At 42.9% G+C, this 288,358-nt stretch overlaps 2 protein-coding genes and 1 pseudogene across 4 annotated transcripts; 1 reads left to right on the top strand and 2 right to left on the bottom strand.

Moving 5' to 3' along the window:
• The first annotated feature begins 73,055 nt into the window (after positions 1–73,055).
• On the top strand, positions 73,056–73,739 carry LOC147429613 (uncharacterized; annotated as a pseudogene).
• A 9,695-nt stretch (positions 73,740–83,434) lies between these two features.
• Positions 83,435–88,399, bottom strand: LOC147429612 (uncharacterized). The gene has a single exon (XM_086495880.1). The coding sequence runs from the start codon at positions 87,905–87,907 to the stop codon at positions 84,038–84,040; it is 3,870 nt and encodes a 1,289-aa protein (XP_086352006.1). The 5' UTR covers positions 87,908–88,399; the 3' UTR covers positions 83,435–84,037.
• A 68,488-nt stretch (positions 88,400–156,887) lies between these two features.
• Positions 156,888–278,754, bottom strand: TPR8 (Tetratricopeptide repeat (TPR)-like superfamily protein). Of its 3 annotated transcripts, XM_086495878.1 has the most exons (11): positions 278,540–278,752; positions 278,202–278,443; positions 278,084–278,117; positions 234,821–234,960; positions 206,507–206,567; positions 206,330–206,429; positions 206,063–206,226; positions 205,946–205,992; positions 205,761–205,856; positions 158,393–158,745; positions 156,888–157,252 (listed from the first exon to the last, which is right to left on the bottom strand). In XM_086495878.1, exons 1-10 carry the CDS (start codon positions 278,724–278,726, stop codon positions 158,416–158,418), a joined length of 1,401 nt encoding a protein of 466 aa, XP_086352004.1. In that variant the 5' UTR covers positions 278,727–278,752; the 3' UTR covers positions 156,888–157,252; positions 158,393–158,415. The 3 variants fall into 3 exon arrangements, with proteins under 3 accessions (XP_086352004.1, XP_086352005.1, XP_086352003.1); XM_086495879.1 differs by lacking the exon at positions 158,393–158,745 and having other exon boundaries at positions 278,540–278,754; XM_086495877.1 differs by lacking the exon at positions 156,888–157,252 and having other exon boundaries at positions 158,076–158,745; positions 278,540–278,750.
• Between the last annotated feature and the right edge of the window lie 9,604 nt (positions 278,755–288,358).

The following is a 288,358-nucleotide window of genomic DNA, read 5'->3' as shown; positions in this document are numbered from 1 at the left end:
AAACTAATAGAGTACAAATGTGATGTCCGGCTACGTGTCCGTCCAGTTGGGTGCCCGTTCGATCTATCCTCAAACATTCCCTCTTTCTAATTCGTGTCGTCCCTTGACACGACCTTGGGCAGTCTTGTCATAGGGTTGGCTTCAACTTTGTCTTCAAGGTTGGTCTTCAGCTTGGGAAGTGCTTTGTCATTGATGACACTCCCCCTTCCTTGACTGATTCATATCTACCATGTTGTTGATACGTGACTTGATCTATGATTATCGAGACAACTTTTCTTCGCATTGCACAATCTTCTCTTTGTTGCCACGTGGACTTTATGATGGTTATGCTTTCCATGTCCACTGTAATTTGAGTTGGCTGCAATAGGTCACCAATGTTGAAGCAGTGTGTGAGCTATGTATGGTTGTTGTGAATAGCTCGCTTGCTGAATTTGTCATTGCTTCTCGTTGTAGGCCATTTTTTGACTTGCCATTGTTTGATGGATGTTAGCAGCAAGCTAATGTGGACACCATTTTTTGGAGTTCTCCTTATAAAACAATTATTATTTGATAAATCGAGAATATTGTAAATCCTATTTTCTTGGTAAACCTTGTAATTAATGAGCCGGGGCTACAAGCTTCCAGATTGTATCAGACAGTCAATTTCCAGCTTTGGTAGAACTCCAGATTTTTACTTTTGACCACTCAAAAACCTAGGCTAAGGTATAAAAGTCAATTTTTGTAAGTTTTTTCATAAGTTTTGGATAAAAAATACACAGCGTGAGCTAACGGCACTCACTTCTCTCCTTCTCGTGCTTCCTACTCCCTCCCCGGTTGTCACATTGCGAATGCATTTGTTGCATTGCAACCGCAAGTAAGAGCTCTACGCATTGGCGTAAGCCATTCACAGTATTTCATGGCTTTTAGCGTCGCCGACCCGCGGTTAATTTCTTCATAACTAGGATTTTACACTTTTAAAATGAAAACTAAGCATAGGCGGGGTATTGGGGCATCATTGCTAAGCATTTAGATGCATTCTGGGTCGAAAACGACTAGGTCAAAAATCCAATGTTGTTAATAATCGTGATTTTGGAACTTGACCTAAAGTGGGATTTGAGGCCATAGGCATGTGTGCTTAGGTCTTATAAACTTGTCCTAGAAGTTTCGTTGCATTTGGATGTCATTTGATGTTGTAACGGATGTGAATTGTTTGCCGATGAGCGATTGGCTTTTGGTGATTTTAGTCATAGCTTGATTTAGATGCGCGTTGTTAGTTGTTTTCCGAGATATTGATAACCTCTTGTAGCCTCTATGCACTAGTTGAGTCAGCGTCGTCTCAGATTAATGGTGGTTCTCGCTAATACTGCAATAAGATAGGATGGTGAGGTTAGACATGCATCCCACATTTGGCACCGTTGTCGGGGATCGAAGAGACCTAAACTAGGGAAAAATACGAGCGTCTTGTGTAATTGTCCTTTAACTTCCTCTAGGTTCTCCTAGAGTTCAAAACTCTCTTTTAGAAACCGCATAGCTTAAGATTGTCTTCTTTTGTTGTGTAGAGGTAACTTGGAAGTAATCGTACTTGCTGAGTACCTTTAGGACTGTAGGATTGTAGATTTAGATTAGGATTTGGAGGATGAGTGATAGACGAGACAAGTCTTAAGATCAAGACACTAAAAACATAAAAAACACAAGAAAACGAGTGTTTGTGGACACTTTTCACAATCCCATTGCATGAGAAACTAGGAGTAGGGTAAGTAGGATCCGAGGTGGATTTCAGAACGTTGCTCTCTCTGAAAGAATCAAGTGTGAGTTGTTATGTAAAGTTGCAGAATTTCAGGTCTACGGCTAGAAATAGCTTGAAAAGACTCGAATTCATTCAATCCGACTGGAGAGTAAGCCTAAGAGTTGTCCAAACCAGTGGGTAAGCTCAAAGACACTTCGAGGTAAAAATTTCAAGAAGTTAACCAAAACTCAAATTATTTACTTTTTCTTGACATTTTAGGCCAAATTAAGCTTTGACTTGATTTTTAGGCTTGAAAAACATCATAAAAAGACTGTCTTTGTGAAAATTGCAAAAAAGTGCTCATTTCAAGCCTCAAGTTAATAATCGCGATTATTAACTTTTTTCTCTAAATTGACCAAGGTTCATACCATTGACTCATTGCATGTTTATAAACAACTTTTGTAAAGGCCCAAAAGATTTGGATCACTAAATTGGCAAAAAACTAGGTAAAAACTTAAGTTTGTACTCATTTTTTGAATCTTGAGTGTGAATTGAGGAAAACTTTGTTCAAACTTGTTGAAAATTGATTCATAGGCTTATATTGATGTGATAGACATGTGTATATGCTCAGTTGACCAAAAACTTGTAAGATTTTGTCAAATATAAATAATCACGATTATTTACATCTGCCCTGTTTTTGAACTTTTTTGACCAAGTTGGCATACCACTAGCTTTACCATGTTGTAATAAGCCCATAAACCAAATTTGGTAAGATTTGAATCATTGGATTGAAAATTGTGACTAAAATTGCAAAGTTAGTCTGCGGGGGATAGATAATTGATAACCATTTGACAAAAAATTATCCAAACTTGATGAAAATTGGCTGGTGATCTTAACATAAGGTGCTTAATAGATCTGTGTCAAATTTGGGACAAAAATTTGCAAAAATTTATCAGGAGTAAATAATCGCGATTATTTACATCTGCTTCAAAACTTGGTGATTTTACAAATTTGAGTATACCACAAGGTCGAGCACATCAAGTAGATCCCACAAATCAATTTTTGTGAAATTTGGATCACAAAAGTGAGACTTAAGCTAGATTCTCGAAATCAGAGTCTGCGGATATTGAACAGTGGATAAACTTGATCAAATTTTGTCCAAACATATAGAAACTTGCCCAAGGGCTTTAACAAGTTGTATACTTGCAAAACCAATCCAAAAAGTGCCAGAACCTAGCAAAAGTAAATAATCGCGATTATTTACTTCTACTATCCAGAGACTTCAATTTTGACTTTTGGTCTTATACAGTGTTACATGAGCATAAAATAAGGCCATAGGGAAATTTTTTGTTCAATTGGATCAAAATTGGTACAGATACACTCAGTTTATAGGTTGCATATTTAGACCTTTGATTTTGCTAAGCTGAATCTGAAAGTCAAAATTTTGACTTCCATATCACGATTTAAAGTGATATACAGAGACCAATCATGAGAGTTCTCAAGAGCTCTATTGTCCTTATATAAAAATAGCTAATTTTATTCATTTTGTACAAGAATCAGGTTGCAGACAAGGAATTAGTGGCTTGACAGAAAGTTGCAATTGAATCGAGTGGAAATTGACGACAAGTCAATCCAAGGTGAGTACTCTATCCAGGGCTTCATAAGTCTATATGAACCTTAGAACTGGTCCTGTAATAGGAAATCAAGGCCTATTTGGAGAAACCACCAGTAGTATCCACCGAGGAAAGTGTGAATCAAGGCAACTCCTTGCACACAATTCCTAAAGAAGTCTCGGACACTTTTTCAGATTCAACATCTGAAATGTCTTCTTACTCGACTCACTTGAAAACTGAAACGACAATGCGCTATAAGCATATACTCTCCTTTTACAAGACTAACCATCATGGAGCCCAGGTTTACTTGGATCCTAGCGAAGAGTATGCTATTCGCATTGATGACCATGGTATTGAGTTCGAAGAAGAGGTTAGGGCAAACAAACAAGGAAAAATATACATGGATCGAAACGGAACTCAATATGTACAAGTCGAAAATCCTGATGTGGTAGACAAATGGGGATTAGAAGTAAACACTATAATCCCAAATATGTCAGCAAAAGAAGGACCACCAACTTTGGAATTTGAGGGATACGATCAAGTAGACTTGAAGCCTTTGAAACGGCTTTGTACGGATAATCCTAGGATCGGAGTCTATTGTTGGGAAGATAGAAACATAAAAGATCTTTTGTGGACTTCTCATTCTAGACCAGGAAAGTTAACAGCCATGAAGATCATCTATATCTTCAAGATCAAAGATAAGGGATCTGTGGATCTACCAACTTACTTGTTTAGGGATTGTTATAACAACAATTTTGGTATAATGACTCCTAAGGAGGTAGAACAAACCAAATACTAGGGGTATTCCATACGGGATTAGATATTGGGTCAAGGACCGGAAACCACTCCAAGAGACGAACATTGTGAGAGATCATCTGAGAGTAATGTGAAGAAACCAGACACCACCTCATCACATAGAAAACCAGGTGACGCTAAGGCCAGTCCAAGGCTACATGAGTCACTATTTCCGACAGACTGGTTTGAAGGACTCGGAACAGGACCAACTCCTAGAAGACCTGGAGTTGAACCAAATAGACGTGTCAAACCGGCTGATTTTCAAAAATGGGTCAAAAAATACAGTGGATCAAGGGATCCATATGACCACTTAGCAAGCGTTAATCAAGTGCTAAGAGCAGAGCGTATATTCAATTTCCATACTCAATTTGAGGGGTTTGGAATGACATTACAAGGAAAAGCTTTGGCATGGTTCCAAATCATTCCACCAAGGTCAATCATGGACTTAAACACATTAGCTCAAGGATTTGTAGCTGCTTGTTCTAAAATGGGAATTAAACATAATACGGTAGTTCAAATCTACAGCTTTAAACATAAACATGGTGAGTTTGTTAGGGATTGTGCAACTCAAATGAAACAATACATTGCCCAATGCCCAGAGATGGAGATACCTGCAGAAGAACTACTTGTATCATTGTTTCTGGAGGGACTGCTAAACAAAGAACTTCATGCTATACTCTATAGTAAAAAGCATACACCCCTAGAGGCGTGTGTGTCTGATGTTATTGACCTAGGAGAAAATTGTGAGATCTTCAATGAAGAGGATGTCCCTAAGTATAACCAAAGCAAGAAGATCATCCACAAAACCAGCACAAGTGGGAACGGCTGCTGCGGCACCACTCTCAGCCATAGAAGATATACTAAAAAGGATGAATGACATGATGAACAATATGCAAAAAGCACCTATGAGAGGACCAGGACAAGGGATATCCCCACAGGGACAACCAATTAGGCCACAAAAATGGTGTGCAATCAATGGTAAATGGACCAACCATGAAACCCACGAGTGCTACTTTAGACCAAAGTATGATGGGAATGTTCAGTACGTGCCCATGAGGCCCCAGGGACAACCCATGTACAGATATCATCCTAATATGGCTCAAGTTCAAAGACCACCAATGGGTATGGAAAGACCTCAACCTGTGTTGGGACAACAACCTCCGTATCTAGGACATAATGCGGTGCCTGTAAAGTACATGCGCTCAGAAGGAGTCATAGATGAACAAGCATTAGTGCCTGTTACACCCTATGCAGAGCCTAGTCCATCCACAGTAATGATAGAAAGAGATTGGTATAGTCCACATCCACCACCAATGGAGGAAATCATGACAGATGCTACACCAGAGATTGCGCCAATGTATTATATAGCTAATCAAGGTGATAGACCTCCCATGGGAAGACCCATGATGAAGCTTAGAACAGGAAACTGTCATAACTGTGGTACTGATGACCATTGGAAGAACGAATGTCCAAAGCCTGACAAAAACCTCATACCAATTGAAGCCTATTGCATACAATGTTGCAAAAAGGGAGGACACTTTCGGAAGGTTGTCCTAAGAATCCTTTAAACAAGGGAAAAACTGTAGTAAATGTAGTCCACACGATGCCTAGTAGCTCATCAAAGAGCGAACCGATTGTTCCAATCAAGGTAATCACTAAAGCCGAGGCAAAGAAAAAGAAACACAATTTCTTTGATGATTCGGAGAACATGAAAGTTTCTTCTCAAAGAATCAAAAGGAGCAGAAGCAAAAGATATGAGAGGAGAAAACAAAAACAACGGGTTGAAAACAAAGAGAAAGAAAAAATGCTAGCCCAGGACAAGTTGAAAGAAACTGGCAATGAATTCAAGGAAACAACCGTGAAATCTGGAGGATCCATTCTGGTTGATAAAATTTTTTAGCCTATTGATGTTGCCTTGGAAGCTTACCAAGCAAGACTTAAAGCATGCCAAAACATGAAAAACAAATGGAAAAACTATCCATCTCCAGACATGGAAGCAGCGAAGCTGGAAGCTTATCAAAACTTGGTAAGAATCACGCAATAAATGCTGGATAAACAAAAATCCAAGCTTGAAAATATTGCAAAACAAGAAGAGCTTGCGATAGAAGAAACGAAAGCAAAATCCGATGTGGTGGCAGAACCCCACCTTGAAACAAATGAACCACACCTCATAGTGCCGGACAGCGAAGATGCTTTAGACGGAATTCCATTCGTAGAGGAAGACTGGCCAGGACACTTATGGGAAAAGGTAAGAGAGATCAATGATGGGAGCCTAGCTTTAAAGTCGGCTCCTATAGAGGAAGTCTGGTTGGATAACCTACCATCAGATATGAACATGGATTTACAATCCTTGTACGGGGATTGCGGATTGGAGGCTTCAGGAATATCTAAACATGTGACATTAAAAACATTACCTTCTTACTTGGGAGATAGCGAAGATGAATCTATCATTTGCAAGACCACTCAAGTAAAAAGAGCCAAACAAACCCTAGAAGTAGACAACATTCATTCAATCATGTCTACACCTATCCAATGCACTCTTACTTTGGGAGAACTGTTGAAAATCAGGCCATACTTATGGAACGATTTACAAAAAACCCTAGAGAAGGTGGGGATAACGGGGTTAATCTCTAAGAATTTGGGAAACTTGAAAAGTGAAATGGAAAACAAAGAGATTCGATCAGTTCCTATGAACAAGGTCGGAGAATATTATGAAGGGGAAGAAGGAAACACCACCCTTCCAGTGAAATATAATGACATTGAAACCATGGAAATATTGGATAGTGGAGCTGGCATAGCCATAGCCACTAAAGTAGTATGGGAATCCTGGGGACAGCCAGCCATTAGAAAAATGTGAATGAAGTTGCAGTTGGCTGACGGACACATTGAGAGACCACTAGGTCTACTAGAAAATGTGATAGTCAACTCCTCTGGAATTTAATATCAACACACTTTTTCCATAGTAGACTTTGGGAAAAAACTCAACTATGAAATCATATTGCGAAGACCTTTCATGCGATAGGTATAGCTTATCCAAGATTAAGGAAACAACTATCTATACTTGAAGCAGGTGGGATCTATAACAAGAGTCAATCTAAAAGATCACACCTATAGAGATGTCTTGAAAACACCTATCCAAGATTTTGATTCGGTCTCTTCATCTGAAATTAAACTCCCATATTGGTTAAACAAAGACACTCCTATTTGGATGTGCGGAGCTTCTGAAAATGGAAGCTTAAGACGAGAAGAATGTATCCTAGAAAGGGACTGTACAGATGAAGCCTACATACCTGAACCCTTTCCAGAACATTGATTCGAACCATTTGAGTGGACTCAAATTTTAGCGACAGTGGATGTATGTGTGAATACGTCTATGCCTACTCAATTTTGCAATGAGGATGGCTATGACATAATTCCCATCCAAATGCTGCCAGTCCTTAACATTGAAATAAAGATGAGGAAACAAAGAACTTGATGAAAGCTCAACAAGTCTTTTCTGACCTCTATTATGATGCAACTGATGAGTTAGATGAACACTCATCTACCTCAGAAGATTCGGGGTCAGAAAAAGAGCATATGAGGGCTCAGTTACTCTTAAAGGGAGGGGAGGAAAAGCTTTTTGACTTTCCAAACCAGAAATCAAGAAGACAAAAATGGTATAGAAGAAAGAGAGACACTAAAATCGTGAAAGCACGACCTATGCTATCAGTCTCCAGTAAAACACAATTCTTGATGCAGATAGATACTAATGATTGTGTCAAGGACAAAATAACTGGCAGATATTCTTCAAACAGAAACTCAGAAATGTCTCAAAAAAGCAAGGAAGGGTACTCACGAAGAACATCAGGATAAAAAACCACTCATGACCAGAGTCGAGCAAAAAAGGAAATATCAAGAGTTGAAAAAAGCTCTAAGGCAGATATACACTACCGAAATGGAAACCACGAAAGAGGATGGTAAGTATGTAATGCATGTTCCATCCCATTACAAAAAGTATACTCTCCAAGATCGGAAAATCATAATCAAACAACCTGCTAGGGAACTACGGAAACAAGGCGAGTCTTACAAAGGACCTGCAAACGCTAAAAGGGTAGACTTGACTGAACCAGGAGAGGAACCTAGACTGGCTTACATTGCAAATGACCTCACAGAAGAAGAAGAAAAGCTTCTGTTGAGCTTGTTAAAGGAATACCGGGATATCTTCACTTTGTCTTACAAAGATCTCAAGGGTGTTGATCCAAAAACCTGTCAACATACTATACCCATGAGAGATGATGCAAAACCAAGTATACAGAGACCATACACTTATAACGAAAAATTTGTCAGAAAGATCAAAGAAGAGATTGAAAAACTAAAGGAAGCCGAATTCATTTACGAAATTGAACACACCGATTGGGTGTCTCCAATTGTGGTAGTACCTAAGAAGAATGGAAAATTACGAGTGTGTGTTAATCTCAAAAAAGTGAATGCAACTACCATAAGAGACAATTTTCCTCTTCTGATAACTAGCATAATGGGGTATATTTGCCTATCGGGTTATGCCGTTTGGGTTAACTAATGCTCCAGCCACATTTCAGAGATTGATGAACCATGCTTTCAAAAAGTATCTTTGGAAATTCTTAGAAGTATACATGGATGATCTATGCGTACATTCATCAATCCGGCCTGATCATTTTGAACACCTCAAAAAAGTATTTTAGAAATGTAGAATTTATAGGATTTTCTTAAACCCTGAAAAGTGCACATTCATGGGAAGAAAAGAAAAAATTCTTGGTCATATAGTGTCTAAAAATGGCATAGCTACTGATATTGAGAAGATTCATGTCATTGCTGATTTGCCTAGACCAACAACAATCAAGGGGGTACAAGCCTTCATGGGACATTGTGGATATTACCGACGGTTCATCTACATGTACGCTATAATTGCAAAACCCATGTATAGCTTGATTATTCACTTTGAATGGACCGAGGCATGTGAAGAATCCTTCATGAAGCTTAAGGAAGCTCTCACCTCATCTGCAATATTGAAAGCACCTGATTGGGATAAGGTATTCCACGTACATGTAGATGCTTCAAACGTTGCTATTGGTTGTATACTATCCCAACCAGGAGATGGGAAAATCGACTTTCCTATTTCTTATGCTAGCCGACAATTGAACATGGCATAAAATAATTACACCAACACTGAAAGAGAAGGACTAGGAATGATCTATGCCGTTAAAAAGTATAGACATTACCTATTAGCCAACAAGTTTTTTTTCTTTGTGGATCACCAAGCCTTGTTATATTTGGTCAAAAAACCATGCAGCACAGGGAGAATAGTGACATGGTTCATCATTCTTCTCGAATTTTATTTCACTTTGGTTGTAAAAAAAGGTACTACACATCAACGAGCAGATCATTTTTCAAGGATCATTTCAGGGGAATCACCTAAAGGGGTAGACGATGATCTACCATATGCCTATTTTTTCTCCATGGAAATGATACCTAGATGGTCGGAAAAAATTGTGTCATTAATGACAATAGATCAAGTAGATTCACAAATACCACTTCCTATCACAATTGATTTAATCGAGCAATCGGCTATGTATCAATTACTAGCTGGAAGGCTATATAAAAGAAATCAAGATGGGATATTGCTTTTATGCATTAACCCTGAAGAAAAGGAGCAATACCTAAGTCAAGCACATGTTACCATAGAAGGACTTCACTTTGCGGATAATCAAACTATGCAACGAATCTTAAGACTTGGAGTATTTTGGCCGACTATGAGGAGATATGTTAGATCTTTTGTAAAATATTGCCCTCAGTGTCCAAAACACCCACCCATTCCTCATGTAACATTGTTTTAATTGTCACATGTTCCTAAGTGGAGTAATTATATGGTTACTTACTTATCGAGTTGAACATTTCCTGAGAATATAAGTAAACGCCGCCAAAGAGCAATTGAAACGGAAGTAAGAGACTATGATCTTATTGGGAACCAATTGTGTCGGAGAGGTAAAGATCAACATTTGCGTCTTTGTGCAAATGAAAACGAGTATATTCCGATTATAGAACAAGAACATGCTGGATTATCTGGAGGTCACTTTTCTAGTGAGACCACCACAAGAGCAATCTTGATGGAAGGCATATGGTGGCCAACACTTTTTGTAGATGCCAAACAATATGTTCGAAGGTGTGATGCTTGTCAACGAGCAAAAAATGCCAACACGAGTAGACAGCATGCTCTTAAGACCAATGATGGGGGCTAGAGCCTTCGCAAAATGGGGTATAGAATTTATCGGACAGATACAGCCACCTGCTTATAGAACCCAAGCTCAATATATCATTGTAGCTACGGACTATTTGACCAAGTGGGCCGAGGCTAAAGCGACCCAAAAGAATGATGCCAGAATCACTGCTGCATTCTATATGAGTATGTATTCACAAGGTATGGACTGCCAATAGAGATTGTCAGTATCGGGGAACTCATTTTCTCAACGAGGTAATAGAGTCTTTGCTTAATGAGTTTATGGTTATTCATAACAAATCAGCTCCCTATCACCCACAAGAAAACGGATAAGTTGAGCATACAAATAAACTTCTTAGCTCAGTACTGACCAAAGTGTTTAGTTCAAGAAGGACAGACTGGGAAATGAATCTCCATGTTGCTCTATGGGCTTATCGAGTTTCATTCAAAACAGCTCTAAATGCTACACCTTTTAACCTTGTTTATGGTCTTGATGCCATACTCCCAATAGAATTTCTATTGCCGACATTAAGGGTAGCACAGACTCTTGAGTGGACTGGACATGAATTGTCAGAAAGACTTGAAGATTTGGAAAAGCTGGCAAGAAAAACTGTTTTTTGATTCCCACTTAATCACAAAAATTTTCAAGAAAGGGGACTTAGTTCTAGTCTATTCCCTTAAGCAACACATTCCCAAGTTTAAGAAAAAGAGAAATGAACCATTTATCATTGAAGATGTATCTCCAAGTAGAGCAGTAAAATTGTCCACCCTAGATGGTGAACCAATGGCTAATTGGATAGTGGATGTTGTTTAAAGAAATACAATTTGCCACTAACCATAGAGAGAATGTATGCAACCAAACAAAGGAAGATCAAGCGATAGGCAGGTTATTGATGAAGCCCAAGAGGAAGCTAGACTTTGGGTACTCGAGCGTAAAGCTGCTCTTAAGAATCAACAGATACCGATTCCCATCAACACTTTGGAACTAGATGATCAACAATGGGAATTACCTAAAGAGCACCATATTAGTGAATTTTGGAATTTTCCAATTCCCACTTTCAAAACAAGCTTAATACTTGACCACATGGCAAAATCTTAGCCAAAGTTTTGAAAGCATGGTTGGGAAAATCTTTTCAAGTACTACATTGTGAAAGGATTTGGCCTTAAAAAACAAGTTGAGATTTGTCCATATGGCTAAATCTTCTAGACATTGGTGATTCTCAAATTGTCTCTAAAGTCTCGAACTCTCTAATATGGTATTAAAGGCGCAATTTCAATAGACAATGACTGGTTAGATTGAATGGATCTACGCATCAAAGTACACCTCTACAATCATAGCACCAATGCTTTGGTAGAGACAGGAGCTAGAGTGAATGCAGTTAGTTATTCCACATATAGGAAGGCAACAAGTCAGGCATTGACCGTAGGATAACAACAATCAAAGGATGCAATAAGAATCCAACTCCAACATTAGGAGTAGTCAACTTGAACGTGGTAGTACATGGATGTTCATGTCCGCATCAGTTTGTATACTTGCCAAATGAACACATGAATGAGACGATGATTCTTGGAATTCCTTGGATGCGTACATACAAAGCAGTACCAGATTGGGATACGAATCAGCTAAAGCTATCACCTAAAGGATGGCAGCTCATTGTTTCAATTGCACCAAGCAAGGAGGAATGGTAAAGATGCAATAAGAAGACCAATCCATGAAGCAAATCTTCTCCATCTCCTCGACAAAAAAATGCTACAAGTATCATGCAAAGAGTCAGGAAAATTTGAGTACCAAAAGCACAACTTAAGGATAAACCAAATCAGATTTGGGTGCCTAAAACTTCACCAAAGAAACAGAAGACGGTGTTGGGAAACAAGCAAACTGGAACACCTCTATAGCGATGTCACCCAAGAGTGTTGAAAGAGAACTACAAGACACCAAAAGCTTTGCAAAATCCCTTTGAAAAACCACAAGTCCAGCAAGAGTAGTCCCCTTGGAAATTTACTAGCCGTCGCCCACCCAAGAGACTATGTCACATAGGAGAAAAACCCTGTCAAAGCAAGGATTTACAGCACACGTCGACCAATGCATATGAAGAAAAGTCCCTCCCCTTTCATAATTGAACATCACAAACCCACAACTTCAACATCAATTCCACAATTCATACATACATGCCCTCCCAATCTACCTATACACAATTTGCCACTAGGCTGCCATAGCCATAACCCTGCAGAGAACTAGTCGTAACCTGAAGAGCACAACTTTAATTGGGGCACTTTAAAGCTTGGAAAAAAGATTGAAAAATGACTGGCAAGAAAGCTGAAGATGAGCAAAATTGACGCGAACAGAAAGTTGTCCCAGCACGACTACACGTAGAGAAGGCTAGTCCGGGCAAAAAACTACATCCAAAAGCACCAAGGAGACACAACGAGCTAAAACCTGCAAATTTATGATCTTTGGCTGAACTTTTTTAAGTTTTTTACATGAGTTTAAGTTATATACAAGGCTCACTTCAAAAAACTCACTCATGGGCACTTACAGTAGCTCGACAGCTGTCACTAGACTAGCGACTTGCAGTGCATGTACATGTTCTTGCTAAAGCAAGTTAAAAACCCCACAAAAATAAAGCCCACACAAAATTTTGACATCGGGCGTCATGTCCGTATGTACAAATTTACAAAAAACGGGATTCTCAAAATGCGCGCAACATAGTTTGCCAACCCCCAGTGTGCTAGAGCATTCATGCTCAGCAGAAGCATAAGCATATTGTCCACCTGGATCAAAAGGCCATACAACATAAGCACAAAATGCATGAAGAAACACCAGTCATATCAATTCTCTCACTCCCAATATCAAAGCATAAACCATATGTAGAATCCAAATCCTGTTTAGGCATAAAGTACTCTCAACACATACCACACACAGAAAGCCTTTCATCATTATAGCATGCAAGGAAGCCTTTAACATCTCATCCAAAAAGTCTTCAACTTTTAACTCAACCATTTTCATATCCTCCTGGATATTCATCTCATTATCCCCACACTTCATGAAGATTCTATCCAATTTAATCGTATCATGCTTGGTAGGTAAGACATCTTCTACACATAGCTTCCTATTCTCAGCATAAGGATCAAGCCAGGAAGCATCAACCATCTCATCATTGAGCATCCAAATTACATTTTTATGGCTTTCCACATGCTCAAAAACCTCCAAATTCTCCTTCTTGATCAAGGCATGGATACATACATCATCATAGATGCAAGCATAAGAGTCCTCATGGAAAATCTCCTCATTAGCAAGGTCCACAACATGCTCAATAGCATCATCATTTATTGGAAAATACTCAACAATAGCATGCATTTGAGAGATCTCTTCATTAACATAATTCACTTGCATAAAAGTATTGTCATTAACTTGCAAATCATCCTCAACCACTTCACATAAAGGAGAGGGACACTCAACATCCACTTTAACATCACTCAAATGCTCATCTTTCACATGGGACACATCAACAACGGTATCTGCAACTTTATTCTCATAATAATCATTCTTTAAGACTTCACTAATTACATCCTTTTCCTACTCATTAACTTTCACATTGGTAAAAACATCACCTTTGGCATGTAGAGCACCATTAAGTGGCATAAACAACAAGGACGGCATAATGAGAGCATTCTTCTTAGCCTCTTTCTCCTTAGTACATGCTTGATTATTTTTCTCAAGAGAACCATCATGATATAATACTTCACTAGAGGCACTCTTTTTACCTACATCAATGCATAGAGAAACCTTTGGCTCCACATCACCCTGCAATCCAAGCTCTTGCATTCTCTCTAATTTCCATTCCTTATGCCTTGCAATCCGTACTGCATCATCAAATGTAAGTGGCCTTTTAAGCTCAACCTTTAACTTCAAATCAGCTCTCAAACTTTGCATAAACATACACTTCTTAAGCATAAGAGGAGGAACATCACTGCCCAAAGCAACACACCATCTCTTCCACAAAGCATTGAATTCCTTGACAAAGGCATCTACACTTTGCCCATCACATTGCACAAGTCCTTCAATGGAGTGCCATACATACGTTGAGTCCTCTACCTTCTTGAACTTCTCAAGAAAAGCCTTCTTTAATGCATCATAAGTCATCACCAATGGAGGTTGAGATGATTTCCACCAAGACTCATACTCATCATGCCATATCCTTGCATCTTCTTTCAAGCAAAAGAACAAAATCTTGAGCATAATCATTGGATCTTCCTTATTTTCCATCAAACAAGAAAACTCCATCTTTTCAATGAATGCATCAGCATCCTCACCTACATGACCATAGAACCTTGGAAACTATGTCACCATAGCCATCAAAGCTGTCAATTGAAGGTCACTTGAAGAAGATCCTCCGTGGGGGCACCAAAACATTGTTGGGAAACAAGCACACTGAAACACCTCTATAGCGATGTCACCCAAGAGCGTTGAAAGAGAACTACAAGACACAAAAGGCTTTGCCAAATCCTTTTGAAACACCACAAGTCCAATAGGAGTAGACCCTTGGGAATTTACTGGCTGTCGCCCACCCAAGAGACTATGTCACATAGGAGCAAAACCCTGTCAAAGCACGGATTTACAGCACACGCCGACCAATGCATATGAAGACAAGAGCCTCTCCTTTCACAATCAAACATCACAAACCCACAACTTCAACATCAATTCCACAATTCATAGATACATGCCATCCCAATCTGTCCACATGCAATTTGCTACTGGGCTGCCATAGCCATAACCCTGCAGAGAACTAGTCGTAACCTGAAGAGCACAACTCCAATTGGGGCACTTTAAAGCTTGAAAAATGATTAGCGAGAAAGCTGAAGATGACCAAAATTGATTCCATATGCCGCCATGAGAAAAATTGACGTGAACAGAAAGCTGTCCCAGCACGGCTACACGTAGAGAAGGCTAGTCGGGGCAAAAAACTGCATCCAAAAGAATCAAGAAGCCACAACGACCCAAAACCTGCAAATTTTTTATGTTTGTCTAAACTTTTTTAAGTTTTTACATGAGTTTAAGTTATATACAAGGCTCACTTAAAAAAACTCACTCACGGGCACTTACAGTAGCCCGACAGCCTGCCATCACTAGACTAGCGACTTGCAGTGCATGTACATGTGCTTGCTAAAGCAAGATAAAAGACCCACAAAAAGATATCCCACACACACTTTTGATATCGGGCGTCATGCTCCTATGTACAAATTTACAAAAAACGGGGTGTCACAAATACTCCCAACAACGGTTCCAAGGATTCGAGCACAAAATCGAGCATCTATGAACAAGGAATCTAACATGAAAAAGGTTTGGAGAAAAAAAGAGCACTTATCTTCTCAACACACCGCAAAACCAATCAAACAGTGGAGAGTTAAGTCTCAACAGGATCTAAAACACCATGCACTAAGCCGACCGAGCTACCAATGGAGAGAAAAAGCTCGACAACCTTTTAACGTGCTACCAACAGCTTAAGCAATCAGCGTGCTAAAACACCCTGATGGACTATCAAATAGAGAGCACAAAAGCTACAAGATTTTCTCTTTGGAAGACATCAGCAGCAGCAAACCTCGACATCGGAAACCCTTGAGTTATTTACTCAAGACCTAGCTCTTGCATAGCATATTGAGTTGAATTGCATTGATCTTGATATTATCATGGTAGAGCCAATCATGGCTATGCATAGACACAATTTTTCAACCCATGCATGCAGTCATCCCAAAGAACGCCATCTAGGAGGGGTGGAAGGGCACTAAATACTAAGTAATTAAGGGCAATGTTTGAAGAGGGAGGAAAAAGTTCCATGTTAACGGGTGATTGTTTGGAAAATTACCTAGTAATGCCCTTATAATTCATCAACAAGGAAAAATTCACTGATAATATCTTCCCGATGAGTGTAAATAGTGTACATATTATCAGAAAATCATTAAAAATAGTCATTTTTTTGGATATTTTTTATCATTTTTGTTGATAAAGAGGCTTAAAAATGGATAAATCCAACAAAAAACAATAAAGCTATGTTTTTCAAGGGATTTTATTAATTATTGGATGTTCACTTTACTTTTTTATAGCATTTTGCTATTTTCTTTGATTTTTTCAAATAAAAAGATCAAAAATTAATAATAAATAGCAGGTAAGCTCAGGTGGAAAAATGAAAGACACAATGGTGATCAGAAAGACAAGGCGGACAAGCACAAAAACTTTCAACGAAATTAGAAGATGGAAGCAAGAAGCTTAAATTAGGCGGCCAGGCCTATTTCTGCAAAATCCTTGCAGAATGAGCTACAGGAATCCGATTTTGGAAATTTTTGAGCCTAACATAGATTTCACGGCCTAATAGGACTAACGGGGGAATCTGGGAAAAATTGGTTCGGGAAGTCCAGGTATAGATATCCAGGGTAGGCAAAAACCACCTCATTTCCACTTGGAGCCTTTGCAGAGAGAGCATTTCAGCCTCTTTCGCGCGACATTTCTGGAGCCCACAGCTGAGACCTTTTTCAGCGTTGTCTCACACAAGACATGAGGGGTAAGTTCTTTACTCATCAATGATCCATTTTGTACGGCCGATAGCTAGTCTAAAGCCCTAGAAAAAACCCTAGAAATCGAGCAGTGCACGAAGACCTACGACATAAAACTGACCATAGCAGCCTACCAGCTTGACCAAATCGGATGGGATTTGAACCATAGCATGCCCTAACATAATAGAACCTTTCCATACCATCAGATGACCATTTGGCTAGGGTCAAAGGGGTCCCCAATAGAGAAGTTAGGGTTTTTTGAAAAATGCCAGAATTCCAACCTGACTCCACAGATGACTTGCTAATGAGGTTCATATACAATGTATGTGATTGGTTTGGTGAAATCCATCAAGCAAAGCCCTCGAAAAGAAGAAAACGGCTCGAAGGTTACAAAGCGTCAAACTCAACATACAAATGGGCCATAATATACTTTTATTTTTTTTATTTTTTTATTTTTTTTGGCTCAACTAGCCCAATGACCAGCTAATTGAGGGTTTTTTAAGAAGATATGGGAAAAGTCCCCTAACTCACACACACCTATATACAGTGAAAGGGTGAGGGTAACCACAGTGTTTAGATGATTTTGGTAGGGGGAGTTAACTCACTATGGCAATTACGGAGAGCCGAAAAACGGCTATCAATATCTCTACCCTAGGAGATGAGATAGAAGAGAGGATGGAGATTGGGATATGGAGAGAGGACCTAAAGAGCCAAGAGATCCAAAAGGGTGCCCCACATAATCTCATACTCACATGTACCACTATTCATCCATTGGCCGAGAGTCATACTCACAATACTCATGAGAACGGTGTGTTTGAATTTGGTGTGCTTTCACTTATGTCTTATGATATGGATAATGATGATGATGTTATTGGAGAGTTTCTTCAATGTTGTGATGATATGGATGGAACTAATGTTGATGTGTATAAAGAAATAAATATTTTTTGCTTAGATGAGGAATATTTGGTTTAAGAAAATCAGGTTCTTTGCGATGAAGCTCATGAGGAGTTAGCTTACATTCTAATTTCTTATGGTGTTTTACTGGATGATATATTGTGTGATGGGATAAGTGTATCTATCCACACAATGAATTTTTTGAAGCATGATAGGGCCTGTTTTCTTATCCATGCTATGATGTTTGATGGTCAAGTAATGTTGATCCTGATTGACAATGTAAATGATTTTACTCTCATTGAAGCATGTTATCTCAAAGCTAATGATTTTATTGAGGTTGAAGCTCATAAAAGATGGAGATGTATGCAACATGGAGATAAAGACCATGTTTGTTAGTTATTCTTTTGCTAACAAGGTTGAAGAATGCTCCTGGAAGATGATGTCTACTCGTTTCTCATGGAGTAGCAATATGTTTGTTTCTTTGTGGTTCTACAAGTATATTTTGTATGATTTGAGATGGTTGTATCTCTTTATGATGCTCTCTCAACCTTGGCACAATGATCCATTTTGGCTCACATATATCTCATTAACCTTTGTACTCAAAAGCTTCATGAATTGGCACATTGATGTAATCCCTTGGGGAATGTTTGGGCCATGTTTAGTTTCTCTCTATGATGTATCTTGTGTACCTTGGTTTAAGTACCAGGCACTACACTTTCCTTCATATGAAGATCCTAGCATTAAGTTTGTCATAGTGATGTATGGTGTATTTGTATATCTTGTATTAGGTTCCAGGCACTATACTTTATGCTATATAGTAACTAGGGACTTTTGGGAAAATAGGATAAGGCATTTGACTTTGATCAAGGTTTCATAATAACCAATATCTAATTCTCCTAAATCATTTTCTCATGTTAAACTAATCATTTAATATGGGGAAGTGGCAGGGGAGAAAAAGCTAGAATATTGGTTAAGTTAGCAGACCGGCCATAGTAGGGATCCAAAGGAGGGAAAATAGAGATCCAAAGGGGGGGCCATCTGTAAAAGAGCTATGTGCAACAATGGGCTTAAAAGACCCTAAGGTTCAGCCCATTGGGACTTCCAAAATGCTAGGGTTCCAAAATTCAAAGGTTGTGTCCAAAGGTCAACTTTAGGTAAAACTTGGATGCTTTCTGTGTGTCCCAAAACTCTTTGTCAATCCGTACATAGGAGGGGGCGAGCCCAAGAAGTAGGGAATGAGAGAGAAACTCTCTCTCTCTCACACACACACACACACACACAAGCTCCCTTTGTACACAAGGGGAAAGAGGGACACATGTCAGCTCCCTAGCCCAGATGCCCACAAGGTGTACTCAAATCCTATTGGATGGCCTTGGAGGTGGACCAATGAGAATTAGGCTAGAGTAAATCTAGTTTAATTAATTTAAAAACACTTATTAAAAGAACCAATGGAAATTAAGCTCTCCATAAGACTATCTGACAGTCTCCCAAGGGGACCAATGAGCATTCAACAACCCAATGGCTTGCCTGATTCCTATTGGCCAGGAGGCAAAAGGGTCCAATGAGAGTTTACTTGAATTATTAAATTACCTAAATCTCTCACAAAAGGGGACAGGAGGACACATGTCAGAAGGCTATCACTTATGTTGCTTAATTGTCATTGGCTAAGCCTGGGGAGGTCCAATAGGATGCTAGCATGAGTAATTAGCAAGGGGGGTCGACCAAGAGAGAGGGGGGGCTGATTTTTGCAAGGCATTATTCACACACACACACTCACACAATCAATGTGTGGAGCAAGAATACTCTCTCTCTCCTTCTCAAGCTTTAATGGAAAGCTTATCTCCTACTCCATGCTTGTGAGAAGGGAGGCCTACACCAACAACTCTTGGCTTTGTGATGCAAATCCAACCAAGAGCCAAGATTCAATACATGCTCATCTCCTCTACCATGCTAATTACTTAGCTAAGCTATGCTAATATGAGTGATTATGTGAGGAGATGTACATCTTACTCATAAGAATACTCCTTCTTCCTCTCAATCTACTCTCATACCCCGCTAGCTCTCACCATCTTCGAAGGTGTGTGTCTTGGGTCTGAGACCGTGAGGGAATTAAGGTTGTGTTTTTGATAAGTGTTTTGCTTAGTGCATGAAGTTTCCATCTTCATTGCACTAGCTAGTCTTGAAGGAACACAAAGAATTGTATTGTACAATGTCTCTCTTGATGGGAGAAACCATAATACAAAGCCTTTAGGAGGGGGGACCGGCTCCATGTAAATCCGATCCTCAACTGTTGTCAATAGCTTAATTTCTCTCTCTTTTGAAGTATTGTTCATGCTATCTAACTAGGTGTTATGCTTTTTGTTGCTATGTCCACCCAAGCACTCTTGTTATTCTCATTAGGAATCTATTCTAATGAAATGCTCACTATGTTCATGCTATTTTCCGCTACACACAAGTTACTAGGCCATTAAATGTTACATAAGGGATGTGTGGATCCGAGTGGGAGCAAGAAGACTCTCTCTCTCCTTCTCAAGCTTTAATGGAAAGCTTATTTCCTACTCCAAGCTTGTGAGAAGGGAGGCCTACACCAACAACTCTTCGCTTTGTGATGCAAATCCAACCAAGAGCCAAGCTTCAATGCATGCTCATCTCCGCTACCTTGCTAATTATTAAGCTAAGCTATGCTAATATGAGTGATTATGTGAGGAGATGTACATCTTTCTCGTAAGAATACTCCTTCCTCTCAATCTACTCTCATGCCCGCTAGCTCTCACCATCTTTGAAGGTGTGTGAGGTCTTGGGTTTGAGACCGTGAGGGAATTGATGTTGTGTTTGATAAGTGTTTTTCTTAGTGCATGAAGTTTCCATCTTCATTGCACTAGCTACTCTTGAAGGAACACAAAGAATTGTATTGTACAATGTCCCTCTTGATGGGAGAAACCATAATACAAAGCCTTTTGGAGGGAGGACCGGCTACATGTAAATCCGGTCCTTAATTGTTGTCAATAACTTAATTTCTCTCTCTTTTGAAGTATTCTTCATGCTATCTAACTAGGTGTTATGCTTTTTGTTCCTCTCTCCACCCAAGCACTCTTGTTATTCTCATTAGGAAGCTATTCTAATGAAATGCTCACTATGTTCATGCTATTTTCCGCTACACACAAGTTACTAGGCCATTAAATGTTACATTGGTATTAGAGCACAAGTTTTCTCTTTTCTTGCTCAAGAAAGGAGGTCCTCAAGCTAGCTATAAATGGTTGGTATTATTAATTGCATGTGAGTAAGTAGAATAGGGATTTTTTAGCCTTGCAGTGCGCCTGCCTTCGTGCAGTTTACGGGGCATCACCGTCGAGAGCTATGGTCTTAATAGTGGAGTCCTACGGGGCTGGCCTACGGCTTAACCACTATTGAATTATTAGAAGCTTGATAGGAGTCGGTGTTGTTTTGGTGTTGAACGACCCTCTCTTCTACTCCTTGCAATTGATGGTATTCGAGACATGGGTACAGTAGCTTGAGTGCTTTCTAAAGGGGTAAAGAGGAGTAGCAACTAGGGCTTGAAGTGCCAAAGTACACGTAAAAATTTTACACCAAAAAGTTGTTAGAATGGCTGACAATAGGAAAGAGAGTGAAATTAATGTTGATAACTTTGATTTTTCTAATGAGCAGGCTACTAATGATGCCTCGATGCTTGTTAACTATCTTGTTTCTAGGCTTCAACAAGCCATGGGCAATCCATCTCTCCAAGTGAAGTGCAACCGCAGCTCCGTGCTCATGGGATTCTCCAAGCTCCCCACCATGACGAGAGAACACCTAGGAAGCCTCCTTGTGAGACTTCCAAAAGAGGTCTCTCTCCGATTCGGGAAGAAGAAGAGGATCGATACAAAGGGCTCAAGAATTTAATTCTTGATGATGCATCTCCTTCCCAAAGGAGAATTCAACAGCCTCCACCAAAAGAATGAGAAAGAAGTGAGTCTCTCACCACCTCGGCGGAGATGGCTTCACCAAGACGGCGGGCTAAACGCTCTCCGTCACCTCCAAAATGGAGAAGACCATCACACACTTCTCTGCACCATAATTCAAAGAGGGATGACAAAAAGCAAGAGAAGAAAAAGGCGAGAAAGAGGACACCCTCTTCTCCATCTTCTTCATCCTCTTCCTCTTATGAAAGTGATGGTGACGACAACGAAGATCAAGGCAAGAAAAAGGTGAGAAAGAGGTCACCCTCTTCTCCATCTTCCTCAAACTCTTCATCTTCTAAAGAAAGTGATGGTGCAACCTTTGAACCATCAAAAAGAAGAGGCCATAAGAAATCCTATTCCGCATGGAAATCCTATTCCGCATGGAAGACAAAGTCTTGGCCTTTATCGAACAATTTGATGTGGTGTTCGGAGATGAGGGCTTCACTGAGTCCTCTAAGCAACACATGTAGCTATGCACTTTCAAAAGTCTGCCAAACAATGGTGGTCTAGCCTACGAGCTAACGGTGAAGCTCCACGAACATGGAAAGCTTTAAGAGCTTCAATTATGAAGCAGTTTTTGGCCACCGATGCCAAAGACAAAGTACTCACCAAATGGTGAAGCTTAAAGCTCTCTCCCTATGAATCCATTCACAAATATGTAGACATGTTTTAGGACTTACAACTCAAAGCCGTTGCCTTCAAAAAGATGGATTTTGGAGATAAAAAGCAACAATTTTGTGTGGGCTTAACCAAAGAAATGGCAAAGTATGTCAACTCCCAGAGGCCATGCACCATATCAGCAGTAATACAGCATACTATGGTGGCCTCTCGAATCAATTTCCAAACAGGGGCTAAGAGGAATTCTAAGTCCCCCAAAAAACAAGGGTTCCAATGAGCCTAAGGCCAAGGAAAATGTCCAAAAGTCTCCTAAGACCAATTCTAACAAAGCTAAAGAGAAGGGAGTTTACAAAGGCAAAAATAAACTCTCTCCTGAAGAGCTTGAGCGTTATCGCAAAGATAACCGGTGTTTCAAGTGCGGCGAACAAGGGCATGCGTACCGCGCTTGTCCCCAAAACAACACCCACCATGATCCTCTTAGAGCTACCTTGGTTGAAATCCACGAGGAGGAAATTGACCACAAAGGATCTCCTCTATGTCATGCTTGGGGAAAGGTAAGAGAACATGATTCTTTTATTCTCTTTGACCCTTGTACTACTCACAATTTTATATCTATAGAGTTGGCCACCAAGCTAGGCATACAAGCCTATGAGATGGGAAATGTTCTACCCGTAGACAGTGCTTTCAAGGGGCAAGAAGCTTCAGTCACTCCCTTAATCGGGAAATTAAGGCTCCATGTCCAAAGCTATATGGACAAAGAGGACTTCTTTATCTCTCCTCTCAAGCATAAGGATGTAATCCTAGGGGCACCATGGTTTGATCGCCCAGCTGCCAATGTTAAATTTCCCAACAGGAGAATATATTTTAGGTTCAAGGGAAAATATATGTACATAGATGCTAAGCAAATGGGTAACACCATACCCATTGTACAAACACTAGCTTTCAACAAGTCAATAAAGACCTCTATTTCCATGTACATGATTTTTGTTAAAGATTCTCAAAATGAACCTAATGCTTTAGCAAAAGAAAATAAAAGCAACCACAAAGAATTAGAGTTATCCAATTTTCTCAAGGGGTTTCAAGATGTCTTTATTCACGACATCCCTTGTGAGCTACCTCCTAAAGGAGGTAATGATGACCATGCAATTGAACTTCTTCCAGGAAGTTCACCGCCTAACAAACCTCCTTATAGAGTTTCTCAAGCTCAACAAGAGGAGATTATGCGGCAAGTTCATGAGTTAGTTGAGAAGGGCATGGTTAGGCCTAGCTCATCTCCATTTTTCTCACCTGTGCTATTAGTGAAAAAGAAAGACAACACATATCACATGTGTGTCGACTACACAGCACTAAATAGGATCACTATCAAGAATACATTTCCAGTTCCACGGGTATAAGACCTATTTGATAAGCTACAAGGATCAACCTACTTCAATAGGATTGACCTAAAAAGTGGCTATCATCAAATAAGGATAGTTAATCAAGACATTGTAAAGACCGCATTTCGTACCACGTTTGGTCTTTACGAATACATTGTCATGCCTTTTGGCTTAACCAATGCACTAGCCACATTCAACCGCTTGATGGAGAAGCTATTCAGGCCTCACCAAACCTTCACTGGAGTGTTCTTCGATGATATTATCATGTACTCTAATTCATTAGATGACCACAAGCAACACCTCCTGGTAATATTTCAAGTTTTAAGAGAGAATAAACTTTATGTTAATCGAAAGAAAAGTGAATTTTTCTTACAAGAAATTCAGTATTTAGGTCACATTATCTCTCAAGATGGCATCCAAATGGATCCATTAAAGTTAGAGGTAATAAAAGAATGGCCTAAACCAAGGAATCTTCATGAACTAAGAAGCTTTATAGGTATGTGTGTATACTATAGACGCTTCATAGAAAAGTTCTCACAAATTACGGGACCATTACATGACCTAACAAAGAAAACCGTTAGGTATACATGGTCTGCTAAGGAGAACAATGCTTCCAAAAAGATTAAAGAAAAGATTATCTGTAACATTTAATGGACTAGTAACTTGTGTGTAGCGGAAAATAGCATGAACATAGTGAGCATTTCATTAGAATAGCTTCCTAATGAGAATAACAAGAGTGCGTGGATGGAGAGAGCAACAAAAAGAATAACACCTAGTTAGATAGCATGAACAATACTTTCAAAAGAGAGAGAAACTAAGCTATTGACAACATTTGAGGACCGGATTTGCATAGATCTAGTCCCCCCTCCAAAAGGCTTTGTATTATGGTTTCTCCCATCAAGAGAGACATTGTACAATACAATTCTTTGTGTTCCTTCAAGACTAGCTAGTGCAATGAAGATGGAAAATTCGTGCACTAAGCAAAACACTTATCAAAAACACAATATCAATTCCCTCACAATCTCAGACCCAAGACCTCACACACCTTCAAAGATGGTGAGAGCTAGCGGGGTATGAGGGTAGATTGAGAGGAAGAAGGAGTATTCTTACGAGAAATATGTCCATCTCCTCACATAATCACTCATATAAGCATAGCTTAGCTTAGTACTTAGCATGGTAGAGGATATGAGCATGCATTGAAGCTCGGCTCTTGGTTCGATTTGCATCACAAAGCCAAGAGTTGTTGGTTTAGGCCTCCCTTCTCACAAGCTTGGAGTAGGTGATAAGCTTTCCATTAAAGCTTGAGAAGGGAGAAAGAGTCTTCTTACTTCACACATGAGTTGTGTGTGTGTGAGAGTCAATAATGCCTTTGAAAAAACGGCCCCCTCTCTCTCTTGGTCGACCCGTCTTTCTATTTGCTCATGCTACAGCCTCATTAGACCTCCCCAAGCTTAGCCAATGATAATTAAGCAGTATAAGTGAGAGCCTTCTGACATGTTTTCCCCTTTTCCCTTTTGTGATAGCTTTAGGTAATTTAATAATTCAATTAAACTCTCATTGGACCCCTTTGCCTCGTGGCCAATAGGAATAAGGCAAGTCATTGGGTTGTTGAATGCTCATTGGTCCCCTTGGGAGACTATCCAATAGTCTTCTAGAGAACTTAATTCTCATGGATTCTTTTATTAAGTGTTTTTAAATTAATAAAACTAGATTTACTCTAGCTTAATTCTCATTGCTCCACCTCCAAGGGCATCCAATAGTATTTGAGTACGCCTTGTGGGCATTTGGGCTAGGGAGCTGACATGTGTCCCTCTTTCTCCTTGTGTACAAAGGGAGCTTGTGTGTGTGTGTGTGTGTGAGAGAGAGTTTCTCTCTCATCCCCTACTTGCAAGGCTCACCCCCTCCTATGTAGGGATTGAAAAAGACTTTTGGGACACACACAAACCATCCAATTTTCCCAAAGTTTGACCTTTGGACACAACCTTTGAATTTTGGAACCTTAGCATTTTGGAAGTCTTAATGGGCTGAACCTTAGGGTCTTTTAAGCCCATTGTTGTACATTGCTCTTCTACATATGGGCCCCCCTTTGGATCCCTATTTTCCCTCCTTTGGATCCCTATTGTGGCCAGTCTGCTAGCTTAACCATTATTCTAGATTTTTCTCCCTTGGCACTTCCCCATATTAAATGATTAGTTTAACATGAGAAAATCATTTAGGAGAATTAGATATTGATTATCATGACATTACCTCTCTCTTGAAATCATAGTCGTCCTTGACTATGGGGTAGAGAAGATAAAGCATATATATTCATGAGTCCTTTTTCCTAGCGGGTAGAGGATCCCTATGTTACCCTACGACATCGTTCCACAATGGATGACTAGTCCATTTGACGCTTGAGAGCCTGAGGCTGCCGCAAGCATGTCTGCACATTAGTCCTATCAATCTTCCATAGTAGAGTGACAAGCTCTACTTGGTGTTCGGGAGACGTCGTCTCTGGAAACTTGATCTAAGCATGCATACTACTTCATTTTTGTGCACAATAAAGAAAAAGAGAGTCTTATAAGACAAAAACTTTGTTCATTTTTAACATTTTGTAGATTTGCTTACTCTTGGGAAGCATCGTAAGCATTGACAAGTTTTAGGTTATCCTTTAATTGTATGCCTTGCATCCATCTAGCATCTTCAAAAGGATAATTCTTAAACTTTATAAGATATCATCGGATAGTCTTACCGCCTCTTAATACCTTGTCTTCATGTCGGAGAATGGACTCGAGCTGCAACACCTCTTCTTGGTCCTGGATCTCCGGTAGGTCTTCAGTAGTTGGTTCCCTAGGTGGCTCTCTTTTGTAAGGCTTTAATAGGCTCACATGGAAAGAATTGTGTATGAGCCAATAATTGGGCAACTTGACTTGATAGGCCATCTCATTCATTGGGCTAAGAATCTGGAAGGGACCATAGTACCTTTGTGCTAGTTTACCATAGTACTTTGGTGTCCCGTAGGATTCTTGCTCGTCGTGTGCCTTAGTTGAGCCTTGGGAAATTTTAATAAGACCCAATCATTTTCTTTAAAGTTTTGGGCTCTTTTGTGCTTGTCAGCAGTAGCCTTTTGCCTTTGCTGTGAGATAGAGATAGCATCCTTAATCTTTTAAAAAGATTCTTGTAGGTTTCGGCTATCCTCATCTCCAGCGAAGATCTTCCCATGTACCTTAAGTAGCAAGGGAATTTTTTATCTTCCCTCAATTACCTCGAAAGGTGCTTTTCCCGTGGAAGTATGTACAGTGTTATTGTAAGCATACTCCACTAAGGGTAAGTACTTCTCCCATTGGGATCTTTGATCTACTTCTGTTACATAGGCTTTTAGTATATCAAGAATTGTTAGGTTAGCTATTTCACTTTGGCCATCCGTTTGTGGATGATAGGCCGAGGAGAAGTTTAGCCTTCTACCTAAATTCTCAAAGGGACCCTTCCAGAAATGACACTATAGACATTGGCAAGCCATGGTACTTGAAAATTTTTAAAATGAAAAGGGTTTCCATTTGATGGGCTTTTATAGTTTTTTTGACAGGTATAAAATGAGCTTGTTTACTGAACCTGTCTACTATCGTCCATATTCCCGTATTCCCATGGATAGACTTAGGCAATCCAAAGATAAAATCCATGGATATGCTCTCCCATGGTGAATTAGGGATTGGCAAGGGTTGAAGCAATCTAGGTTGCTTCCCTCTATCAAATTCTATCTTTTGGCATACCACACATTTAGAAACATACTCTTGTATGTTCGCTTTCATGGTAGGCCAATAGAAATATGTTTCAATTCCCTTTAGGGTAGACTGAATCCCTATATGCCCTGCATAAAGAGGAGCATGAGATTCATACATTACTTTCTCACAGAGTGAGTTAGTAATGCATAGTGTATTGCCATGGAGAAGATAACCATGTTGTAAAGTAAATGGTTCCTCTTTCTTCCCTAATGCAAGGGCTAAAATCACATCTCTAAAATCAGGATCAATAGCATACTCATCTATCATTGAAGATAGATCATTGTGAGTTTCTATGGAAACCGCATTCACTCTTGGCCGTCTTGAGAGTGCATCGGCTACTTGATTATGCTTGCCAGCAATGTTAGCAATATGAAAATGAAATTGCAAAAGGAAATTTGCCCACCTCATTTGTTTGTCGGATAGCTTGGTCTGCGTCATGAAGTACTTAAGACTTTGGTGATCCATTCGTAGAATGAAAGGGGTCCCCATTAAATAGTGCTTCCATGAGTCTAAGACATGTAGAACTGCAAGGAGTTCCTTTTCATATATGCCTAGAGCTTTCTCAACACGGTCAAGCCTTCGACTTTCATAGCCTATGGTGTGCCCTTCTTGAAGCAAAACAACTCCAAAGCAATCACCACAAGCATCACATTGGACCTCAAATGGTTTTGAGAGATTCGGTAGTGTAAGCACAGGTTGAGAGATAAGCTTTTCGAAAGCATTGTTCTCCTTAGCAGACCATGTATACCTAACTCTTTTCTTTGTTAGGTCATGTAATGGTCCCGCAATTTGTGAGAACTTTTCTATGAAGCATCTATAGTATGCACACATACCTATAAAGCTTCTTAGTTCATGAAGATTCCTTGGTTTAGGCCATCCTTTTATTACCTCTAACATTGATGGATCCATTTGGATGCCATCTTGAGAGATAATGTGACTAAATACTGAATTTTTTGCAAGAAAAAATCACTTTCTTTCGATTAGCATAAAGTTTATTCTCTCTTAAAACTTGAAATATTACCTGGAGGTGTTGCTTGTGTTCATCTAATGAATTAGAAAAGATGATAATATCATCAAAGAACACTCCAGTGAAAGTTCGGTAAGGCCTGAATAGCTTCTCCATCAAGCGGTTGAATGTGGCTGGTGCATTGGTCAAGCCAAAAGGCATGACAATGTATTCGTAAAGACCAAACGTGGTGCGAAATGCGGTCTTTACAATGTCTTGATCAACTATCCTTATTTGATGATAGCCACTTTTTAGGTCAACCCTACTGAAGTAGGTCGATCCTTGTAGCTTATCAAATAGGTCTTCTACCCATGGAACAGGAAACCTATTTTTGATAGTGATTCTATTTAGTGCTCTATAGTCGACACACATATGATATGTGCCATGTTTCTTTTGCACTAGTAGCACAGGAGAACAAAAAAAGATGAGCTAGGCCTAACCATGCCCTTCTCAACTAACTCATGCACTTGCCGCATAATCTCCTCTTGTTGAGATTGAGAAACTCTTTAAGGAGGTTTGTTAGGCGGTGAACTTCCTGAAAGAAGTTCAATTGCATGGTCATCATTACCTCGTTTAGGAGGTAGCTCACAAGGGATGTTGTCAATAAAGACATCTTGAAAACCCTTGAGAAGATTGGATAGCTCTAATTCCTTTTGGTTGCTTTTATTTTCTTTTGCTAAAGCATTAGGTTCATTTGAGAATCTTTAACAAAAATCATGTACACAAAAATAGAGCTCTTTATTGACTTGTTGAAAGCTGGGGTATGTACAATGGGTATAGTGTTACCCATTTCCTTAGCATCTATATACATATCTTTTTCCTTGAGCTTAAAGGAGATTCTCCTTTCAGGGAATTTAACATTGGCACCCAGGCGATCAAACCATGGTGCCCCTAGGATTACATCCTCATGCTTGAGAGGAGAGATAAAGAAGTCCTCTTTGTCCACATAGCTTTGGACATGGAGCCTCAATTTCCCAATTAAGGGAGTCACTGAAGCTTCTTGCCCCTTGAAAGTATTGTCTCTGGGTAGAACATCTCCCATCTCGTAGGCTTGTATGCCTAGCTTGGTGACCAACTCTATAGATATACAATTATGAGTAGAACCAGGGTCAAAGAGAATAAAAGCATCATGTTCTCTTACCTTTCCCCAAGCATGGCATAGAGGAGATCCTTTGTGGTGAGTTTCCTCCTCTTGGATTTCGACCAAGGTAGCTCTAGGAGGCCGTGTGTTCTTTTGAGGACAAGTACGGTACGCATGCCCTTGTTCGCCTCACTTGAAACACCGGTTATCCTTGCCATAACGCTTAAGCTCTTCAAGAGAGATTTTTTTTGTACCTTTGTAAGCTCCCTTCTCTTTATCTTTGTTGGAGTTGCCCTTAAGAGACTTTTGGACATTGTCCGTCCCCTTAGGCTCGTTAGAACCCTTGTTTTCTATGGGCTTATTATTTCTTTTAGCTCCCGTTTGTAAATTTATTCGAGAGGCTTATGCTTTTTCTCTCCAAAATCCAACCTCTTGAAGACAGCGGCTTTGAGTTGTAGGTCCCAAAACTTGTCTACATATTTGTGGATGGATTCATAGGGAGAGAGCTTCAAGCTTTGCCATTCGGTGAGTACTTTGTCTTTGGTATCGGTGGTTAAAAACTGCTTCATAATGGAAGCTCTTAAAGCTTTCCATGTTCGTGGAGCTTCACGATTGTCTCGTAGGCTAGACTACCATTGCCTGGTAGACTTTTGAAAGTGCATAGCTACATGGCGTAGCTTAGAGGACTCCATGAATCCCTCATCTCCGAACGCCGCATCAAATTGTTGGATAAAGGCCAAGACTTTGTCCGTAGCACCAAAGGTTGCATCATAGGTAAGGAAAGAGATGCTCTTCCCTCCCTCTTTGAACTTCTTGAGCTTCGATGACCTCTTCCACGCGGAATAGGATTTCCTATGGCCTCTTCTTTTTTATGGTTCAAAGGTTGCCATCACTTTCTTCAGAAGGTGAAGAATTTGAGGAAGATGGAGAAGAGGGTGACCTCTTTCTTGCCTTTTTATTGACTTGATCTTCGTTGTATTCACCATCACTTTCATACGAGGAAGAGGATGAAGAATATGGAGAAGAGGGTGTCCTCTTTCTCGCATTTTTCTTCTCTTGCTTTTTGTCATCCCTCTTTGAATTATGGTGTGGAGAAGTGTGCGATGGTCTTCTCCATTTTGGAGGTGATGGAGAGCGTTTAGCCTGCCATCTTCATGGAGCCATCTCCCCCGAGGTGGCGGGAGACTCACTTCTTTCTCGTTCCTTCGGTGGAGGCTCTTGAGTTCTCCTTTGGGAGGGAGATGCATCATCAAGAAGTAAATTCTTGAGCCCTTTGTATCTATCCTCTTCTTCTTCCCGAATCGGAGAGAGGCCTCTTTTGGAAGTCTCACAAGAAGGCTTCCTAGGTGTTCTCTCGTCATGGTGGGGATCTTGGAGAATCCCATGAGCATGAAGCTACCGTTGCACTTCACTTTGGAGAGATGGATTGCCCATGGCTTGTTGAAGCCTAGAAACAAGATATTTAACAAGCATCGGGGCATCATTAGTAGCTTGCTCATTAGCAAAATCAAAGTTATCAACATTAATTTCACTCTCTTTACTATTGTAAGCCATTCTAACAACTTTTAGGTGTAGACTTTTTAGGTGTACTTTGGCACTTCAAGCCCTAGTTGCTACTCCTCTTTACCCCTTTAGAAAAAGCACTCAAGCTATTGTACCCGTGGCTCGAATACCATTAATTGCAACGAATAGAAGAGAGGGTCATTCAACACCAAAACAGCACCGGCTCTTGTCAAGCTTCTAATAGCTCAATAGTGGTTTAGCCATAGGCAAGCTTCGTAGGACTCCACTATTAAGACCGTAGCTCTCGACGGTGATGCCCCGTTAACTACACAAAGGCAGGCGCACTGCAAGGAGGAAAAACCCCTATTCTACTTACTCACATGCAATTAATAATACCAACCATTTATAGCTTGAGCAAGAAAAGAGAAACCTTGTGCTTTGATACCAATGTAACATTTAATGGCCTCGTAACTTGTGTGTAGCAAAAAGTAGCATGAACATAGTGAGCATTTCATTAGGATAGCTTCCTAATGAGAATAACAAGAGTGCTTGGGTGGAGAGAGCAACAAAAATCATAACACCTAGTTAGATAGCATGAACAATACTTTCAAAAGAGAGAGAAATTAAGATATTGACAACAGTTGAGGACCGGATTTGCATGGAGCCGGTCCCCCCTCCAAAAGGCTTTGTTTTATGGTTTCTCCCATCAAGAGAGACATTGTACAATACAATTCTTTGTGTTCCTTAAAGACTAGCTAGTGCAATGAAGATGGAAACTTCATGCACTAAGCAAAACACTTATCAAACACAACATCAATTCCCTCACGGTTTTAGACCCAAGACCTCACACACCTTCGAAGATGATGAGAGCTAGCGGGGTATGAGGGTAGATTGAGAGGAAGAAGGAGTATTCTTACGAGAAAGATGTACATCTCCTCACAAAATCACTTATATTAGCATAGCTTAGCCTAGTAATTAGCATGGTAGAGGAGATGAGCGTGCATTGAAGCTTGGCTCTTGGTTGGATTTGCATCACAATGCCAAGAGTTGTTGGTGTAGGCCTCCCTTCTCAAAAGATTGGAGTAGGTGATAAGCTTTCCATTAAAGCTTGAGAAGAGAGAGAGAGTCTTCTTACTTCACACATGAGTTGTGTGTGTGTGAGTCAATGCCTTTAAAAAATCATCTCCCTCTCTCTCTCTTGGCAACCCCTCTTGCTATTTGCTCATGCTACAGCCTCATTGGACCTCCCCAGAGCTAGCCAATGATAATTAAGCAGTATAAGTGATAGCCTTCTGACATGTGTCCCCCTTTCCCCTTTTGTGAGAGCTTTAGGTAATTAATAAATCCAACTAAACTCTCATTGGACCCCTTTGCCTCCTGGCCAATAGGCATCAGGCAAGCCATTGGGCTGTTGAATGCTCATTGGTCCCCTTGGGAGACTATCCAATAGTCTTCTACAGAGCTTAATTCTCATTGGTTCTTTTATTAAGTGTTTTTAAATTAATAAAAGCTTAATTCTCATCGGTCCAACTCCAAGGCCATCCAATGGGATTTGAGTACACCTTGTGGGCATCTCGGCTAGGGAGCTGACATGTGTCCCTCTTTCCCCTTCTGTACAAAGGGAGCTTGTGTGTGTGTGTGAGAGAGTTTCTCTCTCATCCCCTACTTGAAAGGCTTGCCCCCCTCCTATGTAGGGATTGACAAAGACTTTTGGGACACACACAAAGCATCCAATTTTCCCAAAGTTTGACCTTTGGACACAACCTTTGAATTTTGGAACCTTAGCATTTTGGAAGTCTTAATTAGCTAAACTTTAGGGTCTTTTATGCCCATTGTTGCACATTTCTCTTCGACAGATGGCCCCCCCTTTGGATCCCTATTTTCTCTCCTTTGGATCCCTACTATGGCCGGTCTGCTAGCTTAACCAATATTCTAGCTTTTTCTCCCCTGGCACTTCCCCATATTAAATGATCAGTTTAACATGAGAAGAATTAGATATTGATTAATATGACATTATCTCTCAACCTGTGCTTATACTACCGGATCTCTCCAAGCCATCTCCCCTGGCACTTCCCCATATTAAATGATCAGTTTAACATGAGAAGAATTAGATATTGATTAATATGACATTATCTCTCAACCTGTGCTTATACTACCGGATCTCTCCAAGACATTTGAGCTCCAATGTGATGTTTGTGGTGATTGCCTTGGAGCTGTTTTCCTTCAAGAAGGGCACTCCATAGGCTATGAAATTCGAGGGTCGACCCTGTTGAGCAAGCTCTAGGCATATAAGAAAAGGAACTCCTTGCAGTTCTACATGCCTTAGATTCATGGAAGCACTATTTATTGGGGACTCCTTTCATTCTGCGAACGGATCACCAAAGCCTTAAGTACTTCATGACGCAAACCAAGCTCTCCGACAAACAAATGAGGTGGGAAAATTTCCTTCTGAAATTTCATTTTCATATTGCTCACATTGTTGGCAAGCATAATCAAGTAGCCAATGCACTCTCAAGACGGCCCAGAGTGAATGTGGTTTCCATAGCAACTCACAATGATCTATCTTCAATTTCATTTTCATATTGCTCACATTGTTGGCAAGCATAATCAAGTAGCCGATGCACTCTCAAGACGGCCCAGAGCAAATGTGGTTTCCATAGAAACTCACAATGATCTATCTTCAATGATAGATGAGTATGCTATTGATCCCGATTTTTGAGATGTGATTTCAGCCCTTGCATTAGGGAATAAAGAGGAACCATTTAATTTACAAGGTGGTTATCTTCTCTATGGCAATAGACTATGCGTTACTAACTCACTCCGTGAGAAAGTAATGCATTATGAATATCATGCTCCTCATTATGCAAGGCATAGAGGGATTTAGTCTACCCTAAAGGGAATTGAAACATATTTCTATTGGCCTACCATGAAAGCAAACATACAAGAGTATGTTTCTAAATGTGTGGTATGCCAAAAGAAAAAATTTGATAGAGGGAAGCAACCTAGATTGCTTCAACCCTTGCCAATCCCCTAATTCACCATGGGAGAGCATATCCATGGATTTTATCTTTGGATTGCATAAGTCTATCCATGGGAATACCCGAATATGGACGATAGTAGACAGGTTTTGTAAACAACCTCATTTTATACCTGTCAAAAAGACTATAAAAGCCCATCAAATGGCAACCCTCTTCATTTCACAAATTTTCAAGTACCATGGCTTGCCAATGTCCATAGTGTTGGATAGAGATCCTAGAATGACCAATAATTTCTGGAAGGGTCTCTTTGAGAATTTAGGGAGAAGGCTAAACTTCTCTTCAGCCTATCATCCACAAACGGATGGCCAAAGTGAAATAGCTAACCTAACAATTCTTGATCTATTAAAAGCCTATGTAATGGGAGTAGATCAAAGATCCCAATGGGAGAATTACTTACCCTTAGCGGAGTATGCTTACAATAACATTATACATACTTCCACGGGAAAAGCACATTTTGAGGTAATTGAGGGAATATCAAAAAGTCCCTTGCTACTTAAGGTACATGGGAAGATCTTCGATGCACATGAGTACAGTCGAGACCTACAAGAATCTTTTTAAAAGATTAAGGATGCTATCTCTATCTCACAGCAAAGGCAAAAGGCTACTGCTGATAAGCACATAAGAGCACTGAAGTTTCCCAAGGCTCGATTAAGGCACACAACGGGCAAGAATCCTACGGGACACCAAAAATACTATGCCAAGCTAGCAAAAAGGTACTATGGTCCCTTCCAGATTCTTAGTCCAATCAATGAGATGGCCTATCAACTCAAGTTTCCCAATCACTGGCTCCTACACAATGCTTTCCATGTGAGCCTATTAAAGCCTTACAAAGGAGAGCCACCTCAAGAACCAACTATTGAAGATCCACCAGAGATCGAGGATCAAGAAAAGGTGTTGGAGCCCGAGTCCATTCTTTGACATGAAGACAAGGTATTAAGAGGTGGTAAGACTATTCGATGATATCTTATTAAGTTTTAGAATTATCCTTTTGAAGATGCTAGATGGATGCAAGGCATACAATTAAAGAATAACCTAAACCTTCTCAATGCTTACAATGCTTCCCAAGAGTAAGCAAATGTACAAATGTTAAAAATGAACAAAGTTCTTGTCTTATAAGACTTTGTTTTTCTTTATTCTGCACAAAATTGAAGTAGTATGCATGCTTAGATCAAGTTTGCGGAGACGACGTCTCCCGAACACCAAGTAGAGCTTGTCACTCTACTATGGAAGATTGATAGGACTAATGTGCAAACATGCTTGCGGCAGCCTCAAGCTCTCAAGCACCAAATGGACTAGTCATGCATTGTGGAACAATGTCGTAGGGTAACATAGGGATCCTCTACCCGCTAAGAAAAAGGACTCATGAATATGCTTTATCTTCTCTACACCATAGTCAAGGACGACTATGATTTCAAGAGATAGGTAATGTCATAATAATCAATGTCTAATTCTCCTAAATGATTTTCTCATGTTAAACTGGTCATTTAATATGGGGAAGTGCTAGGGGAGAAAAAGCTAGAATATTGGTTAAGTTAGCAGACCGGCCACAGTAGGGATCCAAAGGAGGGAAAATAAAGATCCAAAGAGGGGGCCATCTACAAAAGAGCTATGTGCAACAATGGGCTTAAAATACCCTAAGGTTCAGCCCATTAAGACTTCCAAAATTCTAGGGTTCCAAAATTCAAAGGTTGTGCCCAAAGGTCAACATTAGGGAAAATTGGATGCTTTGTGTGTGTCCCAAAACTCTTTTTCAATCCCTACATAGGAGGGTGCGAGCCCAAGAAGTAGGGAATGAGAGAGAAACTCTCTCTCTCTCTCTCTCTCTCTCTCTCTCTCTCTCTCTCTCTCTCTCTCACACACACACACACACACACACACACACACAAGCTCCCTTTGTACACAAGGGGAAAGAGGGACACATGTCAGCTCCCTAGCCCAGATGCCCACAAGGTGTAGTCAAATCCTATTGGATGGCCTTGGAGGTGGACCAATGAGAATTAGGCTAGAGTAAATCTAGTTTAATTAATTTAAAAACACTTATTAAAAGAACCAATGGAAATTAAGCTCTCCATAAGACTATCTGACAGTCTCCCAAGGGGACCACTGAGCATTCAACAACCCAATGGCTTGCCTGATTCCTATTGGCCAGGAGGCAAAAGGGTCCAATGAGAGTTTACTTGAATTATTAAATTACCTAAAGCTCTCACAAAAGGGGACAGGAGGACACATGTCAGAAGGCTATCACTTATGTTGCTTAATTGTCATTGGCTAAGCCTGGGGAGGTCCAATAGGATGCTAGCATGAGTAATTAGCAAGGGGGGTCGACCAAGAGAGAGGGGGGGCTGATTTTTGCAAGGCATTATTCACACACACACTCACACAATCAATGTGTGGAGCAAGAATACTCTCTCTCTCCTTCTCAAGCTTTAATGGAAAGCTTATCTCCTACTCCAAGCTTGTGAGAAGGGAGGCCTACACCAACAACTCTTGGCTTTGTGATGCAAATCCAACCAGGAGCCAAGATTCAATACATGCTCATCTCCTCTACCATGCTAATTACTAAGCTAAGCTATGCTAATATGAGTGATTATGTGAGGAGATGTACATCTTACTCATAAGAATACTCCTTCTTCCTCTCAATCTACTCTCATACCCAGCTAGCTCTCACCATCTTCGAAGGTGTGTGTCTTGGGTCTGAGACCGTGAGGGAATTAAGGTTGTGTTTTTGATAAGTGTTTTGCTTAGTGCATGAAGTTTCCATCTTCATTGCACTAGCTAGTCTTGAAGGAACACAAAGAATTGTATTGTACAATGTCTCTCTTGATGGGAGAAACCATAATACAAAGCCTTTAGGAGGGGGGACCGGCTCCATGTAAATCCGATCCTCAACTGTTGTCAATAGCTTAATTTCTCTCTCTTTTGAAGTATTGTTCATGCTATCTAACTAGGTGTTATGCTTTTTGTTGCTATGTCCACCCAAGCACTCTTGTTATTCTCATTAGGAATCTATTCTAATGAAATGCTCACTATGTTCATGCTATTTTCCGCTACACACAAGTTACTAGGCCATTAAATGTTACACAAGGGATGTGTGGATCCGAGTGGGATTTCTACGAAATCTGCCATCGGGACGTTCCATGTGTTGAAAGGCACACTAGTATGCCAGTTCTTTGGTCAATCGGATTTAGGTTGTTGGTCAGTCGGATATACTATGTTGGATTGTAATAGATCAGATTATGGTCAGTCGTATTGTGGTAAATTGGATATTTAACAGTTGGTTGTATTCCAAGACTGAGGTTATTATAACCACATTTAGGTGAAGCAGGCTTATAAGCTCACTCTGGGCTTGTATGGATCTGACTGTAATGGGTTGAGGTTGTAGTTCCTTTCTTGATGGTGAATAGAGTGGATCTGAGTTCTGTTCTAAGTCACATTCCTGGTCTATCATATCTCTTCTATGTTTGAGTTTGATGTATCTGAATATAGTCTTGAGTTATGTGAGGTTAAGGGTAGTACTTTGGTTTAGTTTTCTCTGTGTTGATGAACCATAACATCTCATCAAAGGGCTTATTTGATAGAAGAAATTAGAAGATTAGGAGATCGACTATTAGATTCCTAAACACACAAAACCAACTCTAATTGAGCCTTAATCAAGTAGGAAGCTAGTGGCTCAAGAGCTTGACTCAAGAACGTGCTCGCACTTGTTAATTAGGAGTGCAAGCCTACTCGATAGTATTAAGTTGGTTCTCTTATCAAATGGCTTATTTGATAGAAGAAATGAGAAGGTTAAGAGATCTAGACTATTAGATTCCTAAACACACAAAACCAACTCTAATTGATTCTTAATCAAGTTGGAAGCTAGTGGCTTAAGAGCTTGACTCAAGAACATGCTCACACTTTTTAATTAGGCCAGCACTAATTAGAAATTGAGAAGTGTTAATGAGGAGATAGGAGTAATTCGATTGAAGTGCACCCCAAACAAGGCTCTAGTACCAATTGTTAGGATCTATGGCAACTGTTTCATTCATGGTGTGTGTGTGTGTGTGTGTGTGTGTGTGTGTGTGTGTGTGTGTAAAATGAAAGAGAGCAAGAATCAATGTAAACTCAATTGATAACTACTAGATTATGCTTCATAATACTTGAGAAAATGGAAATACAAAGCCTCTAATATTGTTTCAAAAGAGAATGATATTGTTGGGTGCACAGCTATGGTGGGTTCCACCTACTGCAAGCCATGGCGAGGTGAGGAAACAGCAGAATGAGCGATAGAGATGAACAAGAGAGGAGAGAGAGATTTGACACTGCAAGAATTATAGTGTATATAATTCTTTTGTAAACACCTTACAATATATAGATTTTAACCATGCAAAGCTCACCTAGACTGGACTTTCCTCTGCATGCTATAAGGGGAGTTTCCCACGGGCTCACACCAACAACAAAATGAGGGCTTGAACCCAACAATCCCCCCTCAAGCCCGAACTAGACAGACCGCTCTCATGATATCGAGTTTTTGGTGTACTTGTCAACCGAGAGTTTTAGGTTCTCTCACAACCAAGGATTTTTTGTGTATCCATAACTTGGTGCTATGATAGTGAACCCCCCCTTGAACAGATAGGGTGTAGGTCAAAAAATTAGCTACCAATAAATGGAGTTTATGGTTCACTGCCAAACCTTGGGTTTAAGGTGTACCCAGTAACTTCATGAGAAGCAGGACAAAAATGGGCTAAGAACGTATATTTTTGGGAGGTCTTACCACTTATATGTGGCAGTGTCTAACCCGTACAATTTTTTATCATGGCATGATTAACAATAGATAAAGTAAAAGAGGCTTTGACTATTAAAAAAAAAATTATGTTGATAAAAGACAAACCATAAGTCTATGATACTTAATAGGGAAAAAACACTTTTGAAATCTGCGAGATGATTTGTGGTTGCACTCGAGAAGATCCAGATTGCAGATTCTTTGGAATGTCAAAAGCTTCTAGAGGCTTGATAGCTAAAACCTCTCTACCTGATGATGTAAATTGAAATTGCTCACCATTGTCAAACTTGTCAATATTTGATGCCATGCGTGAATCTTCAACTTCAAATCCTTCCTGGTAAAGTGTCTGCATACAGGTACTTGGAACATCATCATGTGAGCTATGATTTTTGGATACACCTTGTTGCTCTTCTTTGGCATCACCATCAAAGGCCAAATTGTCGAGTTGATCAAATTCAGCATCAATATTCTTTGTAGGTTTGACAATCTTGCAAAACTGCCAATTCTTTTCTTCGGCTGTGTTTGCAAATCCTTTAAGACACTAGAAGCATTTTGATATGCAACCTGTCGCCTCGTTACACAACATTTTGATAAGCTCCTACAAAGGGTGTTTCAATATGCAGCTTGCAAAGGTGTTGGCAACTGCCTACAGCGCGTTTTGATATGCTAATGGTGCTCTTTCCCACCTAGGATCCACTTGGCAGCATTTCAAAATGCCCAAGTTTCCCGCTTGCTAATGCCTTTGCATGCGACGATCTTCACCTTGTCAGGGCAGCGTTTCAAGATGTTGCTTGGAGCGCCTGTCTGTCTGCGTCTGGCCTTTGTCCGCCTAGGAGCAACTGCCACCTTTTGAGATGCCGTGAGGCTCTGATACCATAGCTATGGTGGGTGCCACGTGCTGCAAGCCATGGCAAGGTGAGAAAACAGCAAAACGAGCGAGAGAGAGAGAGAGAGAGATGAACAAGAGAGGAGAGAGAGATTTGACACTGCAGGAAAATTAAAAAAAAAGACTATATTGTGTATATTTCTTTTGTAAACACCTTACAATATATAGATTTTAACCATGCAAAGCTCCACTTAGACTATACTTTCCTCTATATGCTATAAGGGGACTTTCCCACGAGTTGACACCAACAACTAAATGAGGTCTTGAACCCAACAGATATCATGTCTTGTATCACATGATAGCACAACACCACCTGCATCACTTGTGGAAATGTGCACATGCTATCACATGGTTCTACACATTGGTTTTGCCACATAGGCAGTGACTAGATTAGGTGTAGTGGATGCCTTGAGCTAGTGCATAGGCCAAATACCATATGCCCAACACTTGTTATCCCATCTTTTGAAGAGGATACACATATTGAGAGACAATCCAAATAAACCTTGACAAATACTTCAATTTACATGCAAATGAGCCTAAACCTTGACTAGGGGTTTCATCAACAAAAGAGCCTTCACCTTCTCATGATCAGTCACCACTACACCATTTTCTTAGACTACATGCGCTAGTAAATAAACTCATGGTTGTGCCAACTAACATTTTTTTGGATTCAGTTGACCACATTCTTCATCTAATCTTCGGGAATAGAGCTTAAATTTAAGAAATGATCCAATCAAGAACTGTAACATCCAATATCATCCATTAAAAACTTAATAAACTTAGCCAAATATAGGGGACCAAACGCCCTATTCATCCACTACTAAAAAGTAGCATATGCATTGACCAAGCCAAAGGGCATCTTGTGATAGGCAAAACACCCCCATGAAGTGGCAAACATGGTCTCCAACAAGTCCTCAAGAGCTCTTCCGATTTAAAAGTACCTTGAGAAACCATCCATAATGGAATACCTCGCATCACCTACAACTTGGTTTAAATATTATCTTGAAATGGCAAAGGATATTGATTCCTTTGTGTAGCAGCATTAAGTGGCTTGTATTCAACACACCCCATCCAGCTTACCATTTGGCTTGTGCATAATAACAATAGGTGATGCCCGCTCTAACGCATGCAATAGATAAATGAAACCCACTTTCGACAACTTATTACCTCTTTCCAAGAATCTTCTTACTCAATCCCTCCCAGCCTTTGTAGCTTTTTCACCCTTGACCTACATCCTTTCTTGATTAGAATTATGTGCTTCACTCCATTTCCTCATTGCAAATCTATGTACTCCATTGCAAATAGGTTTGGGTAATATTCACGCAATCACTTCTAAAGAATTTATACCATGAACTTGAAATGCATATCTTTCCTTGCATCACATGTGTCTAGGGAAACCCAAAACAAATTTTCAACAGCCTTCAAGTAATCACCATCACTCTCTTTCTCCTTTGTACCTATGTAACTTTCATCATATGCAATCTCCATCTTGTACTCATAGCTCCTCATAGAATTCTCATTGTCATTGTTGGCGGGTCCTAGCATAGCTCAATCCATCAATATAATGTCAAACCGGTTGATCAAAACTCGGCTAGTGCATGGAGTCATGGAGTCAATGAATGTGCAAGAAGCGAATCCTAACGAGAGAGAGAGAGAGAGAGAGAGAGAGAGAGAGAGAGAGAGAGAGAGAGAGAGAGAGAGAGAGAGAGAGAGAGAGAGAGAGAGAGAGAGAGAGAGAGAGAGAGAAGAAGAAGAAGAAGAAGAAGAAGTAAATGCAATGCAAATAGTGTGCTACTCAATGCCTACTCTGTAATCTCACAAATCAAGAGGACAATGGTTCACACACTCATTATGTAACATTTAATGGCCTACTAACTTGTGTGTAGCGGAAAATAGCATGAAATTAGGATAGCTTCCTAATGAGAATAACAAGAGTGCTTGGGTGGAGATAGCAAAAAAAATCATAACACCTAGTTAGATAGCATGAAAAATACTTCAAAAGAGAGAGAAATTAAGATATTGACAACAATTGAGGATCAGATTTACATGGAGCTGGTCCCCCCACCAAAAGGCTTTGTATTATGGTTTCTCCCATCAAGAGAGACATTTTACAATACAATTCTTTGTGTTCCTTCAATACTAGCTAGTGCATTGAAAATGGAAACTTCATGCACTAAGCAAAACACTTATCAAACGCAACATCAATTCCCTCACGGTCTCAGACCCAAGACCTCACACACCTTCGAAGATGGTGAGAGCTAGCAGGGTATGAGAGTAGATTGAGAGGAAGAAGGAGTATCCTTACGAGAAAGATGTATATATCCTCACATAATCACTCATATTAGCATAGCTTAGGTTAGTAATTAGCATGGTCGAGGAGATGAGCATGCATTGAAGCTTGGCTCCTGGTTGGATTTTCATCACAAAGCCAAGAGTTGTTGGTGTAGGCCTCCCTTCTCACAAGCTTGGATTAGGTAGTAAGCTTTCCATTAAAGCTTGAGAAGGAGAGAGAGAGAGAGAGAGAGTCCTCTTGCTTCACACATTGATTGTGTGTGTGTGTAAGTCAATAATGCCTTAAGAAAATCAGCCCCCTCTCTCTCTTGGTCGACCCCCCTTGCTAATTGGTCATGCTACATCCCCATTGGACCTCCCAAGGCCTAGCCAATGAAAATTAAGCAGCATAAGCTATAGCCTTCTCACATGTGTCCCCCTTTCCCCTTTTGTGAGAGCTTTAGGTAATTAATAAATGCAATTAAACTCTCATTGGACCCCTTTGCCTCCTAGCCAATAGGAATCAAGCAAGCCATTCGGCTGTTGAATGCTCATTGGACCCCTTGGGAGACTGTCCAATAGTCTTCTAGAGAGCCTAATTCCCATTGGTTTTTTTATTAAGTGTTTTTAAATTAAATAAACTAGATTTACTCTAGCCTAATTCTCATTGGTCCACCTCCAAGGCCATCCAATAGGATTTGAGTACACCTTGTGGGCATCTGGGCTAGGGAGCTGACATGTGTCCCTCATTCCCTTTGTGTAAAGGGAGCTTCTGTGTGTGTGTGTGTGTGTGTGTGTTTCTCTCTCATCACCTACTTGCAAGGCTCGCCCCCTCCTATGTAGGGATTCATAAAGACTTTTGGGACACACACAAAGCATCCAATTTCCCTAATGTTTGACCTTTGGACACAACCTTTGAATTTTGGAACCTTAGCATTTTGGAAGTATTAAATGGGATGAAACTTAGGGTCTCTTAATCCCATTGTTGCACATTTTTCTTTTGCAAATGGGTCCCCCTTTGGATCCCTATTTTCCCTCCTTTGGATCCCTACTGTGGCCGGTCTGCTAACTTAACCAATATTCTAGCTATTTCTCCCCTGGCACTTCCCCATATTAAATGATCAGTTTAACATGAGAAAATCATTTAGGAGAATTAGATATTGATTATTATGAAATTAACTCTCTCTTGAAATCATAGTCGTCCTCGACTATGGTGTAGAGAAGATAAAGCATATTCATCAGTCCTTTTTCTTAGCGGGTAGAGGATCCCTATGTTATCCTACAACATCATTCCATAATGGATGACTCTAGTCCATTTGGTGCTTGAGAGCCTGAGGTTGCCGCATGCATGTCTGCACATTAGTGCTATCAATAGTAGAGTGACAAGCTCTACTTGGTGTTCGAGAGACTTCATCTCCGCAAACTTGATCTAAGCATGCATACTACTTCATTTTTGTGCACAATAAAGAAAAGAGAGTCTGATAAGACAAAAACTTTGTTCATGTTTAGCATTTGTACATTTGCTTACTCTTGGGAAGAATTGTAAGCATTGACAAGGTTTAGGTTATCCTTTAACTGTATGCCTTGCATCCATCTAGCATCTTCAAAATGATAATTCTTAAACTTAATAAGATATCACTGGATAGTCTTACCACCTCTTAGTACCTTGTCTTCATGTCGGAGAATGGACTCGGGCTGCCACACCTCTTCTTGGTCCTCGATCTCCTGTGGGTCTTCAATAGTTATCCTTTAACTGTATGTCTTGCATCCATCTAGCATCTTCAAAAGGATAATTCTTAAACTTAATAAGATATCATTGGATAGTGTTACCACCTCTTAGTACCTTGTCTTCATGTCGGAGAATGGACTCGGGCTGCCACACCTCTCAATCTCCGGTGGGTCTTCAATAGTTGGTTCTTGAGGTGGCTCTCCTTTGTAAGGCTTTAGTAGGGTCATATGGAAAGCATTGTGAATGAGCCAGTGATTGGGCAACTTGAGTTGATAGGCCATCTCATTGATTGGATTAAGAATCTGGAAGGGACCATAATACCTTTTTGCTAGTTTAGCATAGTACTTTTGGTGTCCCATAGGATTCTTGCCCGTCGTGTGCCTTAGTCGAGCCTTGGGAAATTTTAATAAGACCCAATCATTTTCTTTAAAGGCTTGGGCTCTTGTGTGCTTATCAGTAGTAGCCTTTTGCGTTTGCTGTGAGATAGAGATAGCATCCTTAATCTTTTGAAAACATTCTTGTAGGTCTCGGCTATACTCATTTGGAGCGAAGATCTTCCCATGTACCTTAAGTAGCACGGGACTTTTTGATCTTCCCTCAATTACCTCAAAAGGTGATTTTCCCCTGGAAGTATGTACAATGTTATTGTAAGCATACTCCACTAAGGGTAAGTACTTCTCCCATTCGGATCTTTGATCTACTTCCGTTACATAGGCTTTTAGTAGATCAAGAATTGTTAGGTTAGCTATTTTACTTTGGCCATCCGTTTGTGGATGATAGGCTGAAGAGAAGTTAAGCCTTGTCCCTAAATTCTCAAAGAGACCCTTCCAAAAATTACTGGTCATTCTAGGATCTCTATCCGACACTATGGACATTGGCAAGCCATGGTACTTGAAAATTTGTGAAATGAAGAGGGTTGTCATTTGATGGGGTTTGATAGTCTTTTTGACATGTATAAAATGAGCTTGTTTACTAAACTTGTCTACTATTGTCCATATTCCCGTATTCACATGGATAGACTTAGGCAATCCAAAGATAAAATCCATGGATATGCTCTCGTATGGTGAATTAGGGATTGGCACGGGTTGAAGCAATCCAGGTTGCTTCCCTTTATCAAATTTTGTCTTTTGGCATATCACACATTTAGAAACATACTCTTGTATGTTTTCTTTCATGGTAGGCCAATAGAAATATGTTTCATTTCCCTTTAGGGTTGATTGAATCCCTCTATGCCCCGCATAAGGAGGAGCATGAGATTCATACATTAATTTCTCACGGAGTGAGTTACTAACGCATAGTCTATTTCCATAGAGAAGATAACCATCTTGTAAAGTAAATGGTTCCTCTTTCTTCCCTTGTGCAAGGGCTAAAATCATATTTCTAAAATCGAGATCAATAGCATAACAAAGATTTATTTTAAAATATAATTGGGAGAAAAAATTACATAAAGCACCTTGTACACCTACTTGATGAACCTTAGGTAATTGATTCAACCAAAACACCATTATTTAAATACACTAATAAGCAAGTTAAAATTAAAAGTTAACATACTGGCTTTTCTTTAACATGGTGTTGATTCGCATACTAAAAACAATAGTTAAATGGTAGTAAGCATATGATATATTGTAAAATGGTCGTTAGAATATTGTATATGAGATTTGAAACATTGAAAATTTTAATTAGCTTACAAAGTGTTTTAGTTATCATAATAGTGATTATAATTAGTACACAAGCCATACATGAAGGTGTATTATAAGTACTAGTTATCATACTGTGTGTGCAACTAAGGCACTATATGTTGGTGTTTTATCTCACCACTAGCCAGAAATGCATTAAATTCATGAGACATACACTCCCCCCTCGATCTAAACGGAGGGTTCCAGAGTACATTTTAAGACATTTTCATCCATAGCCAAAAATTGTTTGAAGCACATAAATACTTTGGACTTTTGTTTAAGAGGATATACCCATGCATGCAATCATCAATGAAAGTCACGAAGTAAAGGTAATTGCCCAAGGCAGAGTTTGCATAGTCCCACAAACATCATTGTGCACAAGCTGTACTTTGCATGTGGCCCTAACTGAACCATTCTTGGAAACTTCGAACGCTACATCTTACCCAAAATACAACCTTTACAAACATGTTTGACATGTGCTTCAAGAGGCGGCAAAGAAGCAATTACATCAAATTTTTGCAAACACAGCAAACTGGAAAAATTCAGATGTCCAAAAAGTGCATGCCAAAGTTTTGCATCTAAAATAGCCTTGGAATTCACACTACATTTGCAAAAATTTTCCCACACTTGTCATACAAAGTGAGCTTATACAACCCATGGCATAAAATGCTAGATGCAGCAATTTCATCACCAAAATTGAGATCATGTACTGAACATCAATCATCCATAAATTTTAGTACAAGTCCAATTCTAGATAGAGACAAAAGATTCTTCTTGATTCTAGGTACATAAAATGCATCAACAACTGTGAAAGAACTCCCATTTGCATTAGGCATGTAGAACTGCAAGGAGTTCCTTTTCATATATGCCTAGAGCTTGCTCAACAGGGTCGAGCCTTCAACTTTCATAGCCTATGGCATACCCTTCTTAGAGTAAAACAGCTCCAAGGCAATCACCATAAGTGTCACATTGGACCTCAAATGGCTTTGAGAGATCCGGTAGTTTAAGCACAAGTGAGAGATAAGCTTTTCGAAATCATTGTTCTCCTTAGCAGACCATGTATACCTAACGCTTTTCTTTGTTAGGTCATGTAATGGTCCCACAATTTGTGAGAACTTTTCTATGAAGCGTCTATAGTATGCACACATACCTATAAAGCTTCTTAGTTCATGAAGATTCCTTGGTTTAGGTCATTCTTTTATTACCTCTAACTTTGATGGATCCATTTGGATGCCATCTTGAGAGATAATGTGACCTAAATACTGAATCTCGTGGCAAAAAAATCACTTTTCTTTCGATTAACATAAAGTTTATTCTCTCTTAAAACTTGAAATATTACCTGGAGGTGTTGCTTGTGTTTGTCTAATGAATTAGAGTAGATGATAATATCATCAAAGAACACTCCAGTGAAGGTTCGATGAGGCCTCAATAGCTTCTCCATCAAGCGGTTGAATGTGGTTGGTGCATTGGTCAAGCCAAAAAGCATGACAATATATTCGTAAAGACCAAACGTAGTGCAAAATGCGGTCTTTACAATGTCTTGATCAACTCTCCTTATTTGATGGTAGTCACTTTTTAAGTCAATCCTATTGAAGTAGGTCAATCCTTGTAGCTTATCAAATAGGTCCTCTACCCGTGGAATGGGAAACCTGTTCTTGATAGTGATCCTATTTAGTGCTCTATAGTTGACACACATACGATATGTGTCGTCTTTCTTTTGCACTAATAGCACAGGTGAGCAAAATGGAGATGACCTAGGCCTAACCATGCCCTTCTCAACTAACTCATGCACTTGCCGCATAATCTCCTCTTGTTGAGCTTCAGAAACTCTATAAGGAGGTTTGTTAGGCGGTGAACTTCCTAGAAGAAGCTCAATTTCATGGTCATCCTTGCATCTTTTAGGAGGTAGTCCACAAGGGATGTCGTCAATAAAGACATCTTGAAACCCCTTGAGAAAATTGGATAACTCTAATTCCTTGTGGTTGCTTTTATTTTCTTTTGCTAAAGCATTAGGTTCATTTTGAAATTCTTTAACAAAAATCATGTACATGGAAATAGAGCTCTTTATTGACATATTGAAAGCTTGCATATGTACAATGGGTATGGTGCTACCCATTTGCTTAGCATCGATGTACATATCTTTTTTCCTGAACCTAAAGTAGATTTTTATTTCAGGGAATTTAACATTGGCATCCAGGCGATCAAACCATGGTTCCCCTAGGATTACATCCTCATGCTTGAGAGGAGAGATAAAGAAGTCCTCTTTGTCCACATAGCTTTGAATATGGAGCCTCAATTTTCCGATAAAGGGAGTGACTGAAGCTTCTTGCCTAGCTTGGTGGCCAACTATATAGATATGAAATTATGAGTAGAACCAGGGTCAAAGAGAATAAAAGCATCATGTTCTCTTACCTTTCCCCAAGCATGGCATAGAGAAGATCCTCTGTGGTGATTTTCCTCCTCTTGGATTTCCACCAAGGTAGCTCTAGGAGGATCATGGCGGGTGTTCTTTTGGGGACAAGCGCGGTACTCATACCCTTGTTCGCCGCACTTGAAACACCAGTTATCCTTGCAATAATACTCAAGCTCTTCAGGAGAGAGTTTGTTTTTACCTTTGTAAACTCCCTTCTCCTTAGCTTTGTTGGAATTGCCCTTAGGAGACTTTTGGACATTGTCCTTCCCCTTAGGCTCATTGGAACCCTTGTTTACCGAGGGCTTAGAATTCCTCTTAGCCCCTATTTGGAAATTGATTCGAGTAGCCACCATAGTATGGTGTATTACCGCCGATATGGTGCGTGGCCTTTGGGAGTTGATGTAAGGTCTCTGACAATGATCAAAAAGAGCACTCTTGTACCATGAATTGAATATAATGGAATAAGTTACTATTTTTAGCAGTTTTTCGAATTCTGTCAGTGCCATGATGTTTAGAATGTTTTAAAGCTTAGAAATGTGAAATAAAATATTTTTGTAAAAAAAAATCCAAAAATAGTAAGTTTTTGGTCACCCGACCCGTCTAGTTTTGACCGTCTCGAAAAACTGCACCCGTACCCCAAATTTGAAAAAATGCATTTTCGGACCACGGGGGCTGCTAAATATGGCAGGTACTCGGGCCAGTACGTCTTAGTTAGAGCTCTGTATAGCAATTTACGGCATCAAAATCCGACTCGTATGACCCGTTTTAGCCTAAAATCAATTTTTCCAAAAATTGAGCGGGGAGGCACCGGAGCCTGGGACTGTGTGGGAACAGGTCCCAGGCCACTCCAGATTAGCTTTAGCAGCTAGGGGGCACCTTTTGTCTTTGTGGGAGTCCTGGGAAAGCTGCCAAGCCAGTAACTAAGTCTCAGAGCCAGTTAACCAAGCCAACCTGACACTTGGTGGGTAGGGGAACTGGACTTGCCAATGCAGAGACTGAGTGCTCCTTCAGATGCAATTAGCAAGGCTAGTCGATTTTCAGCCTGTGGGATCCTATTTAAAGGCCTACTCACACACACACACACACACACACACACACACACACACACACACATGCTCACACACACATAGTGCACACACACACACACCTACACACACTGGGAAGGTGCTGCCGGTACACACACCTTTTGAAGGAGAAGCAAGGAGGGAAGTGCTGTCGAATTCTCTCCTCAAGAAGCTCGATTAGATCAGAGAATCGAGAAGATTATCAGCCCTTAATCACGGTAACCACGGTTTAATTAATGCCTTCTGTAAATTCTATTCATTACCATCTAAATTCCTCGTCTATTATGCTTATTCCTAGTCGTAATTCTTTATAATTACTCTCTAATTTCTCCTTAACCATATTCTATTATGTAATCATCATCCCATAGCTGAATTACCAGCCATTCATCACTCTTGATTAATGATTAGTGCATGATTACTAGAATTTTCTCTCTCTAGGTAGCATAGTAATTAATCGGTAAGCTGGTAATTGTGTAGATTGATGAGAATCACTCTTTCTATCACTCATTAATATTGTAGCTAAATTAAATTCATTTCCCTTATGCATTAAGATGTAATTAAGAAAAAATTAATCCGTCGTTAAGTCTCTAAGAGTTGACTTTCCTCACACCTATGCATAAGGTGAATCTGCACCATCTATTTGCTAGGAAAGAGATTAATCATACTTAATTCATCTCTCTGGTAATTCCTTTAGTGAAATCCTATTATTCTTAATCATGTAGGCCGAGTAATTATCTTTAGAGCCGGTTCCCATAGGATTATGTGTCATCCATAATGATTGCTATATGGAAAAATCTAGACCTCTCATATAGGAGGGATTAATTGATGTTGCTAATCTATCTATTGGGTTGTTATGACGCTTGCGAACCTTAGCTTTTTCTCCAAGCTAATTATTTAAAGTAGTGAGTAAAATGGTTCCGGTTAAGAGAACTCGCTTCGGTGGTGCCCACGACCGCGAGGCAGGAACAAGCAATGTCAATGGAAAGGGAAAAGCTCCCATGGAGGAACAAATACCGGCCATCTCACGGGCCATTGATGAAGAAATGGAAGAGGTAGGTCATAATTTCATTCAAGTTGTTAATTTCACATTGCACTCGTTTAGTTAGGAATGAACATATCCCCAAACATGTTGGAGAAATCCGACGGAAACCTTAGCATTGAATTCATTGTACATTAAGTTCTAAAAGTAGGAAGGAAATGATTGATGGGTATGCTGTTTGCAAGAGGAAAGAATGTCTGCTAGGGAAAATTTAGCTCCACATGTTCATTTTACTTCCAATGTTGAATCAGTCCTGACCACCCTACTGATCATCACAGGGGGCAGAGTTCCTCGTTAAGGGCTCTTGAATCCACGACTTGCTTTTTATGCGGTGGATACCCACGACTTGCTTTCTATGCAGTGGGAACCCACGTCTTGCTTTCTATGCGGTGGGAGTGTCCATGACGTGCTTTCTATGCGGTGGACATACCTAGTTGTATGGGCAGCTAGGCGACAATGGGAGGAGTGAAATCTCGTTGGAGGGGGGATGTTGTACCTCTAGAACATTGGAATTTTAATGAATAAGTTTGAGTAGAATTTTTACTAGAATACTGTCTTGGTGTTGTTTGCAATATTGATTGAAGGGCTGTCTTAACGAACAATGTGCTTCGGAATTAAAACAAGGAATGTTTATGTTGAACAACCTTTGTGGTAGTAATTAGGTCACACAAGGAAGTGTGAGTGTGGGGGTGGAAAGTGGGGGCTTGGCTCAGGTTGCCAATGCCTACGAGATGGGTGGTCCCGATTGGTCGGGAACTCTCTGTCCCCATAGTGCCTACTTCGATATTAGTAATACTCATTGCCCCTAGAGCGGTGAAATCTCGAGAGTACGTGCCTCTGAAACATGGGGAAAAAGGCACTCGGGGTTTCTCTCCTCTTGGAAGGTGAGTCTTAGGATCGCTAGATAGCTTAAGTACGCTTCCCCTTCGAGGTGGAGCTAGATCTCATTGCTAGTAGGCTCGAGCTCGACTCACTTTGTGATGAGAGATCGTTCGCTAGCTGAACCCTGAACCACTTTGTTTGCTTCCGCAATAGATCTAGTGGCCACCAGGTTCACCATCAGATCCGCTGTTTGATATGGCGGGGTGGGGACCTCACAGTTGACATACTCCGCCATTTCTTCAGTTAAGCCCGCACAAAATTTTTGCTTTTGTTCTCCAAAATCCAACTTTTTGAAGACATTGGCTTTGAGTTGTAGGTCCCAAAACTTGTCTACATATTTGTGGATGGATTCATAGGGAGAGAGCTTCAAGCTTCGCCATTTGGTGAGTACTTTGTCTTTGGCATCGGTGGCCAAAAATTGCTTCATAATGGAAACTCTTAAAGCTTTCCATGTTCGTGGAGCTTCACCGTTGGCCCGTAGACTAGACCACCATTGTTTGGCGGATTTTTGAAAATGCATAGCTACATGGCGTAGCTTAGACGACTTTGTGAAGCCCTCAGCTCCGAACACCGCATCAAATTGTTGGATAAAGGCTAAGACTTTGTACGTAGCACCAAAGGTGCCATGGTAGGTAAGGAAAGAGATGCTCTTTCCTCCCTCTTTGAACTTCTTTAGCTTGGAAGACCTCTTCCATGTTGTCATGCAGCTCTGCTGCCATGAAGCTAAAAAGAGCACAGAAATGCAAGTTAAGCTTCTTTGAAGCCTACACATTTAATGGTCAATGATCAGGGCTTGTTAACAGGCCAAGTTTAATGATTAATGTATGCCAGATATGGCTTAAAAGGGCCAACAGATGCCTAAATGATTCCAAAAATGAGTATGCTGGAAATGAGCATGGATGGGAGATTATGATCTAGAACTATAGTGCTTGAAGTGCTCTACCGGCCTATCTTTACGGCTCATCGATTGTAGCTACGGTGAAGAAGTTATGGCAGTTCGAAGTTTGAGTCGATTGCAGATCCGTACCGGATTGGGAAACTGCAGCTGAGGGGATAGAATTGAAATGAATGCATGGGCTTGAAGTGTTCACTTTGTGGAGCACGTCGGTCTTTGCAGATCAGTGATCGGAGTTCCAGTAGCCAAGATATTGGCCGTTTAAGTTTCCTCGGGGGCAAATTCCGTGCCAGGTTGGTCGGCTCTGTTGGAGTGCCATATGGGAATTTTGGTCTCCTCAAAAGAGTTTGTATACATTCTATGTAGCTCGAGAGGTCTACAAGGATTTACGGCTTGTCAAGCAAAGTCCGGCTTGATCAAATAATACAGCTTGAGGCCGGTGACAGTTGTCGGCACTACTGATCTAGATAATTTTGCCATTATCTGAGAAGCTGATACAAGCAATTAACAACCGAGTGCAAAGGGAATGCCTTCCGGCAAGTGCAATTACCTATACGTGTATTTTAGAAGCATGTGGCATTATTCGAGACACTATAGACAGTAAAATTCACGAAGATATTGTTAGTCGAGGACTGTTGGAGGAAGATGTGGTGCTTGAAAAAAAATTATTTGATAATTACTTGCAGTAGAAAGTGCCTTGCCTGATAATGCATGCCAAATGTGATGTCTTCTACTTGCAAAGCATTGCCTTGGATCTATATTTATGCTAAATGGGATGACCTTGGGGAAAACCAGCCGCCCACTTCAATGGCCGCCCACTAAGGGCTGCCCACTTAATTAAAACAAGAGGCCTTATGTGTGTGAAGGGAGGGGAAAAACCAAGAAGATGGCGAGCAGACAAAGAGTGAGTGACGTAGGGAAAAAAAAGGGACTTGCGCTGGCCAAGAAACTGCTCCGATGGTGGCGAGTATGAAGTAAAAAACTCTCAGCACAATTGCGCAATGCTATTAAGCGCTGTTGTTGGCAAATTTCACGTTAGTCTGAGGCTCGGCCTGCCATATCACCAAGACAAATTTCCCGTGCCACGTCAGTCACGGCGCCATGACTACATGGTGGGGGAAAATTTTTGGAGGACTATTTTACGGTGGTTTTCAACAATGAGAAAAACGAGGGGATGGAAAGTCCAGGAGGGGAGGGAAGCAAGGTTCAGAGGAGGTGAGGGAAGCAAGGTTCAGAGGAGGTGAGGGTAAGCAAGGCGAGGTCTCTCTCTCTCTCTCTCTCTCTCTCTCTCTCTCTCTCTCTCTCTCTCTCTCTCTCTCTCTCTCTCTCCAATCAAAGCAAGGAGTTTCCTCTCCCATTCTTGGCCATAAGCTAGCAAGAGCTTGAGAAGCTTCCAAAGCAAAGAGAATAGGGTCTCTCTCTCTCTCTATCTATCTATCTCCAATCAAAGCAAGGAGTTTCCTCTCCCACTCTTGGCCATAAGCTAGCAAGAGCTTGAGAAGCTACCAAAGCAAAGAGAATAGGGTTATGAGAAGGGAAGTTCGGGAAGCTTGGAAGGTGAAAGAAGCAAGGCTCTCTCTCCCTCTCTCAGTCGTAATCAAGTGAAAGAAGGTAAGCAAGGCAAAGCGGGAGAAGAAGCAAGAACGAAGTCTCTCTCATCCTCAACCTTGACTTAGCTCAATAACGAGAAGGGTGCTTGGCAAGAGCAGATAAGCAGATCTTGGCAAGGGAAAGATAAGGCGAGAGAAGTTTAGCAAGAGCAGATGTCGGAGCTCGGCAAGCATTCAGGGAGTCTGGGGTTAAGTAGCAAGATAAGGGAGCGGTAAGGCAAGAAGGAGAGAGGGTAACCTCGCTCTACCTTTTTTGGGAATTACAAGGGCATCAAGCAGGGAATTGCACTAGATATGTACATCCTGATCAGCTTCAAATAGCTCTAATGGCAGGCATAAGTGAGAAATTTACAGTCATGATCTAATTTGAGAGCATTAAACTCTCCTAACACCATCAATGCCGTTAACGGCAAACATTTGTAATCGAATTTCACTTCGGCTAATCATTAGCATCTTAAAACATTCCGGTTGTCAATTTTTAAGCATTAAGGTGTTTTTAGAGTCTTTTGCTTTGTGTTTTGCATCTAGTGTCTTGCACCTCCCACAGCGACAGGCCCGGCACATGCCCCGGCTCAGGTTTCGAACACATAGCCCCGACATCTTTGGTGAACCCGACGCGAAATGAGTCGAGGTGGGAGGTTAAGATGGAGATGCCAGAACAGTTAAAACAGTTTATTAAAGATTCAATGCCAATGGATTTGATAAAGATCTAGCAGTTGCAGATTTGCCAAAAATGATGTAATTAGTTCAGGGATGTCTGCAAGAAGCAAAATTCGTGCAGTTAAAAAAGCAGATTGATGATGTTGTAGAGCCAACTTGATGTTGTTCAGGAGCAGTATTATATTTTTCAAGGATATGATCCAGAAGGTTTTATTGCATGATATGAAGCTGAGATGAAGAGCCAAAATGTTCCAGAAGATCGGATGATTGCAGCTTTTGAGGAGGTTGTAAACTCAAATTTTAAAAATCAGGTTCAAGAACTAGCAGAAGCATATCCCACACGGTGGGAGTATTTTGCAGAGGAATGTATTTACGAAAGCTCAAGGATTCTAGATCGGGAAATAAAGGAGATTATTGAACGAAGTAAGGTTGTCTTCCGTAAAGGTGAAGGGGATCATATGCAGATCCTCAACTATGATGAATTCTGGGAGCATATTTCTGCAAGAAGTAAAGCCAAAGAAAATGTTGAGCTGGAAGTAGCAAATTCAGTTCAAGAGGAGCTTATTTTGAGCAACGAAGAAAAGGTAAACGATGAATTTGATGCTGAAACAGGCTTATATGAATTTTTTTCAAAGATTGCTCGCATGGATTCTACCTCTAATAATGGTTCCAGTGAAGACATAGAATGTGCAGCAAGTGGTTCACAAGTTGTTGACCTTGACATGGGTTATTCTGAAAGAGTTTTTCAAGCAGATGAGCCTCTACAAGATATTACTAAAACTATTTGCACTATATCCGAGCAAGATAACATGTCTGCTACAAATGATTGCATAACTAAAGCTATTATATACACAGTAGACTAATGCAGCGACTAAGATTGTGGACCCAGCACAGGATGAGCCTGAGGATGTCAATGAACCTATGATTGCTATGTACAATATGCTTGCAAATGTTGCTATCACAAAAGAAAATTCTATAATTGGTGAATTTTTATCTAGATCTAAAGGAGATGTTTATGGCACTATAGAAGAGCTTTTTGATGCATATACCTCTTTAGAGGGGGGGCCAGATGAGCCTTTACAGTTCTATAAATGTATTGTTAAGTGCAAATGAGGAAGCAGAGGATGATATGCATGAGTATGAAGATTGCTCGGATCATGCTGATTGTGAACATATTATAGACAGAAATTTTACATCTATGCTTGTACATGGGCTGCATGAGGAGATAACTCCTACAGTTTTGATTAATGTTGAGACTTCCAAGAGTGATTTTCCCGAGGATGTCATGGATGAATATCTACAAGATAAAGCTATTTTTCATGATCAAGCTGAAATCCCAACAGGTGAAAATTCGTTTGATGATATAGGTCGAGAGACTCCAAAGGTTTTTCGTGATGGCTATGAAGCTAGAGGGGGTGATGATGCTAAATCATCCTTGATACAGCATAAAGTGCTCAAGGTTTTTCATTTGCTTGCACAATGTGCTAGAGGTGGCAGGATTTGGATGCTATTCCTATTGATGCTTATGTCAATGATGTCTTGGCTGCCAGTAAAAGGGAGTCAGATTTCTTTAATGCTTTCTGGTAACGAGCTTAAGTTGCCAACAGTTTACGGGATGTGGGTGCTGTACTATGCGTCAGGTGAAGCTCTAGTATATTGTGGAGCCCATCAATGCTATGTGATCTCGATGGTGTTTGATCTAGGAGATTCTAAGGATATTCATAAGTAGATTCAATATGGATGGATACTGATCAATATGCATAGTAATTGCGTGCTATTTGCACCAAGGGTAGCATATTTGAACCAAAAATGCTTGATGTTGATTGATACACGAAATGTATGCTCATATGGATATTATGATGCTCCAGTGTGTGGGAAATTCCTTATTATCCCATTTGATCCTAGCAGCTACTAAAGTGCAAGTTGCAGATACGGAGGATACCAGATGCCTGATGTAGCAGGCTGCATGATATAAGGTTTTGTTTTCTAGATTATGCTAATTCAGAAGAGTTTCTCATTATGCATTCAATAAGATTACATGACTGGCTTCCAACTGACTTCTTTGGACAATTGATGAAGTATCTTCACATCTTTTGAGTTGGTTCTTCTACTAGAACTTGAGGTAAAGGACTTGATGGCCATTCCATGTGTAGATAGAGTACGGAATACTTGAGCTTGACAGGGTTCCTTAAAGAGAGCTTAATTGTCAAGCCGTGTGCATCATTAACTGGAGAACTTGTGTCTGGCGGGGTTCACTAAACAGGTTATCCATAATTGAATGCTTTGCAGATACGACAGATACAGTTCAAAGATTTTTGATGGGCAGCTACCTAATGATTAAGCTACAACATTGATGATAGGGTATAAGACTTATTTTAGTTTTCATATGTTTACCAGTTAAAGTGAGTTTGATGATGGAAAGATCTCAAGGTACCTAAAGAAGATGCATATTGAAGTGTAGTTGGCACAGACCGGAGGCTGTGTAGGTTCAGAGGGGGTGGATGCCTTGCAGCTCCGCTGCCATCAAGAGAAAAATAGCAAAGAAATGCAAGCTAAGCTTCTTTAAAGCCTACACATTTAATGGTCAGTGATCCGGGCTTGTTAACTTGCCAAGTTTAATGATTAATCTATGCCAGATACGACTTAAAAGGGCCAATAGATGCCTTAATGATGCCAAAAATGATTATTCTTGAAATGAGCATGGATGGGAGATTATGATCTAGAACTGCAGTGCTTGAAGTGCTCTACTAGCTTGTCTTTACGGCTCATCGATTGGAGCTATGATGAAGAAGTTATGGCAGTTAGAAGGTTGAGTCGATTGTAGATCCGTACCAAATTAGGCAACTGCAGCTGAGAAGACAGAATTGAAATGAATGCATGGGCTTGAAGTTTTCACTTTGTGGAGCACTTCGGTCTTTTCAGATGAGTGATCGGAGTTTCGGTAGCCAAGATATTGGCCGTTTAAGTTTCCCCGGGGGCGAGTTCCGTGCCAGGTCGATCGGCTCGGTCGGAGTGCCATATGGGAATTTTGGCCTCCTCAACAGGGTTTGTATGAGATCTATGCAGCTTGAGAGGTCTACAAGGATTTATGGCTCATCAGGCAAAGTCCAGCTTAATCAAATAATACGGCTTGAGGCCGGTGACAATTGCCGACACTACTGAGCTGGATAATTTTGGCATTATCTGAGAAGCTGATACAAGCAATTAACAACAAGTGCAATCACCTATATGTGTATCTTAGAAGCATGTGGCATTATTCGAGACGCTATGGATAGTAAAATTCACGAAGATATTCTTAGTCAAGCACTATTGGAGGAAGGTGTCGTGCTTGGCAAAAAAAAATTGATAATCACTTGCAGTACCTTTCCCGATAATGCATGCCAAATGTGATGTCTTCTACTTGCAAAAAATTGCCTTGGATCGATATGTATGCTAAATGGGGTGACCTTGGGGAAAACCGGCCGCCCACTTCAATGGCCGCCCACTTGATTAAAATAAGAGGCCTTATGTGTGTGAAGGGAGGGGAAAAACCAAGAAGATGGCAGGAAGACAGAGAGCGAGTGACGTAGGGAAAAAAGAGGGACTTGCGCTCGCCAAGAGATTGCTCGGATGGTGGCGAGCATAAAGCACAAAACTCTCAACACGGCGGCACAATGCTATTCGGCACTGCTTTCGACGAATATTGTGTTGTGGTCTGAGGCTCGGTCTGCCACGTCACCAAGCCGAATTTCTAGTGCCACGACAGTCAGGGCGCCGTGACTGCATGGTGGGGGCAAAATTTTGGAGGGCTATTTTAGGGTGGTTTTCAGCAACGAGAAAAAGGAGGAGAAGGAAAGGCGAGGATGGGACAGAAGCAAGGTTCAGAGGAGGTGAGGGTAAGCAAGGTGATCTCTCTCACTCTCTCTCTCTCTCTCTCTCTCTCTCTCTCCTCTCTCTCTCTCTCTCTCTCTCTCTCTCTCTCTCTCTCTCTCTCTGTGTGTGTGTGTGTGTGTGTGTGTGTGTGTGTGTGTGTGTGTGTGTGTGTGTGTGTGTGTGTGTGTGTGTGTGTGTGTGTGTGTGTGTGTGTGTGTGTGTGTGTGTGTGTGTGTGTGTGTGTGTGTGTGTGTGTGTGTGTGTGTGTGTGTGTGTGTGTGTGTGTGTGTCGATCTCGATCTCCAATCAAAGCAAGGATTTTCCTCTGCCTCTCTCGGCCATAAGCAAGCAAGATCTTGAGAAGCTACCAAAGCAAAGAGAATAGGGTTATGAGAAGGGAAGTTCGGGAAGCTTGGAAGGTGAAAGAAGCAAGGCTCTCTCTCCCTCTCTCAGTCGTAATCAAGTGAAAGAAGGTAAGCAAGGCAAAGCGGGAGAAGAAGCAAGAACGAAGTCTCTCTCATCCTCGACCTTGACTTAGCTCAATAACAAGAAGGGTGCTTGGCAAGAGCAGATAAGCAGATCTTGGCAAGGGAAAGATAAGGCGAGAGAAGTTTGGCAAGAGCAAATGTCGGAGCTCGGCAAGCATTCAGGGAGTCTGGGGTTAAGTAGCAAGATAAGGGAGCGGTAAGGCAAGAAGGAGAGAGGGTAACCTCGCTATACCATAATTGGGAATTACAAGGGCATCAAGCAAGGAATTTCACTAGATATGTACGTCCTGATCAGCTTCAAATGGCTCTAATGACAGGCATAAGTGAGAAATTTATAGTCATGATCTAATTTTAGAGCATTAAACTCTCCTAACACCATCAATACCGTTAATGGCAAACATTTGTAATCGAATTTCACTTCGGCTCATCATTAGCATCTTAAAACATTTCGGTTGTCAATTTTTAAACATTTAAGGTGTTTTCAGAGTCTTTTGCTTTGTGTTTTTCATCTAGTCTCTTGCACCTCCCACAGCCAGAGGCCCGACGCGTGCCCGCCGGCTCACGTTTCGAACACATATCCCCCGACATCTTCGTTGAACCCGACGCGAAACGAGCCGGGGGTGGGAGGTTAAGATGGAGATGCCAGAACAGTTAAAGCACTTTATTGAAGATTTCAGTGCCAATGGATTTGATAAAAATCTAGCAGTTGCAGATTTGACAAGATGATGGAATTAGTTCAGGGATGTCTGTAGGAAGCGAAAGTTGTGCAGTTAAAAAAGCAGATTGATGATGTTGTAGAGCTAGCACTTGATGTTGTTCGGGAGCAGTATTATATTTTTCAAGGATATGATCCAGAAGGTTTTATTGCATGTTATGAAGCTAAGATGAAGAGCCAAAATGTTCCAGAAGATCGGATGATTGCAGCTTTTGAGGAGGTTGTAAACTCAGATTTTAAAAAGCAGGTTCAAGAACTGGCACAAGCATATCCCACATGGTGGGAGTATTTTGCAAAGAAATTTGCACTATAACGGAGCAAGATAACATGTCTGCTACAAATGATTGCATAACTAAAGCTATTATATACACATTAGCTAATGCAATGACCAAGATTATGGATCCAGCACAGGATGAGTCTGAGGATGTCAATGAACCTATGATTGCTACTGACAATATGCTTGCAGATGTTGCTATCACAAAAGAGGATGCTATAATCGGTGAATTTTTATCTAGATCTGAAGGAGATGTTTATGGCAGTATAGAAGAGCTTTCTGATGTGTATACCTCTTCAAGGGGGGTGCCAGATAAGCCTTTACAGTTCTATAATGTATTGCTAAGTGCAGATGAGGAAGCAGAGGACGATATGGATGAGTATGAAGATTGCTCGGAGCATGCTGATTGTGAACAGATTATAGATAGGGATTTTACATCTATGCTTGTACATGGGCTTCATGAGGAGATAACTCCTATAGTTTTGATTAATATTGAGACTTCCAAGGGTGATTTTCACAAGGATGTTATGGATGAATATCTATAGGATAAAGTTGTTTTTCATGATCAAGTTGAAATCCCAACATGTGAAAATTTGTCTGATGATACAGGTCGAGAGACTCCAAAGGTTTTTCGTGATGTCTACGAAGCTAGAGGGGTTGATGATGCTAAATCATCCTTGATACAACATAATGTGCTCAAGGTTTTTCATTTGCTTGCACAATGTGCCAGATGTGGCTGGATTTGGATGCTATTCCTATTGATGCTTATGTCAGTGATGTCTTCGCTGCCAGTAAAAGGGAGTCAGGTTTCTTTAATGCTTTCTGGTAACGGTGTCAGGAGTTTTTTTGAGCAATGGATTGCGCATATGTGCATACACATGCATGGTGCATCGAATAAAGGATTACCCAATTTCCATGGCCAGGTGGTTACGTGGGGCCCACGTGTGTACAGGTAGGACAGGGTTTACATAGTGCAGCGATTTTCACTATTATCAGTACCAATGTGTTTTTTCTACAATAAGGAGGAGTTGGTAGTGCGTAAAACTTCTTGAGGAAGCTATCCGCGGGCCGACGACATGAGGTAAGCAGGTGCGTAAAATGGCATCGAGTGGCGTCAGGAGGTCGAACGGGGTCAATACTTGCACGCGGAGAAGTATGGACACGACGTGGGTGTTTTCTTGTGATACTTATGCAAAAAGGTCATCATGAGGACCACTTTTTGGGGCCACTTCACGTGGTTTCGGGATGCATTATTGGGAAAAACTGAGTGCCAGGTGTGCGGATGATGCAAAAAAGGTGACAACTATGCACTGCGAGGTCAGTTTTTGGCCTGTTCGGGGTCCGTTTGAGGTCATCTAAAAGGCCACGGGTGCCCAACTAATAAAGCTAAGTGTGGGAAGTGAAAAAAGAGAGAGAAGACCAGAAAAAACGTGGAGAAGAGAGGAGGAACAACCGCGGGTGTGTTTTTGGGGTTTTTGGAGCCTGTTTTGGTCGTAAACTGCTCATCCGATGTCAAATTTGAGCACTTTGACATTGTAGACTGGGGTTTTGGGCCGTTCCGGACGCGATGGCGCTGTCCATTTTGCCAACTTCTTCACTCTTTTTCTGCTGTTTTGGCTGTGTAAGTTTCTCCTATGAGCGAAGCTTCTGCTCCAATTTGTGATTGTATCTGGTATCTTTTACCCATATTGTGTGAGCTATTTGCCCCATTGGTGTTGGCCCAAGCTCAATTGTATCTAAACATCAGAAATTCTCCTCTTTTGAGCTGAGTTTTTAGGGTGTGTGTGTGTGTGTGTGTGTCTGTGTGGAGTGGGCAAGTGGATAGTCTCTCTCCTCTCACTCCAGAAGTGTGTTCCCTGTCTTGGCCAGGTGTGTTGTGTAAGCCGAGTGCTGCCCCATAGTGTGTGTGTGTGTGTGTGTATCATTCCAAGAGTGTGTGTCGGGTCGTTATAGAGGCGTTGTGTGTGTTTTCATCCCGCTCACATTCTTTTGGTGCCCCCACTGAGGAACTTCTTCGAGTACCTTCTGCTTCGAGCTTCAAGCTTCGAGATTCGGGGCTACAGGTTATAGGTTACAGGGACAGGTACAGGTATAGGTGATTCACACATGTACAGGTAGCTGGAGTATAGTGATATACTAGCAGTGATGTCACTTGCAGTTGTTATGGGTATGCATCACTTGGCGCCTATTTGAGCGCATTGTCTGCTGGATTGTACGTTACTTGTGGAAACTGCCATTGTACGCATTTGTGGAGCCATATATGGTTTTATTTGGCAGTCCTAGCCATTTCTGAGACTTGGTTTGGAAGATAGTCATTTCTGAGACTTGACTATACTCGATTTGCATTAGCTTTCGTGTGAGGGTCGATAGCGTGAGGTTTTATTGAGCTAGGGGATTCTCAAATGTGGAGATCCTTTCGGTGATACAGGTAGTTGGAGCACCCTTTTCGTGACCTCGCCATAGGCTATGTACTAGTGAGTCCTATTTGATGCTCGGGTTCTATTGTTGAAAGTTTATGCATACATATATAGTCTATATTTTGGGTTCACACTGCTCTACTTCTGGGGAAACTCTGCCAAAATTTTTCCAAGTTATGATGGCTGGTTTTTTGGTATTTTGAGCCATTTATGTTGTTATGTTGTTGAAATTTGGGCAAAAATCAGAGGATAAGTCAGGTGTGCCTTCTTGGGAGCTTCATGGTTGGCTTTAATGGATGATCAAAATGGCCCTCAGTTCACTCCTTTTCATTTAACTCAAAGAATCCAGATTAATGTTCATGTGTCTAGGAAGATCTTCTTCCAGCAGCGCATAGTCTTTATGTTTGGGCCAAGAAGATTGAGAGAGATCCTGGAATGTCCTTTGCCTGTTGTCATTCCGATGATTAACTATGAAAACTCATTTGATATGCATGTGTTTGTCCTTATCTAAATTTGAGCTCCATTGAAGTTTCTGGGGATTGGGTAGTGAGAAGTTTTGGGTTCTTGCACGTGTGTTCAAAGGGGTTCTCAAAGCATTATAACTTGGGTAGCCATGGCTTTCTCTTATCCGGAGTTTCATGGAAGAAGTGATGAAGATGTGGAAGAATTTTTGGAAAAGATGGAGGTTGCCTGCATTAGCAACCAGATTCATGACCCTGCGCAGATGTTATGCCTTCTCCAAATTTTTTTGAAGAGTGATGCACGAGTTTGGTCTAAAGTATTTGAAGAGGAGTTGCGTGTGGTTGATCCACCTGTAAGGTTGAGTTGGGACAATCTACGACATGGGTTGCAAGTGGAGTTTGTGAAGATAGAAGATCCTGACAAAGTGTGGCAAGAAGTACAGGCTTTGGTGCAAAAGGAAGGTGAGCCAGTAGATGCGTACATACGTAAGTTTTCATTGGCATGGGAGCGAATGTGCAAGGCCTTAGCACCACAGGTACCCCCGCCTGACATGATGAAGAAGGACAGGTTCTTGGCTGGTCTTTGGGAGAATATATGTTGGAGAGTGGAGCTAAATAAGCCTAGGACATATGAAGATGCACTAGAGGTAGCAAGGAACAAAGAGTGGAAGTTGAGGAAAATGAGCCAGTTAGGGGTGGAGTCTTTGCCCATGAGGTCTGAATTTCGGCCTCTAGAGTCTTTACAAGGTCGCATGCCAGGGGTTCATCACGAACCAGTGGTTCCTGTTACTACTCAGGTTATGCCAGCAGTGGTCACTACAGCAATGCAAGATGATGGGCTAAGGCAAGACATGAGGCAAATGGTAGATTTAATGAAGAATCTCAGCCTAAACATGCTAGGTCAAGTGGGAAATAATCAAGGTCGAGGGAGGTTTGAATCAGCTAGGAGGTGAAGAAAGGCCTAGGAATGGTGTTGGACAAAGCAATGGTAGGTTTTGGAGGCAGACGCCCACATGTTATAATTGTGGAGAGTTGGGTCACATCAGCCCGCAATGTGATAAGCCACCAAGGATGGGGGGAGACATGTATCCATTTCCAAGACAGGTGCTAACTAGGTCAAATGATTATGGCATCAAAATTAAGAGAGACGAAGGAACCAGTGGACTGACCCAGGAGGAAAAGGGAAAGACAAAAGTGCTAAGTGTAGTCACCTTGGAGAAGGCATCAAAGCTAGAGGATACATTATTGATGCCTATTGGGAAGAGGACCACAGAGGATAAGGAAGGAAGAAGTGCCCCAGGTCCTAGTAAGAAGAAAGGAAAGAGCCATGAAGGCGAGGATGTCAAGGCCAAGAGGAAAAGGAGAGCTCGTCGAAAATTTCATGTTTCAGATTTTCCACTAGGGGATGGGCAATTAAGCTATGACTTGAAGGAGGATCTGACGAGCAGGAAGGCAGATGTTACTTTTGGGCAGCTTATAGAGATGGTGCCTAAGCTAAAGCGACAGTGGAAGAGGATGGTTAACCCAATGGAGAAAGAGCCAAAGAGAGGTTCAGTAAAGGTGTTGGCAATGGATGAGCTACCAGACATTTGTCTAGTAGTAGATGTGTGGCATAAAAGGAAAAATTTGGGAAAAGGTTATGTGGATGGCGGAGCCCAAATATGCGTCATAACACACTCATGCGTTGAGAAGATGGGTCTCACAGTGGCTGGGGTGTCAGGTTTTCGGATCAGATTGGCAAACCATCAAAAAGTAAAATGCTTGGGTGTTGTAAAGAGCTTAGAAGTGGAGGCATATGATGCAAAGGCAGTGGTTGATTTTCATGTGATTCCAGCGGGGTTGGGAGCATATCCTATTATACTGGGCAGACCATGGTTACGTGCAGTGGGAGCTGTTCAAGATTGGCGACATGGTACGATTAGCCTCTATGGAAAGACTGGTACCAAGAAGCTTTATAATATGGACACAAGAAAACGATTAGAGGAGCTTTATGAAGATGAGGATGAGTCTAGTGATGAAGACTCTTCCACGGTGACAGATGAGGACAGTGATAGCACTACCAGCAGTGATGAGGATGCTGATGTTGCATTTCTTTTGATGGAAAAAGAAATCCAGGAGTTTGGTTTAGTTGCATTTGCGAATGAGGTTGAAGATGAAAGTGAAGGGCCTTATGAAGTGATTGAAGGGTTGATGCAAACCAAGGTTGAGTTGTCAAAGAAGCAGGAATTGATGACACAAATGATCAGTGGAGACCTCTCAGCTATGAAGAAGGATATATATTTGCACATGCTGGCTAGTTTTCCTGATTTGTTCATTACTTCATATGAAGAGATCAGAGGGTTCAAGGGCGAAGATATGCATATAGAGCTGAAAGAAGGTGCTAAGCCAGTGCGGCAAAGGCTAAGAAGGATGGGTCAAGAGCAAATGGAAGCCTTGTGAGAAGAGGTGGACAAGTTGTTGAAGGCAGGGTTCATAGTCCCAGTGGAGACCACAGAATGGGTGACTCCAGTTGTAGTCAGTCCAAAGAAGGATGGGAAGTGGAGAATTTGTGTAGATTTTAAACCCTTAAACGCAGCCACTAAGAAGAACTCATATCCTCTTCCATTCATCGATCAGATCTTGGATTCAGTGGCAGGTTATGAGAGGTACAGTGTGTGTGATGGTTTTTCAGGCTATTTTCAATTGAAGATTGCTCTTAAAGACCGCACAAAGACCACTTTTATTACGCCATGGGGCTACTATTGCTACACAGTATTGCCATTTGGGTTGTCAAATGGACCTTCCTTCTATCAAGAGAGAGAAAATTGGGTATTGGAACCATTCATTGGTAGTTGTGTTAAAGCTTTTATGGATGACTTCTGTGTTTATAGCAGTAGGGCTGAACACCAAAAGAAGCTGCAGATGGTATTGGCTCGATATGATGAATGTGGAGGACAACTAAATCCAAAGAAATGTCATCTAGCACAGCCAAGGGTGAAATTATTGGGCCACATGGTGTCAGAAAATGGCATTGAGGCTGATCCAGACAAGGTTAAGTCTATTATTCTTCTTCCATCACCTACGAGTACGAAGCAATTGGCAACCTTTATACACAAAGTGAAGTACATGGCAAGGTTTATTCCATTGTCTTCTCAGATTCTTTATCCATTACAACAAGTGGCAAAGCATGATCCATTGCAATGGGATGACAAGTGTGAAGAAGTGTTTCAAGAGGTGAAAGAGGTGTTAGGGGGGTTGTCAGCCATGCAGGCTCCTGATTGGGAGAAAGTTTTTTATGTAAATCCCTCAGTAGGGGATGATGCCATTGGAGCCATGCTATTGCAAAAGGGGAAGGGCAGCCATTATATGAGGCCAGTGTATTGTGCAAGCCGAGTGAAGTTGGTAGCGGAGAGAAAGTTCTCAGAAGTAGAGCTAGTGATGGCCAATGTAATATTTGCTTGTCGACGATTTCGTCATTACTTGCTACCACGGCCTTTTGTTTTCTTGATGAGCTATGCCTTTTTGCCACAGTTAATTAATGGTACTAACATGTCAAATGTGGTGAAGAAATGGGTAATTGAGCTGCAAGAGTTTGAGTTCTCTTTTCTAGTGGAAGATAGTACAAGGGCTACCCTAGCTGATTTGTTAACGTACAAGGAGAATCCCCTTATTGTTAAGGAAGAGGTGGTGAGAAAGGTAGTTGAAGAAGTGCCACAGATCAGCAATGCACATGTGTTGTTCCTTGATGGTTCATACAGAAAGAGACATGATGCAGCTTCAGGGGGTATAGCACTTTATGATCCAGAGGGGAAGCTAGTATGCAAGAGAGGGTTCAAATTGGATGCTCATAGTAACAATGAGGCTGAATATGCTACTCTGGAAGCCAAATTACACATTTTTTTGAAGCATGGGGTTCGAAGGTTGAGCATAAAAGGTGATGCCTTGTTAGTGGTGAAGCAAGTGTTGGGTGTGTGGAAGAGAAAGAACACCTCATTGAAGGAAATGTGCTTCAGAATTAAAGGCCTGTTAAAAAAGTTCGTAGCATGGATCATCAGACACATTGAACGTGCTCTAAATGGAGAGGCACATGAAGCAGCTCAAGGCATGATTGGGGAGCTATTTGTGTTGAGGACCACTTTACCTCTTTATCATGGCCGGGAAAGTTTGGCTCAAGAAGAGGAGTTTTTGCTAACAGGAATCATTCCAAAGGAGATTCAGAAGTCTAAGAAGTATGGCTTTGTGCATAGAGCATACAGGTACAAATTGATTGGTGATGTCTTACACATGAAAGGGGCTGATCTCGTGTTGAGACGTGTACCTTGGCGAGAGGAGCTTTATAGAGTGTTGGAAGAGAATCACGAAGGCGCATGTGGTGGCCATTTTGCTCTAAAGATCACCTTGCATAAGATTTTGCAAGAGGGGTATGTATGGCCTAGTTTGCACAAGGATGTTCACCATTGGTGTAGGTCTTGCAATAGGTGTCAATCATTTGGGAAGAGAGTGTTGAAGCCAAAGCTACGAAAAACCATTATGGCGTTTGATGTGTTTGAAAAGTGCGGGATTGATGCAATAGGCCCGTTACCTATCACAAGCAGGGGCAAAAGCTATATCTTGACAACAGTGGACTATCTCTCTAGATGGGCGGAGGCTATAGCAGTAAAACAGATCACTGCAAAGGATGTGGCAAAATTTGTGTATGATGAAATATGTTGCAAGTTTGGGGTGCCATTAGAGCTACTTTCAGATAAGGGGCCAAGATTTAGAGCTAAACTGCTAGACTTCTTATGCACAAAGATGAATATTAGGCACCAGCATACCACTCCTTATTACCCGCAATGTAATGGCTTAAATGAAAGATTCAATGGTGAGTTGGTACAAATTCTTTCTAAAGTGACAGAGCACCAAGGAAAGAATTGGGATTTGGAATTGCCTAGTGCATTATGGGCTTACCGTACTTCGGTGAAGACAGGTACAAGGTTTAATCCATTTCATTTGGTGTATGGAAAGGAAGCACTATTGCCTGTGGAGGTAGAGTTGCCTGCGGTCAAGATGTTAGAGAAGTTTCTTGGGCCGCCTAGTGATGCATTCGAAGAGAGGCTCTTACAGCTACAAGAGGTTCAGCTGGATAGGATGAGCGCATTGGAGCATTATGGGCAGATGCAGGATACGGCTTTGGCAAAGATAAATGAAAAGGTCAAAAGTAAGGGTATCAAGAAGCATGACTTAGTTTTGCGTTACAACAGTAAGCTGGACAACACCTTCCAAAAGAAGTTTCAGATTAAGTGGGAAGGCCCTTTCAAGGTAGTGGAGTGTTTTCCAAATGGTACATATCAGTTGGCTAACCTGGATGGGATTCTACATAAGTCAAGGGTAAATGGATTGCGTCTTAAATTATATCATGCAAGGTTAATGATGGTAGAGCAAGATGAGTTGTCTGTGGAGCAAGCAATGTTGGTGAAGGATGAGGAGACTTGTGATGCGGCGAGTCTCATATCTCTCTTTGCTGTTGCTGATCATGAATGATCTAGCAGGCTAGGGGATGGGCAAATTATGTCAGGAGTTGGGATTGCGCATATGTACATACACATGCATGGTGCATCGAATAAAGGATTACCCAATTTCCATAGCCAGGTGGTTACGTGGGGCCCACGTGTGTACAGGTAGGACAGGGTGTACATAGTGCAGCGATTTTCACTATTATCAGTACCAATGTGTTTTTTCTACAATAAGGAGGAGTTGGTAGCGCGTAAAAATTCTCGAGGAAGCTATCCGCGGGCCGACGACATGAGGTAAGCAGGTGCATCAGATGGCATCGAGTGGCGTCAGGAGGTCGAACGGGGTCAATACTTGCACGCGGAGAAGTATGGACACGACGTGGGTGTTTTCTTGTGATACTTATGCAAAAAGGTCATCATGAGGACCACTTTTTGGGTCCACTTCACGTGGTTGTGGAATGCATTATTGGGAAAAACTGAGGTCCGTTTGAGGTCATCTAAAAGGCCACGGGTGCCCAACTAATAAAGCTAAGTGTGGGAAGTGAAAAAAGAGAGAGAAGACCAGAAAAAACGTGGAGAAGAGAGGAGGAACAGCCGCAGGTGTGTTTTTGGGGTTTTTGGAGCCTATTTTGGTCATAAACTGCTCATCCGATGTCGGATTTGAGCACTTTGACATTGCAGAGTGGGGTTTTGGGCCATTCCGGACGCGATGGCGCTGTCCAGTTTTCCAAATTCTTCACTCTTTTTCTGTTGTTTTGGCTGTGTAAGTTTCTCCTATGAGCGAAGCTTCTGCTCCAATTTGTGATTGTATCTGGTATCTTTTACCCATATTGTGTGAGCTATTTGCCCCATTGGTGTTGGCCCAAGCTCAATTGTATCTAAGCATCATAAATTCTCCTCTTTTGAGCTGAGTTTTTAGGATGTGTGTGTGTGTGTGTGTGTGTGTGTGTGTCTGTGTGGAGTGGGCAAGTGGATAGTCTCTCTCCTCTCAGTCCAGAAGTGTGTTCCCTGTCTCGGCCAGGTGTGTTGTGTAAGCCGAGTGGTGACCCATAGTGTGTGTGTGTATCATTCCAAGAGTGTGTGTCGGGTCGTTATAGAGGTGTTGTGTGTGTTTTCATCCCGCTCACAACGGCTTAAGTTGCCAACAGTTTACGGGATGTGGGTGTTGAACTATGCTTCAGGTGAAGCTCTAGTATATTGCGGAGCCCATCAATGCTATGTGATCTCGATGGTGTTTGATCCAGGAGATTCTAAGGATATTCATAATAAGATTCAATATGGATGGATATTGATCAGTATGCATAGTAATTGCATGCTATTTGCACCAAGGGTAGCATATTTGAACCAGAAATGCTTGATGTTGATTGATACAGGAAATGTATGCTCATGTGGATATTATGATTCTCCAGTGTGTGGGCAATTCCTTATTATCCCATTTGATCCTGGGGGCTACTAAAGTGCAAGTTGCAGATACGGAGGATACCAGATGCCTGATGTAGCAGGCTGCATGATACAAGGCTTTGTTTTTCAAGATTATGCTAAGTCAGAAGAGTTTCTCGTTATGCATTCAATAAGATTACATGACTGGCTTCCAACTGACTTCTTTGGACAATTGATGAAGTATCTTCACATCTTTTGAGTCCGTTCTGCTACCAAAACTTGAGGTAAAGGACTTGACGGCCATTCCGTGTGCAGACAGAGTAAGGCATACTTGAGCTTGACAGGGTTCCTTAAAGCGAGCTTAATGGTCAAGCCGTGTGGATCATTAACTGGAGCACTTGAGTCTGGCGGGGTTCACTAAACAGGTTATCCATAATTGAATGCTTTGCAGATACGACAGATACGATTCAAAGATTTTTGATGGGCAGCTACCTAATGATTAAGCTAGAACGTTGATGATAGGGTATAGGCCTTATTTGAGTTTTCATATGTTTATCAGTTACATGAGTCTGATGATGGAAAGAGCTCAAGGTACCTAAAGAAGATGCAGATTGAAGTGTAGTTGGCACAGATCGGAGGCTATGCAGGTTCAGAGGGGGAGAATGTCATGCAGCTCTATTGCCATGAAGAGAAAAAGAGCAGAGAAATGCAAGCTAATCTTCTTTGAAGCTTACACATATAATGGTCAGTGATCAGGGCTTGTTAACAAGCCAAGTTTAATGATTAATGTATGCCAGATACGGCTTAAAAGGGCCAACAAATGCCTTAATGATGCCCAAAATGAGTATTCTTGAAATGAGCATGGATGGGAGATTATGATCTAGAAATGTATTGGTTGAAATGCTCTACCGGCCTGTCTTTACGGCTCATTGGTTGGAGATAGGGTGAAGAAGTTATGGCACTTCGAAGTTTGAGTCCATTGCAGATCCGTACCGGATTGGGCAACTGCAGCTGAGGGGAGAGAATTGAAATGAATGCATGGGCTTGAAGTGTTCACTTTGTCGAGCATGTCGGTCTTTTCAGATCAGTGATTGGAGTTCCAGTAGCCAAGATATTGGCCATTTAAGTTTTCCCGGGGGCCAGTTCCGTGCCAGGTCAATCGGCTCGATCGAAGTGCCATATGGGAATTTTGGCCTCCTCATTAGGGTTTGTATGCGTTCTATGCAGTTTGAGAGGTCTACAAGGATTTACGGCTCGTCAGGCAGAGTCTGGCTTAATCAAATAATACGGCTTGAGGACGCTGACAGTTGCCGACACTACTGAGCTGGATAATTTTGGCATTATCTGAGAAACTGATACAAGAAATTAACAACCGAGTTCAAAGGGAATGCCTTCCGACAAGTGCAATCACATATACGTGTATCTTAGAATCATGTGGCATTATTCGAGACGCTATGGATAGTAAAATTCACGAAGATATTGTTAGTCAAGCACTGTTGGAGGAAGGTGTCATGCTTGGCAAAAACAAATTTGATAATCACTTGCAGTACCTTTCCCGATAATGCATGCCAAATGTGATGTCTTCTACTTGCAAAGCATTGCCTTGGATCGATATGTATGCTAAATGGGGTGACCTTGGGGAGAACCGGCTGCCCACTTCAATGGCCGCCCACTAAGGGCCACCCTCTTGATTAAAATAAGAGGCCTTATGTGTGTGAAGGGAGGGGAAAAACCAAGGAGATGGAGGGCAGACAGAGAGTGAGTGACGCAGGGAAAAAAGAGGGACTCATGCTGGCCAAGAGACTGCTCAGATGGTGGCAAGCATGAAGCAGAAAACTCTCAGCACGGCGGTGCAACGCTATTCGGCACTGCTGTCGATGAATTTTGCGCTGGTTTGAGGCTCGGCCTACCACGTCACCAAGACAAATTTCCCGCACCATGTCACTCACGGCGCCATGACTGCATGGTGGGGGAAAAAATTTGGAGGGCTATTTTAGTGTGGTTTTCAACAACGAGAAAAAGGAGGAGAAGGAAAGGCGAGGAGGCGAGGGAAGCAAGGTTCAGAGGAGGTGAGGGTAAGAACGGTGATCTCTCTCTCTCTCTCTCTCTCTCTCTCTCTCTCTCTCTCTCTCTCTCTCTCTCTCTCTCTCTCTCTCTCTCTCTCTCTCTCTCTCTCTCTCTCTCTCTCTCTCTCTCTCTCCAATCAAAGCAAGGAGTTTCCTCTCCCTCTCTCGGCCATAAGCAAGCAAGAGCTTGAGAAGCTACCAAAGCAAAGAGAAGGGAATTTCGGGAAGCTTGGAAGGTGAAAGAAGCAAGGCTCTCTCTCCCTCTCTCGGCCATAATCAAGTGAAAGAAGGTAAGCAAGGCAAAGCGGGAGAAGAAGCAAGAACGAAGTCTCTCTCGTCCTCGACCTCGACTTTAAGGTTCAGTCCGTTAAGACTTCCAAAATGCTAAGGTTGTGTCCAAAGGTCAAACATTAGGGAAATTGGATGCTTTGTGTGTTTTCTAAAATTCTTCATGCATCCCTACATAGGAGGGGGCGAGCCTTGCAAGTAGGGGATGAGAGATAAAAACACACACACACACAAGCTCCCTTTACACAAAGGGAATGAGGGACACATGTCAGCTCCCTAGCACAAATGCCCACAAGGTGTACTCAAATCCTATTGGATGGCCTTGGAGGTGGACCAATGAGAATCTAGTTTATTTAATTTAAAAACACTTTATAAAAGAACCAATGGGAATTAAAATCTCTAGAAGACTATTGGACAGTCTCCCAAGGGGTCCAATGAGCATTTAGCAGCCCAATGGCTTGCCTGATTCCTATTGGCCAGGAGGCAAAGGGGTCCAATGAGAGTTTAGCTGCATTTATTAATTACGTAAAGCTCTCACAAAAGGGGAAAGGGGGAGATTTGCCTACAGATCATCCACATCATAGATTTGTTGCCATAGAGCCATCTATTCTTGTAGAGACACAATCACATTCCCCAATCATAAAGCGGATAGATATGGCTTGTGAGACATTGTCACATCAAGTTCCTATAGACCATGTTGAAGAGACCACAATAGAGGCCACACCATAGACATCAGATCCATAGGAGCCTAGTTTAGCCTCTACACCCCAGCAGTGCTACTTTAGCAGGGCACACAAGATATTCTAGCCATAGCTCAACTCATAGAGCTTACCATAGGACTAGACACTTTTATGTGCAAGGTAGAGAGATTCATGATAGATGTTTGTCTAGTGATGACACACTTGTGTGGATAGCAAGTCATAGAGCACATGATGGTGCATCACAGGGATGGCTAGCTTCTAGACGGCCCCTAGAGGCACATGGATTTTATGAGGGACATACACAGGTTTGGGTTCCTAGAGGTTGCATAGTAGCACACCCTACAATGAGCCCTCATAGTTCTTTTACACTTCCTAGAGCAGATACGCTACATCAGACGTGTCCAACAGGGAGACCATGACTGGATACAAAATGTTCCCGTCTACAACAGTGGACATCTACTATGAGACATTCTAGACCTAGAGTTAGATGAGCTAGACATTCACGACCACATGTGAGGAGAGCTCAATATACATTCATAGAGACATCGTGGACATTGAATATTTGGCTACCAAAGTGTTAGGCCAAGGGCAAGGCCAAGGGCCAGGACGGACATGCGGTCAAGGGGCGCTATATTTAGGGGCTAGGAGTCTATATATGGCACGGTTGGGTGGAGAGTTGCATGGTCCAGTCCCCCGCGGTCTTACATTGGTATCAGAGCTCAGGGGAGAAGGGGGAGGAAGAAAGAGGCATGGAGGCCATGGATCTTCGTTCTCTCTCTCTCTCTCTCTCTCTCTCTCTCTCTCTCTCTCTCTCTCTCTCTCTCTCTCTCTCTCTCTCTCTCTCTCTCTCTCTCTCTCTCTCTCTCTCTCTCTCTTTGCGGTTCATGGAAGCTCGCCCTCCTTTCGGTGAAGAAGGAGCAGCATGGCAGAGTCCTTTCATGGATGCATGGCAAGGTCGTGCTGCAAGAAGGACATGGCAGAGAGGGAAAGCAAAGGAAGGCATGGCTCTTTGGCTTTTCTCTCTCTCATCTTCAACCGGGCATGTCGAGATTTCTCGGCACAGAGAACCCTGGGCAACAACCCTAGCATGGAAGAGGGTGTGTCGGCGACCTGAATCAAATCGGCCATGCATGGTCTCTAGAGAATCGCCTTGGGCCAAGGAAGCGATGTCGACACAGTCTCTTGGCCAGTCAGCACCTGTAGCACGTCCCCATGCAAGGTTTTTGGCCTGCGCAGGCGGCAGCTGCTGCCATCGCCCAAAAAAGTTTTCTTTTTACATTGGTGGGCACCCTAGGGTGCCCACAGGCCACCCCAGGGGCCCCTCCACACCAACCAGGGCCAGGACACTGTCTCCTTCTCGAAATTGGCCAGGGTTGCGACTAAGACATGGCATCGGCAAGGCTGTATGGGCCGTTTTTCACACAGAATTTTTTTCATATATCTAAGACAATTGTATTCGACCTCGGCATTCCACCCTCTGCGTTTTTCTCAGGAAAGCACACACTATCTATACGATGGGCATTCTTTACAGCCGAGGCAACAGACTCCTGGGCCTTGTCGCCATGGCAATCGAAAGGGCTACCCGTCAACACAAAAGCGAGGTTAGGTGATTATGGTTGCATGCAACCAACCAAGCAAGCAAGTGCGACAACGACTGATGTAGCTCTTTGACCTTCAAAGGCAAGGTATGCATAGATTTGGTTTTTGTTTGCCAAAGTTTTTCAAACATGCTGTGTAATTTTTGCATGCACTAGACGAGTAAGTGTTTTGGCCTCGCATCCACAAGCAAGGCTGGTAACAACTATTTTTACACACATGCCAATCACAAGGTGCTTCTGTGGTTAGAACAAGCATGGCAAGCCTCATATACTTTGCCTGCAACATATATGAGTGCAATTTAGACACTCCCAACACAAGCACGGCTTGTGACAGTTGTTTTAAGCATTACCATTCTGTTGGCATCGAATCAATGTTTCACATGCCAACATGGCTCAAGCATGGCTTGAGTACTTGCAGCCCTGATCTGCTGCACGGATCATCAGCAGTTCACTTTTGATGCCCATGGAATCTCAAGGAGATCGGCACACCCTGTGGCTCGGCTTCATGAAGGGTGCACAGAGCTCGGCATGGCCGACCTCTTGTCACTGCTTTCAGAAGCCGACAAAGATGCTAGCCCAGAGCTAACCACTTACAGTTGAAATTGCTTGACAAGGTCAATTTTTTGTACATGATCGACAAGGTTGATTCTCTTTGCTATGGCATATGTCGTCAATAGCATTTGTTGGCAACGAGGCCAGACATAGTTATATGAAGCAAGGCTTCAATTTCTGCATCTTGCATTGAGCTTCCCCACGTTTGGTCTATGCTAGGAGCATACAAAATTGGGAAGGATTTGGCAATATGCTTGCAAGTTATTTCATTTCATGCCCGACGGGCATAACACGCCAACTCCCACTTGCACAGCAAATATGGCTATCAACCATCTATGAGACATCAGATATGGCTATGAGACATCTATCTGACAGCCACATATGGCTATGAGCCATCTGTGAGCAAGTTTTCTCCTACAAAATTTCATGACAACTGGTTGCAGCAACAACTACCAGGTTAGCCAAGTTTAAGTTTTTCTTGTTTTTTTTTTTCCATGTTTACTTGGCAATTACTGTCATTGTGCAAAGCAAAGTGCTTTGGCACGGCTTCTCCCTTGTGCCGAGATACTGCCATTGATTTGGAATCAAGGGCTTTGGCACACAAGTTTGGGGAACTGGCAAAATAGGGAATGTCAGCTCACAGAATCCGTACCAGTTTATTCTGTGCACGGCACTTATGATTTTGGTTCTCACGCTTGAGACCGTTATCGTAGCCAAGGGCTTACGTTTTTTCATGCAAGGCATGCTAAGCAGGTGGCATGGATTCCACCACTTTATGCATTACGCTTCCGCTATCACACTCGCAACTCTGTCAAGGACAGACTAAGTGATGGATGGTTGAACCTGATGGTTGGTTGCTATCAACACCCAACAGCACTAAAAGGAACCTAAATCTAGGCCTTATTTCACAGGCAAAGTGCCAATGCTAAGTCATTTTCATACAAGCACGACCCTGCAAGGCAGGTAGATCAAGATGTGGTTGTGTTTTTCTGTTACCTCTCTCAATGAGAGAGTCATAGCAGAAACTTGTTGCATGCTTCTAGGATATGCTGCACGTTAGGCATAAGATGCACACGAGCATGGCACTCAACTATACACATCATAGTCATTCAAGGAAAGTTCCGCAGCCTAGCATGCTCTTCTTCTCTCTCATTCTCTCTTTAATGAAATAATGAAAATCTTCTAAGAAGCTTTTGATACGTGTTTTTCTCGTGAGTCAGCCTGAGCCAAGGTGCTCTAACTTTCAGCTAGCACGTGGCTAAGATGCTACTCAAATTAGTCTTCATCGGTTCGTCCATTGAACACTAATTTTCACAAGGGCTATGAGCCACACAGGCTAAGAGCCATTGTCGGGCCAAGGGTAAGACCCAACTATTGGCATTCTTTGGGTGATTATTTTCAAGAGTGAACAAATCTACCCAGGGAAGTATACATCGACGTTAATGGACAAGCAAGGGTCTTGTCATTCAGAATGTTTACAGTGTCATTTTTGCACTACATGTTTTCAATGTGACACTCAAGTTGAGTTTTTGATAAATCTTCAACTCACAGCAGCTGATCTCTACAAGGAAGTATAGATGCAGCAATCAGTTGAGATAGCATGGCTATCCACATGAGCTAGGCAGTTCACTTGTGTGGATTTCCTGCTCTCTATAGCCCTACGGAGTGTCTATAGACATACTATTTTGGGGTACGACCCGACGGGTGACTGCTACATCACCCCATAGGCATTGAGGATCATAGATGATCTGCATTGGGGATCACAGTTGCTCTGCATTGAGGATTCCCACTGTTTGATCTCTCTCAGTTAGACTTTCAAGGAAAGAACTCCGCAATCTACCACGCGGTAGCGGACAAACTCAACTTTTCAAGTTGATTTATTATGTACACGGTTACCTATGTTGGTTGCCATTACCTGCTAGTTGAGCAGTTTCTACAAAGGGTCTTACCAAGGGGTTTGACTACGTAGATTTTAACCAAAGGGGTTGGATTGCGAAGGCAACACCCACGGTTCCCAGTGCAATGTTGTTTGTTTTGCAGGTAGGAGATGTGCTCCTCTCCATTTGAATACTGGTAAGTGAACATTCCGTTCAAACCTCCAGGTACACATCTATTAATTTGGTGTTATTCCATTTTTTGTATACTTTGCTTGGGTTTTTTTTTTTTTTCAAGACGTATAAGTACGCTTGAATGTTACAGAGCCATTCCAAGGGCATGTCGGCATAAAGTATTTTGGGCCAAGTGTCCAATCTACCTTTTTGCCTTATGCTGTTACGAACCTACTTGTAGTGCTCGATTTGGCACATGTTGTCACATGGGATACAACATGGTCTAGGAACTCAAGGAGTTTGGTTTAGCCAGTGTGGAGCATGATAATGAGGGTCCCTCTCACTCGCCTCGCAGAGTGTTCCTAGTTACCTCCACACACAAGTACAGCTCGTACTTGATGGATGTCACTTTTCCTGGCATCCTTACTTGAGACATATTCCACATGTGGAGAATATGAGTCTCTGGGACTGACACTGGCACCCAATTCGAAATGATGTGTCGCGATGAAGTCCCTAGGTGTTGGTCACATCCGTTCATTAGACCAATTGACGTACACAGTATCAGGAACAATTTCAGTGGCCAAAAATTGTCAGGTACTAAGTACAGACTTGTTGTGATTACAAGTGCTGTGAAACCACCTTAACGGAGGGTCGTTTCTACATATAGCAAAGTATGCTACGTTCATGAGAATGTCTCATGGTTGGTTCCTAGGTGTGACCGGGTTGTCACATTCTATTATGGTCCAACTTTTGCTGCAAAGTATGCTACGTTCATGAGAAGGTCTCATGGTTGGTTCCTAGGTGTGACCAGGTTGTCACATTCTATTATGGTCCAACTTTGTTGCAAGATTTTCACGTAAGTATCGTGGAAAGTCTCGTCATGGAATTGCGGCTTGGATATGTTTGTGTTAAATGCATGCACACTAGATGTTATGGGCCCTAGTGTTTAACACAAATTTATTTGGAGCGGGATGCAAATCCATGGACTTTATTCTTTCTGCACCCTTTTGCATTGCTAGTGCAATCTCTCTTGCAGATTTTGTATGAGTTTACACCCTGCCATACAAGGTGATGGCTGAGTATGGATGTTAGTGATTGGTTGCTGGAACCTCCAATCTACCTTCAACCTAGTTGGTTGTCTCCATTCCATATCGAGTATATGGCTGGATACTCAATGATTGAGTCATAGTTTGTCGTCAGGCGTGGAAGACTATCTGTAAGTGGTTGGGGAAAGTACCTCACTCTTACTGCTGTTATTCATCCCACGTTGGATAGGCAGCTGACAAGTATTCTATTTAGTACTAAAGGATATGCTAAGCACATACGTTAGTAAACCGTGCTAAAGGATATGCTAAGAGCATACATTAGCACAATGCATTCTGAATAGGTGATTCTCTCCTTATTCTAGAATTTTCTTAGGTTAGGTTTTCAACTTTGAACACTTGTTGTGGTGGGGTTGGATACCGATAGTTTCATAAGTCAAGGACTTAGTAGGTGTTCTGACAGAGTATGTTGGCATGTAACCTTTGTTAGGGGTGAACATGTGGTTCTGTGTGTTCCAAAATGTTTAGAAGTCTGACATGAGGACACTCCCTATTCTATCTTTCAGTAGCTATGAACTTTTCAAGATACTCACATGAGTTATCATGAGTTACCATTTAGATACGGGTGGTTGCAAAAGGACAACAATGTTGAAAATCAAGATGTTGCTCTTGGTTTCATTGAACCTCCTCACTGCACCAGGTATCGGTCATATGGACAATTGGCCCGTGTAGAGGATGCCAATAAGGTATACATCAGTGTTCTTACGAAGATACTACCACTTGTGTTTTCGAGGACGAAAATGCTTCTCGAAGGGGGAAGTAATGTCAGGCCAAGGGCCAGGACGGACATGCGGTCAAGGGGCACTATATTTAGGGGCTAGGAGTCTATATATGGCACGGTTGGGTGGAGAGTTGCATGGTCCAGTTCCCCACGGTCTTACACAAAGAGCTAACCGCCTATCACACCACAGGTTGACACTAGCCATAGCTCACGCGAGATCTCCAATGACCATGCCATTGACTTAGAGCTAGGCATGCCATTGAGGGATCCAGACCCTCGGAGTTCATTGACCACACAATCACATGCTGATGTCATCCCTAGCCCCATTAGTTGTCCTACAGATTCTACTATCCATATGGAGCTAGGTGCCAACCAGGTGATGACCATTAGACAGAGAGCTAGGAGATTGCAACTTTTGTTGTTTGGAGAGAGTTCTCTTATCCCTCCTACTTGCACTAGACCCTTGACTTGTGTAGATTGACCATGGTGCACTAGACACATGCACGTATTCTAGAGGCACTTTTTTTCCCATTGGGTTTTTTTCCTCTAGGCATCCAAGTATGAGATCTTAGTATGTGATTTGTTTATATTTCTATTTACATAATAAAACTCTCATTTTTATGTTGACACACCTTTCTAGGTGGTAGTGTTTTGTTTATGAATTTGCAGCATAGATGGACTTCGGCTTTCACATAGCATGGATAGATCGAGCTCCAACATTGCATGATTATTTTCATAGCTATCGAGGAGACACATCACATACCTCCAGATGTACTACTTTCCATGATTCATATTTGTGGAAATTTGTATTTATTGATTGTGGTTTTTTTATGGTTTGATTGAGTGCATTTAGTTATGTTTTGTTATCTGCCAGTATAGATGTATAAATTTGTCTTTGCTTTAGTTAATTGACTTCGAGAGTTCAATCTTATATATGATAGGAGGACAAGACTTTAGGTTAACTGATTTACTTGATTGCTAGTCCTAGTTGGTAAAATTGTTTGAGCGTTTGAGACCTTAGGAGTGTTTTGAGCATAGGGAGGCTTGCTCACTTAAACAACAAAGAACACTAGTGAGAATACAAAGGAAATTGAAGCAAAAGAAATAAAACAGAAGTGCCACAAATGTAAAATCTAAGCTGGAAGAGAAATCTTGGCTTGATTTGGTACTTCACTCACATGTATTGCTTATGGTAATAGAGCCCTAAAGGTTCCCATTGTGGGCGCTTTTCTTTGAGAAGCAAAAAGCCTCGGGCATACAAAATAAGCGCACACATCAAATGGCTTTGAGTCAATGTGAAAAAAAAAAGAGAAAAGGAAAAAAAAGAAATTGAAATGAAAGATTTCCATTGAGCTTCAAGTGAAAAATTTAGCTTTTGTTTGGAGTTGTGAGAGTTAGTTAGCTAATCAATGCTGAAAAACACAACTAGAGAATCTTGCACTTAGATAGTACTAGAGTGACTTTTTAAACCCTTAGTCATAGCTAGCTAATTGATAGACTCGTCCATAAGCCCAAAACTCTTGATTAATTAATTTCAAAAAGTTTATCGGGGATGACAAAGCTTAGGAAGGGGAGAATGTTAGCAGCACGCAGTGGGCGACCTTCAACGATACTATTTTTAGCATACAATGCTTATTTTTTGATAGATATATCATTTTTATATGCACTTTTGATGTATTTCCAGGCGTTATAGAAGTTCTAATTGTATATTTGATGCTAATATGATGCCTAGGATCTATAGAGATGCACACGGTTTTATTCATCTCATGGGTGGCCATACATATTTTTTTAATGCCCTAGGTATAAAAGTGAAATTTAGGTTATTTTTCACTTATTATTTTGAGAGTAGAGTTTTCATTGAAAGCTTGTGAGGAAGGTGGAGACGGTGATGCGTGTAGCAGAGCTTCTTCTTGTGCTTCCACTCCTTTGATGGCATTCAATTGAAAGTTGACTAATCTTCTTCTTCTATCTCCGTGTCATTCGCGTTTAGGCTTCTTGAGATGTTTTTCTTTCAAAGCCTTTGTGTAGCTTCAATTGAGAATGTACACTATTGTACTTGTATAGTGTTGTACTTACTGCTTCGGCCCAAAAGGAATGTGACATTACCTTGGCTTTAAGTATGCATCTTACCATTTCTACCACCGTCTGATTGCGACACTCCACAACTCCATTCTATTGTGGTGTGTAAGTTGTAGTAAAGTGGCGTTTTATGCCATGCTCATTGCAGTAGTTGTTGAATTCATTTAAGATGAATTATCCTCCTCGATTTGTGTGAAGCTTCTTCACCTTCTTTCATGTTTCATTTTCTACAAGCTTTTGCCACATTTTAAACTTCCCAAAAGCTTTATACTTCTTACAAATGAAATACACCCACATCTTTCTACTAAAGTCGTCGACTAACAGCAAAAACTAGAAAGATCCATTGAAAGTGGACGTAAACATTTTACCACAGTGATCCACATGTACCAACTCTAGAGGAGATTGAGCTCGATTACTACTCTCTTTTGGATAGATTTTTGCATCTCTTTTAGCACGGCAATGCTTAAGTGACCAAATCTCTCATGCCATAATTGAGTTGTACCTTTTTCTGTAGTGATCGTAAGTGCAAAAAGTTCGTAGAGGTTGTTGCGCCTTGCGCCCTTTCCCAATGTGTTGCCTCTAGAACATATAAATGTTTAAGCATCGGAGTGATCTTGCAACATGCATAGGTGAGGTGGTAAGCGATCCATTGTCTCACACAAGTCACAAGTGGCATGATTAACATTTTGATATGCTTAATCATTTAGCAAGTTTAATCAATTCAAATACAACATCAATGTCCATGTTGATCCCCCTTTCTCTCCTAATCTTTGGCATTTTTTTCCTTTACCATGGTGGAAACTCCATGTGCAAGACAAACCTCCAATCATTGCAGACAACTGGAGTAGTCATTTGTCAATGCCTTAGCATAAAAACTTCCACCCACTCGACACTTATAGAGTCAATATTACCTCTTCTAAGTGCTTAAGACCCAAGCTTCCATGATCTACTTCTCCTTGTTGCTTCACCACTGTCTTGCATCGGTGACATCGGATATCTCAGGACAGCTTTCCTATAGCTTACATTTCACCAACTTCTCTGATAGCGACTACTTGATTTGCATGTTTGCCTTACTGGCCAAAGGTGGTCTTGTATGATGGTCAAATTTATGCTTCTATATGTGTTGATCTTTGATCAAACCTACCCCAATGAGCTCAACTTTTGAAGCTTCCACTTAGATACGGTTGGAACCTGCTTTGATACTTGCATAGACAATAAATAAGTAGTCAATCATAGGATTGTGTAGCTCTTGGATGCACCTGTTGAGAACAAATTGGGAGGCATCAACATAATCACCATCCCAATATGAGTCTAAAAGAACAAACGAAGGTGCCAAGTGTCATTCAAGCAATGAATGATCCTTTCATCTAGCTCCAATACTTAGGTCTTGGCTATGATCAAATCTCCTTGCCTGTGAGACTTCAAACTATTCATTTGGCCTCGAAATGCATACATAAATGACAAGAACACAATCTTGTTGTAGAGAGAGACATGAAAGTAATCATGACAATCGTGCATGTTAATTTTCAAGACCCTTTTTATGGGGTGTAGCAAAATGTGTAAGATTAACAAGGTTCAATTGACACAACAATGCCTCAATATACTTTGTTTGAGAATAGCAATACCTCCATCACAATGCTTGAACTAAACCCAAAGATATTGATGCAAGGTATCCAAATATGAAATCTCAATAAATTAATTCAATCAATCTCATTATCGTGCATCTGCTTTTAGTGTGTCAACTAAAAATCATCCACATAAAGAACAATGAAGAGAAATACATCACCCATGCATGTTATGTACAAGGTGCTTGCAAAAGCCATAATCAATTGTGTAACCATGAATCTTCTCATAACAAGCACATGATGCTTGTTTCAATTTATGTTTTAACCCACAAACTTTGGTTACTTGTTATCTTTGAAAAATTACACTAGGGCATGTTACAAATTCAAATTATATGTCTAATTAATGTATACCTCCACAATCGTGGTTCTCCACTACGCAAACAACATGAATTATCTTCATACAACTAGTGGGAGAAAAAGTCTCATCAAAATCAATGCCTAATTCTTCAACACAAACTTTGCAATAATCCTTTCCTTGTAGCAATCGATGTTGTCATTTGGCTTCTGCTCCATCTTATAACCACAATCGTAGCCAATGTCCTTTTTGTCAAATGGAAAATCTCACTAAAAGAACGAGTTCCGATTTTGGCAATTGCATTGTAATCAACTTGCATCATAAACTATAGGACACGGTATTACCTAGTATGCAAGTACAAAGATAAATAGTCTTGCAATGATGGGTATATATACAACGCACGATTGGAAAAAACCTCCTAGATATGGAAAAAGTTCCTTGATGATTGTAAGTGTATTCACACAAATCATTTTATAAAATGGTAAAGCTAGGCAACCTTATGATTGTGCCATCACGGGTACAACAGATTTGATGTAGAAGGGTAATGTTATGGTTTGGTCCAAAAAGAGGCAACACAAAACAAAGAGGTTGGAATGAAGAAAAGCTAAGAGAGTGGAGCCAGCACATAACTAAGACGATATACATATAGACCCCAAAATTGTGTTAGTCATGAGAGAGACAAAAGGGAGCTAGAGCATTGTCGCCTCTACACTTCATAGAGTGGGGTCCAAAAATGGTTCAATACCCTTCAAGTTGCAAAAAAGAAAGCACATGACCAAAAATGTCCAATGAACACTTACTCCAGTTTAGGGTTACTGACCATGCAAATGGGTAACCACTGGATGGGGGTCTAATCCTCGCCATATTCGAGCCAACAGCTTTACAATCTTTATATACTTTGTTATCAAGGTGATAAAAGAGTTCAGGACAAAACAAGACCAAAGACTTATAAATTGTGTTAACTCTCTCTCTCTCTCACTCTCTCTCTCAGGTCTACGGAAACTAAAACGAACAATGGTTTAGACACGAGGTGAAGTTATTGCAAGAGAGAAGTGAGAAACTAGAAGTGACTCACCATCTGTTAACTTAAAGGAGTTGGAATAACAATTTCCACAGGTTTTTTAAGATGAGCCTGCAGAGCAAGAAAAGGTGCTTTCAACTAGAGAATGTAAACTATATCAGTCTCACTACTCCATAGGTACCTGGGTAAGAGTCCCACAACATACAGAGAGAGAGCAAATTGATGTGATCATAGTGCAAAGAGCCAGTGCAAACAGGGATATCTGGAAAAAAAATGTGGATCGTATATTTCATAACCTTACATCAGCAAGCTCCAACAAACACAGACATGCACCGCTTGCTTCAATCCGGAACCTTTGCAAAATAACCCCATGACATTGACCAATGTTGCAACCCAAACGCATCCAACATCCAGTCTGTGAATCACCTGGTCTTTCACTTCGTGCCACTTTCATTCAGCCTTGACCTTCACCCTATCCTCCTACATAAGCAATACCACTCTAACCTTGCCTTCTCAGTTTGAATGGGTAAATTAAGGTACATTAATAGAAATTTAAAGTACCATCAAAATAACTCCTCGAAACATTGTACAAGAACCATGATTCAAATAGAGTTGTGTATACATAAAAGCCAGTATTAAGTGCACGAAATGGTCATTCGGGTGGAAAGCCAACACAGCTACTCTTCAATGTCTCCGAGGTACCATTCCTGCAATTCTACCTGTCCAACAAGGACCTCAGCAGTTTACACAAGAATGTGATATCTACATTCTCTCTATCCAAGCACCTTCCAACACAAAAACTGGAGCCCGTGTTGCCACAAAAGCCCTTCCTTTGCAGCCAAAATAAATGAAGATCTTATGACTACATGACAAACCCAGTTGACACCACAAGTTCATGGAGTTGGCGCAATAAAGCCAAAAACTCTTCAGAAATATCTGAGGCAATAGGTGAAGCCAGAGACCTTGGTCCGGCTCTCAGAACAACAGAAGATGGTGCAACAGCACCAGGTTGAATTCCATCCAGCTTTCCTTGGCCAGGACCTAAGACTCCAATAGGAGCTTTCTCTGAAGCACTGGCATAAATCACTGACAGCGTAGCATTCTCAAGCACATGCTTGGATGGCAAAGCACCTTCTTCACCTCCAACCTCTGTTCTTCTTGAAGCAACATTTTGATTTAAACCAATGCTATCCACAACTCTGAGAGGGCCAACATTGTTGGGGCCCACCAGCAATCCCCTATCTGAAGCAGTCTTGTTTCTCTCAGTGTCTGAGACAATCTTGGCTTCTGCCAATTGACCCGAAGACATGACGGGCCTATCTGACAATGCTTTACTTCTGCTGCTAATCTTTGCCATCTCTTTCCTATCAGCGTCTCTTGGCTTCAACCAAAAACGAGCATTCTCAAAAACAGAGTTTTCTTTCATAGAAATGAGAGCAGCCTCTGCATCCTGTGTATGTCTGAATACAACATAAGCACAGCCGTTCTTTGAGTCTACTCTAGTTCGGGGTACATTCAAGTCTCCAAACTTAGCAAACACCTCTCTTAGCTGTTTTTCCGGTGGCAAAACGAGTCCACGAGGAAATGAAACAACAAGAGCTCTTTCTTCCAAGTTGCTCTCGACCCTGTTTGAAAGGGAAGTCATCTTCTCAGAAGCATCCAACAATCGTGGAACACGCTGACCAAATCTATTTAATACTTCCTTTGGAACACGCACTGGAATCTTGGCTTCAAAAGCAGGTCTGAGAGAGATGGAGCTTGATGACGGAGGTTTTAAAGTCGTCACTGATCTTTTTGTTGGCCTCGACTGTGATATGGGGCTGTCTTCCTCAGATTGCTTCTGACCAACTGAGCATTCAATTCCCTTTTGAATCCTGGCATCTTTACCCTTGGGTTCAGCTTCAGCATCTTTGCTCCTGATGGCCTTGACTCCCACTTGCTCTATAACAAACTCTGCCATCTTGTCATCTCCATTTCCAACCCCAACTACCTCTTCAGAAGCAGCAGCTGAAGAAATCAAATTTTCAGGGCCTGCATGGTACACAGCCTTTTTGTATACTACCTTCCTAAAGTTTGTAAATGCTCTGCATACATTAGAAGAAAACTCTTTTTCAACTGCATCTAAAGGCTTGGCAGCAACAGACATGAGGCCCTCATGCAAGTTCTGAAGATGAGCAACTTCTTCATCCTGCCTATTTAGGCCACCGTGCTCTTCAAAATCTGCATGGCACTCACCTGCTCTATCCATAGACAGAGTTTTTATCCTCTTCTTGTTTGCTTTCAAACTACACTCTTCCACAACTCTCTTCTTTGAAGAAGATACTTTGTTGGATGGAGGTATATGTTTAGACACCATGTTTTTCGACAACTTCCTCTCTTCTTGACCGTATTTCACAGTAGAAGCTGCTTGACTTGCAGGATGCAAGTCCTCTGCACAAGCATGTACAGCCCTGGAGCCGTGAAAATGAGCCAAACTAGGATCAGCCTCTATAGGCGAAGCATTCCAACCCTTCACTGTCTCATCTTCTATCAGCTGAGAGGGTGTTTCAAGGCTCTTCCCCTCCTGTTGACCCTTCAGATTATGATCATGGTTTGAAAGGCCTCCTGGCTTGCAAAGATCAATAATGTTTGTGTCCTGTAATGTCTTTTCTTTCTTCTTGCTCGTGTCCAAAGCAATTTCTGCCTGCAAGGGCAACAATGCCCTGTGCTCCAAAAGGTTTGAATCCTTTACTTTCTCCTCCTCTTTCTTGCTAACACTGGAATTTATCTCTGCTTGAGCACTATCTACTGCTGCATCTGCATCTGATTCATTTGGTTGCATTACAAACCCAGCCCCAACATTCTGAGCTTCTGTTGCATCATCATTAACATGTTTGTGCAGTAGTACAACTTCCTGATGCAACTGTCCAGCATCACAACCTATCATCTCTAGTGTCTCTGCAGGTGAAATACCACCAGTCTCCCCTGGAAAGGCTTCAACCTGCAAATACTCAAGATTGCTCTCTAGAGCCACTGGGCCACTGATAATATTGTCTGAAAGTTGTGGGAACTCTGATGTGGGCTGAGAATCAGACGCTGTTGAAACCCCCACATGGTCACAAAGGCGGTCATCAGAATTATCCTTGCCGATTGAATCAGATAAAAGCTTCCTTTTCTTGATCTCTCTTAAAGTTGCATCTGTAGGCTCATCCTTCACAACCCTCTTGGGTTGTTTAACGACCTTGTCCTTTACCAGACTCACAACCTTGACCTTCTTTCTGGCCTGGCTCAGTTCTGCATCAGCAACCACAAACTTCTTCGTCGGCTTCAACTTCAAGAACTGATCTTCTTCCAACGTGGTCCTTTTCAGAGCTGCATTTGGCTCTTTTTCTGTGACAACCAACTCCATGCCCTCTGCCTCAGGAACCACTTTGGATATGCTCTTAACTGCTAAAGCTGCACTTTTCTTCAACTTTCTTTGTTGGGCTTTGCTATGACTAGGAGTTAAAGAATCCCTTTCCTCTGAACCGGGGATCTCGCTTATGGATGCATTGCTAGTCATATAGCTCTCCAACTGGTAAGGGATCTGTCCACTTTCTCGAATGCCTTTTTCCTTGGATGCTGCTTTGCTTGCCTGAATCTCTTTGTCAACAAAAGCACTCATTGTTTTCTTGTCTTGCACACCACACTCTACAGGTTGAACACTTCTCTTTTCTAAAACAGTGTCTCCTGTAATACCTTTATCCCCACTAATATCTTTGCTCTTGTCTGTGCTTCTCTTCTTAATAGTGACACCCTTTGGATGCTGCTTTATGTTGCCTAATTCATCCATGCCCCCACGTTTCTCCTGTAAGCCTTCCTTTCTACTACATTCTTTCTGTTCTTGAATGGATTTTGGTAATAATGGCATTTTCGGTTGAGGTTTCTTTATGGCAATCTTCTCTGGTAAAGTTTTGTCCTTTAAGACTCCCACTAATCCAATAGCATCAGAGTGATGCCCTTTTATGCGACTGCTTTGTAAACTTTCACTGCCTTCAATTTCCTTGTGTTCTGGCTTTTTGCATAAAACTAATAGTCGAAACGCATCTGTCTGTGCTCCAGAAACTGTAGTTCTAAGCATATTCTGTGAAGATGAGAAGGGTGAACAAGCAAGTTGCTTGATAGCAGAAAGTAATTTAGCCGGCTCAAAGTTTCTTCTAATGTCACGCAGTTGGCGGTCATAGAGCAAGCCAGCCCTTTTTCCCCCCCTCTCAGAAGCTTCCTCTGATGAAGAACAGTGGCAGGTGAGCCCCAACTTCACTCTTCTGCGCATCTCATCCAAAGAGTCTTCAACGGCATCTACAAAGTTGTGTGCAGATGTCTGCCTGGATTTTTGGGCAAAGTTGGGCTCATATGGTATCAGTTCTTCTTCTGCAAACCAACCAAAGGTGCTGTCTCCGAAGAATGCCACAAGAAAGCAAGAATCCCGTTTAAATTCCATTGCGCTTGCTGAAGCAAGAGCTGGATCATACAACTGACCAGGCCACCAGGGATGCGACTTAACCTTAGCCCAAACCATATCACCCAGTCGATATCGAATACCATCAAGTTTCCTCTCTGCATCACTTGAGAAAATCACTCTGGGGCCTTTGGCATGTTTCTCCAAACTCTTTGCTTCATCAGACACAGAGGCAGACCCAGTAGCTTTCAGCTTTTTAGGCTCCTGGAAAAATGATTTTACTCCAGAGCTATGATGCTTTCCTTGTTCCTGCATCTCTAACTCATCAAAAATTTCACGTTCTTGCAGATAGGGCACCTTCGTCCACTATCAGTACAAGGGTTGCAACCGTGCATGTTTTGGAATGAGAGTTTCTCCCTTTCCATTTGTTGGCAAGACAACCATCTATGGCATTTGCTGCATTCTTGCTCCTTTCGAATATGCAGCTCAGCGTTTTTGAAAAACAGGAGATTATTATGTAGAATTTCTCCCACTTTGTAAAGGACGGTGCTCTGCAACTCTGATGCTACTCCCAAACGCTGATACTCTCAAGAAGCACAAGAGATGAACTTGCTTACCCGAAGAAGGTCACGTTTAGATTGCAAGGCACGTTGATGTGCAGAGAGATGGCGCGGATGCTTGCGGGCGAATGATCAAGTAGGCGCTTTGGCAAAACTTGAATGCCTTTGGCTATGGCGAACTTCCGACCCTCGTGCTTCTCTCAAAAATTGTAAATATACCGTGTAAGTACTCGGGCTAGCTTGTGGCAACATTATTATGCTGCATATTATAAGTGGAGACTTGATATGGGTGTATTTCCTTGAAAGCAGCTTTTGTTTAGATCTCCTGAATCCTGATGTTCCAGACCATTTTTCTTACAATAGTCTTTGAAACCCAAGAAAAGTGACTTGTTTTCATAAGACCACTGTTAAACAATTTAAGAGAACTGCAATTGGAACACTCAAGTCAATTTAGACTAGTGGCATGTTGATTGAGTGTATACACCAAAGAAGACCGTTTCATCAAGCTTCAAAAGGCCACCATGCAAGTAGTTAAATTCTTCATAGTACAACAAACACATAACATTGAGTGTAGACTATATAGTGGATGAACTACAAAAGGGTCATACAAAAGTATGGTGGAGAGCTGGCATTGTGTCCCCCTAAGAGTGACAAGGAAGGGAAGGTGTGGCCTGCCCAGTAGTCTAGTGTGCAACCCAACCTAATACACAACCATGTGAGTTTAGAGGGAGATAATGACCCTTAGAGTCTTATTAATTTGGCGTTATCTTCTCAATATGGAATTGTGGTTGTCACTTTGTAAAGTTCATTGTGACTAACTTTGTATATTCATGTGTTAGACAAGACAAGAGGCCAAGATATGGAACAAAAACCAAAGAGCCAAGATTAGATGTGATACTTAAAATTTGTGCCAAAAAGATGTAAGATAACAAGTGCCAACTGCCAGAAAGTATGTGACAACAAGTGCACACCGAAAAGGTACAAAACCCCAAAGTGCGCAGTGGCCAACATGTAAAACAAGTTGCTACACAAAAACTTGAGCCGGATCAATGGGTAGACATAGAGGCAAGGGGAGAGCCCAACCCAATGAATGTGGTGGCAGGTTTGTGTATAAAGATGGTTATTGCAATCAATGTGGCATTTATGGACACTTTGAAAGAGTGTGTTACACACAGCTAAGCCAAAATCATGGTTATGCAAGAGGCTAAGGACGTGGCAGATTTGGGGGAAATTATGTTGCATGTAGTCGATAAGACAACATGTATAGTGGTAGATCTAGAGGTCATTTATTGTTGCTACGGAACGTGGCTGGTACCATGGTAGAACAATATCATACGGATAATTGGTACTTGGAAAGTGGTGCCACAAATCATATTACTTATCATGAAGAGTGGTTTAACAAAAGGAGTTGCATAAAGATGAAGTTGTAGCTATGGATGATGACACCATGCATAGGATCACCCAAGTTGGTACATTACCATTGTCAGAGAAAGATGGAACTTACAACACCTTGGGAGATGTGTGTCTACTATCACAAAGAATTTGGCTTCAGTTGGTTAGATGATAGATCAGGGCTTGTAGGTTAGATTCAATCTTTATGGCTACTTCATAGAAGAATTTCATGATAGAAGACCAAGAAAATTACTGACAAATGGCAAAAAGAAAGGCCGCATTTTCTCTTTGGATGCTAGAGATTCATCTTTACATAGTGGCATGTATGCAAACAAGTCAATGACATAGGATGATTGACCACAATTATGTCATAAGAGGATTATTCATGTCACTTGTAGAAGATTGAAGCATATGCAAAGAAGGCAATAGTTCATAGACTACTAAAGTTTGGAAGATTAAATTTTGATCATGTTTGTGAAGCTTGCCAATTCGGCAAACAAATGAAGGCACCATTTCCAAAGAGGGGGAGAGTTAGTAGGACTCCTTGTGAAATTGTTCATTTAGATTTTTGGGGACATTATATTTGATCACATTTATAGATGACTTTAGCAAAATGACATTATGACATGGTTTTACTTTTTGAAGGCAAAGTTAGAATCATTATAAGTGTTTTTGGAGTTTGAAGCAATGGTAGAGAAGGAACTTGGATGTTACATGAAATACCTACTTATACATGGAGGTGGAGGGTACATATCACATCAGCTTACTTGCATGAACAAGGCATAAGGAAACAAACTACTCACAAATACACATCACAACAGAATGGAGTTTTTGAAAGTCATAACAGAGTTTCCAAGATCCATGGTGAATGAGATGAATATGCCATTGGCATGTTGGATAGAGGTAGTACATATGGAATTACATATCTTAAATAGAAAATTTACACGACAACCAATCATGAGATTTTACCTTATGAGAAACTTTATGGGATCATGCCAACAATTGCTTCCATGAATTTTTTTGGACGTGTATGTTATATTCATATGCCAAATGAAACAAGGAAAACAATAGAGCCAAAGGTAGTAAAGTGCATTTTTTGGGGCTATCCGATTGAGAAGAAAAGGACACAATTGTTATGATTCTACCACAAGGAAACATGTGAGTAGGGATGTCAGATTTAATGAACATGATCCATGGTACAAGCCAAAGAGAGTTCTGGTTGAAGATGTTTATGAGGACAAAAAGGATGATCATCATCTCATTAGTGAGCCAAAATCATCATCAAGAAACATGTCATGTCAGAAGAGAGTACAGGAAGTGTGAACCATGGAATGGTCTCTTTAGAGTTAAGTATCAAGTTAATAAAGACAAGAAGAATATTGGTGAAGAGAGTGTGGGGGATGAGAACTTTGATGATGAGCATGGTTTGCCACATGTTTGGACACCTGGAAGTAAGAATGTTGATAAATATGTTCATCCACATTCAAGGGTTGAAGAGAAGAGTACACTACATTTAAGAAGGCCAGAAAGAATGTGTTATTCAGATGATGGATTGACATACACCGGAATATGCTTATGCATTATGTATACATGGTATCTTGTATGTAGCATAAAGAGCCTATTTGTTTCAAGAGGTAGTTAGAAAGCTAGAGTGGGAAATGGATATGGATGAAGATATGGTTGCTCTTGTCAAAAATGACACTTGATGTTTGATTTTCCTTTCAGTTGGAAAGAAAGAAATTGGTTCAAAGTGGGTAAAGAAAGTGAAGCCCAAGTCCGATGGTAGTGTGGAAAGATATAACACAAGGTTTGTTGCTAAAGGTTATCACAAACACAAGGTCTTGACTACCATGAGTTAGTTAGTTCAATTTCCAAGATGACAATAGTGAGAATGGTGATATCCATGGCGAGTTTGCATAGCTAAAAGTTGTAGCAGATGGACGTCAATAATGCTTTTTTGAATAGTAACTTGCAAGAGAAAGTTTACATGACACAACTTCAAGGTTATGAGCATCCTAATTTTCCACATTATGTGTGTAGATTGAAGAAAGCGCTTCATGGTTTGAAGCAGGCACTTATAACATGGTGTGAGAAGATAAGCGAGTTCTTGATGAAAATTGGTCTCAAATAGTCTACTGGATAACTCATACTTTGTGAAGCATGTTGATGGAGAGATTAACATTATTGTCATTTATGTTGATAGTTTGATGTTTACGAGAAGCCATGATAAGGATATTTTCGCTATAAAAATAAATTTTTTGAACGACTTTCACATGAAGGATCTTTGGGCATTGAAATAATTAGTACATTATTAGGCATTTGGATGATACAATGGCGATATATGTAATAAAATGGGAAAAGCATAACTGGACAATGGCAAATACATAAGTATAGCATGTTTATTGATATTGTACTATAAAAGAGCTCTTTATGAGCTATGGTCACTTTACGTATGGGTAGATGATCTATAATCAATTTGAGCATTTAAAAAATCTATAAATAAATACGTGCAAGAGGAAAATGCTCACTTTTGCATGGGGGGAGATTGCACCTGTAAGGACATGGGTCCTACGGGAAAGGCCACCACCATGGCCGGATAATGTGTACGCTAGAGGGAGGCTATAAGATAGCATGGTTGGGTGGAGACGACTCACGAGCACACGCATTACTCTCGCCTTTCACTGGTATCCGAGCTATTTTTGGGAAAGGGGAAAAGCGGGTTGCATGTGCATGCAACACGCATCTTCTCTCCCATGATCTGTAGGCAGGGACATTGACGCCCCCGCAACGCAGTAAAAAAGAATACAATCACAGAGTTCTGTGCACACAACGGGGAGACAGACAGCGGATAGCGATCGCAGCCGTCCAACCTACGCCATCCACAGCGCACGGGTCCTACAGGCAAGACCACCGGCACGGCCGAACAGTGTGTGTACGCTAGGGGGAGGCTATAAAATAACATGGTTGGGTGGAGACTAGCACACGCATTACTCTCGTCCTTTCAGTGGTATCTGAGCTATTCTTGGGGAAGGGAAAAATCGGGTTGCATGTGCATTCGACGCACATCTTCTCTCCCACGATCTGCAAGCAGGGACAAGGACGCTGCTGCAGCGTAGCAAAAAAGAAGAAGGCACAGAGTTTGGTGTGCACAATGGGGAGACAAATAGCAAACAGCGACCGCAGCCGCCCAACCTATGCCATCCACAGCGTATGGGTCCTACAGGCAAGGCCATCGACACATCCGAACAGTGTGTACGCTAGGGGGAGGCTATAAGATAGCATGGTTGGGTGGAAACTAGCACATACATTACTCTTGTCCTTTCACTGGTATCCGAGCTATTCTTTAGAAAGGGGAAAGGCGGGCTGCATGTGCATGTGATGTGCATCTTCTCTCCCATGATCTGTAAGCAGGGACAGCGATGCCCTTGCAGTGTAACAAAAAAGAAGATAGGCACACAGTTCTGTGCGCACAACAAGGAGACAAACATTGGACAACGATCGCAGCAACCCAACCTACGTCGTTCACAGTGCACGGGTCTAAGAGGTGACCAAAGCAAACTCGACCAGCAACTCTACGACACCGATGCTCCATTTATTGTGTGCGTAGGAAGGCCCTTTAAACCCTTTCATGAAGGAGGGTTGAACCCACCCCATGAGGGTAAGAGGCCAACACTCTACCATCCAAGCTATTGAGCCTTGTTGTGTATAACAAGGAAAGATAGCATAATTGAGTTGACAAGGAAAGCTAGAAGGAACGGAAAGCTACAAACTTCAAGGAAGTATTTTCACCCTTCCTTTTTTCTCTTAGAGAAAGGCAAGTTTTCCTTCAAGAAATTCCGTTTTCTTCAAGGAGGAAGCTTCACAAGTGAACAAAAGACTTCACAAAAATGACGAATTTTTGTGAATCAACGAAGGTGTTCTTACGACGAACGAGACGTGAAGCGCTACAATTTTTGCAAGGCGAGGTTCGCATGCAACAAAAAAGTTGTTGAACATAAAAAACACAAAGACTTCAAGCTTTACAAGGTACAAGACATTTTTTTTCTCTCTCTATATTAGTGTGTGACACTTTTAATTTTGAGCACATACATCAAAATCGAACACCACGGGTGCTACCGATATTAATATGCATGATGATGATGATCTAGGAGATCATGGCCTTGTCAAAACTTTGAAAATCGCCAAAGCGTACTTGAATGCAACCTCTCTGCACTAAATGCAAATGTTACAAATCTTACTAAGCTACTTGTGAGATTTATGAATTCACAGACGGCTCAAGGAGCCCTAGCTGGCACCATTCAAGGAACCCAAGCTCGCACGACTCAAGGAGTCCAAGAGACAAGTGCTTCAGAAGATATAGAAGGTAGCAATGTATTGCTTAAGAATATCACCATTCCTGAATTTCACGGCGAAGAGCGTGATCGCAGCAAGGATGCGATCAATACGTTCTTACACAAATGGAGTGATATTCATAGATTGAGACACACCCTGGATATAAAGACAGCTGTGGAAACAAGTTTATCTCTTAAAGGTAAGGCCTATAAGTGGTGGATGACATTTCCAATAGATGTTTGTCCTCCGTCTTGGGCTGTGTTTCAAGCTTCTTTCTCCAAAGAGTTTTTGGACTCCAATGAGGAATGAAAATGGTTAGCATGGGATGCATGCCGCATGTCTGGCCTCTCTCTCACAAAGTACCTTTCTAAGTATCAGGAAATCATATTAAAACTAGAAGGTCTAGATGAATTCCAAAAGATAAGGGGTTTTAATAGGGGTCTTGACAAAGACTATCGTCTTCATGTCAAGACCCAACATCCAGAAACTTTGGAAGAAGCAATCGGTCATGCCCAAAGATATGATGATGACCAAGAGAGGAAGGGAAATTTTCCCTACTCTAAGAATATTTTTGCTAAGAGAAATGTGGCTAAGAGCCAATGGCGAGGTAGATTTCCCACACGTTCCAAGAGGAATAAGAGACAATCTACCTCTCCACGCCCACAAGAGGATAAGAAGCCTAAGTAATCACGAGATACTCCATGTGGGTCTCTCAACAATGCTGATTTTGAGCATGCAAAGAAACACAATTTGTGTTTCAGATGTCTTTTGGACCAACATAACAAGAAGGATTGTCCTCTTTTGCAAGGCAAAGAAAAGGCCATGCTGCACATGGTGCAACACCTCACATTAGATTCATCTCCTAAATATTGTGTTGTAGAGGTTCTTCATATGGAAGAAAAGCACAAGTGTTGTGGGTCTGTTTCAATGTGGCAGTCCCCTTTGGCCCCCATGAGTTTATTCACATGCATGGTACTATTAACGGACAATGTGTTCGTATTTTAGTGGATGATGGTGCAACTCATAACTTCCTGAACTATAAGCTAGTCAAGAAATTGAAGCATACACAGACTCCTTGCTCCCACAAGTATGTGGTAGAATAGATGCCTGGAAATGATAAAGAAGTATGGGACATGGTAGTTCAAGGGGTTGAGCTTATCGTTCAAGATCATACGATGACCTTGACTTTCAAGTTATGAACATGGACCGTGCCGACGTAGTTTTAGGACGGGAGTGGCTGCATGGTTTAGGAAACACATTGCAAACTAGTTATAAACACAACTCCTTATCCTTTATGGTCAATGGTAAACATGTGCTTTTGCTTGGTGAGAAAAATATATCATCTGCACCTCTTATATGTACGCGGAGCTTTCTATTTTACATAAAGCAGATTTAATAGATGAAGTTTTTTTGTGTTACTGTCTTGTGAATTCTCCAAAGCAAAGTGCTGTGAATTCTAGTTATGGTATGGAAAGTGCAATGAACTTTAATGATAAGCAAAGTGTTTACAATTCTAAAGAGAAAAGTGCTCTCAGTTTTAATTCTATTGAGCAACAAGCAACGGTTGTAACACAAACATTACAGGAATTACAAGATTCTCCATCCTAGCATAACTCTAGTTTACTTTCTCCTTTTACACGGAAAAAGCTGACTCACTTACTCACGAAGTATAGTGATGTATTCTCAAGTGATTTACCATCGGGTTTACCCCCTACACGTGATGTGCAGCATGGCATAGATGTCCTGCTGGGCACTAAACCGGTGAGTAAACCACCTTATCGTATGAGTGCTAGTGAAGCCAAGGAGGTTGAGAGTCAGTTTGCTGACTACCTCGCCCGTGGTTTCATTAGACCTAGCACTTCGCCTTGGGCATCACCAATTCTATCGGTAAAAGAGAAAGATGGCACTATGCGCATGTGCATAGATCATCACGGATTAAACGCCATACCATCAAGAAAAAGTATCCTCTGCCTTGAGTGGATGAGTTGTTTGATCAACTCCATGGGGCAAGATACTATACAAAGATAGATCTTCGTTCAGGATACCACCAGGTGCGTATCCTTTTGAACGATATCTCTAAAACTGCCTTTAGAACACGGTTCGGGCATTTTGAATTTTTGGTTATGACTTTTGGTTTAACCAATGCTCCAACTACAGTTATGACACTCATGGATAGTGTCTTACGTCCCTATCTTGGAAAATTTATTGTGGTTTTCCTTGATGACATTCTCATTTACAGTAAGACTGAAGATGAACACATAGAACACTTACAATTAGTGTTCAAACAACTACGAGCTCACTCTCTTTATGCTTAGCAAAGCAAGTGCGATTTCTTTAAAACAGAGATACATTACCTCGGTCATGTGATCTCTTATTCTGGCATCAAAATGGACACTGGCAAGGTTGTTGCCATTCTTTGATGGCCACATCCACCAACGCGGTTGAGGAGCTTCAAATCTTCTTAGGCATGGATGGATTTTATCGACAATATATTCGTGACTATGCCAAAATTGTTCCTATGACGGATCAACTTAAAGCAAAAGGTAAGACCTTTTCTTGGGAAGAAGCCCAAAAAAGCAGTTTTGAACAACTCAAGGTAGCTGTAGCCACTGCTCCCATCCTAGCAATAGTTGACCCACTTAAGCCGTTTGTGGTAGAGACTGATGCTAGTGTTAAAGCAATTGGTGTGGTACTTCCCTAGGAGGGAAGATCTACAACCTTTGAAAGTAAAAACTTGGATAGAGCTCAGCAGAATTATATAGTCTATGAGAGAGAGCTCTATGGCATAGTTCACGCTTTACGAAAGTGGTGACACTATTTATATGGTGCCGAGTTTGAAGTAGTTTTTGGCCATGAGAGTATTAAATGGTTGAAGGGTCGTAAAGCTAGATGGGCAGAGATCCTTCAAGGTTATGATTGTAAGCTACGATATCGCAAGGGGCGATATAATGTAGTAGCAGATGCACTAAGTCGGATTCCTCTCAGATTAATTCACTTGCTTTCATGAAAATAAAGAGTGAATTTTTGGGGTCATTACGTGGCAAGTGTGCACAAGATCAATCATATGCTAAAGTGTGGAGTGCAGTTTTAAGAAGGGATCCCTCACACTCGTATGTATTTGCACAGCCAGATCAACATGTCTCTACATGTGCAGATAAAAACTCCAACACACAGAGCTCCACCCCTACTCAAGAAGCTTAAGCGATGGAATAATTTTTCCATTGATGATGGCTATTTACTCCACAATGGTAGAGTATGTGTGCCAAGGACTCCGACACTAGGCGCCACATATTATTTGAGTGTCACGATAGTCCAAGTGGTGGTCATCCAAGTATTTGTAAGACGTATGCCTTAGTTCGACGGCAATTTTATTGGCCACGCCTACATCATGATGTTCAAGAGTACGCACTAAACTGCCAATAGTGCCAAGTTAATAAGGCAGAGCGCCTCAAGGTAGGTGGCCTTTTACATCCTTTAGAGATACCACAAGGTAAGTGGGAGAGTATATCTATGGATTTTGTAGTAGGACTACCTACTACAAATCGTGGCCATGATGCCATATGGGTAATTGTTAGAAGTTGGACACACCCCACGGAAACTAACTACTCGGAAGATTATCATTTTTTGTAATTATTAATTTATTGAGGAAACCCGATTTTTCACCTTGTAAATATTGGGGCTTACAGAAGCTTCCAAATTGTATCCCAGTTTTGATAGTTAGCCTGAGTAGATGGTTGATTTGGAACTTTAGGGTTTGAGAATTGTAAGGTATATATACCACTTTTTGACCTTAATGAAGGACCTTTTGTCATTTTTTAAAAAGAAGTTTTGAAGTCTGTGAGTGAGTGTACTCTGTACGAGAGAGAGTGTGAGCTTCATCTTGATGCTACGTGTGCACCGGTGGTCGGAATCGAGTGCGGAGAAGTACAACGTGTTGCCCTCGACGAGAGCTATGTGTCGATACCTACATTGCACGCGTATGGTCTGGTTTTGCGAGCTCCTTCTACGAGCTTCATCTGGTGATTTGGTGAGCATACGTTGTCTGATTTTGGCTCACAGCATATCCACGCGTTCACATTGAGTAGAGCTACACATTAGGCTTCGGAAACGAAGACTTGCAAATTTCGGCCAGACATCCTACGTGATTTTGCACTGGATGTTTTGGGGTGGGGTTTTGGTTCATAGACCTTAGGGAGAGCGACCTATTGGTGTTAGTAGGGTATCCTTCAAGTTCTATGGTGTTTCGAGATTGTTTGATGGGTGTTTGGCTCTAGACAGCGTTGTAGGAAGTTTCCTCTTATGCACTCTTGAGGGCTGTGACTTAGACAATTGGTAGAGACCTATGTAGGAATTAGTTAGGAGTCGGTCGAGTGTAGGTTGACACCTTATGCTTGCTTCCACGTGCCTGCGGGTCGAGCTTTGTCCTTAGCTGACATTATATGTTAGGTGAGTTCTCGCTGTGCTGACGTTCGTCGTGGCGAATCCGTCCAACATTGGCACCGTTGTCGGGGACGAAAACCTTAGGTAGGTGACCGAGACTAGTCCTTGAGGATAGGGATTTTTGGCTTGCCAAGAGTCTCGTTTTACATTTAGATAGGATCAGAGGGTGGAGCACTCTCTAGGTCTTAGAGGGAGTCTAGGGAGCGTGTGTCTGGCCTAGATCCTTCGACTTAGGCAGAATTAGGCAGACTAAGATAATTTTAGGTATTAGTTGAGTTCATGAGTAGGAATTGGAGTGGTAGAAGCGGTGAGAGGAGAGCTTGAGAGTCCGGAAAGGCCAGAAAGAAACCAAAACACCATTATCACCATTTCACATGATGAGTAGGAGTAGAGTAAGTAGGACATCATGATTCAGGATCTAGAGCACTTCATGCATGTATACTTGCTTGGTAAAGTCATCACAAGTTTGTAAAAGACGCAAAAGTGTGTTTGAAAGCCTAAGTGAAGTCCAAAAGTTACTGTGAGTGTTTCTGATAGAGCTGCAGAGCATCAGGAGCATTTCTGTCAGGAAAAAAATTAATTTCAAAGCAGGAGACATCCTACGCGTAGGATGTCTACAAGCTAATCTGGTGGGAATTTTGGGATTAAGAATCGATGGTAGAGAGATTAAGAAAGCTTGGAAGCTTTGTGAGAATGCAATGGGAGCTTGTGAGCTCAGTTGAGAGTGATGTATGCTCTTGTGGAAGCTCAGAAAGGAGTGTGGAAGATTGTGTGTAAGTGAAGGTGTTGCCCTAAAAACTGTGTGCGCAGCAGCACTATTTTCAGATTCGTTTTTCTCCTTGTAGAATGCAGATCTACGAATTCTTCTATGCTGCCCATCCGTTTCGACGTGGTCTACAACTTTGCAGAAGAAACTTTTTGCAAATTCCTCACCGTTTTGCTGATATTCAGCTCAGACTGACTGTATACAGAAATTCTAGATTTTTTGTTGTCGCATTGTGTGCGAGTTTGATGCACTTTTGGAAGCATGGGAGATGCTTGAAGTTGAGTGCATAAATTCTGAGCTGAAGATGCAATTGCAGCTTGTGTTAAGCTTGTGGTTTGAGGGTTTTTGGTAGACTTGGGCAACGAAGTACGGAGGCGTTTACACACCATTGAGGCGGTCTCTTGAGAGACGCAGTTTTTTGGAGCACACAGGTGGAGCTTCTTTCACTGGTTTTCACAGGATACTTTGGCAGTGATTTTGTGCTTGGATTCATGGTCTTTGCGGATGGTTTGCATATGGTTATGGCGCATGGTTGATGCCCATTATACATGCATTTTGGCGAGCACTTTCAAGTGCCGGTGAGCTCTCTTGAGAGCATTGTTTTCGCATTGATCAAGTTTCCGGATTGCAAATCTTTTGGCGCTTGCTTATGCGCGGTCACTCCGTTGATGCACGTTGGCGGATTGCCATTGTATGTGAAAATGTGGAGCCATTTTAGCATTTCTACTCATTGGCATTGAGTAGTGTTATGGTTTGTGGCTGAGATTATTTGAGATTTGGCTCAATTTATAGAAGAAACTCTGTTGTATTTTATCCAGGTTCTCGCCATAGCTTCTACGTATCCGTAGGTTGCTCTTTGACAGTTTAGTGGTTGAGTTTACTCCCACTTTGACAGGTGGTTTTCAGTCATCATTTGGTTGGAGTTTGGAGTCACTTGTGTATACCCTTGTGTGCCGTATTTCGCATTGCGCATAGCGACAGATCTTGCAAGGTTTTGCAAAATGTTGCTATAGTTATCTGACAGACATTTGGTCATCGATTGAAAGGTATTTTGGCAGCAATCATCACTCACATGTATGTCATTTGAGGTGCCGTTGAGTGGTACTCCGGCAAGAGCGGGCATGCTCATATGTATGACTTTGTGAGGTGATTCCGGTCGAGTTTATTCCTGGATTGGCCATTGTGGCATATATTATTGTCTCTTTGAGGTTTACTGTTGAGATTTTGCTCCAGTTACAAAGGAGACTCTGCCAAAATTTTGTCAGATATTTATGCGCGATTGAGTCATATTGACTTGTGATTTTGTGCAACGTTTTGCACGGTTATTGGTGCAACTTTGCATCAGGTTTTGAGCCATATTTGCAGACTTTTGTTGATGCGATGCGAGCCAGTTTAGGGCTGATTTGGTTGACATTTTCTACTCATTGTTGGTTGCTCTTTTGTGAGCATTATGGCTGATTTTTCATTTGACTTCCAGCGTTATGGTTTGACACAGTTTGATGGTGCAGATTTTGTTGCTTGGAAGGAGCATATGCTTGTTGCATTGGCGGATTTGGGGCAAGATAAACCCTTGTGTGGTTTATCGGCGAAGCCCAAGTCTATGCGTGATGATGATTGGTAGGATCTTGATGAGTTAGCAATGTCTACGATTCGTTTGCATCTGGTTGAGTCTGTTGACTGGCAGGTCTCGAGGGAGACTACAACTCATGCTTTATGGCAGAGTTTACATGCTATGTACGCGACATCCATGTCTACAGGGGAGTCTAGTCCCACTTCTATGTCCATGGGAGAGATTGATCCCACACGCAAGTCTCGACGGCATAGAGACTTGACATGTTGGCATTGTGGACATAGAGGGCACATTAGGCGTCGATGTTTCAGGCGTTTGAGACAACGGAGGTGACAGATGCGTGATGCAGATTTGGGCACGACAGATGCTAGTGAGATCAGTACGGTGGTTACTGAGTATGCTTGTGACGGCGATGTCACATTTACATCTAGCTTGTCTTCAGACGATCTTATGTCTACGGATTGCATATCGGATTGCACATTGTCTTCACATTGGTTACTAGATTCAGATGCTACTTTCCATGTCACGTCGCATCGTGAGTGGTTCAACACGTTTTCTAGTGGGAGACTTGGTTGTGTGCACATGGCTGATGGTGTTGTGTATGACATTGAGGGTGCAGGAGATGTATGTTTGTCCTTGCCCAGTGGTATGAGATTTACCCTGCATCATGTGCGTTATGTGCCAGATCTGAGACGGGATTTGATCTCAGTGAGACAGTTACGAGATAGTGGATGTCAGATTTCGCTACGAGAGCGAGATTTTGTGATGCATTTGGGTTCGCTAGTGATTGCGAGAGGTGCCAAGAGTGGTACAGGTTACCCATTGCATGTGGATCACGAGAGAGACGGTGTTGTCTCTGTGATCATGCAGCCAGGTAGAGAGCGAGAGAGCAGGCGAGTCTCTTTTGCTCATGGGTTGCAGGGTACTTTGCATGGAGTGCAGAGTAGTGAGCTCGTTGTGCACACATTTGGGGCACGACTTGAGCAGTCACACAGAGAGGTGATAGAGTCGGACATGCATGCTTTGCTAGTGACTGAGCAAAGCAGAGAGTCAGTTGTGCAAGATACTTCTATGCAGAATAGACAGGTAGCCTGCGATCTTGCTCTAGTGAGTCACGACAGGAGGACGTTGTGCAAGAGTCTATGCATACGGAGTTAGAGCATGAGAGCTCTAGTGAGTCACAGCAGATTGAGTGGTCATGTTTACAGTGGATGATTGCAGAGGAGGCTGAGATGTCAGCGATTATGCAGTCATTCCTTTCTATGCTCGACAGTGAGAATGGGGATATAATTGTGCAGGATATGTCTTCCAGCAGACACCTAGAGCAGCTGGTTTGCTATGAGGTTGCACGACAGGGTGATGCGTCTTTTGCGGACAGTCAGGAGATGCATGTGACTGACACGCCTTGTCAGTCAGAGATGCCTATTGCCAGGGATATATATGTTGATGCATGCTCCGTAGAGCTAGCAAGGCCCGCTAGCATTGCATCGGCATTCGGTGGTCTCATGTATGAGATGTTGATCTTGAGACCAGATATCGCAGCTGCAGTGGGAGCATTTGCAGTTGGGGTTGTCAGTCGTTTGTTGACTGATGATGGCATAGTGCACGAGGGAGATATGCAGGTATTGCGTACATACTTGCAGTACGTGTGCGGTACGTCTGGTGGTGTATGGACTTACACGGGAGTAGGACAGCCGGATGCACACGATCACAGCCAGCCAGTGGGCATCGGTTGAGAGCGGTTTTCTCTCGCCTTTTGTAGTCTTTAGACTAGGTTCTCTTGCTTAAAGGCACAATCGCCTTTAAGTGGGAGGTTGTTGGGGTATAGGCGCCTGTGCCTTGCCCGGCCGCCCAGAGTCTGGGCGCCCACTGACTTGTATACCTTATACATAGCATAAGTGTATAGGGGGCTGCTCACTCTTTGAGTCTCCCCACCCACATCTTGTGTGTCTCTCCTTCTCTCTCTCTCACTCTCCGTCTGTGGTGCTCCCCGATCCCCTTCACTTTTGAAATCCAAACCAAAATCTAAACATACCACTGGGTTGCTGACATCAAGGGGAAGCTGTGGGTCAAGTCTGGGGTCAAACAGGCCAAAAAGACATCCTACGCGTAGGATGACATCTGTGTGATTTTGCACTCCAAACCAAATTTTGAGCATACCAAAGTGATCAGCAACTCAAGGAGAGCCTGTGTTTTGAATTTGAAGCCATTCTGATGAAAAAGACATCCTACGCGTAGGATGTCTAAAGCAAGAAATTGAAGCCAAATACTGACAATGGGCATAGCAAGGTGTTGTATAGCCTAAGGCAAGCCTCCAGGTCAATTTTGGTCCAAATTGGAGTTGGTTAGATTGATCAAGATCAGCAAACAGGCTATCGGAACAGATTTCTGACTCATTGACCAGCTTATAGGTGTCCAAATCAAAAAGTAAAAACAGATGTGGGCTCAGCACATCAAGGGGAATCCGTAGTGCAAAAATCTAGGCAAAACAAAGCAGGAGACATCCTACGCGTAGGATGTCTACTAGGTCCTAATGAAGAGAAAATTTGACTGGGCTTAGACAGCGAGATTCCATTTGGCTCAAGGGTTCCAGAACTTCTTTCAGAAGTGAATTTGGACCTTGTTTGTCCATTTGTCGGAGCAAAGACTAAATTCAGACTTTTTCACGTAAATTGACCAACATCCGAGGGAAGTACAGTTCCAGAATAGTAGACCTAATCCAGAACATCAGCATTGTATAAAATACAGTAGTGGTTGAGATTAACTCTCCAGTTATACCAATCATTACTAAGATAACCTCTAGCAGATAAATGCTTTGATTCGATTGCCGAAATTAAACGCTTGTGCACAGGTATATTCAACAACAAAGCAAGAAGTTGTGCGGAGACTGATCCTTTGCCAGGTGAGTGGTTGGATTCGTGGTAAATTGCATTGGTAAGTTTGATGAATTTAAGATCAAGAAGATACATTTTTAGAGACCAGAAGGTGGCAGGTGACCAAGGTAGCTTAGTGTCCACCGAGGAGAGTGTAACTCAGACAAGGCTAGATCCGCTAGCACTGATTATTTAGGAAGATAGTGATACTGACACTTCGTCAGACAAATCTTTCTTCATGATGGGTAGTCAACAGCCAGGAGGTTTCACCTATGGCGGACCAATGCCAGGAGGAAGCACCTCCCTAAATCCTTTGAATGATTCTAAACTCAATGTGATCTTCTTAGAGGGAACAAACTCGAGGGGAGCCCTAGTCTATTCTGACTATCGAGGATGCAAGTGCATTTGTATCGAAGAGAGGCCAACCCTGAAGATTACAACAGATATGGAGATAATGTGGCGAAAGGGAAAATGGTTTCAGAAGCTCAAGAACCGCCACCAAACATTCATCGGTTTGGAGCTATTTTTATGTATGATAAGAAAACAACCAGGGTTCCAACTTATAATGAGAACATGGGAATCTACAAGCATGAGAGTGAGGGTATAGTGGCTTACTTTCGCAACAAAGAACCATACGTAAACGAATTAAGCAAAGACAAGGTTCTTTACTTATTCTCTTATGAAACTGCTATGGGGAAGGGTATAATTTTTGTTGATAGATACGGGCGAGAATACCAACGTATTCTCCCAGAGGAGGTAGAAAGGGCAACAGGTCCAGGAGCATCAACATATGCCCTGGAGGAAGTTCCAAGAGCCACCTACACCCCAAGCAAGTCAACGAATACTTTTTCAGAAGATTATGATGCCACCTCACATTCCACCCAACCGCAGGCATTCAACAACCAAAACCAACTAGCAAACCAGCCATCATTGCAGGCATGGCTTCAACAGAGTGCAACATTGGAACAAGACCGAAACCGAGATGGTTATCAAGCCGCACGAGGGCTAAGGGATTTGCAAGAACCACCACTCTATCAAGGTATCAAGGAGAGAGTAAGCCAAAGTCTCAAGGGTCAACCGAGCCTGGAGGGCCACCCTTAGAACGAGTTCGAAGCGATGAACCATCTCTGGCGAGAACTATTAGAAATTATGGCTTAGGAGCACCATTGGGAGAGGACCCAGCCTACTACAGAAGACCTGAGGAGGTATATTAATTAGGACGTGGAGATCCAATGATGAGATTTGTAGACCATCGTAGAATTAGACCTTCTCAAGTGCAAAAATGGGTAAACAAGAAATACATAGGAAACAGGGACCCAAGAGATCACGTAGCAGCCTTTGTGCGTGTAATTAGAGCTAAAGAGGTGTTAGACTTCCCTACCCAATTTGCAGGGTTTGGACTAACCCTAGAGGATGACGCTGCCACTTAGTTTGACTTTGTAGAGCGTAGAGACTTTGAGTCTATGGAGGAAGTGTTTGACGAATATATTGAGGAATTCTCACAAAGGGGGATAGCTCATAATACCGTCTCACAAATCCATAAATTCAAACAGAAAGATGGGGAATCTGTATGAAAGGCAACCCTAACACTAAAAAGATATGTTAAGTTCTACCCTGTGGAAGAACTGCCAACTCAGTCCAGACTTATGCTTATATTCATCCAAGGACTAAGGAATGCGGATCTCCAAAAAGACTTACATACGAAGAGGAGCACGACGTTGAATGAATTGACCAAGGAGGCTCTTTACCTTGTGGACAATTGTGCGGTCTACAAAGAGGGAGAGTTCAAGGACCTGGACGACGATTCATCTTCACAACAAAGTGGAAGCAAGTCTTCTAAGACAGCACCGAAAGGAGAAGTAGCGGTAAACAAAGAGCAGCTAGTAGATGAAGTGCTAAAAAAGATTAACTCGTCCGCCAAACCCTAGGCTAAACAGCCCAAGTGGTGTGCTATTGAACAAAAATGGACAAACCATGGGACCGAGGAATGTTATTATAACAAGGGATATGTGAGAGAGAGACCTTATGCTCCCCAAGCTCAGGTAGCTTCTCCTCAAGTTCCACCGATGCCTAGGTATCAAGCAGGCAACCTACCAGGACCTGTACGTGTAGAAAGACCACAACCAGTGTTGGGGCAACAACCACCCCTACCAGGATTATGACCAATCAGCCTAAGATACACACCAACCATAACCGAATCAGAAGAGAAAGCTTTGGTGCCTATGCATGCATATTATGAAGATCCCAATGGATATGCGGAAAACCCTGTCTATTATCCACCGAAAGAACCCTCGACACCAAAACCATGGAGCATGATAGGAAGTACAGGACCACCAACAGCTGCACAGGCAGCAGGAGAAGGAAGATATAGCTTAGATGAACAAACATTGTTATTCATAGCCAACGGAGGCATGGGCGGACAGAGACATGCATACCAATAAAGAGGAGCTCAAGGAGCACCTCAACAACCCAAGGGACCCTGCTATAAGTGTGGTGGAGACCATTGGCTAAGAGACTGTCCTCATGACGAAATCATTAGAGTCAATGCATATTGCACCGAGTGTGGAGTTACTCATTTGATTCCCGATTGCCCTAAAAACCCGAGCAAGGTCACAAATGAACTTTGAGATACATTCACAAGGGGGAGACCAGGGATCAATTAGTTCGGGGCACAGCCAACCAGACTCGCTGAAAACTTTTCCCTCTTACCTAGGAGAGTATGAAGCCAAGTCTGAAGTGAGAGCAATCCCATCTCATCTTCTAACAAAGTGATGGATTCGCAAGGATTGATTGAGTTATTGTCCACCCCGGTGGCATGCACAATCACATTAGCAGAACTCCTCAGGTTACGACCAAACATGTGGACCACAGTAGGTAAATGCCTAGAAAAATTTGGAGTGAAAGACCCCACCTTGAGGCTACAGGAAGGGATCAGAGAGTTGGACAGGCCTCAACTAAACACTAGGCTAGTACCATTAAACAAGGTTGGAGAGTATTGCGAGGGAGAAGATGGAAACACCACGCTACCAGTAGAATTCCAAGGAGTAGTTTCCAAAGTTATTCTTGACAGTGGAGCGGGAGTTGCTATCGCCACCAAGTAAATCTAGAAAAAATCGGGAAAACCAACTTTAAGACCTACCAGAATGAAATTGCAATTGACAGACGGGTTCATGGAGAAGCCTCTAGGACTCTTAGAAAAAGTGATTGTCACTTCGTGTGGAATCGAGTATGAGCATACATTTGCGATAGTCGATTTCGACAAAAAAAAACAATTATGAGATCATCTTGAGAAGACCATTCATGCGACAATTGAAAATGGTCCAAGATTGGGGTTATGACCACATATACCTCAGACATGGCGAGACAACAACTAAAATACACCTGAAAGACCATAGTTACAAAGATGTGAACCAAACACCTGTGGAAGAGTTTGATTCAGCTACAGTAGCAGGATCGAAACTCCCAACATGGTTAGGGCAACAAAAAGAGCTGTGGATGTGCGGAGCTTCACATTGTGGAAGCTTAAGAAGAGAGGAATGCGTCTTAGAAAGAGCAATTGAGGACAAGGAGTATATTCCGGAACCTTTCCCTGAAGATGCCTTGGAACCTCTAGAATGGGAACACATACGAGCAACATTGGATGTTTGTACCATTACAGATAGTCCAACAATAAAATTTTGCGATAAGGATGGCTATGATGTGCTACCCTACTATATGGTAAACATTATACCAAGAGAAGATGAGACGATAGAACCACCAGGACAAGAAGAGTGTTATAACTCCTCTGAACATCTGGAAGTAAATGATGATGCAAATAATGAGTGTTCAAACACCTCAAGTGAGCGTGGAAGGGAAACCGAGAATATCAAGTTTTATGATTTTGCTAATCAGCACCCTAGACGCCAGGAACGCTATAGGAGGAAACGAGTAGGAAACAAAGTGAGAGAGAACCTGATGCCCAGGATAAAAGGTAAAACTCACTATTTGATGCTTGTAAAAGCAGAGGATTGTGTGAAAGATCAAATATCAGGAAGATTCCCAAAAGATCGAAGGGAAAGAACGCGAGCGGAAATAAAACAGGAACGAAAAGCTAAAACAGAAACAAAATCACAAAAATCTCAAAAATAAAAAAAAGAAACAACAAAAGACCAAGAGTGGACCAAACTTTAGCGTAAACAGAAATACCAAGAACTGAAACGGTCTTTACGTGAGATATGGACTACTGAAGAAGATAGTGATGGTAAAGGGGAGTCAGAAAAGGGGAACATGAATGTATCATCACACTATCGGAAATTTACCATCCAGGACAGAAAAATCATCATGACACCACCAGTCAAGAAAAGAACCAACCAAGAATCTTACGATGGGCCTGAAAATGCAAAAAGGATAGACCTCGCAAAACCAGGTGAAAAGCCTCAGCCGGTCTATATAGCAAACGATTTAGAGCCTGAAGAAGAAGAACGGCTAACACAACTTCTCAAGAAATATAAAGATGTGTTTGCATGGTCCTATAAAGACCTCAAAGGAGTTGATCCATCGATATGCCAACATACAATTCCTTTGAAATAGGATGTAAAATCGAGCAAACAACGTCCTTATACATATAATGACACATTTGCTAAACGAATCAAAGAGGAGATTGACAAGCTGATGGAAGCTGAATTCATCTATGAAATTGAACATACAGATTGGGTGTCACCCATTGTGGTAGTTCCCAAAAACAACGGAAAACTGCGAGTGTGTGTAAACCTCAAAAAGGTAAATGCAGCCACCATAAGGGATAATTATCCCTAGCCAATCACAGAACATGTACTTGAGCGGGTGGCCGGAAAACGGGCTTATTCCTTTCTGGACGAGTTTTCAGGATATAACCAACTGGCAATAGCAAGGGATGATCAACACAAAACAGCGTTTGCCACAGAATGGAGAATTTATGTGTATCAAGTTATGTTGTTTGGCTTGACTAATGCCCCAACTACCTTCCAAAGGTTAATGACACACGTGTTCAAAGAATACCTGAGAATATTCTTAAAAATATACATGGATGATCTTTGTGTACACTCTCTTCTACGAGAGGAACATATTGACCATTTACAAAAGGTATTTGAAAAATGCAGGACATATCGAATCTGTCTTAACCCGGAAAAGTGTATATTTATGGTTAAGCAAGGCCGCATCTTAGGACACATTGTCTCAAGAAATGGCATAACCACTGACCTAGACAAACTCAAAGTCATTGTAGACCTACCCAAGCCTACTAATGCGAAACAAGTGCAATCCTTCATGGGACACTGCGGATATTATCGAAGATTCATATACATGTATGCAGTCATCGCACAACCTCTTTATCGTTTGCTAGTCAATTTTGATTGGACCGAGGAGTGTGAAACTTCATTCCAAAAGCTGAAGGAAAACCTTCTATTAGCACACGTACTTAAAGCACCGGATTGGGAAAAGATATTCCAGGTTCACATTGATGCTTCTGCATATGCAATCGGGAGTATTCTCGCTCAACCAGGAGACGGAACAATGGATTTTCCAGTTTGTTATGCAAGCCGGCAGTTAAACAGTGCGGAAAAGAACTACACAACCACCAAACGAGAAGGGTTAGGAATTATTTATGCTGTAAAGAAATTCCGGCATTATTTGCTCGCAAACAAATTTGTGTTCTTTACAGATCATCAAGCTCTTTTGTATCTGGTAAATAAACCATGCAATACAGGGAGAATTGTACGTTGGTTTATTATATTGCTAGAGTTTGACTTCACAATGGTGGTCAAAAAGGGTAAAACCCATCTACGAGCGGATCATCTTTCAAGGATACACAACGGGGAAGCTCCTGAAGGAGTAGATGATGACATACCAGATGCTTATCTTTTCAATGTGGAAATGATACCCAAATGGTCACAGGAAATTGTTAGTATTCTTTCCTTTGGAAGCTACCTTGAAGAAGCACATATCCAGGATTGTGCATTTCATTGTTCAACAGTGAAAACACACCAGAGACTAAAACAGTTAGGGGATTATTGGCCAACTATGTATGTAGACACACATTCTTATGTTACCAATTGTACTATTTGTAGTGCCAAACGACCAGTGGATCACGTGACATTGTTTCAGGTAAACATTGCACCTGCATGGAGTCAATATATCATTGATTTCTTAACCACCAGGTCGTTTCCTGAGAACATAACAAGAGCACGGAAAAAAGCTATACAGCTGGAAGCTCGTGACTTTCAGTTAATTGGGAACCAACTCTATAAGCGAGGAAAGGACAATCAACTTAGAATCTGTGCAAGTGAAAGCGAATACCTGCTGATTCTAGAACATGCACATAGCGGAATAAGTGGAGGCTATTTTTCGGGCGATAAGACGGCAAAAATTGTCTTAACCGCCGCAGGTATATGGTGGCCTACATTGCACATGGATGCTGAAGAGTTTGTAAAGCGTTGTGACGCATGTCAGCGCACCAAGGTGCCGATAAAGAGAGATGAGATGCCACTACGGCCAATGATGGGAGCAAGAGCATTTGCAAAATGGGGCATTGATTTTGTGGGACCTATCTCACCCCCTGCATATTGCACCCATACCCAATATATCATTGTGGCTACGGACTATCTCACAAAATGGGTCGAAGCCAAGGCAACGCAAAAAGCGGATGCACGCACCACTGCACAATTTTTGTATGAGAATGTTTTTGTACGATACGGTTTACCAATAGAAATTGTCAGTGACGGTGGGACACATTTTCTTAATGAATTCATTGAATATCTGCTATAGGAATTCATGGTCATACATAGGAAATCTGCTCCATACCATCCACAGGCCAATGGACAAGCTGAGGCCACAAATAAAACACTATGCACGGTTCTCACTAAAATAGTGTCAGAGTCAAGAACAGATTGGGATCAGCAGCTACACTCAACACTATGGGCATACAGGGTTTATACGAACAGCTCAAATCCACAGGTCAACTTCATCCTACTCCTCAAGTGCTAGAAAGTAGTACATCACACCCGTTGAAAACATTGGGATGGACTATATTGCATGTACAAATACATCAATATATTTACCCACACAAATTCTATGTGGTGAAGGATGAAAGCACACAACACCCAATGATTTTGGGACAACCTTGGCAAAAAGAGTACAATGTGCAGATAGATTGGAATGTGAATGCAGTCAAAATTCAGCATGCACAAGAACAACAGGTGATAGTCTTTGCTCCACAATACCGGAATAATCAGCTCTGCGAGCAATGCAATCACTGGAAAAAGAGCCAAAAGCAAGAATGCCACCAAAGAACAACATGATACCCAAGGCCAACAGACAGGTAAAAGCCAACCATGCTAACTACATACATACGAAGTCACCGACCGCAATGCAAAGATCTAGATTACCAAAACAAGGGAAACAAGTATGGATGCGGAAGGATAGAAATGACATGGCAGACAAACAACAATGCAACGAAAGAATTCAACGGAAGCAGATAGTTCAACCAAAAACCAAGGGCATAAAACAGATATGGATCCCAAAGAAAATGCTCAGCAATAACCCAAATGTTACTCGCATTTGGATACCGAAACAAAAGCAAAAGGAACTCCCTTCAGTACAAGCAACAACGGAAGGTAGACAACTGCATTTGAAAAAGGACAACCGACTCAAGTGGATGCCGATCCGCAACAAAACAGTGGCAACCAAGGAAGTAGCAAAACACTTACAAAAACCGGAAAAAACAAGCTACCAATGGACAACAAAAGAAATACAGTCCACGGCCATTACAGCCAAGCCAATCCTCTCCATAGAAACCACTACGATTATATCAACAGTAGCGGCAAAGCGACTGCCTTTTACAAAAAAGACAATTAAATAGAGAGCAGTAGAGTTACAGCTGTTACTTGCAAAGAAAACAAGAAACCTCGACGGCAAATGCCAATAAGCATCTTGCTTATTCCCTTCTCTTGCACAGCATGAATTTTTCCATGTATTGACCGAGTATGCATGAATTAGGGCCACATTAATCGGCCAAGTATTAGCACAAATTTTTCAACCTATGTACGGCACATACTCCGAGGCGATACCATGTTGTCCGGGAGGACTCTGGCTAGGAGGGGGGGAGGCATTCTCAAATGCAGAACCAATAGCAGAAAGAGCAAAAAGGGCATGATTTTTGACTATTTTAAGGGTTGTTGTTTGATTGCAAATTTTTTTGGACTAACCCAAGTATATATGCCCTTATACAACATGTATCTATAGGTATATGGGGCCAAACGCCAAATCAAGCCCCTAGATGTGTATATATAAGTAGAAATATCCATTTTTCGTCCAAAATATTGGTAAAACGGAGAAATCCAACCATAAAAATTACATGTGAGTGTATATAATGTTTTGCGGTGATGTTTGTGATTTATTAGGATTTTTGGGGATTTTCTGGGTTTGATTTGCTATTTTCCTTTTAATTTTGCTAATTTTCGGCAGAAAAACTTCAAAAATACAAAAAGCAAGTGAGAAAAAGTCGTAATGAAAAACAAAAAATATGGGGATGATCAGTGACTATAGGACAACCTATGGTACAGTGGGGGTGCAATTATGAGACTGGAGCGGAAAGCGTGTTTTGGCCAGGTTTTGACCGAAATGCCAAATTTCTGGTAACAGAGCAAATGAAGTCCAAATCAAGAAATTTTTTATCCTAAACCGCATCTCGCAAGAAGATGGGATCACATGTCAAATTTCATGAAAAGTGGTTCGGGGACCTCCATTATAAGAAATTTTCACCTCATTTTTTGCTCATTTTCACTATTGACCTTGTGGAGAGAGCTTCTGCCACCTAGAGCGAACGGACCTTCCAGCAGCTTCTACGATGCGCACGACTACCCGACGGGCTTCAGACATGAGAGGTAGGCTCACCACCTTGAGATTTTTGCGCATGTTTGTCGTTTTGTCGCGAAAACTAGCGTAGGGTTCACACACAAAGCGGGCGGTAGAGACCTACAAGTAGAGGCGGGGATCTAACGGCTAACCCAAAAGCAACAAAACTTCATTGGCAGCTTACCCTAGCATAGGAGACCAGTCCTAGATGTCCAAAGGCAGTAGAAAACCATCGGAAAAAACCCTAATTCTTAGAATCCCGCAAGAGGCCACCAAATGGGAAATCGGCAAAAAGGCACCCAAATGCTACCAAAATTCATGGGTAGGAGCATCTCGATATGCTCGACAAGTCTATGTGACCCACATGACCAAAAAGTGACCCGAAGCGGCACTAAGCTTCAGAAACGGCATTAGACACACAAAGCATCAAATTGCTCTCGCGGCCAAACTGCATGCCTGTTTGCCACCAAACTTCACGAGCGGCTTTCATAGACCATCAACAACCAAGTTCTATGGTGGTAGACCACCACAAATCATCGAAGTCATGTAAACGCAACCACGGGTGCTTCTAGAGCGACAAATTGCCAAATGAAGCTCCAGTGAAGCCAAAGTCAACAAAAACCATACGGCAAGGATCCCCAAGGGATCGGGAAGCTATGGAGACCAACATCAAGAAATTTCTTCGCCAAAAAGCACTCCAAAAGTCAGAAAACGGCTTGAAGGCTCTGAAGTCCACACAAGGAGTTAATTTCTATCTATTTGACTTTTTTATTGAAATTAGGCTTAAAAGGGACTCAGGGGGATTAAGGGCAGGCACTAGTGGCACAATCCATGAAAAAATCATCAGGAGACATCCTACGCGTAGGATGTCTCAAGGGCATTTCTGGGCACAGATCCCAACATTTTTTATCACACACATTTTCTGAATGACCTTTACATGCTTTCCACCAAGTTTCATCACATTTGGACCAAAATTGACCTCATATGCATGGAAAACGCAAAGTTAGGGCATAGATGCAAAAATGGGCCATGGACCTACCAAATCTTGTCCAAATCACATGAAACTTACACAACACATTCACCAACACATCACCAACCAATCTGTGTGGTCAGAAGCAAAAATTGATGAAGTAGACATCCTACGCGTAGGATGTCTATTTGACATTTTTGGCCTACAGAGGATGTTTGTCCATTCCAGATCCAATCACCTCATCATCAAGAGCTCATATATCAATTTTGAAGCCATTCTAATCAATGTTGACCCCCAACACCTTCAAGATACACTTTTTGAGCCCAAAACCACTACACAGGCTCTTACAAGCATCAATCCTTGTCCAAATCCAAATCCAAGAGCATAGCCATGTTCCATAGGCCAAGGACTACCCACAGAATAAATCTCATGCCATTTTGATGAAATAGACATCCTTCGCGTAGGATGTCTCCAGCATAATTTGGACCGTCTGTGCAAAGAGTGACATCATGGGAGCAAATACCATGGTTCAATGAACCCATATACCAATTTTCAATCCATTTGGACATCACTTGCTACCTGTTATGGACTTTCTACCCAATTTGTGACCTAAAGCCTGAATCAACAAAAAAAAATCCACTTTTTGATGCCCAAATCCATATCCAAGCACATAGCCATGTTCCATAAGCCATGCACTACCAGCATGTCAAGTATCAACCAATTTTGATGAAAAAGACATCCTACGCGTAGGATGTCTAAATGGAAATTTTTGCCCAGAATGACACTGTGAGCACATGCACAGTTTCACAAGTTCCTTTTAAGCTTTATTTTCAATTTTCAAGTCAGTTGGATAGTTAAAACTCAGTTTCTCAGCTAATATGGAAAAAACGCTAACTTCGGACTATTGAGTGCAACAGGGTCTATGGCACCCGCGAAGTCACCGGCAAAGAAGAAAAGAATGACCATTAAGGATTACCTAGAAGAGGTGGAGCCCTTCGTCATACCAGAAGGAACACTAAAGCCCACCAGCAAATGGATCCAAGAAGATCTGTTAGAGTCCAACAAACTAAAGATCTACCGAGGAGTGTTCAAAGACACTGAAGGGAATGTGATCGAGCTACCAATGCTACCGCGAGAACTCAATGAGTTCGTAAGAAGCAAGATAGCCAGGTACTTGGAGAAGATTGATCTCCACAACTATTTTGAAGCAGTGCCGGCAGGGGTTGACATAAAGAGAGTCTGGGAGATTGTGACGACCATCAAAGAAGATGGAGTGGCCAGAGTAACCGATCTGCAAGGCAGGCCAGAAACATAAATAGTCATCACCAAGCAGGTTGTAGCAGATGCACTAGATCTCTCCAAAATAGTCATCACCAAGCAGGTTGTAGCAGATGCACTAGATAATGTAACTAAAAGAAGAGATGATGTCAAGGTGTACAATGAGAAGAAAGGAAACTACACTTTTGAAGATATTGCCAACCCAAGAGTAGCAATCATGAGTCAGTTGTACAACCAATACTTCCATATGTGTACGAAGAGGCCACAAAAGTACAGAATGCCACTAGGTGCAATTGCCACAACATTCACTTGGGCAATGATGAAGAGCACTCCAAAGATAATCAATTATGCAGCATATATACATGACAACCTAGTGAAGATGGGTAACAAGAAGCCAACGTATATTGTGCTAGGAGAACTAATCACTAAGGTGATTTATGGGGCATTGCACGCAAAAGGAAGATGGCCTGACCCCCCGTCACAGAACGACTGGCCGAGGCTCAAAGAAGACAAAGAAGACAAGCCACAAAGAGCACCAAGGGTTGCTACAAGATTGAAAAGACAGCTAGAGCCTGTTCAAGAAGAGCAACCAGAGCAAAAGAAAGGAAAGAAATAATTTTCCCAAGTGCCGGCAAAAGAGACAAAGTCACAAAAAGCGGCAAGACTAGAGCGGCTGATGGAGAGCTTCAGAGCAGAAAGAGCCCTTAAAGGCGATTTGAGTGAGCTCTGGAAGCCGTCTCTAGAAGCAATGTCGGGATCATCCTGAAGGGTGCAAAGGGATAGATTCGAAGATTACATTAAAAATTTTGAGATTCTTGATGCTGCATTAGAAAATATCCCGCATGTACCTTTTACAGAAGAAGAAGTGGAGCAGGTACGACAAAAACTGCTAGACGAGCAGGAGAGCCAAGAGAGAGAAAGAAAGACTAAGACAGACCGAGATTTAAAGAAAAAGCCTACATCTCTACCGGCCAGCCCACCGCCCTCACCACCTCCTCATAGCCCTCCACAAGAAGATAAAATGGAGGAAGACAAACCAGAAGAACAAGAAGAGGCCAAGCAAGAGCAGAGTCAAAGGCAGAAAGAAAGAGAAGCGGATCTACACGCCAGTCTAGCAAGGGCATTGCAAAGATGCCAGGAAATGGAAAAGGAAAATCAGGCAGCAACCCTAAGAATGCAAGGAGTTGAAGAGGAATGTCAGCAACTCAGCAAATCACTGATAGATGCCAAGAGGGAAAGGGATAACCTGACCCTACAGCTGGCTGAGGAATCCAAAGAAGTTAAAGCAATGTGAAACGCCAAAGAAAAGGCGGAGATAGATCAAGAAGCCAGCCAGGATGAGGTCCTTGAGCTCAAGGACCAGCTCAAAGTGAAAGATCAAACCATCCAGAGGCTACGAGCATCTCCAGCCAGAGTCAGAGCTACTAGCTCGACTCGCATCACTACGGAAAGCCAAATGTATGAAGAACAGATGCAAGAACTTCAGAAAGAGCTGACTCTAGAGAAAAGCAAAGATTGATGATGGCAGAAGGGTCTATTGTTCTGCAAACACAAATGGAAGAAGGACAAAAAGCCATGCAAGAGGAGTTAGAAAGTATCAAAAGAAAGCTCGAGGAAGCGGAGAAGATAAACGCCGAGTTGAACGACCTCCTCGTGAATATGGGCGAAGAAGCAGAAACAGAAAAGCAAAAACTCCTAAAGCAGATTGAGGAGCTGAGAGGACAACAAGCCGGAGAGCAAGAAGGCACAGGGCCAGTGGCCAATGAAGGCATAGATTTAGAAAATGTGGCAGATCCGGTGGACACACCTATGCAAGAGGAAATCCTAGAAGGATCCTCTCAAGAGCCACAAGATCTGACACAGGAGGAGGAAGAAAAGCTGTGTAATGCAATAGAGGTGGAGATCAGAGAGACAACGAAGGAAGCCTTGGAGTGGGAGCAGAGGGTTTTCAAGTCCATGACCATCCAGAAGATTGACGCCAGCAACCTCAAGCGCAAATGGCTTCAACCCTCTCTCCCATATCCTTTGCTGAAATATGAAGCCGCCACCATCAATAAGAGGATTAGAGAAGAGCCGACCGTGCCACTCTACAACGCAGATATCTCCCACCCAGAAGGGGTCAGGCTAATAGTTGACTCTCAGCCCAAATGGAGAAAGGCTTGGCTCACAAAGTACCCACAATACCTAATCCATTTGGTAGAGGCACAGAAAAACATCAGAGACAACCTCAGCTTTTGTCCTCTACCAAGGATCAGGACGTGGAAGGCCCAGGAGATATTACAAAGGAGGCAACCCACTTGGCTGAATTATCCTAAGATGTCAGGCTTGAAGGCAGGTGAGAGAATAAGTGTCCAATACATGGTGAAAACCCTAACGGGCGCCATCAAATTGTTCACTGGCTCAGCTGACCTTACGTGCATCATGATGAAGAAAATCTACAAAACTTTTTTAGCAGTATTTGAGACATTCAAGCCAGGCCAGGTGACAGACAATATCTTCTTCTTCCAAGATACTTATAGATATGCCTATGATATGTCTGGTCAGCCTTCCAAGGAGGTGATACATGCGTTGTATCAAAGGATAATGTTTCTACCATCCTATCACCTCCAGGCCTTTGAAGAAGCGTTCTACACCGCCTTCTTCACAATAAACACTGATATTTTCGGCCCAACAATGATGAATCTACATGCAAGATACGTATCATTGATCAAGATGCACGAAACCATACGATGAAGCAGCAGATCAGCGGCTATGTCGGGGACGACATGAGCAAGGAGGGGGGGAGTGTTAGAAGCTGGACACACCCCACGGAAACTAACTACTCGGAAGATTATCATTTTTTGTAATTTTTCATTTATTGAGGAAACCCGATTTTTCACCTTGTAAATATTGGGGCTTACAGAAGTTTCCAGATTGTATCCCAGTTTTGATAGTTAGACTGAGTAGATGGTTGACTTGGAACTTTAGGGTTTGAGAATTGTAAGGTATATATACCACTTTTTGACCTTAATGAAGGACCTTTTGTCATTTTTAAAAAAGAAGTTTTGAAGTCTGTGAGTGAGCGTACTGTGTACGAGAGAGAGCGTGAGCTTCCTCTTGACGCTACGTGTGCACCGGTGGTCGGAATCGAGTGCGGAGAAGTACAACGTGTTGTCCTCGACGAGAGCTACGAGCTAATACCTACATTGCGCGTGTACGGTCCGGTTTTGCGAGCTCCTTCTACGAGCTTCATCTGGTGATTTGGTGAGCATACGTTGTCCGATTTTGCATTGCAGCATATCCACGCGTTCACATTGAGTAGAGCTACACATTAGGCACTTTAGATTTCAGAAACGAAGACCTGCAAATTTTGGCCAGACATCCTACATGATTTTACACTGGATGTTTTGGGGTGGGGTTTTGGTTCATAGACCTTAGGGAGAGCGACCTATTGGTGTTAGTAGGGTCTCCTTCAAGTTCTATGGTGTTTGGAGATTGTTTGATGGGTGTTCGGCTCTAGACAACGTTGTAGGAAGTTTCCTCTTATGCACTCTTGAAGGCTGTGACTTAGACAATTGGTAGAGACCTCTGTAGGAATTAGTTAGGAGTCGGCCGAGTGTAGGTTGACACCTTATGCTTGCTTCCATGCGCCTGCGGGTCGAGCTTCGTCCTTAGCTGACATTGTATGTTAGGTGAGTTCTAGCTGTGTTGACATCCGCCGCAGCGAATCCGTCCAGCAGTAATTGTAGACCGTCTAACAAAGATGGGTCGATTCATTACCACTAAGACTATGGTTAAGACGTGGGAATTAGCACGGCTATTTATAGAGCATATATATGGAGTCTCCGGTCTTCCAGCTAGTATCATTATAGTGACAGAGATTGAAAGTTCGATAATTACTTCTGGAGAGTCGTGTTTCAAAAGTTGGAAACTACATTTAATCTGAGTATGGCTGATCATCCAGAAACATATGGTCAAACCGAAAGAGTTAATCAAGTGCTAGAGGATATGCTATGAGTGTACGTTAGCAAGAGGCAAAGCAATTGGGAAGACTACTTGCTTATATTGGAATTTTCTTATAATAGTTCAAAGCATGTGACTACAAGGTTTAGTCCATTAATGCCTTTATATGGTTTTCAACCTAGATGACCCGTTACAGTGGGGTTAACTAAGGAGAAAATACAACAAACGAAGGATTTTCTCCAAGACCATTTTGATATGCTTTGAGTTGCTCAAAAAAATGTTAAGCAAGCTCAACATCCATATAAGAAGTACGCATATGAGCATCATTGTCTTGCTACTTCCAAAGAAGGAGACAAGGTTTTCAGCCATAAGGCGTTTGAGCCGTACACACTCAACCGTAGTTGTGAAGACTACCATGTACTCAGCCTCACAACTAGAAGTGGCCATAGTAGGTTGCTTCTTGCTCAACCTGATATACATGAACTGCTAAGCATGAATTAACAAAAACCACTTGTGGACACTCACGTGTCAAAACAACCAGCCCAATCTGAGTCCAAAAAAGCATGTAAATCCGGTGTGATCCCCCCTTGGGATAAAACAACACAATATGTAAAGTTCCACTCAAGTAGAAAAAAATCCTCTTGACATCTTGCCAATGCTTAGACTCTAGTCTATGCATGAACTTGCTGATCTATGAGATTGCAAACTGAACATCCGGCCTCGTGTTGTATACATAAATGAGGCATCCAATAGAAATTTGGTAAAGAGTGACATTGACAGGATTTCCAACATCACGAAGACTCAATTTCAAACCTGTTTCCATAAGAGTGGCAATAGCTTTGCAATCCTCAAGTCCAAACTTACATAGCAATGTCTCTATGTAACTTGTCTGACACAAGTCAATACCACCATCACTTTGCTTAAACTGTATACCGGAGTAATGATAAAAAAAGTCCCAAATATTTCATCTTGAAAGTAGCATTCAAATCAGCCTTACATTCAGCAATATGTCTCTCATTTGGCCCAGTGATAAGCAAATCATCCACGTAGAGAACGACAATGAGAAGTATGTCACCCTCACGCTTTACATACAATGTGCTTTCTGTGGTACTATTACAAAAGCCTCGTTTGACCAAATGAGTATCAGATTTCTCATACCAAGCACGAGGAGATTGCTTCAACCCATACAAATATGTCTTACATCTACATGCTTTATCCTCGTGTCCTTTCTTGAGACAAAACCGCGAGGATATGTTACATAAACTTGCTCAAATATGTCACCATTCAAAAAACCAGTAACAATCTCTGATTGATGTACATCCCAACCAAAATGAGATGCCAATGCACATAGAAAACGCATAGTAGTCATACACAAGTGGGAGAAAAAGTCTCTTCATAATCTATGCCTTTCTGTTTGCATAACCTTTTGCAACAAGTCAAGCCTAATAGCGATCAATCTCACCATCCGGCGTGCATTTCAACTTGTAAACCCAGTTTGTACCAATGGCCTTTTTTTTAGGAGGCAAATCACATTAAGTCGATGTGTCTTTTTCTATAAGTGCATCATATTCTGATTGCATGGGAGCCATCCAATTTTTTGAATTTTTTGCTTCATCAAAAGACAGAGGTTCCTCAACATCATGTAAGCTAGACATACCCAAAGCATAATAATCTGATGCATAAAATGCATGGCGAGAACTTGAACGAGTACGACTAGACAAAGGTGCATCCACGCAAAGTATGCACTAGCCATTTTGGCATACCTCTAGCCTACTCATTCTCAACCCTTTCCTCATCAAGTACATCATGTACATCTACATCAGTAATAGGTTGATATGTAATATTTTCAGAAATCCCCATAGGTTGTACATTTGCCTCATTGGAATTTATATTTGAACTTCCACCATTGGAAAAGTGGCATTTATGTCCTGTGAGCTTACATTATTGTCTCTAGTACATGACAGGAAGGGCTAAACAAAATCTTCCACAAAGACAACATCCCGTGAGACCAAGATACAACATGTAACCTTCGCTTTCAGCACTATGACAGACAAAAATACATTTGGCAGTCTTATCATCCAATTTTTTGTGTTGTGTTTCAGGCACCAAAGAATATGCCAAACATCCAAAAACACGCATGTGCTCAATAGAAGGATTTCTATCATGCCATGATTCATATAGAGTTATATACTGCAAAGCTTTTTTAAGACACATGTTAAGTACATAAGTGGCACACATGATGGCCTCAAGCCAAAACGAATGCGGCAAAGCTTGACTTTTGACCTTACATCGTGCTATTTCCATAAGTGATATGATTTTTCTATCAGCAACACCATTTTTTTGAGGCGTATAAGGCACTATATATTGGTGTTTTATCCCACCACTAGCCAGAAATGCATTAAATTCATGAGACACACACTCCCCCTTGATCGGAACGGAGGGTGCCCATAGTACATTTGGAGACATTTTCAACCATAGCCAAAAATTGTTTGAAGCACATAAATACTTTGGACTTTGCTTTAAGCGGATCTACCCATGCATGCTTGGAGTAATCATAAAAAAAAGTCACAAAGTAAAGGTAATTTCCCAAGGACAAAGTTTGCATGGGCCCACAAACATCACTGTGCACAAGCTGTAACCTGCATGTGGCCCTAACTGAACCATCCTTTGGAAAATTTGAATGCTGCATCTTACCCAAAATACAGCCTTCACAAACATGTTTGACAAGTGCTTCAAGAGGCGGCAAAGAATCATTAAAATCAATTTTTTTGCAAACATAGTAAACTGGTAAAATTCAGAGTCCAAAACGTGCATGCCAAAGTTTTGCATCTAAAACAGCCTTGGAATCCACAACTGCATTTGCAAAATTCTACCCACACTTGTCATACAAAGTGAGCTTATACAGCCCATGGCATAAAATGCTAGATGCAACAATTTCATCACCAAAAATGAGATCATGTACAATACGTTTGTCATCCACAAATTTGACTAAAAGTCCAAGTCTAGCAAGTGCATATATAGGAAAAAGATTCTTCTTGATCACAGGTACATACAATGTGTCAACAAGTGTGAGAGAACTACCATTTTTAGCAGTAAAACAATCTTTTTGACTCCCTGAACAGGATAAGAGGCATTGTTGGCACAAGTGACTGAATTCCCATGAGAGACAGACTCAAGATGTTACCATATACATGTGGTAGTGATGTGTGTGAACACACTTAGGACCACCGGGGCATTTTTTCCCTCACTAGGAGGTTTCACCCCTGTGCATTGTATATATTCCCATCACTCTATGGCTATCCATCTTTCATTGCACACTAAGTAATACACTCTCTATTGTGTGCCTTTAGCTTCCTTTGTCTTCTCCAAGCTGTGTGTGTTTTCCTGCAACCCTAATTCCAACAATTGGTATCAAAGCAAGTTGCATCCTCTTGGGGCCCGGGGGAAATTGCATTGCTGCGTAAAGAGCTGGAGTCAAAGATTTTGCATGGGGAAGATGATATGGACACTTTCCTTATTGGTGTCAAGGATATCAATGAGCAACTTATTTTTGCAGGTGAAGTCATTTCAAAAAGTTCCCTTGTGTAGACTGTTCTTGATGCCTTGCCAGATTCTTACCAGACATTTGCTAGTACTTGAAGACGTATGACCCAAGGAAATCCTCAAGTTGTGAAGTTTGATGCATTATGCACATTGTTGTTGCAAGAGTCACTTTCCTAGAAAAACCAAAACTAGATAGTGTGCAGTTGAACAGGCCTTTATTGTTGCTCAAAGAAAAGGTGGTAACAGTAATGCAGCCACTTCTCATGGTTCTTCTACGAGTGGAAAATCACATGTTCCTAATACTTCTGCTGGCAGAAATTTGTCTGGGAATTCTGGTGTGATAAGTGCAAAAAGAAGATGCATTGCCACTAATTTAAAGCTAATGATCATTTGATCAAGTAGTATCCTAAGTTGAAAGCCAAAGAGGCTAAGAAGAAAGATGTTGGCTCCACTACTAATGCTGGTTCCACTACAAATGTAGCTATTGTTGAGTCTTCTGTGAAAGGACATTGTGACGCTGATGTTGATGCAGAATGGACTCTTAGTGCATAGTGCACTTATAATCATGATGTCCATGATGCATGCATGTCAATTGTTGTAGATTTACATGTGTGGTATTTTGACAGTGGTGCTACAAAGCACGTTACCTCACATCGTGATTTGTTCACCTCTCTTGAGTCTGTCCCTCATGGGAATTCGGTTACTTGTGCCAACAATGCCTCTTATCCGATTCAAGGAGTTGGAAAGATTGTGCTTACTGCTGCAAATGACAGTTCTTTCACACTTGTTGATGCACTTTATGTACCTGGGATCAAGAAGAATCTTTTGTGTGTATTTGCACTTGCTAGATGTGGTCTTGTAGTCAAATTTGTGGATGATAGATGTATAATACATTATATCATTTTTGGTTGTTGGAATTGTTGCATCTGGCATTTTATGTCGTGGGCAGAATTTTACAAAATGCAATTTTGGATTCAAAGGCTATTTCAAATGCAAAACTTTAGCATGCACGTTTTGGTCATCTGAATTTTTCCAGTTGGCTGCATTTACAGAAACTTGATATGGCTGCTTCTTTGCCGCTTCTTGAAGAACATGTAAAACATGTCTGTGAAGGCTGTATTTTGGGTAAGATGCAACATTCTAAGTTTCCAAAGGATGGTTCAGTTAGGGGCACATGCATGTTGCATCTTGTGCATAGTGATGTTTGTGGGCCCATGCAAACTCCGTCCTTGGGAAATTACCTTTACTTTGTGACTTTTATGGATGATTACTCCAGGCATGCATTGGTATATCCGCTTAAACTAAAGTCCGAAGTATTTATGTGCTTCAAACAATTTTTGGCTACGGCTGAAAATGTCTCAAAATGTACTATGGGCACCCTCCATTTTGATCCAGGGGGGGAGTATATGTCTCATGAATTTAATGCATTTCTAGCTAGTCGTGGGATAAAATACCAATGAAGCATGGCATGATAGAAAGCCTTCTATTGAGCACATGCGTGTTTTTGGTTGTTTGGCATATGCTTTGGTGCCACAAACACAGCGCAAAAAATTGGATGATAAGGCTATAAAATGTATTTTTGTTGGTCATAGTGCTGAAAGCAAAAGTTACGGGTTGTATCATCCACAAACAAAGCGTATTCTGGTTTCACGGGATGTTGTGTTTGTGAAAGATTTTGTTCAGCCCTTGCTGTCATGTACTAGAGACAGTAATGTACTCACAAGACATTTATGACACTTTGTTGCCTCTTTTTAGTGGTGGAAGTTCGAATGTAAATTCCAATGAGGCAAATGTATAGCTTATGGGGGTTTTTGAAAATGTTACAGATCAGCCTATTACTGATGCAGATGTACATGATGTACTTGATGAGGAAAGGGCTGAAAATAACCATTCCTAGAGGTATCCTAAAATGGCTGGTGCATACATTGCATGACAGTAAATTGGAAGCACCTTTGTCTAGTCACACTCGTTCAGGCTCTTGCCATGCATCTTAGGCATCAGATTGTTATGCTTTGTCTATGTCTAGCTTACATGATGGTGAGGAACCTCTGTCTTTTAATGAAGCACATAATTCAAAAAAATGGATGGCTATCATGCAATCAGAATATGAGGCACACATGGACTTTATGTGATTTGCCTCCTGGTGGCAAAAGGTCCATTGGTACGAAGTGGGTGTACAAGTTGAAATGCAAGTCGGATGGTGAAATTGATCTCTATAAGGCTTGACTTGTTGCAAAGGGTTATGCACATAAAAAAGGCATAGTATGAAGAGACCTTTGCTCCTACTTGTCGCATGACTACTGTGCATTTTCTATGTGCATTGCCAGCTCATTTTGGTTGGGATGTACATCAATCAGACATTGTTACTGCTTTCTTGAATAGTTGAGAAAGTTTATGTAACGCAGCCTCACGGTTTTTTCAAGAAAGGACAAGAGGATAAAGTGTGCAAATGTAGCAAAGCTTTGTATGGGCTGAAGCAATCTCCTCGTGCTTGGTATGAGAAGGTCGGCACTTATTTGGTCAAACGAAGCTTTTGTAACACTGCAATAGAAAGCACATTGTATGTAAAGCATGAGGGTGATGTACTTTTCATTGTGGTTCTCTATGTAGATGATTTGCTGATCACTGGACAAAATGAGAGACATATTACTGAATTTAAGGCTGATTTGAATGCTACTTTCAAGATGAAAGATTTGGGGCTATTGCATCATTACTTGTGCATACAGTTTAAGCAGTGTGATGGTGGTATTGCCTTGTGTCAGAAAAGTTACATAAAGACATTGCTAGGTAAGTTTGGACTTAAGGATTGAAAACCTATTGCCACTCCCATCGAAACAGGTTTGAAATTGAGTCTTCATGATGCTGGTGATCCTGTAGATGCTCATTTATGTATGCAACACAAGGCCAGATATTCAGTTTTCAGTCTCACATGTCATAAGATTTATGCATAGCCCAGGGTACAAGAATTGGCAGGTTGTCAAGAGGAATTTTTGCTAATTGAATGGCACTTTACATATTGGCTTGTTTTATCCCAAGGGGGTGTCATTGCCACCAAACTTACATGCTTTTTTGGACTCAAATTAGGCTAGTTGTTTTGACGCAAGAGTGTCCACAAGTGGTTTTTGTTTCATGATTGGCAACTCATGCATATCATGGTTGAGCAAGAAGCAACCTACTGTGCCCACTTCCAGTTGTGAGATCAAGTATAGGGCAGTCTTCACAGGTACGGTTGAGTGTGTATGGCTCAGACACCTTATGGATGATTTGGGTATTGGATAGGACACTGCCAACACTATCTACACTGACAGTCAGAGCGCATTCGTAGTTGCAAGGAACCCAGTTTTTTATGCTCGCAAAAAGCACATTCAGGTGCATTACCACTATGTCAAAGAGAGGCTCTCAACAGGAGAGATAAGCTTGGATTATGTGCTAGCACAGGACAACCATGCAGATCTTTTCACAAAGGCATTGTCTCGTGAGAAGCTCAAAGCTTTCCACAAAGCTTTGGGATTACTCCCCTTTGTGGACTGATTGTGTGCCAGCTCTCATTCACCGCATCACTCCAGGGGTGATTTGTTACCATATACATGTGGTAGTGATGTGTGTGAACACACTTAGGACCACCGAGGCATTTTTCCCTCAGTAGGAGGTTTTTCCCTCCCGTGCATTGTATATACACCCATCACTCTAGGGCTATCTATCTTTCCATTGCACAAGTAATACACTCTCTATTGTGTGCCTTGAGCTTCCTTTGTCTTCTCAAAGCTGTGTGTGTTTTCTTGCAACCCTAATTCCAACATAAGAGAGGTGAAAATTCATGATGTGGGGTAATGTGATTTGTAGCGCCACTATCAAAATACCACGCATGTGAATTTGCAGCAACTGACATGCATGCATCATGGATAACAGAATCACTCTACACTAAAAGCCCATTCTGCATCAACATCACCATCACAGTCTCCTTTCACAAAGACTCAACAATAGCTGCATTTGTAGTGGAACCAGCCACTTTGGCCTTCAACTTAGGACACTGCTTGATCAAGTGATCATTAGCTTTACAATAATGGCAACACATCTTCTTTTTGCCCTTTTCACTAGAATTCCTAGATGAATTGCTACCAGTAGAAGTATTAGGAACATGTGATTTTCCACTCGCAAAAGAATCACGAGAAGTGGCTGCATTACTATTACGACCTTTACTTTGAGCAACAATAAAGGCATGTTCAACTGCACACTATCTAGTGTTGGTTTTTCCAGGAAAGTGACTCTTGCAACAGCAATGCGCATCATGCATCAAACTTCACAAATTTAGGATTCCTTGGGTCATAAGTCTTCAAATACTAACAAAAATCTGGTAATAATCTGGTAAGGCATCAAGAACAGTCTACACAAGGGAACTGTTCAAAATGACTTCACCTGCAAAAATAAGTTGCTCATTGATATCCTTGACACTAGTAAGGAAAGTGTCCTTATCATCTTCCTCATGCATAATCTTCGACTCCAGCTCTTTACGCAGCAATGCAATTTTTGCCTCATTGCGACTTGCATAAAGACCAACTAGAATATCCCAAGCCTGTTTTGTAGCTTTTGTTGAATATATGTGAGGAGTAATAGTACGCTTTACAGACAACGTAATCAATGCATGAGCTTGCGCATATTTCACATCCCAATGAGCTTGCTCAATCGTAGGTGAAACAACTCTGGCAACATCAATTCTGCCACCAAAGCATGCAACATCCTTAACATCGCCTACATCCTTAGAACCAAGACGTACATCAATGCCTTGCACAATGTTCAAAATGCCCTTTGACACAAGGACATGTTGCATCATGTAAGCCCACATAGGGTAATTGTCCCCATCCAATCTATCCTCAGCAACAAACATCTTGAACACATTTGTGTTGTTGTGAACCATGGCGAATGCTACACCTGATGTGAAAATTTCCCAAAAAGAGGAGAAACAGAGTGGGAACAACACGTGGTATATAGCACAAACCATAGAAGATTGTAAGAGACTTGTTATGCAAAAAACGACACTGACAAAAAATTTGCACAATTAAAATGACAAAATTGCCTACACAATACTGCTTTATAGTAGAAACAGAGGCACAAATGAACCCGAATCAAAAATTTATTGGCCTGTTGATGCTTGCCAAAGCTCATAAAAATTAAAAAAAGTGAGTAGGCATGTGGTGGAGCTGTTGGCGATTAAGCCGGGGAGGACGCAACCTGCTCAGATACCAATTGTTAGAATTAGGGTTGCAAAAAAACACACATATCTTAGAGAAGATGAAGGAAGCTTAAGGCACACAACGAAGAGTGTGCAATGGAAAGATAAGATAGCCTGCGTATATACAATGCACGGGGGGAAAAACCTGCTAGTGAGGGAAAATTTTTCCTGGCGGTCCTAAGTGTGTTCACATACATCACTACCACATGTATATGGTAAAACTAACGCAGAGGTTTGTAATAGAAATGTCAAGATATTTATTTATTGCAATTAATAGGTGGCAAAAGCATAAGTGATCAATTAAAAATACAAAGAATAACATGTTTGTCGATATTGTTTTATTAAAGAGCTCTTTATGAGCCATGGTCACTTTACGTCTGGGCGGACAGTCTGTAATCATTTTGAGCATTTAAGAAATCTATAAATAAATGGGTGCAAGAGAAAAATGCTCACTCTTGTATGGGGAAGATTGCACCCAATGTTTGTGTTCTTCTTTTCTCTTCTCGCTCCTTCTCTCTCACCATGCATGTGTAGCACTTTACTCTAGAAGGCGCACTTGTACGTTCTCTTCTATTCTCTCTCTGCTCTCTATCTCTCTCATGTGAGTATTACTATGGATTCCGTGTATACACAATCTTTTAGGTTTGCAAATCTATTGATTTTATCTTCTATCGTGTTGCTATTTGTGTATTTTGAAAACCCTTTGCGCTCCTAATTGTTGCAATATGATTGGATATGCTTGAAAAATATGGCATGACATATTGCAAATCATTTTGGTGCAATGAGAAGGATTATGAGATATGTGTAGGCTATTATAAACTTTGGTATGTTCTATAAGAAGAATGCTTAAATTTGTCTTTATGGTTATTAAAATGCAAATTGGGCAGGTGACATTATGGATAGTCAGTTGGAGTAGTAAGAAAGAACCCATTGTACCTCCTGTTAGGAAATAGGGCGTAGCTTAGTAGATAATTGAGTAGATTACTTAATGGAGAGAGATAATTTTCACACACAAGAGATTATAGAGAAGAAAGAGAGAGAGAGAGAGAGAGAGAGAGAGAGAGAGAGAGAGAGTACACATGATATACGTGGTTCACCCAATGTGGGCTACGTCCACGGGAAAGCAGCCACTCAATGGCTTTAGTACTTCAAAACAAAAAGTAGGTTACAAAGGGATTATACCCTTTTGGAGCTCCAGCCTTGCTTTACTATCACCACCTCACACCCACCTTGTTGCTTCAACTTCACACTATGAAATGTGTGTAGAAATGGCCTCCTTTTATAGGCCAAAAGGGCTGCCCTCTCTCATGAGAGGTAGCCACGTGTAGACACCCTTGTGTAGATAAGTCCAAATCGGACCCTCCAATCCACCCATGTGTGGCCGCCCTTAAGAAGATAAGTTTTCCTTTGAAATCGGCCACCGGCCATTGACTACTGGCCACCGGCCGACCGGCCCAACGACCGGCCATTTTTTGACCACTTTTCGGCCACCGTCCGGCCATAATATTCCGGTAAAAATGAATATTCCGACGAAGCTTGCCGTGAAAATTTTGGTTTTTGACGAGTGATTTTGTTTTCTGGCGAGTGATTTTTCTTCACGCACAATGGCTTCTCCTCATAATGGGGGCCTTACAAATGTGCGTTTTTAATAAAAAATTACAATGGGTAAATCGGGCTCCATACTTAACAATCTCCCACTTGGAGACTGATCTCCAAACCAAACCTATGGCTGCTTTTCTTCCTGGCTTCTTATCCTTGAATGCCAATTGAAGATGAGCAAAAGCTCAACTTCTCCTTGTTGACCACCTTTGTAAACATGTCTGCAAGATTTTCACTTGTATGCACCTATCCTAGCTTTAGTTGTCCCTCGTCCAAAAGAGTACGTATGAAGTGATATCTCACCTCAATGTGCTTTGTCTTTGAATGAAAGGCCAAGTTCTTTGCAAGATGGATAGCGCTTTGGCTATCATTGTACAAGACACAATTGTCTTGTTTGAATCCAAGTTGTCCTAAGAATTTGTCAAGCCACAAAATTTCTTTGCTTGCCTCCGTCATTGCTACATACTTTGCTTCCGTGGTAGAAAGTGATACCACGTTCTGCAGCTTTGAAGCCCAACTTACTTATGTGCCTCCAATCGTGAATACATAGCTAGTAGTGCTCCTTCAAATATCTTTGTCACCTGCCATATCTGCATCAACATACACTTGAAGAAAAATATCAGTTCCTCCAAAATACAAAGCATTTGTTGTTGTCCCTTTCAGATACCTAAGTATCCACTTCACAGCTTGCCAGTGCTCTTTACCTGGGTTGTCCATGAACCTACTTACAACTCCCACTACATATGCAATGTCTGGCCTTGTCTAGACCATAACATACATAAGAGAACCTATTGCTGCAGCATATGGAACTTTAGACATATAGGCTATCTCTTCTTGTGTCTTTGGACACATATCCTTGGTTAGTTTAAAGTGACCAGCCAAAGGTGTAGAAACTGTTTTTGCATTTTACATTGCAAACCTTTCTAGTACCTTCTCGATGTAATCCTCTTGAGATAGCTTTATTGTCTTCTTCGTCATGTCCCTTGATATCTTCATACCAAGTATCCTTTTTGCAGCACCTAAGTCTTTCATTGAAAAAGATTTAGATAACTCCTCTTTTAGGTCTTTGATGTCATCAACATACAACATTAGGATGATGAACTTCCCATCTCCCAAATTCTTTGTGTAGACGTAGTGATCTGAGTTGCATCTTGTGAATCCAAGATCCAACATCCATCGATTGAACTTCAAGTACCACTATCTTGATGCTTGCTTTAAACCATACAACTTCTCTTCTTTAATTTGCAAACCATTTTCTCCTTACCTTTTACTTCATACCCCTTTGGTTGAAGCATGTAGATTTCCTCCTCTAAGTCACCGTGAGGGAATGCCATATTTACATCCATTTGCCTGAGATTTAAATCATGAGCAGCCACAAGGCTTAAGACAAGCCTAATTGAGTTCATTTTTACACAATAGGAGAAAATATTTCACTGAAGTCAATACCTTTCTTTTGAGAAAATCCTTTTACCACAAGCCTAGACTTGTACCTTTTCTTCCCACCTTCTTCTTCCTTCAGCTTATACACCAATTTGTTCTGCAGTGCCTGCTTACTTTTAGGCAACTCAACCAACTTCCATGTTTGGTTGCGATGTAATGAGTCCATCTCCACTTGCATGCTCTTCCTCCATTCTTCTTTGGATTCGTGATGCATAGCTTCTTCGTATGATTCCGGCTCTCCAGAATTTGAGATCAAGAGATGGTTGAAGGGTGGAACGAACCTTTCTGGAGGTCTACTTGCTCTTGTAGATCTTCGGGGAATAGGTTGAGGCTCCTCATTTGGTTGACGTTGTTGCACATTGTCATCGTTTGCATTCCTTGAGTTTTCACCGTCCTCAAGCTCCATGTACTCATCACCTGTTTCTTTTGTTTGTTTTCTTTCCAAATAATCTTTGTACATATTTTTTTTGTTGAAAATTACATCCCTACGTCTAAAGATTTTACCATCTTCAGGATTCCATAGGCAATACCCAAAGTCACCTTCTCCATAGCCAATGAAGAAACACTTTTTGGACTTTGCATCTAGCTTTGACCTTAGGATTCTATCTATGTGCATGAAAGCCTCACACCCAAACAATTTGAGAAATGCATAATTCACTGGTGTACCTGTCCATGCCTCTTTTGGAACTCCCCCATCTAGTGGCGTTGAGGGTGACCTGTTGATTAAGTACATAGACGTACTTACAGCTTTCGCCCAAACCTCAAGTGGTAGGCCTGCATGATGCATGCTTCGTGCTCGCTCCATGATTGATCTGTTCATTCTTTCAGAAATGAAATTTTATTGAGGTGTCCTTGGGGTTGTCCTTTGCCTTCGAATGCCATTTCTAGCACAAAAGCTTTCAAAAGCTTGGTTGCAAGATTTGCCTCCATTGTCGGATCTGAGGCATTTAACCTTGGTACCTGTTTCATTCTCCACAAAGGCTTTCCACCTTTGAAATATGGAAAACACATCAGACTTATTCTTCATGACATAAACCCATGTTTTTCTAGTCGCATCGTCTATGAATGTTACATACTACAATGAGCCACCAAGTGATGGTGTACTTGCAGGACCCCAAGCATCAGAATGAACCAACTCAAGTTTTTTATTTTTTCTTTCATTTCCTGATTTTTGAAATTTCACCCTCTTTTGTTTACCATAAACACAATCTTCACAGAACTCTAATTCTTTCAAACCTGGTAGAAGCTTCTTTGTTTGAAGGATTTGCATTCCTTTAGCACTCATATGCCCAAGACGATAGTGCCACACCGCACTGTCGACTTCTGTAGCTATTGCACAAGTTGAAGATTGCGTGCTGATAGTACACATGTAAAGTGTTCCGACCTTTTCTCCCTTGGAAACCACCAAAGATCCTTTTGAGATCTTCCACCGTTTGTTTCCAAATACAATGTTGTGTCCTTCATCGTCCAATTGTCCTGTAGAGATCATTTTTTTAAAAAAGAAGGAACATGCCTAACATCTTTAAGCTTCCATTCATTTCCATTAACAGTTTTGACACAAATTGAACCTTTGCCGACAATTTCACAAGCTTCATCATCTCCCAAGTATAGATACCCAAAATTCACTTTGGCGTAATCTTGGAAATGTTTCTTGTGTGGTGTCACATGGAATGAAGCCCCGGAATCTACTATCGCGGAATTAGACACATTGTCTAATGAGAGAATTAGAGCATCTTGTTCTACTTTACTTGCCACATTGGCCTTCGATGTTGGCTTGTTTTCTTGAAACTTTGACTCCTTCTTCTTGGACCAGCAATCCTTCTTGACGACGTGGCCCTTCTTGCCATAGTTCCAGCATTCAAGAACTAACTTTGTGCGTGACTTGTTCCACCTTGAGTGATCATGACCCTTTTGGTTTTTGAACCTCTCCTCAGGCCTTCCTCTTGTTTCACTGACAATGCAGCACTTGATGATTCTCCTGTGTTTCTCCTTTGCATTTCCTCGCTTAGGAGAACACCCACAACATCATCAAACTTAAGAGTATTTGTGCCAGAGATAGAGTTACTTACAGCCATCACAAGGCTGTCCCAACTATCTGGTAGAGACGATAGTATAAGAAGAGCTCGCACTTTGTCATCGAAATTCATTTTCACCAATCGAAGCTGAGTTGTGTTTGTGTTAAATTCATTTAGATGCTCTGCAACTGAACCATTTTCTACCATCTTTAGATTGAACAAGCGCTTCATAAGAAATACCTTATTGGATGATGACGATTTCTCGTAGAAGTCGTCAAGTGACTTCATCAAGTCCTCCGCGGTCTTCATCTCTAAAACATTGAAGGCCACCATTGACGCCAAGCTTAACCGGATTGTTCCCAATGTATTTCGATCAAGGACAATCCATTCTTCATCTGCCATCATTGCGGGCTTCTTTGCAAGACCGCCTAGTGGCCAATAGAGGTTCTTCTGGTAGAGATAGCCTTCAATCTACATCTTCTAACGTTGGTAGTTTTTGCCATTGAACTTCTCGATCTTCAGCTTCCCTTCCTCCGCCATTACTCCACTCAATTCAAGGAATCCTTACCTTGAGATAATTTAGCTACGAGCAAACCTTTCTCTGATACCAGTTGTTAGGAAATAGGGTGTAGCTTAGCAGATAATTGAGTAGATTACTTAATGGAGAGAGATAATTGTCACACACAAGATATTATAGAGAAGAGAGAGAGAGAGAGAGAGAGAGAGAGAGAGAGAGAGAGAGACTCCGATATACGTGGTTCACCCAATGTGGGCTACGTCCCCACGGGAAAGCAGCCATTCAATGGCTTTAGTACTTCAAAACAAGAAGTAGGTTACAACGGGATTATACCCTTTTGGAGCTCCCGCCTTGCTTCACTCTCACCACCTCACACCCACCTTGTTGCATCAACTTCACAACATGAAATGTATGTAGAAATGGCCTCCTTTTATAGGTCAAAAGGGCTACCCTCTCTCATGAGAGGCAGCCATGTGTAGACGCCCTTGTGTAGATAAGTCCAAATCGGACCCTCCAATCCGTCCATGTGTGACCGCCCTTGAGAAGACAAGTCCTCCTTTGAAGTCGGCCACCAGCCATTGAATTCAGTCACTGGCCACCGGCCATTGACTTCCAACCACCAGCCAACTGGCCAAACGACCGGCCGTTTTCCAACCACTTTCTGATTGCTGTCCGGCCATAATATTCAAGCGAAGCTGGCCATGAAAATTTTGGTTTCCGGCGAGTGATTTTGTTTTCAGGCGAGTGATTTTTCTTCACGCATGATGGCATCTCCTCATAATGGGGGCCTTACAATTGTGCATTTTTAATACAAAAGATTACAAGAGGTAAATCAGGCTCCATACTAAACACCTCCATCAAGCACATCAAAATATAGAGGTATTGCAATGATAGTGTGTGAGGAATTGTGGCTTAAAATGTTGCAATGATAGCATGTGAGGAATTGTGGTTAAAAATCCTCCTGGAAGATTTTTGCATTGAGATTCCAAATAGAGTGCACAACAAACGGGGGCACGGAGTCCTCACAAGATAGTACCTTTGATGGTGACCATGTGATGGGAGAGAGGGAAAGAAAGATTGAGAGAGATAGCATGGGAGTACATACATGCGCACCTCTTCGAGCGGAGTGCTATGTATGCACATGAGTAAAAGTGAGAGGGGAAAAGAAGAGAGATGCAAAGCATTGGGTATAATCTCCCTCAACACAAGAGTACGCATATCCCTCTTGCTTGGTTATGTTAATATAATGCACTCACAATTGTGAGTTTTGAAAAAAAAAAACATACTATGTTGCAACGACTTTGGATGCATTTGGTTAAGTGGAATCTACAAAGATGATGCCATGGCTTTGAGGAGGAAAAATGCAAAGGTGGCACGTGGAAGTGGGAGACCACAAGTGGAAATCCCTCCTTTGTTAGAAGAAAGAGTGGAACAACCTAATGTGCCTGAGTTAAGGAGATCTACTCGGGTTTCTTGTCCTCTTGAACGTTTTGTTCCATCTCTTGACTATGTGATGTTGACAGATTGTGGTGAACCTTCATGCTATGATGAAGCTATGTCTGCTGATAATAAGCTTAAGTGGAAATTTTCTATGAATTCCTTGAAGAGAATGACACTTGGGATTTGGTACCGTTGAAAGAGGACATGAACGTTCTTCCTTGCAAATGGGTCTACAAAATGAAGATTGCTTCCATTAATGATCAGCCAAAGTACAAAGCTAGACTGGTTGCCAAGGGTTTTAAGCAACAAAAAGGTGTTGATTTTGATGAAATATTTTCACCAATTATGAAGATGACTACTCTTCGCTTAGTGCTTGCATTGGTAGCCGTTGAGGATATGGAACTTGTTCAAATGGATGTCAAAACGACATTCTTACATGGGGATCTTCATGAAGACGTTTATATGCAACAACCACAAGGGTTTGTTATTGAAGGCGAGGAAAAAAAATGGTTTGCAAACTTAAAAAGGCTCTCTATGGGACAAAACAAGGATCCCATCCATGGTACAATCAGTTTGATGCTTCTATGCGGTCTCAAGGTTTTAGGAGGAGTGACAAAGATCATTGCCTCTACACTGAAAAGGCTATTGATGGTAGTCTTTTGATATTGCTCTTGTATGTAGACAACATGCTTATCACCGAGAAAAGTACCAATGAGGTAGATGCATTGAAATCACAGTTGTGTAAGAACTTTGATATGAAGGATTTAGGAGAAGCCAATCACTTTCTTGGTATGCGGATTGACAGAGATAGAAGCAAGAAATTCCTTTACTTATCTAAGACTTACATTTCCAAGGTACTTCCACATTTTAATATGGAGAGGGGGAAGGTATTCAATAGCCCATTACCTCCATATGTAGAACTTAGCCAAATTGATTGTCCTAAATCAAAGGAGAAAAAGGCTGAAATGGCCAAAGTTCCTTATGATCTGTTGTTGGTAGCTTGATGTATGCCATGATTGGTATACGCCCAGAAATTGCATTTGCAGTGGGAGTAGTTACCAGATACATGTCTAATCCTGGTAAAAAGCATTGGGAGGTAGTGAAAGGAGTGATTGTTAAGTATGGAGCATGATTACCCCTTGTAATTTTTTGTATTAAAAACGCACATCTGTAAGGCCCCCGTTATGAAGAGAAGCCATCGTGCATTAAGAAAAAAACACTCATCAAAAACCAAAATTTTCACGGCCAATCGTCAGAATATTCCTTTTTGCCAAAATATTATGGCCGGACGACACCCGAAAAGTGGTCAAAAAACGAACAATCGATTGGTCGGTGGCCGATGGGCAAAAGTCTTTGGCGGTGGCCGAATTCAATGGTTGGTGGCCGATTTCAAATTGAACTTGTCTTCTCAAGGGCGGCCATACATTGGCACATTGGAGAGTCCAACTTGGACTTGTCTACACAAGGGTGACTACACACGACCGCCTCTCATGAGAGAGCCTTTTGGCCTATAAAAGGAGGCCTTTTCTACACACAAAAACGGATTGTGAAGCATTGTGGTCCATTGTGAAGTTGATGTGAGTTGGTGAGAGTGAAGCAAGGCGGGAGCTCCAAAAGGGTATAATCCCTTTGTGATCTACTTCTTGTTTTGAAGTACTGAAGCCATTGAGTGTCTGCTTTTTGGTGGACATAGTCCACATTGGGTGAACCACGTATATTGTGTGTGCTCTCTCTCTCTATCTATCTACACTATAAGCTCTCATGTGTAAAAATTATCTCTCTCATTAAGTAAACTACTCAATTTTCTACTTAGCTACGTCTTATTTCTAAAAATTGGTATCAAAGGAAGGTTTGCTTCTCGCTAAAGTATCTCAAGGAAAGGATTACTTGAATTGAGTGAGAGTAATGGTGGAGGAAGGGAAGCTCAAGATCGAGAAGTTCAACGGCAAGAACTACCAACACTGGAAGATGTAGATTGAAGACTATCTCTACCAGAAGGACCTTTATTTGCCACTAGGTGGTCTTGCAAAGAAGTAAAGTGAGATAGTACAGAGTGGGAGTATTGTGCACACTGGGGTAATGCGAGCTAGGAGAATAGAGAGATATATCACATCTCTCTCTCTCTCTCTCTCTCCCCATTAATACATACGATCTTCCTCTCTCTCTTTCCCCTTGCGAGCACCCAAGGAATAGAGTGCACATAGGAAGGGTGGTCCCTTTGGCATGCAAGCATGCAACACAAGGATTGCCTGTGCATGACATTTTTCATGTGCTTTTTTTTTTCTTGCAAAACTCACAATAGTGAGTTTTGCAATAGTGAGTGAATAATATAAGCATAACCAAAAAATTACAAATTCAAATCATGCTCAAGCCGAGCCATGACGTCTCAAAACAATCTTCGGTACATTGGCTGATAGGGGAGCCACCCCGTGACACTTTGCAAATGGACCTCTATTTAAGCAAGAAACCAAAAATCTATCCAGTCATTGTGGCATCAATAGCCCTGTTCCACTCATCAGAGTTCATCCATTTCCCTATGACAACAATCACTTTCGTGCTTTCTTGTATAATCTCAATGAATCTAGTTGTTTCCAAGCTGTCCTCAAAAACTAAATAGGTCCTCATATTTTGCACATGCTTTAAGTAGAAAAATTTGACAATCTGCATGCCAATAAGCAACACATGGCTCTTAAAAACCATCCCACCCAAGAACAGGTCGTTCTTGAAGAATCCAATATTCCAATTCTTTTGCACCTATTTACAGAAGTTTCATTCCAATCCACTTATTTGCTACCATAAACATGGCACAATGGACCTTCGCATGAATACAAAGGTTAAGGATCGTGATTCCACCTTGCTCAATAGGTCTTGCAATGGAATCCCAACTTTCCCACTGCCAAGGCATCGAGTCTTTAGTATCATTTTTCCCTAAGAATCTTTTCACCGGTTTCAAGAACTGTTTCTAGTTGCATTTGGCCAGCTTAAGTAAAGGACCATTGAAGGCTAGTTAAGGGAGCATAAATGAATTCATCACCTTCACACAGCTTGGGAAATGAAGAAGCACATACTCCCATCTTTGCATCTTTCTCCTAACCTTATCCAAGACCCAATGAAACTTTTGCTTGTTGGTAACTTCTACCCCTAGCGGGGGGCCTAGGTGCTGGAACACCTCCACTTTTGACACCACCTCCCCAATCCACATTGTTAGATCAAAATAATAATTTTTTGAGAGCGAAATCCATCTAGAGTTTTGAGTACTACACTTTGACCCAAATGCAATAGCATACATTTGAGCATTTCCAGAGCCTTCCTGATCACTTGAGGGAACGCTTTAAGGAATAGAAGGGAATTATCTACAAAAACCTTGTGCAAAAAGTTGTGTTGGAAATAGGGTTACAAGGAAACACACAGCTTGGAGAAGATGAAGAAGCTCAAGGCACACAACATAGAGCGTATTGCTTAGTGCGCAAATGAAAGATAAATTATCCCTAGAATGATGTGCATATATACAATGCACGAGGGAAAAATCCTCCTAATGAGGGGAAAAAATGCCCTGACACTCCTAAGTGTCTTCAGACACATTACTACAACATGTATATGGTAACAAATCCCCCTTGGGAATGATGCAGTCAACTAGAGTACACACGGTGTACAGGGCAGTGCCATGTCTTGAGGACATGATCAATCCACAAAGAGGAGTAATCCCAAAGCTTTGCGGAAGGCATCAAACTTCCCACAAAGCAATTCTGAGAAGATTTGCAAGGTTATCCTGTGTCGGCACATAATCTAGGCTGATCACTCTTGCTGAGAGTCTCTCTCTAACATATTGATAATGCACCTCAATGTGCTTTCTGCAAGCATGAAAAACTTGGTTCTAGCATCTGCCAAGGTGCTCTATCAATGTAGATGGTGTTGGTAGTGTCATGTCCAACACTCAAATCAGCCATAAGACATTTGAGCCATACACATTCAACCATAGTTGTGAAGACTGCCTTGTACTCAACCTCACAAATGGAAGTGGCCACAGAAGGTTGCTTCTTGCTCAACCATGATATGCATAAACTGCCAAGCATGAAACAAAAGCCACTTGTGCATTGTAAAGCGGCACGAGATGGAAGATGAGGATTTGCATGCATTTTCAAGTTTTTCCAGACTTATTAGTAATGCCAAAATCAGCTATGACATTAGAGTGACTAAAGTTTATGCCAATTGTGGGTTTTGGGGCCAAGGAACGAAGTTCTATGCATGTAGACCAAGTTGCAATGATGTTCTCAAAATGCGGTTTTATAGGGCTAACTTATAGTGCTTGGCACGCTCTCCAACCTATCCTTATGGCTTGTCAATCGAAATCTGAATACAGGAGATAGATGCAATAGAAGTATTTTTGGGGGTTGATTTTGTTGTTCTTGGACCTGCCTCAAGATGTGTGCTGAGAAATTGGATCACACTTGATATGGGGCCAGATGTTAGTGCCTAGCACATGCTACACCATGTGTTAACAGGGCTCAAATCGGGCATTAAATGCTCAACTTATGTCCACTTCAGTTCTCTCCAAAGTTTTGGACAACTATGAGCATGGGAAATGAAGTGGATGCGATTGTAGATGTGCTCGACAGTGCTTTAGTCACGCTTGGTGGTTCTTTGATCGAGAATTTATGTTGGTTTTCGGGAGCTTTTAGAGAAACATGTTGTGGAAGACAATGCTTTGGTCGACATATAACCGTGCTGGCCGCCCATATAAGCAAGGGGGTATGGCCGCCCAATACAACAGGCAGCCTTCCTTCAAAGGCTATCCACTATGTTGAGATGTTCACTGCCCAATTGATCAAAAGAGAAGGAGGAGGGAGGGGGGGTGGGAATGAGTGTGAAAAGGGAAAATAAGAGCATGGTGGGCAGTAATAGAGGCGCCGAGGAAGGGAAAGGAGGGCTCGGCTCAATTGCTACAGGGCATGGGTAAAGGCAATGGTGAAGTGAAGAATGGTAAGCATGTAGGGGCACCCCATTTAGTAGGGGCCCACCACATCATCATGAGGGGCTTCCCACCCCTTGTCACGGCACCGTGGCAAGCAAAAAAGGGAAAGGGGGGTGGGGGGACAAGCTATTTATAAATAAAAAAAAGGAGTTGGGACAACGAGAGGGGAGAGGAGAAATACTTTTGCATGAATAAAAGGAAGGAAGTGAAAAGAAAAGAGGGAGGAGGAGAAGTTGCATCCGACATGAGGGAGGGGAACGAAGAGGGAGTCTTTTCATCTCAAGCTCTCGAGAATTCAAGGCCATGAAGAAGGCAAGCTCTTGAGAGCAGTAGGGCAAGAACATGGATGAGGAAGAAAGGAAGGGGAATGAGGAGATCGCAAAGGTTGTGCTCTCACTTGACTCTCTTCAAAGAGGAAAAAGCAAGATTTCTCTTGGGAGCTCTCATCATGAGAGGAGTTTTTTCATGAGTGCTCTTTCTCTCGAGCATTTATCAAATGTCTCTCTCAAGCTCTCTCACGACGGTGTTGAAGAACAAGGAGAAGAATGTCAAGAGAGGGAAATTTGGGCTTGTGGACTCTCTCTTTGTCTCTCGGTAATCAGGCACATGTAGAAATTCAAGAGGATAAATGGACAAGAGAAGGTCATGATGGAGGAAAAAAGGGGGGTTTTATGGTAATCTTGGGCGTTCAAGTACATGTTAACCATATATGGTGTTTTTTGTTGCCAGGCGATAACAGATTGCTTTTATCTAGGCAGGGGATTTCTAATTAGGGGTTTCAGTTTGAGGTGCATACCAACTTCGACGTTATCGGGGGATATGTGTTCCAAACGTGATCTAGGAAGGCGCCGAGCCTCTGGCTGCGAGAGGTATGAAAGAGAGAGAATGAGAACAACATACATTGAAAGCTTCAGTAATCACCATAATCATCAATTAATCAAGTCAAACTTTGAGTACATTGTGATCAATAGCCAAGACGGGATGTTAGCTGAACACTTCAGTTAACTGAAACTAGGAGTTTAGGCTCCCTTACTCGGGTCGTTAATGACACCAGGATTTACCAAGATGAGTATTCAAGTTTAAATTGATGACAATGATGCAAATATCCTCCGTGTTGGTCTTCCTTCTTTGATTGCCTTCAATTGTTGTCCACCTGCTTTACAAGCTTCACTCTCATCTTCCTGCTTTAATTGCCCTTAAGAGCTTAGCATCTTTCTCCCTGCGGCATTCTCTGATTGACTAATCATGTCCTTGGTGCTTTCTCTTTCCCCGCTTGAGAGAGAGAAAGAAAGTTTCCTTGCTTTATCTCCTCATTCCTTCTCTAGACCGAGAGATTCTTGCTTCTGCAACTCCCCTTTTTTCTCCTCCACGAGAGAGAGAGAGAGAGAGAGAGAGAGAGAGAGAGAGAGAGAGAGAGAGAGAGAGAGAGAGAGAGAGAGAGAGAGCTATTCAGCTCTTCCTTCTCCGCCTTCCTCGATGGCTTTCCTCCTCCTCCTCCTCAAATCCTCCTTGTAACACTCTTTTTTTTCTCACTCTATCTACCAAATCCTCCAAAAAATCCCCTTCTTTTTTCCCCTCCATGGCAGTCACGACGCTGTGATTGACGTGGCGGGGGAAAGTGTGCTTGATGATGTGGCAAGCAGTCTGGGGAGGAGCGGCCAAGGCGATGGGAATGGGGCCAAACATTAGCACCTCTGTAAGCTGTGCAAACTTCATTTCATGGCTATCTCTATCCGAGCCTCACCCAACCCATCGCGAGCAAATCTCTCCCCTTCTCTGGGCCTCATCTCGCTGCTCCCCATGCTCACGGCTTTATTCTTGTTATTTTTTTCTTTCCACATTAACTATCTTCTTTTTTAAGCGGGCAGCCACTCTATGTGTAATTTAGGTGGCCATGCCCTTGCTTTTTGGGGCCATTGCCCTCTATGGGCACCACAGTGGCATATATATCGACCAAGGCATGGCAAGGCAAGCCCTTCTCTGGTAGTTCTTAACTAGCAATATCATCGTGAATTTTGCTACCCGCATTAATTTCTTCGACAGTGCCATATGCCTTCAATATGCAAGAAGTGATTGCATTTGGAGAGTTTTCCTCTCTTTGTGTCTTCTCAACATAGCCAGCTTCCTGGCCCTACCTCTGTTGGGTATAACCTGCGATCATTGTATTCCAAGAGACAACATTCTAGACACGAAGTTCTTCATAACCTTATGTGCTTCCGTATGGGCACCACATTTAACATATTAACTTCCAAAGCATGTGTGCCCATTAGCCGTTTGGCATGCAACTTAACTCAAGCATTGCCAAGTGCGGTATATTTTGCCAAAATTCCCTGGTTGAAGCCCAAAATTCCCAGAATGCACACCGATCAAGCCGACTAGACTGGTACGGAACTGGCTCCTCGTGAAATTTACTCTCGCGACATCTTGGTAATCGTAATTCCGATCACTGATCTAAAAAGACTGATGCTCTCCACAAAGTGAGCAATTTAGCCGCATGCATTCACTTTATTTCTGTCCCCTCAACTGCAATTTCCCAATCCGGTACAAATCTGCATCAACTCAAACTTCAAATTAACATAACTTTCTCACCGTAGATCCAATCGACGAGCGGTAAAGACACGCATTTAGAGCACTTCAAGCAATGCAATTCAAGATCATAAACTTCCATCTATGCTCACTTCAAACATACTCTTTTTTAGCATCATCAAGGCATCTGTTGGCCCTTTAAACTGCATCTGGCATACATTAATCATTAAACTTAGCCCATTAACAAGCCGTGATCACTACTCAATAAATGTGTAGGCTTCAAAGAAGCTTAGCTTGCATTTCTTTGCTCTTTTTCCCATCATGGAAGCAAACCGGCACGACATCGTTGTATGGTTGAGTTGTAACAGAGTTGTCAAAAATAAAAAATTGAAAGGATCTGTTGGTTGCCAACATCAATATCATTTCGATATCTGCTTTCGATTTGCAATTAGCCATTATTTGTGTTCTAAGTCAGGATTTTCTTCTGCAATTTCTCTTTAAACCTCACCATAAACTCTTCTCAACCCTAAAAATACTTCTATCTGCACTCATATCACTTGGTTTTCCCCTCTGTTGGTTATTTGTCTACAACCAGAAGCCCGATCCTTTCTTGGTTGACCCTAAAAAACCACGCACTTTGACGTCTTTTTGGTTGCATGCACGAGATGAAAGACGAGGAACAGCATGTATTTTTGAGTTTTTCCAATCTTACAATTTATGCAAGAACTTGTTATGACAATAGGATACCTGGAATGTATGATAAATGTGGGTTCTTGGCCATTAAAATGAAATTTGATGCCTACATACCAAGATGCAGTGATGCTGTAAAAATACAATTTTATAGGTCAAAACTATAGTGCTTGGCATGATCTCCATGCTTGTCTTTAGGACTCGTCAATCAAAGTCTGGACGAGGAAGATATGGCCATTACAATAATTTTCGAGGGTCGATTTTGTTGATCTTGGATCCACCTCGCGATGTGTGTAGAGAAAGCTTTTTTTTTAAAAAGGGAAGAGAGGAAGCTTTTAATGGGTTTCCCACCCGTCATGACAATCACAAATGGGTATAAAATGAGAGTATATTCTTATAGCGCACTGTCATTCCGGTTTCTGAGTGAGTCGAATAGGACGACATTTCAGATGTTGAATCTGAAAAAGTGTGAGACTTATTCAGGGATAGTGTGCAAGAAATTGCCTTGATTCACGCTTTCTTCGGTGGATACTCTACTGGAGTTTTCTCCCAATATGCCTTGGTTTCCTAGTACACGACCATATCTAAGGTTCATAAATACTTGTGAAGCCCTTGATAGAGTACTTACCTTTGGACTGACTTGTTGTCAATTTCTTCCACGTGACTGGATTGCAACTTCCGTCAAGCTGCCGATTCCTTGTCTGCAACCTGATTCGTGTATAAATTTTGATCAAGTTAGCTATTCTTTCACAAAGATTGTATAGTTTTTGCTAGCTATTGGGATTGGTCTATGTATATCACTTCAATTTCAGCTATGGGAGTCAGCAGTTGAAAATTTTAGACTTGACTTTGGCAAAAATCATAAGATTAATTTGCAACATGTATCAATTTGGCGATTGAACCCAAAATTGCCCGATGGCTTTGTATTATGTTGGGTTAACATTGTACAAGTTCAAAAGTCAAATTGGTGCCTCTATGTAGCAATAGTAAATAATCGTGATTATTTACTTTTGTCAAATTTTTGTACTTTTTGGCTTGGTTTGCCAAGTATACAACCTGTTAAGGTCCTTGGACAAGTTTCAACAAGTTTGGACAAAATCTGTTCAAGTTTATCAACTGTTTCGTATCCGCAGACTCTAATTTCAAGAATCTGGCTTAAGTCTCACTTTTGTGATCCAAATTTCACCAAAATTGATTTGTGTGTGGTTGACCTTGTGGTATACTTAAATATACTTAAAAACACTTATCAAATAATAAGTGTTTTTACAATGAGAGCTCCAAAAAATGGTATCCGAGTTAGCTTGCTGCTAACAGATACACCCATCCATGCCTAGAGTAATCATCAATGAAAGTCACAAAGTATAGGTAAGAGACATTGTCGGCACAAGTGATCGTATTCCCATGAGGGATAGCCTCAAGAGAGGTAAACAAGTCACGATGTGATGTAATGTATTTTGTAGCACCAGTGTCAAAGTACCACACATGTGAATCTATAGCAATTGACATACATGCATCATTGACATAACGATCATAAGTGCATTTTGCACTGAATTTTCACTCTCCATCTACATAATCATCACAATCTCATTGCATAGAAGATTCTACAATAGTTGCACTTGCAGCGGAACCATCCTCTTTCTTCTTGGTTTCTTTTGCCTTTAATTTAGGACATTGCTTGATCAAGTGATCATTAGCTTTGCAATGATGGCAATACATCTTCTTCTTGCCCTTTTCAAAAGAATTCCGAGACGAGATGCTACCAGTAGAAGCATTAGGAATAGGTGATTTTCCACTCATTGAAGAACCATTGAGGCGGTCCAGGGAAAACAACAAGAGAAGTGGCCTCTAGACACCTCTCAAGGCTCCCGTGCTGCTCATAGGGTTTGAGGGCCTCACACAAGTACAATGCATAGACTGCAAACACAATAACACACCCAAATACAACATACAAAATCTGGAAAATATAGGGGCACCACCTAGTTTTTTGTATCACGAACTAGGATGTGAGCGAAGGTGTAGAGAGAGAGAGAGAGAGAGAGAGAGAGAGAGAGAGAGAGAGAGAGAGAGAGAGAGCATGTTTCTTAGCCAACGTCGTGAGATCCTTCAAGCATGCATACTCAATGCTTCAAGAAAATGGATGAGTGATATGGGAACCTCAACTAAAACAAAACCACAACACATAGGCTAAACAAAATTGACACCACAACGGTTAAAATTTCAGGTCCCATTCAACATAAAACACACACTCAAAATGTAGCCACCCCATGCATTGTCTTAAGGCCAAGGGAGATCTCTCCACCTTGCAACCCTCTTACAATGGCTTACTTGAGGCAAGGGCTACACACAAAAATCATCAATCAAACAATCAACAAAACAACAAGACACTCAAAACACTTACACTTATGTAGATTCCATGATTTTTAGCAAACACAAGATGAAGGAAAACCATCAAGAAGTGGAGCTCAAAACTACCTCTTCTTTGATGAGACCACCAAAATGAGCATACAGTTGTAGAAGCAACTTCCAATTTCTCTCCTCTCTTCTCTTTGGCATACTCTATGTAAAGCACTTTGTATTTGCGGATTTAGCAAGCATTGGCTAAGGTTAATGGATATTTTCACTCACAAAGCTATCATAGCATAATGCAAGGCTTCTTGCACAAAGCTTGTAGCCTCTCTCACACCTTATCTTGCACTCTTCTTCTCTAGACTTCTCACTTTTCTTATCATGTGTTTTTCATTACAAAGAGAGGCCCTCCTTTTATAGGTTTTTGGAGGGATTAGAATTCGCATAATCACTTTAAATTACACATAGCAAATCTTTGCTTATGAGTAATTTGATGTAGGTGAGGAGATAGGTAGTCGGGCTAGATTTGAGATTAGTAGGTTAGTAAGCTAGAACTCTAGTTAGTATTTTTACATAATAGAACATGGAAATGTACAATGGTAGGTTGTGTAAAAAGAGAAATTATTAGCAAGAAATTGGGTAGGATTTCAATCTTTCTTATCCATCGATGTCAAGAAAATGAAGAATGGACACCCTCATCTTTTACATTCGTTGCTTGGAATACAGCTGCATTGGTTGATCTTCCGCTAAATGTGGCTTTTTTTCTGCTTTGCCACAGGTGGGTTATAGGTGGAATAAATTCAAAGATTTTGGAGCATTGGAAATGTGTGCATGAAAATGAGAAAATGGTAAAAGATGACTAATGATAGAGAGTTGCAAAACATTGAAGGTATTTACAATGGTAACCATGATAAATTCTACTGATCTTCTCCATGCTAGATTTACCCCATGCTACTAATGGTGGTGTGTGTGTGTGTGTGTGTGTGTGTGTGTGTGTGTGTGTGTGTGAGTAAGAGAGAGAGAGAGAGAGAGAGAGAGAAAGAGTGTAAGAAAATAAAAGTGTTTAAAAAAAGACTGGGTTGTTTAGAAGTGTATAAATGCATTTTAGGCCCTAGAGAGGCCCAAATAAGCCTCCGAGGTCATGGTCATTGGTCCTTGGGTCTTTTTTTCATGCATAACAAGTGAGAGAGAGAGAGAGAGAGAGAGAGAGAGAGAGAGAGAGAGAGAGAGAGAGAGAGAGAGAGAGAGAGAAAATGGCTCAAAAGTGAAAAGAGAGAGTGAAATTCAAGCTAAGATTTTGTGGAAAAGTGTAGAAAGTGCACACATGTCACCAAGCTCTTGAAAGATCTTACATGTCCATTTTTTTATGTGTACCTTTGTCCACATGTCTTTGAAATGCATAAATCCTCCTTTGAAATCAAATGTGGAGCCAATCACCTCATGTCCTTTGCATTCAAGTCTCCTTACTTCCCTACAAATGTACATGTCATGTCCTTTGCATTCAAGTCTCCTTACTTCCCTAGAAATGTACATGTCCTCTTGAGAAAAGTCCTCCCAAAGCTATTTTCTCATGTGAGATTATTACCAACCTTATTTATTACTCTATGGATATATACAAGAAATAGCATAGAAAGTTATATAGGTAAGCTTAAAATAAAAAAGTTTAGGTGAAGATATTTTCATTCATTTATTTAAAAACCCTCAAATATATTATACATATGTAAACTAATATTTATTAATAACGCAAACCTAAAGTTAATATAAAACAAAAGGTGGTATTCCCATGAGAAAAAAAAATTGACAACAGATATTTATCCCACCATTCTACCTATGCATAGATAGCTTATTAGAATTATATACATATATACATATTCAATTTATTCTGGCTACGTTCTTTTCTCATGTTAGTTGGACTGAAAAAAGCTATCACCATGAGAAGTGACTACATTGTTGTTACCACCTTTTCTTGGAGCAGCAATAAAAGCATGTTTAAGTGCATGCTATTTACGGTTTTTCTTTCTTGAAAGTGACTCTTGAAATAGCAATGTGCATAATGCATCAATATTGACAACATTAGGATTTCCTTGGGTCAAGTCTCCAAGTACTAGCAGGAGTCTAGTATGAATCTGGAAATGCATCAAGAACAATGTACACAAGTGAACTATTAGAAATGACTTTGCCTGCAAAAATGAGTTTTTCATTAATATCCTTGATACTAGAAAGAAAAGTGTCCATGTCATCCTCCTCATGCATAATCTTTGACTCCAACTCTTTATGCAGCAATGCAATTTTAGCCTCATTGCAACTTACATAAAGACCATCCAGAATATCCCAAGCTTGTTTTGCATATTTAGTTGAACGAATGTGAGGAGCAACAGTGCGCTTCATCGATAACGCAGTCAATGCATAAGCTTACACATCTCTTGCATCCCAACAAGACTTCTCACCCATAGGCAAAACAGATCTAGCAGCAATAATCCTATCTCACCATAGCAACATCCTCAATAGAACCTGTATCCACGGAAGGCAGACGTACATTAAATCCATGCACAACGTTCCAAATTCCCTTTGACACAATAACATGTTGCATCATGTAAGCCCACATTGGGTAATTGTCCCCATCTAGTTTATCCCCAACAGTAAACATCTTGAACACATATGTGTTGTTGTCAGCCATGGCGAGTGCCTGCACCTCGTAATCTTTGTTGATTGTAGTATAAGTCATAAACAGTAGCATGGTGTAAAGGTCGACATTTTAGGGTGGAACGAATCGTGTGTGAAAACTGCCCAAAGAGAGGAGAAATGAAGTGGGACTAATACGTGCTATGTAGCACAACCCAAAGAAGACTGTAAGGGACCTATTATGTAGAAAATAGCAGTGACATAAATTTTGTACAAAAGGATGAAATTGCATGCGCAATATTGCTTGTAGTGGAAACGGAGGCCAAAATGACTCGAATCAAAATTTTGAGCAGACCAAGCTTTATGAGCTTGCCTGAAGTATTTATTGATGTGATGACACTCACCAAAGCTCACACAAATAAGAGAAAATGAGCAGTTGTGTACTGGTGATGCTGGTGACTATGCTCGAGAGGATGCAACGTGCTCTAATAGCGATTGTTGGAAATAGGGTTATAGGGAAACACACACAGCTTGGAGAAGATGAAGAAGCTCAAGGTACACAACAAAGAGTATACTGCTTAGTGCAAACATGAAAGATAAGCTAGCCCTAAAATGATGGACTTATAACAATGCACTTGGAAATAAACCTCTTAATGAGAGAAAAATGCCTCAGTGGTCCTAAGTGTGTTCACACACATCACTACCACATGTATATGGTAACAAGTTGGTCAGTATTAGGAAGAGATAACCCTTGAATCTCCCCTCTAGCAACACTATCTTTAAGCAATGTTACCAAAGGATGAGCTCCGATTGAAAATAGTAGCGGGGCATAAGGGCAACCTTGCTTGATTAATCTTTTTTACCTCAAATGCACCCATAACTCTTTGATTGAGCAGGATCTTAGAATAGCTATCAACACCAAGGGTGCTAACACATTCACAACCGAAAGCCCTTCATTACATCTTCAATGAATGACCAAGTGATCCTGTCATAAGCTTTGTCTATATCTAGTTGCAACAAAATACACTCTTGTTTAGTCCATGTGTTTCTTTTAAAGGCAAATCCGAACAATTAGTCTCTAAAGTTTTAATTTACCTAGGACAAAATCAATGGGTTTACTGAGGGAGTTTTGTGATGGCATAAATACTTATAAACAGCTGGTTGACCATGCTTGTGTGCTCATTACTAGAGGCAAAAGAACTAGGATGGTAGCAAGGACGTTTATGGGAGGGTAGAGCCACGAAAAACACCAACGACATGTTAATTTTCACCTAAGCGCAAGGAACAAATATAATTGGTAATAGGTGGACATGATGTTACAGTAGACAATTAGGATAGAAGGTGGTGCTACAAGTAGTTGCACCTAGGTAGGTACAATAGGCAACAAAGTGAGCCGCAAATAGCTATCATCCGACAACTAGTAGGAGCATCGCCCCACACCTACTTCAAGGCATAGCATACATAAGAGAACCTACCGCTGCAACATATGGAACTTTAGACATATAGGCTATCTCCTCTTATGTCTTTGGACACATATCCTTGGTTAGTTTAAAGTGACCAGCCAAAGGTGTAGAAACCGTTTTTGCATTTTTCATTGCAAACCTTTCTAGTGCCTTCTTAATGTAATCCTCTTGAGATAGCTTTATTGTCTTCTTCGTCCTGTCCCTTGATATCTTCATTCCAAGTATCCTCTTTACAATACCTAAATTTTTCATTGAAAAGGATTTAGATAACTCCTACTTTTTAGGTCTTTGATGTTGTGCATGTTAGCACTTGCAATCAACATGTCATCAACATACAACATTAGGATGACGAACTTCCCATCTTCCAAATTCTTTGTGTAGACATAATGATCTGAGTTGCATCTTGTAAATCCATGATCCAACATCCATCAATCAAACTTCAAGTATCATTGTCTTGATGCTTGCTTTAAACCATACAAGCTCTCCTTTAATCTGCAAACCATTTTCTCCTTACCTTTTACTTCATACCCCTTTGGTTGAAGCATGTAAATTTCCTCCTCTAAGTCACAGTGAGGGAATGCCGTATTTACATCCATTTGCTCAAGATTTACATCATGAGCAGCCACAAGGCTTAAGACAAGTCTAATTGAGTTCATTTTTACAACAGGAGAAAATATTTCATTGAAATCAGTACCTTTCTTTTGAGAAAACCCTTTTACCACAAACCTAAACTTGTACCTTTTCTTCCCATCTTCTTCTTCCGTTAGCTTGTACACCCATTTGTTTTGAAGTGTCCGCTTACCTTTCGGCAACTCAACCAACTCCCATGTTTGGTTGCGATGTAATGAATCCATCTCCACTTGCCTGCTCTTTATCCATTATTCTTTGGATTTGTGATGCATAGCTTCTTGTATGATTTTGGCTCTTCAGAATCTAGATCAAGAGATGGTTGAAGGAAGGAACAAACCTTTCTGGAGGCTTGTTCCCTTCTGTATGCGGGGAATAGGTTGACGCTCCTCATTTGGTTGATGTTGTTGCACGGTGTCACCGTTACACTCCTTGAGTCTTCATCGTCCTCAAGCTCCAAGTACTCATCACCTGTTTCTTTTGTTTGTTTTCTTTCCAAGTAGTCTTTGTATATATTTTGTTCGTTGAAAATTACATCCCTACTTCTAAATGTTTTACCATCTTCACGATTCCATAAGTGTGATATCCAAAGTCACCTTCTCCGTAGCCAAGGAAGAACTTTTTTTTGGACTTTGCATCTATCTTTGACCTTAGGCTTCTATCTATCTGCATGAAAGCCTCACACCCATGAGAAATGAATAGTTCACCGATTTACATGTCTACGCCTCTTCTGGAACTCCCCCATCCAATGTTGTTGAGGGTGACCGGTTGATTAAGTACACGTACGTACTTACTTCTTCCGCCCAAAGCTCAAGCGGTAGGCGTGCATGTAGCCACATCTTCGTGTTTGCTCCATGATTGTTATGTTCATCCTTTCAGAAATTCCAATTTGTTGAGATGTCCTTGGGATTGTCCTTTACCTCCGAATGCCATTGCTAGCACAAAAGCTTTCAAAAGCTTGGCTGCAATACTCGCCTCCATTGTGGGATCTGCGGAATTTAACTTTGATACCTGCTTCATTCTTCACAAAGGCTTTCCACCTTTGAAATATGAAAAACACATCGGATATGTTCTTCATCACATAAACCCATGTTTTCCTAGTTGCATCATCTATGAATGTTACATAGTACAATGAGCCACCAAGTGATGGTGTACTTGCAGGACCCCAAACATCAAAATGAATCAACTCAAGTTTTTTATTTGTTCTTTTATTTCGTGATTTTTGAAATTTTACCCTCTTTTGTTTACCATAAACACAATCTTCTCAGAACTCTAAGTCCACTTCTTTCAAACATGGTAGAAGCTTCTTTGTTTAAAGGATTTGCATTCCTTTGGCACTCATATGCCCAAGCCGATAGTGCCACACCGCACTGTTGACTTCTGTAGTTGTTGCACAAGCTGAAGATTGCAAGCTGACAGTACACAAGTAAAGTGTACTAACCTTTTCTCCTTTGGCAACCACCAAAGATCCCTTTGAGATCTTCCACCGTTTGTTTCCAAATCCAATGTTGTGACCTTCATCGTCCAATTGTCATGTAGAGATCAAACTCTTGCGAAGAGAAGGAACACGCCTAGCATCTTTAAGCTTCCATTCATTTCTGTTAGCAGTTTTGACACAAACTGTATCTTTGCCAACAATTTCACAAGCTTCATTATCTCCCAAGTATACATACCAAAAATTACCTTTGGTGTAATCTTGGAAATGTTGCTTGTGTGGTGTTGCATGGAATGAAGCCCTGGAATCTACTATTTCGGAATTTGCTCGAGACTGGCCGTGAAAATTTTGTTCCAGCCAGTATTTTTCTTCAGGCACGATGGCTTGTCCTCATAACGGGGCCCTTACAAATGTGTGTTTATAATACAAAAAATTACAAGGAGTAAATCACGCTCCATACTTAACAAAGGCTTGGGAACAAAAGGGAAAATGTCCATAAAAGAGCAAGGGTAATTGCTTACTAGTTATCTCAATCATAGGTACAAGTCAAGGAAGGATAAATGTATCCCAGGTAGCTTTGATCAAAGGTCCATGACAAAGGAGATGAGCGAGAGCAATTATAGGAGTCTAAAAACAAAAAGTGATTGTGCTAAGCTCAAGTCATTAGAATAACTCTCTAAACTCCAAGTACAAATTGTATAAATTTAGTATGTATAAATTTAGCAGGTTTTGGAAGCAATTTGACAGCACCTCCAAAGCATTATACTAAGGTTTTGCATAGGGGTGAAATTTTTAAATCCCAAAGGATGATTTTTATTTTTACCAAATTTTATCCTAATTTACCAGGTCCTAAATTAGCAAGTAGGTTGTAGCCTTGGGTCAGCTTCATAAGCCTCTAAGGTTTGTGCAAAGGTCTTGCACCAGAGCTAATTTATACAATAGTAAGTTTATGGTTTTGAATACATGAAGGGGAAAAGCTAAATAATAAGGTTAGATCAGCCTTTTCTCATTTAGTAATTTCTTTAGTCTTTGTTTACTAAACTTGGCTAGGCCACGTGTCCAAACTAGCACATACTAGCTTTGAGTGAACTTAACAAGTATGTATGGTGTCTACACTTACAAAGAAGGGTCCAAGAGAAGGAGGGGGGGGGGGGGGGGGGGGGGGGGGGGGGGGGGGGGTGTTCTTCATGCAAAACAAGCTAGGACAAGTGTAGGATAAGCATGAGTTGCATTATGGGGTGTTTCCACCTCATTGGTCAAGTGTTAAGCATTCTAATTGAAGACTAGTTGCACACATGCACATAATATATGGAGGGGCTCATAGGGATTTTTGCTATCTTTCTCCTCTCACACACTCTCTCAAGTTCCCAAGGTGGAAAATCAAGATATCTCTCCCTCCCTCCCTCCCTCTCTCTCTCTCTCTCTCTCTCTCTCTCTCCCCCGAGAACAATGGCAAGAGAAGGAGGCGTCTCTAACTTCTCTTCGGAGATTCCAAGAATAACAATGTTCTTGGAACGTCACTCATGTTCCTTCAACTCCTCCACAACTTTGTCTTAGGAGGACTTGGCCTGCACTAAGAATTTTATCTCAAGATCCTATATCGTACGCTCATGCGGTTTAAAACAACCCCATGGAAAATATTTTCCCCATCATACAATAGCGATTCCAGCATGACATTCTCAACTCTTTCACCTCACCTTGCAGTACATGGCTTCAATGAGGTAGCTCACACTTATACTATTCAGAGACCGATTCATGTAATTCCTAATCCTCCTATGCTCAGTGATCAATATGCAGTCATTTCAAATGTCTAGAAAAATATTGAAAACCCTAATAAAGACTCTGAAATTAACCAAGGTAACTCTAACATGCAAAACACTAGCTCCAATGTTGAGAGAGCCCAAACCTGCAACTTAAGAAGAGGTAAACAAAGAATGTTCTGCAAACAATTCTGAGGAAAGTCTTGAAGAGGTTGCAAATGACAACCCTTAGAGACAAAGTGATGGGAAAGGTGAAGTGATTCTTGGTATTGTTGAGCTTAATAGTTTTTTCAAGTATCTATAGGAGAGAGTAGTCATTGGCCTTTGTCATGGAATTAAGTCCAATTGAAGTGCTTAAGCATTGATTTCCCAAGAATGGGAGGCCAAGAATTTGTTCTCCACTCAAGTTAAATATCTTCCTAATAACTACTAACTATTTTTTTAACGATTTTGACAGCGCTCTGCAAGTAATTAGCACAGGGTGGTGGTTAATTAGGAACACTCCAATGTCTGTCTCTAAACGGCATAAAGGATTTGATCCTAAAGGCAAAAAATCCTCTAAGGTCCTTGTCTCGGTAGACTTCCCAGACGATCCAATTGAATTTTTCCCCTGGCTCAAACAAATTGGTGCTCAGTTGGGTAAAGTTTTAAGATATAAGCCTACTAATGGAACCAACCCCAAGTGGGATCCTCGACTACTTATTAAAGTTGACATTGATGCCCTTCTCAGAGAGAGCGTACAACTCAAAGATCAGATGGGCCATGTGCTTCAAACAAATTTTTCCCCTGGCTCAAACAAATTGGTGCTCAGTTGGGTAAAGTTTTAAGACATAAGCCTACTAATGGAACCAACCCCAAGTGGATCCTCAGCTACTTATTAAAGTTGACATTGATGCCCTTCTCAGAGAGAGCGTACAACTCAAAGATCATTAGGGCCATGTGCTTCATGTTCAAAAAGTAGTGTATAAGAATTTACCCAACGCTTGTTTTCACCGTCTCAAGCAAGGCCATCTAATTAGAGACTGTCCTCAATTAGTTGTAATGGAAATAGAAAATCACTTATTTCTTGTAAATTACAGGTGAAAAAAGCTCAGATCTATGTGAAAGAATATCACATTTATGGACATTTCATTATTTAAGTGCTCTTTATGGCTATGGTCATTTATATCCGGTCGACCAATATGTATTCATTTTGAGCATTCAAGAAATTTATGAATAAATACGTGCACAAGAAAAATGCTCACTCTTACATGGGGGGAAAGTCCACTAGTGTCTGTGTTAATTCTTTTTCCCTCTCCTCTTTTCCCTCGTTGTGCCGATGTAGCACTCCACTCTAGGAGGTGGACCTGCATGTCATTTCTCTTTTTCTCTCGCACTCTTACTCTCTTTGTTTGTGTATAGCTTGATTACGCGCTTGTGGGATTTTCCAAGTATGTGGATCTGTCGTTTTATAGCTTGCAGTATGTTATTTTTGTTATTATGTAGGGCTCTCTGTGCTTTTGTCTGTAGCAATGGTATCAGAACACGGGTGGCAAAAGCTAAGGGCTATACGAAAGGATATCACATTTATGGATTGCCGAGATTATTTAAGTGAAAAATCACGTATTTCTTGTAGATTAAATGTGACAAAAGCTAAGGACTATGCGCAAGGATATCACATTTTTAAACATTTCATTATTTAAGTGCTCTTTATGAGCTATAGCCATTTATGTCTGATCGGCCAATATGTATTCATTTTGAGCATTCAAGAAATCTATAAATAGATATATGCAAGAGAAAAATGCTCTCTTGCACGGGAGGAGATTGCACCCATTGTATGTGTTATTCTTCTTTCTCTCCTCTCCTCTCTTCTCTCTCGCCACGTGCCGGTAAGACACTCCGCTACAGGACGTGCACCTGCATGTTTGGTGCATCCAAAGTTGTTCAGAGCTCCAAAATGTACTATGCAATGCTATAGGTGTTTACATGTGCAGGGCAAAGAGCTAAAGAGGTATGAAGGTCCTGGCATGGCAGGTGATAGGTGGGATGTATGCTTGATGGGTTATTTAAGGCCAAAAGGAATCCAAGATGGTCCAATTGGGAAGGGCAGGTTTATATGTCCAAAGTACCATGATTTTTTCTTTGGAATATAGTGTTCAAAGTGATGTACGAGCCGGTCCAAACGGCTCCTCAAACGAAGCTATGGATTGCAGGTTATGGTGATTTGAAGGTCAAAGTGATTTGCAAATTCTAGACGAAAGGCAAGTGATGAGAGGTGGCCAAAGCCGATGTGAATGGATAGATGTGAAGTGCTCAAGTTGTGGAGCATGCATGACCATGGTCTGACAATGTTTAAATGCTTGATTTTATCAAAGGTATATAAAAAAACATGTCTCAAATTTTCAATGCATAGAAGAACATGACATAAATGAAATATTAATGTATTGCCAAAACTTAAAAGGAGTTTTACCTTGCATAGTAATTTTTTTTTTGGTATTTTAATGTGGGTGGGTAAATTTTTTTAACGTTATTCATTGGAAGGGAAAGTGTAAATTTTGCCCTTCCGCATAAGGCGCACGTGCCTATCATTAGACATTTCAGGTTACCCTTGAAATCCTAACACAAAATTATCGTCTCCGAGTTGGATATTTGATTAAACTTAGCAGTTGTGACACCTTCATCTCTCTTTCGAATCATGTAGTCTCTCTCTCTCTCTCTCTCTCTCTCTCTCTCTCTCTCTCTCGCCAAGCTGATGTGGCATTTTGAAATGTTGTTAATCTTAGCCTTACAAAATACAAGACAATAGGAATCTCTTGAAAAGAATAAAGTAGTTTTTAAACCGTAGAGTCATTAGAGTATACTACATTCTATGTAAGTACCCGTCATTTATGCAATCAAACGGAGGAGCACCTACTTGTGACCTATAGTCTTTCCTAGGTAGCCTAGGTTGGGTTTGTTTCTGTGCATTTCCTTCCAATGTCCTCTTCCACCATAAGCTTCCGCACCCAAATTGACAACACAAATTCGAATGACATGCGTAAAATTAGAAGGCTGCAATAGCCTTCCAAGGGGTTTTCCCCTTCTAAAGAAGAGCTAGAAAAACTCTACTCTCAAAAGAACTGTAAGAAATTTGAAAAAAATAGTCGTATGCCTTACCAATTTGTGTATAAGAAAACAAGATTTCCTTTATCGCCTTCAAAATAAAAGTAGTCACCCTTGAAATTTGAGGCATGGCTAGTGCATTGGTGAAGGGTTAACCCATCTGAATGGCAAGATTGATGGGTTCAAGGCCAAAAATGATAAAATCACATTGTATCATGAGAGGAGAAATCACAAACTTTCAAAAAAAACGGACATTTTGAATGGACACGATCACATTATGATATTAATGCGTAAACGAAGAGTGCATGCCAAGAGCAAAACTAGAGGCCTTAATGGGATCAATGGGTCGAGCTTCTAGACGTGCGCTCGTCACGAGAGTCGCTAATCACATCATGCATACTACCAGAATCAAAGAAGACCACAATGCGTTAACCATTCACATATCCATAACAATGCATGAGAGACACATCGCCGATTATCCTCAACAAATGATCCCTCCTAGAATTGATGTACCATTTAATGACAAGGTGTGCACCCTTAATACTCCCATTGTTGACGAAGATGTATCTCCATTTGGTGTCCTAATTCACTACACTTGAAAGAAATGAAGCATCCACAATTGATACCATCATAATGTAGTAAATTACATCATGATGGTTCCAATAGGTTGAAGTGTAAACAAGACACAGATTGCAAGAAAGCACCGCTAATAGGTTGAAGAAACACAATAAAAGATAAAAGGTTGAAGTGTACACAAGAAACACTTAACAAGAAAGCACCTATTAAATATGAAACTGTTCTTGAGGTGGAGCATCCAAACACAACAAGTATCATCCATCCCGATTGCCAACACACTCGGCCATGTTCAAGCACTTTCAAAAACAAAAATAAAACAATTCATGTTCGAGCATTAGACTTTTTCAATCATACCACAAGAAAATGATAGGCTTATTAACCAAGACGGCCAAATTTCGTACTTGTAATGATGCAGACGAAAATTACTAAAAGAAATTTGCAAATTTTCAAAAATGCTAAACTTTCCTAAACCCCATTTGGGGCACACAATCTTTTGTCTTCAAAGAAATGATCCACATAGGCTTTACCTTTATCTTTATCTTTGACGACTACAAATTATCACATAGGCCATACCCTACAATGGAATATAGGTTACAACCACACATCAACAATTGAGCTACTTGAGGGACTCTTGGACATTTGAGTCGCGCTTGTCTACCTGCGACAACTCGTGTCCTGGATCCCCAAATCCAAAAATAATGATCAGTGAATGGTTTTATTCATTATGAGGGCGTGTCACGCAATCATATACCCTGTGATTTCAGATAGAGTCATTGTGAATGACCACCTGCAAGCATAATAAAGAATCACTATCGAGGTTCAACATAGTTTTTTTTTTTTTTTTTTTAAAGCCTATTGAACGAGATATCGTGCTAAATCAGGTGCAATACAAAAACCTGTGATTTTAGATAGGATCATTGTACATGACCAACACAAGTTTCTATTCTAGAGTTTGCATAGAAACATCTTTTCAAAAAAGAACCCGAAAAAGCGCACACTTGAATCCACTTTGTAGTTATGTGGTCCCACCTACAACCTTCATAAGTAAACAAGAGGCCGAAAGTCTAGCAATGAGAACAGAACACAGGCCTCTTCCTACAAAATTGGAATCCAAAGTATGGTTTTGCATGCCAAGATGACAGCCCAATCTTCCACAAGCCCTATCATTATATGGCATGGAAAGCTAAGGTTTAACACTAATATCTGATTCCATTTTTTGATTCATTACTTGTATTGCTTGCATTTCGGAATATTCTAATCCATGCACACAACACAAATATATACGTCTCACATATGTAATGGGCCCCTTGTTATTGAAAAATGATTGAGAACTAGTTAGAAAAGGGTCCCTTGTTCATGAAGGAAAAGAAGATAAAATAATCTCATAAAACAAAACTAATAATAAACAAACTAAGTGCTTTTTTGGCCTGCTAAAACATGCCTTACAGCACCGTACATTCTTCATGTGTGTAATTTTGGATTCTAACAGGCACCTCTCATAATCAATGGGCCACAATGGGTTCTTTTCTTGTTTTAGAATGCCCATGTGATTCTTCACCTTGCTTACTTCATTTCGGCGAAAGAACTAGGGCTACTAAACATATAAAATATACATGCCAAAAACTTAATCTGATTAATATAGGAACTCCTGAATATAACGTGCTGATTTCAAGCATTAGCATCAAAATGCTGCTGGTTTACTAGCAGGTCAATTACCATGTCCCAAAGAACACGGTCATTTCCAGCTCCTCGTACAAAATTACAGCCTTTTCTTTTAAAAAAATTACATTACCCAGACCACTTTCTGGGTAGGTACTGTTTGTGAGACCTTGTGCGGTGGATCAATATAGACAATCAACTTCACCAAGGTAGGGCATGAAATCAAAGAGGAGGCAGCAACACGCCCGACACTAGGAAACATACTCACAGGCAAGAGACCGCAATTTTAGACTATTGTCCACTTTCATGAGGACCCTGAGAAGAATTTTGATTGGGCTGTTCAGTTCTGTTTTGATTCGACGCTCCAGCAAACATTTGAAGCATCGACTGCATCAAACCCGCAAACTGTGGGTCACCTTCAACCGTCACATTCATATTGCCATCCATCCTTATCTCTGGTTGCCCATCAATGTGTATCCCATGCATACCATCTTCTCCTGGACCTGCCTGATCCCCGGCAAATTGGGCTGCCAAATTTGCAACGGCAGGGAAAAGACCTGCCATTTCTTGTGGAAGTTGGACATTTAATGGGATTGTTGTGCTGTATCTAGCTTCTGGACCCTGCAAGGAACCTCTCTCTCTCTCTCTCTCTCTCTCTCTCTCTCTCTCTCTCTCTCTCTCTCTCTCTCTCGCTCGCCTTTCACACCTATCCGCTTAGTTTAGGATTCCGCAGTATTTATATCTTGTTATCCCTAGTTGGATTTATTTTGTTAATCTGACCTGGTATCAGATACACCGCATTGTACTTCCTGGTCTCTTTGGTCACTTTGGTCTTTTGAAGACGTTAATATAACATTTCATTTCTCTCTCTCTCTCTGTGTGTGTGTGTGTGTGTGCGCGTGCGCAGTGCACGAAGCGAACGCCTCTCTCTTCAGAGAAACACGCAAAGTGAAGGCCTCTCTCTGTAGACAACAAAGTGAAGGTCTCTCTCTACAACACGCAGGTCACAGCTAGCAGGCAGCACACAGGCAGTGTGGGGCGGGCTGCGTGAGGATGCAGAAGCACTAAGGGCACAGAGGCAAGGGAGGTTCTTGCAGGCCAACACAAGTCCTATAGGTTGCACATATCATTGATGATGAAGCAACCAGACAATACTTTCGATCCAGTGGCATTTCAAACACCGCCCAAAGCAAAGGTCACATTTAGAAGGAAAGGTCGGGACAACACATTGTCGCTTGGCTCTCTCAGAGCAGGAAAACTATCCAAGGTAAAGGATGCCCTAATATTTGAGAAGGTACATGTGATAATTAAGACGGAGAGTCTCAGAAAGAGATGTATGCAGTTGCGGAGAATTATAGAAATGCTATGTATGCACATATGAGGAAAGAAATGGAAAAAGAGACACTTGGTAAGCGTGATGAGATGTCCACGGCACTCAAAGGGGAGATGGAAGCCATTGTGAGGGCAGAGATGAAGGTAATGGAAGCTGTGATGCAAAAGAGGCTAGATGAGGCTTTTGCTTCTAGTGAGCCTGGAAATCAGATATGGAAAAAGGCTTAAGTGCAAAAGATACATTGCTTGAAGAACTTAAGGGAGAGCTGGCAGCTTGTAAGAGTAAAAATATTCAAGGTAAGGAGGGAGGAATTCAGCCCTTGTTGACTAAGAAACTCGAGAAGATCAGAGAACAGGTGAAAAATCTCCAGGAAGAGGAAGAGCAGAAGTCAAGACAACCACTTCATGGGTGGATGTCCTCACCAAAACGCAAAAGAAGGTTGCAGAAGTTGAAGAGTGGATTGAGGTTGCAAAGACGGGAAAAGCAAAGGTGGCTGAAGCTACACTGGCAGCCACCATCATCAATATGACCATTGAGGAAAAGAAGAAGTGGAAGACTAGAGCCCTTCATGTGTGTGTCATAGGACTTAAGGACACTAAAAATGTGGAAGAAGTAGTGAAAGAACTCCTAGCCTCCAGGTCATTACAATTATTATTTTTTAACAACACACTAGAGGGCCCATAGGGGGAGGTGCTTATCCCTTCCAAATATTAGCCATGAAACATGGTCGGGCAAGGCCCGCGTACCATCGGGCAAGAGCTTAAAGGCATAGGCATTTCTGAAGCCACACAGACAAGTGCATGGAGAGTGGGGAAGAAAGGAAACGGTGGGGAAGGAAGTTCCAAGGAAAGAGCACTCATTTTACATCTCCCTACTGTAGAAACTAGAAGAGAGTTCTTGAAGAAGTAGCCAACCCTTAAACAAACTGGGATATTTCTAGGTGATGACCTCACTTCAACGCAAATCGCACACATGCAAGAGCTGACGCCAGAGATCAAGGCTCTGAGGGAGAAGGGCAAAATTGCTTTCTATAGAGGGGGAAGAGTGGTGATCTTGGAAAGACGCATGCATGACAGTGCAAGACCTATGGGACCAGTCTCAAAATTGCAGTATGGAACTGTAATGGATCAATGAAGTTACATCTTGGTGCATTTGAGGATAGTTTCAGGGGAAGATACATTATTGCCTAGAGTGACAGGATACCATTGGGACCACTTGTAGACGAGGTGAGATGAGAGCATAGAGAAAGTGGGTCAGAGGTGTAGCAATTTATTCAAGGAAGAGTTGTACCCTCACCCTATCATTCGTATTGTTCGTAGAGATGAGCATGCTAGATATATGTGGGTCAGAGTGAGCAGAAACGGGGAGGCCACTTTATATTGCAATATGCTATTTCCCCCCAAGCACATCTCTCTATGCACCGTCCAAGGGGCAGTCACCATACGTGATTTTAGATGAGGACATGTGGCAGTTCTCTAGAGATGGGGATGTCATCCTCCTAGGGGACTTCAATGCCAAGACGGGCCACTCTCAAACAGCCTTCTATGATACCTCAAAGGAGATGTTAAGAGAGTTGGATGCCAGTGATATGGGATTGGCCACGTGCTCACAGGATGTGGTGCATAATGAATATGCGAGATATTTGACAGAAGTGGGGACTGCACATGGATTGGCCATCCTGAATGACCTACAGAGATTTCTAGAGTAAATGGGTTCACTTGTTTTCCTCACAGACATGGGGCTAGCACAGTGGACTATGTTATGGCTCGGCCAGTTTAATACCATCTAATCAGGATTTTACAATCGGCCCCAGGCCTGTTGGGGTAGCAGTAGATCACGCCCTCGTCACATTTAAAGTTTCATTCCAATTTAGTGCAACACCGCTGGCACAGGCATCTACGCATACTAGATACACTTTTACATCAGAGATCGACTCTATCTACATGGATAGTATTTACAAACGCATGGCCACAGAGGAGCCGAGACGCCCATTAGAGGAGCTTACTCATATATTGACAAGACTTTACATGATGCCGCAGTAGAGGCATACCCACGCACCCAACTCGGGCATAGACGACGTTCTGGGAGTATGCCCCAGAATAGTTGGTATGATGAGGAGTGTAGAGAGACAAGAGCCACACTTCAAAGAGAGGTGTTCCTGGGAGCTATACCCACCATAGATAGTCACAGATAGCCTTCCGCCAACCTAGTGATATGGAAGAAGAGGACTTATCTTGCTCGACTAGAGGAGGAATTGTACAAAGCTATTCATGAGCCAGAACTCAGGCGAGGCGTGGAGACTTTTTCATGAGCATCCCCCCTTACCGGCTCTCATATCAACCGAGATTTGGGGCGCATATGCAGCATCTCTTTACACAGCTTCAGGATAGCAGTCTCTACCCAACTCTCCGGAGCCATGCATACAAACCTGCACTCTCTTTACCGCCGAGATGGTAAGAAATCCATTGATAGGAGGAGAACAAGGAGAGCATATGATCATGATGAATTGATGGCAATCACTTTATACATGCTAGAGATATGCTCGCACAGCTTCTTGCAGTAATGTTCAACTGAGCCATGCGTGAGGGTTTTCCGGATACTTGGAGCATGTCCACTATTTGTGCCTCTCTTCAAGGCAAGAGACCCCATGATACCAGAGAATCACTGTACTATCATGATTGGGCGCGCATCCATTCATGAGCAGCGACTGAGAAGATGGACAGAGAAAGGAGACATTCAAGCATCAGGCAAGGCAGGTTTTAGGAGGGGCTTTTCTACACTTGATCATATATTGGCACTCAGAGCTGTTATTGAGGAAAGCAGATCACATGGTAGGAGGATTTACTGCAGCTTTGTGGATTTTCGCAAAGCATTTGATACAGTTCCCAAAGCTCGACTGATGCAGATACTACACGAGATGGGAGTACCCAAAGAGCTGATTTGGGGAATCATGGCTTTATACAGGACAGTCGTGGGGCAGGTTCGTACTCCCCAGGGGTTGTCTGAGCATATTCACTCCACTGTTGGAGTGAAACGCGGATGCCCACACTCCCGTACATTGTTTGGTTTGTATGTAGATGAGGTTTCAGATTACATTGAGAGGGAAGGCAATAGAGGAGCTCAGCTAGCAGAGACCTGGATCTCATTACTACTGTATCCAGATGATATTGTGTTAATCTCAGATTCGCCTGAGGGGATGCAGCAACACTTGGCTGCATTGTATTGCTAATCATAGCGGCTTGTCAGTGAACCTTGGTAAGACCAAAGTTATGATGTTTACCACAGCAGAGTGGGTCAGGCGATCTGCACCGACCTTCACATATGGTCAGCCAACGGTTGAATATACAAATGCATACACTTACCTAAGAGTGGTCTTCAACAATCCAAGGTTCTCCTTTTGGAGAGCAGCAGAGACTAGACTGACGAGAGCATATGCAGCTACGGGGAGCATGGAGAGGATGTGTTCGTAGATTCAGTTTCAGGAATCTCGAACAAAGCTCTCGCTTTTTGACACTTCAGTTACCTCAGCTATGCTTTATGGGGTGCAAATATGGGGACCATCATAGCGGAGCTTGCTGTCACAAAGCGATGACGTGGCATGACCTAAAGGACGGACTCCGGGTAGAGAGGAGTCAAATCCCTAGCGAAAGATGTAGCTTTATGGGGTGCAAATATGGGGACCATCATAGCGGAGCTTGCTGTCACAAAGCGATGACGTGGCATGACCTAAAGGACGGACTCCGGGTAGAGAGGAGTCAAATCCCTAGTGAAAGATGTAGAAGAAGTTTTACCAACTTTCAAGTCTTACCGAGTAGCCCAGTTTTCAAAGTTCAATTCCTACCAACTTATGGGGCTCTGTCCAAGGGGGCCTAAGGGACACAAAGGATTGAAAAAAACTTTCGTTGAAGGTTGATGATGTGCCTGTTGTACGAACGCCCGAAATTTACGCTGCTAGCGTGGCAGGCCGTACAGATTTCCACAAATCGCGCTGGCAGCTTCTAGCGTTAGCTTTTGGATCTAGATGCTTTTAGACTTGAAGCTTTTCATGTACTTTGCTTTTGGAAGGATCGAGGCCTATAAATTGATTGCCAGGGCCTCAGTCTTGGGCAAATTAGCTTGGAAGCGCTACTGATATAACAGGCTTGGACACTCCAAGCCAGAAATCAATAGCAACACACGAACAGAAACTTCAAAATCATTGAACTTTAATAGAGAGAGAGAGAGAGAGAGAGAGCCCGCCGGAGTTCCGTGCCCAAAGGTATTGGCCCCAAAGTCTTGCGCCCCTTTCAGCAGTCAGCGAGATTTGCAGAAGTCTACCACGTCAGCATCCTTTACGCTTTAGCCTCTGGTTTTATTTTTTTAAGTGTTGTGTCCCCTGGGCCCCATCGAAAGGTACCCCATAAGTTGGAACAAACTTATAACTTGCAGTTTGTCAGTTCCCCTTGTCTGGGTGGTCATGCCACGTCATCACTTTGTGACATATCCCCCTCTTGAAAGAATTGTAATCACCCTCAATTACGCCAGCAAAATCAAACATAAGTCATAAACCAGTTCAGTAGACACCGACTCTAAGTACAGACGCACTAGACGACACAAATCCAGCACTTGCACAAAGACAACAGTCACTGAACATCAAATCACATTCAAATTAAATCACATAAAATCCATCAAGATCTAGGACCATGATTTCTCAATAACGTGTTTAGCAATCGCATCTAGATCCACACAGGACCTCACTGATGTCTGATTAACAAATTCTTATTACGATCGTGCCCATAGAATCTCAAGACCGAAATGCTGCAGTCATTTTGTCTTTCAAACCTACACTCAAACACAGTTACATGAGAGAGCACACATAAATCAGATTCATTTTCGAGAATTCCCATGTCGAAAAACTTCTTTCACAAAGTCATATAGAAGAATATTGTCAGCCAATCGGTATTCCTGAGGAGCAGAGTGACTACCCTCTTGTGCACTCCCGTTTGCACCAGATATTCAACCTTGTTGATCTGTGGGATCTTTGGGAATAGTCAAAGCTAGACCGAAAATCTCAAGGTGAAGTCCCAATATCTGAGTATCTACTACGTCCTCCTCCTCCATCCACTTCTCATCCAATGCCGGATAGTTCTTGAATTTCACTTAGAACCGCCGTATCACTTAACCAAAATCATGTGCATTTACTCTAACATTTCTTGATGATGAACTCCAAAAAAGGATGCGGATCTACAACACAGCCAAACTGGAAGGAAGGCAGGGGAGACCCACTCACCGTGCACCTCAAAAGCCAAGGGAAGGTACCAAGATGTAAATCTCTCCGACCAAACCAACTTCCCTCAATCTTCTTTGAATTCACTCTCAAACAGACCTACAAACTGCCTGATATCCATAAAATAATTGGCCTCAACCATTGTCTGCTCCTGAATGATACCATAGACAACGTCCCTCCTCCAGAAGGAGTCCTCATGTAAAACCGGTACTCTAAATCAAATCATGGGGGCTTTCTCTAGGCCAAGGGAAATGTGACGTGTTCCTGATAACTGCAAGAAAAGTAGGTCGACACATAGTGGCCCACTCCTCAAAGAAACATCTGAAGATCTCCATGGACCAACCGTGAAGAACTAAGGTGGCAAGATCTCACAAAGCGGGACAATTGCTAGAGATGCAAAGCTTGCTGAATAGCCAAAATCCTTTGCAAACTGCGAAGAACCCCCCCCCCCCCCGAACAAAACCTATTGTGAGAGGCACTTGTGACTAGTCTATCCAAGGGAAACTCATGCTGCTCTAGAACTGCCATCGACTGTTGATCCTCCTCTATCCCTCTGTCAAACAGTATCAGTTCATAGTTACCCGGAACGCGGAACGGGAACTGGCCTCCCTGCGGAACGGGGGAACGGGTCCGGAACAGGAACGGCGCAGAACGGGAGGCTTAAAAAACACCCAAATAATTCTATTTTTAGCGTTATGTGTTAAATACAAGTAGTACTAGAGTCCTTTGACTCTAATACCCACAAAAAAACAAGATTTGAAGACCATTCAACCTTATTATGACTTGATTAGGATGTGTGGCGCCGCGGCCATGGATGATGGTACACACACAACATTGAACAAACACAATGCCCATACACAATAACACATGTAATTACAGATTAGAGCTCTCAAATAATTGCAAGAGTAGAAGTCAGAGATAACACTTTTCGCTTAAATTTGGCTAACAAGGCCCGCCAAGGCGCTACAAAAAAACCAACGGTGACATATACCATAATGAGACTACAAGGATGCCAACCCAATGACCACAATACCAAAAGACTAAAGGTGGCACATACCATAAAGATGCTACAAAGAGGGCAAGCAGCCATACAAAAAGGTAAGGATAATGGAAGTCCTAAAGTCGCCACTCTCAAGTCTCAAGACTCAAGAGCCACTGGCCTGAGAGGCCTCCCAATTCGTAATAGCCGGCTGTACATCATGGATATCCTCCCATTCCTCATCATCGAGCTCTAGGCCCGCCGGCTCGATCTCAGCCATGGATAAAGTACCTGGTGTCGGTGGCGCTGCATCTCTACCTGCCTGAGGAGCCTCTTGCTCCATCTCCCACTGTGTAAAAGGATCTGTCTGTTTGCATATACTCTTGCAAAGCATTTTCAAATTTGCTGACAAAGACAAGATCATTTGCCTTCTCCACTCCAACTCGATTCCTCTTCTTGGAAGCAATGTGGCTAAAGGTACTCCACAATTGCTCCAAGCATGAGGTACTAATTGACTGGCTGAGAATACGGATCGCCAATCTCTGAAGCTCAGGGTCATCATAGCCATAGTCCTCCCACCATAGCATTGAACCTATCTTTCTACGATCAATCTAAGCATCTGGACTGCCAAATGACCCCCGCATCTCTCTAAGTTGTCTCAACTGATCTCTAACGATGCGTCGCCCATCTCTATCTAGAACCATCTTGTTTAAGATCTCTATAAATTGGTTCATGACTTCTCTGTCTGTCTCTTGCCCTGCACCTTAGAACTCTGGATCCACAATGTACGCTGCCTCGTGTAAAGGAGAGGCATATGAATTCCACCTCGAGCTGCAAAGCGCATAGATCTCCTCATATCGCTCTGCTTTCGGCTCAAGTAGTGCAAGCTGCTCGATCATGCGGTCCATTGCCTCATAAACCTTGACAATCCAAGGGTCCATGCCATCCAAAACTCGAAGCAAATGAACCGACGGTTTTACCTATGCATCTAGACTCTTGAGCTCCTTCCAGAACTCAAGATCCTCTGCCTTATCCTTGCACAAAATATCTGCAATTGTCTTTGCATCGGGGGAGGTGGTGAACTCATCACTGATTGAAACAAATGCAAGGAGAAGGAGATAACGCAAGGAGTGAATCTCTCAGCTACACGGACCGCCTATAGACACGCATCGGAGGAACCACTCGACCATAGCCACCATCCAGCAGCTCCCCCATGCTGGGGCCAGCGTCCGAGGACATAGGTGTGCACCTGTAAGACAGAGCGTCCCATACCAACCGGCCTCACCTCCTCGAGGTGACCTCGCGCACTCCTAGCCTCGCGAGCTAACCAATGGCACTCTGCAAGTGGGGGTCGATAACTGCAAATGAGGCCTTGGCCTCCCTTTTATAATAATGGCCGGCCATACAGTCCGGGTTCACACTACGTCCACCCAGACACTGGACGCCCATCTGAACGGCGTCAAGGCTAGATCCCCTCTCCTACGAGCGGGACATAACATACTTTCCCCCTTAAGAACCATTAACGTCCTCATCAATGAAGTGGGGATATTGAGTTTTCAAAGCTCTAACTAGTTCCCAAGTAGCAAACCTTTTAGATTGACCCTTCCATTTAATTAAGTACTCGTCCTAAGCCTTTTGGCGCGTGTCACAAAGTGATGACGTGTCTGCCCGGGAGCCGAGCTGCTGAAAACCCTAATTCTGCAAACCCTAACCCTAAAATCTGCCAAAAAACCTAACCCTAAAAACTGTCATAAACCCTAATGCTAACCCTAACAGCAGGCTGAAAAACGGTGAAAAGCGCTGAACTGCTGACGTGGCCTGTTTCCGTGATTTGCGGCGCAAAAGCAGGGCTGCGGCAGTTTTGCTTTATTTTCCTCTTGTAATCTAAATAAGCGGTGAGGGTTCACACTCTGCAGAGCACCTGGACGCAGAGTCTGAGAGTGAAACCCTAACCGCTCTCTTGTACTTTGAACTGATTAATACATAAAGAAATACCGAAAGGGACGCCAGAGTTTGGGGCCAATATCTCTAGGCACGGAACTCCGCCGGGCCATGCAAATCTATTGTGAACTGTGAACTGTGAACTGTTTTGAAGTGGTTATTTGGTGCTGTCATGATTGATTCTTGACTTGGAGTGTCCAAGTCTGTTAGAGCACGAATGACGGGTACGATGATCTAAAACTGCCTCTAGTTCTCAAGGAATATACTCAGTTTGCATATCTTGCCATACATTTTCCTCGATAGGCACAACAACGTCAGCTTCGCTTAATTTTACTTTAAGGCAGCTGACATGAAACATTGGATGTACACTAACATCCGAAGGAAGAGCCAGTTTATAGGCAACTTGGCCAATCTTCTTTGTGAATCGGCTCCATGAAGCACTGTATTTTACGAAGATAGACCTGCGATCAGGCTATCATCAGATACAGATCAAACTGGAAGATATTGCTAAGATAGGTTTCCATACGCGCTATGGTCACTATGAGTTTTTGCTCTTGCCTTTTGGTTTGACCAATGCTCCATCTACGTTTCAGCAAATGATGAATGATCTACTAAGATCATTTCTAGGCAACTTCGTTGTTGTATTTCTTGATGACATCTCGATCTACAGCCGAAGTTTGTATGAGCACTTGGCGCATATACGCGTTATTCTCGAAGTACTGAGAACTGAGAAGCTTTATGCTAAGGCTTCCAAGTGTGAATTCTTCAAGAAAGAGCGTCTGTTATTGGATCACATCATTACTCGCAATAGAATTCGCGTTGGCCCCGAAAAGTTGGATAAAGTGCGAAATTGGCCCATTCTCAAGAATGTGCGCCAAGTAAAGTCTTTTTTAGGCTTTACAGGGTTTTTTCACAAATTTATCAAGGATTACTCTAAAGTTGCTGCTCCGCTTACGCAACTTTTAAAAAGAGGGACAAAAGGGCCGAAGACTTTGGGTCCTCACCGTAAAGGTAACCCACCTGTTGTTTGGAATGAGCGTCTCGACGAGAGCTTTCGGACACTAAAGCACTTGGTGACTACTGCACCAATATTGCACATTGTGGATCCTAGCAAACCGTTTGTGGTTGAAACGGAGCTAGTGATTATGCCATTGGTGCGGCATTTTACTAGGATGGACGTCTTGTTGCGTTTGAAAGTAAGAAACTTTTTGACGCTGAGATGCGTTATCCAACGTATGAGAAGGAGCTTTACAGCGTAGTTCACGCCTTGAGGAAATGGCGACACTACTTGTATGGCTCTACATTTGTTGCATGGACAGATCATCACTCCTTGCGCTATGTCTGTGATCAGGGTGATCTCAGAGGCCGGAAGGCTAGATAGGTTGAGCTTATGCAAGAGTTTGACTTTGAGATCCGTTATAGAGAAGGATCCAACAATCGAGTTGTCGACGCACTTAGCAGGATTTCTGAGGTTAATGCCTTGTCTATGGCTGAAATCTCGACGGATCTCTATCTCTCTCTCCGAGGCTATGTCATTCCGATAGCTATTTTGGCAAGATATGGAACGAGGTCGAAGCGGGGCATGACTCGCGTACAGGCTTGGGTGACAATATTTCATTAGAGGTGGACTATTGTTCAGAAATGGAAAAGTCTGCCTGCCAAAAATGGATGAGGTTCGACAAAGGATTTTGTGTGAATGCCACGATGTTCCTAGCACTGGGCACCCAGGCATGTAGAGAACTTTAGCTTTGGTCAAGCGATATTTCTATTGGCCAAGGATACGCTCTTACATAGAGAGCTATGTGATGAGATGCGCTCAGTATCAGGTCAATAAGACAGAGCGCCTTAAGAAAGCTGGCCTGCTATGTTCCATGGACTTCATCGTTGGTTTGCCAAATACTAGTTGGGGCAATGACGCCATATGGGTTGTGGTCGATAGACTTACAAAAATGGCGAAATTTATTCCAACGAAGTCGACAATAAAAAGCCATGAGTTGGCGGTTTTACTTGTTGATCAGCTTTATGAGCTGTACGGTCTGCTAGAGGATATCGTCAGAATTCGAGATACTAAATTCACTGGGCGATTTTGGCGAGATGTGTTTGCTCATCTTCAGATGAAGTTGAGTATGTCACCTTCTGACCATCCTGAGTCCGACAGACAAGCTGAGAGGATGAATCAGACGCTACAGAACATGTTGAGAGCCTCTGTCTCTCACATGCAGTCTGATTGGGAATGGTATCCTCCACAATTAAAATTTGCCTATAATAGTAGCAAGCATTCTGCTACTGGATTTAGCCCATTCATGCTGATGTATGGATTTGAGCCTAAATCCCCAATTATTGTTGGCTTAAAAAAAGTCAAGGAATGCTAAACTCGTGATTATTTGTATGACATGCAAGAAATGCTTGAATTGGCTAAGGATAGTATAAGAACGGCTCGAGATCGAGTCAGTACTTATATTAATCAAAAGAGATCTCCAAGGACTCTAGATGTGGGACAATGGGTCTAATTGAAGATACCCAAGGATTCCAAGACTATGCGAACGGGAAAGCATTATAAGCTTTCAACTAGATATTATGGTCCATTCTTGGTCACTCAGATCATCCATACGCGGGAGCGGATACTTGTTCTTGATAGTGAGCTTATTCAACCCCTTGTAATCCACGCAGAAGCGCATAGTGTTATCCTTCTTTCGAGAAAGTAACACTGGCGCTCCCCACGGGGATTTACTTGGCCGAACAGAACCCCTGTCGCGATAATCATTCGGTTGCCACTAAATCTCGTCCTCCTCTGTTTTACTAAACCGATAGGGTTTCTTTGAGAAGGGTTGACTACCAGCCACCAACTCAATGCCATGATCTACTCCTCTCAAAGGCGGCAAGCCAGGAGGTAGATCATCAGGAAAAACATCCTTGAAATCAGTCATGATTTCTCGGATAGGGTTGGATTCATCAGAAACCCCAAGCTCAACAGAAGAACATGAAACATTTTTTCAAAATTCAGTGACAGAAGTACCAAGCACTAATGAATCAAACCAAGCAGATGGTACACATTGATAAAAGTCAACATCAGAAGACTTTGTATCCTTATACATTTCCAAAGCAGTAACAATTGGTATTGCAAAACCATTCTTTACAAAGATCTGATTACAAAGTGAAACAGATACATAAGGCATGTCCTGCTTAAACAAGAGCGTGATGTATATAATCAATATACAATGAGTATTGTTTATCATAAAACCATGGAATTCCTAAAATAACATCTGCTCTATCCAGGCACATGATGTGGAAATCCAGGTTCTCTTTGTAATCAGCTGGCTCGAGCAACAAATTTGGAACCGTCTGATTCCATACATCCGTATCCTCGCCACAAGCCATCTTCACGTGATACTCATGGTCATGTCCCACGTCTGCAGGCTCAGTTTCTGCACCAATTTTGCATCCACAAAATTGTGTGAGCTTCCATTATCAAGGAGTACGGTCACGTCATGACCATTGATCTTCTCGAGAAAATAGAGAAGATCGTGCTTATCAAACACTTTGGTGCTAAAAGTACAATTTGTGCATGAATTGTGCGCTAAATGATGGATTTCAACTTGAATGACATCAGAGTTACCTGACATCTCGTGAATCTGAACCGAAGGATGACCTTGCGGTTTCTTTGTCTTTTTCTTAGGGCACTCCTTGATTTGATGACCTGTCTGCTGCCACATCCAAAGGAAGCCCCCTTCTTCACTGCATCAGCAATTGAAGCACTTTTTGGCTTTCTTCTTCTCCTGAGAAAGTCTCGACGGTGATTTGGACTTTTGCCGGAATCGGGGTCGCTTCGAGGTCACTTCCTCGAAGCACCCTCGCCGGATTGATGATCTGAAGTTCTTTTCTTCTCATAATCCGCTCCATTTATCAAATGGAATGTCCTTGCCTTTGCCACTGCATCCTCGATGTCAATCGAGGCTTTGTCCTTAATTAAGGCCCAACGGTAATCTTTATGTAATCCCAGCAGGTATATGTGCACAGCGTGCGTGGAATCCACCTTGCAAAAGGTGAGCGCTTCTTTGAAAGCCACTGTGTACTTATCAAAAGACAGAGCTTTCATCGAAAGACTTTGCAATTTGGCGTAAGCTTTCAAAGGATCCATTTTGGCGAAATCTTTTTTGAAAACTTCACACAAAAGTCAGCCCACGTCGTAGGCTTCTCAGTTATATCACGCCACCAGGTAAGCACCTTGCTGCGCAAATAAAGAGTAACTATCTGAATAGTTCCTCTTTATTTGCGCAAATAGTTCCTCTTTATTTGCTGCGCAAATAAAGAGGAACTATCTGAATCCTCCGTTCATCATGCTCCCCAAGGAGATCAAAATACGTGGTCCACTGGTGAAACCAATCATTTACGACCAGTTCCGTATATTCCTTCTCCTCCCTTGAGAAATTTGTAGTTTTGTACGAAATTGTGGAAGTTGGACTACCCTGTGAACGCCCGAAAGCAACGACCTACGTACGCAATTGCTGGAGATAGGTTTCACCTTGGAAATACGCGGAGTCGTCGGACTGAGCCGTATTTTCCAGAGCAATAAGCCGAGAATTAAACCCCTGCCCGGCCCCTACAAGAGAGGCCACGGGAAAGTTCGTCTGAACGTTCGCATTTTCCGGAGCACTAACACGTTGGTCGAAGCTATAGAAGTACTTGTAATCCACGTGTATAGAGCATGCATGAACGGAATTTGAACATTACCTAGTGCGTCGTCACGCTGCGCATCCAAGCTGGATGAATCCATGGCGAAGTCCGTGAAAACTGGAAGTTTCACGCGAAACTTGATCTTTTCTGCACTTTTGAGGCGCGAAAAGTTAAACTCCGAAGAGCGCTACGCGTCGGCGTATGACACAAAGTGATGACGTGATTTCTGCCAGAAACCCTAATTTCCGAAAATCGCGGAGGCTTAAAAAAAAAAAAGAAAATGATGAGCGACGCGAATTTTGCTTTTTTTTTATAAAAAAAAAAGAGAAAAGACTTTCTAAGAGAGAGAGAGAGCTGAAGCTTTTTATTTTAAAAGCTTTTGGGGCTCTGCTTTTGGGCATCCCTTGTAATCTTTAAATTAGTGGTGAGGGCCTCACTTCTCAGAGCATCTGGACGCACAGTCTGAGAGTGAAACCCTAACCGCTCTCTTGTACTTTGATGATTGATTAATACAAAAAGAAATACCGAAAGGGGCACCAGTCTTTGGGGCCAATATCTCTAGGCATAGAACTCCGCCGGGCCAGTGCAAATCTATTGTGATCTATGAATTGTTTTGAAGTGGTTATTTGGTGCTGTCGCGGTTGATTCTTGACTTGGAGTGTCCAAGTCTGTTACAATGGTATCAGAGCACGGCCGATTTCTCTTCTACCGGAGCGTCGCCAGTTGATCAGCGATGCAACAAAGATGATGCTCAATTTTGCCAAGGACTCGAAGATGGCAAAATATATGAACCAGACCTCTTTGGAAGAGGTACAGACAGAGTGGTAGAGAACCACAACACCACTCCCGAAACCCGCTCTCAAGAAACCTTCTGCCTCCAAGAAATATACGGAGAAGGAACTGGAGAAACTGGTTGATGCACTGATTGCTTAGCTTTTTGACGCGCAAAAGAAAGCCAAAAAGCACGGCAAAAAAGCAGAAGAAAAGCACTGACTTTCCAGGTTATTTGGGTCGTCAGTCGACATTCGACAAGGCAAAGAAACAGAAGAAGCGTGCTCACTTTGAAGGCTTACCCAGTTCTTCTTCTTCTTCTTCTTCTGATAGTTCTTCTAGCTCCTCGGATTCGAGCGAAGAAGACAGAAAAGGTAAAAAGCGAAGCAAGAAACAAAGCTTCGGAAAGGGCAAGAAACAGGCAAAGAAGGCTACATCTCGCCCAGAGACTGACAGTTCTACTGAGGACTCGTCTACAAACAGCTCAGATTTCGATGACGGAAGGTTTTATGCGAACAAGAAGAATTTTTACAAAGCCAACCAGTATGACTTTCTCGAAGATAAAAGCAAGAAAGTCCGAGAGTTTAAGGAAGGTGGCCACTCGATCAAGTTTGATACTTTTTCAGGATACTCAGATGCTTCGAAGGCTTTGTCGTTTATACAGCAGTTTGACATTGCTTTCGCGAGAGGACGCTATTCAGAGCACTCCAAGATTCAGAGAGCTACCTCTTACCTTAAGGGGAATGTTCATACTTGGTGGTCCACGCTTGTTTTAACAAGAGTGCACCAGTTAAATGGCTGAAATTTAAGAAGCTTTTTATTTCTTCTTGGTTGACGCAAGAATATGAACGAGATGTACGAGCTGCTTGGAACCATCTTTGGATGACCAAGAAAGATACAATCAATGCTTGTTGTGAAAGATTCTGGAGCTCTTTTCTACCCGCCTCTTCATTCAAGAAGATCTCGTTCAGAGAACAGATTGAGCGGTTTGCCTTGGGTCTACCTACAGAGATCCGAGATCACTGCTTGGAACAAAAGTCAGCTTCTATTCAGGAGTTGATGAGTCATGCGAAGCGGGGCTTTGCCATTCACTCTGGCAGTTTGACCTACCCCACAGATAAGGCCCGAGCCGAACAGACTTCTGGGAATGAAAGTAGAAAGAAAAAGAGCAACCCAGAGAAAAAGGGTGCACGACCAAGCTTACTCCTGTAGAGAGCTCGCTTCATGAGAGAGGGGAAGTGCTTTGGATGCGGGGAACATAGACATATCTCCGCGAAGTGCCCTAAAAAGGCACAGAAAGAACAGAATGATAAAGACGGCGACAGGCCTGAGAGTTCGAGAGCAGCTGAGGAACGTGGCAGAAAAGGCAGATAGAAAAGCAGAACTGGTACCACATGGCGTGGGACCTGCACCGAATCTAATGAATGAAAGTACAAACTTTGCCGCTTTTGGGGCAAAGTGAAGGATCAGGAAGCTCTTTTGAAGGAGCCAAGGCCAACTTCTTTTCACTTGGAATTGGCGGCTCGATTTGGAATTATGCCCAACAGACTGACGCCACAGGCGGGGGTAGTTCGACTGGCACCCGGACGGGATGTTGCCATTACACCGAGCATTGGCAAACTTTGTTTGCAATGACAGGGGTGTTCAGGGCACGCAAGTGACATTCTACTCAGGATCCCTTGGTACCACAAGAACTACGCCGTGGTTGACTACCGGGCCGAGAAAGCGTCTTTGATAAATGAAGGGCTTAGAGATTGTACTAGATGAACTTCAGTTTCTTGATCATTCTTTTGGGAGAGAACTGAACGCTGGAAAAAGGTTGAATATGTTTTGACCTCATCAAAAGAACGCCAAGATTTTTCTCCACACTCATGCCGATTGCTTTTCAGAGGGCCTGAAGATCAAACCATTGATCTGATACCTAAAGCACGCCACCAAATCGGCCACCTTATCGTGTGAGCCGAGTACAGAATGAAAAGATTATGAACCCAGTGAAAGACCTCTTGGAAAAGGGTCTTGTCCAGCATAGTACTTCACCGTATTGCTCTCCAGTGTTGTTGGTTTTGAAGAAAGACGGATCTTGGAGAATGTGCATCGATTATAGCACTCTCAACGAAATCACCATCAAAGAACAGATTTCCGATTCCTAGGATCGATGATAACCTCGACAGGTTACAGGGATCCTCGTGCTTTAGCAGGATTGACTTGAAGAGTGGATATCATCAGATCAGGATAGCGCCAGGAGATGTCTACAAGACAGATTTTTGGGCGACTTTTGGGTTATTTGAGTTTTTGGTGATGCCTTTTGGCTTAACCAATGCTCCTGCGACATTTAACCGGATGATGGACAGGATTTTTCGAGAGTACAAGCTATTTGTTGGCACTTTCTTTGACGACATCATTGTTTTCTCCAAGAATGAGGCACAACACAGAGATCATCTGCTTCAAGTCTTTCAGGCATTACGAGATCACACGTTAGTGATTAATGCAAAGAAAAGTGAATTTTTCCTACCAGAGATACACTTTTTGGGACACATTGTGTCAGCAACAGGAGTGCAAATGGACCCGGCTTACGAGAGCCGTTTGTTCTCTAGGCCGGAGATGACAGCACAGATCTATGAGAAAGAGCTTTTGGCGGTTATCCATGCTCTTACTCAGTGGCGGCATTACCTACTCGGAGCGGATTTTACTATCTTTACACACCATCAGAGTTTGCGCTACTTCTTGTCACAGAAGTAGCTTTTGGAAAAGCAGATGCGGTGGGCAAACATCTTGTCACAGTTCCACTTCCAGATTATCCATGTGCAGGGACAAAAGAATGTGGCGGCAGATGCTTTGTCTCGAAAACCGTTGGTTCTGGCTATTTCCGCGATACATCATAGGAGCTTCGAGGATATGGTCGATCAGTATGCCACAGATACAAATTTTGCAGATATTTTCACACGGATACGAGATGGAGAGACAGTAGCGGGATACTCCCTTCGGGAAGGCTACTTGATGAGAAAGACTATGTTGTGCGTTACACAGCCGTTGAGGGATAAGGTTATGACTGAATGCCACTGTCCACCTTTTACGGGTCACCACGGCATTGCTACCACCATGAAAGGGGTAGAGAGATACTTCTTTTGGCCGTGACTCAAAAAGGACATGGAAGAGTTGTGCACAGTATGCCAGAAGGTCAAGTTTGACAAGCATAAGACACAGGGATTGTTACACCCTTTTACCCATACCCACCACCCCTGGGAAAGTATTGAAATGGATTTCATTTTTGATCTCCCGATTACACAGAATGATCACGATGATTTTCCGATTACATGGCACGTCTGAAGCGATTGTCTCCGACAGAGACCCCAGATTTATGAGTTTGTTTTGGAAGGCAATTTGGGAGAATATTGGCACGCAGTTGCAGTTCTCGTCATCATTCCACTTGCAGACTGACGGGCAATTTGAGATTGCCAATTCAATGATTTTAGATTTATTGAAGTCTTGTATCTCGGATCAGAAGACTCAATGGGAAAAGAACTTACCTTTGGTGGAATTTGCCTACAATAACACGATACACTCTTCGACGGGGAAGACGCCATGTGAGATTGTTGAAACTGCTGCGAAGGTTCCATCCTTCCTGAGCACGAAAGATTAGATATTTGAAGCGGATGAATATTCGTGAGATTTTGGATACGGCTTTTGCCAAGGTTCGCGAGACTTTGCACGAGTCTCAAGAACGACAGAAAAGGCAGCGGATCGCCATCGTCGGGACTTGAAACTCAAGGAGGATGATTGGGTGCTCTGACTTTTGAGAAGGCACGCCTACAAAAGAAAAAGGGAAAGGAGAGGCTTTTTCCAAAGCTTAGTATGCAATACTACGGACCTTTCCAGATCACTGACAAGATAAATGATGTCTCCTTCGGATTGAAACTGCCAGATACTTGGAGGATTCATAATGCATTGCATGTGAGTCTCTTGAACCCTGTTAAGGGTGATGTGCCTGATGATGGGGAGCCTGATGAGCAACCCAAAGTGGAAGAAAACGAGGAGATCCTTGTTCCTGAACAGATTTTGGCACATAATGATACGAAGAAAGTAGCATAGTCTACTCCAAACAGAACCCAGAATTCAGCTTGGCCGGAGATCTGGTGCAGTGGGATGCACAAGAGGGGAGTCACTCCGCTCCCTTGTCAACAGATGCCTCGATTTTGATACTAAAGTCACTGATGTCTCTTTGAGCTTCAGGGATACTGAGAGCTCACAGTATTCTGCTGAATGACTTTATGAAATGGAATTCCTGATAATGATACTGATTTGTTCTTGACTTCTTGTGAGTGCAAGAACTGATAGACGAAATGACTGCAGCATTTTGGTCTGATTGATCTCGAATGGACATGGTTGCAATAGGGGTTAGTCAATCGGACATCGATGAGGTCCCAATTGGACCTAGATGTGATTGCTAGCTACATTGCCGATAAATCATGGTCTAAGATCCGAATGAATGTTGAATGTCATGTGATGTCCTATGATGTCTGGTGATGTCCTGTGATGTCGTGTGATGTGACTGTCAATTTCGTACATGTGCTAGATGTGTGTTCCTAGTACGTAGGTACTAACAATCAGTGTCTACTAAGACGGTTTATGGCTTTTGTCGGTTTTGCAGGCGTAATCGTGGTCGATTTCAATGCTTTCAAGAGGGGGGTATGTCACAAAGTGATAACGTGGCGGATAGCAAAAACCCTAATTTCTGCCAAAAACCCTAAAATTCTTGCAAACCCTAATTTCTGCCAAAAACCCTAATTTCCGGAAATCGCGGAGGCTAAAAAAAATAATAAAAATTTTAAAAATGATGAGCGACGCGAATTTTGCTTTTTTTTTTATAAAAAAAAGAGAAAAGACTCTCTAAGAGAGAGAGAGAGAGAACTGATGCTTTTTATTTTAAAAGCTTTTGGGGCTCTTCTTTTGGGCATCCCTTGTAATCTTTAAATTAGTGGTGAGGGCCTCACTTCTCAGAGCATCTGGACGCAGAGTCTGAGAGTGAAACCCTAACCGCTCTCTTGTACTTTGATGATTGATTAATACAAAAAGAAATACCGAAAGGGGCGACAATCTTTGGGGCCAATATCTCTAGGCACAGAACTCCGCCAGGCCAGTGCAAATCTATTGTGATCTGTGAATTGTTTTGAAGTGGTTATTTGGTGCAGTCGCGGTTGATTCTTGACTTGGAGTGTCCAAGTCTGTTACAGCGACGCATCCGAAGGCAAGCAGGTGATGGCAGGAGCGCGGGAGTGCGAGCGGGTGAGAGAGAGGAGCGGTGGGAGAGAAGAAGAGGGCTGAAAACTGAGTTCTTCTACAAAAACTCACTCTCTGTAAGAGTTTTTTTAATGAGTTGTAGGTTTCATACTTAACTTTAAAAAATTAACGTGTCCATGCCATTTAAAATGGGGCACTTAAATTAAAGCACTTCAAAAAAAACTCGAGTTAAAAAACCCCAACGCAATGCTGCCAACGAAGAAAGAATTCAAAGGCAGCATGCTGCCGCGTGGAAATATCGAAAGGGGTCACCTGGGTGTGTGGTTGCCTCTAGCCATCACGCGAAGGGGTCGCCAACTAGGAGCAAGCGCTAAAAAGAACTCCACGCTGCTACAGTCGAAAATTCTCTCTCTCTAGCGCTAAAGATTTCACCTCTCTCTAGCGTTGAGGAAAGCCACCATCGATGACAAGTAGAGACCACCATGATGACACGTAGAGAGCTTCTTCTTCTTCTTCTTCTTCTTCTCTCTCTCTCTCTCTCTCTCTCTCTCTCTCTCTCTCTCTCTCTCTCCTCCGCACAGAAGAGGGGAGAGTTACAGAGAAAGATTAATGAGCTACCGTGTGCTGAATTTAGTCTAAATTCAGCAATTTAATAAGAAATTTTCGTCAAAAATCAGCTAAACCAATAAGAAAACTCCAATTCTCAGCACTTCCACCTGCTAATATGCTGATTTTTACCAAAAATCAGCAGCCGAGGATTAATTTTCACCTGTAAACGTGCTCATGAGAAGAAAATATTCAACTAAACGGTTATTTCATCAAAACTTGCATGAAATAGTGATTATCCGACTCTAACCAGCCCGTGGGTGTGGACACGGTCCATTCCATAGCCAAGCCGGCTCTGATACCATGAAACAAACGAAGTGGATCTCCCGGCTACACGGACCGCCTATACACGAATCGAACGAATCACCCAACCATAGCCACAATCCGGCAACTCCCCCGTGTTGGGCCAGCGTCCGAGGACGTAGGCGTGCACTTGTAAGACTGAGCGTCCCATACCACCCGGCCTCACCTCCTCAAGGTGACTTCGCGCACTCCTACCCTTGGTCGATAACTGGAAATGAGGCCTTGGCCTCCCTTTTATGATAATGGCCGGCCATACTGATCGGGTTCACACTACATCCGCCCGGACACTGGACGCCCATCCCGACGACGTCTGGGCTAGATCTCCTCTCCTATGAGCGGGACATAACACTCATGAAGACCTATCGGACCCAATTTTGACATTCAAACAGCCTACGCACAAGAAGAAAGTTGAATGCGAAGCGGGTGTCTCAAATACTTTAGAAGCACTTTGCCGCCCGACCTCTTGAGGTAATCACTCCGAACCAAGTTGTGATTGTTGATAAAAGTTATAATCTTCACTGCATCAGCAATGACTGAAGCGATCCAGTCTAGCTTGCCAATGTCTTTTAGAAGGTTGTTCAAGCAGTGTGCCATGCAAAAGCACACTGTCACATGCGAATAGTGGCCCTCTACAATAGCTGTTACTGCCCTGTTTGATGCCTCCCCATCTGCGACAAAGGCCACCACGTGTTGCTTATCGGTCATTTCTATTGTCCACTCTGCAGAGAGGACATCAATAGACTTGCCACTCTCGATGGCATCATGAGAGTGCACAAAGTACATCTCTCCACTCAAGTATGCGACGAGGCTATGGATAGATCTCTTCCTTGTATCGCTCCGCCCATCGGCAATGAGGGAATCCATGTTTTGCCCAAAGCCGTTGAATATTGAGTGTTGCTTGCTCCACAATTGCCTTCTCTCGATCGAGCAAAGTGGTTCGGAGAGCCTCTGAAGATGGCATACATAGCCGGTGCCACACTCTCGTATCCGTTGTACCATAACTTTCCAATACTCTGACCTATTTCGATCACACGTAGAAGAGGTTAGTATCAAAAAGGCGGAAACGACGATAACGGAAGAAATGAGAGAGAAGATTCATAAAACATACCTCGCCGCGACAAATGGGATATGTCAGGAGGACGTGGCAGTTGTTAACTATCTCACGAGAACGTGGCAACTACTAACCTTAGTTGTTGGTTTCTTTCCAATGATTTTTGTTTTATTTTTGAGACCCTCTTTTTGAAGTTGCAAATGGTCGAACATTGTATGGCCAATGTGAACAATAGTTTCACCAGCAGACAAGAAGTTGGTCGGCACTGGAATTTGTAAAGTAAGAGGATGTCTAGGCTCAGTTCAAGATCATGTAGGTCCTTCCGTCGCACTTAGCAAGTTGGTAGATACTAGGACATGAACTCAATAAAGGCAAAAAGTCAAGGTGGGACTACCAACAGAAAGTATCCGACAGTTGGGCCACATTGCACTTTTGGATGCGGTCCCAAATAGGATAGATGGTCAGATGACCAGTGGGAGCCCAACGGAAGCATCTCCTTAAAATTAGGGAACTGCTATTTTGGGCCGTGAAATGTGTTCGTGTCATTACCTTCGGTATGACCAGGGGAACACTTTAGAACTCTGCAGCGAAGTCAATTGGGCAACCAGTCAGGAGATTTTTAGGCGGCAACCCCGAAACGGACAAAAGCTTGTAAATGTGCCAAGTGGCACTTTCCTGTGTACTTGCTTCATGAAGAAAAAAAGGGTGCTGAATTTCTAGCTGAGAGAGGCCTCATTTTGCAATTGTCACAGGTTAAGAGCTATGGAGTGCTTTCTTTCCCTCTCATGTTAGTGTGGTGCTAGGAGTGATGCCCTGCACACGACACACTGCTCTCTCTCTCTCTCCCCTACCTGCAGTTATGTAATGCCCCACAAAAGGGCTCTTCATTTGACTGACGTACAGTTGTGTGGTTTCATGCTTTTGTGCTGAGGCAAGAGCCCCCTTGAGCACGAAGAGGGGTAGCTAACTACTACTCCAAAGCACGCACAAGTGAGGGTCATTACCTCACCGTACAGGTGCGTTTTCAGCGCTGTAAATTCACTGTTTTTCAGCCAGACGGAATCCAGAACCATTAGGAATCGTGCCCCACTTGCAAAGGACCTTAGGGGACTGTTTGGGACTGAAAACAGGGCAAAAACCAATAAAAACAGCGTGCTGAATTTACTGTTTTTGGGCAGAATCAGAGGGTTTATGCCAATGAAAGTGAGTTCCAGTAGGGGAATTGGTTTCGCGCAAGTTTTGGGGGGCTGTTATGCTACCGAAATTTGGCCAAAATAGGTGGTATCTAGCAGGATACAGGTAAAGGATTCCCAAAACTCTACTTTGTAATTTACCCTCTCAAAGTATAAAGAAATACCGAAAGGGGCGCCAATTTTGGGGCCTACAGGTTGTCGGCGTCTGCTCGGAGTATTCTAGCTTCCGATGTCACCAGCAGGTGTATTTTTCCTGTTCCCTTCCATAATTAAGTACTAGATATTTTTATTTATTTTTATTTTTACTTGTTTTCCGCGGAACCCTTGAAAAGGTGCAAGTGGACATGGCATGGCCAGTGTGAAACGGCTGCGGCCGAATAGGTTTCTCACATCGAGAGTCTGAGTCCGTCAGTCTGGGATTGGTCGGGCCAGTTAGCAATGATTTCTGATGAGTATGAAAGCCTATGTGTGCCAAATGAAGTCTGGGCCACTCGGAAAGTCACTTATAACTTTAGTCAGTGGGAACTAGAGAAATAACTCAAAAGGGGCAAACTGGACACATGGCGGCTCCAGGTGGATTTTCCACTTCCATCAGCAAGAGGGGGCGCCCAATTTGAGAGTGGAGGCTGATTTGACTCATAAGTGACCTACAGTGTATGTGTGAGTAGTGGGTGCAGGTCTACACCTTTAATGGAAAGCTTGCCTTCTCCTCTGTCTCATGTAGCACGATGATTTTCTCTCATGCATCTCTCTCTCCCCTTTGGCACATATGGTAATGCCCCACTAGTTGGGCTACTCAAATGAACATGTACAGTTCTGGGGGTTTATGCGTGTTTGCCAAGGCAAGAGCCTTCTGAACAGGAACCGGATTAACTAATTGCTAATCCCCCACAGGTACGCACAGTTCCATCGCGAAAGATTGCGAGTTTGGAGAGTTTTCTCGCGTGAAAACTAGTCCAATTTACAGGGGAATTGTCCCATTGTGTGCGGAAGCCCTTGGGACACGCGTAGGCGTGTTTGTTCCGCTAAAAACGATCCAAAACAGGGAATTACAGCCTGCTGTGTTTTTCTGCAGGTTTAGGGTTTCGCACCTAAACTGCAAGGGAACATCAGGGGAGCCTCGTGAGAGCCTTGGGATGCGTGTACAAGCTTTTGGGCACCCGCCAGTGAAAAACAGAGAATTAAAGCCCGCTGAATTTCTGTGAAAGCTCACCAGAAAGCTTCCGATAGCGAGGGAATCCGCCCTACACAGGTACTTTTGACCTACAAGGGATTTTGCGCCGTTATGCTGCCGAAATCAGGTCGAAAACCTGCGTTTTCAGCCCTCGCCAGGTTTGGACAGCTTTGTGAAAGCTTGTACTAAGTGGTCGGATCGTCTACCTTAAATTGAATAAAGAAATACCGAAAGGGGCACTAGTCTTTGGGGCCTACAGGGTTTTGGTCTCGTGTGTGGTGACATTCTAGTCGTTGGACGCAACTGTGTTCTCTTTCCTTCTCAGTGATCTGTGTAAAGTTAACACGTATTGAAATAATACCGCCCTCTACGTTGTACAGGCCGGTTCCATGGTTCCATCGACGGGATAGTCACTTTTTCTTCAAAAAGTGCAGCGTGGATTGTTGTGGGTGAAAGCAACACAGAGCTTGTCGTTATGGCAGAGAAGAGAGACCAAGTACCTGAAGAGGGATCTTCCTCACATGGCACAAAGAAAGTTCCTTCAACTCTTCAAGAAGAGGACAGGTTGTTTAGAGCTCAACTGCGTTGCGTCATGGACATGTTTCAGCAGTTGGCTAGCAACCCAAGGATGCAGGAGTTCTTACAGGCTCCGACGTAGGGCAGCCTCCTACACAGGGCATGACTGAGCCGTCGCAGGAAAAGGAGATTTCCAATGCGCAGAGGACTCATGATGCTCGAGGGAAAGCCCATGTGGTTGAGCAACTAGCGGTGTCCAATGATCCAAAGAAACTTGCTTTAGCTGGACAGGAACCATTTGTGAATGGTCAACGGAGTAATGAACAGGCTATGCGTCAGACCCTTCCATGACCTAATACTTGTCCTGGTTATTTTGGAGGTGGTTCAGTGTTTCAAGCTATGGCTGGACCTTCCACAGGTTATATGCCAGGGAATGTGTTCGGGACAATGCAAACAGGCATGGGTAACCCTATCTACGCGAAGATGGGTGTCCAACCAGGTTTTTAGGGTGCCTATGGCCAGTTTCGAGTGCCTGGAACACAATTTGGTATGGCTGGTTTTTCGCAGCCATACGTACAAAATGCAGATATGACAGGTAAAACAATTAATGCGAGTGCTGGAATGAACAATCATGGAGCACCACTGTTACAGGCACTTGTTTATGATAATGTGGCTCCTTTGAGTCAGCCTAAGGATTACAAGGAAGGTGGGCAGGGAGTGAAGTTTGAAACTTTCAGAGGAACTGAGGACCAATTGAAGGCTTTGACCTTCATACAACAATTCGAGGCAACTTATGATGAAGGAAACTTCACGAAATCTTCAAAGATACGCAAGGCTGCCACTTTCTTGAAAGGGAATGCGCTTCAATGGTGGACCGCATTGTTGAACCAGGGTCAAGCCCCAACAACGTGGGTCCAATTCAAACAGCTTTTTGCGCCTGCATGGCTGACAAACACTTTTGAAGTGGATGTGATGACAGAATGGCACGAGTTGAATGCTAAATAGTGTGCGAATCTAGAGGAGTACAATAAACAGTTTTGGACCGCACTGTTGCTAGTCACCTCTTACATGTTTGTGCCATTGTCATAACACATTGAGAAGTATTGTTGCGGATTGCCCAAGAAAATCAGGGACTACTGCACAAAGACTATTGTCATGAATATGTTTCAGTCGATTGAGAATGCAAGAGTGGCCAGCAATCTGTCGAAGGGAGATTTCGATGGATTTAATAGCTACAAGAAAGGATCCCAGGGCAAACAGTTTTCAGCCAAGGGCAATGTTGCAGCAAAGCCTTCTAAGCCTTCCACAAAGAAGCCCTCCAATGAAGAAGCTAAATCTCCTTCGGGACGAGGACAAGGACAGAAAAGGCATTTTTCTGGCAAAACTTTTGAAGAAAGAAAAGCTCTTAGGGAGGCCAAGAAATGCTACACTTGTGAACAGGAAGGACATTTTGCAAATGAATGCCCACAGAAGAAGTCACAGGATAAGGGTGACAAGTCAGACCATAAAGGGAAGAAGCCAAAGCCGAGTGCAGGACTTGTCCCAAATTTGGTTGGAGACCAGCCAAACATAGATGCCACGGAACTGCGCAGAGCTTGGGGCAAAGTTAGAGACCAGACAGTGATTGTTTTGTTTGATCCAGGAGCCCATGCAAATTTCATATCACCAGAATTGGCATCAAAGTTGGGCATTCGTGCAGAGGAGATGGATATAACAGGGGAAGCAGGTTTGGCATGCCCAGGTCATTCAGAGCCTGTTACTCCCATTTGGGGAAGCTTCGTCTGTACATTCACAGCTATGTGGATGCGGAAGAATTTGATATTATGCCACTTGAAGGCTGTGATGTGTTACTGGGTATCCCATGGTGTTACAGATTGCATGCTATGGTGGATACTTACAACAAAAAGATTACCCTTGTACATAGAGGAAAGACTCATGTCCTTGACGTAAAGCTTAAAGGCGAGTCTGTTCCACTTGTTTCTGCTTCTGCTATTTCATCTGTAATAAAGAATCATCATTCTGCGTACTTGATCTTTGCAAAAAAAGTACCTAAAGTTGTATCTAATTTGTCTACCTTAGATAAAGACAAGTCAACTTTTTTGAGTGGTTTCAGTGATTGTTTTTCGGACTCTTTGCTAGGGGAGTTACCTCCTGAGAGACCTGAGGATCATACTATAGATCTTGTGTCAGGTTCTAGTCCACCGAATAGACCACCATACAGGGTTAGTGCAGCCTAGCAGAAAGAGATTATGAGTCAGGTCAACGAGCTTTTAGAGAAGGGGCTGATTCAGCCCAGTTCATCCCCTTCTTGTTCGCTTGTACTCCTAGTGCAGAAGAAGGATGGTTCATGGCGCATGTGCATTGACTATCGCGCCTTGAATAAGAATACCATCAAGAACAGGTTCCCCATACCGAGGATAGATGACATTCTTGATCGGCTTGAGCGAGCGTCATTGTTTACAAGGATAGACCTAAAGAGTGGCTACCATCAGATACGCATTAGGCCAAAAGATGTCCATAAGACTGCGTTCATGACAACATTTTGTCTCTATGAGTTTCTTGTCATGCCATTTGGTCTCACAAATGCTCCTACCACGTTTAATAGAATGATGGACAGAATTTTTAGACCACATAGAAACTTCGTGGGTACCTTCTTTGATGACATGATTGTCTACTCAAAGTCTGAAGAGGAGCATAGGGATCACTTGACCGCAGTTTTCAATGAGTTACGTAAGAACAAGCTACTCATTAATGCGAAGAAGAGTGAATTCTTTTTGCAAGAGATTCACTTCCTTGGGCACATCCTTTCAAAGGAGGGGGTACGCATGGATCTCGCCAAAGTGGAAGCAATTAGGTCATGGCCAGAATTGAAGTCCGTACATGACATTCAAAGCTTCCTAGGCTTATGTTCCTACTACAGGAGGTTCATTCGAAATTTTGTTGAGATTGCTTCTCCACTCCATGCACTCCAAGGAAAAGGAGTTACTTTCAAGTGGACAGCCAAGGAAATTCTAGCCTTCAAACACTTAAAAGAGAAGCTGACTTCAAATCCAGTAATCATTTTGCTAGATCTTTTGGCCAGATCTTTCGAAACCTTTTGTGGTCCAGTGTGATGAGTGTGGCCATAGTCTTGGTGCAGTTCTAATGCAGAATGGCCAAGTAGTCGCATATGAGAGAAAAATTCTTTTGAAGACCGAAAGGAACTTGCAAGTCTATGAGAAAGAACTGCTGGCAGTAATTCATGCTCTCACTAGTTGGAAACACTATCTGCTAGGGGCTGATTTTGTTGTCCAAACGCCGAACGGATCATCAAATCTTGCGATATTTTCCACACAGACAAAGTTGTCTAAGAAGCACATGCGACGGGCAAACATCTTGTCAATGTTTCATTTTCAGATTGTGCATGTGCAAGGGAAAAAGAACGTGGTGATTGATGCGTTGTCATGAAAGCCCCAAATTTCAGCAGTGTCAATTCCGTACCATTGTGAACTAGACGAAATGAAGACACAATATGCTGAAGATTCAGATTTTGCAAGGATCCATGACCAGCTTGTTGATGGGCAACATAATGAGCACTATATGCTTACGAATGACTTTCTCATTATGCATGGAAAGTTATGCGTTACTAAACAGTTATGGCCAAAGATTTTAATGGAAAGTCATGCTCCACCTTATGTTGGGCATCGTGGAATTGATGCGACAGTGAAAGGGGTTGAGGCATTCTTCTACTGGCAGCTTTGCGTCAAGATGTTGACACATTTGTAAGATCATGCTTAGTTTGCCAAAAAGTCAAATTTGACAGGCAAAAGCAACCGGGATTGTTGCAACCATTGTCGATCCCTAATAGGCCATGGGAAAGCATAGCGATGGACTTTATCTTTGATCTTCCAAGGACAGGCGATGATGGGATTTGGACTATCATTTGTAGGTTCAGTAAGCAGGCCCATTTCATTCTTGTGAGGAAGAAGATAAAGCCAGAACACATGGTCAAGATATTCATGAGCAATATCTTTAAATATCAAGGATGCCTCAGTCAATTGTCAGTGACAGGGATCCACGTATAACGAGTCCTTTCTGGAAGGCATTGTTTGAGAATATAGGCACTACGCTAAAGTTCTCTTCTTCGTTTCATCCACAAACTGATGGACAGTCAGAAGAGGCAAATTCTACTGTCCTCGATCTGCTCAAATGTTATGTGTCAGAGCACAAGGCAACTTGGGAACACCATCTCCCATTGGTTGAATATGCTTACAACAACACTGTTCATACGTCAAAAGGTAAGGCACCATTTGAAATAGTGGAAGGAGGGAAGAAAGTCCCGCCCATTTTGCAGACTAAGGACAAGATATTTGAGGCAGACAAGTATGTACAAGATGTGGATGAAACATACAAGAAGATAAAGATTGCTCTTGAGAAGACTCAGGCTAAGCAAAAGAAAGCTGTTGATCGTCACCGTCGTGAACTTGTATTTTCACTTGGTGATTGGGTGCTTTTGCGCTTTGAAAAGGCCAGGTTAAGGAAAAGGAAAGGCAAGGAACGTTTGTTTCCTAAGCTGAGTATGCGATATTATGATCCTTTTCAAATTTCAGAAAAGATCAGCGATGTAGCTTACAGGTTGAAGCTACCAGAAGGCTGGAAAATACATAATGCTTTTTATGTCAGCCTTCTAAGACCTTTTATTGGTGATGTGCCAGAGAATATGCATGATGAGGAACAACCCGAAGTAGAAGAATTAGATGAGATCCTTGTTCCTCAACAGATATTGGCACATAAGGAAAGGAAGTTTAGAGGAAAGGTTGCAAGACGCTACTTGGTAAAGTTCAAGAACTATCCTTCTTTGGATGCCAAATGGATGGAAGAGTCTGAATTGGTTGATTGACCTCAACTATTGCAATGGTATCTTGAAGCCTTTCAGATGGAAACCGCAGTGACTTGATGTAGCCTTTTGGAACAAGGCAAGAGCATGGTTCATGATGCTCAAGAGAGTAGTTAAGCAATTGTACCTACTCTTTCCATATAGAATTTAGCTAGAGAAGTTTGTGCTCAAGAGTACACTACAAGACTTCTATGCTTGATATATGTGTCGTAGCCAGGTTGGCGGGATTGTTTAATCGTCCAACGCTACATTTCCGAAAGCATGTATATCTTGGATTCCCATCATAGAATTATGCATGTATTATTGGAATGCAAGCGAGGTCGCTTGCAGTATTTCAAGGGCGGGGTGTGTCACCAGGAGGTGTATTTTTCCAGTTGCCTTCCGTAAATAAGTACTATATATTTTTATTTATTTTTATTTTTACTTGTTTTCCGCGGAACCCTTGAAAAGGTGCAAGTGGACATTGCATGGCCAATGTGAAACGGCTGTGGCCAAATAGGTTTCTCACATCGGGAGTCTGGGTCGGTGTCACGAGGACGTGGCAGTTATTAACCATGTCACAGAGATGTGGCAACTGCTAACCTTGGTTGTTGGTTTCTTTCCAATGGGGTTTATTTTATTTGTTTAAGACCCTCTTTTTGAAGTAGCAAACGGTCGGACATTGTATGGCCAATGTGAACGGTAGATTCACCCGCAGATGGGAAGTGGTCAGCACTGGAATTCGTATGGTAAGAGGATGTCTAGGCTCAGAGCCAGATCATATAGGTCCCCCCGTCGCACTTAGCAAGTTGGTGGATACTAGGAAGTGAACTCAATTAAGGCGTAAAGTCAAGGTGGGACTACCAACAGAAAGTATCCGACAGTTGGGCCACATTGCACTTTTGGATGCGGTCCCAATGAGGATAGATGGTCAGAAGACCAGTGGCAGCCCAACAGAAGCATCTCCTAAAATTTAGGGAACTGCTATTTTGGGCCGTGAAATGTGTTCGCGTCATTACCTCCGGTATGACTAGGGGAACATTATATAACTCTGTCGCGAAGTCAACTGGGCAACCGGTCAAGATATTTTTAGGCGGCAAACCCGAAACGGGAAAATGCTTGAAAATGCGCCAAGTGTCACATTTTCGTGAACTTTCCTCTTGCAGAAAAATGGGCGCTGATTTTTAAGCTGGGAGAGGCCTCATTTGCAACCTGTCACAGGTTAAGAGCTATGGAGTGCTTTCTTTCCCTCTCATGTACAGTGTGGTGCTAGGAGTGATGCCCTGCACACTACACACTGCTCTCTCTCTCCCCTACGTGCAGTTATGTGATGCCCCACAAGAGGGCTACTCATTTGACTGATGTACAGTTGTGTGGGTTCATGCTTTTGTGCTGAGGCAAGAGCCTCCTTCAACAGGAACAGGGGTAGCTAACTGCTGCTCCAAGGCATGTTAGGGAATAAAGGCCTAAGTGCCTTGTACTTATTACCTTATAAGTTAAAAGACTTATAAGTGAGGGGGCCCAAGTGTGAATGGCCCCCTAGTCACTTACTCATATACTCAAAGGTCAAGCCCAAATGTTATTAGCGTGGCTTTTCCCAAAAATTCTACGAGCTCTCTCTCTCTCTCTCACGTTTTCTCTGCGTGAGCTTCTTCTGCGCCACTCTCCTCTTCTCCTTCACCCTCATTGCATAGAATAGCAAGTGGACTCTCTCTCCTGCTCCCCCACACGTGGTATCAGAGCTTTAGGGTTTCCAAGAGAGCCATTCTCGCAACACAGATCAGAATTCTGTTCTTGCTCGCTGCGGAAAGGATATTCAACCGTTTTCGATCAACTCTGTCGCGAAGGGATCCTCTCACCGTGTAGAATCGACCTCCGGTGACAATTTCCCCAAAATTAGGGTTTCAAAAACTGGTGAACAGCAGCCTATTTCTGCTGAAATTGACCAATTTCGGGGTCAATTTGATGCAATTTCATTAGGGCAAGTCTCACAGGTCAATCTTACAGGTGTTTCCACCAACGAGGTTCTGAAAATTCAGCAAAACAGGTGTTTACAGGTCTGATTTTTGCCCTAAAACAGGGAATTTCAGCAAGAAAATGATGTATACTCCTTGTGGAAACCTTTGGTAAGGGTTTGGCAGTGAATGTACGCCGTTTTGGGGTGATTTCGCGTGAAATTTGCTCGCTGTTTTTCTGTAACAGCAAGCTGTTTTTTGCCCGATTGCGCACATTTGGGCGTGTTTAGGTCGGCAAAACAGGGTTTCAGTGTTTGCAATCACTCAGAATGGCTTCTAGCAGTGAAAGTGGCAATTTGTTGCACATTCGCAAGCTTGAAGGTGCCCATAACTTTGCTATATGGAAGAAGCAATGTTATAATCTGATGTTGCAGAAGAAACAGGCGAAACCTATTAAGTTACAGGGTGTGAAACCGGTTGATATGGAGGTTGAAGAATGGGAAGAAGTGGACGAGTTGGCTCGCTCCACGATTATGCTTTCGGTGTCTGACAATTTACTCTTCAATGTAGAGAATGAACAGACAGCATGGGGCATGTGGAAGCGTTTAGACGAGTTGTATGCACAGCTGAGTGCTGCCAGTAAAGTGTATTGGCTTAAGAAGCTTATGGATCTCCGTATGAAGGAGGGCACGCACATGTCAGTGCACCTCAATGAATTCAATTCTATTTTCAGCCAACTGACAGAGCTGAAATTCACGATTGATGAGGAGTTCAAAGCTACTTTTCTGCTATGCACATTGCCCGAGAGTTGGGATGTATTCCGGACAGCTCTTAGTAACTCAAGTGCGTCACTTAAGTATGCAGATGTAGAGAGTTCTCTCTTGATGGAAGAGATGAACAGGAAGAACACCACAGGTGGGTCTTCTAATGCTTTGCACTTGAGAGGCAAGTCTCAACAGAGGGAGAAATCTGACAGTAAGGACAGGGCACGCAGCAAATCTCGTAGGAAAGATGTTGTGTGTCATCATTGTGGAAAGAAAGGGCATTATAAACGGGAATGCTATGAGTGGAAGAAAGAGAAGAACAAGGGTGCTGAAACTGATGCAAAGGACAAGGGAAATGCCAAGAAGAGCACTGTGTTGATTGAGGAAATCAATGTTGCTAGTAGTTGTGACAGTGACAGCAGCACTGATGTACTCAATGCCTCTTCTGTGGATGCACATACCCTTGCTATGGGTTCTGATGTGGACATGCATACTTGGATTCTCGATTCAGGCGCCTCCTTTCATGTAACACCTCATAGGGATTGGTTTACACAGTACTCAGGTGAGGTGCAGGGCATTGTTTATTTGGGAGACAACTATGCATGTGACATTGCAGGTATTGGCAGTGTCCAGTTTTCCTTTGATGATGGTATGACTTTTGTTTTGCACAAAGTGCGCCATGTGCCACAACTCAAGAAGAGTTTGATTAGTACAGGGCAGCTAGATGATGCAGGCTATCACACCACTTTTGGTGATAGCAAGTGGAAAATTTGTAAAGGGGCCCGGATTGTAGCCAAGGGTTGTAAATCGGACACTTTGTATCCTTTGCATGTATCTAGTGTGCGTGACCATGTTGTCGCCGTAACCGAGCAGCCAAGTGTTTCTTTGTGGCATGGCCGGTTGGGACACATGAGTAAAAGAGGAATGGAAACTCTGTCTCGTTGTGGTTATTTGCCGTGTTTGAGGTATGCTGATTTTTCTCATTGTGAGCATTGTATTTATGGTAAGCACAGTCAAACACCGCACAAAAGGTCTCTTTCTTTGAAGTCTGACAGGTTAGACTTAGTGCATTCCGATGTATGTGAAATGCCACAGTTGTCCTTAGGGGAAAAGAAATATTTTGTCTCGTTTATCGATGATGCTACACGTAAGGTGTGGGTGTATCCAATACGTGCTAAAAGCGATGTTTTGGATACTTTCAAGAAGTTTCTTGCGTTTGTTGAGAATCAAACTGACAAGAAGCTTAGGTCTTTGCGCTCAGACAATGGGGGGGAGTATGTATCAAAAGCATTTATTGACTTTTGTGCTACTAAAGGTATTAAAAGAGAGCTCACGGCTCCTTTTAATCCCTCTCAGAATGGAGTTGCAGAGAGGTTGAACCGGACTATCCAAGAGAAAGTTCGGAGTATGCTGTCACATGCTGCATTACCTCATGGTTGTTGGGCAGAAGCTGTGCAAACAGCTATTCACTTGATTAATCGCTCACCTAGCAAGGCTTTGGGTGGAAAGGTGCCTGAGGAGGTGTGGTCTGGCAAGCCACCCTCATATGCACATTTAAGAGTGTTTGGTTGTGAGGCCTATGTTCACATCCGGAGTGAACTCCGCACCAAACTAGAACCAAAGTCTCATAAATGCATTTTCCTAGGATATGGTGAGGATGGTGAAATGGGGTATAGATTATGGGATCCCGCATTACGAAAAATCATACGCAGCAATGATGTCATCTTCAATGAGAATTGCATGCACAAACAGCCCACAAAGGTCGAGGAAGTGCGCCGGGTTGTTTTTCGTGAAGATGTTACATATGGACAGCCAAGAAGGCCCAATGTTCAGCAGCCTTTACATGCTGAAAATGGTGCTGAAAATCAGCCATTAGCTGCTGAAAATCAGCCCCAACAAGTTGCCATTGATGCACCACATGTAGGGGAACAGGTTGATGCTCCTAGACCGCCCGTTGTTGCGATGCAACCGGCTGAACAGCCTGCTGTTTTTGATGATTTACAGGCTGAAAATCCACCTGTTATGGATCATTGGGTGCGTAGGTCTACTCGGGTGACAAGGCCCCCCGATAGATATGAACCGTCTTTGGACTATGTCATGCTTACTGATTGTGGTGAGCCATCTTGCTATAAAGAGGCTATGCAACGGGAAGACAGTAAGAAATGGTTCAAAGCAATGGTTTCGGAAATGCAATCTTTGGAGAAAAACCATACATGGGACTTGGTTGATTTGCCTAAAGGGCATAAGGCTCTGCCATGTAAATGGGTTTACAAGACCAAGGTCACATCTGATGCTTCTTCAAAGTACAAGGCACGTTTGGTTGCTAAAGGGTACAAGCAAAAGCATGGTGTTGACTTTGATGAGATTTTTTCTCCTGTTGTAAAGCTTGCCACATTACGTCTTGCTTTAGGCCTGGTTGCTTCTGAAGATATGGAGTTAAAGCAAATGGATGTCAAAACAGCGTTTTTGCATGGCGATTTGCTTGAGATTATCTATATGATGCAACCAGAAGGTTTTGTGTCAAAGGGGCAAGAGAAGAAAGTATGTAGACTCTTGAAGAGCTTGTATGGTTTGAAACAGTCTCCCCGTGCATGGTATCACAAGTTTGATACATTCATGAGGTCTCAAGGATACAAAAGAAGTAATTCTGATCACTGTTTGTATATCAAAACGGCAAGTGATGGATCTCTTCTATTGCTGATTTTGTATGTTGATGACATGCTTATTGCGGGTAACAATGTCACGGAGTTGGATGCATTACAGCAAAGCTTAAAGAATCGCTTTGACATGAAGGATCTTGGTGATGCTAATCATATTTTGGGCATGCGTATCTCTCGAGATAGACCCAACACGCGTCTGTATCTATCTCAACGAGATTATGTTAATAAGGTGCTACATCGTTTTCATATGGATGGGGGAAAGGCACTTGGTACTCCACTGCCTCCATATGTAAAACTGACTGCACATGACTGCCCAAACACAGATGATATGCGGGCTGAAATGGCCAAGATTCCTTATGCATCAGCCGTTGGCAGTTTGATGTATGCTATGGTTGCTACACGTCCGGACATTGCATTTGCGGTGGGAGTGGTAAGCAGGTACATGAGCAATCCTGGCAAAAAGCATTGGGAAGCAGTGAAGTGTATCTTGAGATACTTGAAAGGCACTAAAGACTTGTGCATTTGTTTTGGGAAGAGTGAGACATCTGTGCATGGCTTTACAGATGCAGATTTTGTTGGACATCCAGATTGCAGGAAGTCTACCTCTGGATGTGTTTACATTCACAGGAGGTGCAGTTTCTTGGATTTCTAGACTGCAAAAATGTGTTGCTTTGTCTACCACTGAGGCTGAGTATGTGGCTGCCACTGAGGCATGCAAAGAAGCTTTGTGGCTCATGCGTTTGGTAGAAGAGCTTGGCATTAAGTCACCGGTTCCTGTGCTACACTGTGATAGTCAGAGTGCTATTATGCTTGCAAGGAATCCTGTTTTTCATGCCAAGACAAAGCACATAGAGGTGAAGTATCATTTTATCAGGAGTGTGCTTGATGACAAGAGCATTACACTTGTCAAGGTGCACACAAATGACAATCCTGCAGATCTTTTGACCAAGAGTCTTCCAGCAGAGCGGTTTGCATATTGCCGACAGATGATGGGTGTTGGATGAGTAAGTGCATGATCAGCTGATGTATTATAGTTAGTTGATTCTTTGATCTCCCAAGGTACATTGCCTTTAGGTGGGAGGTTGTTAGGGAATAAAGGCCTAAGTGCCTTGTACTTATTACCTTATAAGTTAAAAGACTTATAAGTGAGGGGGCCCAAGTGTGAATGGCCCCCTAGTCACTTACTCATATACTCAAAGGTCAAGCCCAAATGTTATTAGCGTGGCTTTTCCCAAAAATTCTACGAGCTCTCTCTCTCTCTCTCACGTTTTCTCTGCGTGAGCTTCTTCTGCGCCACTCTCCTCTTCTCCTTCACCCTCATTGCATAGAATAGCAAGTGGGCTCTCTCTCCTGCTCCCCCACAAGGCACGCACTGGTGAGGGTCATAACCTCACCGTACAGGTGCAAAATCAGCGCTGTGTATGCGCTGTAATTTCACTGTTTTTCAGCCATACGGACGCCAGGATCATTGGGAATCGTGCCCCACTGGCAAAGGACAGTTAGGGGACTGTTTGGGGCTGAAAACAGGGCAAAACCCAGTAAATACAGCGTGCTGAATTTACTGTTTTTGGACAGGAATCAGAGGGTATACGACAGTGCAAGCGAGTTCCAGCAGGGGAATTGGTTTCGCGCAAGTTTTGGGGCTGTTATGCTGCCGAAATTTGGCCAAATCAAATGGTATCTAGGTGGATACACGTGAAGGATTCCCAGGACCTTACCTTGTAATTTACCCTCCTAAAGAATAAAGAAATACCGAAAGGGGCGCCAATTTTGGGGCCTACAGGTTGTCGGCGTCTACTTGGAGCATTCTAGCTTCCGAGCCGTGTGTGTATTTAAGTGTTAATTCCCGTCGCAGGTTTTCTTTGCAAAGTGCTGTGTGTGTGTGTATAAAGTAAAGAATTTCGGGTGAAATCCAACGCCTACCGCCCTACGGGCCGGTTTCATGGTTCCGTTGCCGGGACATCAATCACTTTTTCCTCAAAGAGTGAGCCTGGATTGTTCAGGGTAAAGACACACAGTGCAAGAACGCGGGGATTACACTATGGCCGACAAGGGGAAGGGAATTATGGAAGAGGGTTCCTCTCCAAAGGACAGGCAGGAGATTCCTATGGTTTTTGAGATTGGCGAGAGCTCACGGCCACGTCAGTCTGTACCTCCTGTCAACGTGAATGTCCCTCCAGTAGTAGAGGGCTTTATGACAGGGCAACTTGAGGATGATGCGTTTAAGACTCAGTTAGTTGCCGCGGTGAATGTCTTTTCGCAGTTGGTGCAGAATCCGAGGTTTATCGAATTCTTGCAAGCGCCACCACTGCAACAGCAAAATAGGCAACCTACGCCGCGTACGGAGCTTGTTGAAGCTCAAGCCCAGGTACTTCATGAGGCGCAGGAGGAAAGGGAGCACTCGCATGTTGCGGAGTCGGGGACTCCAAAGTAGGTTCCTCCCGTGCTTGAACAGGTGGCTAGAACGCCTATTCCACAGGTTATGCCAGTTCAGCCCGCCACCTTTCAGAGCCAGCATGCTGTCTTGAATGGACAGGGAGCTGGATACCAGGCTATGCACTCAGTTTTTCCACCACCCACGGTACATCCTGGGTATTTCGGGGGTGGATCAGTGCTCCAAAGTATGGCTGGTTATGCGTCTGGAAGTCAGCCGTACATGCCAGGAACAGTGTTCGGGGGTATGGAAGGCATCATGCCAAACCCCATGTATGGTACTATCGGCATGCAACAAGGTTTCCACGGCAACCAGGGTCAGTTTGGGGTGCCACAGGGTCAGTTTGGCATGGCTGGTTTTTCTGGACAGCAGCAAGATATCGCACCTCTGACGCAAAATGTGAATGGCCAACACGTGCCGATCATGCCTAGTACAGTGCCCATGTTGCAGACCATCCCGTATGACAACTTGGGGGCACTAGAGAAGCCGAAGGCTTACAAAGAAGGTGGTGCAGCGGTAAAGTTCAATACCTTCAGTGGTTTCGAGGATAAGACAAAGGCACTCACTTTCCTCCAGCAGTTTGATACAGCTTATGCGGGAGGGAATTTTACAGAGGCCTCGAAGGTCAGGAAAGCTGCCATTTTCTTAAAGGACAATGCGCTTACATGGTGGACGACATTGTTAATGCAAGGACAGGCACCCGCCACTTGGGTTTACTTCAAGCAAATGTTTGCATCTGCTTGGCTATCAAATGAATTTGAAGCCGATGTCCTGACAGATTGGCACCAGCTTACGGCAGCTTCGTGCAAGAGCTTGTTGGACTACAATAGGAGGTTTTGTAAAGCATTACTCTCAGTGACCTCCTACAGATTTGTGCCACTGACAGAGCAGATAGAGAAGTATTGTTGTGGGCTGCCTAAAGGGCTTCGTGATTACTGTACAAAGAACAGAGTGGCTACCCTTACTCAGCTTATGGAAGTTGCGAACACTGGTCTTGCCCTGTTGATAGGAGAGGACAGTGGATTTCCGAGCAGTGATAAAGGAGGGCAGCAAAAGAAAAATTCAGCGAAGTAGCCCTTTGTGAAAACGGCTCCTGATGCGTCACAGGGGTCAGAACAGGTCACCAAAGACAAGGATTCAGCTGGGACTTCTGGAGCGCCGGCAAAGAAACAGAAAAGGAAGCCTTTTGTGCGCAAGTCGCTCGAGGAAAAGAAGGTCCTAATGGCTGAGAACAAATGCTTTGTATGCGAGCAGCCTGGTCATATTTCTATAAATTGTCCACGAAGAAAAAGGCCAGCTAACTCAGAGGATAAAGAAGACCAGAAAGGCAAGAAGCCTAAACCCACGGCAGGTTTAGTGCCAGACATGGTGGGTGACAGGCCCAGCACAGATGCCAGTGAGTTATGCAGGGCATGGGGTAAAGTTAGAGATCAGACGGCACTCATCTTCTTTGATCCAGGTGCCAAAGCCAACTTTATCTCACCAGAGTTAGCTATGAAGCTGGGCATCAGAGCTGAACAGATGGGGTACACAGCAGAGGCAGGGTTGGCATGTCCTGGCCACTCAGAATGTGTTACTCCCATCATTGGAAAACTGCGTCTGCATATTCAGTCGTATGTGGACACTGAAGAGTTTTACATCATGCCGCTCGAAGGTTGTGACGCCTTGTTGGGGACCCCGTGGATGTTCCGAGTGCATGGAGTCTTGGATGCCTACAACAAAAAGATCATTGTACAGCATAGGGGCAAAACTCACATCTTGGATGTAAAGCTTAAAGGAGAGTCAGTCCCTATTGTATCTGCTTCTGCTATCACTTCTGTAATAAAGAATCATCTTTCTGTGTACCTGATTTTGCACGTGATGTCTCAGATAGGGATCAGTCAAATTTATCTGTGTTAGATAAAGAAAGGTCATCATTTTTGCAAAAGTTTAGTGATTGTTTTTCTAATTCATTGCCGTCGCAATTGCCGCCAGAGAGACCTGAGGACCATCGGATAGATTTGGTGCCATGGTGTAGCCCACCAAATACACCTCCCTACAGGGTTAGTGCGGCGCAGCAGAAAGAGATTATGGGCCAGGTTGAGGAGTTATTAGAGAAGGGGCTGATTCAGCCTAGTTCTTCACCCTTTTGCTCCCCAGTGCTCCTAGTGCAGAAGAAGGATGGCTCATGGCGCATGTGTATTGATTACCGTGCGTTGAATAAGAATACCACCAAGAATAGGTTTCCTATTCCTCGCATTGATGACATTCTCGATCGTTTAGAGGGTGCTGCAATTTCAGCAGGATAGACCTGAAGAGTGGGTACCATCAGATTCGTATAAGCCCAGAGGATGTGCACAAGACTGCATTTAGAACGACATTTGGTCTTTATGAGTTTCTAGTGATGCCGTTTGGGCTAACAAATGCTCCTGCCATGTTCAACAGAATGATGGACCGGATTTTCCGCTCGCATCAACAGTTTGTTGGAACATTCTTCGATGACATGATTGTGTATTTGAAGAATGAAGAGGAGCATAGGCGTCACTTGACCATTGTGTTCGAAGACCTGCGCAGTCACAGGTTACTTGTCAATCCTAAGAAAAGTGAATTCTTCCTCGAAGAGATCCACTTTCTGGGCCACATAGTCTCAAAGGATGGTGTTAGAATGGATCCCGCAAAGGTCGAAGCTATCAAGACATGGCCAGACTTGAAGACTGTGCACGATGTCAGAAGCTTCTTGGGATTGTGTTCCTACTATAGAAGGTTTATCAGAAATTTTGCAGAGATAGCATCGCTTCTTCACGCATTGCAAAAGAAAGAGGTCACTTTCAGATGGACCCAAAAAGAGATTTCAGCTTTTAGTCTCTTAGAGGAAAAGTTGACTTCAGATCCAATTATTGTTCTGCCAGATCTCAGGAAGTCATTTGTGGTCCAGTGTGACGCGTGTGGCAGTAGCATCGGAGCAGTGCTAATGCAAGATGGACGGGTAGTAGCCTATGAAAGCCGAATTTTGCAAGGGCCAGAGAGGACTATGCAAGTCTATGAGAAAGAGCTCTTGGCCGTGATTCATGCGCTTTCTAGCTGGAAGCACTACCTCTAAGGTGCTGATTTTGTTGTCCAAACAGATCATGAGACCTTGCGATACTTCTTGACACAGTCAAAGTTATCTGAAAAGCATATGCGATGGGCAAACATTCTTTCCATGTTCCACTTCCAGATTATGCATGTGGAAGGCAAGAAGAATGTTGTGGCTGATGCGTTATCAAGAAAGCCACAAATTTCAGCTGTGTCAATTCCTTATCATCATGAGTTAGATGACATGAAGGAACAGTATACTGTTGATGAAGATTTTGCAAGGATCTTTGAACAGTTACAAGAGGGGCAACATCACGAGCACTACCTCTTCAGAGATGGTTTTATGATGATGCATGGCAGACTTTGTGTCACTAGGCCACTGCGACATAAGGTCATGGAAGAGAGTCATGTCCCACCGTATGCAGGGCATCGTGGCATTGATGCAACAGTTAAAGCGGTAGAGACGTTCTTCTATTGGCCTACCTTGAGGAGAGATGTGGATGCCTTTGTGCGAGCATCCATAGTTTGCCAAAAGGTCAAGTTTGACAGGCAAAAGGCACCACAGTTGTTACAACCACTCCCGATTCCGGATAAGCCATGGGAAAGCATTGCTATGGACTTTATCTTTGATCTTCCAAGGACACCAACAGGGAATGATGGTATATGGACCATTATCTGCAGGTTCAGCAAGCAGGCCCATTTTATCCCCGTCAGGAAGAAGATAAAATCTGATCAGATGGCACGCTTGTTCATGTACAATGTGTTTAAGTACCATGGTATGCCACAATCGATTATCAGTGATCGTGATCCTCGCATGACCAGTTTGTTCTGGAGAGGATTGTTTGAGAACATGGGTACTACGCTCAAGTTCTCGTCTTCGTTTCATCCACAAACTGATGGACAGTCAGAAGAGGCCAATTCTACTGTCTTAGATCTGCTGAAATGCTATGTGTCAGATAATAAGGGCAAGTGGGAACAGTATTTGCCTATGCTTGAGTATGCGTATAATAATACGGTGCATTCGTCTACTGGCAAAGCACCTTTTGAAATTGTTGAAGGCGGCAAAAAGGTTCCTCCCATTTTGCACACAAAGGACAAGATCTTTGAGGCAAATCGATATGTTGAGAACATGGATGAGATGTATAAGAAGATTAAAGTTGCCTTGGAGAAGACTCAAGCAAAACAGAAAAAGGCTGCTGATCGTCACCGTCGTGAATTGCTACTATCACCTGGTGATTGGATTCTCTTACGGTTCGAAAAGGCAAGGTTAAAGAAGATGAAGGGCAAGGAACGGCTGTTTCCTAAGCTCAGCATGCGTTACTATGGGCCTTTTCAAGTGCTTGACAAGATCAGCGATGTGGCTTACAAGCTGAAATTGCCTGATGCGTGGAAGATTCATAATGCGTTTCACGTGAGTCTTCTAAGACCCTTCGTGGGTGATGTGCCAGAAGATATGCCAGTTGAGGATCAGCCAGAAGTTGAGGAACTTGATGAGATCCTGGTACCTGAGCAAGTTTTGGCACATAAGGACAGAAAAATTAAAGGACAAGTTGCAAGACGTTATTTGGTGAAGTTCAAGAACTATCCACCTATGGATGCAAAATGGATGGAAGAGCATGATCTGTCAGAGTCACCAAATGTATTGCAACTCTACCTTGAAGCCTTTGGGTTACAGCATACTTATGCCCCAACCCAACGTGTGCAAAGGAGGGGTAATGATAGAGCTAGTACATCAAATGTACATATGAATTCAGTGCCATAGATGGAAATGGCAAAAGTATGAAGGCCTCATTAAGTCATTTGTATCTATGTATGTTACGACCTTTCTTGCAGATACATGCGATGATAAAAGAGTGTTGATAGCACAAGATCATCAGTGGCGTGTATTTATGGAATGCAATCGAGGACGTTTGCGATTTCAAGAGGGGGGTATGTCACGAGGACGTGGCAGTTATTAACCATGTCACAGAGATGTGGCAACTGCTAACCTTGGTTGTTGGTTTCTTTCCAATGGGGTTTATTTTATTTGTTTAAGACCCTCTTTTTGAAGTAGCAAACGGTCGGACATTGTAAGGCCAATGTGAACGGTAGATTCACCCGCAGATGGTAAGTGGTCGGCACTGGAATTCGTATAGTAAGAGGATGTCTAGGCTCAGAGCCAGATCATATAGGTCCCCCCGTCGCACTTAGCAAGTTGGTGGATACTAGGAAGTGAACTCAATTAAGGCGTAAAGTCAAGGTGGGACTACCAACAAAAAGTATCCGACAGTTGGGCCACATTGCACTTTTGGATGCGGTCCCAATGAGGATAGATGGTCAGAAGACCAGTGGCAGCCCAACAGAAGCATCTCCTAAAATTTAGGGAACTGCTATTTTGGGCCGTGAAATGTGTTCGCATCATTACCTCCGGTATGACTAGGGGAACATTATATAACTCTTCCGCGAAGTCAACTGGGCAACCGGTCAAGATATTTTTAGGCGGCAAACCCGAAACGGGAAAATGCTTGAAAATGCGCCAGTGTCACATTTTCGTGAACTTTCCTCTTGCAGAAAAATGGGCGCTGATTTTTAAGCTGGGAGAGGCCTCATTTGCAACCTGTCACAGGTTAAGAGCTATGGAGTGCTTTCTTTCCCTCTCATGTACAGTGTGGTGCTAGGAGTGATGCCCTGCACACTACACACTGCTCTCTCTCTCCCCTACGTGCAGTTATGTGATGCCCCACAAGAGGGCTACTCATTTGACTGATGTACAGTTGTGTGGGTTCATGCTTTTGTGCTGAGGCAAGAGCCTCCTTGAGCAGGAACAGGGGTAGCTAACTGCTGCTCCAAGGCAGGCACTGGTGAGGGTCATAACCTCACCGTACAGGTGCAAAATCAGCATTGTGTATGCGCTGTAATTTCACTGTTTTTCAGCCATACGGATGCCAGGATCATTGGGAATCGTGCCCCACTGGCAGAGGACAGTTAGGGGACTGTTTGGGGCTGAAAACAGGGCAAAAACCAGTAAATACAGCGTGCTGAATTTACTGTTTTTGGACAGGAATCAGAGGGTATACGCCAGTGCAAGCGAGTTCCAGCAGGGGAATTGGTTTCGCGCAAGTTTTGGGGCTGTTATGCTGCCGAAATTTGGCCAAATCAAATGGTATCTAGGTGGATACACGTGAAGGATTCCCAGGACCTTACCTTGTAATTTACCCTCCTAAAGAATAAAGAAATACCGAAAGGGGCGCCAATTTTGGGGCCTACAGGTTGTCGGCGTCTGCTCGGAGCATTCTAGCTTCCGAGCCGTGTGTGTATTTAAGTGTTAATTCCCGTCGCAGGTTTTCTTTGCAAAGTGCTGTGTGTGTGTATAAAGTAAAGAATTTCGGGTGAAAGCCAACGCCTACCGCCCTACGGGCCGGTTTCAGTCGGTCAGGACTGGTCGGGCTAGTTAGCACTGAATTTTGATGAGTATGGAAGCCTATGTGCGCCAAATGAAGTCTGGGCCACTCGGAAACTCACTTATAACTTTATAAGTTAGTCAAAACTAGAGAATTAACTCAAAAGGGGCAAACTAGACACATGGCGGCTCCAGGTGGATTTTCCACTTCCATCAGCAAGAGGGGGCGCCCAATTTGAGAGTGGAGGCTGATTTGACTAATAAGTGACCTACAGTGTGTGTGTGTGTGAGTAGTGGGCACCCCAGGTCTACAACTTTAATGGAAAGCTTGCCTTCTCCTTTGTCTCATGTAGTGCGATGATTTGCTCTTGTGCATCTCTCTCTCCCCTTTGGCACATATGGTAATGCCCGACTAGTTGGGCTACTCAAATGAACATGTATAGTTCTTGGGGTTTATGCAAGTTTGCCAAGGCAAGAGACTTCGATTAGCTGATTGCTAATCGCCCACAAGTACGCACAGTTCCATCGTGAAAGATTGCGAGTTTGGAGAGTTTTCTCGCGTGAAAACTCGTCCAATTTACAGGGGAATTGTCCCATTGTGTGCGGGAGCCCTTGGAACACGCGTAGGCGTGTTCACTCCGCTAAAAACGATCCAAAACAGGGAATTACAGCCTGTTGTGCTTTTCTGCAGGTTTAGAGTTTCGCACCTAAACTAGAAGGGAACATCAGGGGAGCCTCGTGAGAGCCTTGGGATGCGTGTACACGCTTTTGGGCACCCGCCAGTAAAACAGAGAATTACAGCCCGCTGAATTTCTGTGACAGCTCACCAAAAAGCTTCCAGATAGCGAGGAAATCCGCCCTAGACAGGTACTTTTGACCTACAAGGGTTTTTGCGCCGTTATGCTGCCGAAATCAGGTCGAAAACCTGCGTTTTCAGACCTCGCCAAGTTTGGACAGCTTTGTGAAAGCCTGTACTAAGTGGTCGGATCGTCTACCTTAAATTGAATAAAGAAATACCGAAAGGGCGCTAGTCTTTGGGGCCTACAGGCTGTCGGTCTCGTGTACGCAGTGACATTCTAGTCGCTGGACGCAACTGTGTTCTCTTTCCTTCTCAATGCTCTGTGTAAAGTTAACAGGTAATTGAAATAGTACCGCCCTCTACGTTGTACAGGCCAGTTACATCCTAGCCTGTGTGTGCTTAAGTGTTGATTCCCGTCGTAGGTTTCCTTTGCACGTTCTCTCTATGTGTGTCTAAAGTAAAGAATTACGGGCGAAAGCCAAAGCCTACCGCCCCACGGGCCAGTTTCAGGATATGGTCGTGATAGAAGAATCGGGCCACGGCAGCATCGACCTCTTCCTTCTTCTTTGGGTCCCAAGAGGTGGCAAGGGTCCTTTGGCGACGAATCAGACCCGATGAAGATCCACAGGCACCAACACCGGGTAGAGGAGAAGAAGGGATGAGGGTCTTCGGGTTGATACCTTTGCGTGCGGGCTTGGATTTATGATTGAATTGCCAATCTTTTTCCTCAAGCTCCTTCCTCTTCTCGCCGCTTACGTTGGTGCAAAATTTCACCTCATGTCCCGGCACTCTAAGAAAGTGTGCCCTAACTTTGTCATGCCCCCCCTTCCGCGTGTAAGAGCATAACTTGCATGCCCATGCACGAGAACCTCCCGCCGCCAACAAGGTGCCTTTCCAAGGTCACTTCATCCCACCACGACCATTCCTTCGCCTTTTGAGTGTTGCCCGCATGAACGGAGGGGGTTGTACGAGAAGAAGAGGCCATGGATGATGGATTATCCAAGAAAGAGAGAGAGCTTGATCTTAAACCGGCTTGAGGGTTTGAACTTTGAGAGAGCTTGAAAGTGGAGAGAGAGGGCTTGAAAGTTGAGAGTTGAGAGAGAGGCTTGCCAATGCCGCTTGAGCCTTGACTCCTTCAAAGCTTGAGAATCGCGATAGAGAGCTCGAGAGAGAGGCTTCACTTCTTGAGAAGTTGAGACCAAGGGAGAGAGCTTGAAGCCTTGAGAGCAAGAGAGAGCTTGAGAGCCTTGAGGCTTTAGAGCTTGAGTAGACCGTAGCGGCGTAGAGGTTGAGAGCAAGGGAGAGAGCCTTGAGAAGTTGAGAGCAAGAGAGCTTGAGAGCTTTGTGAAGGAAAGGGGTGAGGGGGTGGGACAATTTATAAGGCCCTGCTAATTGAATTCTGCCCGTTTTTTCAACTTTTTGCCCGTTTCTGACCGTTGGCCGAATGTGACCGTTGGCTGCCGTTCTGACCGTTCCGATGTCGTTTCCTCGCACGTTCCGGTGATGACCTGCCTGCTGGAACAGCAGTCCATTCCGGGACGTTCCAAGCATCCCCAGCCGGCCGGAACGCCGTTCCAGGCCCCTTCCTAGCGTACCCCGGTAACTGGTAGAAAGCCCCTTTCTAGCCCCTTCCTAGACGTTCCTAGAGTAGTTGGACTCCAACTACTCTGGTACCTCCTCTCGATCCTAGTTTGGTAATCTCTCCTTTAGAGGTCTGTCTATGGGTTGTTCTGCCTCTGTCACCCTATCTCACTACCCTTCTGTAAACATGGATAGGTTGTGTCTATCCCTGTCTACCCACTTGTCTCTGTCTTTGTCTCTGTTTATGTTCTAAATTGTGTTGTTGCTCTAAATCGTGTTGTTGCTCACTACCCTTTTGTAAACATGGATAGGTTATGTTTGTCCCTATCTACCCGCTTGTCTTTGTCTCTGTCTCTGTCTCTCCTCTATATTGTATTGTTGCCCAGCACTCTGTTGCTGCTGCCTCTGCGTGGGGTCATGTTAATGTACAAAACTCTCTTATGGCTGCGAGGATTGTCTCCTCCTCCGACCTGTCTATCTCTGTTGTCACCCTCTAGGGCAATCCCTCACCAAGTGCCCCATCTCATGACATCTAAGGCATTGGTTCGGTCTGCCCGTAGCCACAATCCTCTGCAAGTACAACACCCCTTTCCACTCAAAAGTGATGGTATCTAGCAAGACTATGGAAGGGATAGTAGCCACCTTTATAGATCGCACAGATGTCTGGATCTGCACAGAGGGCATGATTGGAGAGAGAGCCGATGAAAAATTCTCGAGGCAGAATTCTTAATGTTTCCTCCCCTCAACCCCACAAGACTGAACTGGGAGGGCTGCAAATATGAGAGTGTGGGAGAGTGATAAAGCAGGTGGGGCGAGTATGAGGGCGGTTGGCCGGTTTCAAAGGGGTAGGCAAGGGGGGAGTGGCCTGGTTTGGGAGGTGGGCGGGAGCGGTCAAGTTGTGCTAGGGCTGGTGGGGTTGGGTAGGGTTAGGCAGGAGCATCAGGTTGGAACAGGTCATGCGCAGGCGAACTGGACAGAGACAGCTCTCTCTCTCTCTCTCTCTCTCTCTCTCTCTCTCTCTCTCTCTCTCTCTCTCTCTCTCTCTCTCTCTCTCTCTCTCTAACACACACACGCACACACACAAGTGCAAATGCACACAGAGACTGGTACCTCGTTGTTGGATTGCACATACGGCTGCTGCTCACTTGGCTCTGGATTTGATTGCCTGCTGCGTACATGCTCTTCCTCGAGCTTTTTTTGTGCCACCTGGGAGAAAAGCAAAACAAAAAACTGGTTCACAAGAGATATTCTGCCAGACAAGAACATTTGCCATAGGTGAATGAATGAAGAAGCACCAGTAAATTTTCCTGAATAGACTTGCTATTTGGGTCCAACTGATGAGCTGCAAACCAAGGAACCATGCTTAGCATCGCTCATATGAACGTTCCGAAAGAGCCAGAGAAAGTACTGACCTTTTTGAAACCCCTTCTCTATAGCTTCTTGATACTTTCCTTGGGTATAATAAGCAAGACCAAGGCGACTGTATGCTTTGCTATAGTTTGGATCCAACTGAATCGCTTTGTTGCTATCTGCAATGGCTGCTTCATATTTTCCGACCTGGGTGTGTGCAGCTGCCCTGGCAACAGTACAGTATGTGAGATACTACCGGCTTCAAAGTATCTATTCTCAACAACGTAATACATCTTGAAAGTGAATGTCATTGCCCAAAGTTTTGCCACCTGTTAGAATAATAAACGGCATTATCCCCACACAATGAGATCGCCATTGTGTATAAATCAATGGCCTCAACGAAATGTGAATTAGCCATAGAAGTATTTCCTGCACTAAACGTGGGTCATCTGTTACAAGATTGCAACTTGGGATATTAGAAGAACAGCAACATGATTCTATAGAACCTTGTGCTTTGAAGGCTTCTGCTAAAATAATTTGTTCTGAAATTCCTGGCTTCCATACTTTCTGAAATAACAGAAAAAATCTCTCTCTCTCTCTCTCTCTCTCTCTCTCTCTCTCTCTCTCTCTCTCTCTCTCTCTCTCTCTCTCTCGGAAAAAGTCAGGGCTGTATATTACTGAGTACAATATAATCCCCAGCGGATGCCAAAATAGCCTATCACGTGGGGTGTACAAGCTGAATGTAAGGAGGAGAGCCACTATAGTGACAACTCGACTAAAACAATCTCATGGTGGTCGGTGTGAGAAGTGCAGGAGAAACCACGAGGAGGGGCATAATGCCACGTAATCTGTCCACCTGTAAGTGTGAAAAAGAGTGGGGATCGTGCCCAACGCCGAAGGAAGGCAAAACGGCGAGCCTCGGCTGCTCGAGATGCACCTGAGGAAGAATCCCACTGCCAAATCAGGGTGTGAATGATATCCAGCCAAATGGTAGTGAGGGTATCCTGAAGGAGCTGTGGAGCCGCACTGAGAATGTGGAGAAAACGAGCTCTCCAAACATTCCAAAGTGTAATACTAGTGATGACTGAAAAAACCTCATCTCTCTCTCTCTCTCTCTCTCTCTCTCTCTCTCTCTCTCTCTTCTTCTTCTCACGAGCACACTGAGTATGGACGATACCTGATAGACATGGGGACTGTGCATGGATTGGCCATTTTGAATGGCCTACAGAGATTCCCGGCAACGGGAGGTTTTACTTACTTTCCACATCGACATGGTGCTAGTACAGTGGATTATGTCATGGCCCAGCCAAGTCTCATTCCATCTTCTCATAATTTCATGGTGGGGCCCAGACCAGTTCGAGTAGCTTATCTTGTCTTTCACTCTCATGTTTCAGTTCAGTACAACTCCATTAGGAGAGGTCTCCACACACTTGGTATACCTTCACAAGTGAGACAGACACTGTATACACAAATGAGATATACAAACACCTATGTACTCAGCAGCCAAGCAGCCAGGGCGGTCATTAGATGAGCTCACTCATATAATGACACAGACGCTTCTTGATGCAGCATCGGAGACATATCCCCACAGTCAGCCTACATGGAGACGATCTGGGAGAATACCCAGGATAGCTGGTATGATGAGGAGTGTAGAGAGACAAGGATCAGACTACAAAGAGAGGTGCTCATGGGGATCACCACACATAGACAGTCGAGGATCATCTTGCTTCACCTAGTGCGATGAAAGAAGAGGGCCTACCTATCTCAGTTAGAGCAGGATATGTACCAGCTATTCATGAGTCGGGATTCATGCGAAGTATGGAGGTTATTCTATGAGCACTCACCACCACTTGCCATCACCTCCATGGAGACATGGGGAATATGCCACATCTCTATACACAGCGTTATGGCAGCCACCCTTGCCTAATCCCCGAAAACATGTCACTGCCCAGTATACTATGAGATACGAGATACGAGGCCGCTTCCACTGTCTATTCAGAGAGGGTTTTGGACCGCTTTCTAGGGTCACGAGATATCAGGATCAGAGATGCCTTGGACTATACTTATTGGAACTAAGCAGACATAGAGAGGACCTCTTGAGGAGGGGCCCAGAGAGGGAGATACAGCTACAACGGCAAATTACAGATTTCTTTCAGACACGAACAGAGGAGCCCTTGCAAATAATGGTCCATGTACCATCATTCCCTGTCGGCGTTCTTGGAAGATCAAACATAAAATTCATAGCAATGCTTTCCCATGGCTTATCTGGAATAAGCAGTGGCTGTAACAACCCTAGTGCCTTTTGCTTGTCAAACTTGACCTTCTAGCAAATTACGCATGCTCGCACAAAGGCATCCACATCTCTCCTCAAAGTAGGCCAATAAAAGAATGTCTCGACCGCTTTCATTGTCGCATCTATACCTCGATACCCTGCATATGGTAGGACTTGACTTTCTACCATAACCTTATGTCACAATGGCCTCATCACACATAGTCTGCCATGCATCATCATAAAACCATCCTTGAGGAGGTAGTGATCATGGTGTTGCCCATCTTGCAACTCTTCAAAGATCCTTGCAAAATCTTCATCAATAGCATATTGTTCCTTCATATCACCAAGCTCATGATGATAACGAATTGACACAGCTGAAATTTGTGGCTTTCTTGATAATGCATCAGCCACAACATTCTTCTTGCCTTCCACATGCAGAATCTGAAAGTGGAACATAGAGAGAATGTTTGCCCATCGCATGTGCCTTTCGAAGAACTTTGACTGCGTCAGGAAGTATCGCAAGGTCTGATGAGCTGTCTCGACAACAAAATCAGCACCTAGTCGGTAGTGGGTCCAACTAGAAAGCGCATGAATCACGGGTTGCAGTCTTTTCTTGCCCTTGCAAGATTCTGCTCTCGTAAGCTACTGTCACAAACCGGTGATGTGGCATGCTGGACACACACACAACCCCTGGTTGGCACCACCCGGAAAACGTGGAACAACGCTGACGTGGCAGTCTGGAATTTACAGCATGAAAAGCGGCAATAGTGCTGACGTAGCATCCGTACGGAAAAAGAGGATTTTGGCCAATTGTTGATGTGGCAACACGTACGGAAACCCTGATTTCTGTGCTGGCTGAAAAATTGGCAGCTTTTGGGAAAAGTTGCTTTATTTAAGTTGATTTTTATGAAGCTTTTGATTTTGAAGCTTTTGGGGCTCTGCTTTTAGCATCCCTTGTAACCTTTATAAAGATCCCAAGGGGGGCTCCCTCTACAGAGCATCTGGACGCAGAGTCTGAGAGCGAGCACCCACCGGAGTTGTACTTTGCTCGAAGATTAATATAAAAAGAAACACCGAAAGGGGCGCCAGTCTTTGGGGCCAATACCTCTTGGCACAGAACTCTGTCGGGCCCTGTCGGATCAGTTGTGAACTGTTTTGAAGTGAATTTCTGTCGTGTCGCGGTAGAATCTTGACTTGGAGTGTCCAAGTTTGTTACAATGGTATCAAAGCACACAAAGATTCTTCTTCTACGGAGGATCCGATACTTTTTACAAGCGCACAAAGCTTTTGGGACTTATCAACCACTCCCACCCTTCATACATCGCGCATCGGGCGCGCTCCCGTCTTCATCGCTCTGTCTTACAGCGCATAAAGCCATCAAAAATCCCAAATTACACATGGGTTCTAGTGAAGAATCTGACAGACATGACACCTCTAAATGGGAAGGCAAAGAAAAGTTGAAGATCCGGCGCGGGAACTGAAGAAAAGAAAGATTTGGGCAAAAAAAAATTCCGACAAGTTTGCCAGAAAAGGAGTACAAACTACCAATTGGCATATGTGTAAACAGATTGATTAAGTACTCCAAGGACCCAAGATTGGTGATACTCCTGAAAAATTATCAGATTGATAAGATTTACTAGAGACGGTGTGTGGCCATTGCTTCTCCTCTCAGGTAGGGAGTAAAGCCGAAAAGGAAGACAAGTGCAGAAAAGCAGAACCTGTACTCGCAGAGAGACATGGACAAGCGAAGCAAAAAGTAAAGCTTCGGAAAGGGGAAGAAAAAGGCAAAGAAGCCTAGTTTTCGCCCAGTTTCTGACAGTTCTACAGAGGAGTCATCCTCAGACAATTCGGACTCCGACGATCACAGATTTTACGCAAAGAAGAAGCATTTCAAAAAGCCAACCAATATGACTTCCTCGAAGATAAAAGCAAGAAAGTAAAAGAATTTAAAAAAGGTGGACACTCGATTTTAATCCTTTCCCAGATGCTCAAACATGGTGGTTCACTCTTCTACTGAGAAAGGAAGCTCCGGTTAAATGGTTGAAAGGCTTTTTATTTCTTCTTGGCTGACTCGGGAGTACGAAAGAGATATATGAACTGCTTGGAATTATCAAGGGAGATTCATTGGATGCATATAGCAAGAGATTCTAGAGCTCTTTTATACCAGCTTCTTCATTTAAGAAGATCTCGTTCAAAGACAGATTGAGCGGTTTACCTTGGGACTTCCTACACAGATCCGAGATCACTGTTTAGAGCAAAAGTCAGATCCCATTCAGGAACCGATGAGTCATGCGAAACGGGGTTTTGCCATTCATTCAGGCAATTTGACTTACCCCACAAATGAGAACATGACACAGAGAACGGAACAGACTTCTAACAATGAAAGTAGAAAGAAGAAGAGTAACCCAGAAAAGAAAGAAATGGATGCACGACCCCAGCTCACTCTTCGAGAGAGGGTTAGCTATATCAAAGAGGGGAAGAGTTTTAGATGCGGAGAACATGGGCACATCTCCACAAAGTGCCTCACAAAGTCACAGCAAGAACAGATTCAAGACAGGCCAGAGAGTTCTAGAGCAACAGAGGAATGTGGCAAAACAGGCAGATAAAAACAGAACTGGTACCACATTGCGTGGGGCCCGAACCGAATCAAATAAATGGAAGTACAAAACTTTGCCACTTTTAGGGCAAAGTGAAAGATCAAGAAGCTGTAACAGACTTGGACACTCAAGTCAAGAATCGATCACCAAAGCACCAAATAACCACTTCCAAACAATCCACACATCACAATAGATTTGCACTGGCCCGGCGGAGTTCCGTGCCCAGAGATATTGGCCCCAAAGACTGGCGCCCCTTTCGGTATTTCTTTATGTATTAAATCGATGTCAAAGTACAAAGAGCGGTTAGGGTTTTACTCTCAGACTCTACGTCTAGATGCTCTGCAGAGTGAGCCCTAAACCACGTATTTAAAGATTACAAGGGATGCCCAAAAGCAGAGCCCCAAAAGCTTCAGTTCCCAAAAAGCAAAATTCTCTCCTCCTCTCACACAAGAGAGTTTCTCATAAAAATAAAGCAAGGGAAATTTCTCTCTCCCTCTCTCAAGTCAAATTGTGCCGCTCCAGCTGCTTTTTTTCAGCTCCGCAAATTTCGGAAATCCGTACGTTGGCCACGTGGCATTTTAAGCCGCCTGTGTTAGGGTTTCCAGCCACATCAGGGTTTCAGCCAGCAGTTAGGGTTAGGGTTTCCAAAAATTAGGGTTTTTGGCAGAAATTAGGGTTTCTGCTGTCAATAGCCACGTCATCACTTTGTGACATAACCCCCCTCTTGAAAGCATTGTAATCGACCGCGATTACGCCTGCAAAACCGACAAAATCCATAAACCGTCTTAGCAGACACTGACTAATAGTACCTACGTACTAGGAACACACATCTAGCACATGTACCAAATCGACAATCACATCACGGGACATCACTAGACATTCAACATTCATTTGGATCTTAGACCATGATTTATCGGCAATGTAGCAACCACATCTAGGTCCAATCGGGACCTCATCGATGTCCGATTGACTAACCCCTATTGCAACCATGTCTATTCGAGATCAATCAAACCAAAATGCTGCAATCATTTCGTCTATCAGTTCCTGCACTTAAAAGATGTTAGGTGCAGCGGAATGAATGTTTGCGCTTTGCTCAAGATGAGTGCTCCGAACTGTGCTCAAGGTTCCTTTTGTTCTTATGGAAGGGAGAGCCTTCCGTTCTTAATGAGAGAATGCTATGATCACAACAAAGTGAGTGGACATTGTGCGTGCAAGTGTATGAGGTTGAGAGATATAGAGAGAAGAGAGATACGACACTAGAGACGTTGTAAAACCCTCCTCCGAAGGCCCCACTCTCCTCGGCGAGAGTGGTCTACTTATGATTGCACAAACTGGTACAACTGTATGCATGTGACTGATGCAAGTCTAGGCTATGTCGGCGATGATGACGGGGATGACGACACCGACATAAGGGCTGAAATCTGCAATCTGGTATCTGCTGTCCAAAAACGCTATGGGCTGAAATCTGCACTAAGTCCAAAAACGCTGATTTTGGGGCTGTTTCTGTAGGTCTTTGTCGCTGAAAATCTGCAGGTCTTAGGCTGAAAACTGAGGCTTCTTAAGGCTGAAAACTGCTGGTCCTTCCGGGCTGAATCTGCTACTCTTTAGGGCTGAAACTTGCTATGACCAAAAACGCTAGACATGAGGGTTCTGTTGCCGATGACAAGGGCTGAAAACGCTGATGTTTGCAGTTTTGCCGGCGATGGAACTTTGCAAAACCGCTAAGCTTGGGCTTGCTTGCGGTGAAGATCTGCTGATGCAAAAACGCTAAGGCAAGTGACTTGCTGGCGATGATGTAAATGATGAAAACGCAAGGCTGATGCAGATGAAGAAAACGCTAGGTTGAGTCTTGCTTGGAGGGAAAAACCGCCAAGGTCTTGTTGGAGAAGTTGCCTGCTGAGCTTGGCTCCTGTTGCCTCTTCTGCCTTTTAGTGCTAGTCTAGGTTTGCTAATATACAAACTTACTCAATTTGCCCTACCTACTTTCCAACAAAAGTCACTTAAAAATAATAAGTGAAAAATGTTAAAAATAGGTAAAATAGGCTAAATGCAATGGAAAATCCCCTTGAAGGATTCTGATGGATTCTGATGGGAATACTTATGGTCAAGCTATGTGCAACCAGAGGATATGCATCTACACTAAGTGACTGGGCATGCACTGTCTACGAATAGACTCACAAAAGTGCCAGATCACTTCGAAATCTAGACTGACTGGACTGACTGAACCCTTGTCGTGCTGTAGCTTGTCCACACACATAGGGTTGGATGTGTCACGTGACAAAAGAAGTCAAGAACAAATCAGTATCATAATCAGGAATTCCATTTCATAAAGTCATCCAGCAGAATATTGTCAGCTCTTAGTATCCCTGAAGCTCAAAGAGACATCAGTGACTTTAGTATCAAAATCAAGGCATCTCTTGACAAAAGAGCGGAGTGACTCCCCTCTTGTGCATCCCACTGCACCAGATCTCCGGCCAAGCTAAGTTCTGGGTTCTGTTTGGAGTAGATTATGCTAAACAAAAAGCATCGAGGTAAAGTTTCACAATCCGAGGAGTAACTGCTAGGTCCTCCTCCATCCACTTCGCATCAAATGCAAGATAGTTCTTGAACTTAACCAAGAACCGCCTTCGGACTTTACCTTTCTTCGTATCCTTATGTGCCAAAATCTGTTCAGGAACAAGGATCTCCTCATTTTCTTCCATTTCGGGTTGCTCATCAGGCTCCCCATCATCAGGCACATCACTCTTGAAAGGTTTCAAGAGACTCGCATGGAATGCATTGTAAATACTCCAAGTATCTGGCAGTTTCAATCGGAAGGAGACATCATTTATCTTTTCAGTGACCTGGAAAGGTCCGTAGTATCGCATACTAAGCTTTGGAAAAAGCCTCTCCTTTCCCTTTTCCTTTCTTAGGCGTGCCTTCTCAAAACGTAAGAGCAGTCAATCATCCTCCTTCAATTTCAAGTCGCGACTATGGCGATCATCCTCCTTCAATTTCAAGTCGCGACTATGGCGATCCGCTGCCTTTTTCTGTCGTTCTTGAGACTTCTGCAAAGTCTCGCGAACCTTGGCAAAAGCCGTATCTAAGTCCCGCATATATTCATCCGCTTCAAAAATCTTATCTTTCGTGCTCAGAAAGGGTGGAACATTCGCAGCACCTTCAACAACCTCAAATGGCGCCTTCCCCGTCGAAGAGTGTATTGTGTTATTGTAGGCAAATTCCACCAAAGGTAAGTACTTTTCCCATTGAGTCTTCTAATCCGAGATACAAGACTTCAATAAATCTAAAACCACTGAATTGGCAATCTCAAATTACCCGTCAGTCTGCAAGTGGAACGATGACGAGAACTGCAAACGCAGGCCAATGTTCTCCCAGATTTCCTTCCAAAACAAACTCGTAAATCTAAGGTCTCTATCGGAGACAATCGTCTCAGGCATGCCATGTACTCAGAAAATCATCGTGATCATTCTGTGTTCTCGGGAGATCAAAAATGAAATCCATTGCAATACTTTCCCAGGGGTGGGTGGGTATGAGTAAAGGCTGTAACAATCCCTGTGCCTTATGCCTGTCAAACTTGACCTTCTGGCATACTAAGCAACTCCACACAAACTCTTCCACATCCTTTTTGAGTCTAGGCCAAAAGAAGTCTCTCTCTACCCCTTTCATGGTGGTAGCAATGCCGCGGTGACCCGTAAAAGGTGGACAGTGGCAGTCAGTCATAACCTTTTTCCCTCAACGGCTGTGTAACGCACAACATGGTTTTTCTCATCAAGTAGTCTTCCCGAATGAAGTATCCTGCTAATGTCTCCCCATCCCGTATCTGTGTGAAAATATCTGCAAAATCTATATCTGTGGCATAATGGTCGACCATATCCTCGAAGCTCCTATGATGTATCGCGGAAATAGCAAGAACCAACGGCTTTCAAGACAAAGCATCTGCCACCACATTCTTCTGTCCCTGCACATGGACAATCTGAAAGTGAAACTGTGTGACAAGATGTTCGCCCACCGCATCTGCTTTTCCGAAAGCTGCTTCTGCGACAAGAAGTAGAGAAAACTCTGATGGTCTGTAAAGACAGTAAAATCCGCTCCGAGTAGGTAATGCCACCACTGAGTAAGAGCATGGATAACCGCCAAAAGCTCTTTCTCATAAATATGTTATGTCGTCTCCGGCCTAGAGAACAATCGGCTCTCGTAAGCAATGACATGGCCTTCTTGCATTAAGACCGCACCCAGACTACGACCACAAGCATCACAATATACTTCAATGACTTCTGCAAATCCGGCAAAGTCAAAACTGGTCCCGTAGTCAATTTGTCTTTCAATGTCTAAAAGGCAGTCACCTCTGTGGATCCCCACGAGAAAGGGACTCCTTTCTGTGTCAAGATGTGCAAAGGGGAAGCAACCTCTGCAAACTTTCGAATGAACCGCCTGTAGTACGAACATAGTCCCAAGAAGCTTCCAACTTCATGGACATTCTTCAAATCGGGCCAATCACGGATAGTGTCTATCTTGGCTGGCCGGATCCATTTACACTCCTGCTGCTGAGACAATGTGTCCCAAAAAGTGTATCTCTGAAGCAGATGATCTCTATGTTCTGCCTCATTCTTGGAGAAAACAATGATATCATCAAAGAAAGTGCCAACAAATAGCCTGTACTCTCGAAAAATCATGTCCATCATCCGATTAAATGTCAAAGGAGCATTGGTTAAGCCAAAAGACATTACCAAAAACTCAAATAACCCAAAAGTAGTCCGGAAGGCTGTCTTGTAGACGTCTCCCGGTGCGATTCGGATCTGATGATATCCACTCTTCAGATCAATCCTGCTAAAGCACGAGGATCCCTGTAACCTGTCGAGTATATCATCGATCCTAGGAATTGGAAATCTGTTCTTGATGGTGATTTTGTTGAGAGCTATGCACATTCTCCAAGATCCCTCTTTCTTCAAATCCAACAACAGTGGAGAGCAATACGGTGAAGTACTAGGCTGGACAAGACCCTTTTCCAAGAGGTCCTTCACTTAGTTCATAATCTTTTCATTCTATACTCGTCTCACACGATAAGGTGGCCGGTTCGGTGGCGTGCTTCCAGGTATCAGATCAATGGTCTAATCTTCAGGCCCTCTAAAAAGCAATCGGCATGAGTGTGGAGAAAAATATTGACGTTCTTTTGTTCAGGTCAAAAGATATTCAACCTTTATCGATCGTTCAGTTCTCTCTCAAAAGAATGAGTAACTGAAGTTCATCAAGTACAATCTCTGAGCCCTTCATTTGTCAAAGTCGCTTTCTCAGCCTGGTAGTCAACCACGGCGTAGTTCTTGTCGTACCAAGCAATTCCGAGTAGAACGTCACTCGCGTGCCCTGAACACCCCTGTCATTGCAAACGAAGTTTGCCAATGCTCGGTATAATGGCAACATCCCGTCCGGGTGCCAGTCGAACTACCTCCGCCTGTGGCGTCAGTCTGTCGGGCGTAATTCCAAATCGAGCCGCCAATTCCAAGTGAAAAGACGTTGGCCTTGGCTCCTTCAAAAGAGCTTCCTGATCCTTCACTTTGCCCCAAAAGCGGCAAAGTGTGTACTTTCATTCATTTGATTCGGTTCAAGTCCCACGCCATGTGGTACCACTTTTGCTTTTCTATCTGCCTTTTCTGCCACGTTCCTCAGCTGCTCTCGAACTCTCAGGCTGTCGTCGTCCTTATCATTCTATTCTTTCGGTGCCTTTTTAGGGCACTTCGCGAAGATATGTCCATGTTCCCCGCATCCAAAGCACTTCCCCTCTCTGATGAAGCGAGCTCTCTCCTCAGGAGTAAGCTTGGGTCGTGCATCCTTTTTTCTCTGGGTTGCTCTTTTTCTTTCTACTTTCATTCCCAAGAAGTCTGTTCGGCTCGTTGTGTCATGGCCTCATTTGTGGGGTAGGTCAGACTGCCAGAGTGAATGGCAAAGCCCCGCTTCACATGACTCATCAACTCCTGAATAGAAGCTGACCTCTGCTCCAAGCAATGATCTCGGATCTCTGTAGGTAGACCAAAGGTGAACCGCTCAATCTGTTCTCTGAACGAGATCTTCTTGAATGAAGAGGCGGGTAGAAAAGAGCTCCAGAATCTCTCACAGTAAGCATTTATTGTATCTTTCTTGGTCATCCGGAGATGGTTCCAAGCAGCTCGTATATCTCGTTCATACTCTTGCGTCAACCAAGAAGAAATAAAAAGCTTCTTAAATTTCAGCCATTTAACTGGCGCAGTCTTGTTTAAAAGAAGCGTGGACCACAAAGTGCGAGCATTCCCCTTAAAGTAAGAGACAACTCTCCGAATCTTGGAGTGCTCTGAGTAGCGTCCTCCCGCGAAAGCGATGTCAAACTGCTGTATAAAAGACAAAGCCTTCGAAGCATCTGAGTATCCTAAAAAAGTGTCAAATTTGTTACCTTCCTTAAACTCTCGGACTTTCTTGCTTTTATCTTCCAGAAAGTCATACTGGTTGGCTTTATAAAAATTCTTCTTGTTCGCATAAAAGTTTCCGTCATCGGAATCTGAGCTGTCTGTAGACGAGTCCTCAGTAGAACTGTCAGTCTCTGAGCGAGATTTAGCCTTCTTTGCCTTTTTCTTGCCCTTTCCGAAGCGTTGGTTCTTGCTTCGCTTTTTGGGTTTTCTATCTTCTTCGCTCGAGTCTGAAGAGCTAGAAGAACTCTAAGAAGAAGAAGAAGAAGAAGAACTGGGTACTCCTTCAAAGTGAGCACGCTTCTTCTGTTTCTTTGCTTTGTCAAATGTCAACTGACGACCCAAATAACCCGAGAAGTCACTGCTTTTTTCTGCTTTTTGCCGTGCTTTTTGGCTTTCTTTTGCGCGTCAAAAAGCTGAGCAATTCGTGCATCAACCACCTCTTCTAATTCCTTCTCTGAATATTTCTTGTGAGCAGAAGGTTTCTTGAGAGCGGGTTTCGGGGGTGTAGTGGTTTTCTGCCACTGCTCATGCCCTTCCTGAAAAGAAGTCTCGCTCATATATTTTGTAAATTTTTGGGCCTTCGCAAAATTGAACATCATCTTTGTTGCATCGCCAATCAATTGACGACGCTCCATCTCTCGTCGCTCCGCCTGAGTCGGCCGAGGCGGGCCATACTCTCTGTCGGAATCTTCATTGTGATCCCTGCCTGCATCTTCAAATGCAGAGGGAGTCGATTGATCCTTGCGTGAAGCCATAGGTGCTGCGGAAAACAAATTGGGGATCGGATTTCCAGTAAAAGAGAAATCGGCCGTGCTCTGATACCATTGTAACAGGCTTTTTTTTCAAGAAAAAGATCGATCTATTAGTTACTGAAACTGCCCATAAGGCTACAACCACCTCTTCAAGAGCGGGCTACAACAACCATGATGGGAGACTCTCCCAATGAAAAAACCAGCATATGTACAATGGGGCTAAATCAAGAAATGGGAGGAGGGAAAAGCCACACAAGTGGTCGGTAATGCCATCGGAGTACTCCTTGGACCATGGTGTAAAAAGGCCAAGGACGCCAGAGTCGAAGGAAAGCCTCTCTGCTCTCCTGCATGCGATCGGAGCTGCCTTGTAGTCCCTCAAGCTCTCTTTGAGAGTATGGATCAACTCTAGCCAAAAATCGCGAACAGTCTCTACTGGTGGCACAGGGCGAGCCTCAAAGATGCGGAAGCAACGGGCCCGCCAAATGAACCAAAGTGTCAGGCCACTGATGAGCTCCCAACACTCCTCTCTCTCACTGCACCACTCCTGTGGAGTAAGCTCTGTAGTAGTAGGCTGGAGTGTAGGTCGCCCCTCCTGCATCACTATCATCCTGCTGGTGGAAGATAGCTCAAACTGAAGTGCCGGGCCCATGAGGGTGGATCAAGCCGCTGCTCCCCAAGTGTACTGTCGAGCCGTGGAGAGAGCAGGCATCAGCCGAAGAACTCGTAGCCACACCTGCTGGGCCGCGGGAGAGTCCCAAAGACAGTGACGTTGACTCTCCACAAGATGGTCACAAGCTGCACATGCGGCCGAGAGACCACTATGCACTAGCCAGCTCCCAACTGCTGTAGCTCTGTGTGCGACCAGCCACTGAAACAAGGTGACTCGCCTCGGCCAACGTGACACTCCAAGTCAAGAATCGATCACCACAGCACCAAATAACCACTTCAACACAATTCACAAATCACAATAGATTTGCACTGGCCCGGCGGAGTTCCGTGCCTAGAGATATTGGCCCCAAAGACTGGCGCCCCTTTCGGTATTTCTTTATGTATTAAATCAATGTCAAAGTACAAAGAGCGGTTAGGGTTTTACTCTCAGACTCCGCGTCTAGATGCTCTGCAGAGTGAACCCTAAACCACGTATTTAAAGATTACAAGGGATGCCCAAAAGCACAGCCCCAAAAGCTTCAATTCCCAAAAAGCAAAATTCTCTCCTCCTCTCACACAAGAGAGTTTCTTATAAAAATAAAGCAAGGGAAATTTCTCTCTCTCTCTCTCTCTCTCTCTCTCTCTCTCTCTCTCTCTCTCTCAAGTCAAATTGCGTCACTCCAACTGCTATTTTTTCAGCTCCGCAGATTCCGAAAATTCGTACGCTGGCCACGTGGCATTTTCAGCCGCCTATGTTAGGGTTTCCAGCCACATTAGGGTTTCAGCCAGCAGTTAGGGTTAGGGTTTCCAAAAATTAGGGTTTCTTGCAAAAATTGGGGCTTGCAAGAATTTTAGGGTTTCTGATGTCAGTAGCCATGTCATCACTTTGTGACAGAAGCCCTCTGTATTCTTTGATGAAGGAGCCAAGGCCAACTTCTTTTCACTTGAATTGGCGGCTCGATTTGGAATTACACCCGACAAGCTGAGGCCACAGGCGGAGGTAGTTCTAGAGGCACCCAAACGGGATGTTGTCATTACACCGATCACTAGCAAACTTCGTTTGCAATGTTAGGGGTGTTTAGGGCACGAGGATTTCTACGTAATTCCCTTGGGAGGTTGTGACGTCCTACTCGGAATCCCTTGGTATCACAAGAACAAGGCCGTGGTTGACTACCGGGTTGAGAAAGTGACTTTGACAAATGAAGGGCACAGAGATTGTACTTGATGAAATTCAGTTTCTTTACTCGATTTTTATTTTTTTTCCTGGAGAGAACCGAATGATGATTAAAGGTCGAATATGTTTTGACCTCGAAAAAGAACGACAAGATTTTCTCCACACTCATGCCGATTGCTTCTCTGAGGGCTTGCCAAGCGAGTTGCCATTAGGTCGTCCTGAGGATCATACCATTGATCTAATACCTGGAAGCACACAACCGAACCGGCCACCTTACCGTGTGAGCCGGGCCCAGAATGAAGAGATTATGAACCAAGTGAAAGACCTCTTGGAAAAGGGTCTTATCCAGCCGAGTACTTCACCTTACTGCTCTCCGATGTTGTTGGTTTTGAAGAAAGACGGATCTTGGAGAATGTGCATTGACTATAGAGCTCCCAAAAAAATCACCATAAAGAATAAATTTCCGATTCTTGGGATCGATGATATTCTAGACCGACTACAGGGATCCTCTTGTTTTAGCAGGATCAATTTAAAGAGCGGAAATCATCATCCGAATCGCGCCAGGAGATGTCTATAAGACAGCTTTTCGGACGACCTTCGGTTTATTTGAGTTTTTGGTGATGCCTTTGGGCTTACCAATGCTCCAGTGACCTTTAACCGAATGATGGACAGGATTTTCAGAGAGTACAGATGTTTTGTGGGCACTTTCTTTGATGACATTATTGTCTTCTCCAAGGATGAGGCGGAACATAGAAAACATCTGCTACAGGTCTTTCAGGCATTACGAGAACAAAAGTTGGTGATTAATGCAAAGAAAAGTGAATTTTTCCTACCCGAGATACACTTTTTGGGACACATCGTCTCAGCAGCAGGAGTACAGATGGACTCGGCCAAGATAGCGACTATCGATGACTGACCCGATTTGAAGAATGTTCATGAAGTTAGAAGCTTCTTGGGCTTACGTTTTTACTACCGGCGGTTCATTAGAAAGTTTGTAGAGGTTGCTTCCCCTTTCCATATCTTAACACAAAAAGGAGTCCTTTTTTCGTGGGGATCCACAGAGGTGACTGTCTTTGTCACGTGCACATCTAGCCCTATGTGTACGTGGACAAGCTACTTCATGACAAGGGTTCAATCCAGTTCAGTCAGTCTAGAATAGGAAGTGTTCTGGCACTTTGTGAGTCTGTTCGAAGACCGTGCATGACCAGGCACTTAGAATAGATGCATATCCTCTGGTCGCACACAGCATGACCATCAAATTTCCATCAGAACCCATTAGTAGCATTTTTACAGTGCATAGACCCATTTTTCCTATTTTTGACATTTTTCACTTATTATTTTTAAGTGACTTTTGTTGGAAACTAGGTAGGGCAATCTAACTAGCCAAGTACATAAGAAAACCCTAGCACTAGCAATTCTGGCTGAAGAGGCAGCAGGAGCACTTGCTCAATAGGCAACTTCTCAGCAAGACCCCCAAGATGCTCTAGCGTTTTTGCATCACAACAGAGAAGCTAGCGTTTTTGGATCAAGACCAGCCCTTGCGTTTTTGTACAGTAGATCAGCCCAGCTACAGCAAGACAACAGGAACCTTGGCGTTTCAGCCCTAGCGTTTTGGTTTGCAGATCAGCCATAGCGTTAGCAGATTCCCACCACAGCAGATAATTTTCAGCCCTAGCGTTTTTGCATTAGCATAACACTTCAGCGTTTTGTAGATTCACCGCGACGGAATCCCAAGAAGCATCAGCGTTTTCAGTTTTCAACAGTTAGACCCCGCAATAGAAGTCCCAAACTTGCAGATCTCACCTTCCTGCAACAGATCCTCGTCGCACGGTGAGATCCAACGTAGTTTGCAGATTCAGCCCGGAAAACGCAGATTTCAGCATCTGCGTTTTCAGGCATCGTCATCATTGCCGTCATCATCGACATAGAGTCAGAATTCAGCAGATAAAGATTTGCAAATTTCAGCCCTTAGCATTTTCAGATTTCAGCCCATCTCGTCGTCGTCGACATCGTCGGCAAGTCCAAGCATTGTAGAGATTTGTGCAGTCAATAGTAGACCGCTCTCGCCATAGAGAGTGGGGCCTTCGGAGGAGGATTTGACAACATTCTCGTGTCGTATTCTTCTCTCTCTATCTCTCAGTCTAGCACCTTCATTCACAGTGTTCATCACATTGTTTGTGTCCATTGCACTCTCTCACTAAAGGAACGGAAGGCTCTCCCTTCCATAAGTAAAAGGAATCCTTGAGCACAATTCATAGCACTCATCTTCAGCAAAGTTCAACATTCACTCCGCAACACCTCTTAGCCTTTAAGAAATTGAAACAGAATTTGACTACATGACCACTTTTGACTTTGCCAGATTTGCAGAAGTCGTTTGAAGTATATTGTAATACTTGTGGTCGTAGTTCGGATGCGATCTTAATGCATGAAGGCCATGTCATTGCCTACGAGAGCTGATTGTTTTCAAGGCCGAAATTGACAGTACAAATATGTGAGAGAGAGCTTTTGGCGGTTACCCATGCTCTTACTTAGTGGCGACATTACCTACTCGGAGCCGATTTTACGGTTTTCACAAATGGTTGGAGTTTACACTACTTGTCACAGAAGCGGCTATCGGAAAAGCAGATGCGGTGGGCAAACATCTGGTCACACTTTTACTTCCAGATTGTCCATGTGCAGGGACAAAAATTGGTGGCAAATACTTTGTCCCGGAAGCTGTTAGTTCTGGCTATTTCCGCGATACACCATAGAAGCTTAAAGGATATGGTCAGTCAGTACGCCACAGATACAGATTTTTGTAGATGTATTCAGTTGAATACATAATGGGGAGGCAGTAGCGGAATATTCCATTCGGGATGGCTACTTGATGAAGAAAACAATGTTGTGCGTTACACAGCCGTTGAAGCAAAAGGTTCTAACCGAATGCCATTGTCCACCTTTTACGGGTCACCGCGGCATTGTTACCACCTTGAAAGGTGTGGAGAGATACTTTTGTTTAGCCGAGACTCAAGAAGGATGTGGACGATTTTGTACGCAGTTGCTTGGTATGCCAGAAGGTCAAGTTTGGCATAAAGCACAGGGATTGTTACAGCCTTAACCCATACCCACCCGCCCCTGGGAAAGTATTGCATGGATTTCATTTTTGATCTCCTGAGAACACAGAGTGGGCACGATGGTATCTGGACTGTTATTAACAAATTTGGCAAATTGCCCAGATATTCAGATTACATGGCATGCCTGAGACAATAGTCTCTGACAAAGATCCCCGATTCACGAGTTTGTTTTGGAAGGTTTTTTGGGAGAACATTGGCACACGGTTGCAGTTCTCGTCATCTTTCCATCCGCAAACAGATGGGCAATCTGAGATTGCAAATTCAATCGCACTAGATTTGTTGAGGTCTTCTTCTTTGAATTTGAAGACTTCATGGGAAAAGGGTTTTTACCTTTGGTGGCATATTCCTACAGAAACACGATTAACTCTTTGATAAGGAAGGTGCCATTTGAGATTATTGAATTTGCTACGAAGGTTTCACCCTTCCTTAGCACAAAAGATAAGATTTTTCTTTGAAACCGACGAGTTTACGAGGGACTTGGATTTGGTCCGGAAGGCTTTGGAGAAATCTTAGAAAAAGGCAGCAGATCAACATCGGTCGCGATTTGAAGTTGAAGGAGAACGATGGGTGCTCTTACTTTTTGAGAAGGCACAACTGAGATAGAAAAAGCGAAAGGAGCGGCTTTCTCGAAAGTTTAGCATGAGATACTATGGACCTTTCCAGATTTCTGAAAAGATAAATGATGTCTCCTTTAGACTGAAGCTCCCCGACACTTGGAGGCTTCACAATGTTTTCATGTGAGTCTCTTGAAGCCTTTTAAAGGCGATGTGCCCGATGATGGGGAGCCAGATGAGCAACCCGAATTGGAGGAAAACGAGCACTCGTTCCAAAACAGGTATTGGAACAGAAAGATAGAAAGATTAAAGGTAAAGCGATAAGACGGTTCTTGGTTAAATTCAAGACCTACTCCGCATTGGATGCGAAGTGAATGGAGGAGGAGGACCTAGCAGATACTCCTTAGATTGTGAATCTTTACCTCAAAGCATTTCGTTTAGCATCGTCTATTCCAAATGGAACCTTGAACTCAGCTTGGGTGGAATTTGGTGCAACGGGAATTCACGAGGAGAGTTGCTCCACTCCTTTGTCAACAGATTGCCCTAATTTTGATACTAAAGTCACTAATGTGTCTTTTGAGTTTCAGGGATACTGTGAACTGACAGTATTCTGCTGTATAACTTTATAAACTGGAATTCCCAAAAATGATACTGATTGATTTGTACTTGACTTGTTTGAGTGCAGGAACTAATAGACGAAATGACTGCAACATTTCGGTCTGATAAATCTCTAGACGTGTAGATAGCGGAGGCAGTTTCACTAGGTGGGAACCAGCTCCTGGAAAGCCGAGCAGCGGACCATTCAGTAATTACTACCACAGTAACTCCAAGAGGCTATAAATAGGACCCATTACATTGTAATCGGGTTGGCAATTGTTGGCTGTACTTGTGGGTTGTTTTAACTTTTATCTTTTGACTTCCTACTCTTAGTGTGCAAGGTGGTACCAAACGTACTGTACGTGGCGTATATGTACGTACTGTACGTTGTTCCGTACAGGAAAATTTTTTACGTACGTAAAAATACGTACTCTTGTAAAAAAACCGCAAAGTACTAAATTTTCTAGGACATTTCCAATAAAAAACAAGAGAGAAGCCAACAACTTATAGAGACATTCAAAGACACGTTTTACAAGACAACCATATACTATGTAACTATTGCAAGAGATTTGGATTTTTATTTTAAATCAGCATTGTATGGGCTTCCCACACACCCCAAACCCCCAACAAAAAAAAAAAAAAAAAACCGGCATACGGATTGTTCCATACGGTACGGATCTGTACATAACGTCCGTACGGTACGGAACGGATCAGTACGTACGTTTTGATCCAACCTTGTTAGTGTGTGATTGTAGTCCTGAAGTTGTTCCTAAGCTACATTATCCCCACTTGTACTCTTACTCTATAATTCTTAATACAGTAGTCGAGTATACTTCAGCCAGAGATGCTTTGTATCCACTCCTTCTAAATCTGAATCTGAATCTAAATCTAAATCTGAATACTAATTCCAGTCATGCAACTTGTCTATTTCTCAGGAGATGTATTACAGTCCATGTAACTGTTCCAGCTCAGTTTCTATCTTTTCCTCCAATTCTATTGATTGAACTAATAATTCCCAGTAGCTGTAAACTCTTAACACTGGAATCAGCTATCTAAAGAGATCAGCTCCAATACCATTTTGGCGATCACGGTGGCTAGAGTTGTTGCTTATTGACCAGCAGACTTCTCTCCCAGTTTCAGTTTCAGTTGCAGTAATGACACCCAAACCCAGTCGTGGCCAAAAACCATCCTACCGTGTTGACCCTATTCCTGAGGAGTCAGAAAGAGACTCTGATCCCAAGGATAAACAAGTAACTGACACTGAGGCTCAGGAGGAGCACATTCATGCTGATGAGACACAGGACTCTCAGCATTCTAGTCAGTCCAGAAGACGCAGGGCTGAACGGGAGGAACGCAAGGCCAAGAGTTCTCGGACCACGCAGGGAGACAAAGGAGCCAAAGGAAGTAAAGGAAGTCGTCATACTTCCATTCATAGTTTTTTTCATACGCGTCCGATTGGGCAATTGGGCTTCCGGGTGCATCAGCGTATGATTGCCGCATAATTGCCGTTTCCGGACATGAGCAGGGCGATTTTGACAAGCTGGTGAAATTTCCCCAAATTGTCAAATGTGCCCCAAAACGTCTCTGCGCGAGTTTATTAAAAATTGCAGTGCTGCCGTTTCTGCACACAAAGACTCGATTGAGGCTTGAGAGTCGCGACCACGAGCCGGGCCCTACCCACACACTCTCCCGCGCGCGGCTAATTCTTCACTTACGCCCTCCGTTACCCGTGGGCCGTGGGCTACTCTTGAGTCTTGACTCGTGAGGCCTCCACTTTGTCAAGGTTTGCAATGTGCACCTTGCAAGTTTGCAGAATCCAGATGGGCCGAGTGAAGCGTCCTGAATGACAGTATGTAGAACAATTGAAGCCTCAAAAGAAAGGGCAATTTACATGTAAATGCAAGTATTGTAGGCATACTTGGGACGGCGGTCCCTCCCGTATTCGTGCACATTTATTGTCCCTCTTTGGCTATGGTGTAGGCCCATGTGACAGTGTGCCAGAGGATGTCAAAGAGGTGGTCACAAGATTGCATGTAGATGTACAGAATGATGGGAAAGACCCAAATGCATTTGTAGATGCCTTGGTGGATGATTTGGGAGGTAATGCCTCTCTATCTCAAGGAGGTGCCTCAGGCTCAATGAGTGCACATCGATAAGGGAGTGCTCATGTAAGTGCCACTGGGACTTCGGCTTCCAAATCAAATGTGGGGTCCTCGAGCAAGAAGAGGAAGGTTGCACAAGGGCCTTTGGCAAGTGCATTTAGCTTGCAAGCACGCAAGCAAGCAGATCAAGCCTTGCGCAGGTTTTTTTATGCAGAGGACATTCCTGAATGGAAAGTGCGGAGTCCTTTCTTTTTGGAAATGGTCAAGGCAATTGGACAAGTTGGTCCATCTTATGTGTCTCCCATATACAATGCTTTGCGCACCACAGAGTTAAATGATGAGGTCAAATGCATTGGTCATGAGATCATGGATGTGCGCGAGAAATGAAAAAAACATGGATGCACAATTGTATGTGATGGATGGTCTGACACTAGACGCAGGTCTATCATTAACTTTCTTGCATGCTCTATACATGGTTCTGTGTTTTTGAAATCTGTGGACACATCTGGGGAGACAAAGACATCAGAATTTATTTTCAAGCAGCTTAAGGATGTGATTATTGAGGTAGGACCCTCCAACGTTGTGCAGGTATGCATGGACAATGCAACTAATTGTGTTGGGGCCAGGCAAATGGTGCTAAGTTTCACATATGGTGGCAATGGAACACTCAATGCCTTTCCCTTCTCCGTATTGAAACGTTGCAAAACCTTGTCAATATACTCTGTTTGAGATAACCAAATCAACTTCTTTGATCTGTCTCTCTCAATGCGCATACCAAGTATATGACTTGCCTCACCCATGTCTTTCATGTCAAACGATTTTGCCATCTTTGACTTCAAAGCTGAAATTTCTTCCAAGTGCTTGCCAGCAATCAACATGTCATCCACATACAAAATAAGGATCAGCCAGCTGCCATCCTTAGCCTTCTTTGTATATAGACAGTGATCGAACTCACTACGTTTGTAGCCTTGAGAAAGCATAAACTTGTGGAACTTATGGTACCATGCCCTCCGTGATTGTTTTAAGCCATAAAGACTCTTTAACAACTGGCATACCAAATCTTCTTTGCCTTTCTCAACAAACCCTTCTGGCTGCTGCATGTAAATTTCCACATCTAAATCACCATGCAAGAACGCTGTCTTGACATCCATTTGGTGCAACACCAAATCTAATATGGCAACCAATGCAAGAAAGCATCTCAATGTAGTCATCTTGACCACCAGAGAGAAGACTTCACCAAAGTCAATGCCTTGTTCTTGCTTAAAGCCCTTGGCAACAAGCCTTGCTTTGTACTTTGGCTGACTATCATGAGCGGTGATCTTATACCTGTAAACCCATTTACAAGGTAGAGCCTTTTTGCCCTGTGGTAATTTAACTAGCTTCCATGTCTTGTTTTTATGCAGAGCTGTCATCTCTAACTGCATGGCCAATTGCCAATTCCCGGAGTCCTTCATTTGCACTGCTTCCTTGTAACATGAAGGCTCATTGCAATCAGTCAACATGACATAGTTCATAGATGGAACAAACCTATCAGGAGGGCGCGTGATACGTCCAGATCTACGCACAATAGGTGGCTCGGGCTCAGCACAACCTGTGGTTCCACTCTATCCTGTCCTTGCTCCTCTTGAGTCCTAATATTTTGTCTTGCACGTGCAGGTCCATCTTCTTGGAAGACAACTCTTCTAATCTCCTCAACCCTCTCTGGTTTAGAATGATATTTGGATTCATTAAAGTGAACATCATGGCTGCGGACAACCTTTCTGGATTCGGGATCCCAAAGTCTGTACCCCATCTCACCAGAATTACCATAGCCTAGAAAGATGCACTTTCTACTCTTTGGCTCAAGTTTGTTCCTAAATTCCTTTGGAACGTGAGTATATGCCTCACAGCCAAAGACTCTGAGATGCTTGTATGAGGGCATTTTGCCTGACCATACCATCTCTGGCACTGAATCCTTCTGCAAAACCTTGCTAGGAGATCTATTTACAAGATGAACAGCTGTTGATACAGCTTCAGCCCAAAACCCATTTGGCAGCTATGCATTAGACAACATACTTCTGACCTTCTCTTGTATGGTCCTATTCATCCTCTCAGCAACACCATTTTGAGGAGGATTGTAAGGAGCAGTAAGTTCACGTTTTATATCTTTTGACTCACAAAAGTCCTGAAAGGCCTTTGAAACATACTCTCCACCATTGTCAGTGCGTAAGCATTTAAGCTTCTTGCCACTCTGATTCTCCACAAGTGTCACAAACGTTTTGAAAACACTAAACGCTTCATCCTTGTGCTTGAGAAACTAAACCCATACTTTCCTCAAGTAATCATCTATAAATGTCATAAAGTAAGAAGCTCCCCCTAGAGATAGGTTAGGCATAGGTCCACACAAATCACTATGAACAAGTGCCAACTGTGTATCTCTTCTACTGCTTCTATGCTTATGTGGCTGCTGTGTTTGCTTACCATACAGACAATGTTCACAGAATTTAAAATCATTAAATGAAAAGCCAGGCAAATAACCAGAACGAGACAAGATTTCCATTCCCTTTTTGGACATACGTCCTAACCGGCTATGCCACAAAGAAACGTTCGGCTGCTCGGTTACATTGATTACATTTTTAGAGACATTTGATACATAAATCATGTAAAGTCCTCCAGACTTTACTCCATGTGCTACTATCATAGAACCCTTGGATATCTTCCACATGTTCTGTCCAAAAGTGGTGACGTAGCCAGCATCATCAAGTAAACCTGTGCTGATCAAGCTCTTTGTAATTGCGGGAACATGTCTCACATTCTTCAGCGTGAAAGAAGAGCCATTCTGAAACTTCAATTGAACATCTCCAACACCTAAGATCTCACATGTCTGCCCATTGCCTAGCCGAACATGATCTTTAGTGGTCACATAAGAGGTAAACCACTCCTTGTTTGGAGACACATGAAGTGATGCCCCTGAGTCTATAATCCAGTCACTCAGTGCATTTCCATCAAATGTTGTAAGAAGAGCTGAGTCCATTGTATTTTTCAAGAAGTAGATGTCTCCTCACACTAAACTGTCATCCTCTGCAACAGTGTTTGTCACATTTATTTCTTGAATCTTCACTGAGGACTTGTTCTTCTCACCATGGTCTTCAGCTTTCTCTTTGCCTTTTTCTGCTTTCCATTCTCTGAGTCTCTTTTCATGTGACCCTTCTTGCCACAATGGTAGCATTCTATGTCACTCTTGCCTTTAGCACTGTGGGACTTGCTACGAGACTGATTCCTCTTTCCACCTTTGTACTTTTCTTTGGTCCTTCCCCTGACAACCAAGGTTGTTCCTTTGCCTTTGTCCATTGTCTTTCTATTGGTTTCTTCAGTAAGCAGACTTCCTTCTACACCTGCTATGTTCAAACCATCTGGAGGTGCAGAATTACTCAAAGCTGTGCGAAAAGTGTCCCAACTTTCCGGCAATGTGATCAACAGGAACATAGCTCTAACAGGTTCATCAAACTTAACACCTTGAGCTGACAACTGACTATAGATTGTGTTGAATTCATTCAGATGATTGGACATAGGTGTCCCTTCTTTCATCTTCAAGTCAACAAGCTTTTTAAGCCAGTATACCTGTGAAGCTGCACTCTGCTTCTCATAAAGATCTCTCAGCTTTAACCATGCTTGAATATCGACATCTCGTCTGCTACATTGAAGTAAACGCTTTCTGCCAAAGTCAGCATAATGGTAAAAAGTGCCAATTCATCCATTTCGCTCCATTCATCTTCGTCCATATCTTCTGGTTTTATCCCCTTGAGCTTTATAGGTTTTATCTGCTTCTTTTGTACCAACACGTGCCAAATCTGCTGCTTCCACAATGGGAAATTGGTTCCATGCAGCTTCTTGATATTGTAAAGAGCAGTGTCCTGTGATCCAGCCATAGCTACGCTTCACAGTAGTTTACTTTCCTGGGAAAAATTCGGCAGAGTTTCCCCTGTAAACTGACCTCTGAACCAATATCAACCTTTCAAATGAAACAAGCAAGCTTCAGATTCTGCATAAATTTCGGCAGAGTCTCCTTTGTAAAATGGCTCTGGTGTACTCAAAACAGACCAAAAAACAACTCAAAAAAAAAAACACTGTCTCTCTGACAGTGTAAGCTGTGGGTAAACCTTTCCTGCACCTGTACTGTCTCTGACTGTCCTGTCACTGTCCTGTAAGCATAGACTGCGACAATGCCTCAACGGCAGTAAAGCAAAGATGCAATCCCAACTGTCTAACTCACAGTCAATACATCCTAGCTACCTATCTAAGGGTGCTCGAGGGATCGCTCCAAGACCTGTATCACCGAAAGGATCTCAACATTCGAGAATCCCCCATCTCAATAAAACCTCACTCGACCCTCAACAAAGGCTGCAGTAAATCTGACAGTACATAGACTTCCCACAAAGTCATACATCCACAAATTTCCCACTCTATGCTGTAACCGCTGCGGCGGTTGTTTGCTGCGTGACTCACAGCCAGCAAACCCTCAACAGACATACATCATCTTTGACAATACATCCCATGTGGAAGTACTCAAAAACACACCAAAAAACAGCTCAAAAAAAAAAACATTGTCTCTCTGACACTGTAAGCTGTGGGTAAACCTGTCCTGCACCTGTACTGTCTCTGACTGTACTGTCACTGTCCTGTAAGCATAGACTGCGACAATGCCTCAACGGCAGTAAAGCAAAGATGCAATCCCAACTGTCTAACTAACAGTCAATACATCCTAGCTGCCTATCTAAGGGTGCTCGAGGGATCGCTCTGATACCAGTTGAAGGAGTACGAGCGGAAGTGCGACGCGAGAGAGAGTGCGAGAAGAAGAGCACGACGATATGGTTAACTCTCGCTCTACTGTAATGTGTAGAGCATAGTGAGTTCTTATTAGGTTTTAACAAAAGAATATGTGTACATACCTGGCGGCCCACCCACTTACCTGGGCGACCACATTGGGCTTTATACCCCAACAGATGTAGGGGCCTATACGGAATCCCGGATTTCACGTTGACATGCTGACGTGGCAACTGTACGAACGCAATTCACGTTGAAATGCTGACATGATAGTTGTATGGATTTCCGCAAAACGCGCTGACAGCTTTTGGCACTAGTACTTTTTTCCAACTTAAGGTTTTGAGTTTGAAGCTTTTTATGTAACTGCTTTTTAGGCCAAGAGCCTTTAAATAAGTACCATGGGCTCTTTCTCTGGCATGCTTCTAAGGGAAGGTGCAGAGGATGGAGTACCGGCATTGTACTAAGTTCAAGCAATATAAAGAAATACCGAAAGAGGCGCCAACGTTTAGATCCAGTGCTCTCTTGGAGTGAAACTCCGCCACTCCTCGTCTCGTGTGCCGTGCACTCTCTATCTCTTTTAGTTTAGTTGTTATTTGAAGTGCTTAAGGTTGTTCAGTCTATTCTTTTCCATTGGCACGTGGTGCCCATCCTGTGACACTTGCTCTTGGCCGATGGTGTTTCCCTGGTTGGGATGGGCTCACTGTGGAATTTTTTCTCTCTTTTTGGGAGTCCTTAAGCGTGGTCTAAACAGAAGTTGTCGTTCTCTTGGAAAGAGGGTTTGCTGAAATTGTTGCCTGAACAGCTTTGTGAGCAGTTTCACATTGGCGGCCGATTACTCTTATACCGGTTATTTGTGAAATCTTGGCTAAAATGATTGTTGATCGTATCAACACACCTCTTATGGCGGGTATCCATTCAACGCCGTACAGCTTCATCCTTCGTCGCCAAATTTTGGATAATTTGGCTAATGTATTGATTGGAATGGAATGCGCCAAATATACCCAAATTTTAAATAATTTGGCTAATGTATCGATTGGAATGGAATACACCAAATATACCCAGCAGGATGTACTCGTACTGCAGGTAGACATTGATACGGTATAGTGGGATTTCGTTGCCGCTACAATGCGAGCCCTTGGATTTGGTCCAAAGTTAGCTAATGTTGTATATTTTCTGTATGTTCACAGTACGTTTTCAGGCCTTTTTAATGGTGAGTTGACTGAACCTTGGCCTCTTGGATGCTCTGTCAGGTAGGGTTGCCCACTCAATGCCTTGTTGTATGCCATTGCCACTCACCCTTTGTTGTTGCATTTGGATCACTTAACTTCGCTTGGTCGTCTTGATCTGTTAAAATTACCCTCTAGGAATGACTTAATTGTGCAAGCTTATGCCAATGACTTGCTGTTCATGCCCCGCACCAACCAGGAGGATGTGCGAGAGATCATGCAGGCAATGGATACATTCAGTCTCGCAACAGGCCTTAAGGTTAATTTCCAGAAATCTAAACTCATGCGCAGTGACCGGCTTCCTCTTTTGTGGCTTGGCAAAATTCTTGATTCGCATGTGGTTGTCAAACACTTGGGGTATCCTATTGGCTGGCAGGTATCCAACACTCGTCAGGTGGATTGGGTCATGCAACGCCTCAATATCGAATTGCATTATTGGAAATTATCTACCTGGCCGTTACATGCTGGACTCCGCATTGCCCAAAGCATCATGATGGCATATGTTCAATTTTACTTGCCGTTGTTGCATTGGCCTCCTCCTAGCCTCTCCTCGCTTATGTCTGATAATGTATCTCATTTGTGGCGCAGTAGTTCTCACAAGAAAGGCCTCCATTTGTTCTCAATGGAGAAACTTTGCACTCCGAAGCGTTTTGGGGGGCTGAATATTTTGGACCTTCGTCGCCATGCTTTAGCGAGGAAGGCCATGTTATTGCCTACTCTTGCACAGCAGTCTCAGCCATGAACAGTTATGATTGCTGCACTTTGTCAGCATGCTACCACTTCTGACTTTGGTCAATGGCAAACTTCCATCTGGGAGCTTGTGTTTTTCAAGATAGTCGGCCAGATTCCTGGTTGCTCGGTCACCTCTAGTTTGCTCCTCTGCTCGGAAAGCCGTTACGAATCATCTTTCTTAGCATGGCAGACAACGAACGAATGGGAATTCCCTGCAGAAAGCATTCATTGGAGTAGGGCATTCTCTCTTACTCTTGCTGACCGCTCGCCTCCCCAGGCATACTTCCTTTCTTGCCGAGGCATACCCACAATGTGTGTGTGTGTGTGTGTGTGGGGCCGGGGGGGGGGGGGGGGGGGGGGGGGGGGGGCTGGCTTCAATGCCTGCACACAGAGCCTTGAGTGTGAAATATTTGATTTTGAGGACCCTATCCACCTAATTACCTTAGACTTGGTAAAGATGGGATGAACGGGGCTCATACCTTTGTAATACATAAAAGGCAAAATTCCATTTACAAATAAATGGTTGAAGCAAAATATCAGATACAGCCAAAGGTGAAATTCCCTCTAGATAGACTTCATAAAACAAAATTGAGGGGAAAACCCTACAGATGCATACAAGGGTTGAGAAAAATGCATCCAGGGCTAAGAGAGGAAGCTGAGAGAGGAGGATTCGCAGCGGCACCACATAAATCTGCCCAAAACATAGTCAGCCCTCAAGCAATGCAATACCCACAGAAAAACATCAACTTCTAGAGCTTCCTAGACCAACTAGTGGCCAAACCATCACGATAGAGTGAAGGTTTAATCTACCATCCACATGGAGAAAAGCAATGCTGAAAGATTTCACATACTCCAAGGGAAAAAAATCCACATAATTTGTGCCTCTAGCATCTGTTGCATCCAACTCATAAGATCTCTATGTGGCACCCCAAATTTAGATGTAATGTAAAGCCTCTTAACAGATATTGCCACTCATTGTTAAGCCCCAGACACCCTTGCTCAGCTTTAGCCTTCCTTGCTTTATACTTCGTTTTTTTATTTTTCAGGTGTCATGGAACCTTTTTGCATTCAAAGAACTTTCCCTCCTTGTGGTGCTCTAGTTAATTTAGGGTGAATGGTCTTCTTGTTGGTGCTTAACTTCACATCTTTGGGGCTTATATCACCATCTTTGTTCGAAAGCTACATTCTTGCAATGATGCTCCCAGACCCTGTTTGGCTTTCTTCACATTCCTATAACATCTATTCGGATATACATGGGTTTTGTATTGCTTTTTTCTTTCGGAAAGCCCAAATTGATTATGTACATCAGAAACAGCTTCAACATTGGTAGCATGTGCCCATTTTTTGACTATTTAAGCCAGTTCTATAAGATTAAGTAAAACAGTTCCTGGCCAAATTAAGTAGAACTGTTCTTGGCCAGATTAAGTAGAACTGTTCTTGGCGAGATTAAGATTGCCCATCTGATATAGTGCATAGATGGGAAACAGCCTCCATCTGACAATGTGTAAGTTGCTATATAAGCCTGCATATATATTTTGCCAATGCATTTTTACAATTGCTACATAGGCTATGCATAAACGTGTTCCCAATGCAGATTTTAACTGCGACATGAACTATGAAAAACACATTTTCTGAGGTTTAACTGCAATAACAATTTATGAGCATCAGTGCATGCAGGCGAGGGTAAAGATCCTGCAGAAGTATGTGTGCATGCAGATAGGGTTAAGAGTCTGAAGTTTTGATTACTTGAAGAAAATAAAGCTGGCAGTGGAATGAGCACTAGAGTAGAGATCAGCAACATCTTCACACGTACCTGTAAAGTTTCCGAAAAGGCAGTCTTCGATCTCTTTAAAAATTCTTCAAACTCAGAAGTGTCACCTGAAAGCCCATCAAAATAGCCTGCACTTTCTAGTCCTTCCTTGAACTGCTCAAATAGCCTGTCTTCCATACCAGCTGTTTCAAGAGAGAGAAATCCAGTGAGTATTGAAGGAAAGTGAGGTACAGAAAACGTGAATTACTAAACCTGACAGTAGCATCCAAAGATGGAAAGAAAGAAAGAAAGATTTTATAACCATCAAAGGCCGAGCTCGGCTTATGAACACAAAAGACTTACATGTGTGGTGTTTCCTCTGTCACCCCATAAAAAAAGGAAAGGCTGAACTGAAAATGAAAGACTATAGGCTGACTTATAAAGCTGGTGCTAGCCTGCTAGGACTCAGTCAAGTGTATACAATGAGTGAGGAGGTGCTACTGCCGGTGATGACCATAATGGATGGAGGATGGAGATTTACTGCTAGGGGCTTGTAATGCAAGACTACATGCATAGGGTCACAGGGTACAAGCATCATATGCAATCTTGCTAGGTCCATCTAATATACTGGGGGTGGAGTATGGTGTACATCAGTGAGGGGGGTGTCAACGACCCCCTGAAGAGTATGCTTGAATTTGATATGAGCTAGGCAATCATTTTGCAGTCCCTCCATGGAACTGGTCTTTGACCTCCGTCATCTCTCGCTGATCGAGGCAGGACATCCAAAACCAGGTCCTCCCCGTCTCCTGCTGACCTCTCTGCCCTCTAGAGAGTAACCTCCTGCTGTGTGGGGACCTGAGGTGGAGTGGATCTCTAAAAGAATGTAGTGATTTGCATTTGACGCCCTCTGCCTAGTGCTTTTTGGGCCTCTAAAATTTCTGTGTCGCTGAATGTCCACTATAAACCTCCCCAACTGGGATAATTTGCTGACTCTAAAAGCTGGCGGAGGGACCTCAAACTCATTGCTGTCCACCTTCCCCGCTCCTCACCCTCCCCTCCTTTTCTCTCAGTCTACATATCCTCCTGCCTCTTGCTACAGACTGGAGTGGGACTTCAGTGCTTTAGACTCTCTTGGAGAGTTTACCTGCGAGATGTGGGGGATCAGGCATCCCGCGACTACATCCGAAGTCACCCGGAGCCTGGCTTGGATGGTAGTGCAGTTGCTCTTCTACACTACTGATCATTTGGATTGCTACCTTCAGAGTTGCTTACACTCACCCTCGGTAACCTTACAGCCGACTTATCCCCCGACCTGGGCAGTAGGCCACTCCCAACTCATTTACATTGAGAGCCACACCGAGATGCGGTTTAGTGGCGTTGTTGGCGTGGATTTTGTTTTGTTGACACCGGAGGATTGGAGGCAGGAGATACAGGCAAGACGGCGCAAACAGATTGGTCTGGCCTTTCCCCTTCTCAGAGATTCCTCACACCCCAGACTGCTCTATCTGGCTTCCCTACTTCTACAGGAAGATTACAGTGCAGACAGCTTGGTCTGACCACACCTGTTCTCAGAGGCCCTTCACAACGCAGATTGTTGAGTCTGGCTTCCCCCTCATCTTGGATTACCCTACCTACTGACAGGACACCATCAGGAGGTGGTCCGTGCCGTCTCTCAGTGAATGTTGCAGCTTACAGTAGCTTCGACAGTGCAGACTGTTTAGTCTGGCTTTCCTTGTTTCGCAGAATATTTACGATGCAGATTGCTAAATCTCGCCTTCCTGGAGTTTTTTCACAGCTTAGCCACCTGGCCACACTGGGTTACAGGTTCATGCATTGACAGGCTTCCGGTCATTCTCATGACGGTTCTTGGGCTTCCCCATTTTCTACGGACGGTTTGACTACAGACACCACAGATCCTATTGGGCACGACACTTGCAGGTCTATTGGCACTCCTTTCGCGACAAGGATTTGTTTTCACACTCTGTTCGGGACCTCTACGCAGTATTTTCACCCTCTATCGACGGAGTACAGACGTTTGCTACACTACTCGTGACGGCACTTTATCATGGAGATCTCTCGGAGGTTGGGACACCCCAAACTGCTGTTACACTAATCGAGTATCCTTTAGTGGACATTGCAACAGACATCTTCATTATTTGCCTCACATCTTCGGCTTCACGCAATTTGTTCTGCATCAGGTGTTGAGAGGGGGTGTTAGATTTACAGCACTCTCTTGCTTCACATAGGTTGTAAGGTGCAGCGGAAGTGAATGTTGAACTTTGCTCAAGATGAGTGCTCCGAACTCTGCTCAAGGGTTCCTTTTACTTACGGAAGGGAGAGCCTTCCGTTCCTTTAGTGAGAGAGTGCAAATGATCACAAACAGAGTGAATGACACTATGAATGAAGGTGCTGAGACTCAGAGATAGAGAGAAGAATACGACACCAAAATGTTGTCAAACCCTTCTCCAAGGGCCCCACTCTCTATGGCGAGAGAGGTCTACTATTGATTGCACAAATCTCTACAATGGTCTGAATGCAATGGACTTGCCGACGATGTAGACAACGATGAGGACGATGACGAGACGGGCTGAAATCTGAAAACGCTAAGGGCTGAAATCTGCAAATCTTGTATCTGTTGAATTCTCACTCTATGTCGGTGACGACGGCGATGATGACGACCCGACGACGATGCGCTGAAAAGGCAGAGGCTGAAATCTGCGAATGGCGGGCTGAATCTGCAAACGCTGGCTGATCTGATCCTACGGCAAGGATCTACTACGGGAAGGTGAGATTTGCGAGGTTTAGGAGCGGCAGTACGGATCCTGACTGCTGAAAATGCAAAACGCTGATGCAGAAAGTGGTTCTGTCGCCAAGGAATTGCAAAACGCTAGGCTGATTTGCTGTTCCAAAACTGCTAGGGTTGATGTTGATATCTGCTGCAAAACGCTAGAGAATCTGTTCTCGCCAGGCTGATCTGCAACTTGCGAAACGCTGGGGCTGATCTGTAGTTGATGAAAACGCTGGGCTGTTCTTGATGGCTGGAAACGCTAGGTTGTGTTGGGTTAAAGGCCCAAATGTCCCCCCTTTTGTGTATAGTTTAAAGGTTATTAACCTTTGGCCAAGTTCACATTGAACTTCGCCACTAACTTTAAAATCGGTCCTATACTTTTAATAAAGGGAAGGTGAGTCATTTTACTCACTTAATTCTTCCCCTTCCAAAATCGTGTAGCGCTCCTGCTCTCTCTCCCACTTTCGATCTATAGCGCCCTCTACACTGCAAGCACTCGCCCCTCTCCAAGGTACACACCCTGCACTTCCTCGCGTGCTCTATCACTTGCACACACCGCTTCGCGCTCATCAACTGGTATCAGAGCCCAATTAGGGTTTGCTCCCAAACCTGCAAACACTGATTTTCAGTCAAGGAGGTCAACTTTCACCCGAGATTTTGCAATTTCATCGCCAAAGGAATCGTCCCCTGACACTAGAGAGCTCCCGGCAAGTCAAATTGACCTAAAGAACAGGCTGAAATTAGGTCAAAATCAGCAAATTACAGGTTATGACAGCAAAATATAGGTTTTGCAAATGATATATTAAGGTGTGGGAACACCTTTACTAAGTCCCCGCTACCCGAAAACACTGAAATTGCTGAAAAACAGATCCGAAAACAGGTGTTTTCAGCAAATTTCAGATTTACGCAGGTTTTTGCAAGTGTTTTTATGATGCGACTACATTGGGGAAAGTGCAAATTGATGCAATCTACACACGTTTGACAAAGTTTGGCTTTGTATGACCATTTGTGGCTCAATTTCGTGCAATTTGATGCTACAAATTGGGCTTTTGCTCTTACATGCTTCTAAACGCTGTGCATTAGCTTTATGTATGTTCTGAGAGGCTAAAACAACTAAAATTGTTGTTTTTGAGCACAAATTCGCTCGCTGAAAATTCCTGCGCATAAATTTCAAAAATTGTTTTTTTGCCTAAATCAACCTATTTTGCCCCAAATTGCTCCTGTGACCATTTGGAGCTGTAGTGCACATCTCTGTGAGGCTGTACTCCGGTTTTTGTGCATTTTGCCCAAAAATTCAACGTATTAGCCCTCTTATTCGTGCAACTATGGCCTCATCTTCTTTGGATGTGAAGAATCTCTTCGAGATTAGGAGGTTCGATGGAACAGGTTTCGACCTTTGGAAAGACAAGATCCACGGAATCCTATTTCTTAAGGATTGTGAAGGGACACTTGAACAGGTAAAGCCACAGAATATGACGGATGAAGCATGGGTTAGCCTGAACAAGAAGGTTGTTACATACATTAAAATGGCCATGACCGATGAGACAATCATTGATGTGAAAGGTCTCACAAGTGCTTTTGATGTGTGGTAGAAGTTAAAGGGAATGTATGAGAATACAACGCCTGTCAACCAAGTGCATTTGATGCGAAAACTTGTTGGCATGCAGTTGAATGAGTCCAAGAGCGCTGCAGAGAACTTGTCGTTGTTAGCAAGTACTTTGTCGCAGTTTTACAGGATTCAGCCTTGCCTCCTTTTGATGATAAGCTGAAAGTTATCTTCTTGCTTATGACCTTACCTGAGTCATGGAAAACATTGGCGGTTTCATTGTCCAATAACCCCAATTTGACCTTTGATGGTGTTAGGGGTTCTATCTTGAATGAGGAAATCAGGAGGAAAGCAAGTGGAGAGGGAGGCAGCTCTGCCAACATAGTTAGAGGCAGGACAGAGAAGAAGAATGTCTATGCACAAAGGAGTAAGAGTAAGAGTAAGGAAAGAGGAAATGTCAGCAAAGGCAAGGGTGATGTGACTTGCTATCATTGTGGCAGGAAAGGTCACAAGAAACCCGATTGCAGGTACTATAAAGCAGAGTTAGAACGGAAAAAGAATGGCGGAGACAAAAAGAAAGAGAAGAAGGAAGTCAAGACAGATACACAGGACAGCTCAAAAGACAAAGAGAAGGCCAATGTGGCTTCTAGTGTTGTGATTGAGGAGCTGTCAGATGTAGAGGACATCTTGTGTGCCACTTTGTCAGATGATGATGCTTATGACTTTGATACCTCTCTTAATGTTCATTCACAGGACAGATCACCAAGAGTGATCTTATTGATGCTTTGTTGACTGTCAATGATGCATTATCCCAGACTTGGATTGTTGATTCTGGTGCTTCATTTGATGTGACTCCTATCAAGGAGTGTTTTTCTACTTTTGATGCAGACAAGCGTGGCCATGTATACCTTGGAAACAATCATGCATGTTCCATTGAGGGTTTTGGCACAGTGCATCTCTCCATAGATGGCACAAATGAGCTTGTCTTACATGATGTTAGATACGTGTCGGGAATCAAGAAGAGTTGGTCAGATGGATATGCACGGTTACAGCATCTTGTTTGACAGAGGATCATGGAAAATGACTAACGGCTCAAGGCTGATTGTAAAAGGCACAAAGAAAGGGACACTTTACTGCATGCATGGAAAGGCCTTGTTGGGCAAGTTTATTGCATTGGCTGAAATTAACTCTCACATGGAGTTGTGGCACAAGAGGCTTGGCCATATGAGCCAAAAGGGCCTCTCTAAACTTTGAACTTTGAACAAGCTTGATGCTAAGGGCACAAAGCTTGACTTTTGTAATGAATGTCAATATGGCAAGCAAGTAAAGCATTCTTATTACTCTAGTGTCTCTAGTAAATCTTGTGTGCTCGATCTTGTACATTGTGATGTATGTAGCATGCCTACTAAGTCTATGGGAGGTGCATGCTATTTTGTCTCCTTTGTTGATAATCATTCTAGGAAAATTTGGGTTTATTTGCTTTAATCTAAGGATGAAGCTTTTGCAGCGTTTCAGAAATTTCATGCATTTGTGACCACCCAAACAGGTAGAAAGCTAAAATGCTTGCGTACGGACAATGGGGAGGAGTTCACAAGTGCTGAATTTAACAAGTTTTGTGAAAATTTGGGCACTAAGAGGGAGCTTACTGTCCCATACAGCCCCTCTTCTAATGGTGTGGCTGAAAGATTCAATAGGACACTTTGTGAGAGGGTGAAATGCATACTGTCCACAGCTAATCTCTCTCATGGATTTTGGGGAGAAGCTTTGAAAACTACAGTCCATACATGCAATCGATCCCCTCACATGTCTTTGAAAGGTGACATTCCTGAAGAGGTTTGGTCTGACAAGCTTGCTTCATATAATCACTTACGCATTTTCGGTTGCCAGGCTTTTGTGCATGTTAGACCTGAGTTGAGGAGTAAACTAGATGCCAAGTCCATTAAAGCCCTTTTCATGGGCTACGGTGAAGAAGGCGAAATGGGTTACAGGATTTGGTTACCTCAGCTCAAAAGGGTTGTACGCAGCCGGGATGTTGTTTTTAAAGAGGCAAGGTTGCTTCAAAACAATTGTGCCTCAAAGCATGACCATAAAGGGGTCAACTTTCAGTATGACCAGCCACCTATTAGGCCTATTTTTGACCCTCAGGATGCACCACATATGGCTGAAAATGTAGATGATCCAGTGGTGTTTGAGCGAGATGATGTTGGGTAGCAAATCGAGGATCCTGAAGGGCATTTGCAGCCACGAAACAATGCTGAAAATGGTGCTGAAAATGATGTATAGCAGCCCATTGTTGATGATTTTATCATGCCACCTGATGTAAACCCATTGCCAGATAATGTGGATCATTGGGTGAGGCGGTCTACTCGTCAAAGAGTGCCTGTGAGCAGAGACATGTGAGCACAGCGACAAGTAGGAGCTTGCTATGCAAGAAGAGATTAAAGCTTTGCATGCTAATCATACTTGGGATTTGGTGGAATTGTCCAAAGGAAGGAAGGCTATTCCTAACAAATGGGTGTATAAAATCAAGACTGTTGTTGCAAAACCCAAGTATAAGGGAAGGCTAGTTGCAAGGGATATGTTCAAACCAAGGGCATAGACTTTCAGGAAGTGTTCTCTCCTATTGTGAAGATGAGCACTATGCATGTATTGTTTGCCATGGTGGCGGAAATGGACCAAATGGATGTACATACCGCTTTCTTGCATGGCGATGTGGAAGAAGAGCTTTACATGTAGTAACCCGAGGGTTTTGTCATTCTTGGCAAGGAACATTTGGTATGTATGCTCAATAGAAGCTTGTATGGGCTGAAACAATCATGTAGACAATGGTACAAGAAGTTTGATCGCTTCATGCTTAAACATGGTTACAAAAGAAGCCATGCAGACCATTGTTTGTATACCAAATGTGATGAGGATGGCAGCCCTATCATTCTTGTGCTCAATGTGGATGATATGTTGATAGCTGCAAAGAAAAGAAGCATTGTTGATGCTCTTAAAGTGCAGCTGAAATCTGCATTTTCAATGAAAGACCTTGGGGCAGCTGAACATATACTTGGAGTGTATGTTACAAGGCAAAGGGACCAGCGCATATTGTATTTGTCGCAAGAAAAGTACATTGAAAAGGTGCTGGACAGATTTAACATGGCTGAAGCAAAGCCTCTTGGTGCGCCATTACAGCCATATGTTAAAATCTCAAAGGATGATTGCCCCAAGTCAAAGGAAGAAGCCAATGACATGCAAAGTGTGCCTTACGCTTCAGCTCGTGGTTCACTTATGTATGCTATGGTTGCTACAAGACCTGACATAGCCCATGCAGTGGGAGTTGTGAGCAGGTTTATGGCTAATCCAGGTAGGTTGCATTGGGATGGAGTGAAGTCCATTATGAGGTACTTGAAAGAGACTAAAAACAAATGCCTCTGCTATGGTAAAGGACCATTGGAGTTGAAGGGATTTTGTGACTCTGACATGGCTAGTGATGTGGATACACGGAAATCCACAAGTGGCTATGTGTTTACTCTTGCGGGAGGTGTTGTTCATGGTGTTCTAGATTGCAAAAGATTGTTGCATTGTCTACGACAGAGACTGAATATATTTCAACCACTGAGGCTTCCAAAAAAGCCATTTGGTTAGCACGTCTATGCAGCGAGTTTGGTTTGCCTGACAAGGGCCAAGGCACCTATGCTTGGTTGTGATAGCCAGAGTGCCATATGCATGGCAAAGAATGCCATGTTTCATGCACGCACAAAGGATATTGATGTGCGGTATCACTTCATACGAGAAGTGCTTGAGAATGGCCTTATTACATTGGTTAAGGTCCATACATCATAAAATCCGGCAGATGCTCTCGCTAAGTGCTTATCCAAAGCACCAACATCATCTATGCATAGAGATGGTGGGAGTCACGTAGCTTAAAGGCGCCATTTATGCCTTTAAGTGGGAGGTTGTTGGGTTAAATGCCCAAATGGCCCCCTTTTGTGTATAGTTTAAAGGTTATTAACCTTTGGCCAAGTTCACATTGAACTTCGCCACTAACTTTAAAATTAGTCCTATACTTTTAATAAAGGGAAGGTGAGTCATTTTACTCACTTATGTAGCGCCCTCTACACTGCAAGCACTCGCCCCTCTCCAAGGTACACACCCTGCACTTCCTCGCGTGCTCTATCACTTGCACACACCTCTTCGTGCTCATCAGGTTGTCATGCCGGGGGTCTTGCTGAGAAGGTGCACTGTCAGACACTTGGTCCCTGCTACCTCTTTTGCCAGAAAGTGCTAGTGCTAGCTTTCTTATATATTTCCTTAGCGAAATTGCCCTACCCAGTTTCCCAACAAAGCCACTTAATAATAACAAGTGAAAAATGGATAAAATAGGGAAAATGGGTTCTATGCACTGTAAAATGCTATTGATGGGTACTGACTGTAATCTGATGATCAAGTTGTGTGCAACCACAAGATGCAACTACTCTAAGTGTCTGGACATGCACGGTCTACGAACAGACTCACAAAGGTGCCAAAACACTTCCTAAGCTAACTGAACCCTTGTCATGAAGTAGCTTGTCCACATGCACATAGGGTTAGATGTGCATGTGACATCCCCTCCTTTTTAAAGTGAGGTACTGGTACCAAACTGTATGGCATCGAGGGAGATCGCCAATAGCGTCTGGATGAATCCTGGGAAGGACTCTTCACCGACCCACTCTGATGTGTGGGTCGTGCGATACTTGAACTTCATAAAGGTCTGCAACGCTTGCTTCTTTGGGCCGCGTTGAAAGCGACACAAAGTCATATGTGATTGCGTCAAAGCTCCAACTTCGGCTATAGTCGTGGATCTACCTTCTTCAAGAATCTCCGAGGAGGAAAATTCTTGAAACCACTTCCAACACAAAAACATGAACATACCCATTCCATGTAAAGTGACTGAAAAAATTCTAGTCTTCTTTAAAGACTGTGCATGCAATGTAGATGAACAAAGAGACGAAGTGCCAAACCGTTCAGCAAACACACGCAAATATTGGAATCGAAACTTGTCTTTCTGATCTAAATCTATTAACTGTGGCAAATCACAATCGAAATGCCGATGCTTGATGCTCGATCCTTCTTGTGCTCTTTCTGAGACTGTGTCATGCCAAGGAAGAGACATGGAATGTGAATTCCTTGAATGCAAACATTTCATCTTTTCATGAGTAATCGGCATACATCCGTGCTCATTCATGAGTGAATCGTGTTCATCGTACAATACGTCATGCCTATGAAAAGGGATCACATAAAGACGGTGATTAAAATACAGGAAACCGTCACGAATGAACTGCTCGAACAATGGGTACTGACTAATCATGCGCATACACAATACTTCCTGTGGGGGTTCTTTGGACCTCAACTCGAGAGCCAAGATCGGTTCTTCGTGATTGATCGAATCTGCAATGAGGTTAGCTTCACTAGAAAAAGCATCAACTAAACCATCATCCTTGTGAACAATCACATCTTTATCCTGCAAATCATCATCATTGTGAATAATCACACCTTTATCATGCAAAACATATGTGTCGTGCTTTGGAGAAGACAAGACTGAAAGAGTCTCCTTCTCCTGATTCTTTTCAATCTTCACCTGCATAGTAGAAATGAGAGATGAAGAATGAACAACTTCCTCCCCACAAATGACAATGGGAGAGTCACTTTTGGCATTGAAAGTGAAAGTATTGGCTGCCCAATCAATGAGAGGGTTATGCTCACGAAACCATCGAATGCCTAAAAGCATATCACATCGTGAACGAGGAGATACTACAAATTTTCTGCGGAAGGACACTTGTTGAACCGTGAAGAACACATCAAGGCACTCTCGTGTAATGAGAGAGTCCATACCAAGAGCGAAGCCCGACACCTCGAAAGGAGATGTCTTGCTAACCTCCAAGCGGGCTCTTTCGACAAGAGAGTCACTTATCACATCATGCATATTGCCTGGATCAAACAATATGACAAAAAGTTGTTCACATGACCATAACACTTAATAGAAGACTCATCAATGGGAAAGTCATAGGAAACTTGGGTCACACTCACGTTCTCATTGATGGCATTAACAGAGGATGTGGGTGCTGTGGGTTCTTTAGAGTCGCTAGATTCAATCTTAGGACATGTTCTTTTTATGTGACCCTTCATGTGACAATGATAACAACGCAACCTGACTACTCCTTACACTCCTTCCCAAAACGGAGTTGTTGAGTGGAAGAATCGGACTATCATGGAGATAGCTCGTGCGATGCTTGCACATGCGTCTTTGCCCCAGGTTTCTACCTCCTCTCGTCCACCTCCTACACCTGATCCTACCCCTGTTCCTGTCCGTGAACCCTCTACACCGCAGCCAGTTACTTCACCTGATCATGCCATGTCAGATTCCGATTCTGATATGGATGATGTTTTTCCTTCGGTGGAGGCGGTTCCACCTGCTATGGCCCTTTTACGCTTGCAAGGGATTAATTCATAATGCTTGTCACACAGCCCCGAGAGGGTTGTCGACTCTGCCCTGGTTGGCTTTACTCTACAGTTTCTTCCTCTGGAGTCACGAAGTTACCAACACCGCCAGACCCTGGACAGCCTCGACGTTCTGCACACCTCAAGGAGAGGCAAGTTTATGACAGCGCAGAGTTCGTGAACTTTACACTCATGTCTTCAACACCCGACCTCGTCAGTGACATTGGCAAGTGCTCAGCGTACTTTGCGGTACATCAGCGGCACCTTGGAGTCTGGACCATGGTGTGTTCTATGGTCGCTCCAAGGGTTGCACCTTACTTGGTTGTGCGATTCAGATTGGGTAGGAAATCTAGATACTCGGTGCTCTACTACAAGAGTAGTTTTCACACTCGGCTCGAGACCCATTTCATGGAGCAGTAAGCAGCAACCCACCGTTGCACTATCTTCCACAGAGGCCATATGGCTACGGAGATTACTGGGAGAGTTGTGTTTTCCCCTGACTGCTACGACTCGTCTTTTGTGCGACAATCAAAGTTGCATTGCTATTGCCAAGAACCCTATCTTTCACACTCGGACAAAGCACATTGAGGTGCAGTACCACTATGTTCGGGAGTGGGTTTTGGCTGGACATCTTCATTTGGAGTATGTCCCTACAGCGGACAATACAAAAGACATCTTCACGGAGGCTATACCTCAGCGGACTTTGGCTTCTCACCTTCGACTCATCTATATTGTCTCAGCATCCGGTGCTGAGAGGGGGAGTTACACCACCATTGCTTTGCCATATTGTACGGCTAGTGATTGTCCCGGGTTGGCCAGCCATCGCACATCATGTAGATTGCATAGGCGGACACTTTAGCACGTATCCGGCTAGTCATTTTCTGAGCCTAGCTGGGTACACACATTTTCAGCCATTTTTGGGCTTTTATGTTTTTTGCACCAGTTACACAATTTGCCCTACCTCAACCTAAGATTCTATAAATAGAATGATTAGGGTCTTGTAGTCATTCAAATTGTGTATTGAGAGCATCATTTGCAAAGCACTTGTGTTCTCTCTCTCTCTCTCTCTCTCTCTCTCTCTCTCTCTCTCTCTCTCTCTCTCTCTCTCTCTCTCTCTCTCTCTCTCTCTCTCTCTCTCTCTCTCTCTCTCTCTCTCTCTCCAACATTTTCGGTGCGCGTGGCTCACATCCTTTCCGCTGCTCACTCTCCTGTAGTAGAGTGCCAAGTATCTGAATTTCCTGCACAATCTCCATTCAGGAACGCACTTTTAACATCAATCTGGAAGATAGGCCAACCAAAATTGTCACAACATGCTGATGTGTCAAGCCACTGAAGAACGGAGCCAACCTTCAGATCCCGGCCAACGGGTCAAAACCCTAAGAAGAAGAAAAAGTTTTACAAACTTACAAAGTCTTGACGAGTCGCGTATTTTTAAAGAAGAGTCCCACCAACTTACGAGATCCCGTCCGATGGAGCCCAAGTGACATAAAGGCATTAAAAATAAAGCAGAACACACTCAGAAGACTTTGCACAGCAAAATATGATGACGTGACAAAAGTTGGCTGCGAGAGCAAACACTCTGCGTATGGTAGTCATGCGGCGGTGGGAGCAAAGGTCTCGTCGAAGTCCACGCCAAGTCGCTGTGTGAAACCCCGAGCAACAAGTCTCGCCTTGTGTTTGTCAAGGGAACTATTTGCCTTGTACTTTGTCTTGAAAATTCATTTCGTAGAAACCACCTTCCGCTTGTTAGGCCTGGGAACCAAAGTCCAGGTTTTATTTCGCTCAATAGCGTCCATCTCTGTCTGCATGGCATGCTTCCACCAATCATGCTGGAGTGCTTCCTCCACCAACGAAGGCTCAACTGGTGAAGCCTGAATCTGAGACATGAGTGCAAAGTTCACGAACTCTGCGTCGTCATAAACTTACCTCTGCTTGAGGCGTTGTGAGCGGGATGGAAACACACACGCCTCTATAATCACCTGACACACACTCTTGGGATAATACACACACTAAGGGACACCACTCAGCTTACACAATCCACCTGGCCGAGATAGGGAACACACCGATGGAGTGAGAGAAGAGAGACTATCCATTTACCCACTCAACACACACACACACACACACAAACGCACGCACATACACAAATCAACTCAAAGGAGGAAGATTTCTGATGCTTAGATACAATTGAGCTTGTGCCGACACAAATGGGACAAATAGCTCACACCCTATGGATGAAATATGCCAGATACAATCACAAATTTGAGCAGAGGCTTCGCTCACAGGAGAAACTTACACAGCCAAAACAGCAGGAGATAGTGAGGAAGTTGGCAAAATGGACAGCGCCATTGCGTCCGGAACGGCCAAAAACCCAAGTCTACAATATCAAAGTGCTCTTGGATTTAGTTGTCCTCCACATTCATCATATCGAGCCAATACCATCTGCAGCTTCTCATGGTGTTCAACCCTACTGCTGTAGACACAAAAGTTGTCATAAAATCTTTAACACAACTACCAATGAATGGTGCCAATACCCAATTTGCTCTCTCTTGATAGAAGGATGGTCCATTTGACAACCCAAATGGCAATACCGTGTAGCAATAACAACCCTATGGCATAATGAAAGTTATCTTTATTCGGTCTTTAAGAGCAATCTTCAATTGATAATAGCTTGAAAAACCATCACACACATTGTACCTCTCATAACCTACCACTGAATCCAAGATCTGATCGATGAAGGGAAGAGGATATGAGTTCTTCTTAGTGGTTGCGTTTAAGGGTTTAAAATCTACACAAATCCTCCACTTTCCATCCTTCTTTGGACTGACCACTACTAGACTCACCCATTCTATGGTCTCCACTGGGATTATGAACCCTGTCTTCAATAACTTGTCCACCTCTTCCCGCAAGGCTTCCATCTGCTCTTGACCCATCCTTCTTAGCCTTTGCTGCACTAGCTTAGCACCTTCCTTCAGCTCTATATGCATCTCTTCTCCTTTGAACCCTCTAATCTCTTCATATGAAGTAATGAACAAATCAGGAAAACTAGCTAGCATGTGAAAATATATCTCCTTCTCCATAGCTGAGAGGTTTCCACTGATCATTTGTGTCATCAATTCCTGCTTCTTTGACAATTCAACCTTGGTTTGCATCAGCCCTTCAATCACTTCATAAGGCCCTTCACTTTCATCTTCAATCTCATTTGCAAATGCAACTAAACCACACTCATGGATTTCTTTGTCCATCAAAAGAAATACAACATCAACATCCTCATCACTGCTGGTAGTACTATCATTGTCCTCGTCAGACACTGTAGAATAGTCTTCATCACTAGACTCATCCTCATCTTCATAAAGTTCCTCCAATCGTTTCCTTGTGTCCATATTATATAGCTTCTTGACACTTGTCTTTCCATAGAGGCTAATCGTACCACGTCGCCAATCTTGAACAGCTCCCACTGCATGTAACCATGGTCTGCCCAGTATAATAGGATATGCTCCCAACCCCGCTGGCATCACATGAAAATCAACCACCGCCTTTGCATCATACGCCTCCACTTCTAAGCTCTTTACAACACCCAAACATTTTACTTTCTGATGGTTTGCCAATATGATCCGAAAGCCTAACACCCCAATCATTGTAAGACCAATCTTCTCAACGCATGAGTATGTTATGATACATATTTGGGCTCCACCATCAACATAACCTTGTCCCATATTTTTTCTTTTGTGCCACACATCTACTATGGGGCAAATGTCTCGTAGCTCATCCATCGCCAATACCTTCACTGAACCTCTGGTTCTTTCTCCATTGGGTTAACCATCCTCTTCCACTGTCGCTTTAGCTTAGGCACCATCTCTATAAGCTGCCCAAGAGTAACATCTGCTTTCCTGCTTGTCAGATCCTCCTTCAAGTCGATTGCCCATCCCCTAGTGGAAAATTTGAAACATGAAACTTGCAATGAGCCCTTCTTTTCCTCTTGGCCTTAACATCCTCGTCTTCATGGCTCTTTCCTTTCTTCTTACTGAGACCTGCACCACTTCTTCCTTCCTTATCCTGTGTGGTCCTCTTCCCAATAGGCATCACTAATGTATCCTCCAGCTTTGCTGCCTTTTCCAAGGTGACCACACTCATCACTTTTGTCTTTCCCTTTCCTCTTGGGTTAATCCACTGGTTCCTTCTTCTCCCTTAATCTCAATGCCATAATCATTTGACCTAGTTAGCACCTGTCTTGGCAATGGATACATGTCTCCTCCCATCCTTGGTGGCTTATCACATTGCGGGCTGATGTGACCCAACTCTTCGCAATTATAACACGTGGGCGTTTGCCTCCAGAACCTACCATTGCTTTGTCCAACACCATTCCTGGGTTTTTCTTCACCTCCTGGCTGATCTGCAAACCTCACACGACCTCGATTATTTCCCACATTACCTAGCATGTTTAGGCTAAGATTCTTCATTAAATCTACCACTTGCCTCATGTCTTGCCTTAGTCCATCATCTTGCACTGTTGTAGTGACCATTGCTTGCATAACCTGAGGAGTAACAGAAACCACTGGTTCATGATGAACCCCTGGCATGCGACCTTGCAAAGAATCCATAGGTTGAAACTCAGACCTCCTGGGCAAAGACTCTACTCCTAGCTAACTCATTCTTCTCAGCTTCCACTCTTTGTTCCTCGCTACCTGGAGTGCATCGTCATATGTCCTAGGCTTCTTTAGCTCCACTCTCCAACGTATATTCTCCCAAAGACCAGCCAAGAACCTGTCCTTCTTCATCATGTCAAGTGGAGGTACCTGTGGTGCTAAATCCTTGCACATCCGCTCCCATGCCGTTGAAAACTTACGTATGTACGCATTTACTGGCTCACCTTCCCTTTGCACCAAACCCTGTACTTCTTGCCACACTTTATCAAGATCTTCTGTCTTCACAAACTCCACTTCCAATCCATGCCGTAGATTGTCCCAACTTAATCTCACAGGTGGATCAGCCGCACTCAACTACTCTTTGGACCAAACTTGTGCATTACTCTTCGAACAAATCTAGAGAAGATGTAACATCTGCGACAGATCATAAATCTGATTGCCCAATGAAATTCTTCCACATCTAATCACTTCTTCCATGAAATTCCGATAAGAGAAAGCCATGGCTACCCAAGTTTCGATGCTTTGAGAACCTCTTCTAACACAGGTGCAAGAACCCAAAACTTTTTACTAACTCAATCCCCAGAAACTTCAATGAAGCTTTTAGAAAAGGATGAACACATGCACATCAAATGAGTTTTCATAGTTAATCATCGCAATAACAACATACAAAGGATATTACAGTATCTCTCTTAATCTTCTTGGCCCAAACATAAAGACTATGCGCTGTCGGTAAAAAATCTTCCTGTTCACATGAATATTTCTCTAGATTCTTTGTGCAAAATGAAAAGGAGTGAACTGAGGTCGATTGTGATTATCCATCAAAAGCCATCCATGCAGCTCCCAAGAAAGCACACTTGACTCATTACCCTCTGATTTTGCCAGAATTTCAACAACATAACAACATAAATGGCTCAAAAGACCAACAGATCAACCATCACAACTCGGAAAAATTTTGGCAAATTTTTTTCATAATTAGAGCTGTAAAAGCCCAAAATATAGACTGTATATGTATGCATAACCTGCCAACAACGGCATCCAAGCATCAAGTAGGAATCACTAGTACATAGCTTATGACGAAGTCACGAAAAGGGTGCTCCAGCCACCTGTATCAGCGAAAGTATCTCACACTTAAGAATCCCCTAGCTCAATAAAACCTCACCAAGACCCTCTCACGAAGGTTTATGCAAATGTCGTATAGTCAAGTCTCAGAAATGACTATCTTCCAAACCAAGTCTCAAAAATGGCTAGGATTGCCAAATAAAACCAAGTATGGCTCCATAAAGGCGTACAATGGTAGTATCCACAAGTAACGTACAATACCAGACAATACGCTCAAACAGACGCCAAATGATGCATATCCACTGTAACTGTAGAAGACTCCCACTTGCCAGTATATCACTCTACTCCAGCTACATGTACCTGTGTGAATCACCTGTACCTGTACATGTACCTGTACCTATAAGCTGTAACCTGTAACCTGCAATCTATAATCTCGAAGCTGAAGGTACTCGAAGAAGATTCTCAGTGGAGGAACAAAAAGAATATGAGCGGGATGGAAACACACACAACGCCTCTATAATCACCCGACACACTCTTGAGATAATACACACACACACACACACTATATGGGACACCACTCGGCTTACACAATCCACGTTGCCGAGACAGGGAATACACCGATGGAGTGAGAGGAGAGAGACTATCCATTTATCAACTCAACACACACAAGCGCGCACGCACACATACACAAATCAGCTCAAAGGAGGAAGATTTCTGATGCTTAGTTACAATTGAGCTTGGGCCGACACAAATGGGCAGATAGCTCACACAATATGGATGAAATATGCCAGATACAATCACAAATTTGAGCAGAGGCTTCGCTCATAGGAGAAACTTACATGGCCAAAACAACAGGAAATAGTGAGGAATTTGGCAAAATGGACAGCACCATTGCGTCTGGAACGACCAAAAACCCCAGTCTACAATATTAAAGTGCTCAAATCCGAGCTCGGATGAGCAGTTTATGGCCAAAACAGGCTCCAAAAACAACAAAAACTGAGTTGCGGTTGTTCCTCCTCTTCTCTCCACGTTTTTTCAGGTCTTTTCTCAGGTTTTTTGGTGCCCACACTTCACTTTATTGGGTACCTTTGGCCTTTCGATTAACAGGGGAAAAAAATGGCCACGCAGTGCGTTTTTGTTACCCTTCTACATCCATCCACACACCTGGCACTCAACTTTTTCCAATAATGCACCTCGCAATCATGTGAAGTGGTCCCTAGATACAGTTCTCATGATGACCTTTCTGCATAATCATCACAAGAAAACATTCCCGTTGTGTCCTCACTTATCCACGTACAAGTCTTGACCCCATCGACCTCCTGACGCCACTGGATGCCATCTGACGCACTTGCTTACCTCATGGCGTCGGCCCGCTAATAGCTTCCTCGAGAAGTTTTACGCTCTACCAACTCCTCATTATTATAGAAAAACACACTAATACTGGTGACGATGAAAATCGATGTACTATGTACACGTTGTCCTACCCGTACACATGTGGACCCCACGTAACCATCTGGCTCTAGACAATGAGAAATTATTTATTCGATGCACCATGCATGTGTATGTACATATGCGCAATCACTTCTTCCAAAAAACTCCTAACAACGTCTAGAACATCGAGGCTGGTCAGGTCTGGCGGTGCTAGTAACTTCGTGACTCCAGAGGAAGAAACCGTAGAGTAGAGCCAACCAAGTACTGACTTCTCCTTGCGAGGTAGAACCGCCTCCACCGGAGGAGAACCATCATCCACATCAGAATTGGAATCTATCATGGCATGATCGGGTGAAGTAATTGGCTGCGGTGTAGAGGGTAAAGAAACAGAGATAGGGGTAGGATCAGGTGTAGGAGGTGGACGAGGAGGATGTAGAGAAGGTATAGGCTTGGATGCTGCCCCCTCTACAGGTGTGCTGAAAAGCTCCATGAAAGTCACATCACGGCTAACTGCGGTGGTCTTGGCGTCAAGATCATAAAGCCAGTATCCATCAGACTCTTGTGAATAGCCCAGGAAGATGAGCTTCTTCTGTAAGGTGTAGCGGAATGAGTTGAACTTTGCTCAAGATGAGTGCTCCGATCTGTGCTCAAGGTTCCTTGTTTTTAGGGAAGGGAGAGCCTTTCGTGCTTTAATGAGAGAGTGCAAGTGATCACAAACAAAGTGAATAGACAATGTGCGTGAAGGTGCATGAGACTGAGAGATAGAGAGAGAAGAGAATACGACACCAGGGAAGTTGTAAAACCCTCCTCCAAGGGCCCCACTTGATGGCGAGAGGAGTCTACTATTGATTGCACAATCTGGTACAATGGCTGATGCAATGAGTCTAAATGCTTACTATGTCGAGGCCGACAGTGGTGACGACGAGGACGAGTCTACTGCTGAAAACTGAGTACTGTACAGAAGACGGAACGACGACTGTGATGGATGAACTGACTTTCCTTCTGCTACTTCTTATGGGCTGAAATCGATGCTGTCATGCTGCTGAAAATGCTGGCTCACTACTCCAAAAAAAACGTTGAATGTTGCTGTCTACAAAACGCTGAAATTCTGTTGTGGAATCGCTGATCTTGCTGGTGCAGAAACGTTGAGTAGGCTGGCTGAAAACGTCAGGCTGCTGGGACTGAAAACGCTGGTTCTTCCTTTGCTGAAAACGCCAGGCTGAAAAACGCTAGGCTGAGGGGGGGTTTGTCTTGCTGAGAGGAAGAGAGGGTAGCCTGTTGCAAGTAGATTGCCTGTTGCACCTTCTCCACTTCTGCCAAATTAGCTTAGCCCTAGGTTTGCTTATATATTACTTTTAAAAATTGCCCTACCCAGTTCCCAACAAAGTCACTTCATAAATAAGTGAAAAATGTCAAAAATAGAGAAAATAGGTTTAATACACTGGAAAATTCCCCTGATGATGCTGATGGATTTTGATGGGAATGCTGATGATCATGCTCTGTGCAACCGGAGGATATGCATCTACTCTAAGTGCCTGGGCATGCACGGTCTGCGAATAGACTCACAAAAGTGCCAGAACACTTCCTATTTTAGACTGACTTGACTGAACTGAACCCTGGTCATGCCGTAGCTTGTCCACGGACACATAGGGTTAGATGTGTCACGTGACACCCCCTCCTTTTCAAAGTGAGGTACTAGTACCGAACTATATGGCGTCGAGAGAGATTGCCAATAGCATCCAGAATTCTGGAAAGGACTCTTCGCCGGCCCACTCTGATGCGTGGGTCATGCGATACTTGAACTTCATAAAGGTCCGCAACACTTGCTTCTTTGGGCCGCGCCGAAAGCGACACAAAACCATCTATAGCTCCTTCAATGCTTCAACTTTGTCTATGGACGTAGGTCCACCTTCTTCAAGAATCTCCAAGGCTGAAAATTCTTGAAACCACTTCCAACACAAAAACATGAACATACCTATTCCATGTAAAGTGACTGGAAAAGATCTTGTCTTCCTAAATGACTGTGCATGCAATGTAGATGAACAAATAGACGAAGTGCCAAACCGTTCACCACACACACGCAAACAATGAGATCGAATCTTGTCTTGCTGATCTATCAATCAACTGTGGCAATTCACAACGGAAATGCCCATGCTTAGTGCTCATACTTTCTTGTGCTCTTTCTACGACTGTTCGTGTCAAGGAAGAGACATGGAATGTGACTTCCTTGAATGCATACTTTTCAGCTTTTCATGAATAATCCGCATACATCCGTGCTCATTCATGAGTGAAACGTACTCAACGTACAATATGTCATGTCTAGGAAAAGGGATCACATAAAGACGCTGACTAAAATACAGGAAACGATCACGAATGAAACATTCGAACAATGCGTGTTGACTAATCATGCGAACACATAATACTTCCTGTGAGGGTTGTTTGGACCTAGGCTCGAGAGCTAAGATCGGTTTGTCATGTTTGATCGAATTTGCCTGGGGGGTGCTGTGGACCTCGACTCGAAAGCCAAGATCGATTCTTCGTGATTGATCGAATCTGCAACAAGGTTAGCTTCGCTAGAAAAAGAATCAACTAACACATCATCCTTGTGAACAATCACATCATCTTCATGCAAATCATCATGCTTGTGAGAAAGCACATCTTGATCATCATGCAAATCATCATGCTTATCATCATGCAAATCATGTGTGTCACGAGGACGTGGCAGTTATTAACCATGTCACAGAGATGTGGCAACTGCTAACCTTGGTTGTTGGTTTCTTTCCAATGGGGTTTATTTTATTTGTTTAAGACCCTCTTTTTGAAGTAGCAAACGGTCGGACATTGTATGGCCAATGTGAATGGTAGATTCACCCGCAGACGGGAAGGGGTCGGCACTGGAATTCGTATGGTAAGAGGATGTCTAGGCTCAGAGCAAGATCATATAGGTCCCCCCGTCGCACTTAGCAAGTTGGTGGATACTAGGAAGTGAACTCAATTAAGGCGTAAAGTCAAGGTGGGACTACCAACCAAAAGTATCCGACAGTTGGGCCACATTGCATTTTTTGGATACGGTCCCAATGAGGATAGATGGTCAGAAGACCAGTGGGAGCCCAACGGAAGCATCTCCTAAAATTTAGGGAACTGCTATTTTGGGCCACGAAATGTGTTCGCGTCATTACCTTCGGTATGACTAGGGGAACACTTTACAACTCTGCCGCAAAGTCAACTGACGCACCAGTTGAGATATTTTTAGCAGGGAAAGCCCAAACTCGGAAACTGGGCGACGTGTCAGCTTGTGAGCGATTCTGCCACTCTGGGAGGCAAAAACGAGCTGCATATCAACAAAGGGGGCGCCATTTTCAGCCACAGGCGGATTGTCACAGGTTAAGAGCTATGGAGTGCTTTCTTTCCCTCTATGCACAGTATGGTGACGGGAGTGATGCCCCGCACGCTACATACTGCTCTCTTTCTCCCCTACGTGCAGTTATGTGATGCCCCACAAGAGGGCTACTCATTTGACTGATGTACAGTTGTGTGGGTTCATGCTTTTGTCCTGAGGCAAGAGCCTCCTTGAGCAGGAACAGGGGTAGCTAACTGCTGCTCCAAAGCAGGCACTGGTGAGGGTCATAACCTCACAGAACAGGTGCAAAATCAGCGCTGTGTATGCGCTGTAAATTCACTGTTTTTCAGCCGTACGGACGCCAGGATCACTGGGAATCGTGCCCCACTGGCAAAGGACAGTTAGGGGACTGTTTGGGGCTGAAAACAGGGCAAAACCCAGTAAATACAGCGTGCTGAATTTACTGTTTTTGGACAGGAATCAGAGGGTATACGCCAGTGCAAGCGAGTTCCAGCAGGGGAATTGGTTTCGCGCAAGTTTTGGGGCTGTTATGCTGCCGAAATTTGGCCAAATCAAATGGTATCTAGGTGGATACACGTGAAGGATTCCCAGGACCTTACCTTGTAATTTACCCTCCTAAAGAATAAAGAAATACCGAAAGGGGCGCCAATTTTGGGGCCTACAGGTTGTCGGCGTCTGCTCCGAGCATTCTAGCTTCCGAGCCGTGTGTGAGTTGAAGTGTTAATTCCCATTACAGGTTCTCTTTGCAAAGTGCTCTGTGCGGGTGAAAGCCAACGCCTACCGCCCTACGGGCCGGTTACATGGTTCCGTTGCCGGGACATCAATCACTTTTTCCTCAAAGAGTGAGCCTGGATTGTTCAGGGTAAAGACACACAGTCCAAGAACGCGGGGATTACACTATGGCCGACAAGGGGAAGGGAATTATGGAAGAGGGTTCCTCTCCAAAGGACAGGCAGGAGATTCCTATGGTTTTTGAGATTGGCGAGAGCTCACGGCCACGTCAGTCTGTACCTCCTGTCAACGTGAATGTCCCTCCAGTAGTACAAGGCTTTATGACAGGGCAACTCGAGGATGATGCGTTTAAGACTCAGTTAGTTGCCGCGGTGAATGTCTTTTCGCAGCTGGTGCAGAATCCGAGGTTTATGGAATTCTTGCAAGCGCCACCAGTGCAACATCAAAATAGGCAACCTACGGCGCGTACGGAGCTTGTTGAAGCTCAAGCTTAGGTACTTCATGAGGCGCAGGAGGAAAGGGAACACTCGCATGTTGCGGAGTCGGGGGCTCCAAAGCAAGTTCCTCCCGTGCTTGAACAGGTGGCTAGAACGCCTATTCCACAGGTTATGCCAGTTCAGCCCGCCACCTTTCAGAGCCAGCATGCTGTCTTGAATGGACAGGGAGCTGGATACCAGGCTATGCACTCAGTTTTTCCACCACCCACGGTACATCCTGGGTATTTCGGGGGTGGATCAGTGTTCCAAAGTATGGCTGGTTATGCGTCTGGAAGTCAGCCGTACATGCCAGGAACAGTGTTCGGGGGTATGCAAGGCATCATGCCAAACCCCATGTATGGTACTATCGGCATGCAGCAAGGTTTCCACGGCAACCAGGGCCAGTTTGGGGTGCCACAGGGTCATTTTGGCATGGCTGGTTTTTCTGGACAGCAGCCAGATATCGCACCTCTGACGCAAAATGTGAATGGCCAACACGTGCCGATCATGCCTAGTACAGTGCCCATGTTGCAGACCATTCCGTATGACAATTTGGGGGCACTAGAGAAGCCGAAGGCTTACAAAGAGGGTGGTGCAGCAGTAAAGTTCAGTACCTTCAGTGGTTTCGAGGACAAGACAAAGGCACTCACTTTCCTCCAGCAGTTTGATACAGCTTATGCGGGATGGAATTTTACAGAGGCCTCGAAGGTTAGGAAAGCTGCCACTTTCTTAAAGGACAATGCGCTGACATGGTGGACGACATTGTTAATGCAAGGACAGGCACCCGCCACTTGGGTTTACTTCAAGCAAATGTTTGCATCTGCTTGGCTATCAAATGAATTTGAAGCCGATGTCTTGACAGATTGGCACCAGCTTACGGCAGCTTCGTGCAAGAGCTTGCTGGAGTACAATAGGAGGTTTTGTAAAGCATTACACTCAGTGACCTCCTACAGATTTGTGCCACTGACAGAGCAGATAGAGAAGTATTGTTGTGGGTTGCCTAAAGGGCTTCGCGATTACTGTACAAAGAATAGAGTGGCTACCCTTACTCAGCTTATGGAAGTTGCGAACACTGGTCTTGCCCTGTTGAAAGGAGAGGACAGTGGATTTCCGAGCAGTGATAAAGGAGGGCAGCAAAAGAAAAATTCAGCGAAGAAGCCCTTTGTGAAGACGGCTCCTGATGCGTCACAGGGGTCAGAACAGGCCACCAAAGATAAGGATTCAGCTGGGACTTCTGGAGCGCAGGCAAAGAAACAGAAAAGGAAGCCTTTTGTGCGCAAGTCGCTCGAGGAAAAGAAGGTCCTAATGGCTGAAAACAAATGCTTTATATGCGAGCAGCCTGGTCATATTTCTATCCATTGTCCACAAAGGAAAAGGCCAGCTGACTCAGAGGATAAAGAAGACCAGAAAGGCAAGAAGCCAAAACCCACGGCAGGTTTAGTGGCAGACATGGTGGGTGACAGGCCCAGCACAGATGCCAGTGAGTTATGCAGGGCATGGGGTAAAGTTAGAGATCAGACGGCACTCATCTTCTTTGATCCAGGTGCCAAAGCCAACTTTATCTCACCAGAGTTAGCTATGAAGCTCGGCATCAAAGCTGAAGAGATGGGGTACACAGCAGAGGCAGGGTTGGCATGTCCTAGCCACTCAGAGTGTGTTACTCCCATCATTGGAAAACTGCGTCTGCATATTCAGTCGTATGTGGACACTGAAGAGTTTTACATCATGCCGCTGGAAGGTTGTGACGCCTTGTTGGGGATCCCGTGGATGTTCCGAGTGCATGGAGTCTTGGATGCCTACAACAAAAAGATCACTGTACAGCATAGGGGCAAAACTCACATCTTGGATGTAAAGCTTAAAGGAGAGTCAGTCCCTATTGTATCTGCTTCTGCTATCACTTCTGTAATAAAGAATCATCTTTCTGTGTACTTGATTTTTGCACGTGATGTCTCAGATAGTGATCAGTCAAATTTATCTGTGTTAGATAAAGAAAGGTCATCATTTTTGCAAAAGTTTAGTGACTGTTTTTCTGATTCATTACCGTCGCAATTGCCGCCAGAGAGACCTGAGGACCATCGGATAGATTTGGTGCCAGGGTGTAGCCCACCAAATAGACCTCCCTACAGGGTTAGTGCGGCGCAGCAGAAAGAGATTATGGGCCAGGTTGAGGAGTTATTAGAGAAGGGGCTGATTCAGCCTAGTTCTTCACCCTTTTGCTCCCGAGTGCTCCTAGTGCAGAAGAAGGATGGCTCATGGCGCATGTGTATTGATTACCGTGCGTTGAATAAGAATACCATCAAGAATAGGTTTCCTATTCCTCGCATTGATGATATTCTCGATCGTTTAGAGGGTGCTGCAATTTTCAACAGGATAGACCCATTTTAGCAAGCAGGCCCATTTTATCCCCGTCAGGAAGAAGATAAAATCTGATCAGATGGCACGCTTGTTCATGTACAATGTGTTTAAGTACCATGGTATGCCACAATCGATTATCAGTGATCGTGATCCTCGCATGACCAGTTTGTTCTGGAGAGGATTGTTTGAGAACATGGGTACTACGCTCAAGTTCTCGTCTTCGTTTCATCCACAAACTGATGGACAGTCAGAAGAGGCCAATTCTACTGTCTTAGATCTGCTGAAATGCTATGTGTCAGATAATAAGGGCAAGTGGGAACAGTATTTGCCTATGCTTGAGTATGCGTACAATAATACGGTGCATTCGTCTACTGGCAAAGCACCTTTTGAAATTGTTGAAGGCGGCAAAAAGGTTCCTCCCATTTTGCACACAAAGGACAAGATCTTTGAGGCAGATCGATACGTTGAGAACATGGATGAGATGTATAAGAAGATTAAAGTTGCCTTGGAGAAGACTCAGGCAAAACAGAAAAAGGCTGCTGATCGTCACCGTCGTGAATTGCTACTATCACCTGGTGATTGGGTTCTCTTAAGGTTCGAAAAGGCAAGGTTAAAGAAGATGAAGGGCAAGGAACGGCTGTTTCCTAAGCTCAGCATGCGTTACTATGGGCCTTTTCAAGTGCTTGACAAGATCAGCGATGTGGCTTACACGCTGAAATTGCCTGATGCATGGAAGATTCATAATGCGTTTCACGTGAGTCTTCTAAGACCCTTCGTGGGTGATGTGCAAGAAGATATGCCAGTTGAGGATCAGCCAGAAGTTGAGGAACTTGATGAGATCCTGGTACCTGAGCAAGTTTTGGCACATAAGGACAGAAAAGTTAAAGGACAAGTTGCAAGACACTATTTGGTGAAGTTCAAGAACTATCCGCCTATGGATGCAAAGTGGATGGAAGAGCATGAACTGTCAGAGTCACCAAATGTATTGCAGCTTTACCTTGAAGCCTTTGGGTTACAGCCTACTTATGCCCCAACCCAACGTGTGCAAAGGAGGGGTAATGATAGAGCTAGTACATCAAATGTACATATGAATTCAGTGCCATAGATGGAAATGTTAAAAAATGAAGGCCTCATTAAGTCATTTGTATCTATGTATGTTACGACCTTTCTTGCGGATACATGCGATGATAAAAGAGTGTTAATAGCACAAGATCATCAGTGGCGTGTATTTATGGTATGCAATCGAGGACGTTTGCGATTTCAAGATGGGGGTATGTCACGAGGACGTGGCAGTTATTAACCATGTCACAGAGATGTGGCAACTGCTAACCTTGGTTGTTGGTTTCTTTCCAATGGGGTTTATTTTATTTGTTTAAGACCCTCTTTTTGAAGTAGCAAACGGTCGGACATTGTATGGCCAATGTGAACGGTAGATTCACCCGCAGACGGGAAGGGGTCGGCACTGGAATTCGTATGGTAAGAGGATGTCTAGGCTCAGAGCAAGATCATATAGGTCCCCCCGTCGCACTTAGCAAGTTGGTGGATACTAGGAAGTGAACTCAATTAAGGCGTAAAGTCAAGGTGGGACTACCAACCAAAAGTATCCGACAGTTGGGCCACATTGCATTTTTTGGATGCGGTCCCAATGAGGATAGATGGTCAGAAGACCAGTGGGAGCCCAACGGAAGCATCTCCTAAAATTTAGGGAACTGCTATTTTGGGCCACGAAATGTGTTCGCGTCATTACCTTCGGTATGACTAGGGGAACACTTTACAACTCTGCCGCGAAGTCAACTGACGCACCAGTTGAGATATTTTTAGCAGGGAAAGCCCAAACTCGGAAACTGGGCGACGTGTCAGCTTGTGAGCGATTCTGCCACTCTGGGAGGCAAAAACGAGCTGCATATCAACAAAGGGGGCGCCATTTTCAGCCACAGGCGGATTGTCACAGGTTAAGAGCTATGGAGTGCTTTCTTTCCCTCTATGCACAGTATGGTGACGGGAGTGATGCCCCGCACGCTACATACTGCTCTCTTTCTCCCCTACGTGCAGTTATGTGATGCCCCACAAGAGGGCTACTCATTTGACTGATGTACAGTTGTGTGGGTTCATGCTTTTGTGCTGAGGCAAGAGCCTCCTTGAGCAGGAACAGGGGTAGCTAACTGCTGCTCCAAAGCAGGCACTGGTGAGGGTCATAACCTCACCGAACAGGTGCAAAATCAACGCTGTGTATGCGATGTAAATTCACTGTTTTTCAGCCGTACGGACGCCAGGATCACTGGGAATCGTGCCCCACTGGCAAAGGACAGTTAGGGGACTGTTTGGGGCTGAAAACAGGGCAAAACCCAGTAAATACAGCGTGCTGAATTTACTGTTTTTGGACAGGAATCAGAGGGTATACGCCAGTGCAAGCGAGTTCCAGCAGGGGAATTGGTTTCGCGCAAGTTTTGGGGCTGTTATGCTGCCGAAATTTGGCCAAATCAAATGGTATCTAGGTGGATACACGTGAAGGATTCCCAGGACCTTACCTTGTAATTTACCCTCCTAAAGAATAAAGAAATACCGAAAGGGGCGCCAATTTTGGGGCCTACAGGTTGTCGGCGTCTGCTCGGAGCATTCTAGCTTCCGAGCCGTGTGTGAGTTGAAGTGTTAATTCCCATTACAGGTTCTCTTTGCAAAGTGCTCTGTGTGTGTGTATAAAGTAAAGAATTTCGGGTGAAAGCCAACGCCTACCGCCCTACGGGCCGGTTACAATGTGTGTCATGCTTTGGAGAAGAAGAGACTGAGAGAGTCTCCTCCTGAATCCTTCAATCTTCGCCTGCACATTAGAAATGAGAGATGGAGAATGAACAACTTGCTCTCCACGAATGATAATGGAAAAGTCACTTTTGGCATTGGAAGTGAACGTATTTTTCGCCCAATCAATCAGAGGGTTATGCTCATGAAACCATCGAATGCCCAAAATCATATCACATCCTGAGAGAGGAGCGACGAAAAATTTTCTATGTTAAGCAGCTTGTTGAACAGTAAACAATACATCAAGGCACTCCTTCCTGATGAGAGAATCCATACCAGGAGCGAAGCCAGAGACCTCAAGAGGAGATTTTCGACTAATCTCTAGGCGGGCTCTCTCAACAAGAGAGGGACTAATCACATCATGCATACTGCCTGAGTCAAACAATATGACAAAACGCTGCCCCGTCATATGACCATAACATTTAATGAGAGACTCATCAATGGGAGGATCATGAGAAACTTGGGGCACACTCGTGTTCTCATTTATTGCAGCTCGAGGGGGAGTGTTGAGATGTCGAGCTCTACACCTTGAGCTGGCATCCACTACGGGTCTTGGCCGCTTACGGCATTTACTCACTGGCGCGTTAGGTGACCGACACAGAGGATCTCTGCCAGTGATTCTACAGATGGACTACACTTATAGTGCCAGCCTAGTACGCTTCTAGCGAGTTCACACTTAGTGACCGCATGTACATATGTGCTACTTTTCAACTTTAGCACTTAGTCATTTTGTACTCTCTTTTCTGTGAAGAAGAAGAAGAAGCTTTCCATCTCTGTGTGCTTTGTGCTTGTCTTGTGTAGCTCTCTTGCATCCTCATTCTTTACATGGTATCAGAGCCTGGTGCAGGCAAGAGAGGCTAAGAGAGCAAGAGCATCACAATCGCTTCGTTCGCAATCCCTTCGCACAAGTTTCTGAACAGGTCTCCAAAGTGCAGTATACAGAGATTTACTGTACAAGTACAATGGTTGTATGTACGCTTGATTGTGGACACTCGTTGAGTGTAGAAAGCGTTACAGGTACCACGATAGCAGGTTCAGCAGATTTGCAGGTTTTTACAGATTGTAGCTATTTTGTCTTAGTGCTTCAAGATGTCTGACGGTTTCAGTCAGATTGTTACTGAGAAGCTTGAGAAAAATAACTACCCTGCATGGAAGGTCAGAATAACAAATTTCCTAAAAGGAAAAGGTTATTGGGACTATGTAGAAGGAGACAATGAAAAGGAACCAGAGATTCCCGAGGCAAATGCTACAGCAGAACAAAGGAAAGCTTTGAGGGACTGGCAACAAGGCCAGAGCAAAGTGATGTATTGGCTTTCTATGAGCATCACAGATGGCATGATGGGCTATCTACAGGATGCTGAAACCCCCGCCATTGCATGGAGAAACTTAGGCAGAGTGTTCGAGGTGAACACCAAGGCCAGGAAGCTTCAACTAAAGTCGGAGCTAAATCAGGTTAAGAGGAACAACCTCTCAATCAATGATTATGCTTTGAAGATCCAGAGTATCATTGAGGCTCTTGGATCTATTAAAGTCTCAGTGGAAGACGATGACATTATCCGTGCATGCTTGGATGGTCTAGGAGATGAGTATGTACATTTTAGGTCTTCCATGAATACAAGAGACGACATCCCCGTGTTCCAAGATTTGATTTCTATGCTTATTCTTGAGGAGAAGAACCTTGACACATCTTCTTCTCATGGCAGAAATAATTCTGAACAGGCCTTCTATTCTAACTCCAACAGAGGTAGAGGTAGAGGTCGTGGTCGAGGCCCAAGGGGTTGCAGGGGCCAATTTCTGGAAGGTCAATCAAATCAAAACAATACAGGTGGCAGGGGAAACCAGTCTCAAGGCAGGGGGAGTCAAAGAGGTCGTGGTGCAAGATCAAGCAGGCAGCAACATACTCCAGATAGCAGAGAATGTTGGACTTGTGGTGAAAGAGGTCACATGTCACGTGACTATCCAAAGGGAAAAGCAAGTGGAAAGAGAGAACAGGGCAACTATGCATCTACTAGCAGAGATGCAGATGACAACAAAAACGAGCGCATGTTTGTTATGCAGCATGTAATGAATACAATGACTACAGAGAATTCCACCCAAGATGATGTTTGGTATCTGGATTCAGGTGCCTCTAATCACATGACGTCTCGTGGAGAGTGGTTTAGAGATATGCGCAAACCATATGTGTCAGGCTATGTGCAAACAGGAGATGACACAGCTCACCCCATTGCTCATGTAGGGGACATACCTCTAAATACGAAGAGTGGAAAATCAAAGTACTTAGCAGATGTACTTCATGTCCCAAACATTACAAAAAATCTTGTTTCTGTTGGACAAATGATTGAGCAGGGTTTGCAGGTTCGCTTCAATCCAAATGGCTGTTATGTAGAAGATTTCCAGAATGGCTGTAAGCTGATCACAGAGGGCAAATGTGTGGGCAGAATGTTTACGCTGAATGTAGACATGCCTGAGGTAAAAGCTGCATTATTTGCACAGGGCACAGGTGTTGTGGCTGATGTTGACATTTGGCACAAACGCATTGGCCATGTCAATGAGCAAAGATTGCGCAGCATGCAATCAAAACAGATTGTAAAAGGTTTGCCCAAATTCAAGGTGGATGGTATGCATAAAGTGTGTGCAGCATGCCAGTTTGGAAAACAGTCAAAGGGCTCATTTCCACATGAGCGCAATGTATGTAAAAAGCCACTTGAGGTGGTGCACACAGATATTTGGGGTCCAACCGATACTGCAAGTATACATGGTTGCAGGTATTATGCCTCTTTCATTGATGACCATACAAGGAAAGTATGGGTCTACTTCATGCGTAACAAAAGTGAAGTGTTTGGTCACTTTCAAGACTTCAAAGTCATGATTGAGAAGGAGACAGATATGCAAATCAAGACATTGAGGTCAGATGGAGGGGGAGAGTACTTCTCCAATGATTTTTCAAATTTTCTGCGAATGCATGGTATACGCAGGCAGTTTACATGCAGATATACTCCACAACAGAATGGGATCGCAGAAAGGAAAAACAAGCACATTGCAGAGGTTGCACGTGCATTGATGAATGAGAAGAACATGCCTCATCATTTCTGGGCTGAAGCCGTAAATACAGCTGTGTACATTATGAACAGGACACCTACAGCTGCGGTGCATGATGTAACACCTGAGGAAAAGTTTACAGGTACAAAGCCTGATTTGGCACACTTGAAAGTGTTTGGCTACATAGCTTACGTGCATGTACCAGATGAGTTGCGTAGGAAATTGGATCCTAAAGCAGAGAAATGTATTCTTGTGGGATATTCCCTTGAACAAAAAGGGTACAGGTGCTACAATCCTACTACACGAGAATTACGAGTGAGCAGAGATGTAGTCTTTGATGAGATGAGCAACTGGTACAATAATGCACATGGCACTATTGGGGCTGATGTAAAAGATGATGTGGTTGTACAAAATGTGAGGCCACAGTCACAGGTTTTGAGTGGACCACAAGAGTCCTCTTCTCGTGGCTCTGTTGAGAAACCATGGAATGGTAGACTACGTACGCAGGTTACTCCACCAACAGGTACAGGGAATGTATCACGAAAAGGAAAGGAAAAGGTTGATGAACCTCCCTTTATGGCTGATGCATCATCAGGTTTTTCACATGTAGACATGGATTCAGATGGTTCTGAACAAAGTCTTGATGAGGAATTTGGAATTCCGGCTATCAGGACACCTGGTGTAAGGAAAGTACAAGAAGATGCTAGAGAGCAAAGGAGTGACCCAGGACCGCGCAGATCTAATAGAGTCAGAAATCCAATTCAGAAATTGACTTATGATGGGTATCTAGCGCATCACCAAGCCTACATGGCTAAGGTGATACAGGATGTGGAGCCCACATGTTTTGAGGATGCAGTTGGAAATGTGCATTGGGATGATGCAATGAATGAAGAGATGGCTGCATTGGAAGCAAACGACACATGGGAGTTGGTGCCATTGCCAAGTGGCAAGAAAGCTATTGGCTGTAAATGGGTGTATAAAACCAAGCATAAGGCTGATGGTAACATTGAGCGTCACAAGGCAAGGCTGGTCGCAAAGGGTTATGCACAGACGTATGGCATAGACTATGAGGAGACCTTTGCTCCAGTGGCAAAGATGACGACTGTGAGAGCTGTCATAGCAGTGGCTGCATCTAGAGGATGGATTATGCATCAAATGGATGTAAAGAATGCCTTCTTGAATGGTGAGTTGCAAGAGGAAGTGTATATGGATCAGCCACCTGGTTATGTCGATCCAGGTTACCCAGATTATGTATGCAGACTTCTCAAAGCTTTGTATGGTTTGAAGCAGGGCTCTAGAGCATGGTATGACAGGATTGCCAAGTATCTTGTCAGTATTGGTTTTAGGAGAGCTCATGCTGATCATTCACTCTATGTACGTGAGAGTGATGTGGGGATTGTGGTCATTACCATATATGTAGATGACCTTATTATTGTTGGTGACAATGCTATGGAGATTGACCATGTGAAGGGTCTTCTCAAACAGGAGTTTGAAATGAAAGATTTAGGCGAGTTGCGCTACTTTCTTGGCATTGAGGTGATCAGGACTCCAAAGGGTGTATGGCTATCACAGAGACAATATGCTTTGGACATGTTGTCAAAGTATGGTATGGCTGATTGTAAGCCAATTTCTATTCCCTTGGATGTGAATGCAAAGCTGAGTGCAGAGAAGGGTGATGTTGTTGAGGATGTCAACATGTACAGGAAGATTGTGGGTAGTCTAATCTACTTGACTATCACGAGGCCAGACTTGAGCTACACAGTAGGCCTGGAGAGTCAGTTCATGCAGCTTCCGAGGAAGCCACATTTGGATGGAGTACGACGCACACTTAGGTATGTGCAAGGTACTCTTGACTACGCATTGTTCTATGCAGCAGATGCACCATTAGCATTGTATGGGTATACAGATGCAGATTGGGCAGGTAGCATTGTTGATAGGAGATCTACGAGTGGCTTCATGTTCTCTTTTGGGAGTGTTGTTGTTACTTGGAGCAGCAAAAAGCATCCTATGGTTGCTTTATCGAGCACAGAGGCCGAGTACAGAGGTGCAGCAGTTGCGGCGTGCGAGGTAGCTTGGCTACGCACATTACTTGAGGACTTGGGAGTGCAGGTGGACCAGCAGATTTTCATCCATTGTGACAACCTCAGCAGCATGCAGTTGGCTAGGAACCCAGTGTTCCATGCCAGGACCAAACACATAGAGGTCCATTACCACTACGTTCGAGAGCGAGTGTTGGCGGGTGGCATCGACTTGGTCTACGTCAGCACAGAGGAGCAGATAGCGGATATCTTTACCAAGGCCCTCGGAGCTGAGAAGCTTCGACGTTTCCGGACCATGCTTGGACTCTGCGACATGCAGAGCTCGAGGGGGAGTGTTGAGATGTCGAGCTCTACACCTTGAGCTATCATCCACTACGGGTCTTGGCCGCTTACGGCATTTACTACACTTATAGTGCCAGCCTAGTACGCTTCTAGCGAGTTCACACTTAGTGACCGCATGTACATATGTGCTACTTTTCAGCTTTAGCACTTAGTCATTTTGTACTCTCTTTTCTGTGAAGAAGAAGAAGAAGCTTTCCATCTCTGTGTGCTTTGTGCTTGTCTTGAGTAGCTCTCTTGCATCCTCATTCTTTACAGGAAGTGGGTTCTGTGGACTCTTTAGATTCATTCGATTCAAGCTTAGGACATGTTCTTTGTATGTGACCCTTAATGTGACAATGAAAACAACGACCTTCTTTAGAATAAGTGCTTTGCTCTTCCGACGTGATGTATCCTCCTAAAATTCCTCGTGCTACCTTTTCAACTAGAGTGAGCTTAGGTTTAGCATTGTGTTAGCTTTACCCTTATGTCACGTGACACATCCAACCCTATGTGTCTGTGGACAAGCTACAACATGACGAGGGTTCAGTTCAGTCAAGTGAGTCTAGAATAGGAAGTGATATGGCACTTTTGTGAGTCTGTTCGTAGACCGTGCATGTCCAGACACTTAGATTAGATACATATCCTCTGGTTGCACACAGCATAATCATCAGATTTCCATCAGAACCCATTAGGAGCATTTTTACAGTGCATAGACCTATTTTCCCTATTTTGGACATTCTTCACTTATTATTTTTAAGTGACTTTTGTTGGAAAGTAGGTAGGGCAAATTTACTAAGTTTGTATAAGTAGAACCCTAGCGCTAGCACTTTTTGGGAGAAGAGGCGACAGGAGCACTCGCTCAACGGGTAACTTCTCCGCAGAACCCCCAAGAGGCCTAGCGTTTTTGCATCACAGCAGAAGGCTGGTGTTTTTGGACCAGATCAGCCAGCGTTTTTGCCCTTGCAGATTTCTGGCGATAGCAGACCAAGCAGACTCTCCAACGTTAGCAGATTCTCCGCAGTCATACCATTTTCAGCCCTAGCGTTTTTGCATCTACAAGGCACTTCAGCGTTTTTGCAGATCTTCGCGACAGAATCCCCACAAGCATCAGCGTTTTCAATTTCAGCATTCAGTACCCCCAATAGAACCCCCGAACCTCGCAGATCTCACCCTCCCGTAGCAGATCTTTGCTGCACGGTCAGATCCCGCGCAGTTCACAGTTTCAGCCCGGAAAACGCAGATTTCAGCATCTGCGTTTTCAGCGCGTCGTCATCGACATCGTCTTCGACATAGAGTCAAAATTCAGCAGATAAAGATTTGCAGATTTCAGCCCTTAGCATTTTCAGATTTCAACCCGACTCACCGTCGTCGACATCGTCGGCAAGTCCAAAGCATTGTAGAGATTTGTGCAATCATAGGTAGACCGCTCTCGCCATAGAGAGTGGGGCCTTCGGAGGAGGGTTTGACAACATTCTGGTGACGTATTCTTCTCTCTCTATCTCTCAGTCTCATGCACCTTCATTCACAGTGTCTACACACTTTATTTGTGTCCATTGCACTCTCTCACTAAAGGAACGGAAGGCTCTCCCTTCCGTAAGTAAAAGGAACCTTGAGCACAGTTCACAGCACTCATCTTGAGCAAAGTTCAACATTCACTTCCGCTGCACCTTACATTGGTACCAGAGCTTTGGCAGTGTTGTGTACCACTCAAGGAAAGAACCACAAGAACCACATAATTTTTTTTGCTTGTTACGGTCGCACGTAACCCAAGACCACTTGGGGGTGTCGATTCCTAATCGTGTTTTTGAAGAGTGACAGGAAACCCAAGAAAGAAGGTCTTGTCCAGCCTCCCCTTGTTCTCTTTTCACTCATTGAGAGCGGATGGTGCACTTAGCTGTTGCTGTTGGCCAATCGACATGAGGTGGGAAAAAGCAACCTTGGTGTGAGCGCAAGGCCACCAAGCGGTGCGCCCGCGGAAAAGAGCAGAACTCGGGTGAAGAGAAGATCCTTCTCTAACACAGATTGCAAGCGAAAGAAGAACCTCAAGAACTCAAGAACCGCAAGGACCTCAAAAACACCAAGAACCCAAGTTCCTTGTGAACTTAAGAACCCAAGACCACAACGACCCACAAGAACCCACGACTTCAGTGGATGGTCATCACTCGAAGCGGAATGGACACTTCGCTTAAAGGTGATGAGCATGAGAGTGGCGAAGAAGAATTTTCCCCACCAGAAGGTTTTTCCAACCCTCCCCCTTCCCCATCTACGCCAAGGATTGCACTAACTCCTATGGAGGAGTTGGAGCAGATGTTTATGGACAGCAAGTTTGAACGCAAAGCAAGGAAGTTAGAACGCGAAGCAAGAAAAGCAGACATAGAGTGTAAGTACCAAGAAAGAATGGCAGCCATAGCACGTGCGAGCGAGCAAGCACGCTTGGAAGCCAAAGCAAGAGAAGCAAGATTTGATCGCGAGAACAAAGCAAGAAAAAAAATGAACGACCGACACATGAAAGAGATGTTGCGACTCTTTTCTCAAGTGCAGGCACAGATGCAACAGAATCAAGAAAAGGAGACACTCTCAGTCTCTTCTTCTCCAAAGCAGGACACACAGGATTTGCATGATGATAAACATGATGATTTGAATGATAATGATAAGCATGAAGAATTGCATGGCAATGACAAGCATGATGATTTGGATGACAATGACAAGCATAATGATTTGCATGATGATCAAGATGTGATTTCTCACATGCATGATGATTTGCATGAAGATGATGTGATTGTTCACAAAGATGGTGTTAGTTGCAAGGTTGCATCCGTACGTACGTACGTACTGATCCGTACAGTACGGTACAGCCGTATGTACGTACGGATAGCTAGTGTATGTTTTTTTTTTTCCCCACAATTTTTTTTTTGTTTTTTTGTTTTTTTAGGGACATCTTGTTTAGATTTTAGACGTATTCAATCGAATACAGAATGGGAAGGTAGTAGCGGGATATTCCATTCGGGATGGCTACTTGATGAAGAAAACGTTGTTGTGCGTTACACAGCCGCTGAGATTGTTTTTAGGAACTAGATTGAAGCAATATCTAATGGATGTTTGAAGTAGTATCTATGTCTAGACTCTATGTAGTTCCTAGTATGTATAGGCTGAAAAAGGCTGAAGTCACTATTCTTTATGTTGTTACAAATGTTACGTATTGGTCACGTACCTTAAAGGCCGATCCGTACAGAAGTACATACCTTACGTACTGATTACGTACCGTACACTCCGTACCTTTCCACCTTGGTTAGTTGATACTTTTTCTAGTGAAGCTAACGTCATTGCAGATTCGATCAATCACGAAGAACCGATCTTGGCTCTCGAGTCGAGGTCCAAAGCACCACAGGCAGATTCGATCAAACATGACGAACCAATCTTGGCTCTCGAGCCTAGGTCCAAAGAACCCTCACAGGAAGTACTATGTGTTCGAATGATTCGTCAGCACGAATTGTTCGAGTGTTTCAGTCGTGATCGTTTTCTGTATTTTAGTCAGCGTCTTTATGTGATCCCTTTTCCTAGGCATAACATATTGTACGTTGAGCACGTTTCACTCATGAATGAGCACGGATGTATGCGGATTATTCATGAAAAGCTGAAAAGTATGCATTCAAGGAAGTCACATTCCCTGTCTCTTCCTTGGCACGACACGGTCGTAGAAAGAGCACAAGAAAGTATGAGCATCAAGCATAGGCATTTCCATTGTGTTTTTCCACAGTTGATTGATTTAGATCGGAAAGTCAAGATTAGACCCCATTGTTTGCATGTGTTTGATGGACGGTTTGGCACTTCGTCTATGTGTTCATCTACATTGCATGCACAGTCTTTAGCGAAGACGAGCTTTTCCAGTCACTTTACATGGAATGGGTATGTTCATGTTTTTGTGTTGGAAGTGGTTTCAGGAATTTTCATCCTCGGAGATTCTTGAAGAAGGTAGATGCATGACTCTTGACGAAGTAGAAGCATGGAAGAAGCCACAGAAGATTGTCGCTTTCTGCGCGGCTCAAAGAAAAAGACTTTGCAGACCTTTATGAAGTTCAAGTATCGCACAACCCACACATCAGGGTGGGCCGGCGAAGAGTCCTTTCCACGATTCCAGACACTGTTGGCGATCTCCCTCGATGCCATACAATTCGGTACCAGTACCTCACTTTGAAAAGAAGGGGATGTCACATGACACATCCAACCCTATGTGTCCGTGGACAAGCTACAGCATGACCAGAGTTCGGTTCAGTCAAGTCAGTCTAATATAGGAAGTGACATGGCACTTTTGTGAGTCTGTACGCAGACCGTGCATGTCCAGACACTTAGATTAGATGCATATCCTCTGGTTGCACACAGCATGATTATCAGATTTCCATCAGAACCCATCAAGAGCATTTTTACAGTGCATAGACCTATTTTCCCTATTTTGGATATTTTTCTCTTATTATTTTTATGTGACTTTTATTGGAAAGTAGGTAGGGCAAATTTACTAAGTTTGTATAAGTAGAAACCTAGCGCTAGCACTTTCTAGGAGAAGAGGCGACAGGAGCACTGGCTCAACAGGCAACTTCTCAGCAGAACCCCCAAGAGGCCTAGCGTTTTTGCATCGCAGCAGAAGGCTGGCGTTTTCGACCAGATCAGCCAGCGTTTTGCCCTTGCAGATTCCTGGCGATAGCAGACCAAGCAGACTCTCCAACGTTAGCAGATTCTCTGGAATCAGACCATTTTCAGCCCTAGCGTTTTTGCATCTACAAGGCACTTCAGCGTTTTTGCAGATCTTCGTGACAGAATCCCCACAAGCATCAGCGTTTTCAGTTTCAGCACTCAGTACCCGCAGGACAACCCCCGAACCTCGCAGATCTCACCCTCCCGCAGCAGATTCTTGCCGCACGGTCAGATCCCGCGCACTTCACAGTTTCAGCCCGGAAAACGCAGATTTCAGCATCTGCGTTTTCAGCGCGTCGTCATCGACATCGTCGTCATCAACATCGTCTTCGACATAGAGTCTGAATTCAGAAGATAAAGATTTGCAGATTTCAGCCCTTAGCATTTTCAGATTTCAGCCCGTCTCGTCGTCGTCAACATCGTCGACAAGTCCAAAGCATTGTAGAGATTAGTGCAATCATAAGTAGACCGCTCTCGCCATAGAGAGTGGGGCCTTCGGAGGAGGGTTTGACAACAATCTTGTGTCGTATTCTTCTCTCTCTATCTCTCAGTCTCATGCACCTTCATTCACAATGTTATTCACTTTGTTTGTGTCCATTGCACTCTCTCACTAAAGGAACGGAAGGCTCTCCTTTTCTGTCTTTCTCGAGATTTCTGCAAAGCCTCGCGGACCTTGGCAAAAGCCATGTCCAAGTCACGCATGTACTCGTCAGCTTCAAAAATTTTATCTTTCGTGCTTAGGAAGGGTGGAACTTTCGTAGCACCTTCAATAATCTCAAATGGCGCCTTCCCCGTCGAAGAGTGTATCGTGTTATTGTAGGCAAATTCTACCAAAGGTAAATACTTTTCCCATGGACTCTTCTGATCCGAGATGTAAGACTTCAATAAATCTAGTACCACTGAATTAGCAATCTCAGATTGCCTGTCAGTTTGCGGGTGGAAAGATCACGAGAACTGCAACCGCGTGCCAATGTTCTCCCAAATAGCCTTCCAAAACAAACTCGTGAATTTGGGGTCCCTGTCGAAGACAATCGTCTCGAGCATGCCATGTAATCTGAAGATCTAGGCCACAAACAGTCTCGCTAAGTGATCCGGCTTGACTGTTTTCTACACTGGAATAAAATGAGCTTGCTTCCTACATCTGTCAATAACAGTCCAGGTACCATCGTGACCACTCTGTGTTCTCGGGAGATCAAAAATGAAATCCATTGCAATACTTTCCCAGGGGCCGGTGGGTATGGGTAAAGGCTGTAACAATCCCTGTGCTTTATGCCTGTCAAACTTGACCTTCTGGCATACCAAGCAACTGCGTACAAAATCGTCTACGTCCTTCTTGAGTCTCGACCAAAAGAAGTATCTCTCCACACCTTTCAAGGTGGTAGCAATGCCGCGGTGACCCGTAAAAGGTGGACAATGGCATTCGGTCATAACCTTTTTCCTCAACGGCTGTGTAACGCACAACATGGTTTTCCTCATCAAGTAGCCATCCCGAATGGAATATCGCGCTACTATCTCCTCATTCCATATCCAAGTAAAAAGATCTGCAAAATCTGTGTCTGTGGCATACTGATCGACCATATCCTCGAAGCTCCTATGATGTATCGCGAAAATAGCCAGAACCAACGGCTTCCGGGTTCAAAGCATCTGCCACCAAATTTTTGTCCCTGCACATGGACAATCTGGAAGTGAAACTGTGACAAGATGTTTGCCCACCGCATCTGCTTTTTCGATAGCTGCTTCTGTGACAAGTAGTAGCGTAAACTCTGATGGTCTTTGAAAACAGTAAAATCCGCTCCGAGTAGGTAATGTCGCCACTGAGTAAGAGCTTGGTAACCGCCAAAAGCTCTCTCATAAATCTGTGTTGTCAATTCCAGCCTTGAGAACAATCGGCTCTCGTAGGCAATGACATGGCCTTCTTGCATTAAGATAGTACCCAAACTACGACCACAAGCATCACAATATACTTCAAATGACTTCTTCAATGTCTGAAAGGCAATCACCTCAGTGGGTCCCCACGAGAAAGGGACTCCTTTCTATGTCAAGATATGCAAAGGAGAAGCAACCTCTGCAAACTTTAATGAACTGCCTGTAGTACGAACACAAGCCCAAGAAGCTTCTAACTTCATGGACATTCTTCAGATCGTGCCAATCACGAGTAGTCTCTATCTTGGCCGGTTCCATCTGCACTCTTGCTGCTGACACAATGTGTCCCAAAAAGTGTATCTCCGGTAGGAAAATTTCACTTTTCTTTGCATTAATCACGGACTTGTGATCTCGTAATGCCTAAAAGACCTGTAGCAGATGTTCTCTATGTTTTGCCTCATCCTTAGAGAAAACAATGATGTCGTCAAAGAAAGTGCCAATAATAGTCTGCACTCTCAAAAAATCTTGTCCATCATCTGGTTAAATGTCACTTCAGAGAATTGGTTAGGCCAAAAGGCATCACCAAAAACTCAAATAACCCAAGAGTCATCCGAAACGCTGTCTTGTAGACATAATCTGATGCTATCTACTCTTCAAGTCGATCCTGCTAAAACACGAGGATCCCTGTAATTGGTCAAGAATATCATCGATTCTAGGAATCGGAAATCTGTTCTTAATGGTGATTTTGTTGAGGAGTTCTATAATCAATGCACATTCTCCAAAATCCGTCTTCTTCAAAACCAACAACACTGGAGAGCAGTACGGTGAAGTACTAGGTTGGACAAGACCTTTTTCCAAGAGGTCTTTCACTTGGTTCATAATTTCTTTGTTTTGGGCTCGGCTCACACGGTAAGGTGGCCGGTTCGGTGGTGTGCTTCCAGGTATCAGATCAATGGTATGATCCTCAGGACGAGCTGGTGGTAACTCGCCTGACAGGCCCTCTGAAAAGCAATCGGCATGAGTGTAGAGAAAATCTTGGCTTTATCAAGTTCATACATATTTGTTTTATTCTCATCATTCAACTCGCTCAAAAAGATCGAGTAAACAAACAGACTGGATTTCATTAAATTTAAAATGACCGAACCCGATACAATAGGGACAGACTCGCCCTTAAGTTTTACATCAAGTACAATGGTTCGGTCCTTCTCTGTAGTCAAGGTCGCTTTTCTCGCCCAATAGTCGACCATGACGTTGTTCTTATTATACGAGGGAATTCCCAAGAGGACATCACAACCTTCCAAGGGCATTATGTAGAAGTCCTCGTGCCCCAAATACCCCTGACAATGCAACCGAAGTTTGTCAATGACAGGTGTAATGGCTACGTGCCGGGTGCCGCTAGAACTGCCTCTGCTAGTGATCCCATCCAATCGGGAGTGATCTCGAGCGGCTCCGTCAATTCAAGTGAAATGAAGTTGGCCTTGGCTCCTCCATCAAAGAAAATCAGGGCTCCTTGGTCTTTCACTTTGCCCCAAGCTCGGCAAAGTTCTGTATTCTCGTCAATCGTGCTTGGGTCAGCACCCATGCAATCTGGAACCAATCCTGCTTTCATCTTGCCTTTTCGTCCACGTTCCTCAGTTGCTTTCGAACCCTCAGGCATTTCTTCATCTTTGTCGTTCAATGCCTTTTTAGGGCACTTCGCGGAGATATGCCCTGTTTTCCCAAAAATGGCTAAAAATGTGTGCACCCAGCCAGGCTTAGAAAATGACCGGCCGGACACGTGCTAAAGTGTTCGCCCATGCAATCTACATGATGTGCGATGGGTGGCCAACCCGGGACAATCACTAGCCATACAAAATGGCCAAGCAACGGTGGTGTAACTCTAACAATCATGCCACATCATCAATTGGTTGCGCACAAGTTTGTGTGTGTGTGTGTGTATCTGGGTCCGTCTTTATTTCTAGTGACTTGGGCCCCATCGGACAAGGTCCCATAAGTTGGTAAAACTGTAATAATGATTTGCCCCACTTGGCAAGGATCTATAAGTTGGTAGTAACTTCCTCTTTTATACTGTCTCGAAGGTTTAAGCCCCTCGCCCTTGTATGCATGTGACAAGACAATGAATAGCGTCATTGAGCACTCCTCCGAGATAGACGGTCTGCGGCATGCAGCTATTCAACGATTACCTCGTCACTCCCCCTACAAATAACCTAAAAAGATCTAGGCCATGAGCTCAGAGGACTGATACAACCAAACGCTAGACCGCAGCTTGTGTCGCTTGGAGGTTTCAAGCATACAACTAAATGCTCCCCAAAAACCCCGTCTGCATCGTTCAATGGTTTCCAGTGTACAACAAAACGCTCCCCAGGCACCCGATCCGTCGTTTCGAGATTTTCAATTATTGACTGAACACTTGATAAAACCCGAGCTTGTACGAGGGAGATGTCATTCTTATAGCAAAAGCTGCTGCAAAATATTATAGAGAATTTCAGTGCATCAATGCTTCCAGAGTGTGCAAAAACCTTGGACTCTTTGATCATGTAAAATCCAAGTCCAAATGTGGAAGTTCAAAGAAAAACGTCATCTTTCAAGCAAAAAGCAGAGCTGCAAAAAAGCCAAGCAAAAGCTGTACATCAACTCTAATACCACTTGTGTGAGCTAGAAGTGTGTAGAGAGAGAGTGAGAGAAGAGCCACACGAGCAATGGTAGCCTACTGTCAGAGCAGCACAAAGAGTAGCTCCTTATTCATTGTTTAAGAATTAGTAACGTTAGTTAAGGTTGGTGGGTTGAGCAACCAGCCAGACACAAGCGGCCTAGGCACATTGCGTTTATGGCTCATGTTGATCTTGACATCTCGACACTTCAAGTGCCCTACAATGTGACATGTGAAATCTCCACCTTCTTGCTAATACTGATGGATTTATTTTGGGGATCTTGCCCCCAATAATGCCTTGGGTTGCCTTCTAGCAAGAGTAGTCCAAAGCTTCTTTGAACTAGATCATACTGCAAAGACTCAAAGAACTACTATGTCCAATATCATTACTTACCATGTCCCATTCTGAAAACTCTTTCAAAATAATATATAGTGAATAACGGTAGTCTTGAGTAGGTTGAGAATAAGACTAGAATGTCAACATGCACAATATTGACAAATAAATACGTCACTGTCTTAGTCATATATGCTTGTGTAAATCATTTATCACAGTTTTCACAGATCCCGACAAACTATACGTTAAATTTGTGCCATCGTTTCTTGAACCAATCCTCCTTTGTTGTATAGATTGATGCAATACTATTGTCTCTTTAATGCCTTTGACAATGTGATGAAAGCAACTTGTCATAAAGATGCCCTCCAGCTCCAATGTGCGCTGAATTTGGCTTCGATTGGTGATGTTTCAAGTATGTGACATTGCATGTTTTGACAGTATGCTTTGCAACATTTGCTCTCCTATTTTGATAGTGTCTCACTCTGTACATCACTCTAAGATGCCAATTTCATCACTAAACATGCAAACTTTCTTGCCTCCAAGTTTCACAATCAATTAAAGACAAAACAATTGCGCTATTCTTATCCATCATCAATTAAAGATAGAACAATGCGCTATTCTTATCCATCGTGTGATGATGACCATCAATATGAACGCATCCTCAACTAAATTCCTGAGAAAGGTGGTAACATTCATAAAACAAGTAAAGTAGCAAGTAAGAATAACAGATTCAATGGCTTACCAGCTGCAGCATCACATGTTGAGGAAGCATTTTTCTGTGAAAACCAATGGCTGGTTAACAGTAGCCTGTTCTAAGCCCTGGAGCATCAAAATCAGGACACAAGTAAAATCATGCTTACAGGAAGTTGTGAGGGACCGGCAATGCCCTCAGTTGGATTGGGTGGCTTGTGATTAACGGGTTCTGAATGAGGAATGCTGGGAAGTTCTCTTGCCGCACCATCTTCGCCAGATTGCTTGAAAAGCTGAACCAAGTCTGGCTCAATTGTATTTCCAGACGTCTGAATATCTACTCCAAATGCATCTCCAAGACACTGGCTAGCAACAATAACAGCCTCTACATCAACCTCCGGAGTAAGTTCAACTGCGAGAGAAACCAACCACCATTAAGTGTTTGATATCGTTCTCTCTCTCTCTCTCTCTCTCTCTCTCTCTCTCTCTCTCTCGTGTGTTCATTTACCCGAGCTAAGAAAATGGAGGAAAGAACGCACAATCTGCTTCACTAGAGGTGAGTCGCTCCGCAACGTCGACATCGAAGGAGGGGGAGAGAATTGTGGAGTGACGAATTGGTACACAGGAAAAAGGGTGTTTCTCACCGGGACAATTGCAAAATTTTGAGGTAACAAGATGAAGATTGAAGAAGGCATGCCGGTGTGGATGAGTGGGCGCAATCCCATAAAATTAGTTTTAAGTGAAGCTGTCGAAGCATCAGATGGCGAAAAAAGAAACTAGTCTAGCTTGGTGGGCCTTGCTATACAACATCAATAGAATGTAATAGGACATCTAGAAATTGACATTTAGCATCTAGCACTCAAGGAAACAAGAGCATGAATAATTTGACAAGGACGGCACTCCATGAAAGGGATATACATTTTAAAAATGTTATAATGTTTATAGGAGGAGACAAAGTTAAGTGTATCAATTATTAAAGATTACAGGGATGGTTATAGTTGAGATTATATCCAAGCGAGGTTGTACTACTATGTTTATTGATGAATGTTTTTTCTAGTATACTTGCTACATGTAAATTCTTGCAAACAAAAAGTATTTCAAATTTTTCATTGAATGGTTGGTAGCACAGAACGTTGGCTCACATTTTTGAAGGTGAATGTCAAGTGTGTTTTGCCTTTCTTCTTTTGTAGTTGTTTGTGTTTTGCCTTTCTATTTTTGTAGTTATTCCCGGTACAATGAATGAGGACAGTGATACATGTAACTTCACCTTCTTTGTTTTGTGTTATGGCATCGACAATGCATGTTGCACCGTTTGCCACATCGATTGTCAAGTCGATGTTTTCAATGATCGTGCAATGCACGCCAATTGTGATCGAATCCAACTCGTTGAACTTAGGGTCTAGGAGCCACTACTCAAGGACATTATGTTACCCGCGTTTGCCTTCATTTCAACTTTGTAATGTCAGTTTGATTGTACAACTTATTCAAGGTAAGGTTGTTATAGTGTTGGACGTCTGATCTGTGAGTATAGATTATCGTAGTAAAGTTGTTGATGTAGTCATGCATGCACATGCGCTTCATCTATAATACATGCACCCAAGGTACAAATTGATCTCATCTACGGCTGGTTTTATTTCTCGAATAATGGTAAAAAATTGAAGCAGTTCAAGGTTCGTTGCATGTCTTACAGAGCATGACATCTTGTAGAAAGTTGCATGTAGCTAGTGGACCGTGCTTGTGATATGGCATGTGTTACAAAGCTCCCGTGAGTGACTACAAACAACGGGTAAGATCATCGAGCAAGAGAATACACTTGTTGTTGAAGGGATCTGCTAATGTACTACTTGTTACATTACATTTTGTCTTACGATAAGGTCAAAAGTCGTTTGGGTTAACATGGATAGCTCGTCTATGATTATAATATCTGACTCTTTTATCCAAATATCGCTCCTTGGTCTCATGAATAGAGAGGAGATACTATTGATTTGTGCTTGGTATCTTGAACTGGTAATGGAATGTAGATGCAATGTTGCTAAGCCTTGTTGTCGTCGCTTCAATGGCAAAGCATCCAACAATAATATAGAAGCAAGGGCAGCAGGAGTGTCTATTTCATTTGTCTGTTGATTTCGTTTATCGAAAAACCCACAACATGATTAAGGAGACTCTCTCAACGATGAGAACATAGCCCATGAGTAATTTAAAGAGAGGTGCACGGAAAATAGAATTCATATAATGATGAAGAGTGATTGCAATACTTGTAGGACAAAAATGAAAACTTACACTACATTTAAATCAACATAGATCTAGCATCCCTACACCTAGTGACATGTAAGGGATCCAAAACTACTTCATTTTCAACTACTAGTCCTAAGAATACATTTTTGATAAGTGGATATGTATGTGCACTCGTGTGCACATGCAACTAGTATAAATTTTATGAGTAGACTCTCCTATAGTCAATCAATTGTGATCTTAATGTTCACATAGACAGCTTTATATAGAAACCACGATCTTAATATTCACCTGAACCACTAGATCATCGGAAGCTTCAAACAAGGGAAGGAGACAAAGGAAACGATATTCACAACTTCAAGGTACTTAGCCGAAGATTGCAAAATGTCTCTCCATAGATTGCTCTTCCTCTTCTACGTTACTCTCCTTGCATATACATAGACAACACAAAACAAAATCTTAGTGATTGATTTAAAGTTACTATTTGATTACATGCATTGAGTACTAGTCACATTTGTGTAGGTTCCATACTACAAGTGAGTAGACATACTTCACACATGATTGTTGGACAAATGTGCTATTTTCCATATTTAAATATTCGTGAAAAGACACGCCCTCCTTTTCCTTAGTGCAAGGAGCTAAGTTCTTCCAGTGTTGGAAGCAAGAACTTTATAAAGGCCCAAAACATATTAGACTCACATTTCCAATTATCAAGTTCATCGTTTGTTGAATTTGTTCGTGTTGCACAATCCAGGTATATTAATGTTGCAAAGACAATTGTTGCAATGTCAAAATCTTCTATTGCTTCGTTTCAAAGAAGTCCACATCTTCCCAAGGCATATCCTCTTATAAGGGCATTCCTACAAAGGAGGATATAAGTTCATTCCATGGGACTATGTTTAAAGAGAAACCCTTGCTTTGTATCCTTGCTAAGAACAACTTTTGACTACAATGCTTCACCTCACCAAATCCTCAAGATGTAGAGTGTATCGTCGGGCACTTGGAGACTATATTTGTGGAGTGCAGAAGCTATGGAGAAGGCAGAGGAGGAATCCACACACACACACACACACTTAGACATCAACACATACTCACCAATTTCCTTGTAGTAGGCTCTTTTTTACTTGCTTCTTCTTCTTCACATTCATTATCTCATAATGTTGTGTTTTACATAGTACACATACACATCTAACCATTGTGTTTGTCCATAAACCAAATAACATAAACTCTAACACTGCCCCTCAAGCTCAATGTGTTTTGGATCCAAAGGCCCAAAGATAACTAAGAAAACTTGATATGGATAATGTCAAAAGGATAATGGATCTCTTACTAAGTGGAACCTTGGGGGCAATGATAAAGTGCTAAATACAGCAAACATGAAAAAACTAGGTTTAGCATTATGACCTCTAGAAACCCATAAAAACTACTCAATATCTAGCCAAGTTTGTAGTTTATGATTAGATATGGTTACTACCTACAAAATACACACAATTGTCCTAAGAAACTAACAATATTGAGAAAGTTATACTTGCTACTCTAAAATGTTTGGTATTCTTCAACAATCAAAAAACTCAACCATCATCATATACTATGCTATATAGCATATTAGGTCCCCCAAAAACTCAAGGAAGATTAGCTTTATGTTATACATTACACTTACACAGTCAAAATTGAATTTGGATATCAAGAAAGCCACCAAAAAAATCATAAAAGTGCTAATTTTGCCCAAAAAACAGGATTATGCAATTCTTGTAAGTTGGTCATAACTTTCAATTTTAACACTTAGCTCTCCCTACAAGCATCAAGACATGTTGAGAACTATGAAGGCTTATCCTCTAGCAATCTAAACCTCACAAACATGAAGTTTAGAGTTGTATAGTTGCAAAAAATTGAAACAAAGCCAAAAAAATAGGACTCGTTTTTTCACACAATTTAGATTCAAAAATATTGTACAAGAGTAACCTTAATGGTGAAATTGATACTCCAAAAAAAATGTCAAGTTTTTTTCAGCTCATAAGGCAACTTTGTGGATATATAGCACCTAGAAATTCATTTTCATACTCTTCAAATAATTCAAGAAAAATGGTCACTTAACAGGACACAAAAGTGTCCAAGGACATAAAAAGTGTCCTGTTACCATTCTAGTGTTAACAGATATTGGTTGTATGGTTGAAAGGTGGCAAAAACAGCTAATTGATGGTCTATGCAACCAATAGTTAGCTTATGGACATTTTATTAGTTGAAAGCTCTTTACAAGCAATGGTTATTTTTATGTTCAAGGGGAGGTTGTCCTCATTATTGAGCATTGACTGATATCTATAAATAGATACGTGCAAGAGGGAAAAGCTCACTCTTGACTGGGGAGAGATTGTATCCCGTCTTCTGAATGCACATCACGTAAGTATGAAATGTGAACCAGAATTGTGACCTAACTTGAATACCAATGCATTGATTGAATCACCACTCTGTGTCTCTCTTCTTCTCCCCTCTCACATTTGCTCACATGCATGCATAGCACTTTGGTCAAAAGATGCACATGTGCATGCTCTTGTGTTCTCTCTCTCTCTCTCTCTCTCTCTCTCTCTCTCTCTCTCTCTCTCTCTCTCTCTCTCTCTCTCTCTCTCTCTCTCTCTCTCTCTCTAGTTAGCATATCATGAGGTCCTTATCGAAGGTATGCATGTCTTGTTTTCTTGCTTATGGTAGATTATTTTGCACGTTTAGCGATCAATTTGCTTGAAAGAGTGCATGTGCACGGATGCGTGTGTGCGCGGTGTCAAGAAGTGCGTAGTGTGGCTAGGAAAGCGCCGGGCCTCTAACTATGAGAGTTCGCAAGCAAATTCAAGCGAGTCGTAGAATATTTGAAGAAAAAGACACCCATAACACAAGAAAAACTCCATCCATCAAAGATTCACTTTGAAAAGGAACAAAGATCAACTCAAAACTCTTGTGTGTGTGAAAATTAGGTGTAGCCTCGCTGCTCCCAATTGCACAGATGCAATGCTCTTTTCCCCTAATAAAAACCCTAAATTAACGCTTTAATTCTTCATCGTGACCAATTCATGGAAGCTTCAGAACTTCAATAGAGAAGCCTAAGTTTATTTGAGGATAGGAAACCCTAACTGGTAGCCTCACAGCCTGGAACATGCAGTGGAAGCAACATGGGACTGCTCTAGGACTGTGGCTTGGGACAGTTGTATCTCCCTTGTTACATCTCCAACAGAGCTCATTCTTGGCTTTAAAAACACAGCTTGGGAAAGGATGGAACCATCATTATTATGGCATTTTGAGCCCTTTTTTGCTAATTTTCGGGCATTTTTGAACATTTTTAGCTCTTTATAGCCAAAATTGCCCCCTTTTTGTTCATAAAATGCCCAAATGAGTTGGGAAAAATTCCTAAATTTGTGGGAAAATCCCTTTGAGCTAAAATTACACAATGAATAGTGTTTATGTATGATTATGTGGGTCATTCCAAAGAGTAGTTTTAGCATGGTTTTGTGTATTTTATGCTATGTATGCATATGTTGGTACATTGTGAGCTAGGTAGATCTTGCAGGTGGCAGACAAGGACACATGTTCATAGAGCCATTCGTTTAGAAGTGAGCTAGATTGTTCATAGAGCCACTCGTTTAGGTGGAAGATAGGTACGCATGTTCAAGAAGCCACTCGTCTAGGAGTGAGGTAGATTGCCAAGATTTTGGCAATTTTATGTATGCCACACGTGGATTTTTGCTAGTGAGACTATGAGTGTCTGTTCATGCTTTATGCAAGTTTGGTGAGATTTTTGAGTTTTAACTCAATTTTCAGGGGAAACTCTGCTGAATTTTCCCCAAATTCTTGCCATGCTTTGGGCATATCTATAGCTTACTCTTTGATGGTTTAGTGGTCAAGTGTCTGACTCTCACTTTGACACATTTTGTCAGTTGCATATGGTTTATGTGGCTACAGATTACAGGCAGTCATAGGTTTTATAGATTTTTGCAAGCGATTTTCTTGCGGAATATATTTTGAGCATGTTTTCTCACTACTTGTTATATGGTTATGTTCTTTATGCTTGGTTGAGCTATTTGTCCCAAATTTGGCTCATTTGGATTAGTAATGTTGTTTATGCCTGCAAATTGTAGATTGTAGAGCTATCTTATGCATATGCGAGTATCTATTTTGATACAATTGATCATGGTTTTCATGATTGTGTAGTGGTCGAGTGATCTCCCACTTTGTTTCCATTTGTGGCACTGTTTATGGTTGAGATTTTGCTTGAGTTTTTGCTCAGTCTAGAGGGGAGACTCTGCCATATTTCTCCTAGGATTTATCGTCATAGTTTCTTGTCATTCATATAGCAGACATGTTCAGACTCAACAATGATGACTCGTGAGAGACAAAGGTCTTGTAGTTGTCGATATATGCCATGTTGGCATTGTGGTCACAAAGGCACCGCTATTTCAAAGATATGAGGCAGCAGCCGAGATGTGTGTGTGAGGTTGATGAGGTTTTGACACATGCTAGAGCAGTGGCTTCATATGCCAGTGATGGTGATGTCACATCTACCTTTAGCATTCCCCTTGCTTACATGTCTTCGAGAGATGACATTGCCGCATAGTCTGCAGCGGAAAGAATGCGCAACTTGTGAGCAAAACACCTAAAATCCGATGCACACTACCTTGTCGATCAAAAAGCACGTCGCTTGCAAACAAGACACATAGCACAACCACCTATGGTTGTAAGCAACGTCCAAGAGCCTATGCCGCTCATGGGAAAACTACTCTAAAATGGTTTGTCGGAGCCATATGTGTCGGTGTGTCATCGAAGGGGGAAGATGGAGAAATGTTGAAGCCAAATTATTGTCAAGAGGGGGGTCACCAAGGAGACACTGCAGAGCAGAGCCGCTCTGAATGTGGTCTAGAGGAGAGCTGATGCCACTCTCTCTCTTTTGTCTCCTGCTAAATCGAAACTGGGATACTGGGGGAAACCATCGGAGAAAATCCACTCTAGATGAGGGTGTGGGAGGAAAGTCGATGGCGAAGCTATGCTAGAGGAGATCCAAACCGCTCTTGCTTGCTCTTGCTAAGTCGAAGCCGAGAAAAATCTCAATGCCACCTTCCAGCATCGGAGGGAAGCATGCTAGCCAAATCGCCAAGAAGCAAAAAAACTGGCACTATGCCAAAGAAGAGCCATGCCTCTCTCTCTCTCTCTCTCTCTCTCTCTCTCTCTCTCTCTCTCTCTCTCTCTCTCTCTCTCTCTCTCTCTCTCTCTCTCTCTCTCTCTCTCTCTCTCTCGGCTTGGAATGATCAGACACTGCCGATCGCCAGACCGATGCCAAGGGATGCACATGCTTACTCGCCCACAAAGCCTGTGTGTGTGCATGCACACTCTTTGCTTCTCACTCTCTCCAACTCTCGGTACCACTGCCACTCAACCAGTTGTTTGAGTCTCTTTCAATGCTTGATGTCTCAATTTAGTGGCAACGTGTGTGTGTGTGTGTGTGTACACATTCTTAAGAGGAGAAAAAATGCTTAATTTCTTCTTCTTTGCAGACCGATGCCAAGGGATGCACATGCTTACTCGCCCACAAAGCCTGTGTGTGTGCATGCACACTCTTTGCTTCTCACTCTCTCCAACTCTCGGTACCACTGCCACTCAACCAGTTGTTTGAGTCTCTTTCAATGCTTGATGCCTCAATTTAGTGGCAACGTGTGTGTGTGTGTGTGTACACATTCTTAAGAGGAGAAAAAATGCTTAATTTCTTCTTCTTTGCAGAGAACATTGTGTGTGTGTGTGTGTGTGTGTGTTACATGCACACACACTCTCTCAAGCTCCCAACCCATAGTGCTATTGTTGCTTAATTTCTAGCACTACCGACGAGTAGCATCAAATTTCTAGCGTTTCTTGTCAACAAATCGTTCTTGCTCTTGACTCCTACTACAGTTGCATGGTGCTTGCCCGCCGACTGCTGTTGCCTGATTTTATGTGTGGGAATTTGCCCCAATTTTCTTGCTCAACCTGCTCCTAGCGTCCAATGCTCTTGTGTCATGTATAGGGTAAGACCAGGCAAGCCAAGGGCTACGATAGACATGCAGTTAGGGGGTGCTATATTTTAGTGGGCTATGAGCGTATATAGAGAGGCTGGGTGGAGAGTCGCGTGGTCCAGTCCCCTCTGGTCTTAGATTGGTATCAAAGCTCAGGGGAGAGGGGGTCTATGGAGGAGGGGGAAAGTAGACACAAAGATGGTGGCCTTGCATGGCTATGCATGTCTCTCTCTCTCTCTCTCTCTCTCTCTCTCTCTCTCTCTCTCTCTCTCTCTCTCTCTCTCTCTCTCTCTCTCTCTCTCTCTCTCTCTCTCTCTCTCTCTCTCTCTCTCTCTCTCTCTCTCTCTCTCTCTCTCTCTCGTCAGGCCACAGCGTGGGCAAAACCCCTTGGATTGAGGACAAAGACAAGCTTGGAACGTAGCGCAGGCAACAACCCTACCATGAAGGGGGGGGGGGGGGGGGGGGGGGGGGGTAGTCAACTTGCACCAATTTTAGAAATCTCAAGCTCGTTTGCTTGACGCTAGGGAGGGCTCCACTTTTCATTTTTGCACGGCATGCCGACAATGACCAGGTGATGCTGCCTCGCTCCGTTCTTGCCTGCGTAGGAGGGCTCCAACATCACTACAAGATTTTGGGTTCTTTATCTTGCATGTGATTTCAAATGAGGCGCCCAAGGGTGCCCTATGGCATAAAGGAAACCCCGATGTGAGGGCATCACAGCATAAGGGGCCGCCCCCATGCACCATGTGAGGGCCTTTCCACGACCTGTAACGTACCCCACATCCATATTCGGTATGATTAATGACAGTCATATGACCGCATCTCTTCTTTTCTATGTAAGTTTGTGAAGGAGGAAGATCAAGAAGCAATGCAGAGGCACGGTTGTAAAGCCAGGAAAGCCATGTCATGCCAATGATTAACTAGTTCGGCAAGCCGATGGTCGGAAAAAAAACCATGTGCAGACATGCAAAAAGCATGCAATGGCCAAAAGTGACATCGGCATTGAGAAAACTTACCCATGGCTCAAGCACACCATCATAGTGATCCAGGCAATCAAACAACACTACCAAGCGTTGCTCTCAAGGAGGGTAGAGCTTGCAACAAATAATGGATTTTAATAGTTAATTTGACTAAGAGCTTTTCCCAATAACATGGGACTATATACATCAAAGCAGCTATGATGGAGTTAACTAGAGCAATGAACTATAGTTATTTTGACTAAGAGCTTTTCCCAATAACATGGGACTATATACATCAAAGCAGTTATGATGGAGTTAACTATAGCAATGAACTTTGGTATTGCCAGCAATTACAAAATGCCTGCAGAATCCATGCAAGGCATGGTGGTGGTTATGTACATGCAAAGGGCTGTTGATCTATTGGATTCAACCCAACAATGGATTCAAGGTAAATCCCATCAGGTACACTTCATTCAGATTTTTGTTTTTCGATTGCTATCATCAAATTTGCATAAAGTGGCAATGCTTATGTGCCTACCCAAGCCAAATTTGTTCCATGGGTTTTGAAGCCCTTACAATTTCACAAGATTAGAAGTATAAGGAGAATAAAGGGTTTGTTGTTGACACTGAGTTTATGTCTGCATAGCTTTCACGGAGAGCATAGTTCGTACATTTTAAGAAGGGCCAATAAGTACATTGAAATTAGAGATTTCAATTTTGCATTTTAATAACTTAAGCATAACTATCCAAAGTTGAAGCATGACAAGGCTATAATGATGCAAAGGCAAGGCCTGCTACTAGCCTTGATGAGTGGTACCAGATGTTGGGCATTGCAGCTCTTTATTGTTCAAGCAGCAGACAAAGATATTTCTCTACGTATCTCGAAGTTTGGAGTTTCACACTTCGCTAGCGCAAGGCTCCTAGGCAAGTTATGTAACCTCGATGAAGTCAAAAATAGTCACGATCAACCCATTATTGTAAGCAAGATCGGATGGGTTTTCAAGAGTAACTAGCAACAAGTGCATGCTAGCAGTGTTGAGCAACTCAGATACATTTTTTCTATACAATTTTTGTAGTTATTTTTTAGCTTCCAGTACGATATCCTCCACAACA

Source organism: Adiantum capillus-veneris, chromosome 22, assembly GCF_014529385.1.
Source record: "Adiantum capillus-veneris isolate H3 chromosome 22, ASM1452938v2, whole genome shotgun sequence".
Classification (NCBI taxonomy): Eukaryota; Viridiplantae; Streptophyta; class Polypodiopsida; order Polypodiales; family Pteridaceae; genus Adiantum; species Adiantum capillus-veneris.
This window is presented reverse-complemented; position numbering and strand designations above follow the sequence as displayed.

Bases quoted from the DNA above. Each gene is read 5' to 3' on its own strand.
- LOC147429612 (XM_086495880.1), bottom strand. From the start codon at position 87,907: ATGCAGGAACAAGGAAAGCATCATAGCTCTGGAGTAAAATCATTTTTC.
- TPR8 (XM_086495878.1), bottom strand. From the start codon at position 278,726: ATGCCTTCTTCAATCTTCATCTTGTTACCTCAAAATTTTGCAATTGTC. The intron at 206,568-234,820 runs GTACGTGTGAAG...CTGTTATTTCAG, and splicing joins CCTTTTCGGAAACTTTACAG to AAAGTATGGAAGCCAGGAAT. The intron at 206,430-206,506 runs GTTCTATAGAAT...CGTTTAGTGCAG, and splicing joins AGAAGCCTTCAAAGCACAAG to GAAATACTTCTATGGCTAAT.